At 43.2% G+C, this 288,358-nt stretch overlaps 2 protein-coding genes across 9 annotated transcripts; one reads left to right on the plus strand and one right to left on the minus strand.

Annotated features, from left to right (window-relative positions):
- Positions 1 to 30,813: 30,813 nt before the first annotated feature.
- ATRX (P-loop containing nucleoside triphosphate hydrolases superfamily protein) lies at positions 30,814 to 203,684 on the minus strand. Of its 8 annotated transcripts, none has more exons than XM_086512848.1 (27): positions 203,596 to 203,684; positions 180,196 to 180,326; positions 180,032 to 180,094; positions 179,850 to 179,945; positions 179,669 to 179,761; positions 179,369 to 179,559; positions 179,041 to 179,293; positions 178,819 to 178,932; positions 178,627 to 178,719; positions 151,475 to 151,612; positions 150,958 to 151,404; positions 150,584 to 150,864; positions 140,403 to 140,493; positions 138,292 to 138,462; positions 124,014 to 124,133; positions 123,404 to 123,570; positions 82,741 to 82,882; positions 73,406 to 73,558; positions 73,271 to 73,326; positions 72,873 to 73,176; positions 72,665 to 72,797; positions 71,176 to 71,231; positions 70,846 to 71,081; positions 45,694 to 45,897; positions 31,732 to 31,810; positions 31,409 to 31,650; positions 30,814 to 31,314 (listed from the first exon to the last, which is right to left on the minus strand). In XM_086512848.1, exons 2-27 carry the CDS (start codon positions 180,313 to 180,315, stop codon positions 30,963 to 30,965), a joined length of 4,395 nt encoding a protein of 1,464 aa, XP_086368974.1. In that variant the 5' UTR covers positions 180,316 to 180,326; positions 203,596 to 203,684; the 3' UTR covers positions 30,814 to 30,962. The 8 variants fall into 8 exon arrangements, 6 of the variants coding, with proteins under 6 accessions (XP_086368974.1, XP_086368979.1, XP_086368978.1 ...); XM_086512853.1 differs by having other exon boundaries at positions 180,037 to 180,094; positions 180,252 to 180,326; positions 203,596 to 203,640; XM_086512852.1 differs by lacking the exon at positions 203,596 to 203,684 and adding an exon at positions 202,544 to 202,802 and having other exon boundaries at positions 180,037 to 180,094; positions 180,252 to 180,326.
- LOC147458109 (uncharacterized) lies at positions 98,373 to 100,600 on the plus strand. Its single transcript, XM_086511889.1, has one exon. It carries the CDS (start codon positions 98,429 to 98,431, stop codon positions 100,598 to 100,600), a length of 2,172 nt encoding a protein of 723 aa, XP_086368015.1. The 5' UTR covers positions 98,373 to 98,428.
- Positions 203,685 to 288,358: the final 84,674 nt, after the last annotated feature.

Raw genomic sequence — 288,358 nt, forward strand, 5'->3', positions numbered from 1 at the left:
AGCTCATTTTGGTTGGGATGTACATCAATCAGATATTGTTATTGCTTTCTTGAATGGTGACATATTTGAGGAAGTTTATGTAACGCAGCCTCGCGGTTTTGTCAAGAAAGGACAAGAGGACAAAGTGTGCAAATGTAACAAGGCTTTGTATGGGTTGAAGCAATCTCCTCATGCTTGGTATGCGAAAGCTGACACTCATTTGGTCAAACAAGGCTTTCATAACAGTCCAACAGAAAGCACATTGTATGTAAAGGGTGAGGGTGATGTACTTCTCATCGTGGTTCTTTATGTAGATGATTTGCTGATCACTAGACCAAATGGGAGACATATTGCTGAATTTAAAGCTGATGGTGGTATTGCCTTGTGTCACAAAAGTTACATAGAGACATTGCTATGCAAGTTTGGACTTGAGGATTGCAAACCTATTGCCACTCCCATGGAAACAGGTTTGAAATTGAGTCTTCATGATGCTGGTGATCTTGCTGATGTCATTCTTTACCAAATTGTTCTTGGGTGCCTCATTTATTTATGCAACACAAGGCCGGATTTTCAGTTTGCAGTCTCACACGTCAACAGATTTATGCGTAGCCCAGGGTCTAAGCATTGGCAGGTTGTCAAGAGTATTTTTTCCTACCTTAGTGGCACTTTACATCTTGGCTTGTTTTATCCCAAGGGGGGATCATTTCCGCCAGGCTTACATGCTTTTGCGGACTCAGATTGGGCTGGTTGTTTTGACACGCGAGTGTCCACAAGTGGTTTTTGTTTCATGCTTGGCATTTCATGTATATCATGGTTGAGCAAGAAGCAACCTACTATGGCCACTTCGAGTTGTGAGGTTGAGTACAGGGCAGTCTTCACAGCTACGGTTGAGTGTGGATGGCTTAGATGCCTTATGGCTGATTTGGGTGTCACTGCCAACACTATCTACACTGATAGTCAGAGCGCATTGGCAGTTGCAAAGAACCCAGTTTTTCATGCTCGCACAAAGCACATTGAGGTGCCTTACCACTATGTCAGGGAGAGGCTCTCACCAGGAGAGATCAGCTTGGCTTATGTGCCAACACAGGACAACCTTGCAGATCTTTTCACAAAGGCATTGTCTCGTGAGAAGCTCGAAGCTTTCCACAAAGCTTTGGGCTTAGTCCCCTTTGTGGACTAATCATGTCCTCAGGGCATGGGACATCCCTTTACTCATGTGCTAGCTCTCGTTCACCGCATCACTCCCAAAAGTAAGCAAAGTTCCTCATACCATTAGGGTGATATTTTGTTGGTGGCTTTGGTGCACCATCTAGTGTTGCATAGCATGCGATTGAATCTTACGATGCAGATAAGACTAATTATGTATGGAGAGTTGTCCAAGATTCTCCTTCTAGTTTCTTCTTTGTATAATTGTCACTAGATTATTAGGATGATATCATTTTATACTTTGTTCCTTTGTGCTCACAAAATTTGGTGTTACTACTACAGAGTCAACTTGTTTTGAGGGAAGAGATGCAAGCAACCATGTGCAGAGATGGAAAACACTCTATTCTTGGTTTGCAAGGGACCTTACAATTCCTTTATTGCAATACCAAGCAGCCGCATCCCCTTATTCCATCAACATTGTAGTATCATGAATGCCACAATAGTAAAGGTGTAGATATTGAGTGGCTACCACAAGAGTACCATAAATGTGCTTTGAATTTCAAGATAGAGGATGAGCAAAACTTGCCAAGAATATTATCTCCTTGTATAACTATCCTTACCTTGCTATATACTCGAAAATATTTGCTGGCCATATGGTAGGAATCACAGCACAAGCTATTTCTTTCTTTTTTGCAAAGAGTACATAATTGGATAGAGCTTCACCTCAAGGTTACTTTTGAGAAGATTAGTTCATTAAAAATTCTAATTTGTTTTATCTTCCTATGTGAAAAATCTCAATCCTGTTAGAGTCCACCAACTTGTAAAGAGACTACAATATATAGACTAGCTTGTAGATCTATCTCTCTTTTTCTCTAAGAAGGAATCAAGTACTAACACAAGGAAATTCTTCTTTAGCACAAGGAAATTCTCCTTCATCTGTAATCAAGCAACAAAAATATATCAATATACATTAAGTTTTGGATGGCACAAGTTCATGGTGGGAATTTTGCCAAAGTTTATTCCTTAGATACCATTTAGAGATTGGAATCTACTCTATTATACCTTTTTATGTACAAAATAGCCAAATCAAGAAGCAATTTACACTTAAAATGTTACAAATCTAATTTACATTACTAACAAACTCAACAATAAGAAAAACAATAGAGTCCAAATTGCTCCTTATTAATTTTGATCAAGATATGGTCATGACGACTATACAAGGGGCAGTGTAGTGATAGTTATTGCATCCATTCCATGACATAGTGTACTCATTGTAATCTGTTACATAAAACTATTTTCGTTGGGGGTGTTCCTTGTTAGGAAAGAATGTTTTACTTAGGGAAAGCTTTTTTATTTCCCTGCCAAGGATCCCTCCATGTTAGCATAATGGTTGTTGTGGTGGGAGCTGCATTAGATTATACAATGAAATTGCTTGAGAAGAGCTTTGTGCCACCATAATTGAGTTACCTTATGCCAACAACTTGAGCTATTGTCACAAAGACCACACTCAACTAACATAGTAAGAGGTCACCTTGTACCATGACGGTTTAGAGACCTACTCCAACAAAAAAACACGAGTTCTACAAAAGGAAGAAAAGAATAGAAAACAAATTAGAGTGTATAGGCTATCGCTTACATTATCCCAATAGGCATGCCTTCCCACTCCCAACATATTGAAGAAATGTTGAAAGACTTCTTAAAGTAGAATGGGAGTGCTGGTTGCATGGGTACACAGTTTTCACATCAAGTGTAGGGATTCGCCATGGCTGACAACAACACAGATGTGTTCAAGATGTTTGTTGCTAAGGATAGATTGGATGGGGACAATTATCCTATGTGGGGTTATATGATGCAACATGTCCTTGGGTCAAAGGGTGTCTAGAACATTGTGCAAGACATTGATGTACGTCCTCGTTCTGAGGATGTAGGCGATGTTGAGGATGTTGCAGGTTTTGGTGGCAAGATTGCTACTGCTAGAGCTGTTTTGCCTACCGTTGAGCAAGCTCGTTGGGATATAAAAGATGCGTAGGCTCATGCATTGATTGCATTGTCTGTGAAGCACTCTATTACTCCTCACATTTGTTCAGTGAAATCTGCAAAATAGGCTTGGGATATTCTGGCTGGTTTTTATGCAAGTCACAATGCGGCTAAAATTGCATTGCTGCGTAAAGAGCTGGAGTCAAAGATTATGCATGAGGAAGATGACATGGACACTTTCCTTGCTAGTATCAAGGATATCAATGAGAAACTTATTTTTGCAGGCAAAGTCATTTCTAACAGTTCCCTTGTGGAGACTGTTCTTGATGCCTTGCCAGATTCTACCAGAATTTTGCTAGTACTTGGAGACTTATGACCCAAGGAAATCCAAAGTTTGATGCATTATGCACAATGCTGTTGCAAGAGTCACTTTCTAGAAAAAACAGGACTAGACATCATGCAATCGAACATGCCTTTATTGCTGCTCAAATAAAAGGTGGTAGCAACAATGTATCCACTTCTCATGGTTCTTCTGCAAATGGTAAATCACCTCTTCCTAATGCTTCTGCTAGCAGCAATTCGTATGGGAATTCTAGTGGTAACGGCAAAAAGAAGATGCATTAACCATTATTGTAAAGCTAATGATCACTTGATCAAGCAGCTTCCTAAGTTGAAGGCCAAAGAGGCTAGTTCCACTACTAATGCTGATTCCACTACAAATGCAGCTATTGTTGAGTCTTCTGTGAAAGAAGACTTTGATGTTGATGTTGATGCAGAGTGGGATTTTAGTGCAAAGTGCACTTATGATCCTTCTGTCCATGATGCATGTTTGTCAATTGCTGTAGATGCTCATGTGTGGTACTTTGACATTGGTGCTACAAAGCACATTACCTCTCATCGTGACTTATTTAACTCTCTCAAGGATGTCCCTCATTCATGGGAATTCAGTCACTTGTGCCAACAATGCCTCTTATCCGGTCAAGGGAATCAGAAAGATTGTGCTAACTGCTGCAAATGGCAATTCTTTCTCACTCATTGCTGCATTATATGTACCCGGGATCAAGAAGAATCTTTTGTTTGTATCTGCACTTGCTAGACTTGGACTTGTAGTCAAATTTGTGGATGACAGATGTACAATACATGATCTCAATTTTGGTGATGAAATTGTTGCATTTGGCATATGCCATGGGTTGTATAAACTCACTTTGTATGAAAAGTGTGGGCAAAATTTTGCAAATGTAGTTATGGATTCTAAGGATATTTCAAATGCAAAACCTTGGCATGCATGTTTTGGACATCTAAAATTTTCCGGTTTGCCGCGTTTGCAAAAATCTGACATGGTTACTTCTTTGCCACCTCTTGAAGCATGTGCCAAACATGTTTGTGAAGGCAGTATTTTGGGTAAGATGCAGCGTTCAAAGTTTCCAAAGGATGGTTCAGTTAGGGCCACATGCAGGTTGCAGCTTGTGCACAATGATGTTTGTGGGCCCATGAAAACTTCTTCCTTGGGCAATTACCTTTACTTCTTGATTTTCATTGATGATTACTCCAGGCATGCATGGGTGTATCCGCTTAAAGCAAAGTCCAAAGTATTTATGTGCTTCAAACAATTTGTGGCTATGGTTGAAAATGTCTCAAAGTGTACTATGGGCACCCTCTGTTTCGATTGAGGGGGAGAGTATATGTCTCATGAATTTAATGCATTTCTGGCGATTCGTGGGATAAAACACCAATGTATATTTTAGTAAAATGGTGTTGCATGAGAGGAAAAACAGGTCTCTTATGAAAATGACAAGATGTATGGTCAAAAGTCAAGCTTTGCCACATTCATTTTGGCTTGAGGCTATTATGTGTGCCAGTTATGTACTTAATAGGTGTCCTTCAAAAGCTTTGTAGTCTTTGACTCCTAATGAAGCATGGCATGATAGAAAGCCTTCTATTGAGCACGTGTGTGTTTTTGGCTGTTTGGCATATGCTTTGGTGCCACAAACGCAGCGTAGAATATTGGATGATAAGGCTATCAAATGTATTTTTGTTGGTTATAGTGCTGAAAGCAAAGGTTACAGGTTGTATCATTTGCAAACAAAGCATATCTTGGTTTCATGGGACGTTGTCTTTGTGGAAGATTCTGTTCAACTCTTGCTGTTATGTATTAGAGGTAGTAATGTAAGCTCACATGACATTTATGACACTCTGTTGCCTCTTTTTTAGTGGTGGAAGTTCGAATGTAAATTCCAATGAGGCAAATGTACAGCCTATGGGGGTTTTTGAAAATTTTACAGATCAGCCTATTACTGCTGCAGATGTACATGATGTACTTGATGAGGAAAGGGCTGAGAATGAGCAAGCTAGAGGTATGCCTAAATGGTTGGTGCATACTTTGCGTACAGTAAATTGGATGCACCTTTGTCTATTCGTACTTGTTCAGGTTCTCGCCATGCATCTTATATATCAGATTGTTATGCTTTGACTGTGTCTAGCCTACATGATGTTGAGGAACCTCTATCTTTTGATGAAGCACATAATTCAAAAAATTGGATGGCTGCCATGCAATCAGAATATGATGCACTTATAGAAAATGACACATGGACTTTATGTGATTTGCCTCTTGGCAAAAAGGCCATTGGTACGAAGTGGGTTTACAAGTTGAAACACAAGCTGGATGGTGAGATTGATCTCTATAAGGCTCGACTTGTTGCAAAAGATTACGCACAACAAAAAGACATAGATTATGAAGAGACTTTTGCTCCCACTTGTTGTATGACTACTACGTGTTTTCTATGTGTATTGACAACTCATTTTGGTTGGGATGTACATCAGTCAAACATTGTTACTGCTTTCTTGAATGGTGACATATTTGAGGAAGTTTATGTAACACAGCCTCGTGGTTTTGTCATTAAAAGATAGGAAGATAAAATGTGCAAATGTATGAAAGCTTTGTATGGGTTGAAGCAATCTCGTCATGCTTGGTATGAGAAGGCTGACACTCATTTGGTCAAACGACGCTTTGATAATAACAGTCCAACAGAAAGCACATTGTATGTAAAGCGTGAGGGTGATGTACTTCTCATTGTCATTCTCTATGTGTGTGATTTGCTAATCACTGGACCAAATGAGAAACATATTGCTGAATTTAAGGCTGATTTGAATGCTACTTATATTTGGGGCTATTGCATCATTATTTGGGCATACAATTTAAGTTTTGTTATGTTGGAATTACCATGTGTCAGACAAGCTATATAGAGACATTACTATGTAAGTTTGGACTTGAGGATTGCAAACATATTGCCACTCCCATGGAAACAAGTTTGAAATTGAGTCTTCATGATGGTGGTGATCCTGTCAATGTCACTCTTTACCAAACTGATGATGGTTGTCTTATTTATGTATGCAACAGGAGGACGCATATTCAGTTGGTAGTCTCACAGGTAAGCAGAGTCATGGATAGCCTAGGGTCTAAGCATTGTCAAGCTGTCAAGAGAATTTTTCGTTACTTGAGTGGCACTTTACATCTTGGCTTGTTTTATCCCAAGGGAGGATCATTGCCGCCAAATTTACATGTTTTTTGTGCTAGTTGTTTTGACACACGAGTGTCCACAAGTGGTTTTTCTTTCATGCTCGGCAGCTCATGCATATCATGGTTGAGCAACTGTGGCCACTTCCAGTTGTGAGGATGAGTACATGGTAATCTTCACAGCTACGGTCGAGTGTGTATGACTCAGACGCCTTATGGCTGATTTGGGTCTTGGACATGACACTGCCAACACTATCTACACTGACAGTCAGAGCGCATTGGCAGTTTCGAGAGGAACCCAATTTTTCATGCTCGCACAAAGCACAATGAGGTGCATTACCAATATGTCAGTGAGAGGCTTTCAACAGGAGATATCAGGTTGCTTATGTGCTAACATAGGACAACCTTGCAGATCTTTTCACAAAGGCATTATCTCGTGAGACATTTGAAGCTTTTCGCAAAGCGTTGGGCTTACTCCCCTTTACGGAGTGACCATGTCCTTAGGACATGGCACTTCCCTATACTCTATGTGTCAGCTCTCGTTCACTGCATCACTCCCAGGAGGGATTTGTTACGATATACATGTGGTAGTGATGTGTGTGAACACACTTAGGACCACTGAGGCATTTTTTCCCTCACTATAGGAGGTTTTTTCCCCTGTGCATTGTATATACGACCATCACTCTAAGGCTATCTATCTTTTCCATCGCACACTAAGTACTATACTCTCTACTATGTGCCTTGAAGTTCCTTTGTCTTCTCCAAGCTGTGTGTGTTTCTTTGCAACCCTAATTCCAACATCTTTATTGGCTTGACTGACCCAGGTGCAATAGCACACTCTATCTTGCTCAGTGAGTTGCCTTATACGCATGAGAGACATCAAGAAATGGCTAAGAAAATTTTGGGATCCTACATGAATGATGTAATTTTCCTCCATTAAAGTGTTAATGAAATATATGCAATTGACCATTTATCTTGTACATTTTGTTCAATTATGTTTCTAAGCATGGTAACTTATGAATTGACATTTATTAAGCTACAATATTTTAGCTTTGCAAATTCAACGTAATGTAATTGGTGCAAGTGTCAGGGGGAGGAGGTGATTTGGAGTCAAGAACACTTGACATCAATACATTTTTGTGCTTTTTTGGTGTCCTAGGGGTTAAAAAAGTGGTTGAACTTCAAAAGGGGGGTGGCCACAAGGGAATCAACCAAAAAGGGACCCTTGTTTGGCTGATTTGTGTGCCTTTTGCGGCCACCCCCGTTCGCCATTTTAACCACTTTTTTGACCAATATGACACCACAAAAGCACAAAGTTTTATGAATTTCAAGTGTTCATCCATCCAAATCACCCCCTCCCCTAACCTCGAAGGACTCAAAGGTTGTGCAATAAAAAGACATCATTAAACTTTAAAACTTTAAAAAATTGAAGAACTTGAATATTGTCAATACAATCAGATAGGGTTAGTTGGCCTAGATTCTAAGATATTGTGTGGAGTGTAAAATTGCTCATCTTTGCCATAATTTCCACATAGCCCTTGAGAGTCTTTTAAGGCTCCTAAAGCAAGTTAAGTGTTGATAGAGATATTATCTTCTTCATCTTTATTAGAAGAGGAAGCCGAATTTTGTAATTTGATCCTAGCACACTCAAACTTGGAGAGCGGATGCACAAGAGATATATTACTGTTGGGGTATAGGCGCCTGTGCCTTGCCCGACCGCCCAGAGTCTGGGCGCCCACTGACTTGTATACCTTATACATAGCATAAGTGTATAGGGGGCTGCTCACTCTTTGAGTCTCCCCACCCACATCGTGTGTGTCTCCTTCTCTCTCTCTCTCTCTCTCTCACTCTCCGTCTGAGGTGCTCCCTGATCCCCTTCAATTGGTATCATAGCTATGGTGACCGCGGAGAGCACGACGGCTTTGAGAGCTTCGAGGCGATAGCTCACTCTCTCTCGACGGTAGAGAGATTAAGAAAGCAGAAGACTTGCTGTGAGAATGCAATGGGAGCTTGTGAGCTCAGTTGAGCGTGATGTATGCTCTTGTGGAAGCTCAGAAAGGAGTGTGGAAGATTGTGTGTAAGTGAAGGTGCTGCCCTAAAACTGTGTGCGCAGCAGCACTATTTTCAGATTTGTTTTTCTCCTTGTAGAATGCAGATCTGAGAATTCTGTTCGCTTAGCCCATTCGTTTCGACGTGGTCTACAACTTTGCCGAAGAAATTTTTTGCAAATTCCTCACCGTTTTGCTGATATTCAGCTCAGACTGACTGTATACAGAAATTCCAGATTTTCTGTTGTCGCATTGTGTGGGAGTTTGATGCACTTTTGGAAGCACGGGAGATGCTTGAAGTTGAGTGCATAAATTTTGAGCTGAAGATGCAATTGCAGCTTGTGTTAAGCTTGTGGTTTGAGGGTTTTTTGGTAGACTTGGGCAACGAAGTACGGAGGCGTTTACACACCATCGAGGCGGTCTCTTGAGAGACACAATTTTTGGAGCACACAGGTGGAGCTTCTTTCACTGGTTTTCACAGGATACTTTGGCAGTGATTTTGTGCTTGGATTCATGGTCTTTGCGGATGGTTTGCATATGGTTATGGCACATGGTTGATGCCCATTATATATGCATTTTGGCGAGCACTTTCAAGTGCCGGTAAGCTCTCTTGAGAGCATTGTTTTCGCATTGATCAAGTTTCCGGATTGCAAATCTTTTGGCGTTTGCTTATGCGCAGTCACTCCGTTGATGTACGTTGAGTGCGGATTGCCATTGTATGTGAAAATGTGGAGCCATTTTGGCATTTCTACTCATTGGCATTGAGTAGTGTTATGGTTTATGGTAGAGATTGTACTTGAGTTTTTTGCTCAGTTTTCAGGGAAAATTCTGTCGGATTTTTCCGAGATTCTCGCCATAGTTTGTGATCGAGTGTTTACTCACTTTGACAGGTTTTGTCAGTTTGGACACAGTTTTGTGTTTTTTGTATCCACTCTCGCAAGAGTGAGGAGTTATGTATCTTTCTTTGCTTGAGACAGTGGTTTGCTCTCAGGTGGGAGAGTCTTGTGATCTCGAGCATTGTTTGCCATAGTTTTGCAGAGCTTATGCATGTATGTTGAGTGTAGTTTGATGCGCATTGATTGCTCATTGTATTGAGCTTGGAGGACAATGGTTATTTTGTGTTGATAGCCATTGTGCGTTGAAACTCTGGCAAAATTTTCCCAGGAGTTTTATGCGCATCATTTATGCGATCTAGGTAGAGATTGCGGGTTGCACTCAGCATTTGCGTGCGGTGTTCTCTGTAGGTGGGAGATTTGTGCGTGTGTATGCATCGATACCGCACAGTGTGGGCTTGGTGATTAGCTCACAGATTGCAGTGTGATACTAGAGTAGGTGAGGCTTGTATTGACATTGCGGGAGCTCTATTTTGGAGTGTGTCTCACAGGTTTTACATTGTGTTTCTGGCCATATTTGTAGACAGTTTCCAGGTGTTGTTGGTGAGGTGGTTTTGCTTTCTAGTTTGCTACATTGTGCTCATGGCAGAGACAGGTGATCGATCAGATTGTGACCTCTCACAAATGCGCGTGTTTGATGGGTCAGACTTTGCGGCATGGAGAGAGTGTATGCTTGATGCATTGACACAGCGAGGGTTGCATCGACCATTGAGTGGCGATGCAGGTAGACCTTCAAACATGTCTGACGATCAGTGGCAAGAGCTAGAGGAGATGGCACTATCTACACTCTCTTTGCACCTTGCGGAATCTGTATATGCTCTTGTTATGTATGAGACTACTTCGAGAGCACTTTGGTGCAGATTACATGATATGTATGATAGATCTGAGTCATCACGGACTTGTGTGAGACATGTACATTCACGAGCACGTCGACAGGTGACATGTTGGTATTGTGGTCATTCTGGACACGTTAGACGGCGTTGTTTTCGTCGTATGTGACATCGTGGGAGACATGGCAGTCTCAGAGATGTATGTAGTGATGCCATGGACTCAGTTGCTTTGACAATTGAGGCACATGTAGTGTCGGAGTATACTAGTGACGGGGATGTCACTTTTACCTCGAGCTATGCACGAGATGCTATACATGTGGATAGTGCACTCCCTTCGCAGTGGTTGCTAGACACAGATGCTATGTTTCATGTCACGCCGCATCGTGCATGGTTTTGTAGCTATTCTAGCGGGATGCTTGGCAGTGTACGTTTGACCGATGGATTGGTGCATGCGATAGCAGGTGCAGGAGATGTGAGACTGTCATTACCGAGTGGTGCATCTTACTTGTTACGACATGTGCGCTATGTACCAGATTTGACAGTGAGTTTGATCTCGATTGGTCAGCTTAGAGATTGTGGATGTCAGATTTCGCTACGAGAGCGAGATTTTGTGATGCATTTGGGTTCGCTAGTGATTGCGAGAGGTTCCAGGAGTGGTACAGGTTACCCATTGCATGTGGATCACGGGAGACACGATGTTGTCTCTGTGATCATGCAGCCAGGTAGAGAGCGAGAGAGCAGGCGAGTCTCTTTTGCTTGTGGGTTGCAGGATGCTTTGCATGGAGTGCAAAGCAGTGACCTTGTTGTGCAGGTTGCGTCTACGGATGCACAGGTAGAGCAGGACAGCTCTAGTGAGTCACAGCAGGATGAGTCATCAGAGGTGATGACAGAGATGACTCACATGGATGCTGAGATGTCGGCTATTGTGGAGTCATTTCTTGATATGCTTATGCCAGAGCTTGATGCAGATTCAGGACATATGGATACACTTGGTACACATGTGATATGTGGTGGGCACGAGGAGTCACTCCAGAGCTCGGAGTCAGAGTGCCATGGTCTATATGATAGGGGACAGGATTGCCATGAGTTGAGTTATGAGTTGGAGGTGGCAGAGGTTTCCAGGGTTGCATCAACATTCGGTGTCCTCATGTATGAGATGTTGATCTCGAGGCCCGACATAGCAACTGCAGTGGGAGCATTTGCAGTTGGGGTTGTCAATCGTTTGTTGACTGATGATGGCATAGTGCACGAGGGAGATATGCAGGTATTGCGTACATACTTGCAGTACGTGTGCGGTACGTCTGGTGGTGTATGGACTTACACGGGAGCAGGACATCCGGATGCACACGATCACAGCAAGCCAGTGGGCATTGGTTGAGAGCGGCTTTCTCTCGCCTTTTGTAGTCTTTAGACTAGGTTCTCTTGCTTAAAGGCACAGTCGCCTTTAAGTGGGAGGTTGTTGGGGTATAGGCGCCTGTGCCTTGCCCGACCGCCCAGAGTCTGGGCGCCCACTGACTTGTATACCTTATACATAGCATAAGTGTATAGGGGGCTGCTCACTCTTTGAGTCTCCCCACCCACATCATGTGTGTCTCCTTCTCTCTCTCTCTCACTCTCCGTCTGAGGTGCTCCCCGATCCCCTTCAATTACAACCTTAGCAAGCTTTCCAAGAATAGAAAAACAAGGAGAAGGCAACCAAATAAACAGATTCAAGCTAATGAAAGTTTGAGAGAGGACCAAAGCCAAGATTCTCTGCCATAATTAAAGGTAAAGGTGTAGCTCAAACAAGCATTAGGGAAGGCAAAAAAGCAAAAGATCTTAAAGATTCCTGTGTAAGAGGGATATCCAAAGGATTATTAATCAAGTGGATCACGCTTTAAAAAAGCAACAAAGTTGCAAGAAACCATAGAGTAGCAGCAAATGAGTTGCCTACCAAGCTTCAAGAATATCCTTGTGCCTTAATTTAACAAAAAACCTATTCATGATACTTAAACTATATTAGAAAGACCTCCATTGACCAAAGTGCTAAAAATGCATGTATCATAGGCAGTTGGAGAGTATTTTTGAGTCGAAATTTCTCAAGAAGAGCTCATCATTCCAAAATTTGAAGGTTCCATAAAGATATGCAGGCTAATTCTACAATATATTTTCCACCTTCTGAGCAACCATCACTATAATCATGGACGGAGATGAGACATAAGCTGCATGAGGAGGAAAGGAGGAAGAAAGGAGGAGGAAGCTACATGAGGTGGAAGGGATTGTTTCTCCACTTCTATCAACTATTGTGCCATCACTTAAGCTTGAAGATGACAATGGATCAAACACTATCACTCACAAGCTGTGGGCAAAAGTGAAACTGTCACTATAACCCTATTGTACAAATATATTGATGATGATAAGCATCATCTGGAGATCCTTGTTGGGGTATAAAGCCCAATGTGGTCGCCCAGGTAAGTGGGCGGGCCGCCAGGTATGTACACATATTCTTTTGTAAAAACCTAATAAGAACTCACTATGCTCTACACATTACAGTAGAGCGAGTTCACCATATCGTCGTGCTCTTCTTCTCGCACTCTCTCTTGCGTCGCACTTCCGCTCGTACTCCTTCAACTGGTATCAGAGCTCAGATCAAGGCTCGGGGTAGCACTGCAGGAGGCTAGAGTCACTAGCTCAGATTGGAGTGAAATTCGACAGGCAAAGACACGGCCCCAAAATCTTGTGGGTGAGCCCGTAGGGCTCGGTGTGCTCAGAATTTCATTCTGAGGTCGTCTCGGTCACCGTTCGGATTTGACAAAGTTCTACGCAGGCCATTTTCGACTACGTGGTCTTAGTGGGTGCAGATCCGACTCTGCAAATTTGGGTTTTTCGGCCTACGACTGCAAGTGTTGAGGATATCAACACTCCCAGAGTGTTGATTTGTGGCTGTCTACACATCGAAGGATGGCTCACAGTTCTTGGAGGCGTGTCACATACGACACGGGCGCATCTACACACAGACTATAGGCGACATCCACTAGTTCATCAGGTAGCTTGTGTTTGCTGCTTGATATTCTAGATTTCATCCTGACATTCCAGGCACTTCCACATGGGATGTATTGTTAGAGATGATGTATGTCTGTTGAGGGTTTGCTGGCTGTGAGTCACGCAGCAAACAACCGCCGCAGTGGTTACAACATACAATGGGAAATTTGTGGATGTATGACTTTGTGGGAAGTCTATGTACTGTCAGATTTACTGCAGCCTTTGTTGAGGGTCGAGTGAGGTTTTATTGAGCTGGGGGATTCTCGAATGTTGAGATCCTTTCGGTGATACAGGTCTTGGAGCAATCCCTCGAGCACCCTTAGATAGGCAGCTAGGATGTATTGACTGTGAGTTAGACAGTTGGGATTGCATCTTTGCTTTACTGCCATTGAGGCATTGTCACAGTCTATGCTTACAGGACAGTGACAGACAGCACAGGTGCAGGACAGGTTTACCCTCAGCTTACAGTGTCAGAGAGACAATGTTTTTTGAGCTTTTTTTTGGTCTGTTTTTTGAGTACACCAGAGCCATTTTACAAAGGAGACTCTGCCGAAATTTATGCAGAATCTGAAGCTTTCTTGGTTCATTTGACAGGTTGATATTGGTTCAGAGGTCAGTTTACAGGGGAAACTCTGCCGAATTTTTCCCAGGAAAGTAAACCACTGTGAAGCGTAGCTATGGCTGGATCACAGGACACTGCTCTTTACAATATCAAGAAGCTGGATGGAACCAATTTCCCATTGTTGAAGAAGCAGATTTGGCACGTGTTGGTACAAAAGAAGTAGATAAAACCTATAAAGCTCAAGGGGATAAAACCAGAAGATATGGACGAAGATGAATGGAGCGAAATGGATGAATTGGCACTTTCTACCATTATGCTGACTTTGGCAGAAAGCGTTTACTTCAATGTAGCAGACGAGATGTCGGCTTATCAAGCATGGTTAAAGCTGAGTGATCTTTATGAGAAGCAGAGTGCAGCTTCACAGGTATACTGGCTTAAGAAGCTTGTTGACTTGAAGATGAAAGAAGGAACACCTATGTCCAATCATCTGAATGAATTCAACACAATCTACAGTTAGTTGTCAGCTCAAGGTGTCAAGTTTGATGAACCTGTTAGAGCTATGTTCCTGTTGATCACATTGCCAGAAAGTTGGGACACTTTTCGCACAGATTTGAGTAATTCTGCACCTCCAGATGGTTTGAACATAGCAGGTGTAGAAGGAAGTCTGCTTACTGAAGAAACCAATAGAAAGACAATGGACAAAGGCAAAGGAACAGCCTTAGTTGTCAGGGGAAGGACCAAAGAAAAGTACAAAGGTGGAAAGAGGAATCAGTCTCGAAGCAAGTCCCGCAGTGCTAAAGGCAAGAGTGACATAGAATGCTACCATTGTGGCAAGAAGGGTCACATGAAAAGAGACTGCAGAGAATGGAAAGCAGAAAAAGGCAAAGAGAAAGCTGAAGACCATGGTGAGAAGAACAAGTCCTCAGTGAAGATTCAAGAAATAAATGTGACAAACACTGTTGCAGAGGATGACAGTCTAGTGTCAGGAGACATCTACTTCTTGAAGAATACAATGGACTCAGCTCTTCTTACAGCATCTGATGGAAATGCACTGAGTGATTGGATTATAGACTTAGGGGCATCACTTCATGTGTCTCCAAACAAGGAGTGGTTTATCTCTTATGTGACCACTAAAGATCATGTTCGGCTAGGCAATGGGCAGACATGTGAGATCTTAGGTGTTGGAGATGTTCAATTGAAGTTTCAGAATGGCTCTTCTTTCACGCTGAAGAATGTGAGACATGTTCCCGCAATTACAAAGAGCTTGATCAGCACAGGTTTACTTGATGATGCTGGCTACGTCACCACTTTTGGACAGAACATGTGGGAGATATCCAAGGGTTCTATGACAGTAGCACATGGAGTAAAGTCTGGAGGACTTTTCATGATTTATGTATCAAATGTCTCTAAAAATGTAATCAATGTAACCGAGCAGCCGAACGTTTCTTTGTGGCATAGCCGATTAGGACATATGTCCAAGAAGGGAATGGAAATCTTGTCTCGTTCTGGTTATTTTCCTGGCTTTTCATTTAATGATTTTGAATTCTGTGAACATTGTCTGTAAGGTAAGCAAACACAGCAGCCACATAAGCATAGAAGCAGTAGAAGAGATACACAGTTGGCACTTGTTCATAGTGATTTGTGTGGACCTATGCCTAACCTATCTCTAGGGGGAGCTTCTTACTTTATTACATTTATAGATGATTACTCAAGGAAAGTATGGGTTTACTTTCTCAAGCACAAGGATGAAGCGTTTAGTTATTTCAAAACGTTTGTGACACTTGTGGACAATCAGAGTGGCAAGAAGCTTAAATGCTTACGCACTGACAATGGTGGAGAGTATGTTTCAAAGGCCTTTCAGGACTTTTGTGAGTCAAAAGGTATAAAACGTGAACTTACTGCTCCTTACAATCCTCCTCAAAATGGTGTTGCTGAGAGGATGAATAGGACCATACAAGAGAAGGTCAGAAGTATGTTGTCTAATGCACAACTGCCAAATGGGTTTTGGGCTGAAGCTGTATCAACAGCTGTTCATCTTGTAAATAGATCTCCTAGCAAGGTTTTGCAGAAGGATTCAGTGCCAGAGGTGGTATGGTCAGGCAAAATGCCCTCATACAAGCATCTCAGAGTCTTTGGCTGTGAGGCATATAATCACGTTCCAAAAGGAATTTAGGAACAAACTTGAGCCAAAGAGTAGAAAGTGCATCTTTCTAGGCTATGGTAATTCTGGTGAGATGGGGTACAGACTTTGGGATCCCGAATCCAGAAAGGTTATCCGCAACAATGATGTTCACTTTAATGAAGCCAAATATCATTCTAAACCAGAGAAAGTTGAGGAGATTAGAAGAGTTGTCTTCCAAGAAGATGGACCTGCACGTGCAAGACAAAATGTCAGGGCTCAAGAGGAGCAAGGACATGATAGATTGGAACCACAGGTTGTGGCTGAGCCTGAGCCACCTATTGTGCGCAGATCTGGACGTGTCATGCGACCTCCTGATAGGTTTGTTCCATCTATGAAGTATGTCATGTTGACTGATTGCAATGAGCCTTCATGTTACAAGGAAGCAGTGCAAATGAAGGACTCCGGGAATTGGCAATTGGCCATGCAATCAGAGATGAAAGCTGTGCATAAAAACAAGACATGGAAGCTAGTTAAATTACCACAGGGCAAAAAGGCTCTACCTTGTAAATGGGTTTACAGGTATAAAATCACCGCTCATGATAGTCAACCAAAGTACAAAGCAAGGCTTGTTGCCAAGGGCTTTAAGCAAGAACAAGGCATTGACTTTGATGAAGTCTTCTCTCCGGTGGTCAAGATGACTACATTGAGATGATTTCTTGCATTGGTTGCCATATTAGATTTGGTGTTGCACCAAATGGATGTCAAGACAGCGTTCTTGCATGGTGATTTAGATGTGGAAATTTACATGCAGCAGCCAGAAGGGTTTGTTGAGAAAGGCAAGGAAGATTGGGTATGCCAGTTGTTAAAGAGTCTTTATGGCTTAAAACAATCACCGAGGGCATGGTTCTATAAATTCCACAAGTTTATGCTTTCTCAAGGCTACAAATGTAGTGAGTTCGATCACTTTCTATATACAAAGAAGGCTAAGGATGGTAGTTGGCTGATCCTTATTTTGTATGTGGATGACATGTTGATTGTTGGCAAGCACTTGGAAGAAATTTCAGCTTTGAAGTCAAAGATGGCAAAATCGTTTGACATGAAAGACATGGGTGAGGCAAGTCATATACTTGGTATGCGCATTGAGAGAGACAGATCAAAGAAGTTGATTTGGTTATCTCAAACAGAGTATATTGACAAGGTTTTGCAACGTTTCAATATGGACAAGGGAAAGGCACTGAGTGTTCCATTGCCACCATATGTGAAACTTAGCAAACAAGATTGTCTTGTGTCTGAGGAAGAACATGCTGAAATGGATAAGATTCCATATGCGTCTGCAGTGGGTAGTTTGATGTATGCAATGATTGCTACTCGCCCAGACATTGCATTTGCAGTGGGAGTAGTAAGTCGATACATGTCAAACCCAGGCAAGAAACATTGGGAGGCAGTGAAAGGAATATTGAGATACCTGAAAGCTACAAAGAGTATGCGTATATGCTATGGGAGTCAGGAGCTAAGTGTAAAGGGTTTTACAGACTCAGATTATGCAGGTGACTTAGACAACCGAAGGTCTACGTCAGGGTATGTCTTTACATTGGCTGGTGGAGCAGTATCATGGCGTTCTAGATTACAAGATTGTGTTACTCAGTCTACTACAGAGGCTGAATATGTTGCAGCATCAGAGGCATGCAAAGAATTAATTTGTCTTAATCTACTAGTAACAGATTTGGGAATCAAAGAAGAGATGCCTGTGTTATATTGTGATAGTCAAAGTGCTATACAATTGGCTCGCAATCTAGTTTATCACTCAAAGACAAAGCATGTGGATGTGAAGTTTCATTTCATCAGGGAAATGCTCGAGGATAAGCAACTTCAGCTTGTCAAAGTTCACACCACAGAAAATCCTGCTGATCTACTTACAAAAGGACCTCCCTCAGAGAGCTTTGCGCATTTTCGCAAGCAGTTAGGTGTAGGGTAGTACATCACTTCTCTACATCTCTTGTATATTAGATTGTATAGTAGCTTCTCTCACACTTAAAGTACCACATTGGACTTTAAGTGGGAGGTTGTTGGGGTATAAAGCCCAATGTGGTCGCCCAGGTAAGTGGGCGGGCCGCTAGGTATGTACACATATTCTTTTGTAAAAACCTAATAAGAACTCACTATGCTCTACACATTACAGTAGAGCGAGTTCACCATATCGTCGTGCTCTTCTTCTCGCACTCTCTCTCGCGTCGCACTTCCGCTCATACTCCCTCAATCCTTATTTCCTTAGTAAGGCAAGGAGGGACTAGGGAGAAAGACACATCACCCTTACAAGCTAAAATATGTCCCTAGTAGATATATTGAAAATAAAACCAAACCTATGGGGTGGCATAGCCAAATTGCATAAGGTTCAACAATTTTGCAAGAAGCATGGAGCTTCAACCTTGGGCGTGCGAGGGGGGGGGGGGTCATCGCAATAAAAAAATGCGTATTAAGTGGGTTCAATAAAAGATTATTTTATTCTATATTTTTTTCACATTTTCACATACAAAAAGGTGATGAAAAAACAATCTTTAAAAAAATTTACAAATTGAATAGGAAAAAGATCCCTTTTATTGGTTAAAAAATGATAGGTAAGGGGTTTTATAAATAGTCCTTGAACACACCTCATATATAGGTTTTATATATGGTGGCCCCCCACATATGAAAAGGACTATACCAAAAATAGTGTAGAGTCTCTTATTGAGGAAATGACTAAAAAACCCGTGCTAAAGAGTTGCACAATTCAAATGGAGGGCCCTTGAATCATGGGTGAGAAAGCCATCAAGCCTAATAAGTAGATGGGTGTAACGACTTCATTTAGAGGAATTGATTGTATTAAGGAGGAGATGCAATGGAAACGTCATATTTTAGAAAAATGCACAAGGGTTAAAAATGGAGGCTAGAGGTAATCCTTAAAATCATAGAGATACAAGAAAAAAATTAAAAGAAACCAAACAAGTTGAGAAACTTAAGTTGAAAAACTTGATGGAACCAAAAAGGAGAAGCAAGAAAAGAAACCTAGAAAGGGAGAAAATGAAGAACAAGGCAATAAGGGATTAGCAAAGCTAATCCCTTATAAGATGAGGAGAAGAAACCAAAGATGTCCAAGCTTGAAGCCAAGATGTACTATAATAGACAGTGCAAGAAGATGCTATAACAAGCTAGAGAAGATTTTACAAAATCAATTGATGACAGATGACCTTTAAAGGTGTCTTGCCTGTATAAGAGATTCAAGCTTTAGGATCAAAAGAAAGTGCTAGACAATCCTAATAAAACACTAAAAAAGGAGGATGAGTCTTATGAGACCGGCTAAAAATTTCTAGGCAAATTGACTCAAATAATTCAAAAGAGGAGCGCAAGAAGGTGTGGATAGCAACAAATCCTGTGGATGAGGAAGGGGCACTACTTGTTGCAAAGACTTCAAAGAATACCAATATGTTTTTGTTTGGTCCTCTAGTATTTTAAGGGATTTGACCCAAAATTTATCAGCATACCATACCCCTGAAGGACACCAAGCTAAGGAAACAAAGGCCTTACACCTATGATGAGACTATTGCTCTTGCCATATTTCATAGGCTTATGTGCCACATTTAAGCATACTTGAGAAAATCTATGTCTACAGGAGCTTAACAAAAGGTTTGTTGAAAGCCATATCTCTATGATTTGCTTAAACCTGTTACCATATACATGTGGGAGTGATGTGTGTGAATACACTTAGGACCGTTGGGAAATTTTTTCCCTCACTAGGAGGTTTTCTCCCCCGTCCATTGTATATACACTCATCCCTCTAGGCTACTTATCTTTCCATTGCATGCTAATTAATACTACTCTCTGCTGTGTGCCTTGAGCTTTTTTGTCTTCTTCAAGCTGTGTGTGTTTCCCTGCAACCCTATTGGAATGCAACCAATATTTCCAACAATTCGTATCAGAGCAGGTTGCGTCCTCCTGGGCTTAGTCACCAGCATCACCAACACACACCTGCTCACTTTCTCAGATTTCTATGAGCTTTGGTGAGCATCACCAGACTGACTAATACTTTGGGTACGCTCATAGAGCTTGGTTTTCTCAGATTTTCCATTCGGGCTCATTTCGATCTCCGTTTCCACTACAAGCAGTACTGTGTAGGCAATTTCGTCCTTTTGTGCACAATTTTTGTCAGTGCCATTTTTTGCATAACAGGTCCTTTACAATTTTCTTTAGGTTGTGCTCTATAGCACGTGCTAGTCTTGCTTCGTTTCTCCTCTTTTTGGGTAGTTTTCACATCAGGTGCATGCACTTTCCATGGCTGACAACAACACAGATGTGTTCAAGATGTTTGCTGCTGAGGATAAATTGGATGGAGACAATTACCCAATGTGGGCTTACATGATGCAACATGTTCTTGTGTCAAAGGGGACTTGGAATGTTGTGCAGGGCATTGATGTACATCCTCGTTTTGAGGATAAAGGCGGTGTTGAGGATGTTGTAGGTTTTGGTGGTAGGGTTACTGCTACCAGAGTTGTTTTGCCTAGAGATAAACAAGCTTGTTGGGATGTGAGGGATGTGCAGGCTCATGCATTGATTACGTTATCTATGAAGCACACTATTACTCCTCATATTTGTTCAGCTAAATCTGTAAAACAGGCTTGGATATTCTGGCTGGTGTTTATGCAAGTCACAATGAGGCTAAAAAAGCATTGTTACGTAAAGAGTTAGAGTCAAAGATTATGCATGAGGAAGATGAAATGGTCGCTTTCCTTATTGGTATCAAGGATAGTAATGAACAACTTATTTTTGCAGGCAAAGTCATTTCTGACAGTTCCCCTTGAAGCTTTGCCAGATTCTTACCAGAATTTTGCTAGTACTTGAAGACTTACAACCCAAGGAAATTCTGATGTCGTCAAGTTTGATGCATTATACACATTGCTATTGCAAGAGTCACTTTCAAGAAAAAACAAGGCTAAACAGTGTGCAGTTGAACATGCCTTTATTGCTGCTCAAAGAAAAAGTGGTAACAACAATGTAATTACTTCTCATGGTTCTTCTTTGAGTGGTAAATCACTTGTTCCTAATGATTCTACTGAAAGTACTTTGTCTGGGAAGTTTGGTAAAAAGGGCAAAAAGAAGGTGCGTTGCCATTGTTGTAAAGCTAACGATCACTTGATCAAGAAGTGTCCGAAATTGAAGGCAACAGAGGCTGAGAAGAAAGAGGATGGTACCACTATAAGTGCACCAATTGTAGAATCTTGTGTGAAGGGAGATTGTGATGCTGATGTAGATGCAGAGTGGGCATTTCGTGGAGAGTGCACTTATGATCCTTCTGTCCATGATACATGTATTTTGGATACTGTAGATGCTCATGTGTGGTACTTTAATAGTGGTGCTACGAAGCACATTACCTCTCTTCATGACTTGTTTACCTCTCTCGAGGATGTCCCTCATGAAAATAGAGTCAACTGTGCCAACAATGCCTCTTATCTAGTCAAGCCAGTTAGAAAAGTTGTGCTAACTGCTACAAATGGGAGTTCTTTCACACTTGTTGATGCACTTTATCTACCTGGGATCAAGGAAAAACTTTTGTATGTATGTGCACTTGCTAGACTTGGTCTTGTTGTCAAATTTGTGGATGATAGATGTACAGTTCAAGATCTTAGTTTTGGTGATGAAATTGTCGCATTTGGTATTTTGTGTCGTGGGTTGTATAAGCTCACTTTGTACGACAAGTCTGGGAAAAATTTTGTAAATGCAATTGTGAATTCAAATGCCATTTATATGCAAAACTTTGGCATGCACATTTTGGGCATTTGAATTTTTCCAGTTTGCTACGTTTGCAAAAATCTGATATGGTTGTTTCTTTCCGCCTTGTGAAGCACCCGTGTAGCATGTTTGAAGGCTCTATTTTGGGTAAGATGCAGTGTTCAAACTCTCCAAAGGATGGTTTAGTTAGGGCTACATGCAAGTTGTAGCTTACACATAATGATGTTTGTGAACCCATGCAAACTCCGTCCTTGGGAAATTACCTTTACTTCATGACTTTTAATAATCATTACTCCAGGCATGCATGGATGTATCCGCTTCAAGCAAAGTTTAAAGTGTTTATGTGCTTCAAGCAATTTTGGGCTATGGTTGAAAAGATCTCTAAATGTAGAATGGACACCCTCTGTTCAGATCGAGGAGGGGAGTATATGTCTCATGAATTTAATGCATTTTTGGATAGTCTTTGTGGGATAAAACACCAATTTACAGTGCCGTATACACCTCAGCAAAATGGTGTTGCTAAAAGAAAAAATAGGTCGCTTACGAAAATGGCACGATGTATGGTCAAAAGTCAAGCTTTTGCCACATTTGTTTTGGCTTGAGTCATCATGTGTGCCACTTATGTACTTAACATTTATTCTACGAAAGCTTTGCACTCTATGAATCCTTATGAAGCATGGCATGATAGAAAGCCATCTATCGATCACATGAGTGTTTTTGGCTATTTGGCTTATTCTTTGGTGCCACAAACGTAGCGCATAAAATTGGATGATAAGGCTGCTAAATACAATTTTGTTGGTTATAGTACTGAAAGCAAAGGTTACAGGTTGTACCGTATCTTGGTTTCACGAGATGTTGTGTTTGTGGAAGATTCTGTTCAGCCCTTGTTGACATGTACTAGAGACAATAATGTAAGCTCACATGACATTTATGAAAATTTGTTGCCTCTTTTCAATGGTGGAAACTTGGATGTAAATTCAAATGAGGAGAATGTACAGCCTACGGGGGTTTCTAAAAATGTTACAAATCAGCCTGTTATTGATGCAAATGTACATGATGTACTTGATGTGGAAAGGACCGAGAATAAGCCGTCTAGAGGTATGCCAAAATGGCTAGTACATACTTTGCGTGACAGTAAATTGGATGCACATTTGTCTAGTCATACTTCTTCAGGTTCTCGCCATGCATCTTTTGCATCAAATTGCTATGCTTTGACTGTTTCTAGTCTATGTGATGTAGTGGAATCTCTATCTTTTGATGAGGAATAGAATTCAAAAAATTGGATGGCTGCCATGCAATCAGAATATGATGCACTTGTAGAAAATGACACATGGACCCTATGTGATTTTCCTCCTGGCAAAAAGGCCATTGGTATGAAGTGGGTTTTCAAGTTGAAATGCAAGCTAGATGAGATTGATCGTTATAAGGCTCGACTAGTTGCAAAAGGCTATGCATAGTAGAAATGCATAGATTATGAAGAGACTTTTGCTCCCACTTATCATATGACTCTTGTGCATGGGCATCTCATTTTGGATGGGATGTACATCAATCAGACATTGTTACTGCTTTCTTGAATGGTGACATATTTGAGAAAGTTTATGTAATGCAACCTCATGATTTTGTCAAGAAAAGACAAGAGGATAAAGTGTGCATATGTAAAAAAGCTTTGTATGGGTGAGGCAGTCTCCTCGTGCTTGGTATGAGAAAGCTGACAATCATTTGGTTAAATGAGGCTTTGGTAATAGTCCAACCGAAACACTTTGTATGTGAAGTTTGAGGGTGATGTACTTCTCATTGTTGTTCTATATGTGGATTTTCTGATCACTGGTCCAAATGAGACACATATTCCCTGAGGATAAACACATAATTTAGTGGAGGGCAGGTTGGCTGATACAAATTTTTTTGCCATATAATGGGTTGGAAAATGGGCCAAAATGCTAATTAGCTTCTTCACTACAATATTGCCATCACGTCTAAAGAACAAGAGTCATAAGCAAAATTCATGCAGCGAGGTAACAACTTCACTCTAATATCTAGTCTTCTTTATTACAAACCCAATGAGGTTGAGCTTAAGAGAGTGGCCTACCTCGCATTCTCACTTTTGTAGTATGAAACATTTGGGCTACATGTGGTCATGTTGTCAATACCCAACCCACAAGCATATGGTCACATTTATCAAGTGGTAAGGCTATCGGTGGGCCACAATGAAAGTGGATGTGTTGCATATGTTAGGAACTGTTTAGAGTGCAAGGCAGAAAAACCAAAACTCTACTCACCTTTACATCATACCATAGACGTACCCAAATATGGAAAATAGATTCTATTACTTAACGATAGGTAAGGTAAACCCAATGTACACTCTTGTAAAGAAAAGGTTGATGGCTATAAAAGCCTAGAGGTATAAATTGATTGGTAACCGACTCTATCAAGTAGGTGAAAACTCCAAATATGGAAAAGAACTTGTATTACTTAACCATAGGTAAGGTAAACCCAATGCACACTCTTGCAAAGAAAAGGTTGATAGCTATAGAAGCCTAGAGATATGAAGTGATTGGTAACTCACTCTATCAAGTAGGTGCAGACTCCATGCTAAGAATTTTTGTGTACATAAAGGCACTCTCTTATGCCCACCAAGATGTTTAAGCTAGACATTTCTCAATCGCTACAAAAAGGTTAATAACCTACCCATATGATATGTTTATACCTCTGTTTCAAGGTGGGAGTGCAAATGAGACATGTGCAGCCTATGCACATTTTTTCATATGCAAATTTACAAGTTGTAATTGATCACCTACTTGTAATTTACAATCTCCACAGTAAGGTTATAATCTACAGAGGTGGGCCACAATGGCCGGTGTAAATCATGGGCGATAGGAAATTGGGAACCTTTGTCTAGTCATACTTGTTTAGGTTCTTAGTAGGACTCTTATGCATCGATTGTCATCTTTTGGATGTTTCTAATATGCATGATGAGGAAGGATTTGTCATTTGATGAAGCACAAAATTTCAAAAATTTGGTTGGCTGTAATGCAATTTAAATATGATGCTATTGTAAAGAATGACACATGGGCTTTGTGTGACTTGCCTCCTTGCAAAAAGGCAATTGGTAGTAAGTGGGTTTTTAGGTTAAAACATAAGCTTGATGCTATCGCGAAGAATGGCATATGGTCTCTTTGTGACTTTCCTTTTGGTAAAAAGGCTATTGGTAGTAAGTGCGTTTTCAAGTTAAAACATAAGCTTGATGGTAGTGTTGATCGCTATAATGTCGGACTTATGGCAAAGGGCATCTCAAGAGAAGGGATTGATTTTGATGAAATTTTTCTCCGACTTGCTGTATGACTATCATTCATAGCATTTGTGCAATGGTAGCTCATAATAGGACGAACATACATCAATTGGGCATAAAGATTGCATTTTTGAAAGGTGATTTCCAAGACGAAGTGTATGTAGCATAGCCTCGTGGTTTAAGGTGTGCAGGTTTAAGAAGGATTTGTATGGTTTTAAGCAAGCTCATGTTGATGACATGTTGTTCAATGGACCTGATGAGGGACATATTGTTGATTCTAAGGCTGATTTGAATACCTCTTGTGAGAAGTCACATTCGAGGCTTTTGTATCATCATTTGGGCATAGAGATTCAGTAGGTTGATAAAAGCACTGGTTGTGTTAGACAAAATACATTGATACATTGTTGAATATATTTAGCCTTAAAAATTGCAAGCCTATTGCTATTCTTATGGAGATAGATTTGAAGCTAAGTCTTCATGATGCTAGAGGCTACTTTGATACGACTCTCTATCACTAGGCTGTGGTTTTTTTGGTTTATGTATGCGTTACATGTGTAGTATGAAGTCTTGTAGGTGAGAAAATTTAAGCATAGCCCAAGGTCTACGCATTGGAAGGCAGTTAAATGTCCTTTTGATAATGGAGTGGAAATGCACATCTTGGGTTGTTTACATGAATTACATGCTTTTTTAGACTCGGATTGGGTTGGTTGCTACGGCACATGAGTGTCTACTATTATGCTTTTGTGATCTTGGTAGCTCATGCATATCATGGTTGAGCAAGAAGCAACCTATAATGGTCACCTCTAGTTCTGAGGTTGAGTTTAGGGCATTTTCAATATCCTCATTCGACAGACATAATGCTTTGGCAAACGTGAGGAACCTAGAGTCCATGATCACACAAAGCGCATTGAGGTGCATTATTATTATGTTGGGGAGAGACTCTTTGCTAGAGATGTCATTTTGGCTTATGTGTCTACGTAGGACAACCTTGCAGAGCTTTTCATAAAGTCTCTACCTAGTAAGAAATTTGAAGGTTTTAGCAAAGCTTCGAGCTCATTCCCTATGTGGACATCATTGTAGGGGGATTTGTTACCATATTACGGTAGTGGTATGTGAACGCACTTAAGACCGTCGGGGCACTTTTTTCCCTCATTAGCAGATTTCCCCCTTGGCTTGTATGTATGCCCATCACTCTAGGGAAAGCCTTATCTTTGTATAGCATACTCAGTGAACAACTTCGTGTGTTGTGTTTTCATGAGCTTCTCCTTCATCTTGTCCATCTTCGAGCGCATTCCTACAGCCATCATGGATAACATGTGTGGAATGGAGAGTAATCTCCACTCTTACTATACTAAGGATTAACCAATTTTGAAACTGAGTATGAACACATCGTCACTTGTCATTCCAAGAGTGAAAACACATCAATAGTTTGTTAGATGTGCTTATCTTTCAAATCAAGCTTGTATAATACAAGACACTGCTACATTCCTATAGGGCTTACCGACAAAACCAAATACAACCTTACATCACCCTGTAAGAAGATTATTTAACGTGATCCTTTAATCAAGGTAGAACTTTTTCTTTTACCATTCAAATTTGCATATGGGTATTCTATTTGAATAAAGTAAACCCCTTTTGTCTCAAGGAATCTACTCTTTGCTTTATTGCCGGAGAAAATGGATGGGGCTCTATTCCATTTGGGCACTCCGTAGCTCCCTTTTGTCCAAATTGATTACCATGTAAGAAATTTGTAATGACATTATGAGGTCACCATGTGAACCTTTGTAAATCCTAATTACAATTTCTCATCATTTCTTTTAAAAAGAGCTTCAAATTGCCTTACCATAAGTGTGCCATAGTAAAAAACTATGTTTGTCATTTTTTGGATAAAGAGGGAGAGAGCCTCACATACAAGATAGGGTATAGGGGGAAAATTTGAATTTTTTGAGTAGAGAGGAAGAGAGCCTTACTTTTTTGACCATAAATTCGAATCCCTAGTCACTAAAAATCTCACATTGGAAGAAGATTTGTCTTGCTTGTTGCAATAATGCATTAGTTTGGTCACTTGGCAAAAGATGGACTTATTTACATTTTGCAAGGCCTTAAGATAATTCCTAATATCCTCTTCCAAGCTTCAATTGGACCACATTGACCAAATTATATTGAGATCTTCCATTTCTATGAATGAAATTGAGGGCTTGTTACCAAGGGGTGCAAAAGTCTCCTAAATTTATCTCTTAAATAAATTGCATGAGTCTAAATATTTAATGATAGATGATGAACATAAAAGAGGAGAAAGTTATTTACCCTAAAATCAAAAGATCTGTGTTGATTGGAATCAAGAAAATATAATTCGCAATAGGTTGAGAGAGAGAGAGAGAGAGAGAGAGAGAGAGAGAGAGAGAGATGAAAGGAATTAAATTGTACTATATATATATATATATATATATATATATATATATATATATATATATATATATATATATGTATATATGTATATATGTATATACATATATATGTATATATATATATATACATATATATATGTATATATATATATATATATATACATATATATATACATACATATACATATATATATATATATGTATGTATGTATCTACATATATATATATATATATATATGTATGTATGTATCTACATATATATATATATATATATATATATGTATATATATATATATATATATATATATATATATATATATATATATATATGTATGTATGTATATATATATATATATATATATATGATTAGCCTCATTATGGTTGTAGCTTCTTGGTTTCATAAGTCATTTGGGACTTTTAAAGACGTCAATAGTACAATTTAATTCCTTTCATCTCTCTCTCTCTCTCTCTCTCTCTCTCTCTCTCTCTCTCTATATATATATATATATATATATATATGTATGTATGTATATATATATATATATATATGATTAGCCTCATTATGGTTGTAGCTTCTTGGTTTCATAAGTCATTTGGGACTTTTAAAGACGTCAATAGTACAATTTAATTCCTTTCATCTCTCTCTCTCTCTCTCTCTCTCTCTCTCTCTCTCTATATATATATATATATCTATATATGTATACATATACATATATATATATATATATATATAGAGAGAGAGAGAGAGAGGTTACCCACCACTATATTACATGACCATGCGGTTACAAATTTTTTTTTTAAACACATTAAAAATAAACTTTCAAGATCCAAACTCCGCATTACCAAATTTTCTCTCCAGGTACTACCTAGCTAGCTTAAGTGATGTCTAGGACAAGATTTTTGGTGCAACCTTAACATGCATCCACCCTATGAGCATACCAAGGGAGAGACTTGGGAGTACACAAATCGTTGGTTCCACTATTAGCATAGACATCATTCCATTGTAGATGGCTAGTACAATTTGTGCTCAAGAGGATCACAATCTTGCCATGAGGCTCCATAAAAGCATTCCCTTGATGCCTGTGTACTACCATAAAGGATTCTCTTAAGGTTACACACCAACTTCTCTTTGACGTTCTCAATGACACCCTTTGGCTGTTGCATGTAAATCTCCTCATGAAGATCACGATGTAAGAACACTGTTTTTAACACCCAATTGGACCAATTCTATGTACTCTTCGGCAAACAAAGCAAGCCCTGTCTACAAGGTCGTCATTTTGAAAACTAGCAACCTAAAACCTTGCTAAAAACCATATCCTACTTTTGCTTGAAATCTTTTGCAACCAATCTAGCCTTGTCCTTTGGATTTCAACATTGGGTATGATTTGTAACTTGCGGATCCATTACATGACAAATTTTCCTTCCCTTTATGCAAACATAGTAAGTCCCAAGCTTGATTTTTCTACAAAGAATCCATTTGTAATATCATAGCTCTCTCTTACTTAAGCTTGTCATGTTGTAATATAGCTTCATCATAGCAAGAGGGTTTAGCACAATTGTTCAAATGATGTAGAAACCCTTGTTAGCCTTCTCAATACTATAGTTTGTGTATGACGAATCAATTGTTCTAATACCATTTTAGAACCATTGGATTTGTTGCCATTACTTTTTGCATGGTAAGAGCTACTGTGAGCATCACTTTGCACACTTTCTTCACCCTATGGTGCATGGATAGTCTCTTTATTTGCTCATATACAAGAGGCACATCCTAACATCTTTAAACGTAACCTTTTTCACCTCAATCTCTTTGGGACGATTTTGTGTTTTTTTTCTCATTGAATATGGCATCATTGCTATGGATTATCTTATGAGGAATTGGGTCCTACAAATGATAGCCAATCTTTCTATCTACTCCATAGGCAAGGAAAATGCACTTTTGCAATTTTGGCTCAAGCTCTTTCCAAGTCCTTGGCACATGCACAAAGACTTCACAATCAAAGACTCTTATTTACGATCACTCCAAGCTCCTTTCGAAAGACCACCGTCTAGTGCCTTCATCAATCATCTATTAATCACATGAATTACTTTCATTATAGCTTTGATCCAAAAACCACCACAACTCCACATGGGATAACAACCTACATCCTCTTTGCTAATCATGAAGCATGGAAGTCATGAAGAGGTTAACAAAATATCCCTATCATGACTACCTATGACAATATTGGTCTTTTTAATCTTCGCTTTACCCTTGTCCTCTTTCTTGCTATCATCAAGCTTTTCTTCGTCTTCTTTCCATGCCATGCCCCTTCTTCTTGCAATGGTAGCACTCAAGCTCTCTTGTTTGTGGACTTGCAACGTTTTCCACAAGGCTTGCTTCTTTCATAGGGCTTCGTCTTAGGTCTGCAATTGCATGCTAGCCAATTCCTTGCAACACCATTAGACTTTTGGCAAGTAGTGGCAAATCTACAAATTTGCAATCATCAGCTATAAAAAAATAGCACATGTAACATCTGCTGTTTTGGGTAGCCCTTTGTTGCATCAAATTTCATTTCCAAATACAATTGTGTACTTCGTAAATTAGTGCACATAGAGAGAGAACTATTATAGATATACCCTTTTGACCGTGTCAAGATTATACAAAAGTAAAGTTTGGCATGGTTAGATCAATTTTTTGGGCTGGTACTCAAAGACAACTATCCTTTTTAGTTGAAATACTATAATCTGACCTTTGTGAATGCTGAGTAGTTCAACGATGAATTTCTTTGTTTATGAAGTGTTCCCTCTCTGAAAAAATGGATAGGTTATCCTCACGAAACAAACTTACCCCCCCCTTGCATGCTATTAACTATGATGCAAATTCTTCATTGCTTTGATGTCCACTAAACATTGCATAAGGTTGGTATTGTGAACTGCTTACAGCTAGCTTTCTGGTCTTCCATTAAGTTAAGAGGTTGAGAGAGAGAGAGAGAGAGAGAGAGAGAGAGAGCTAGCTGTTTTTACGTATATTGAAGGCCGAAGTTGGCCTGACACAATTCAAATTTACGAGTGTGTCCTCCAACTATCGGGAAAGGACAAAAGTACGGAGTACCAAAATGTGGACCTATTGTATGGGGGTAGGTGTTGATTCATGGGAAGTTAGGATACAAGATACATAGTATATGTGGGAAAGGGGTTGGGGGGGGGGGTCATCTCTCTAGGGGGTATGGGTGCACATCTATATGGAGAGAGAGAGAGAGAGAGAGAGAGAGAGAGAGAGAGAGAGAGAGAGAGAGAACCAGCCAGGACGATTCGATGAAAGGGCGGATGCAAGTTGGTAATAGAGATTATAAAGGGCGGTGTTAGTAGAAAGAGATTATAAATGGGATTAGATTATACAAAAAATGGCATAATCGTTGAGAACATTGCAATGGGATCTGTTAATGGGAACTTCTGGCCTGTTTCCCTTTGACAATGTGCTCCCAGCCAATACTTTGTTGGCAATTCTCACACTTGATGTACTCATTATTTCTGATAGAGGAGGATGCCAGTAGCTCTGCATGAAACTTAGCAGAGCAACTTGAAGACGGTGCTCCAGATGTGGTATTTGCCCAGCTATTGTGTACATGTGTGGATGTTTCTCCTTCAGCCTTCACTCGAACCCAATCAACATCTGCATTTTCTGTTATCCTCTTAAATTTCTCCCACGCTAATGCTTCCTCTTCTGTAGTGAGTTTTTCGTCCTCTCTGTCCACTAGTAGGGTATCATGCTGATGCAACCTAACAATCCACCTACAAACAAAGCATCCCACATTTCTTTCATACAAGGCAAATGGCAGAAGCCCCCTCCTCTCACAAATAGTCATTGACAAACACAACCACTCACTTGGGTCTATGATCAATTAATAGGCTAGTCATTATGTCATCTTCTGGCGCGTCGTGGTCAACAACACTTGAAGGGATATTCATATGGGTGCCCATATCTTTTAAACCGCTACCAGCCTCGATAGATTGCTTCTCTGCGGCATCATCATCCAACTTAAAAAGCACTTTGAGTTCTTCCATTTTAGAGTGCCGCACAACTTGCTGGGCATCAAGGACTCTTGCAGCTAGACCTTCCTTCGCCACCTGAAGACAAGCAAAGTGCTATCTCCTCTCAAATTCTACTAGCTATTATGCACACCAACAAATTAACTAGCTGGAACATGCCTGACGCTTATAGATTTTCTCTTCTGCTGTGCCGTAAGCCAGCAGTCTGTAGACAACAACAGGCTTCTTCTGGCCAAACCTATGAGCAAAGGCAAGAAAAATTTAATGTAACTTAAATGAAACCAATAAATTGTTGAATAATTGAATCTACAAGAAAACTACTATTAAAGAGTAACCCTGTAGCCTTCACATATGAAAACCCTGCTCGAATAGAGACAATGCTACCATCAAATGACATAATGCAATTGTTACACCCGGCTCACTACCTCCAATAACTTTATGTTTTGCTATCTGTCCTTCAGATTAAACCAACTACAGTCCTCGGTTTAGTGGTATAGGATTTGCTCCAAGTTCAACCATTCATTATCAATACACAAAATTGTTGGCGAATATGCCAACACATTGACATGAGTCTGCCATTTAAAATCCTCTTCTGCAGGTTCTCTGAAAAATCTGGATAAACTTTGAACACTAGGAACACACAATCTTCCAAGGTCTTTGACAATAACACCACCCATACTAGACGATTACTTTGCAGACTGCTTTTGTCACGCTTTCTTATATACAAACAACATAGAAAGTCAAAATCAAGAGAGCCGGGATGTACGATTCTTGTGCAGATGCAAGATGATTGCTCCACACAAATGGATGAGTCATTCAGCTCAGCTTAAACTCAGCCACTCAGAGAAACCTTGTCAGGCTTTCTGTTGTAGCTAGTGGAGACTCTCGGTTCTTCGTTACCAATAATCCTCAAAAACTCATGGAATACCCAATATAAGCTTTTGACTCCAAAAAAATTACTACATTCTACTAAAGAGAGTTTCTCACCAAGAACAAACAAATCCAAGTAAAGGAACAACCACAGGGACTAACTAAACTGAATTCATTGATTGGAATTAGGATCAAACACAAAGGCGAGGGAAATTGAAGAAAAATCAAGAGGAGGATAAATGTGCCACAGATTCTTATGTTTAGCAAACACTCTGTAGCTCATGACATTGCGAAAGTAGTCTTGCAACATCCCTGATGGTCATTGAGAATCTCTTCGTGAATAATTGTTTTTACACAGATTAGAGATATGGACCCAAAATGGCTACCGTGTAGAGCACTTCAATAACCTCAGAGCCTTGTGGCACAATGCCAAGGCCAAGAGCATTGGTCTAATAAAGTGGATTTACCCTTTGTTTGTATGATGCAGACACTAATAGTTCAGAATTTCTCATTTTAAGAAGGAGAGAGTGAAGTTATATTCTACTGTACTTGCAGACTTGACCACCACCTTAAATCTTGTAACACAAAGATGCCAAATCATGGAGACTATGCCTTGCAACTCACACACATGCCAGGAATGGAGCCATTACATAGTTCAGATGTAGAATGAGGAAGAAAAGCAAGGCTTCTGCATGTGTCACAACAGCTGCTCAAGAGAGTGCTTGAGTATCACAATGTGGCTCTTCCTCTCTACCAAAAGAGATGTCCCTCTAGGCACAGTTGTAACAGCTAACCTCTGACCTAAATACCATAGTAATGCGTCTCGAACAGCTGAGATGGGGCTTCGAGGGGAATCTTGTTTCCACAAGAGGGGTTTGAAACAAGGGAACAGCTTGGGATGGTGGTGGGACCTGGGGGGGGGGGGGGGACATTGTGGATGGGAAGAAGTTTCCGTATGCTGTACTAATGCCCATGTCGTAGAGGCATACAGCCGTACAGATACAAATACGGTCCAGCCTTTTTTTTAAATTTCGTAGCGTGTACCTTGAGTCATTGGTCTTTGTGCCCACTCCCTAGGTCATTTTTTTAAAGTTGTTAGGCCCTTTAACCCTAGACCTAGGCATAGTCCCATGTCATGAGGTAATTTGTAGATATCTTTTATGGTTTTAAAGAGTTTTTTTTAAATAAAAATCACACCGTACTTATCCAAACCATACGATATTATTTGACATACGCTATATTTCCCCGTACGAAAACGTACCGTACTTCACCGTATGACCGTAGAGTGACAACCCTGTGTAAGATTCACGAGGTCCCTCTTAACTGTTTGTCTAAGAATGAAAGGGGGAAGAAAAATTTAGCTTTAAGGTTCTCAAAATGAGCTTGCTAAAATAGACCAGTCAAGTGAAGATCTCAATTGTGACTACAGTCTTTGGCATTCCATAATGCTTAAAAGATGAGTTGGAATAAATTGTGCTTGCTTACTGAATCTGTCTATAATGGTCCAGGTTGCAACATTGATCTTTTATCTTGATTGTACTTCTCTGTATAGACCTGATGTTTTCTTTCTGAACGATCATCTCTCTCTAGAAACTATTCTCTCCTTTTTACACACATTTGCATAGGATACTCCTATGTCTGTTAACCTTGGGAAGACCAAGGTCATGTTTTTCAATACTACAACGCAGTGGGTCAAGCGATCAACACCCACTTTAATTATGGACAGGAGCAAGTAGTATATAGACATGTACACTTACCTTGGGGTGTTTTTTAGTGGCCTGATTTTCTCCATGTAGAGAGCGGCAAGACTAGATCGACTAGAGAACACATAGCTTTGGAAGGGTTAGAGAGGATATGCTCACAGGTTCAATTTCAAGAGCCTCGCACCAACCTATGCCTTTTTTATACTCTAGTTGCCTAAACTATGTTATATGGAGTGCAGATATGGGCACCATCAGTAGTCAGCATGGACGTACAGATAGGGGGCGATGCCACTTATCTCCATGATCTCCAAGATGATCAAGGCTAGGGCCTAGGTTCCTCAAGCGATCGTTAGAGCAAAGCTGGCTGCCCCTCCTTTGGTGGTGGAGGCTCTTACAAGATCAGTGACATTCATATACAGCTTATGGAAACTCCCAAGAGATCGTTATGCTCGGCTAGCTCCAGTGTTGCCAAGAAACGCGTTTCTTGACTCATGAAACGTACGAAACGTTTCAGAAACGTTTCTGTATGAGTTTGGACGTTTCAAAGGTAAAGTCAAGGCTACTACTAGTGCTGCACCGCAAGAGGCCTTTCATGAATCTTCAGCCAGTAATAATGAGGATTCAGAAAATGAGGAGGAGGAGGAGGAGGAGGTGGGGGAGGAAGAGGAGAATTTGACAATTGATCCTGTTTGATTTGTTGCTCGTAGAGCTCATGTTACATGTAAACCTTGAAGCCTCTTGTTCTTTGTTTCGGTCATGAAATCCTCAATGTCATGAATGTAGCTTCTATCTTGCTTCTAATGATGAAAGTTAGTCCTATTCTCCCTCTTTTTCATGTCTAATTGTAAGGTAATGCTTAAAACATAGATCTCAGCTTATACCACTTAAACTTACGTACATTTCTTTAGTTTGCACAAAACTTCTGTTTTGGCGTTTCTTTCTCGGACGAAACCGTTTCGAAACTTCTGAAACTCGTTTCAAACGAAACGTTTGGAAACTCCGTGGCAACTATGGCTAGCTCTGGAGTCCTCACGGCACTTGACAACACAGGGAGATACATCATGTTGGTATGCACAGATGGCGACATGATTTGAGCTTCATGGCTTCTCTATGGACAGTTCTCCCCCCCTTTCAGTATTCTATGAATGCACCATCTTTCTTTGTGACACGGAGGGAGGTTACTAGACTTATACGACAAGACTTTTTTCAGTTGGATACCCAGAGGACATGGATACAGCCTAAACACAAGCTGGGCATGAAGATGACTACATACAGAGAGAATTTTCTTTGGCTCACAGAGGATGGGTTCTTATATAGGCCTGCCTTCATGAACACTCACTTGTCCCACGGCTTACGATGTGCTATTGGACAAATTCACACATCTTCACACCAGTTGGAGATTGAGAGATCTCAGCCGAGGCTAGGTTATGCCAGTTGCGTTAGAGAGAGCCAGAGATAGAGCTCCACTATATATGCCATTGTAGAGTATACTACGAGATACGTGGCCACTCTCATTGCCTCTTTGGAAAGGGTTTTGGGCCTCTATCTAGAGTTATGAGATACCAGGATTAGAGATGTCTGGGACTCTCTTTACTGGAGCTTCAACGGCATCGAGCAAGGTTATTGAGAGAAATGAAATGAAATGTTATATTAACGTCTTCAAAAGGCCAAAATGACCCATGAGACCAAACTATTACAAAATTGTGAATCTGATACCATGTCTGGGTACAAAAAGACTAGAACAAAAATACTACTACTACTAGAATCCATCCTTAGAGTGAGCAAAGACGAGAGCAGCCAGAGAGGAGGGATACACGACATATCACTAGGAAAAGTATCTAAGTGATCCAGCAGGCGAGCTGGGGAGATATAGGGGGCCCAGGACGAGGGGATTCTCCCAGCGCCGGAGGAGGTTGCAACATAGGATCATATTCATATTGGCGAGACATAGGAGATGCCCTGTGTAGACTCTCACCATGGAGAACATCGACACGATCATGCACCGACTGATGCGAGCTATCACCAGAATTTGATACCTACATATCCACCATACGTATTTTGAGATACCTACCCAATTTTTGTATATGTACCCCTCAAGCTCATGCTGTGCGCCTTTTATAGCTCTATTAGTGTTCTTGTTTAGTTTAGTTTCTTTCCTTTATCCAGACTTTGTATCATATTCACCATGATGTAACTCCTCGGTCTCATTTCCCTGCCAAAAAGTGGCTTACGAAAGTCTAGAACTTGGAAGGCTCATGTGTTCCCAACACCGAATCACCTCCTATGAAGCACACCACTCCTGAGATAGAAAAGTGCACGCAAGGCAGCAATGAAACCACAGGCTCTGCGTTCGGCAGCTTGATCGTACATGAAAGGCCAATTACCAGGTACAATATACGAACGTAGCCAACATCTAGGTACAACCAGAGGTGATAAAAACCCCAACATAATACATGATACTTGAGCAAAGGGAAAACCTACAAGGAGAAATAATGCACTCACACATGGCTAGAAAAAGGAAATCAAACAGAAAAAGTTCAAAATAGCACTGCAAAAATCTTTTGGGACAATCTACGGCCTCCAAACAATGCGACACCCATAGAAAACATCCTCCCAGGCACTCCCAAGACTGACAAGTGGATAACCCACCCAAAAAACATATCCAAAGACTTGATAGGATGAATCCCCTATCCACATCGAAAGTAGAGTAGCTTGTACTGACGAATCTCATGTACTCTAAGGGACAGGGAATCCTTTGTACTGTGCCTGTTATATGATCTACATTCAATCCATAAGAAATATATGTGGAACCCCAAAATAAGAAGCAACATCAGCCTCCTCATGACATCCTCAATCTAGCCAATCACCAGGTGGCAAAGAGAATCATAGTCCATGACATCTTGAGTTCCTCTGGACCAAGGAAGATAGAACCTCGTCTCTTTGAATACTGCATAAAAAACACATCAATACAAAAGGTCCATCCCTCAAAGATGCCTTTGGAGATCTCCAGTGGCCTAAAGAATACAAGTAACCAGACAGCCACATGGACAAGGGACCAACCATCTGATGGAGAAGCAAAGCCTACAAGATACTCAAAGCCTTTCTCCTTTTGAGGAAAACTCCTCTATCTGCAGGCCCCCTGTCAAGCCATCTAGGTGAAAGGAAAGGAGGTACAGTTACCCCAGCAGCGTGGCTAATTCCTTGACGAGCTTCTCTCAGGTTTTAACCTCACCATCTCTAAAGTGAATCGAGAAGCCATCAGCAGTGGGAGAGATACCTTTATGCCCTCGCCTAACAGCTATAACAAGAGAGAAATGAGCTCAGGGGCACAACGACAATAAACCAGTAACTTCAATCTTAGATTGAATAAAAGAATGCAGCCGAAGAACATAGCAAATCCCACACTATCAAAGTAACTGCGTTACTAAATTCTTTGCCCGTACCGTACAAAAGACACTCAGAAATCAAAGAGGAACAACTTCAAGAAGACAAGGCAAAGGTTATTTGAGTAGGAGGTCTGAGTGCGAAAATGGTAGGAAGTGGCGGTGATGGAACAAGCAGGGGAAGAGAATGATTTATAGGTACCTGATTGTGAGATTGTAGTCTACAGAGAAAAGTGAAATCTCATACCATATGTTGATAGCGGAGATCCCACAGTCAGCATCAAAGGTAAACATGTGCTTCATTTGCAGAGCTGAGTTAAATTGCAGAGCATGAAGGCTTACGGTGGTAGGGACAAGCTGGCTTTCGACAAGCTTTCTCCAATACTGTTCACATCTTCACACTATGCTGCTTGATTGGTTAGGCGAAGGTGTGGAAGAGGCAGCCACAATGCTACTCTATGGATTTTCACAAAGCCTTCAACACAATCAAACAAGACAGCGCCTTAAAACTCTCAGCGTGTCTTTATTGATGAAATGAGTGCATACAAGTACGGTGTCTAAGCAGCATACCACAGCCCATCGTCAGCACCATTATTGTAAAGTAAGGGATGGCCAGGCTCTCCCACACTGTTTGGTCTCTACATTAATGAGGTAACAGAGTATGTTCTTCACGTTGGGGGCAAGAGTGTACATCTCTCACATACTCCAATCAACATTAAGGTGCAAATTAATAACTTATACAGAGCCGGCTCACCATCTTTGTTATCGAAACCCTCCCAAGCACACACACATGAAACCTCGGTGTTCCTCAAGCCATGCTCCAGATTGATGAGTGCACAACAATGTGTGCAAGTGATAGTTCACGAGAAGATGTGCAAGGCTTGAGGCTTGGAGAGGAGGCGCTGATATGCAGAGATGGGGGCGTGAGAAATCGAAGTAGGAGAGAGAGAGAGGCTGCACGATTTTGTAAAGGGGAAAATAAGTCAAGAGCAGATTGGGCTCTCTTTCCCTTTATTAAAGTATAGGACCATTGTTAAGTTAGTGGCCAAGTTCAATGTGAACATGGCCAAAGGTTAGCAACCTTTAAAAATATACACAAAAGGGGTCATTTGGGCCTTTAACCCAACAACCTCCCACTTAAAGGCATAAATGGCGCCTTTAAGCTACGTGACTCCCACCATCTGTATGCATAGCTGATGTTGTGCTTTGGGTAAGCACTTAGTGAGAGCATCTGCTGGATTTTGTAACGTATGGACCTTAACCAATGTAATAAGGCTATCCTCAAGCACTTCTCGAATGAAGTGATACCGCACATCAATATGCTTTGTGCGTGCATGAAACATGGCATTCTTTGCCAGACATATGGCCCTCTGGCTATCAAAACCAAGCATAGGTGCCTTGTCAGGCAAACCAAAATCACTGCATAGACGTGCTAACCAAATGGCTTCTTTGGAAGCCTCAATGGCTGAAATATATTCAGCCTCTATAGTAGACAATGCAAAGATCTTTTGCAATCTAGAACACCATGAAAAAGCACCTCCTGCAAGAGTAAACACATAACCACTTGTGGATTTCCGTGTATCCACATCACCGGCCATGTCAGAGTCACAAAATCCCTTCAACTCCAATGGTCCTTTACCATAGCAGAGGGATTTGTTTTCAGTCCCTTTCAAGTACCTCGTAATGGACTTCACTGCATCCCAATGCAACATGCCAGGATTAGCCATAAACCGGTTCACAACTCCCACTGCATGGGCTATGTCAGGCCTAGTAGCAACCATAGCATACATAAGTGAACCACAAGCTGAAGCATAAGGCACACTTTGCATGTCATTGGTTTCTTCCTTTGACTTGGGGCAATCATCCTTGGAGATTTTGACATATGGCTGTAATGGCACGCCAAGAGGCTTTGCTTCAGCCATGCTAACTCTGTCCAGCACCTTTTCAATGTACTTTTCTTGCGACAAATACAATATGCACTGGTCCCTTTGCCTTCTAACCCTCACTCCAAGTATATGTTCAGTTGTCCCAAGGTCTTTCATTGAAAATGCAGATTTCAGCTGCTCTTTAAGAGCATCAACAGTGCTTCCGTTCTTTGCAACTATCAATATATTATCCACATAGAGCACAAGAATGATAGGGCTGCTGTCACAAAGTGATGACGTGGCGGGCAGCAAAAACCCTAATTTCTGCCAAAAACCCTAAAATTCTTGCAAACCTTAATTTCTGTCAGAAACCCTAATTTCCGAAAATCGCGGAGGCTGTAAAAAATGAGCGACGCGAATCTTGCTTTTTCGCTATGCAATGAGAAAGAGAGAGAGAATGCTTTTGCTTTCAAGTTTTGACTCTCTGTGAGAGAGAAAGAGCAGTTGCTTTTGATTTGAAGCTTTTGGGGCTCTGCTTCTGGGCATCCCTTGTAACCTTTAAATTAGTGGTGAGGGCCTCACTTCTCAGGGTATCTGGACGCAGAGTCTGAGAGTGAATCCCGACCCACTCTCTTGTACTTCGAATTGATTAATACAAAACGAAATACCGAAAGGGGCGCCAGTCTTTGGGGCCAATATCTCTAGGCACGGAACTCCGCCGGGCCAGTGCAAATCTATTGTGATCTGTGAATTGTTTTGAAGTGGTTATTTAGTGCTGTCGCAATTGATTCTTGACTTGGAGTGTCCAAGTCTGTTACAACGGCCATCCTCATCACGTTTGATATACAAACAATGGTCTGCATGGCTTCTTTTGTAACGATGTTTGAGCATGAAGCGGTCAAACTTCTTGTACCATTGTCTACATGATTGTTTCAGCCCATACAAGCTTCTATTGAGCATACATATCAAATGTTCCTTGCAAGGAATAACAAAACCCTCACGTTGCTTCATGTAAAGCTCTTCCTCCACATCACCATGCAAGAAAGGGGTATGTACATCCATTTGGTCCAATTCCAAATCAAGGGCAGCCACTATGGCAAACAATACACGCAAGGTGGTCATCTTCACTACAGGAGAGAACACTACAAAAGAGAACACTTCCTGAAAGTCTATGCCCTTGGTTTGAACATATCCCTTTGCAACCAGCCTTGCCTTATACTTGGGTTTTGCATCAATTGTCTTGATTTTATACACCCATTTGTTAGGAATAGCCTTCCTACCTTTGGGAAATTCCACCAAATCCAAAGTATGATTAGCATGCAAAGCTTTAATCTCTTCCTACATAGCAAGCTCCCACTTGTCGATGTGCTCACATGTCTTTGCCTCTTTATACGTAAGGGGCTCTCCCTCATCTGTCAACATAATATAATGCAAAGAGGGATCATATCTACTCAGAGTCCGTCTTGGACGAGTAGACCGCCTCGCCCAATGATCCACATTATCTGATAATGGGTCTACATCAGGTGGCATGATAAAATCATCAACAATGGGCTACTGTACATTATTTTCAGCACCATTTTCAGCATTGTTTCGTGGTTACAAATGCCCTTCAGGAGCCTCAATTTGCTGCCCAACATCATCTGGCTCAAACACCACTGGATTATCTACATTTTCAGCCATATGTGGTGCATCCTGACGGTCAAGAATAGGCCTAACATGTGGCTAGTCATGCTGAAATTTGACCCTTTTATGGTCATGCTTTGAGGCACAATTGTTTTGAACCAGCCTTGCCTCATTAAAAACAACATCCCGGCTGCGCACAACCCTTTTGAGCTGAGGTAACCAAATCCTGTAATCCATTTCGCCTTCTTCACCATATCCCATGAAAAGGCCTTTAATGGACTTGGGCATCTAGTTTGCTTCTCAACTCAGGTCTGATATGCACAAAAGCTTCGCAACCAAAAATGCGTAAGTGATCATATGAAGCAGGCTTGTCAGACCAAACCTCTTTAGGGATGTCACCTTTCAAAGACATATGAGGTGCATATATGCACTGCAGTTTTCAAAGCTTCTCCCCAAAATCCATGAGAGAGATTAGCTGTGGACAGCATGCACCTCAGCCTCTCACAAAGTGTCTTATTGAATCTTTCAGCCACACCATTAGAAGAGGGGCTATATGGCACAGTAAGCTCCCTCTTAATGCCCAAATTTTCACAAAATTTGTTAAATTCAGCACTTGTGAACTCCCTCCCATTGTCCATACGCACTACCTGTTTGGGTGGTCACAAATGCATGAAATTTCTTAAACGCAGCAAAGGCTTCATTCTTATATTTAAGCAAATAAACCCAAATTTTCCTAGAATGAACATCAACAAAGGAGACAAAATAGCATGCACCTCCCATAGACTTAGTAAGCATGTTACATACATCAGAATGTACAAGATCAAGCACACAAGATTTACGAGAGACACCGGAGTAATAAGAACGCTTTACTTGCTTGCCATATTGACATTCATTACAAAAGTCAAGCTTTCTGCCTTTAGCATCAAGCTTGTTCAAAGTACAAAGCTTAGAAAGACCCTTTTGGCTCATATGGCCAAGCCTCTTGTGTCATAACTCCATGTGAGAGTTAATTTCAGCCAACGCAATAAACTTGCCCAACATGGCCTTTCCAAGCATGCAGTAAAGTGTCCCTTTCTTTGTGCCCTTTACAATCAACCTTGAGCCTTTAGTCATTTTCCATGATCCTCTCTCAAACAAGATTTTGTAACCATGCATATCCATCTAACCAACAGAAAGCAGACTCTTCTTGATTCTTGGCACATATCTAACATCATGCAAGACAAGCTCATTTGTGCTATCTATGGAGAGATGCACAATGCCAATACCCTCAATGGAACATGCATGATTGTTTCCAAGGTATACATGGCCATGCTCGCCTGCATCAAAAGTAGAGAAACACTCTTTGATAGGAGTTACATGAAATGAAGCACCGGAATCAACTATCCAAGTCTGGGATAATGCATCATTGACAATCAACAAAGCATCAATGAGATCACTCTTGGTGATCTGCATGTCCTGTGAATGAACATTAAGAGAGACATCAAGGTCATAAGCATCATCATCTGACAAAGTGACACACAAGATGTCCTCTACATCTGACAGCTCCACAATCACAACACTAGAAGCCACATTGGCCTTCTCTTTGTCCTTTGAGTTGTCCTGTGCATCTATCTTGACTTTCTTCTTCTCTTTCTTTTTGTCTCCGCCATTCTTTTTCCGTTCTAACTCGGCTTTGTAGTACATGCAATTGGGTTTCTTGTGACCTTTCCTGTCACACTGATAGCAAGTCACATCACCCTTGCCTTTGCTGGCATTTTCCCTTTCCTTACTCTTACTCTTACTCCTTTGTGCATATACATTCTTCTTCTCTGTCTTGCCTCTAACCATGTTGGCAGAGCTGCCTCCCTCTCCACCTGCTTTCCTCCTGATTTCGTCATTCAAGATAGAATCCCCAGCACCATCAAAGGTCAAATTGGGGTTATTCGACAATGAAACCACCAATGTTTCCCATGAATCAGGTAAGGTCATAAGCAAGAAGATAGCTTTCAGCTTATCATCAAAAGGAGGTAAACCTGAATCCTGTAACTGCGGCAAAGTACCTGTAAACAACGACAAGTGCTCTGCAGCGCTCTTGGACTCATCTAGCTGCATGCCAATAAGTTTTCGCATCAAATGCACTTGGTTGACAGGCGTTGTATTCTCATACATCACCTTTAACTTCTCCCACACATCAAAAGCATTTGTGAGACCTGTCAAATCAATGACTGTCTCATCGGTCATGGCCATTTTGATGTATGTAACTGCCTTCCTGTTCAGGCTAACCCATGCTTCATCCGACGTATTCTGTGGCTTTACCTGTTCAAGTGCCCCTTCACAATCCTTAAGAAATAGGATTCCTTGATCCTGTCTTTCCAAAGGTCCATCGAATCTCCTAATCTCGAAGAGATTCTTCACATCCGAAGAAGCTGAGGCCGTAGATGTACGAATAAGAGGGCTAATACACTGAATTCTTCGGCAAAATGCACCAAAACCGGAGTATAACCTCACAGAAGTGTGCACTGCAGCTCAAAATGGTCACAGGAGCAATTTGGGGCAACATGGATCAATTTAGGCGCAAAAAACAATTTCTAAATTTTTGCGCAGAAAATTTCAGCGATGAATTTGTGCTCAAAACAACAATTTTAGTTGTTTTTAGCCTCATAGGACATACATAAGGCTAATGCACAGCCTTTAGAAGCATGTATGAGCAAAAGCCCCAATTTGTAGCATCAAATTGCAGAAAATTGAGCCACAAATGGTCATACATAGCCAAAACTAGTCAAATGTACATAAATTGTATCAATTTGCACTTTCCTCAATGTAGATGCATCAAAAATACACTTGCAAAAACTTGCGTAAATCTGAAATTTGCTGAAAACACCTGTTTTGGGACCTGTTTTTCAACAATTTCTTTGTTTTCGGGTAGCGGAGACCTAGTAAAGATGTTCCCTCACCTTAATACATGATTTGCAAAACCTGTATTTTCCTGTCATAACCTGTAATTTTCTGATTTTGACCTAATTTCAACCTGTTTTAGGTCAATTTGACTAGCCGGGGGCCCTCTAGTGTCCGGGGACGAGTCCTTTGGCGATAAAATTGCAAAACCTCGCGTGAAAGTTGCCCTCCTTGGCTGAAAATCAGCGTTTGAAGGTTTGGAAGCAAACCCTGAACCTGGCTCTGATACCAGTTGATGAGTGCGCAGCAATGTGTGCAAGTGATAGAGCACGAGAAGATGTGCAAGGCTTGAGGCTTGGAGAGGAGGCGCTGATATGCAGAGATGGGGGCGTGAGAAATCGAAGTAGGAGAGAGAGAGAGGCTGCACGATTTTGTAAAGGGGAAAATAAGTCTAGAGCAGATTCGGCTCTCTTTCCCTTTATTAAAGTATAGGACCATTTTTAAGTTAGTGGCCAAGTTCAATGTGAACTTGGCCAAAGGTTAGTAACCTTTAAAAATATACACGAAAGGGGTCATTTGGGCCTTTAACCCAACACAGATCTCCTACCTCCTGCAACTACTTCTATCGATCTCATCAAAGCTTTGTATGCCTGCAATTGCGTTAGCAACTATTCCATCCTCCAATTAGCGTCCACATTGTCCATTGTCAGATTCCTTTTGAGAGGGTTTCACCGTTCAGCTCTAGAGAGAGAGAAAATGAAATGAAATGTTATATTAATGTCTTCAAAAGGTCAAAGTGACCTATGAGACCAGAAAGTTACATAGAGAGAGAGAGAGTTTCAAACTACACTGAGTGTAGAGCAACAAGATGACCGCCATCCTGAATTAGCATGATGAGAGAGAGCTTGGGCCCTCATATTGCCACTTATGCTATATGCAGATACTCTATCACATACCCTCAGTCGCGCAGGAGGCCTGAACCGTATCTTCAGGCTTTGGACGAGTGGGGCCTCACAATGACCCTTGGGAAACTACGGTCATGACCTTCCTCACCTCTTGACAGATCAGGAGTATAGCTGTCTTAGGTGGCTCCATTGAAGTCGTTGAATCTTATGTATATTTGGGAGTAACCTTCGCTGGCAGCATATGTTGGTTCTCCATCGTCAGTGCAACCACATATTATTATCAGAGCCAAGCTGGCTGCCACACCCACATTGCCATCACTTGATTGGAAGGTTGCCTTTTGCAACCATATGGGGCAACTGGAGAAGCTTTCCTACGACATTAATTCCATGGTTGCGGACATGAAAATAATTAGTCTTCAGACCAGTGCAGTAGAGGAAAGACGAATTACACAGTTGCCATCATAATCAACTGTACAATTCTAAGGCGCACATGCAACTGCCAGGTAGAGAGCTTCTAGTTATGCAATTTCTATGAAATCTTATACAGGACTCAATCTAGCTCAGTAAAATAGAGGCTGACCTAGCAGGAGGATAACCCAGATGACATGTTATCAAATTGGGGACCTTTACCTCGCCTTGCCATAGTCTCACACAAATACACACAGAAATAATGTAAACCAAGAACTCTCTCTATTAGTGAAATGCGCCTACTTTAGCATAAGGAAATCAGGTTCAAAACAAATGATTTTATTAGAAGGTCAAAAGTTGCCTCAGCCACGAAATTTAATTTCTTTTGTCTTCATTCACAACATTTTTACAAAAGAATTTGACCTTGAAAAACACTGTTACGAATGTACTTACTACTAAGACAGTTGTGGATACAGCATCAAGTGCTCACCTCCAAGCTCGAAATAAAGCTTGTATGTCATGAGTTGGGTTCCAAGAGCCATCTAATATAATAACCCTGTTAGCAGCTTGCAAGTTTATCCCGAGTGAGCCAGCTTTTGTAGATATAAGAACACACTGAACTTTTGAGTTGGAAGGATTATTGAAACGTTTGACCAAGTTCTGACGATCTCTTGCTTTTGTGTGTCCATCAAGTCTGATCAGTCAAACATCTCATGTCATTGTAAAAAAGTAAAGAATTACTCTAACTTAAAAAACCATTCAAATAATTATAAGAGAAAACAAAGAACTTTGAAATCAATGTACAGCTAAAATAAATAAGGATTCATAAGATAAATAACTCTAGCACTGTGCGGCATGTATGTGTCCATATATCCTGGCCCCTAGATAAAGCCATCCTCTAGAATAGTCATGAAGTGATCTCTGTAATACAACATCCTCGATGGAAACGGCTGCCTAGGTGTAATCCATGTCATGTTCTCTTGAATGTATAACTTCCAGGAATTCTGTTTGAGGCTCCTAGAGCCTAGTGGCAGTGGTGCTCAAAAATCACTATGCAGCATTTCCTATAGTGAACCTCTCTCACGCAAAGCTCACCATGGAGAAACTACCTGCCATCATTGTTGTCACACTCCAAAACTCCAAATTTTTTTCCTGTTTCCTTGTTTCTGTGTCAGTTCCCATTTCTGTTGACCCCAAGGTATACATATGAGTCTACCACCTCGACCTGCCCTCCAGCTAGTGAGTATAGGGCACTACTGCTGACCTGTCTGAATGTCTGAAAACTCACGACCTTGGTCTTCTCAAGGTTAAACTGTGAGGTCTCTCTGTGTCAAACATCATCCAATGCCTGTAGATGGAGCTGTAGTCCCTAGTGTGATTCCGAAACCAAGACAATTATCATCAGCATATAGCACAATTCGAGTACCTACATGATCCAAACCTGCACCTCTTGCGCCAAATGTGGAGGCCAAACAGAGCTGGTGAGAGTGGGAACCCATACTTAACACCAACAGTGCTTGTAATGTAACCGGCAAGTCATTAGCAAGGCAATGAATCGACAATAGACCCACAACTGAGTTGAGAAAAGCAAACACTTGAACTTGAAAAGTGCACTAAAAATCAGACACATTGGAGGAATTTTCCACCAAGAGGCACACAGTACTTCTTTGTTTATAGATGATCACAGATACAACTACCCAGGACTCGCAACCATGCACACATCAGCAAGAGTGACCACTTATTAAGAGAGACAATCTTGCAACCATGCACACAATGGCAAGAGTGACCCCCTACGTTCACTTATTAAGACACACATGTCCAAAAGGAACTGATATCAAAAACTAACTTTCAAAATAGCCTGGCAACCTAGAAAGTCAATGCTTTCAATAAACTAGCCGAAAAGTAACCTGTCTGTACACCCATGTCAGCAGAGTAAAACGCGCAGTGCCTTGTGCCGTGTTTCTCATTGAGAATCCTGATCCAATTCGTGAGCAGCCAATCATCCTAGAAAGTCAACGCTTTCAATAAACTAGCACACTCTTCACTGACAATCAAAAATCACATTCCCATTGTTATCCTCGTCGAGATCTCAGATATGAAGCCTGATTATTATGACTTATTTAGCCATCACATCCAAATCTCACAGCTCTCTAGTGAATGTCTAGATACAATGAATCTCATCATTCGCCATTGCTCAACGTCATCTTCGCCTTCCTCTTTCCAACATCAGACATAGAATGGCGGCCCTTGCTCCACCTCAGAGGGACTCTTCTGAAGCCCTCTCGTCCGACATCCCGGAGCCAACCCTTCGACTTGCTCTTTCACCAGAAGAGCAAGCGAGCTTGATGGCCGAGGTGGAACGACTTCAAGACACCTTGGTCATTTGCAAGATTGTCTATACACGGCCCAGCAGAGGCAAGGTTTGGGACTTGCGGATTACTCCCCATCCAAACTGGCCTCAAAGATTGCTCCCCTAGCTATTGTAGCAGCATGGGTTTTTTCTCACCGACCCCATGAGGATTGTCTCATGGAATATCCAGGGCCTTGGAGGACCACAGTTTGTGCACGGGCTGAGTTTTGGTCACATATTGTGGAGTCCTTGCCTCACGCTGAGCAGTGGTGTATTGGAGAGGACTTCAACATGATGGAGGGCCCCTTGGATAGGATTGGAGGCAGCCACACTACTGTTCACGGGGCTGAGTTGGTTGCTTGGGAGCCCCTATGTATGACTATGAGGGGGCGTGAACCTATCGAGGATAGATCGGTTCTATGCTAGTGACCACTTTTGTGACATGGTCGGTTCAGTATGCATCTTGGCACGGACTACTTTTTCCGATCATGCACCAGTGATTCTTACTGTCTCAAATAGATAGAGGAGTGGCAGTGTCATGCTACCATCTCAAAGAGGATTTTGCTGGATACGGAGCTCAGGGAGCAGGTTGTGATGCTATGGATAGAGAGTTTGGACACGGAGGGAGACCCTGCTATTAGAGCGGCCACTGGCCTTGTGGAGCTTAGTTGTTTCTTTCATAGTTACGCGGAACGGGGAACGAGGAACGGCAACAGGCATGGAATGCCATTCCCTGTTATGGATATACTCACGTTTGCAACAGACGAGGATTCGGAGTGGGAAGTTGGAATGGCAAGAAGGAATGATGCCGCATGCAGAGCAGTGATGTGTTGGGGAGTACTTCAACATCTTGGAGGACCACTCTGATAGGATTGGCGGTGACCATGCTATTGTGCACGGGGCTGAGTTTGCAGCTTGGGAGCGGCTATGTATGACTATGAGGGTTTTTGATGTTTGGCAGAACTCACGCTTTGTGAGGCCCCCACACAGCTTGTCCTTCTCTCGCTCTGACCGTAGGGTAGGAGTAATGAATCTATCTCGGATAGATCGCTTCTACGCCAGTGACCACATCTGTGACATGGGGGGGGGTCTATTTGCATCCTATCAAGGACTACTTTTTCCGACCACGCGCCAATGATTCTCATTGTGACAAACAGACAAACAGAGGAGGGCGGGTGGGATGCTACTTATCCCCAAGAGGATCTTACTGAATCCAAAGCTTAGAGAGAGAGTGGAGGCACTTTGGACAGAGAGCCTGGACACATAGGACACCCCTGTTGGTAGAGTGGCCTCTGGACTGGCTGAGCTTAGTCGCTTCTTCCTTCAGGAGTCTTCGCTTGGCTGCAGAGAGGGAGGAGGAAAAGCGTCTTTGACGAGGCATTGTTTCCTTGCAAAGGATGCACGAGCAATTTCCAAGCAGTCCTTGGTTGGAGGAGCAAATGCAGCATGCTCGGCAGGAGTTGGCTAGCATTGAGGAGCGGCATCATGAGTTTGCCTTCCATCAACAGGCATCTCAGTGGACCCAGGTGGTTGACAAAGTTACTGGGGAGTTTTTTCAGACAGTGGGGCCACCCCATGTGCACACGAGTGTTAGTCAATTGAGGAGACCCGACGGATCAGTTGCTTCAAAGCCGGAGGATATGCGTGCAGTTTCTACCGTGATATGTTGTCAGCTGAGCCTCAGTCAAAGAGTCAGGATGCATGCAGAGAGCAGGTTTGGGTACAGATGCCTTGACTTGTTACTGAGGAGACGCAACAGAGACTTGAGCTTCCCCTCCGGCTAGAGGAGCTCCATGAGGCCCTCAGATCACTCCCCCGAGGTAGTTGTCCATAGGAGGATGGTTTGACTCCCAATTTTTTCTTGGAGTACTGGGACTTGCTTGGTTCGGATCTTTGCAGCGCATTCCAGTACGTTTTGCACACTGGTGAGACGCCTAACAGCGTGAGGAGCGGAGTCATGAGTTTGCCTTTCATCGACAGGCCTCTCAGTGGACCCAGGTGGGTGACAGAGTTACTAGGGAGTTTTCTTGAGATGGTGGGGTCATGCCATGCGCACACCAGTGTCAGCCAATGAGGATACCTGACCGGTCAATTGCTTCAGAGCCTGAGGATATGCGTTGTTATTAACTTTTACTCTGATTTGTTGTCAGTTGAGCCTCAGTCAGAGAGTCAAGATCCATACAGAGAGCAAATTTGGGGACAGATGCCTTGCCTTGTTAGTGAGGAGATGCGACAGAGACTTGAGCTTCCTCTCTAGCTAAAGGAGCTCCATGAGGCCCTCAGAGCACTCCCCCGAGGTAGTTGTCCAGAGGAGGATGGTTTGACTCCCAGCTTTTTCTTGGAGTACTGGGACTTGCTTGCTCCAGATCTTTTGCAGCGCATTCCAATACATTTTGCACATTGACAAGATGCCTGCCAACATGAGCGAGGGCATCATCTACCCTATTCCCAAGCAAGGAGGGAGGCTCCTTGGATGAGATTCGACAGTGGCGACCCATCACTATTCTCAACTCATCCTACAAAATTCTGGCAAAGGCTCTGAGCTTCAGGATTCAGCCACTACTAGAAAGCATTATACATGCGACCTAGACAACTTTTATCAAGGAGCGTAGTATCCATGACAACAACTTTACTTTTTGGGAGGCGTCTGCCGTCGCGTGTCTTCGAGGAGAGGATCTAGTGATACTTCTCGATTTTGAGAAGGCCTACAACAGAGTTGACTAGGACTTCCTGGAGGACACTCTACAGAGGATGGGTTTCACAGATGCTTGGATCAAAGCTGTGTCAACTCTCTATAGGCGTGCGCCCAGTCAGGTGCTCTTGGCAAGGGGTAGAGGGGAGCGATTCTTGCTCACACGTTCGGTCAGACGGGGTTGCCCTCTTGTCTCCTTCCTCTTTCTATTCTATGCTCAGGCGATGAGCAGATTTTTGACTTCTGAACAGGTTGGCTTGCGTGGTCTTGAGCTTCCTATTAGGGCATATAAGCTTCTTGACGCTGAGTTTGCTGACAACTCAGCCTTGTACTTGGAGGGCCAGGAGGCCAATCTGCATAGGCGTAAGCAGCTGTTGAGGTGTTCTGTTGTGCATCAAGCGCACTGATCAACTGGAGGAAGACAGTAGCTTTCTAGGTTGGAAGTGCTCCTACGCTTGATTGGTCACCAATTGAGGGTTTTAGATGGATTCCCTCAGGGACTGCAGTTCGTTACTTGGGTTGTCAGGTTGGCCTAGACTTTGTCCCCTGAGCAATAGACGGCTCCCCTCCTCCTGTCCATTAGGAGGAAGTTGTTGCACTAGAGTTCGGCACGGCTGTCTTTGGCAGGCAGAGTTGTAGTGGCCAACTAGGTGTTGTTGGCTACTCTGTGGTACATCACCTCTTGCTGGATCTTCTCAAGCTCCTGACCAGTCAGCTAGAGAGGCTGTCTAAGGACTTTCTTTGGTCACGGTGCGACACCCAGTTAGCCCGGGCCAAAGTAGCCTAGCAAGTAATCACCCTACCTTGTTCTAAAGGGGCGCTGGGGATCATCGACCCAACACAACAGAGCAGAACCCTTCTTGGGAAGTTTGTTGTCAGAGAACTGCTTCCAAGGGAGGAGCCTTGGAAGGAGTTGTTGCTTCAGCGGCTTCGAGCTCGAGTTCCTCATGTAGGAGCCCTTCCATCAGGTGGATCTTGCAGAGATGCGCAGAGTTGGTTTGAGCAGGAGGCTGGAGGATCGATTTGTTGCGACCTACTTTGCTCTTAGGAGCAGGTATGGAGAGGCTTGGAGCAGCATCAGCCCACTTGCACGGAGGAGCGTTTGAGACAACCCCTTGTTTGGTTAGTACTCAGAGGCGCCACTTGGTTGGTAGTAGGCTTTATGTTTCTTCGGATCCCATGGCACAAAGCCCAGCCTGCACTCTTGACGACTGGCTACAGTTTTCAGGTTTGCCAGAGAAGGTACACAACATCCACCTACGAGGCATGAAAGGGTGCATCGCATTTGCCAGGTAAAATAGAGATCCTCATTGCAGTTCGTGCTTGCTCGGAGTCTGTACCCCCATGTTTGAGTGAGGTTTGGCTCTGCCATCCCGGCCTGCTTCACATGGGGCATTTCCAGTTGAAGCTGCATTTGCCCAATTTTGTAGCAAATGTATATACTCGTGATTATTTACTCGTGCTATTTTTATGCAATTTTTTGTCACAATCTTGACACAGATTGGTTAAACAGCTACACAAAGTCTCAGTAGAGGCTCCACAGGTTGCAGACTGCTGTTTTCAGAGGATACGAGTAGTGGGCATCTGTGGGGGGACCTGTGTCATAGATCTTGACCCAGCACATCTTGAGACATGCCATTGGAGGCTTTGGGCTCGGGAGAGCTGCCCTCTAGCACGAGTGCAGTGGGACCCTGGAGAGTGGTTTTAGAGAGACCCCTTCTCTTCAGCCGACCACCGTGGGATCCCTTTCTTTCAATACATTTATATATACCTAGATGAATCCAGGATAGGCCCAGATTCACCCTTAAAGGAAAGTGCAAGGTATAGACCCATGGTAGTCACATACGGGCAGCACGGAGAGAGGCTCGTCCTATTGCAGCACTTCATTGGCACAAAGAGGGTCTCACAGCCGAGTTCTTGTCAGGTTTTTGGGAGCGGTTGTGGGACTCCAGACAACCCAGAAGTCACTTTGTTCCAGTGGCTAGTTGCACACAGAGCTACAGTAGTGGAGAGTTGGTTGGTACATAGTGGCCTTTTCGACAGCCTGTACAACTTGTGACCATCCTTTGGAGAGTCAGCGTCACAGTCTGTGGGACTACCCCATGGCACAGCAGGTCTGGTTCGAGTTCTTTGGCTAGTTGCCAGCTCTTTCCACAACGCGACAGTACACTTGGGGTGCTGCTGCCTGGTCCACCCTCATGGGCCCTGTGCTCCAGTTTGAGGTATCTTCCACTAGCAAGATGATAGTGATCCATGGGGGTTGACCTACACTCTAGCTTGCTACACAGCTTACCCCCTAGGAGTGGTGCAATGAGAGAGGTGTGTTGGGAGCTTATCTGTGGCCCAACACTTTGGTTGATTTGGCGGGCCCGTTGCTTCCACAACTTCAAGGCTCGCCCTCTCCCACTAGCGGAGACTATATGTGACTCTTGGCTGGAGTTGATCCATACTCTCAGGGGTCAGTTCGAGAGACTTCACGGTAGCTCCGACCACATGCAAGAGCGCAGAGAGGCTTTCCTGCGACTCTGGCGCCCAGGGCCCTTCTTCACTATGGTCAGGGTGTGCCCAAATGGCACTACCGGCCACCTGTGTGGCTCTTTCCTCCTCACATTTTGTGATTTAGCTATGGTCAGGGTGTGCCCAAATGGCACTACCAGCCACCTGTGTGGCTCTTTCCTCCTCACATTGTACATAATTGTTTGCTCACTGGGAGAGTCTCTAGTAGAGGTGGTTTGTAGCTCCATGGATAGTTTTTCTTGACTAATGAAAGGATCTTTTTCTCACCAAAAAAAAAAGTTACGGCCAAGGGTTTTAATGGAAAGTCATGCTGCACCATATGCTGGGCATCGTGGAATTGATGCGGCAATGAAAGCGATCGAGGCATTCTTTTATTGGCCGACTTTACGCCAAGATGTTGACACATTTGTAAGATCATGCCTAGTATGCCAAAAAGTCAAATTTGACAAGCAAAAGCAACCAGGATTGCTGCAACCATTGCCGATTCCTGATAGGCCATAGCAAAGCATAGCCATGGACTTTATCTTTGATCTTCCAAGAACACGAAATGATAATGATGGGATTTGGACTATCATTTGCAGGTTCAGTAAGATGGCTCATTTCATTCTTGTAATTGTATCTACTCTTTCCATACAGAGTTTGGGTAGGGAATTTTGTACTTGAGGGGTACACCAAAAGACTTCTATGTTTGATATATGTGTGGTACCCAGGTTGGTGGGATTGTCTAATCGACCAACGCTACATTTTTGGAAGCATACATACCTTTGATTCTCATCATAAAACATATGTGATATCATAAGATATCAGCATGTATTATTGGCATGCAAGGGAAGTCGCTTGCAGTATTTCAACGGTGGGGTATGTCACTAGGAGGTAAATTTTTCGTGTTGCCTTCTTTAAATATTTATTATTATTTTATTTTTTCTTGTTTTCCCTGAACCCTTGAAAAGGTGCAAGTGGAGATTGCATGGCCAATGTGAAACAATTCCACCCAATCGGGAATCTAGGTCGGTCAGTTTGGGACTGGTTGAGCCAGCTAGCACTGAATTCTAATGAGTATGGAAGCTTCTGTGCGCCTAAATGGAATTTGGACCACTCGGGAAGTCACTGACAACTATAAAAGTTGGGAGGAGTAAGGAAACTGAACCATAAGGGGCATAGCGGACACATGTCAATGGGAGAGCAACCTGCAGGCCAACACACATTCTAGAAGCCCTCTCCCAACTGGGGGCGCCCAATATGAGAGTGGAGGCTGCATTTTCAGCATTTGTGAGTGGATTTTCGGGTTTGAATCTTAAATGGAAAGCTTGCCTTCTTTCCTTGTCTCATGAGGCACGATAATTCTTCTCTCGTGCATCTCTCCCCCTTACACATATGGTAATGCCCCCGTAGTTCGGCTACTCAGATGACTATGTATAGTCTTGTGGGTTTTATGAGAGTTTGCCAAGGTAAGAGCCTTCTAAAAAAGAACCGGATTAGCTAATTGCTATCGCCACAAGTACGCATAAATTCCATCGTGAAAGATTTTGGAACAAGAGAGCTGTCTCACGTGAAAACTCGTCCAATCAAACGGGAAGTATCCCATTGCGTGTGGGAGCTCCTGAGACATGCATAGACGTGTTTGCTCTGCTCAAAGCGGTCCAAACACGGAATTATAACTTGCTGCTTTTATTTGCAGGTTTAGGGATTTGCACCTAAACTACAAGATAACACGAGGGAAGCCTCTGGGGAGCCTTGGGGTGATTATACAAGATTTTAGGCACCATGCTGAAATTTACTTACAGCACACACGAAAGCTTCTAAAATGCAACGGATTGCGTTCTAGACTTGTACTTTTGACCTACAAAGATTTTGGCATCGTGTTGCTGCTGAAATTTGGTCAAAAACCTGCAATTTGAGCCCTTGATAGGTTTGGATGGCTTGGTGAGAGTTTGGTGCACGGATCGTTGGTCTTCAATTGAATAAGGAAATACCAAAAGGGGTGCCAGTTCTTGGGGCCTACATGGTGTCTGGCTGTGTGTGCGCAGTGACGATCTAGTCGCTAGATGCATCTATATTCTCTCTTCTTCTCAATCCTCTATGTAAAGTTAACAGGTAATTGAATTTAGTCCTGCCCTCTACTATGTACTGGCTGGTTATAGAGAGAGAGAGAGAAGCTAGAGGGAGAAAAGTTATCTCAAAATCTTTTATTGTACGTGGAAAGTGTCCGCCTCTCGCATCCGCACATGATTCCATGCAATCCGTGAAAGTAGTGCTTCCATTGACGCAAAGCATGAATTAATGCTACGAGTTCTTTTTCATAAATCTGTGCAACTGTCACAGAAAGGGAAGTGGACATGTATTACTTTTGTTCTATTTAATTGTACTGTTAAAATTCAATGTGGAATGAAAAGGACAACTCAATAGACATGTCACTAGGGAACCGCAGATATGAAGTCTATTCTCCGTCCCGAAACTATTCTGATGCACAAAATGCTTAGTACTCATTGGAGCCATGGCTGAAATTTACCTTACCTGTAGTCAATAGTGCCTTTCTTTGACTCCTACTTCCTTCTTGCAGGAGAGGTCCCTTCTTGTGTCTGTCTTCTCCCATAGCACCCAACGAGGTCTTCCTTGCTAAAATTAAGTCTTCTTTTTTTTTCCGAGAAAAAGATCCTTCTAGTAGTTAATCATAGCGCTACAACCACCTCTACAAGAGAGGGCTACAACAATCATGACAAGGAGACTCCCAATGGAAAAACAGCATCTGTACAATGACGCTAAATCAAGAGATGGGAGGAGGGAAAAGCCACACAGGTGGTTGGTAGTGCCATTTGAGCACACCCTAAAACATGGTGAAGAAAGGCCCAGGGAGCCAGAGTCGAACGAAAGCCTCTCTCCGCTCCCGCTTGTGGTTAGAGCTGCCTTGGACTCTCTCAAACTGTCCTCTGAGAGTATGGATCAGCTCTATCAGCTCTAGCCAAAGATCTCGAACAATCTCTATTGGTCGTACAGGGCGAGCCTCGAAGATGCGGAAGCAGGGAGCCCAGGAGATGAACCACAGTGTCAGGCCGCAGATGAGCTCCCAACACTCCTCTCTCTCACTACACCACTCCTGTGGCGTAAGCTCTGTAGCAGGCTGGAGTGTAGGTCGACCCTCTTGCATCACTATCATCCCGTTGGTGGAGGATAGCTCAAAATGAAGTGCCGGACCCGTGAGAGTGGACCAAGCAGCTGCCCCCAAGTGTACTGCCGAGCAGTGGAAAGAGCTGGCATCAACCGAAGAACACAAAGCCAAACCTGTTGTGCCAAACGACAATCCCAAAGACAGTGACGTTGACTCTCCACAAGATGGTCGCAAGCTGCACATGCTCCCAACTGCTGTAGCTCGATGTGCAACCAGGCACTGTAACAAAGTGACTCGCCTTGGCTGTCTGGAGTGCCACAACCTCTCCCAAAAAGCTGCCAAGAACTCAGCTGTGAGACCCTCCTCCTGCCAATGAGGTGTTGCAGTAGGACGAGCCTCTCTCTGCGCTGCCAGAATGTGTCGTCCCAGCCGAACAGTGTACTGAAATAAAGGGACACCTCGATGGTCTGCTGAGGAGAAAGGGTCCCTCCAAAAGCACTCTCCAAGATCCCACTGTACTCGTGCGAGTGGACAGCTCTCCCAAGCCCACAGTCTCCAGTGGCTAGTCGCAAGAGCTGCTGGGTCACGATCTATGACACAAGTCCTCTCATAGATGCCCACCACTTGGATCCTCTGAAAACAACACTCTGCCACCTGTGGGGCCTCTACTGCAACTTGGTGTAAACGTTCCCCACTTTGTAGCTTGAAAAACAGGGAGGGTACAGTCTTTGAGCAAGCCCGAACTAAGATGAGAACCTCCAGTCGTGTGAGGGCTCCCATCCATCTGGGTGCTGCAGACTCGAGAGGTGTGAGCCACTCAACTGGTACGGCCTCATAGATGTCCTGACACATGATATGCACCCCTCTCATGCCCTGTAGCTGGATCCCCTAAAGCTCCTCTGACAAGCCTAAAAACTGTAGCCAGCCACCTAGAGTGCATGCTGGATCCTATGCCATGGAACCCCACGAAACATGAGGCCTACTACCAACCAAGTGGCCTCTCTGAGTGCTAACCATGGGGTTCCAAACAAGGGGCTGTCTCAGGCACTCCTCCGTGCAAGTAGGTTGACATTGCTCTAGGCCTCTCCGCAGCTGCTCCCAGGATCGGAGCAGACTCACAGCGAAGCGGTCCTCCAGTCTCCTGCTCAAGCTAACTTTGCGCATCTCTGTGAAAATCCATCTGGTCGAAGTTCTCCAGGGACCTCTAGCCTGAGGCACTCTAGTACTAAGCCGCTGAAGCAAGAACTCCTTCCACAGCTCCTCTCCTGGAAGAAGTCCTCTGACGATGAACTTCCCTAGAAGGGCTCTACTCTGTTGTGCTGGGTCTATGATCCCTAACCCTCCCTGAGAACAAGGAAGAATGATGACCTGCCATGATGTTGAGGATTAGCTATGGTGGGTGCCGCCTTTGAGGCTGGTGTGGAGAAGATGCAGTAGAAGAGGAGCCTGCAGAGAAAACGAGAGCGAGAGAGGGTGGGAGTCGACACAGTGGAAAAGAAAGACAACGCTATGTTTTTTATTAAAAGACTTTTACATATATAGATGCTTAAAACTTTCCATGCAACTCTCCATGCATACTACCTCGATTGGAGTGTGTAGTACTTGTTGATAGGATGTATTCCCACGGGGATTAGACATAACAATAGATGGGCTTGAAAACCCAACAATCCCCCCCTCAAGCCCGAACTAGACAAACCCTCTCATGATACCTCGAGTTTTTGGTGTACTCGTCAACCGTGAATTTTAGGTTTTCTCACAACCAAGGATTTTTGGTTTATCCATAACCGGGTGCTAGGTGAGTAACCCCCCCTTGAACAGATAGGGTGTAGGTCAAAAATTAGCTACCAAAAGTGCAGTTTTTGGTTCACTGCCAAACCTTGGGTTTAAGGTGTACCCAGTAACCTCATGAGAAGTGATAACAATAGGCTGAGAACTGACAAAATGGGAGGTCTTACCACTTATCTTTGTGGCAGTGTCTATATCCCGTACAAATTTTGATATGATGACAACTGACAAGCATGACAATAACTGACAATAGAGAGGCTAAAACAAGGCTTTGAGATTGATATTGACAACATACCAAATTTGAAATAAACCTATGACACTGAACATGTAAAATCGACTTTGAACTCGGCGGATTGTTGATGGACCAAATGTTTGAAAGCAAAGCTTCTTCTTTCTTGTGATTGTCAATGTGATTGAGCATGTCGTAAAGCTTGCGTGGCACTCGGAACATGCCTATGAAGCCAGGAAAGACTCTGTCAAATAGGTCTTCAATACCAAATAGATCTTCGTCTTGTCAGTTTTGCCGTTGCTTGCATGTATTAAGCTATTGTAGAAATAGGCTTTAGAAGCAAAAGGGTTGACAAGATCCGTCCACAATTTACTATTCTTGAGCTAGCACGTCTTCAAGTTTACGAGTCAATAGGCTACTAATCTGAGCACGGATGGGGTGTCTTGACTGACCTTATGTGTGAACTTTAGCTTTAATAGGAGACTTTTCAAAACCTTTTAAAAAAATAACGATTCTGTAATGTGCACACAATCGACTCATTCCTGGAAACCAAACGGGTCTGTGAAGCACCGCGAGCAGCAGTAGGGGTTTAGGATGGCACCGCAGTAGCCTCCAATGGCGTGGCTCACGAGCTCTGTGATCGACTTCTCTCTTGCCTTAGGTTGCACAATTGCGGCTCTGTAAACTGTGACCTCAGCACCTCCGGCTTTGCATGTGCCTGCCTGCAACGTCTTAAAACACCTTGCCTTGCCTTGCCTTGCCACAATCAACCAACAATCCTTTGCTCACCTTCCCACAGCCTTTTGAGAAGTGCTACCGCCCTGGTTGTTGCACTATGTAGGCAATCGCGCCGTCTTTGTTGCAACCGGCTACCAACCTCTCGTTGCCTTGTAGCGCCAGCAGCAGCACATCTGCCCTGCGCTTATGGCCCCCTCTTCTGACGCCTTCGTCTTCACCGCCTACTGGCTCACCTACTTTTGATATGCACGCCTAGGAATTTCCGCTGCAGCGCCACTGTGTGGCTTGATGCCGCTAGCCAAGCTATGCCCACCTTGAGAGAGCACCTAGCTCTGATACCAGTTGTTGAGGGTTAGCTATGGTGGGTGCCGCCTTTGAGGCATGGTGTGGAGAAGATGCAGTAGAAGAGGAGCCTGCAGAGAAAACGAGAGCGAGAGAGGGTAGGAGTCGACACAGTGGAAAAGAAAGACAACGCTATGTTTTTTATTAAAAGCCTTTTACATATATAGATGCTTAAAACTTTCCATGCAACTCTCCAGGCATACTACCTGAACTGGAGTGTGTAGTACTTGTTGATAGGATGTATTCCCACGGGGATTAGACATAACAATAGATGGGCTTGAAAACCCAACACATGCCACTCTGGCCCGGGCTATCTGAGTGTCACACCCTGACCAAAGGAAGTTCTTGATTAGCCTCTCTACCTGGCTGATGCAAGAACTCGAAAAGATCCAAGAAGAACTGATGTACCACATAGTAGCCAACAACACCTCGTTGGCCACTACAACTCTGCCTGCCTGAGAAAGTCGTGCGGACCTCCAATGTAACAACTTCCTCCTGATGGACAGGAGGAGGGGAGCAATCTGCTACTCGGGAGACAAGTCCAAGCCAACCTGACAGCCCAAGTATCGAACTGCAATCTCTGGGAGAATCCATCCGAAACCCTCACCTGGTATCCAATCAGACGTAGGAGCACTACCAACCGAGAAAGCCACTGTCTTTCTCTAGTTGATCAGTGCGCCTGATGCACAACAAAAGGTCTCAAGAGCCTGCTCAGACCTGTGAAGATTGGCCCCCTGGCCATCCAATACAAGGCTGAGTCGTCTACAAACTCGGCATCACTGCCTCATCTCCCAGAATAGGGAGCGCTAAGCCACGTAAACCAACCTGCTCTGAAACCAAAAACCTGCTCATTGCCTCAACATAGAACAGAAAGAGGAAGGGGGCAAGAGGGCAACCCTGTTTGACTGAACGTGTGAGCATGAAACGATCACCCTGACTGTGTTCCCATCTGTACAGAGCTGACACACCTTTGATCCAAGCATCTAAGAAACCCATCCTGCGTAGAGTGCCCTCCAAAAAATCCCAGTCAAGTTTATCGTAGGCCTTCTCAAAATCGAGAAGTATCACCAGATCCTCACCACAGAGCCGCGCGAGGGCAAAGCCCTCCCAAAAAGTAAAGATGTTGTCAAGGATACTACGCTCCTTGACAAAACCTGCCTCTGTCCCATGTATAATGCTCTCTAGAAGTGGATGAATCCTCAAACTCAGAGCCTTGGCTAGAATTTTGTAGGATGAGTTGAGGATGGTGATGGGTCGCCACTGTCGAATCTCATCCAAGGAGCCACCCTCCTTGGTAATGAGGTAAACCAGGCCCTCACTCATACTGTCAAGCATCTCTCCTGTGTGCAGGATGTACTGAGAAGCGCTGCAGAGATCTAAGCCAAGCAAGTCCCAGTACTCCGAGAAAAAGCTGGGAGTCAAACCATCCTCACTAGGTACCACAGGGTAGTCCCCTAAAAGCCGCGTGTAGCTCCTCTAGCTAAAGGGGAAGCTCAAGCCTCTGGCCCATCTCCTCAGTCACAAGACAAGGCATCTGTGCCCACAGCTGCTCTCTACATGCATCCTGGCGCTCTGACTCAAGCTCTGAAGACAATATATCTCGATAGAAGTCAATAGCAACTGACCGGTCAGGCCTCCTCAACTGATTGTGTCACCAGGAGGTGTATTTTTCCTGTTGCCTTCCGTAAATAAGTATTAGATATATTTATTTTATTTTTACTTGTTTGTCCCAAAACCCTTGAAAAGGTGCAAGTGGACATTGCATGGCCAGTGTGAAACGGCTGCAACCAAATGGGTTTCTCACATCGGGGATCTAGGTCGGTCAGACAGGGACGGCCCGGGCCAGTTAGCACTGAATTCTGATGAGTATGGAAGCTCGTGTGCGCCAAACTGGAATTTGAGCCACTCGTCAAGTCACTACAACTTTATAAGTTGATAGGGGCCAGTAAATTAACCCACATTGTAGATGGTGGTCAAATGGTAGTCTTCAATGATGGTCAGGAGACCGATAGGGACGCCATGGAAGCATCTCCTAAAATTTAGGGAACTGCTATTTTTGACCGGAAAATGTGTTCGCGTCATTAGCTCTGGAATGACAAGGGGAACATTTTATTGCTCTGCTGCCAAGTCAACTGACGCACCAGTTGAGATATTTTTAGCAGGGAAAGCCCAAACTCGGAAACTGGGCGACGTGTCAGCCTGTGAGCGATTCTGCCACTCTGGGAGGCAAAAACGAGCTGCATATGAACAAAGGGGGCGCCATTTTCAGCCTCAGGTGGATTGTAGCAGGTACAGAAGCTATGGAATGCTTACCTTGCCCTCTATGCACAGTATGGTGACGGGAGTGATGCCCCGCACACTACATGCTGCTCTCTTTCTCCCCTACGTACAATATGTTATGCCCCACTAGTGGGCTTCTCATTTGACCTATGTACAGTTCTGGGGGTTTATGCGCGTTTGCCAAGGCAAGAGCCTTATGAATAGGAACCGGATTAGCTAATTGCTAATCCCCCACAGGTACGCACTGTTCCATCACGAAAGATTCCGAGTTTGGAGAGTTTTCTCGCGTGAAAACTCGTCCAATTCACAGGGGAACTGTCCCATTGCGTGCGGGAGCCCTTGGGACACGCGTAGGCGTGTTCGCTCCGCTAAAAACGATCCGAAACAGGGAATTACAGCCTGCTGTGTTTTTCTGCAGGTTTAGGGTTTCGCACTTAAAATGCAAGGGAACATCGGGGGAGCCTCGTGAGAGCCTTGGGATGCGTGTACAGGCTTTTGGGCTCCCGGCAGTGAAAAACAGAGAATTACAGCCCGCTGAATTTCTGTGACAGCTCACCAGAAAGCCTCCAGATGTCGAGGGAATCCGTCCTAGACAGGTGTTTTTGCGCCGTTATGCTGTCGAAATCCGGTCGAAAACCTGCGTTTTCAGCCCTCGCCAGGTTTGGACAGCTTTGTGAAAGCTTGTGCTAAGTGGTCGGATCGTCTACCTTAATTTGAATAAAGAAATACCGAAAGGGGCGCCAATCTTTGGGGCCTACAGGGTGTCGGTCTCGTGTGCGCAGTGACATTCTAGTCGCTGGACGCAACTGTGTTCTCTTTCATTCTCAGTGCTCTGTGTAAAGTTAACAGGTAATTGAAATAGTACAGCCCTCTACGTTGTATAGGCCGGTTATAGATTGACCTCGGCATGCGTATGCCGAGGTCCCACTGCCTCAAAGAAAGCGCCTGTCACTGTCACCCACTTGGGTCCACTGAGATGCCTATCGATGGAAAGCAAACTCATGGTGCCTCTCCTCTATGCTGACGAGCTCCTAGAGAGCCTGCTGCAACTGCTCCTCCAACCAAGGACTCTTTGGATGCTGCTCTTGCATCCTCTGCAGGGAAGCAACACTCCTTCGGAGACGCTGCTCCTCTCTCGCTGCGGCAAGGTGAGTCGAAGACTCCTGAAGAAAAGAGTCGACTAAGTTGAGCAAGTCCTGAGGCCACTCTGTCACTAGGAGAATCTTGCATGTCTAAGCTCTCTGTCCAAAGAGCCTCCACTCGCTCTCTGAGCGCAGAGTCAGCAAGACCCTCTGAGGGATGCGTAGCATCGTGCTCCCTCCTCCTCTGCCTATCAGTCACTGTGAGGATCACTCGCGCATGGTCCGAAAAGGAAGTCCCACCCAAAATGCCAACAGTCCTACCCTAGTCACAGAAGTGATCACTAGTGTAGAGGCGATCTATCCGAGATAGATTCACTCCTCCCACTCTATGGTCCGAACAAGAGAAGGAGTTGCTGTCAGGTGGCCTCACAAAGCCAGATGTTGCCACACATTCGAAACCCGCAGAGTCATACATAACCTCTCCCAAGCTGCCAATTCATCTCCATGCACAGTAGTATGGCTACCTCCAATCTTGTCAGCTGGGTCCTCCAACATGTTGAAGTCTCCCCCAATGCACCAATGCTCTGCCTCCGCCAAAGACTCTACAATGTGAGCCCAAAACTATGCACGTGCGCTTGCCACATTGGGCGCGTAGATGTTCAGGAAGCCCATGAGGCAACCCTGAACCTCCATAGTAATCCATTGAGCCTTGCTTGGCACAATAATCCCTCTGCCCACAATGGTCATACATACCCCACCCTTGATGCGTCTAGGTCCAAAAGCAGTTGACCAAAACGTCTCATAACGGCCACGCAAAATCTAACCACATCGCCAAATACGGCTCTCACAAAGGTGATGCTCATGTAGAGCATAAGAATGCCAATCTCACACCCACAAGGCATCTCTGCTGCTCGTGACGCAACCGACCCCTCTGACGCTGAAACTAGGGCCCTCCTAATCCCTGCACATTCTATGAGATGATCCTCATGGAGTCAGTGAGAGAAAACAGATGTTGTCGCAACAACCAACCTCGCTATCTTTGAGGCCGGTTTGGATGGGGAGTAATCCGCATCCGAACGACCTCTAGACAAGCGCGCAAGAAGTGACTGTCCCGCCCAGGCCCAAGCCGAGTGTGAAGCCCGAAGGGCTACATCCTCTGTCCAAGAATCCTCATGCACAAATACATAACAAGGAGGGCACTGAGTGTCAGCAAACAAATGCACCACAATGTGCCTCCAACCCGATGCATCTGGAGGCGTCACGCTGAACTTGGCAAGAGACAAAAGTGTGCACCAGATCTGCCACCACTAAGTCCCCTGTGTGGTGTGAGAACTCAGTAGCCTGAGTCTGGAGCCAGCCCAGGACTGTGTGCTCGGTCCACTCTATGTGATCCCTACCACACAGCAGAAAGGAGAAACCCACCACTGTGTCCAGGGTCTCAACGCCTCTAGCTGCAAGAAAGAGGACGTGGACTCGAAAGCTGGCCTCTTGCAACTCAGGAGAAGAGTCACCCAGAAAACCGAGTGAAGCTGTAGTCGAAGAACTCCCAGCGTCTGTGAATGTCAAAGCTAGTCAGACCTCTAGGGACTGCTGTAAAGGTAGAAGTGTGCACCAAAAAAAGGCGTTAGTTGGGATTATCCCTCTCAAACCACACGGCTCGTAGCTAAAGCACTACCAAGAGAACCCCTCGCACCAGAAGCGTGTCCAGTATCCTACGTCTGAGGAGGAGTGGAAGAAGGGTCGTGAGATGAGGCTATGGGCCCCATCGAGGAGAGAGGAGAAGGTGGAGGGGGGGGGGGGGGGGGGGGGGGGGGGGGGGGGGGGGGGGGGGGGGGGGGGAAGCGGCAGCACCTGAGGGAGGAGGAGGTGGTGGTCGAGGAACTGAAGTGGACGAGGCTACTCAGGTAGGTCCTGCTGAAGGGGGTCAAAACGGTTCCCAATCGGAACCAGGTGCTGCTGAGCTGCAGTAGGTCGCGGCCACCAGGGGGAGCAGTGCGGCGAGCCCTCCCTTGTCGGGACGGCCAGGCACTCACTGCCAACCGTGAGCTGTCTGATCACTGGTCTCTTTCGATGTACCAGCCTGTGTGTCCTGTGTATCTGGATGCTTGGCATGCTCATCCTTGTGAGGCTGCGCATGCGTTGTGGGTAGAGGTCTCCTGCGATGATAGGCCTTTGCCAAATGGCCCATCTGTCTGCAAATAAAACACTGGTTTGGGAGACCCGAATACTCCACACTCTTTCTGAACCATCCCCCACTTCACCCTAGCCAGCAGTACCACCTTGGGAAGGGAGTGCGTGTCACGAACGAGAACCCGCACAATAGGTAAACCTGCGGCCTTGGCCCCAACTGAAGCTCGAATGCGTGGAGACTCCAAAATTGTCGCGAACATGGAACAAATCCTAAGTAGGAGGATGAGGTACTCTCGCCTCAAGCCTGGGAAACAAACCGAAATCGGCAAGTCTGCCTCCTAGGGTCAAAACCGTGATGCCAACGTCGGAGGTAAGCTCGAGCTGCTCAGATGCCGAGTGGGCTCATCGAAATCACCTTGGCAGTCATATCTGCAAACTCGAACTCTACCTGGTAGTACTCTCTCCCGAGGATCTAGACATCGGTGATCTTGCCCACATCGGAGAGAAGCCGGGCTTGTAGTAAATCCTGAACCTCGCCCCGACTGGGCCGAGTGCCAATGATATTACAGATAACTGAAGTGGCTTGCAAGCGCTCCACTTCGGCCATCAAGCTCGCTTGCTCTTCTGGCGAAAGAGCAAGTCGAAGGGTAGGCTCCGCGATGTCAAGCGAGGGGGCTTCAGACTGCCTTCAGTGGAGTCCCTCTGAGGTGGAGCAGAAGCCGCCATTCTGTGTCTATTGCTAAGTCGAGGAAGCGGAAAGTGACGCGAAGCTCCCAGAAGGCTGCAAGGACGGATTCCTGCGAGCTAAGAAAAGGGGTGGGGGGGATGCAAGCGGGAAAGTGAGGGGGCTGTGGGCTGGGGTGGGCGCGCTGGCAGGTAGCGAAAAGTATGGGGCAGGGCAGCGTCCGGGGGGGGGGAGGGAGAGAGCCATGGCGAGGGAGAGGGGGTGTAGGAGCGTGCACAAGGGATGGGGCGAAGGCAGAAGCAGCTAGCCTTTCGTTGCTTCAAGATCTAAAATTTAGTCTTCTTGAGCTCGTTTTAGAGCTGAAAACTGTTTGGAAAGCCAATAAGAGCACTGGTCTGAGTGCCACTACTCATAGAGAGACACACACAAGCATCTGTTGGCTACCCTTAACCTTCATATACTTTCCTTAGCCTCTATGAGGCCTTTGTGAGGGTGGGAGCATGAGATAGAGAGAGAGAGAGAGAGAGAGAGAGAGAGAGAGAGAGAGAGAGAGAGAGAGAGAGAGAGAGAGAGAGAGAGAGAGAGAGAGAGAGAGATGCAATGAAATGCTATATTAAAGTCTTCAAAAGGCCAAAACGACCTGTGAGACCAAACTGTTACAAAATTGTGAATCTGATACCATGTCTGGGTACAAAAATACTACTACTACTAGAATCCATCCTCATCTGCACTTTGGATGTCGTGAGAGTATGGCTCGAATCCTTTGTTGTAGTCTCAGTCGATGCTGTGTAGACCCTCTCCTCAATCGTGGCCGTCTGGATCTCTGTAGCTCCAATACTCGGTCGATGAGAGTGCCGGTAGTCGTCGAATGAGTGTGGGCCGAGCTCTGCAGTAATGGCTGCTCCTCTGCCTGTCCCATATCTAGTGGAGATTACTAGACTCATTCGTCAGGATCTGATCCAGCTCGACACAAGGAGGACATGGATAGAGCCGGTACAGGAGTTGGGCACGAAGATGGCTTTCTATAGAGAGCATCTTCTCCACCTCACAGAGGATGGGTTTGTGATTCGACCAGCTATATGGACACACATCTTTCTCATGGTTTGCGTTGTGTTATTGGCCAGATACGCACATCCTCACATCAGCTCGAGATTGAGACTGGCAGATTCAGAGGGATACCAGCAGATAGTAGGATATGCCGCTTATGTCATCTAGAGCCAGAGACAGAGTTACATTACATATGCCATTGCACAATGTACTATGAGATACGAGGCCGATTCCATTGTCTATTCAGAGAGGGTTTTGGGCCTCTATCTAGGGTCATGAGTTATGAGGATCAGAGATGTCTTGGACTGTATCTACTTGAGGTACATAGGCATAGAGACACTTTACTGAGGAGAGCTGGAGAGAGACTATAGCGTGGACAGTGTGTCGTGCTCTCTACAATGGGTGTTCCTCAGTGCAATGTGCGTGAGATCTCACTCAAAACAGAATGAAAACACAGGAAACAACAGATAACAGAAAATCAACACAGAGACACAACAACACACCAGACATATGGACTCGACTATCTCAAAGGAAACAATACAGACTCTGGCGTGGCAGCACACTCAGCCCCAGCCCAAAACTCACGGATACAATGGGATGTCGAGCCTCAGATGTGCAGGCACGGTGCAAACGTGCTGTGTGTAGACTCGCTCCTCTAGACGACGACGACGGACCATATATGAAAAAGATGATAATGATGACCCAACAGCTACTACTCATATGTCCAACCATAAAGAGCCACCAACAGCTCATAAACGTCAGCCATCCAAGTCTATCTCCACACTCAGTGGTGAAGGTGACCTGGCCACGATGTCCACTAGACCACCGTCCGTATCCCTGCCACGTGTCACTGCCCAACCCAGAGAGTCCGTCCAATGTGACCCAGACCAAACCAACTGTACTAACTGTGTGTTCTGCGAAAGTGACATTGTAGCCTACTACAGAGACAGATTACAGGTTTCTTTACACTAGATATTGGACACCCAGAGGAGCAGCCACCATTGCAGAGCTCTGCCCGCACTCATACTACCACTACTGGCATTCTCATAGACCGAGCATTGGAGCTAGGGAGATCTAGAAGACCGCGATTGAGGAGAGGAGCTACACAGTATAGACGGAGACTACAGCAGAAGATTCGAGCCATACTTTCTCGACGGCCAGAGTGCGGATGAGGATGGACCATATCTATCCCCCCCCCCCCCTTCTCTCATTGTACTGCTCAGTGTCCTAGGCACCTTTTGTATTAGCTGGCACATTTATACAGTCCCAGTCTGTAGTAGTAGTATTTTTGTTTTAGTTCTTTTTGATTCCGGACATGGTAGCAGATTCATAATGTTGTAACAGCTTGGTCTCATAGGTCATTTTGGCCTTTTGAAGACGTTAATATATCATTTCATTTCATTTCTAACTCTCTTCAGTAAAGTGTCTCTATATCTGTGTAACTCAAGTAGATATAGCCCAAGATGTCTCTGATTCTCATAACTCATGACCCTAGAGAAAGGACCGAAACCCTCTCTAAATAAGCAGTGGAAACGGCCCCGAATCTCATAGTACACCGTGCAATGACATTGTAATGTAGCTTTGTCTCTGGCTCTAGCTGGCATAAGCGGCATATCCAGTCGTCTGCTGGTACCCCTTTGAATCTACCAGTCTCAATCTCCAGCTGATGTGAGGATGTGCGTATCTGACCAATGGCACACCGCAAACCATGAGACATATGTATATCGATGTAGCTGGGTCAAATCACAAACCCATCTTTTGTGAGGCGGAGAAGATGCTCTCTATAGAAAGCCATCTTCGTGCCCAACTCCTGTGGCGGCTCTATCCATGTCCTCCTGGTATACAGCTGGATCAGGCACTGGCGAATGAGTCTAGTAATCTCCACCCGAGTAAAGAGAGAGAAAGAGAGAGCTCATAAAAAATCATACCCTGCCTCAAAAACTCACGCTACAACTTTCATTTTTCTTTTAGCCTTATTTTAATCTTTATAAATTTTGTGGAGTTTGACACTAGATTGACCCGTTATTTCAAAAGGTTTTAAACCTTAGGTTTAAAAACCACCGCTAAAGGATTAGTATCTGACCAATCTGGAGCACATTTGACCTTCCTGTCCCCACACCTCCTGACGAGTCTGTTTGTTCTCACTACGATGTCCATATAAATTTTGTCCGGCCCGCCACTTTCATGGGCAGCCAAAAAAAAAAAAAAACAAATCATTCCTTTTTCAAAAAACTAGGGACACCATCTTATTCATGGTGCTTGTCTGAATTGCACCGGAAACATACCTGTCTTTTATTAAATTAATTGGTACCAATAAATTTGTGTGCACAAAAATGGTTTCTATTCATTTACGGCATTAGCCAAAATTGTGGTTTCTATTCATTTACGGCGTTAGCCAAAATTGTTACAGGAACCCTCTCACTCTTCAAAAGCCTCGGACTCTCGTAAGCTGCTACATGGCTGTCCTACATCACATCGCTCCCAAACTGCTCCCACAATGATCACCGTAAACCTCAAAAGGCCTTGTAGACAACTTCGGCTTATGTTGTTCGAATGCCGTAATCTGTTTAGGTCCTCAAGTGAATGATACCCTTTCTACATAAGGGCGTGCATCGGCGAAGATATCTCTGAAATTTGCGATGAACCGCCGATAGAAAGAACACAAGCCCAAGACGTTTCCTCACATCATGCACATTCCACAATGTAGACCAATCGCATATAGCCTCAACCTTAGATTAATCCATGCTAACATCCTTGGATGAAACAATGTGTCCCAAGAAGTATCTCAGCGAACAAAAACTCGCTCTCCTTTTCATGGATCACCAATCTATGTTCCCTCGGTGCTCTAACACTCATCTCAGATGCTCTCAATGCTTTGGTTTGGGCCTTGAGAAACTAATGATGTCGTCAAAAAATGTGTCCATATACTATCTATGCTCTCAAAAGATCCTGCCCATTATCCTTTTGAATGTTGCAAGAGCATTAGTGAGCCCATTTGAGATCACCAAAAAATCATACAATCGCTGAATATGGTCTTGTATACATCTCGAGGAGCGGATCCTTATTTGATGATAGCCACTCTGAAGATCGATTCCATTGAAACAAGTTATTTCCTGCAATCTATCAAGCATATCCTCCATTCAGGGTATTCAAAACCAGTTCTTAATGGTACTCTTTTTAAAAGCTCTGCAATCTATGCACATTCTCGAAGATCCACTTTTCTATCTGGTGACTTGAAGGCCAAAGTGCCTGTCTGAAAAGTCAAAGCTCCTATGAGTAATGAATAGCCGTCGGAAGCACGGTCCATAAGCTGCAAGATGCTATAGGAATGGTCCTTCAAACAAAAACTCAGTAGCTTTTCGGGTAAGCCACGACAAAGGGGCTCCATTTGCTACTTGAGAGGAGAGTTCCTAAGAGAAGCCACAGGTGAAAAGTATCCCCTCCGATTGTACCTCAAAAGTGTGTCGACCTCTGTCATCCTACGATAATTCCAAGCGGTCAAAACCTTGGCTTCATACTTTGCTGTCAGCCACAATGTTCAAGAGGACACATTGACCTTCTTCAGGGAGGATTAGCTAAGGTACGGCATATAGGCAGCGCTCCCGACAGATTGGAACATACCCTATGAGCTTTAGAGCCCAACGTGAATGGGAGCTTTCGTGCAGATAGAGATGCTGATCGCAGTCAGAGCCTGTACGGCCGAGGAAGAGTGCTTCTTCTTTGAGGTGTAGGGGAAGGGCTGGCTTGCTCACATTCAGCCTTGGTCTCAAAGTGCACCTTCTAGAGAATTAGAGTTGTGGTTGCAGCAGCACAATAGTGAAACCTCAATCCTGATCATGAGGAGGCAGTCAGAGGGGACTGGTCAGGGCCCGTCCTCTAGCTCAGCTACAACAGGACCCTCTTTCATGGTGGACAATGGCAGCGACTGGCATAACAGATTACCTAATGTGGCTCTTCCCTCCCATTTTATGACTGAGCCATTGTACACACATGGATGATCATGGGCGAGCCTCCCTTTCTAGCTGTAAAATGTACCCTCTTGATGAGGAAATGTAGTTTGCTTGGCAGGTAAAAACTAATAGAAGGACCCTTTCTGCAAAAAAAAGAAAAAAGAAAACAGAGAGATTTGCAGTAGCACCACATAAACTCATGTGAGACATCTTCACCATCCAAGGAATGCAACACCCATAGAAAATATCCACGTGGAGTTTCTAAGAGTAACCTATGGCCAAACCACTGGGAGAACGCAAAGACTACAACTATCCATTGACGACACCTCCCTCCCTGAGCAATACGAGAGAAATTTTGTTCAAGTGAGCATCTTCACTCTCACATCATCTTTCATGACACAGCCATATCTCATTTTCCGTGGTCCAAGCTATATTAGGGAGAATTCACCTGCCTGCATCACATGGATACAGTTATGACTGGAACCATGGTCTGCCAGAACAAAAGAAAACATGTGCTCGATATGTGTCCTTCAAACAGGTCTCAACTATCCATTCAATTTCTTTGACATTTCTTCCTGCTTAGCCTTATAACTCAGTCTGAAATATAAAACTTATGAAAAGCAGGATTCAACATTGTCAGTCTTTGCATTGACAATATTATCCAAATTCATAGAGCTATTAACAAAAAACAATAAACCGCTCGACAAACCTGTACCACTCCTTGTCTTTCCTCCACCATCCAGCCTTCCCTTTGGGATGAGGGATCTTCTCAAGGAAGTTTTCAATCAGATTTAATGTTGGAATGCTCTGACTAAACACTAAGGTCTTTTCGCCTCGCGCTGAGCTCATGGACAAAATGTCTAGAAGCAAAACCAACTTCCCACTATCCTCTAGCATTCCTTTGGGCGTATCAATTAAATCCTTGCACCAATCAAGATTTTCTATCTGCCAAAAGGTGTGATTCAGAAAAAAAGGTAGACTCAATTGCTCACTATGTATGATCACCGAAAACACTATGAAACAAGGGAAGGTCATCTACCATGTTGAACCCATCTGAATCTGTCTTTTTCTGGCTTTTCATACCATTCCTTCTTTCTGCAAGAGGAAATACAATTATTTTAAAATCAGAAGCAATAGCTGCAGGGATAGGGCGAAACACAACAAAAAATTCGATGCTTTTTTACCATGTTAATAAAAACGCATAAAATATCACGCTACAAGCAAACCTATAAGTAGATAGCCAAGAAATTCGCTTTCATACAAGTACCACAATCTAAGGTGGATTCAGAAACAGTGCTGCCCATACTGGGAGTGTCATGCATGCGCACTTCAATGCTTGAAGGTTTTGATCCTTGGATGGAATGCACAAGCTCCGTCCTATTGCTGGATACCTCACATGGGCAAAGAAACTCTCCTGCTATCGGCCATATTTGATAGAGCTGTTTATAGCGGCCGGATGGGCATCACTAGGATGCCCACAGAGCGCTAACGCATCGGCAATGAACCAGTGTGTAAAATCCAGCCTCACTGTAACTAGTTACAGTCTTTGTAGCGAAATCCTAATGTATGTCCTTAGTCTAGTGAAGTAGTCCGCCATTTTGAAAATCCAGCCTAATTCATCTTGTTGACACCACCTGCTCATGAAAAGTTTGTTGCAAGCATCTCTCTGCTCACAAGACCCTAGCAACCAATGACTTTCAAAGCTTCCTTGGTGAAGCGTGTTTAGTAAATCTAACTTGGATTAAGTGGATGAGAGTCACTAGCCGGGGGACCTGGTGTCCTAGGGCCCCACTGACAGTAGTGTATACAATCTGTGGCTAGGCTCGCTTGCTCTGTCGGTGAGAGAGCAAGTCGAATGGTGGGCTCAGTGGGGTCGGCGAGGGGACTTCATTGGAGTCCCTCTGTGGCGGAGCTTGAGCCTCCATCTATGTCTGCTGCTGTGAAGAAAGGGCGAAGAGGCATCGGCGAACGGGGACCTCCCGCTGGACCGAGCACGTCGCAAGCGCTGTCGAGACCAGTCAAGCAGGAACGAAGAGGGCGAGGCGGAGGACCAAAGGCAACGTGCAGGCAGGTGGGGCAGCGGGCAGGGAGCGAGCAGGGGGCCGGGGGGGGTGAACAGCAGCAGCGAGCTCCTCTATTTGGTTTCCCCTCGCATTCTCTTCTTCAATATTTTCAGTTCTCATATACGGCTGCAAGATAACTGTGTATTAGTTCTCCCTTTTGCCACACTGACTCTCTTTCTCACCTTCAATAGCCTATAATTATGCTGAAGGCTTAACCAGATGCAACCTGGTTCCAGTGAAAAGTTTGAGTCTTTTCAGAAGAGCAGGAATAGCTCTCCTTATAACCTAATACATCCATTCCTAATTTCTCTTCTTATTTCTGACAAAGCTATAAAGGCCAGGAAATTCTTCCCTTATGCGAAACAGAAAATATGTATTCGGATGCCTCTACAGTATAATGACAAAAAGATTCAGAGCGGTTATACACTAGAGTAACAAAAATGAACTCCACGTAGTAAAGCTCACCATCTTTTCTGACTTCGACATTTTCCTCATCACTAGACTGCCCCTCATCATCTAGAAATTCATCCATGCTATCATCGCTCAGAACCTCTTTATCCTCTCTAATCGTAAACAAGAGGTCAGGATGGTTCCATACCTAAGCCACCACACGAAAATCAGTAAGGGGGGTATCGGCAGTATAATAGCTTTGCTAAATCATTCATAAACTGACCTTGGAAAGGGCATGGTATGTTGGGAATAGAGATTTGCGATATCGTGAGGTCATAACGCTTTGTTCATTTGAAAGCCAAAACAGCTGAATAAATTTGTTATACAGAGCATGTTGTAGCTGTGAAAGCCTAACTGAGATTACATAGATGAACTTTTTTGGAAGTTCTTTCTCAACGACATTGGCCCCTTTCCTTTGCACAAACCCCATCAATTGTTTATGCAAGACATGAGTTCGTTCCTTCATACATCTCACATCATACTCGGTTGAATCCGCATGCTGACCATTTTCAATCGGGTTCTGAAACCTGGGGGATAGTGTGAACACAACAACCATAACTATGAAAATGAAAGAAGGTAAAAAGTGCAAGAACTAAGCAAAGCAAAAACCCATTCTGAAACCTGTTTTTGAAATCTTGAGGCCTTCCTAGGAATCCTTCCCTAACAAAGTCAACCATCTACATCAATTTACAGAGAATTCATCAGACATACGATTTCGCATGCCTAGTTGATCCAACCAAATGAACATACACTTACACAATAGTATTCCATGAGATTGTTTTGCAAAGGGGATCCTGTCAAAGCTATGCGCCTCTGAGTTCTTACATGTTTCAAGGCTTGAGTAACGTCTGCCTTCTTGTTCTTTATCATGTGTGCCTCGTCACACACAAGTATGTCAGGTCCCGGGATCTGATGCACAGCAGTCAGCTTCAAAAAGACTTCCTGATCTTCAAATATTCCATTCTCAACATTCTACCTCTTCACTTCTTGCATGATTTAGCAACAAGTATTATCCATGCTTTGGCATGGCTTGATTGAGTTTTAAAAATATAAGCAAGTTCTCTAATGCACTAAAAAAAGTGCATCTGTATCTAAAATTCACTATATTTTAGGCCGTGATGTTAATGTTTTCATACTTCAACTTCACATCCAAAGATCACGACCTTATTTTATTAATCAAGCGCTTGGACATCATCTACTGCTCCTCTTGCCAGTTGTATCTATGAAGAGCAATATAAAGAAATACAGCAAGGGGCGCCTAGTAGGGGCCAGTGCATCTGAGGTGGAACTCCGCCACTCCGTATCTCATCTCAACTGTGAAGTGTTCTTTCGGTTCGAGTGTTGAAAGAGTTAATAGTTTGTTCTAATTGTTATTCCATCAGCACGTGGTTCCTTCCAGTTTCAGTAGTATCAGACATGAGCAGTTTGCTTTTCCAGCAAAAAAATCGATCCTAACTTACAAAATTGCAATTGCAACAATTGACTCCAAAGAAAGGATACAGAGACGAAGTAGATGAAGAAGAAGAAGCTTTAAGTCCCATCAAATTGACCAAAACAAAAACATAGAGATCAAAAAAAAATTGTACAAGGATATAATACTTAATGTATGCATGATGGCAGAGAAAGAAGCAACTAGCAGGGAGGCACCACATTGACCACTTTATAACAATTTTGATCGATAGTAGACCGACCCGAAAGTGCATGGAGAAGGATGGAATCAACCCAAATAGTTTCCATATACATTCAAAAGGTCAGAAAAACAAATTATCACTTTATTTGTTACTAAATAAAAACATATAAAAAGTAAAGCATTATTCACTTGAAAAGGCTTTTAAAAAAGGCATAGGCAACATATATCAAGAATCTTACTTGAATTAAATAAGGATAAAATCACATAGACTTAACCCTAGAGTTAAGACTCATACGACTATTCCTAAAAGATCAATTTCTTGAATCCTAATGTTATATTTTGATTGTCTGGCTCAACGTGTTTATCATAGATATCTATTTCCAAACCTAAGATCTTAGGGCTAAAAAAGCACAACAATCTCAATTCTTCGAACAATTTCTAGAAAACTCCTAGACATAAATTCCCCCACCTAGAAAACTTTAATTTAAGTACATAAATATATACCTAGATGGATCAAGCATAAGCCTGGATTCACATTTAAAGGAAATTGCAAGGTATAGACTCATGGTAGTCATCCACAAGACAATATAGCCATCAGCTCTATCATGCATAGTATTGACTACATACTACGACATCCCCACTAACTCCATCAGCATAGTATTGACTAAATACTACGGCATCCCCACTAACATTGTCAATGCCCAAATGTGGGTATAGAGCTAAATACTGATACATGCTTCCACACACCCACACACACACGCGCGCGCGCGAGCAGACATCTACGTACTAAGTTTCTAACGTAACTCTAGAGATACAGGGTAAACTCCGCCAGAATAAACCTAGCACAAAAAGAGTATTAGAGAGGAAAGAAAAGTGCAAAAACAAGGTAGTTGATAGGGCATATGCAACACAGACAATGGAAAGAATTAACACAATATCAATTGGTCGTAACTTGCACGAAAACTTCGCTAGGGTGAAGTCTACATGTCTGCCATAAGACTAAAAAATCTTGAAAGGAAGGAACGTCGGGTACAAAAAGATCATCTACAAAGCCTCTTACATTGCATAACTTGTAGAAAGGACAAAACGCTCCACAAAATAAAACTCATATGTAAAAAGATAGAAATTGGCAAGAAAAACAACACAATGTGCCCATAAAGATACCAACTATTGTTTGAAAAGGGAGTCACAACGGTTATATATTAATTATCCGAAAGAAAATCAAGCCAGAATACGTTGTCAATATCATCTACAATCTTGGTGAATCTCTTCTTCCCTTTGTCTATGTCTACATTCTTATTTTCTAATCACAAACGCTGACTTTTCTACTAGCAACGCCTTCTACCTATCCTTGTCAAACTTGGACGCAAAAACCTTTAAGATAAGAGCCTTGACTTTGGATTTAAGGTCCTCCAAATTTAGCTTCATATAAAACGTTGTAAAGTCAAAAATTGGAGACATAGAAGAGATGGCTTGAAGAGTTCAAAAGCTTGATTCTGTATGGATGCATGCTAGAGAATGTACTATCAAGCACCGATGGTCATTGGCATGTCTACATTAAGTGCCAAGACAGTTAAGAAAGCCTCATTTCGATTGTGAAGTAACCGACCACAATGCCGAGAATGGCTCTTGCACAAATGGGACTTTTGTAGCACTAGAAAAAAAATGCACCCCCCACAAGGCATCACCGTAACTTGTCCCAATCGATCATGATACTGCATGGTTCACCAAGGCCCCGGACATTCCGTGGGAATGCTGCAAATACTGATTCAGTTGCAGCAACAAAGCATGCAATCTTCAATAGGGGCTTGGAGGGGAAGTAATCCGCCTCCAAATTCCTCCAAAGCTGTGAAAGGCCAGTGTGACAGAAAGAGTGTCCAATCGTTGACCAGTGTACTTTGGATCGGGGCCAGTGCTCTCTTGGGGTGGAACTCCGCCACTCCCCATCTCGTGTGTCTATCTTTTTCAGTTCAATTGTCATTTGAAGTGCTTATAGTTGTTCAGTCTGTTCTTTTTTGTTGGCACCTGGTGCCCGTTCCTGTGACATCCTCTCTTCGGTCCACTGGGTCATGTGACTTCTCCCAAATTGTGACTAACCCACCCCTTAGAGAAGAGTAATTGTCCTTGATTACACTTGCAAAAAGAAATCCGATAATTGAGTAGCCACTAACTACCCGTTCTGAGGGAGGTGTGTGTCTCTATTGTGGATTCAATAACGCATGCCATTGTGGACACATGTTTTATTGTCTTGCACGTCTCAATGGCTTACTATATGCTTTCCTGGTGAGTTGTTGGCTCGTTGAATTTCTATGCTCTCAATCATGATAGTACATGGAACGGAAATTAGAATGGGGAATAGGGAACCCCAAAAAAGGCCATTCCTTGTGACTATGTAAGAGACTACGTATGAATTTGAGGTTGTTTGATGAGTGGACAGCATGAGACTTTCATGCGGCAGCAAGGTAGCTTGGATTTCTCCTGCTCTAATCGACGCTTGGGATGAAAGTCTGTAGCGCGGATAATGTGTCGTGCTCTCTACAGTGGGTGGTCCTCAATGCAATGTGCGTGACAATCTCACTCAAACAGACTGAATCTCCCTCACACAGACTGAACAAAAAGGAAACAATAGATGCCAACAGAGCTCACAAAGACACAACAGCAGACCAGAACATGTGACTCGACTATCTCAAAGACTAATACAGATTCAGGCTTGGCAGCACACTCAGCTCCAGCCCAGGACTCAAAGGTACAATGGGGGTGTCGAGGTTCAGAAGTGCCGGAATGGTGAAGACGTGCTCTGTGTAAAGACCCACTCTAGACGACTACGTACAAGATAATCTCACCAAACGCTACTACTCATATATATCACCATAAAGAGCCACCAACGGCTCATAAATGTCAGCCATGTGGTGACCTGGCCACGAGGTCCACTAGACCACCATCGGTAGGTACCCTGCCACGTCACTCCCGAGACCAGAGGGTCCATCCAGTGTGAACCAGACCAAGTGTAACCAACTGTCCAACTGTTTGTCTTGTGAAGTGACAATGTAGCCCTCCTACAGGTTGCCCGCCACAAGACTGCTCACCGTCTCGGTGAGAGGAATACTGAAAAAACTGTGAAGGAAAACCACTAGGTCCTGCATCCGTAGATCTTTCTTCAAGTAGGTGAAGTAGGTGTTAGGCCCATGACCATACATACCTCAAAAGTGGAGTTAAAAACACTAAACTGCTTGCAATCGCCTTAAGCCTCTAGCTGAGCAGGAAACCAGTATCTATGATTGCATAGCCTAAGAATTCCAATTGGCAAAAGATGAGGCTCTACAGCAAAGAGATAAGCTCAGTTAGATTCCAGAGCATCCTTGTCTTCCCAAACCATAGTGATAGGAAAATGACCTGGTTGCAGATTAACCTTGCCACACTTTTTCCAACAACACTCTTCTCGAAAAGAGCTATGACCATAAGCCCGAGTAACACTGCAAATAGGGTTAAGCTCCATCATGGTGGCAGAACGAAAAAGCCCTCACAGCAACAGGATGGCAGCCAAGTGAAATCTTGAGAGCCAGTTGATCATGCGGGGGGGGGAGGAACTTGAGGTGTCGGGAGGGCTAGATTGGGGTAAGTGGAAGGGAGGGGGTGGGTAGGGGCGAGGGCAAGGAAGGGTAGGGGCGAGAGGGGGTGGGTAGGAGGGTAGGGGCGAGAGGGTAAGAGAGGGGGTTGGTAGGGGCGAGGGCAAGAGAGGGTAGGGGCGAGAGGCGATGGAATAGGGGACAAGGGGAGGTAAGGGTGAGGGCGAGGGGGAAGGGTAGGGTTAGGGCTAGGGGTGAGGGACTAGGGGCTAGGGACTAGGGACTATGGGCTAGGGGCGAGGGGCTATGGGCCAGGGGCGAGGGGCGAGGGACTAGGGACTATCGGCTAGGGGCGAGGGGCTACGGACTAGGGACTAGGGGCATGGGGCGAGGGGTAGGTAGAGGGGCTAGGGCGAGGGCGAGGGGGTGAGGGTAGGGGCGAGGGGGTGAGGGGGTAGGTAGAGGGGCTAGGGTGAGGGGGTAGGTAGAGGGACTAAGGCGAGGGTGTAGGTAGGTGGGAGGGGGAGGGCGAGGGCGAGGGGTTGGTAGGGAGAGGGCTAGGGGTAGACAAGTGGTCGACAATTCCATCTGCTGGACAACAGAATGCAGGAACCTGCACCAAGGGAGGATTCTGTAGGAGCCAGCACCAATGGAGGGCCTGCCGCCAGAAGCCTACAGTAGCAGTAGCAGGGGAGAACATTAGTGCCTGCTCTCTCTTGTTTTGGTGACTCTCATGTAGATGATGGGAACAACAATGTTCGGGGCTCTTGATGATCTCTTTGCCACAACTGTGAACCCGAAGGATGTGGGCATTCTGATTGTGGATAGGTTCGAGGGGGTAAGGGTAGATAGGTACAAGTAAGGAGCAGACCGCTATCATGAGCAAGACAACTATCAAGATCTTGGAATTCATCTTGCAGGACGGGCTCTGAGAATGGAGGTTGCTAGACACAGAGGAGAGATTTCTTCTGGTCGAAGAAGAAAGAGACACCAAAGGGGTTGATGTTTGAGGGGGAGTGAACTCCTGTAGAGGAGATTTCTTCATGCTTCTCTGCTTCTTCAAAGGCTCAAGTGGCTCATTAAGTTTCGTAACTATGGAAACATTTGATAAGGGTGTACCTCCAGGCAAACAGTGAATAGAGACTCCATAACAAGGCATAGACTTGGTTGGAAGTTTCGTAACTATGGAAACATTTGATAAGGGTGTACCTCCAGGCAAACAGTGAATAGAGACTCCATAACAAGGCATAGACTTGGTAGCATCCAACCATTCCAACAGATCCTCATCCGACCCGTCAGGTGGAGTAGGCTGTTCATGTTTAGGATTGGTTTCCATTGACAAAGAAACTTGCTGCACCACGGGATCCATACCTCCTTCCAAGAGAATCGGTTGTACATCGGGGAGCCAGAAGTATGTATCCACATTGAATCGTTTCCCCAATCGTGGAGTGCTTTAGTGTGTTGCAGCCATGGTCTTCCAATAAGCAAGGGAAATCCGCCCTCAACCTGGAGAAGACGAACCACCACAAATTCCAAGTTAAAAGTAAAGTTTTGTACCTCCAGAGGCACATTGTCCACGATGCCCATTGGGTATACTGTTCGTTGATTGGCCAATGTAACTGTGAAGGGAGCAAGTCGAGTATGCTGTAGACCTACAGCTAACATAGTGAACTCGGGTATCAGGTTGATGCCAGATCCACCATCCACTATCACTCCTGAGAAATGTTGACCCAAAACGGACACTGTCAGGCGAGGGCTTCTATAATCCGTGAGTGGAGCAGCAGGATTGGATATCATATAGGACTCTGACGGTCGCACTGGGAGGTGCCCGCCACTAGGACTTGCTCCAAGGTAAAGTGACTGAATAACTGCAGGGGTGTCACTTCTGAAACTCCCATCTAGCCGCAACATGTCATAGAGGGACATTTGTTGGAAAGTGTTCTTCAAGACTGTCTCTGCTGTACGCTTCGCTTTTTCTACCTGTTGTTGTTCCTCTGGTACTTTGATCTTCTGTAGATCGGAAACTGCTTCCAAGAAGGCTTCATCAATATCTGAGAGCAAAGATTTGGATTCTTTCATGGCACTAGGGGATGGCTTGTTAACAGCAGCAAGCATGGTATCCACTGGTGTCACAATGTGTGGGGGAGTTGAACTTGATGGAATGCTAAGACCGAGAGCGGCTCTCTGGGCCCAGGTGAGCACGCCCGATGGCTCCTCTGCCAACTACGGCGGCTTATTTTGAGGGGTAACCACGTGGGTATAAGGGGGCGGCTAAGAAACAGTGCTAACCGCTATAAAATTGAGCTTGGGAAAGGCAAACTCAGTCTAGCTTTGACTAGGGTTCGAAGCCGTAGATGCACAACTTTTAGGGCAATCCTTACTCTAGTGATCCTTCATATCAGGGCAATGACGGCAGGGAGGAGACCCTTCGGGCAAAGGGCATTTGCTTTGGTAATGACCATATTCTCCGCATCTGTACCACAAAATGGGCCGATTCACTGGATGAGTCAAAGGACAAGGTGGTCCTTGCTCCATGGAGTTGGACGTAGAGGCATACAAGCTGTGAGGTGGCGAGGGAGCATAGGTATGATAAAAGCTCTGAGAGGGAAAAGTGCTCTGCATACCTTGCATAGGAGGGGCTGTCAGCAAAGGTGGCATATGGTGTGGATGGCCACAGGGAGAAACCATGTTGGATGCAGGTGCTGGCCCTTGTTGAAGAGAAGGACCAAGACTTTGCTGTATTTGTCGCAATCCCTTGAGGTAGTAACAATCCTTGTCCTCATGTCCAGATTTTTCACAGAAGTGGCAGTAAACCCGAAGGGGGCATTCTTGTGGAGGGTGCCCTGGAGAGCGGCATGAGCTACACCAAACCGTAGCCTTAGTCTCTTGCTGACACTTGAGCTCTTCTAGCTCGCGTTTAATTTGTTCCAAAGCCTCATGATGTGGAGGCTTCTCTTGTCTAAGAGAGAAGGATCTCTCCTCTTGAAGAGCTCGCTGTAACTTTAGGGCTTCCAGTTCCCTGCGTAAAGAAGTTAAAGGATCAAAACGACTTTCCAAAAACACAGAGGGGGTCTCTATGTGAGGGGGGTTGGTGAACAGCTTCCTAGCCCCCTCTATCCTCGTAGCAGCTACGATGAACTCCTCCAGAGTGGCATCCGGTCGGAGACTCTCTTATAGTTTTTGCTGAGAACTTTTGGGAAGCGCCTTCTCTACCCACTTCTTAACCATAAATTCACTTGGTTGCTGGGGAAGCTTGGCAACCAAAGACTTGGTTTTCGTCATAAGTTCTGCAAAAGTCTCCTCTGGCTGGAGCACCATGTTGGCTAACTCATCCAACACCTTCTCTTGGTAGTCACCGGGCCTGAAAGCTGCACAGAATTGTTGACTTAAGACTACCCAGGTTGCAAAATGGTTCTCTGCAAACTGGTTGTACCATTTGTCTGCTAAGCCCTCCAAGGTGGATGGAAAGAGTACCAAATAAGCATCTTCCCTGTTAAGCCCATGACCCCTACAAAGAGATACAAATCTCCTTGCATGGTCGTCAGCATCTTCTGAAGAGAGACCTTTGAATGTAGGGAACTTGATGTTTACCTTAGCCAAAACGCTAGCCAATGGCTCCATGGCCCCTTGCTGAGCCTGTTGCTCGGTAGCCTACTGTAGCAGAATAGGAGAGAGCTTCACTGGAGAAGGTGATCTATAAGATGTGGAACCGGAGGGAGAAATGGGTGATGAGCGACCACCAAACCAACCAAGCTTTGGGCAAGAAAACCTTGAATTGGCTGAAGACTGGTCTAGACTCTACTAGACCAGGCATGTGACTAGACGGGCTGGACCAGGGACGAGGAGGACTAAACCAGGGTCTAGACCAGGCAAGTGACTACACCAAGCTGGACCAGGGACGAGGAGGACTAGACCAAGGTCGAGGAGGTCTAGACCAGAGACGAGGGCAGGTTGGACTCTCACAGGTACAATGGGGGTGTCGAGGCTCAGATGTGCCGGGATGGTGAAGACGTGCTCTGTGTAAAGACCCACTCTAGACGACTACGTACAAGATAATCTGAGCAAATGCTACTACTCATATATATCACCATAAAGAGCCACCAACGGCTCATAAATGTCAGCCATGTGGTGACCTGGCCACGAGGTCCACTAGACCACCGTTGGTAGGTACCCTGCCACGTGTCACTCCCGAGACCAGAGGGTCCGTCCAGTGTGAACCAGACCAAGTTTAACCAATTGTCCAACTGTCTGTCCTGTGAAGTGACACTGTAGCCCTGCTACAAAGTCCATTCAAGCTCAAAAGTCACACCTTGGATAAAGAACAGTACAGTTTAGCCATAAAAGGAGAATCTCCCTTAACTTGATCTAAGAAAGTTAGACAAGGGGTATTGGCAATGCTACCCAAGATGCTATATCCTAATTTGATTCCAATCAAGGGATCAACATTTCAAGGAGATATACCCTTTACGTCAGCTAGGCAGCCGCTAGCCTCTTTCAATGGTGAATCCCATTCAGAGTCTTCAGACACCATGTTATCTACTACAAAACAAGTGGCCCCTATCTGAGCTAAATAGCTACATATAGAAGAGATACCAGACTTCGTAAAACCAAGAGATAGTCTTGATTGTTCTTTATCTCGTACTTGGGCTACGTAGTCAGTGGCATTGTATATTTTAACATACTTTTTCCTTGAGCCATATGCAACTGGCAGGTTGTTCGATAGAAGATATTTTCTTGGCTAAAAAGAAAAAAAAGTTCCACGTGTCTAACTGCGCACACAAATAATGTCACACACATACACACACACACACAAACACAGCTTTGGCATTTGTGAAGACTCAGCATGGTTTATATTTTCTAGTTCTTTAACAGATGAAAATATCCAAAACAATAACCTGCAACGCCTTGCAAATATCGTCCTTTTCCTGAGCATCTTTCACATATTTCCCAAGAGACATTGTTCGAAAAGTAGAATACCCAATCATCATCACCCCACCAAACTTTTGCCAGTCACGTAATAGCTTTCTCCGAATGTGTCTAGAGAGCCAAAAAACTCTTTGTTAGTATGTACTTCCTCATTGGAAAGAGGGAAAAATACAAAAGAAAGAATGCATCGTGTGGCAAGTACAATACCATCTCTTACATACAATCTAATTGTTTCATCCCTACAGGTAGAAGGAAAACAGTGTCGTGCTAGTGCTCTCTAGTGTGGGTGTTTCACAATGCAATGTGCACAACAGACTTCTCTAAAAACAGAACGACAATGACCATAGCTAGCTACAGAAAGACAACAAGGAAAGATAACAACAATTGTAACACTGAAAATGGAAGAACACAGTTGTGGCTGTTGATAAATCAGGTAGGCACTAGACCACGTTGATGACCTGGAACTGCCATCAAAGTGCTCGCTTGAAAGTCGCCAAGTCAGCATCACAACTCCACACAGTCCAACGGTCTAGACTACGGACTCTAGCACACAACCATCCCCATATGCTGACACTGCACTGTAGAGAATACCCTCATAGGTTTGCCACCACAAGACCACTCACCGTCCCAGTGAGTACAACACTGATTTCAGTAAAAATCCATCAGGAACCAAGGCAAAAATAAGCAACGCAAAATAATCAACTGGAAAATGAACTGGGTGTGATGCTAAGATATGGCGATGGGGGGGGGGGGGGGGGGGGGGGGGGGGGGGGGGGGGGGGGGGGGGGGGGGGGGGGGGGGGGGGGGGGGGGGGGGGGGGGGGGGGGGGGGGGGGGGGGGGGGGGGGGGGGGGGGGGGGGACCGTCTAGAAGTACCGACAAAGGACCTGAGCAGTCGCCACTGTATTCGGCTTGTGAGAGCTACCAAGCTGCTAGAGCACTAGCCATGAAAGAGTGAGAAACATGGGCGGTGATGGGGTGCACAAATGAAGGCAAAGATGCAAAAGCGGTGTGTGTGTGTGTGTGTGTGTGTTGTGTGTGTGTGTGTGTGTGTGTGTGTGTGTGTGTGTGTGTGTGGGCGCGTGCGTGCGTGCGTGTGTGTGTGAAAGGAAGAGGCGCTGGTGAGAAAAAAATCTGTCTCCATGGCAAAGTGTGGGAGGAGCAGCAGCTCGGGTGGTGGGTGCAGGTGCATGTGGTGCTGATGGGAGAGGTACAAGGTATATCCTCTGAAGGCTGGTGAGGCAGAGTAGTTGAAACCTAACAGACAGCTGGAGACCCTTGTTAAGTGGTGGAGGTGGTGCCATAGGAGGATGCTGCCAATGAAAGGTATCATGGCAAGTAGCTCTCGACCAACCCTCCCCAGCTTCCTGAGGTGGGGGGTTTTGAGGCTTAGGCAAACGGGGAGGTTGGGTAGCGCAATCAGGAACCAAACGCATGGCAACAATGATACCGATCCAGACAACTAGTCTACACCAAGTACTGCAGACGAAACTTGTTGTACTGGGATCTCTAGGTTAAACTATGTTCGGAAAATGGGTATTACCAGGGGTGTACACTTGCACTAGAGGCGAACCAATCTTCGTAGCCACTGAGCCTGGTATAACCAGGCCCCTCAGAGCGGCTACGCCAATAAGGATAGCCTAATAGGTGTACCGGATGTGATGGAAAGGGGAGACTCAAGAGTCACTGGGAAACGAGCAATCCGTTGCTTGAGATCAAACTTCTAGCATCGAAATCTAGAGTAATGCTATTTAGAGTGTCACAAATTGCTGATGTGTCAAGCCACTGAAGACCTGAGCCAACCTGCAGATTCCGACCAAGGGGACTAAACCCTAGAGCAACAGAATAAGGAGTTCCTACCCAACTTTAGTTTCCTCGTCAAAAGGGCCAAATCTATTAAAGTTTTCCCAACCTTTGGGACCCCGTCCGATGGGGCCCAAGAGACTAGACATTACATCAGGACCCACGCTTTCACAAAAGATTGCGCAGCGAGCTGATAACACGGCATGCCTATACCGAAGGTTCTACAATGTGTTTACGTGGCACTGTACGGACCGCCACGATTTGCAATGATGGTGTGCTGATGTGGAAGAACTGTACTGAATTCCGGCTTTTGCGCTAGCTTGCTTTTGGAGACCAGATGCTTTTGGATGTAAACTGCTATTCATGGCCAAGGCTCACTCTAGCAGTCTACCCGCGGGAGATGCAGAGCAGAGCCATCGGAGTTGTACTTTCAGTAGCAAGGCTACAATGTCACTTGGACGGGACAGGTAGTTAGTTACAATTGGTCGAGAGTTCACACATTGAATGGACTCTTACCTAGAATTGACATGTGGCACTGATACGGGTGGTGGTCTAGTGGACACCGTGGCTAGACCACCACCACCACCACAGTTTGGAGATAGACATAGCTGGACTTGGATATTTTGCTAGCCGTTGGTGGCTCTTTATGATTGTACATATGAGTAATTGGTTCTAGTTGTTGTATGCTTCATCGGCTTTCTATGGTCTAGCGTCTTGAGTCTTATGTCTTGTGTCCAGCATCGCACATTGGAGTCGCTACACCCCCATTGTACCTGTGAGTCCTGTGCTTGGAGCTGTCCTGGGCCTCGAGCTGATGAGTGTGCTGGCAGCCAGAGTGTGTATTGGTTCCATATAGTCGAGTTCCATGGTGTTCTAAGTCTATTGTCGTGTCTTTGAGTTGCTCGTTCCATTGTTGTGTTGTGTTTTCTTTTTGTTGGAGTGAGGTTTCATGCATATTGCACTGACGAGCACCCACAGTAGCGAGCATGAAACACTTTTCCTGCTACACTTTGGTGAAGCAATATAAAAGAAATACCAAAACACGCGTGAGGGTTTGGGGCCAGTGCTCTCTTGGGGTGGAACTCCGCCACTCCGTGTCTCGTGTGTTGTGCACCTCTCTCTTTCTATTCTGTTGTTTTGAAGTACTTAAAGCTGTCTCATCTATTCTTTTCCATTGGCATGTGGTGCCCTCCCTTTACAGTGGTATCAGAGCTCCAATCGTGTGCTTTTTTCAAAGCATACCAGTCCTACCAAGAACAAACAGAGCATCATGGCGTTTATGGATTCAGCAGAGTACTTGCAGTTTCTTCTTCACGACCTTCACAACATACTTTCGGGACATCCTCAGTAGAATCTCTCGATGCTGCAAGGTTTCCAATAGTTTCTGAACTACATGTTACCCCCTCTGATGTACCGAGTGGTACCCCCTCCTCCAGCACCAGAAAGTAGGAGAGCTTCCAATCAGAAACCTTCTTAGCCGTTTGTTTCGATTGGGGGAGTCTTCAGGAACATGGTGCAACCGTCTGGCCCTTATCTAGTGCAACCGCCTCTACCCCTGCCGTTGCCACCAGCACCACCACCATCTCCACCTAGGTAAAATGGTTGGACCTGTATGGATATCCTTATTATCCATATCCGAGATTTACGTCTAACCAACCAAAGGATTTCAAGGATGGTGGCAGGACAATAAATTTTTCACCTTCTCTAGAGTGAAAGATCGGAAGAAAGCTTTACACTTCCTCCAACAATTCGACAATATCTATGCTTTTGGGAACTATACAAAAGAATCAAAGATTTCTTGAGGAGCGGGATTTCTAAAAGATAATGCTATGTAGTGGTGGAGTTCAATCGCGACACAACCGCATGCTCCAAGGATATGGCAAGCTTTCAAGACAATTTTTGCTCGTTTTTATATGACTTCCCTATTTGAAGTCCAGATCTTATCAAAATGGAGCAACTTGAAAATGCTTGCTGCAAAGACCATAACCAAAGGTTTCTCGACGTCTACCTTTTTGTGTCTTTCTTCAAGTTGATTCCCTTGGAGGACCAATGCGAGCGATATACCATTGGATTGCCATCACTGTTACATGAGTATTGTTTGTCTAGGCAAGTATCAACCATGCAAGAGCTTATGGACCATGCAGCGGTCAGCTACAAACTTATGCAAGGGAAGCTAGAGTTTACTACAAAAACAACTCTAGCAAACAATCAGAACTCTCGACAACACTACCAAATCCACGAGAATCTTGTGAACTCAACCTCAAAGGCCTCGTTTGACACAGCGCCAACGAGAAACCATGTTGCAAGAAGGCGGATGCTTTCAATGTTTTCAACTAGGCATACTTTCAATACATGTCCTCATAGAGCCTCAACGTCTTCAAAGCAAGAACCTACTGCTCCGACAGCAGAAAGATCTCTAGAGCCACGTCCAACTAAGAGAGCTAGACATGCCATTGGACTTGTACCTGATATTTATGGAATTGATCTTGAAAGTTCGAATGAACTATGTCGAGCTTATGGCAAAGTTAACGGCATGAAAGCCCTATGTCACAAACAAGAGCGCACACGAATAATCAACAAGCTGAAAATGAATAAACTTTCAACTCAAAAAAGATGAGGGAGAGGGGAGAAGAGATCGATACAGTATTTGGGACCAGAAGATGGGTTGGTCCCCCCCCCCCCCCCCCCCCCCCCCCCCCCCCCCCCCCAGAGAGAATCTTTATTAGGAGAAACTCTTTTACAAGCACAAGAACTAGAATGACCCCTCCGTTCTAAATCACCAGACTCGATGGTCAATTCCTTCCTGTGCCGGAAATTCCCAAGAGACGAGCTCTCAATTCAATTTCCGTCTGTGCCTAGAGCGTAAAGCCCTTACAAGATTCCGTTCCTGGAATCCCTCAACATAGGCCGAGGTCTCCTTGCTCCTTCTTCGTGATGGAGTACCTGCAAAAGCATAAACACGACACAGCTCGTATCGCAAATTCACAATTGGTATCTGTTGCTCTGTGTGCGTGAAAGCGAACTCCGTGTACTGACTTCTCTCGCTCACTTGCATATTCTGGCAGAGGTGCTCCTTACTGCTAGCGTTGGTGATTGAGAGAGAGAGAGAGAGAGAGAGAGAGAGAGAGAGAGAGAGAGAGAGAGAGTGGGCTGCTTTTATAGACTCCCGCACCCAGCAGGAATAGCCGGTGCGGTGACGGCCAGAATAGAGGTGGGAGGTAGCGCAAGAGATAGGGGAAGGCTGGCGACCTTCTGGCGTGAGGAGAGAGAGAAAGAGAGATTGACACAAACTACTAACGTGTCAAGCCACTGAAGCATAGAGCCAACTTGCAGATCCCGTCCAAGGGGCCTAAACCCTAAACAGATGCTTTTGAGTTTGGAGCTTTTCATGTAAACTGCTTTTCATAGGCCAAGGGCCTTTAAATATGTGCAGAGGGCTCAGTCTTTGGCACTCTCTTCCGGGTAAAGGTGCAAAGTGCGAGTACCGACATTGTACTAAGTTCAACCAATATAAAGAAATACCGAAAGGGGCGCCAAGGTTTGGGGCCAGTGCTCTCTTGGGGTGGAACTCCGCCACTCCCCGTCTCATGTGTCGCGCGTCTCTTTCAGTTCACTTGTTACTTCAAGTGCTTAAAATTGTTCAGTCTGTTCTTTTCCGTTGGCACCTGGTGTATGGTATCATAAACAACCTGCCTCATCCAAAAGGAGTCCTCATGGAAAACCTATACTCTGAATCTGATCATGGGAGCTCTCTTTGGACTGGGGAAAATGTGACTGACAACTGCATGAAAAACATCGACACATAGTGGCCCACTCCCCAACAGACATTTGGGAATCTCCATGGACCAGCGGCAAAGAACTGTGCAGGCAATATCTCAGATAACGGGACATCTGTTGGTGATGCAAAGCCAGCTGAGTAGTCAAACTTCTCTACAAACTAAGAAGACTCACTCTCGTGCTCCTCCTTGATTACTACAAGTGGCACCTCCGACTAACTCTCCAAGAGTTCCAAAGTCTATTAAATTGGCCTATCTTGGAGCAACTCAGGCTGGTCCTGAAATGCCATTGACACGTGACAACGAACAAACATAGAGCAATCGGATTGGGAAGATCTAGACGAGCTTGCACGATCTACAATAGAGATTTTAGTTTTTGACTCTTTGCTATTCAACAACTTATAGGGTCCAGTTCAATGGGGCCGTAGGGGCACTAGGGAATTAAAGAGAGAATTGCATAGAAGAAGCTCACGTGGCAGGCTCTACGGACTCACCGCAGACCATACGAACTTTCGCGTTTTACGACTTTGTACGGATTTCCACTTTTAACGCTATCAACCCTAGCCTCTAGCTTTTGGGGGCCAAGTGCTTTTGAGTTGAAGCTTTTCATGTGACTGCTTTTGAGAGCCCTCATGGCCTTTAGATAAGTCCCCAGGGCCACTCTCTGGCTCAGATTGCTAACGAGCATTCGAGCAGGGAGGACCCGCGGGCATTGTAACTTTGCTCAAGCATTAATATAAAAATAAATACAAATAGGGGCGCCACTCATTGGGGCCAATCTCTCTCGGCACAGAACTACGCCGGGCCGTGTCAACTCAATTGAATTGCCATTAGAGTGTGAAGTAGTTTTAAGTGTTTTCTCTCGTGTGTCATGTCAGATTCCAGACTTGGGGTGCCCAAGTCTGTTACAGTGGTATCAGAGCTCAACCGATTTCTCTTATGTAGGGAAATTCGATCCCCTTTCCCACGACACACATGGATCGAAGTGATGATTCTCGCAAGAATCAGACGAACCCACCGAACATTCTCGAACGGGTGGCACCACGGAAAATTCAACTGGAACAACAAATAAAGGATACGGGCCACCTCGGCCTATGGAGTATCAATTAATGGAGATGCAGTGTCAACATCATGTTGATGACTGTGCAAAGCAAATGCTCCACTTTTGGAAATATCCCCAGTATGCCGAATTTTTGACCCAGCACCCAATCGATGAAGTGCATTCCTGATGACAGACAGCCATCGACTTCCCATTTAAGTCAGCCCTCGATAAATCTCCTACCCCAAGGATGTTTACTGAAGATGACCTTGATGACGTTGTCGAAAGACGAGTCAACCAACTTTAGGGGGCAAAGAAGCAACCAAAGAAATGCAACAAGGGAACAAACTACTCTGGCTATTTGGGTCGTCAATCTTCTTTTGCGAATGCAAGAAAACAAAAGAAGCATGTACACTTCAAGGAATAATCCAGTCTATCCTCATCTTCTTCTAACAGTTCGGATAGCTATTCCTCTTCTGATTCGAGTGATGAGGACAGAAAGGGCAAGAAATGACGAAAGAATCAAAGATATGGAAAGAACAAGAAGGCTAAGAAAAGCAGATCCCACCGTAGATCCAGACACTTTTCTGATAGTTTCAACGAGGATTCGTCCTCTTCTGATAGTTCGAACTCCGAGGACCATATGTTTTTATTCAAAGAGGAAGCATTTTTACAAAGCCAATCAATATGACTTCCTCGAAGACAAGAATAAGAAGACCAAAGAATTCAAGGAAGGTGGACAAGCAATCAAATTTGATACTTTTTCAGGGTTTAGAGATGTCCACACAACCCTTGCCTTCATTCAATAATTTGACATAGCTTTTTTTGGAGGGCGCTACTCAAAGCACTCGAAGATTGGAAGGGTGGCATCTTATCTGAAAGGAAATGCACGGACATGGTGGTCCACTCTTCTCTTACAAAAAGAAGCACCGACCAAGTGGCTTAAATTCAAGTGACTTTTTATTTCCTCTTGGCTCACTCACGAGTACGAGCGCGATGTGATTACAGCCTGGAATCATCTTCGGATGACTAAGGGAGACACTTTGGATTCATTTTGCAAAAGGTTTTGGGATGCTTTTGTACTTGCCTCTTCCTTCAAAAAAATAAGTTTTAAGCAGCAAATCGAGAGGTTTTACTGTGGACTCCCTAAGCAGATTCGAGATTATTGTTTACTACAGAAATCCGAGTCCATCCAGCAACTGATAGGACATGCAAAGCAAAAGTTTGCCATGCATTCGGGTAACCTCACTAATCCCACAGATCAACACTTGATGCCAAGGACCGAACAAAATTCGACCAATGATAACAGAAGAAAAAAGAAGTTTCAAAAGAAGAAAGATACTTGTCCCCGTTTGACGGAGGACCAAAAATCTGAGTATCTCAAAGAAGGCAAGTGTTTTGATTGTGACGAACACGGGCATATTGCCGCACGGTGCCCCAAAAAGGCACACACAGCACCATCAGAAGATAGGCCGGAGAGTTCCAGAGCAACCAAACAATGTGGCAACAAAGGAAAGATGAAAGCACGACTAGTGCCAGATTCTATGGGGACCGACCCAAATCAACAGATGGATTAAAGCAAAGAACTTTGTCACGCCTAGGGCAAAGTACGAGATCAAGAATCCCTCATCTTCTTCGACGGAGAAGCCAAGGCCAACTTCCTTTCACCTGAATTCGCGGCTCGACTTGGAATCATGCCCGACACAATGGGGTTGTCACAAACTAATGACGTGGCGGGCTACCGTGAAATGCGCCGCGACAGGCTGACGTGGCAACCAACGGAAATCCCATCGGAAAACGCATTGACATGTTGACGTGGCAGGCCGTACGGACGTTCCGCTTTTTGCGTTGACATCCGTACAGATTTTCAGAAATTACGTTGATTGCCTTTTGCAGGATTCGGAAGACCTGTTGCTTTTGAAAATTACTGCTTTTGAGTTTGAAGCTTCTAGGGACTCTGCTTTTGGCAACCCTATGTAACCTTTATAAGTGGCCTTGAGGGCTCACTTCTCAAAGCATCTAGATGCAAAATCTGAGAGTGAGCACCCGCGGGCTCTCTTTGTACTTTGCACACAAATTAATATAAAAAGAAATACCGAAAGTGACACCAATTTTTGGGGCTAGTACCTCTTGGCATGGAACTACGCCGTGTAGTGTCGTCTATGTGAACTGTTTTAAAGTGAATCTTTGTTGTGTTGCGGTAGAATCTTGACTTGGGGTGTCCAAGTTTGTTATAGTGGTGTCCCCAAAGAGTTGGTCTAACGGTAAGGCTTTGGCCTCTCAACCTACGGGTTGTGGGTTCAAATCCCCTGTTGGGTCACACTCTAGAGGGACACCTTGCGCTCACCTGGTGTTCACGTTGCTAGGGCTCTTGCCCTTGGACACTCGAGTGCATCCTCCTTCTGGGGTGGGACACCCGAGGAGGAGGTTCCTAGCTGGTTGCTACGAGTTCTCTCCGTCGTTCCTAGCATGTGGTGCATCAATTAGGTGGCCATGGTGATGCCTACGCGTGGCTCTTGCTCGATGGTACGCGGCCCTTGCCCGACCATGTAACATGGCTAATATTTGGAAGGGATAAGCACCTCCCCCTGTGGGCCCTCTAGTGTGTCGAAAAAAAAAAGTTTGTTACAGAGGTATCAGAGCGCAGCTGGTTTCTCTTCTACCTGGAAATTCGACCCTTTTCTCAGGACACTTATGCATTCCAACAAGAATCAGTCGACTTCTTCTACATCTGCTCATACGGGAGGAGATCAGGAAGAAGATTTTGATGATCAAACAGAGGAAGAGTACGGGCCACCTTCCCCTACTCAGTACGAACTTGAAGATATGGAACGTCGATAGCAGGTTCACGAGTGCACAAAGCCCATGATTAAAATTGCGACCTTCCCCTACTCAGTACGAATTTGAAGATATGGAACGTCGATAGCAGGTTCACGAGTGCACAAAGCCCATGATTAAAATTGCTAAGGATCCGCACTTTGCAAAATTTTTGTCTCAGCAATCCATCACAGAAGTGCACACCTAGTGGCAGAAAGCCACAGAACCACCCATCAAACCGGCAATCAAGAAACCTCCTTCTTCGAGGATGTTTACAGAGCAAGAATTACAAGAGGTGGTTTAGACACAGATCAGTCGACTTTTGGACACAAACAACAAATCCAAAAATCAAGAGAAAAAGCGCAAGGAGGGGACTGACTTCCCGGGTTAGTTGGGTCGTCAATCTTCTTTTGCATCGGAAAGAAAGCAGAAGAAGCGTGTACGATTTGAAGGACTACCCAGTTCTTCTTCTTCTTCTTCTTTTGACAGTTCTTCTAGCTCTTCTGACTCCAGCGAGGAGAACAGAAAATATAAAACGCGAAGCAAAAAGCAAAGCTACGAAAAGGGCAAGAGAAAGGCAAAGAAACCCAAATTTCGCCCAATTTCTAACAGTTCTATAGAGGAGTCATCCTCTATCAGTTCGGACTCTGACGACCAAACGTTTTATGCAAAGAAGAAGCATTTTTACAGAGCCAACCAATATGACTTTCTCGAAGCCAAAAGCTGTATCAAACTTGGACACTCCAAGTCGAGATTCTACCGCAACACATCAGAGATTCACTTCAAAATTGTTCATAGTTTACAATTGATTCGACACGGCCCGGCGGAGTTCTGTGCCTAGAGATATTGTCCCCAAAGACTGGCGCCCCTTTCGGTATTTCTTTTTGTATCTGTGTTAAAAGTACAAGAGACAAGGAGGGTTCTCACTCTCAGACTCTGCGTCCAAATGCTCTGAGTTGTGAGAGCCCAAACCAATTATTTAAAGGTTGACAAGGGATGCCCAAAAGCAAAGCCACAAAAGCTGCCAACTTTTAAAAAGCTTTTAAAAATAAAGCAATGCAGAAAAGCTTCTAATTTTCAGCCTTGCGTAGGATTTCCTTGCGCAAAAAGCAAATTCTCTACAGTTGCCGCAAATCACGAAGATCCGTACGCTCAGCCAGTCAGTGGAAAATGCACCGCAAATCCTCCAATCTGCCACGTCAGCCTGTACCCGCGTTTGCGGCCGATGTGTGTGTGTGTATCTGCTGCACCATTTTGATGCTAGGGCCATGCCACGTCACCCGTTTGTGACATACCCCCCTCTTGCAAGTATTGTAATCGCCCTCGATTACGCCTGCAAAACAAACAAAGGCCATAAACTGTCTTAGCAGACACTGACTGTTAGTACCGACGCACTAGGAACACACATCTAGCACATGTACCAATCGACAGTCACATCATAGGACATCACATGACAAATCACATTCAACAATGATCCAATCTAAGACGATGATTAATCAGCAACGTATTTAGCAATCGCATCTAGATCAAGTCGGGACCTCTCAGATGCCCGATTGACTAATCCTTATTGCAATCATGTCTATAGAGATTTATCAGACCGCAATGCTATAATCATTTCGTCTCTCAGTTCTTGCACTTAAACAAGTCAAGAACAAATCAGTATCATATTATCGGGACCTCCAGTTCTTAAAGTCATTACAACAGAATACTGTCAGCTCAGAGTATCCCTGAAACTCAAAAGAGACATCAATGACTTTAGAATCAAAAATCAGGGCAATCAGTTGACGAAGGAGCAGAGCTCCCCTCTTGTGCATACCCACTACACCAAATTCCGCCCAAGCTGAGTTCGCAGTTCTATCAAAGTAGACTATGCTAAACCGAATGCTTCAAGGTAAAGGTTCACAATCTAAGAAGTATCTGCCATGTCCTCCTACTCTATCCACTTGGCATCCAATGCGGGATAGTTCTTGAATTTAACCAAGAACCGCCTTATCACTTTACCTTTTATCTTTCTATCTTTATGTGCCAATATCTGTTCTGGAACGAGTATCTCGTCATTTTCCTCCACTTTGGGTTGCTCATCTAGCTCCCAATCATCGGGGACATCGCCTTTGTAAGGCTTCAGATGACTCGCATGAAAAGCATTGTAAATCCTCCAAGTATCGGGCAGCTTCAATCTAAAGGAGACCATTTATCTTTTCGAAAATCTGGAAAGGTCCATAGTATCTCATGCTAAGCTTTAGAAGAAGCCGCTACTTTCCCTTTTTCTTTCTCAGGCGTGCCTTCTCAAAACGTAAGAGGACCCAATCCTTCTCCTTTAATTTCAAGTCGCGACGATGGCAATCTGCTACCTTTTTCTGTCTTTTCTGAGATTTCTCCAAAGCCTCCCGGACCTTTGCAAAAGGAGTGTCCAAGTCCCATGTGTACTAGTCGGCTTCAAAAATCTTCTCTTTCGTGCTTAGGAAGGGTGGAGCCTTCGTAGCACCTTCAATAATCGCAAATGGCGCCTTCCCCATCGAAGAGTGGATCATGTTATTGTAGGCAAATTCCGCCAAGGGCAAATACTTCTCCCATTGAGTCTTCTGATTCGAAATGTAAGAGTTCAATAAACCCAGTACGACTGAATTTGCAATTTCCAATTGCCCATCTCTCTCCGGTGGGTGGAGAGATGACGAGAACTGCAACCGCGTGCCAATGTTCTCCCAAATAGCCTTCCAAAACAAACTCCTAAATCGGGGATCTCTGGCAGAGACAATTGTCTCAGGCATACCATGTAATCTGAAGATCTGGGCAATAAACAGTCTCGCTAAGTGATCCGGCTTGATTGTTTTCTTCACTGGAATGAAATGAGCTTGCTTGCTAAATTTGTCAATAACAGTCCAGATACCATCGTGCGCACTCTGTGTTTTCGGGAGATCAAAAATAAAATCCATTGCAATACTTTCCGAGGGGCAGGTGGGTATCGATAAAGGCTATAACAATCCCTGTGCTTTATGCCTGTCAAACTTGACCTTCTAGCATACCAAGCAACTGCATACAAAATCGTCCAAGTCCTTCTTGAGTCTCGGCCAAACAAAGTATCTCTCCACACCTTTCAAGGTGGTAGCAATGCCGCGGTGACCCCTAAATGGTGGACAGTGGCATTCCGTTAAAACCTTTTCCCTCAACGGCTGTGTAACACACATCATCATTTTCTTCATCAAGTAGCCATCCTGAGTGGATATCCCGCTACTACCTCCCCATTCTGTATTCGACTGAAAATATCTGCAAAATTCGAATCTGTGGCAAAGTAATCGACCATATCCTCGAAGCTTCTATGATGTATCACGGAAATAGCTAGAACCAACGGCTTTTGGGACAAAGCATCTGCCACCAAATTCTTTTGTCCCTGCATATGGACAATTTGTAAGTGAAACTGTGACAAGATGTTTGCCCACCGCATCTGCTTTTCTGATAACTATTTCTCTGCCACCAAGTAGCGTAAACTCTGATGATCAATGAAGACCGTAAAATCAGCTCCGAGTAGGTAATGTCACCATTGAGTAAGAGCATGGATAACCGCCAAAAGCTCTTTCTCTGTGACAAGAAGTAGCGTAAAACTCTGATGATCAGTGAAGACCGTAAAATCGGCTCCGAGTAGGTAATGTTGCCACTGAGTAAGAGCATCGATAACAGCCAAAAGCTCTTTCTCATCTATATGTGCTGTCAATTCCGGCCTTGAGAACAATCGGCTCTCGTAGGCAATGACATGGCCTTCTTGCATTAAGACCGCACCCAGACTACAACCACAAGCATGACAATATAATTCGAATGACTTCAGCAAATACGGCAAAGTCAACATTGGTCCTGTAGTCAATTTTTCTTTCAATGTTTGAAAGGCGATTAATCACCTCTATGGGTCCCCACGAGAAAGGGACTCCTTTCTGTGTCAAGATATGCAAAGGGGAAGCAACCTCTGCAAACTTTCTAATGAACCGCCGATAGTATGAACATAAGCCCAAGAAGCTTCTAACTTCATGGGCATTCTTCAAATCGGGCCAATCACGAATAATCTCTATCTTGGCCTGCACTCCTGCTGTTGCGACGATGTGTCCCAAAAAGTGTATCTCTGGTAAGAAAAATTCTTTCTTCTTTGCATTAATTACCAACTTGTGATCTCGTAATGCCTGAAAGACCTGTAGCAGATGTTCTCTATGTTCTGCCTCATCCTTGAAGAAGGCAATAATGTCATCAAAGAAAGTGCCACAAAAGATCTGTACTCTCTGAAAATCATATCCATCATTCCGTTAAAGGTCGCTAGAGCATTGGTAAGCCCAAAAGGCATCACCAAAAATTTATATAAACCGAAGCTCGCCGAAAAGCTGTCTTGTAGACATCTCCTGGTGCGATTCTAATCTAATGATATCCGCTCTTCAAATCAATCCTGCTCAAACAAGAGAATCCCTATAGTCGGTCTAGAATTTCATCGATCCTAGGAATCAAAAATTTGTTCTTGATGGTGATTTTGTTGAGAGCTCTATAATCAATGCACATTCTCCAAGATCCATCTTTCTTCAAAACCAACAACACCAGAGAGCAGTAAGGTGAAGTATTCGGCTGGATAAGACCCTTTTCCAAGAGGTCTTTCACATCGTTCGTAATCTCTTCATTCTGGGCTCGACTCACTCGGTAAGGTGGCCGGTTCGATGGCGTGCTTCCAGGTATCAAATCAATGGTATGATCTTTAGGACGAGCTGGTGGCAACTCGCCTAGCAGGCCCTTAGAAAAGCAATCGGTATGAGTGTGGAGAAAATCTTGGAGTTCTTTTTCTAGATCAGATATATTTGTCCTATGATCATCATTCAACTCTTTCAAAAAGACCGAGTAAACAAACAAACTGGATTTCATCAATTTTGAAACCGCCGAAGCCGATACAATAGAGCCAGACTCGCCCTTAAGTTTTACATCAAGTATAATGGTTCGGCCCTTTTCAGTAGTTAGTGTCGCTTTCTTCGTGCGATAATCGAGCATGGCAATGTTCTTATGGTACCAAGGGATTCCCAGGAGAACATCACAACCTTCCAAGGGCATTATGTAGAAGTCTTCGTGCCCCAAACACCCCTGACAATGCAACCGAAGTTTGCCAGTGATAGGTGTAATGGCTATGTCCCTACCAGGTGCCGCTAGAACTGTCTCTGCTTGTGGTCCCATCCAATCGGGTCCTAATCACGAGCCGCGCCGCCAATTCAGGTGAAATGAAGTTGGACTTGGCTCCTCCATCAAAGAAAATCAGGGCTTCTTGATCTTTCACTTTGCCCCAAGCTCGGCAACGTTCTATACTCTCATCAATCGTGCGTGGGTCAGTACCCATGCAATCTGGAACCAGTCCCGCTTTCATCTTGCCTTTTCGTCCACGTTCCTCAGCTGATTTCGAACTCTCTGGCCTTTCTTCATCTTGTTCTTTCAGTGCCTTTTTAGGGCACGCACTTCGCGGAGATGTGTCCTTGTTCCCTGCATCCAAAACACTTCCCCTCTTTGATGTAGTTGGCTCTCTCTCGAGAAGTGAGCCGAGGTCGTGCATCCTTATGCTTCTGATGTTGGGAGCTCTTCTTCTTTCTACTTTCATTTTTAGAAGTTTGTTCAGTTTTCTGCGTCACGATCTCATCTGTGGGGTAAGTCAAACGGCCTGAGTGTATGGCAAAACCACGTTTCTCATGACTCATCAGTTCTTGAATAGAATCTGACTTTTGTTCCAAGCAGTGATCTCGAACTCTTCGTTGGAAGTCCGCAACTAAAGCGCTCAATCTGTTCCATAGTTTTTTTCGTTCGCGTACGGAAGGCCTGCCGTACTGCCGTACGTGTGCGGGTACGGATGAAGTACGGAAGAGGATTTCATACGTGCAGCCAGCGTGGCAAAAAATGTGGGCAAAAAAGTTTCGGCTGCATTATTTGGGCCGCGCGCTCGTATAGTTTGCAGGCGAATGTCTCTGCATAGAATATACAGAGATTGCAGAGACACTCACACTGTCACAGAGCGTGTATGAACTTGTGAGGCTTGGACATCAGCCCGCGGCCCGCCCATTCTCTCGAGTCTCCGCCCTCGGGTCGCACTCTCTCTTGCCTCCAGCCTCTCCCCCAACACATAGCGCGGCAGCCAGCTCAGTACTCCAAGTGGCAAGGCTCAAGCTCGTTGCACCATCTTCCAAGTTCCAACTTCCAAGCCGAATTCTTTGCAAGTTTGCAGATGGGCCGAACCAAGCGTCCCGAGTGGCAGTATGTGCAGCAAGTGAAGAGTCTTCCAAAAGGAAAATGGACTTGTAAATGTAATTTTTGTGGGCATTCATGGGACGGTGGTCCTTTGCGTATCCGTGCACATATTTTGGGCATTGCTGGCCATGGTGTGGGAGGCCCATGTGATGAGGCCCCAGCAGATGTTGTAGAGATTGTCACAAGATTGCATGCAGATGCAAGGCCAGAGGGAGAAGACAGAGCTGCTTTTGTAGATGCACTGGTCAATGATTTGGAAGGAGATGCCTCTCAAGCTCAAGGAAGTGCTTCAATGAGTACGCATGCTAAGGGAACAACTAATGTAAGTGGCTCTTCCAAGTCCAATGTGGGGTCCTCAAGCAAAAAGAGGAAGGTTTCTCAAGGGGGTTTGGCGAGTGCATTTGGCTTGCAAACACGGAAGCAAGCAGACCAAGCCTTGCGCAGGTTTTTTTATGCTGAGGAAGTTCCTACATGGAAAGTAAGGAGCCCTTACTTTTTGCAAATGGTGAAAGCTATTGGGCAAGCAGGTCCTTCGTATGTTCCCCCCTCTTATCATGCTTTGCGCACCACAGAAATGAATGAGGAGGTTAAATGCGTAAAGACTGAGATCATGGGTGTACGCGAGAAATGGAAAAGATATGGATGCTCTATAGTGTGTGATGGGTGGTCTGACACTAGGCGCAGGCCTATCATTAACTTTCTTGCATGCTCTATTCATGGGTCAGTGTTTTTGAAAGCTGTAGACACATCTGGGGAAACAAAGACATCGGAATTTATTTTTAAGCATCTCAAACAGGTTATCAGAGAGATTGGCCCAGCAAATGTTGTGCAGGTATGCATGGACAATGCAGCCAATTGTGTTGGTGCTGGGGAGATGATTGAAAGGGAGTGGAAACACATTTTTTTTACCAGATGTGCTTGCCATTGCTTGGACCTTTTGTTTGAGGACATTGGACAGATTGGTTCGGTTGGAAAAGTGCTTGAGAATGCAACAAAGATTGTCACATTTGTGACAAGAAAATCTACTGTGTTGGCATTGTTTCGGCAACTTAGCAAGAAGGACTTGGTCAAGCCGTCAGCCACTCGATTTGCGTACTACTTTATTATGTTGGCCAATCTTATGGATGAGAGATGCATACAAGGTATGCGCAAGCTTATGATTGATGACAAATTTGTTAAGATGAAGAGATCCAAGACTCAAAAGGCTACTGAGGTCTCGAACATTGTGTTTAATGCATCCTTTTGGCAAGAGGCAAGGCTGATTTTGAAAATGTGTGCTCCGATTTTGAAAATTCTCCGTTTGGCTGATAGGGAAGGAGCCACCATGGGGCTCATGTACGAGCTTACGGATCGCATGGTAGAGCAAATTGAAAACATGCAAGGCATTGATGCTGCAAGGATGAGAGAGATTAGGGATCTATGCATTCAAAGATGGAATATGTTGCACACACCGTTACATGCTGTTGGATACATGTTGCATCCCATATGGCGAGGAAGAGGGCAAGAAAGTGATGGCGAGGTGCATGAAGGATGGATGACATTCTTGGACAGGTACACCAAGGGTGATTTGACCTTGCAAGGCACCCTAATTGATGAGTTTGACATTTATAAAGCTGAAAGCAAGTCATTTGCTCATCCAATTGTAAAAGATGCATTGAGGATGCAAGAGGGAGTGAAATGGTGGGAAACTTTTGGGGCTTGCACACCTGCTTTGCAAGCTCTTGCTTTGAGAGTGCTTTCGCAAGGGACATGTGCCTCTCCATGTGAGAGAAATTGGAGCACCTTCTCTCTCATTCATACCAAGAGAAGAAATAGGTTACTCCCATCTCATACAGAGAAGCTTGTGTACATACACACGAACTTGAGGCTCATATCCAAAATCAAAGAGCGCGGCTATGAGAGAATGGAGGTCACATTGGAAATGCTCAATAAGGAAAAAGATGAGGACCGCTTGCTTGCCTTGCAAGAGATTCAGGAGGCCATTGCAGACAGTACTACAGATGCGATAGAGCCTATTCCCATTGCTGGGACCAGTCATATTGGAGCATCATGCTCAGTTGGTGGTGATGAGGATGAGGATGAGGATGAGGATGAGGATGAGGATGATGCTGCTTATGACGATGAGGATGTGAGCTATGGTGAGAGTTAGAGCTCACTGTGCCAGGCTGCCTGCTTATGGAGTCTGGACCATGGTTTTTGACATTTACTTATGCGGCATGCCGTTACCCGTATGGTGTTTTGTTCACTGTTGACTCTAGAGTCTACAGTTTAGATTCTAGCCTCTAGTCTCGCCTCCCTACTTATGTTTTGGATTCAGCCTTCAAGAGACTACACTCCTGATTCCTGAATGTTTTTGGCTTGCTTCTATTGTCTTGACTCTTGACTCCTTTCTGTTTGGAGGTTACTTTATCAATCATTACTTAGAGGTCTGAGGCACCATCTTGATTCTCTCCAGTCTCGACTCTCCAGAGTCCTCAGTCCACTTTTAATTTCTTAAGTTTCTATTGTTTTAAGTTTTAACTTTTGTCTGTCTATAAACTTATAAAGTTTTAAACATGGTGGTGCAGTAAGTATTTCTACAATTACTATGTAGCATCCTAAGACTGACGTGTGGAATTTTGGGTGGTCTGATCCGTACTTATTCCGTACTTCCGTACCCGTGTGCGTCCGACGTGTGATTGACGTATGGAAAAACTATGATCTGTTCTTTAAACGAGATCTTCTTAAATGAAGAAGCGGATAGAAAAGAGCTTCAAAAATTTTCGCAATATGCGTCGAAAGTATCTTTCTTGGTCATCCGGAGAAGATTCCAAGCAGTTCGTATGTCGCGTTCATACTCCCGCGTCAACCAAGAAGAAATAAAAAGCCTTTTAAATTTCAACCATTTAACTAGCACTTTCTTGTTCCATAGAAGAGTGGACCACCATGTGAAAGCATTTCCCTTGAAGTAAGAGGTAGCCCTTCGGATCTTGGAGTGCTCTAAGTAATGCCCTCCAGAGAAAGGTATATCAAACTGCTGTATGAAGGCCAAAGCCCTCGAAGCATCTCGAAATCCAGAAAAAGTGTCAAATTTAATTGACTGTCCACCTTCTTTAAACTCTTGAACTTTCTTGCTTTTATCCTCCAGAAAGTCATACTGGTTGGCTTTATAGAATTCTTCTTTTTCGCATAAAATTTGTGATCATCGGCGTCCGAACTATCTGAAGACGAGTCCTCTGTAGAACTGTCAGAAACTGGGCGAAACTTAGGCTTCTTTGCCTTTTTCTTGCCCTTTCCAAAGCTTTGCTTTTTGCTTCGCTTTTTCTCTTTCCTGTCTTCTTTGCTCAAGTCAGTAGAGCTAGAAGAACTGTCAGAAGAAGAAGAAGAAGAAGAACTGGATACTGCTTCAAATCTGACATGCTTCTTGTACTTTCTTGCCGAGGCAAAAGTAGATTTACGACCCAACTAACCCGGGAAGTCAGTTCCTTTCTTCTGCTTTTTGTCGTACTTTTTGGCTTTGTTGTTTGCGTCAAAAAGATGGGTAATCCGTGTAAGTCACCTCTTCTAATTCTTGCTCTGTAAACATCCTTGGAGTAGGAAGTTTCTTAAGTGCTAGTTTGAAGGGTGCTTCTATGGCCTTCCGCCACTGAGAGTGCACTTCAGCAAAGGTGTCTGTCAAAAATTTTGCAAACTTCGGATCCTTTCCAAGATTGATCATCATCTTTGTCGCATCGTCAACCAATCGTCGACGTTCCATCTCTTCAATCTCCGCCTGAGTAGGCCAAGGCGGGCCGTACTTCTCGTGAGAATCCTCTTCGTGATCTCTTCCTGCATCCCCAGACGCGGAGGAAGTCGACTCACCCAAAAGCTGCCAAACTTTTAAAAAGCTTTTAAAAATAAAGCAACGCACAAAAGCTTCTAATTTTCAGCCTTGCGTAGGATTTCCTTGCACAAAAAGATAATTCCGTATAGCTGCCGCAGATCACGGAGATCCGTACACTCAGCCAGTCAGCGGAAAATGCGACGCAAATCCCAGAATCTGTCACGTCAGCCTGTATCCGCGTTTCACAACCCTGCCAGCCGGTGTGTGTGTGTGTGTATCTGCTGCACCATTTTGATGTTAGGGCCATGCCATGTCACCGGTTTGTGACAAAAGCAAGAAAGGAAAAGAATTCAAAGAAGGTGGACAGTCGATTAGGTTTGAATCGTTTTCTGGGTTCCAAGATGCTCCGAGAGCTTTGGCCTTCATTCAGCAATTTGACATAGCATTCTCTGGAGGCCATTACTAAGAGCACTCCAAGATTAGGAGGGTTACATCCTTCTTCAAAGGAATCCTCGAACATGGTGGCCCACTCTTCTTCTGAGAAAGGAAGCTCCAATTAAATGGTTGAAATTCAAAAGGCTCTTTATTTCTTCTTGGCTGACTCAGAAGTACGAACAAGATATACGAACCACTTGGAATCAGCTTGAGATGACCAAGGGAGATTCTCTGGACGCTTATTGCGAGAGATTTTGGAACTCTTTTCTACCAACCTCTTCATTTAAAAAGGTCTCTTTTAAGAAACAGATTCAGCGGTTTTGTTACGGACTCCCTACAAAGATCCAAGACTACTGCCTGGAACAAAAGTCAAACTCTATTCAAGAATTGATGGGTCACGCGAAACGGGGTTTTGTGATACATTCAGAAAATTTGACTTACCCCACTAATGAGAGCTTGACTCAGAGAACCCAACAGACCTCTAACAATAGAAGTAGAAAGAGAAAGAGTTCCCAAGAAAAGAAAAATAAGGATACACGACCCCAGCTCACTCTTCGAGGGAGGGCCAATTACATCCAAGAAGGGAAGTGTTTTGGTTGTGGGGAACAGGGGTACGTCTCCGCGAAGTGTCCCAAAAAGGCACAGCAAGAACAACATGAAGATAGGCCAGAGAGTTTGAGAGCAGAAGAGGAACGTGGAAAAAAAGGCAAGATGAAGCAGGACTGGTTGCAAATTGCATGGGTACTGACCCAAGCATGATTGAAGAAAGTACAGAACTTTGCCGAGCTTGGGGGAAAGTGAAAGATCAAGAAGCCCTAATTTTCTTCGATGGAGGAGCCAAGGCCAACTTCATTTCACCTGAATTGGCAGCGCAGCTCGAGATTACACCCAATAGAATGGGACCACCAACATAAGGAGTTCTAGCGGCACCCGGAAGGGACATAGCCATTACACCTATCATTGGCAAACTTCGGTTGCATTGTCAGTGGTATTTGGGGCAACCTTTACATAATGCCCTTTAAAGATCCTCTTAGGAGTCCCTGGGTACCTTAGGAACAACGCCGTGGTCTATTATCAGGCAAAAAAAGCGACATTGACAGATGAAAAGGGCCAAAAAATAGATCGAGTCTGTCCCTATTGTATCGGCTTCGGCCATTTCCAAATTAATGAAATCCAGTCTCTTTGTTTACTTGATCTATTTGAAAGAGTTGAGTGATGAATACAGAACGAACATGTCTGAAATTCATAAAGAACACAAAGATTTTCTCCACACTCATTCCGATTGCTTCTCTGAGGGCCTGCCGGGCGAGTTGCCACCATCTCGTCTTGAGGATCATACCATTGATCTCATACCATGAAGCACACCACCGAACCGGCCACCTTAACGTTTTAGCCAAGCCCTGAATGAAGAGATTATGAACCAAGTGAAAGACCTTTTGAAAAAGGGTCTTATCCAGCCGAGTCTTCATCCTACTGCTCTCGGGTGTTGTTGGTTTTAAAGAAAGACGGATCTTGGAGAATGTGCATTGATTCAGCTCTCAATAAAATCGCTATTAAGAAGAGATTCTCGACTCCAAGGATCGATGATATTCTTGACCAACTACAGGGATCCTCTTGTTTCAGCAAGATTGATTTGAAAAGCGGATATCATCGTATCAGAATCGCGTCGGAAGATGTCTACAAGACAACCTTTCGGACGAGCTTCGATTTAGATGAGTTTTTGGTGATGCCATTTGGCCTTACCAACGCTCCAACGACTTTCAACCAAATGATGGATAGGATTTTCCGAGAGTATAGATTGTTTGTCCGCACTTTCTCTGATGACATTATAGTCTTCTCCAAGGATGAAGCAGAACATAGACACACTGTCACAAAGTGATGACGTGGCGGATAGCAGAAACCCTAATTTCTGCCAAAAACCCTTAAAAAACCTGCAAACCCTAATTTCTGCCACAAACCCTAATTTTTGGAAATCACTGAGGTTTTTTTTTTTTTTATAAATGTAATGATGAGCGACGCGAATCTTGCTTTTTACTCTATGCAAGAGAAAGAAAGAGAATGCTTTTTTTTTTAATAAAAAAAAGAGAAGAGCTTTTGAGCTCTCGTGCTTTTAACTGGAAAGCTCTTGGGGCTCTGCTTTTGGGCATCCCTTGTAACCTTTAAATAAGTGGTGAGGGTCTCACTTCTCAGAGCATCTGGATGAAGAGTCTGAGAGTGAAACCCTAGCCACTCTCTTGTACTTTGATCTGATTAATATAAAAAGAAATACCGAAAGGGGCGCCAGTCTTTGGGGCCAATATCTCTAGGCATGGAACTCCGCGGGGCCATTGCAAATCTATTGTAATCTGTGAATTGTTTTGAAGTGGTTATTTGGTGCTGTCGCGATTGATTCTTGACTTGGAGTGTCCAAGTCTGTAACAGTGGTATCACAGCACGGCCGATTTCTCTTCTACGGGAAATCCGATCCCCGAATTTTTTTTCCGTGGAACCTATGGCTTCAGGCAATGCTCAGTCGACTCCCTCTGCATCTGGAGATGCGGGCGATCACAACGAAGATTCCGGCACGGAGTATGGCCCGCCGAGGCCTACTCCAACAGAGCAGCAAGAGATGGAGCGTCGAAAATTGATTGATGATGCAACAAAGATGATGCTCAATTTTGCCAAGGACCCGAAGATGGCAAATATATGAACCAGACCTCTTTGGAAGAGGTACAGATGGAGTGGCAAAGAACCACAACACCACTCCCGAAAGCCGCTCTCAAGAAACCTTCTGTCTCCAAGAAATATATGGAGAAGGAACTGGAGAACGTGGTTGATGCACGAATTGCTCAGCTTTTCGACGTGCAAAAGAAAGGCAAAAAGCAGAAGAAAGGCACTGACTTCCCGGGATATTTGGGTCGTCTGTCAACATTTGACAAGGCAAAGAAATTGAAGAAGCGCGTCAAGTTTGAAGACCTACCCAGTTCTTCTTCTTCTTCTTCTGACAGTTCTTCTAGCTCTTCAAACTCGAGTGAAGAAGAAAGGAAAAGCAAAAAGCGAAGCAAGAAACAACGCTTCGAAAAAAGCAAGAAAAAGGCAAGGAAGTCTAAGTCTCGCCCAATGAGTGACACTTCTACAGAGGAGTCGTCTACGGACAGTTCAGACTCTGATAACGGAAACTTTTATGCGAACAAGAAGAATTTTTAATAAGCCAACCAGTATGACTTTCTCAAAGATAAAAGCAAGAAAGTCCGAGAGTTTAAAGAAGATGGCCACTCGATCAAGTTTGATACTTTTTCAGGATACTCAGATGCTTCGAAGGCTTTGTCTTTTATACAGCAGTTTGACATCGCTTTCGCGGGAGGACGCTATTAAGAGCACTCCAAGATTCGGAGAGCTGCCTCTTACTTTAAGAGGAATGCTCGTACTTGGTGGTCCACGCTTCTTTTAAACAAGACTACGCCAGTTAAATGGCTGAAATTTAAGAAGCTTTTTATTTCTTCTTGGTTGACACAAGAATATGAATGAGATATACGAGTTGCTTGGAACCATCTTCGGATGACCAAGAAAGATACAATCAATACTTACTATGAAAGATTCTGGAGCTCTTTCCTACCCGCCTCTTCATTCAAGAAGATCTCGTTCAGAGAACAGATTGAGCGGTTTACCTTGAGTCTACCTACAGAGATCCGAGATCACTGCTTGGAATAGAAGTCGGCTTCTATTTAGGAGTTGATGAGTCATGCGAAGCGGGGGTTTGCCATTCACTGTAACAAACTGCTAACGTGTCAAAGCCTAAAGAATGGAGCCAACTTACAGATGATGTGGCTGCCCGAGAGCAGACACCCTAACCCTAAAACCTGCAAACCATAACTCTAGAAACCATAAGAAGAACAAGCAACAGAAGAAGAAGTCCTACCAACTTATGGGGACCCCGTCCGATGGGACCCCAAATGATATAAAGGCATTAAAAATAAAGCAGAAAACACTCAAAAGACTTTGTACATCAAAATATGATGATGTGGCACCTGTACGGACGTCCCGGAATTCGCGGCGGATTTTTAGGAAAATCCCGAAATTTTAGGAAAGTGATTTTTTGGGGTCAGCTTTTCATATTTGATGCTTTTAGGCTTTGGGCCTTTAAATATGAGCCTTGGGGGCCCTCTCTGGCACTTTTTAGCGCGCAGATTGCAGAGCAGGTGCTCCTCGGCTGTTGTACTTTGTGAATCGGCAGTAATATAAAGAAATACCGAAAGGGGCGCCAAGGTTTCGGGCCAATACTCTCTCGGGTGCAATTCCGCCACTCCGTGTCGCGTGTCGTCTCTCTCTCTTTCAGTTCAGTTGTTATTGAAGTGCTAAAAGTGTGTTCAATCTGTTCTTTTCTATTGGCACGTGGTGCCCGCCTTGTGACATTCACTCTGGCAGTTTGACCTACCCCACAGATAAGGCCATGACACAACGAGCCGAACAGACTTCTGGGAATGAAAGTAGAAAGAAAAAGAGCAACCCAGAGAAAAAGGATGCACGACCCAAGCTTACTCTTGAGGAGAGAGCTCCCTTCATCAGAGAGGGGAAGTGCTTTGGATGCGGGGAACATGGACATATCTCCGCCAAGTGCCCTAAAAAGGCACAGAAAGAACAGAATGATAAAGACAACGACAGGCCTGAGAGTTCAAGAGCAGCTGAGGAATGTGGTAGAAAAGGCAGATAGAAAAGCAGAATTGGTACCACATGGCGTGGGACCTGCACCGAATCTAATGACTGGAAGTGCAAACTTTGCCGCTTTTGGGGCAAAGTGAAGGATCAAGAAGCTCTTTTGAAGGAGCCAAGGCCAACTTCTTTTCACTTGGAATTGGCGGCTCGATTTGGAATTACGCCCGCCAGATTGACGCCACAGGCGGAGGTAGTTCGACTGGCACCCGGATGGGATGTTGCCATTACACCGAGCATTGGCAAACTTCGTTTGCAATGACAGGGGTGTTCACGGCACGCGAGTGACGTTCTACTCAAGATCTCTTGGTACCACAAGAACTACGTTGTGGTTGACTACCAGGCCGAGAAAGCGACTTTGATACATGAGGCGCTAAGAGATTGTACTTCATGAACTTAAGTTTCTTACTCATTCTTTTGGGAGAGAACTGAACGATGGATAAAGGTTGAATATGTATTATGTTTTGACCTGATCAAAAGAACGCCAAGATTCTTCTCCACACTCATGCCGATTGCTTTTCAGAGGGCCTGAAGATCAAACCATTGATCTGATACCTGGAAGCACGCCACCGAACCGGCCACCTTACCGTGTGAGCCAAGTACAGAATGAAAAGATTATGAACCTAGTGAAAGACCTCTTGGAAAAGGGTCTTGTCCAGCCTAGTACTTCACCGTATTGCTCTCCAGTGTTGTTGGTTTTCAAGAAAGACAGATCTTGGAGAATGTGCATTGATTATAGCACTCTCAACGAAATCACCATCAAGAACAGATTTCTGATTCCTAGGATCCATGATATACTCGATAGGTTACAGGGATCCTCGTGCTTTAGCAGGATTGACTTGAATAGTGGATATCGTCAGATCAGGATAGCGCAAGGAGATGTCTACAAGACAGCTTTTCGGACGACTTTTGGGTTATTTGAGTTTTTGGTGATGCCTTTTGGCTTAACCAATGCTCCTGTGACATTTAACCGGAGGATGGACAACATTTTTCGAGAGTACAGGCTATTTGTTGGCACTTTCTTTGACAACATCATTGTTTTCTCCAAGAATGAGGCAGAACACAGAGATCATTTGCTTCAAGTCTTTCAGGCATTACGAGATCACACGTTAGTGATTAATGCAAAGAAAAGTGAATTTTTCCTACCAGAGATACACTTTTTGGGACACATTGTGTCAGCAGCAGGAGTGCAAATGGACCCGGCCAAGATAGAGACTATCCGTGATTGGCCCGATTTGAGGAATGTCCATGAAGTTAGAAGCTTCTTGGGACTGTGTTCGTACTACAGGCGGTTCATACGAAAGTTTGCAGGGTTGCTTCCCCTTTGCATACTTTGACACAGAAAGGAGTACCTTTTTCGTGGGGACCCACAGAGGTGACTGCCTTTTGGACATTGAAAGAGAAATTCACTACGGGACCTATTTTGACTTTGTCGGACTTGCAGAAGTCATTTGAAGTATATTGTGATGCTTGTGGTCGTAGTCTGGGTACGGTCTTGATGCAAGAAGGCCATGTCATAGCTTATGAGAGCCGTTTGTTCTCTACGCCGGAGATGACAGCACAGATTTATGAGAAAGAGCTTTTGGCGGTTATCCATGCTCTTACTCAGTGGTGGCATTACCTACTTGGAGCGGATTTTACTGTCTTTACAGACCATCAGAGTTTGTGCTACTTCTTGTCACAGAAGCAGCTTTCGGAAAAGCAGATGCGGTGGGCGAACATCTTGTCACAGTTCCACTTCCAGATTGTCCATGTGCAAGGACAGAAGAATGTGGTGGCAAATGCTTTGTCTCGGAAACCGTTGGTTCTAGCTATCTCCACGATACATCATAGGAACTTCAAGGATATGGTCGATCAGTATGCCACAGATACAGATTTTGCAGACATTTTCACACGGATACGGGATGGAGAGACAGTAGCTGGATACTCCCTTCGGGAAGGCTACTTGATGAAAAAGACTATGTTGTGCGTTACACAGCCGTTGAGGGAAAAGGTTATGACTGAATGCCACTGTCCACCTTTTGCAGGTCACCGCAGCATTGGTACCACCATGAAAGGGGTAGACAGATACTTCTTTTGGCCGTGACTCAAAACGGACGTGGAAGAGTTTTGCGCAGTATGCCAAAAGGTCAAGTTTGACAGGCATAAGGCACAGGGATTGTTACACCCTTTACCCATACCCACCCGCCCCTGGAAAAGAATTGAAATGGATTTCATTTTTGATCTCCCGATTACACAGAATGATCACGATGATTTTCTGATTACATGGCACGTCTGAGACGATTGTCTCCGACAGAGACCCCACATTTATGAGTTTGTTTTGGAAGGCAATTTGGGAGAACATTGGCGCGCGGTTGTAGTTCTCGTCATGGTTCCACTTGCAGACTGACGGGCAATCTGAGATTGCCAATTTAGTGGTTTTAGATTTATTGAAGTCTTGTATCTCGGATCAGAAGACTCAATGGGAAAAGAACTTACCTTTGGTGGAATTTGCCTAGAATAACACGATACACTCTTCGACGGGGAAGACGCCATGTGAGATTGTTGAAAGTGCTGCAAAGGTTCCATCCTTCCTAAGCACGACAGAATATTGGAAGCGGATAAATATTCGCGATATTTGGATACGGCTTTTGCCAAGGTTCGCGAGACTTTGCAGGAGTCTCAAGAACGACAGAAAAAGGCAGCGGATCGCCATCGTCGCGACTTGAAATTGAAGAAGGATGATTGGGTGCTCATACGTTTTGAGAAGGCACGCCTACGAAAGAAAAAGGGAAAGGAGAGGCTTTTTCCAAAGCTTAGTATGTGATACTACGGACCTTTCCAGATCACTGACAAGATAAATGATGTCTCCTTCCGATTGAAACTGCCAGATACTTGGAGGATTCACAATGCATTGCATGTGAATCTCTTGAAACCTGTTAAGGCTGATGTGCCTGATGATGGGGAGCCTGATGAGTAACCCGAAGTGGAAGAAAACGAGGAGATCCTTGTTCCTGAACAGATTTTGGCACATAAGGATACGAAGAAAGGTAAAGTCCGAAGGCGGTTCTTGGTTAAGTTCAAGAACTTTCCTGCATTTGATGCGCAGTGGATGGAGGAGGAGGACCTAGCAGATACTCCTCGGATTGTGAAACTTTACCTCGATGTTTTGGTTTAGCATAGTCTACTCCAAACGGAACCCAGAACTCAGCTTGGCCGGAGATCTGGTGCAGTGGGATGCACAAGAGGGGAGTCACTCCGCTCCTTTGTCAACACATGCCTTGATTTTGATACTAAAGTCACTGATGTCTCTCTGAGCTTTAGGGATACTGAGAGCTGACAGTATTCTACTGGATGACTTTATGAAATGGAATTCCTGATAATGATACTGATTTGTTCTTGACTTCTTGTGAGTGCAGGAACTGACAGACGAAATGACTGCAGCATTTTGGTCTGATTGATCTCGAATAGACATGGTTGCAATAGGGGTTAGTCAATTGGATATCGATGAGCTCCCGATTGGACCTAGATGTGATTGCTAGCTACATTGCCGATAAATCATTGGTCTAAGATCCGAATGAATGTTGAATGTCATGTGATGTCCTGTGATGTCTGGTGATGTCCTGTGATGTCGTGTGATGTGACTGTCGATTTGGTACATGTGCTAGATGTGTGTCCCTAGTACGTAGGTACTAACAGTCAGTGTCTGCTAAGACAGTTTATGGCTTTTGTCGGTATTGCAGGCGTAATCGCGATCGATTACATTGCTTTCAAGAGGGGGATATGTCACAAAGTGATGACGTGGCGGACAGCAGAAACCCTAATTTCTGCCAAAAACCCTAAAAAAACCTGCAAACCCTAATTTCTGCCACAAACCCTAATTTCCGGAAATCGCGGTGGCTTTATTAAAAAGGAAAAAAAAATTGTAATGATGAGCGACGCGAATCTTGCTTTCTACTCTACGCAAGAGAAAGGAAGAGAATGCTTTTTTTTTTAATAAAAAAAGAGAGGAGCTTGAGAGAGAAGAGCTTTTGAGCTCTTATGCTTTTAACTGGAAAGCTTTTGGGGCTCTGCTTTTGGGCATCCCTTGTAACCTTTAAATAAGTGGTGAGGGTCTCACTTCTCAAAGCATCTGGACGCAGAGTCTGAGAGTGAAACCTTAGCCACTATCTTGTACATTGATCTGATTAATATAAAAAGAAATACCGAAAGGGGCGTCAGTCTTTGGGGCCAATATCTCTAGGCACGGAACTACGCCGGACCAGTGCAAATCTATTATGATCTGTGAATTGTTTTGAAGTGGTTATTTGGTGCTGTCGCGATTGATTCTTGACTTCGAGTGTCCAAGTATGTTACACACCATCTGCTATAGGTCTTTCAGGAATTGCGAGATCACAAGTTAGTTATCAATGCTAAAAAGAGTGAACTTTTCTTGCCGGAGATACACTTTATCGGACACATCGTTTGAACAGAAGGGGTACAGATGGACCCGGCCAAGATTGAGACTATACGTGATTGGCCCGATTTGAAGAATGTTCATGAAGTTGGAAGCTTTTTGGGCTTGTGTTCTTACTACCGGCGATTCATTCAAAAGTTTGAAGAGGTAGCTTCCCCTTTGCACATTCAAACAAAGAAAGGAGTCCCTTTCTCGTGGGGACCCACAGAGGTGACTGCCTTTCAGACATTGAAAGAGAAATTGACTACTGGACCAATATTGACTTTGCCGGATTTGCAAAAGTCATTCGAAGTATATTGTGATGCTTGGGTCGTAGTCAGGGAGTGTCTTAATGCAAGAAGGCCATGTCATTGCCTATGAGAGCCAATTGTTTTCAAGGCCGGAATTGACAGCACAAATTTCTGAGAAAGAGCTTTTGGCGGTTATCCATGCTCTTAGTGGCGACATTACCTACTCGGAGCCGATTTTACGGTCTTCACTGATCATCAGAGTTTTGTCACAGAAGTAGCTTTCAGAAAAGCATATGCGGTGGGCAAACATCTTGTCACATTTTCACTTCCAGATTGTCCATGTTCAAGGACAGAAGAACTTGGTGGCAGATGCTTTGTCTCGGAAGCCGCTAGTCTTGGCTATTTCCGCGATTCATCAAGAAGCTTCGAGGACATGGTTCATCAGTACGCTACAGATCCGGATTTTTTGAATATATTCACTCGAATACAGAATGGGGAGGTAGTAGCGGGATGTCACAAAGTGATGACGTGTCTGCCCGAGAGCATGCGGGAAACCCTAACCCTGATTGCTGCTGAAAACCCTAATTTTGCAAACCCTAACCCTAAAACCTGCAAACCCTAAAATCTGCCAGAAACCCTAACCCTAACCCTAACCCTAACCCTAAAACCTGTCCTAACCCTAACCCTAACCCTAGCAGCAGAAAAGCAGAATTACCGGAAATTGCCCTGTGATGCTGACGTGTCACCGTACGGAAATAAAGCCCCAGCGACGCAAATTGAAAGCTTTTTAGCCACGCAATTTGGGGTTTGTGAGAGACAGAATGGATTTGCTTTATTTTTACTCTCTTGCGAAAGAGAGAGAATTTTTGCTTTTGTTTTAAAGCTTTTGGGGCTCTGCTTTTGGAGCATCCCTTGTAATCTTTAAATTGGCGATTTAGGGCTCACTCTGCAGAGCATCTAGACACAGAGTCTGAGAGTGAAACCCTAACCGCTCTCTTGTACTTTGACATTGATTTAATACATAAAGAAATACCGAAAGGGGCGCCAGTCTTTGGGGCCAATATCTCTAGGCACAGAACTCCGCCGGGCCAGTGCAAATCTATTGTGATCTGTGAATTGATTTGAAGTGGTTATTTGGTGGTGTTGTGATTGATTCTTGACTTGGAGTGTCCAAGTCTGTTACGGTGGTATGAGAGCACGGCCGATTTCTCTTCTGCGGGAAATCCGATCCCCAAATTTTTTTCAGCGGCACCTATGGCTTCACGCAAGGATCAGTCGACTCCCTTTGCATCTGGAGATGCGGGCAGGGATCACAACGAAGATTGCGACACAGAGTATGGCCCGCCTCGGCCTACTCAGGCGGAGCGACGAGAGATGGAGCGTCGTCAATTGATCCGTGATGCAACAAAGATGATGCTCAATTTTGCGAAGGATCCAAAATTTACAAAATATATAAGCGAGACTTCTTTTGAGTGCACGAGCAGTGGCAGAAAACCACAACACCACCCCCGAAACCTGCTCTCAAGAAACCTTCTGCTCACAAGAAATATTCAGAGAAGGAATTAGAAGAGGTGGTTGATGCAAGGATTGCTCAGCTTTTTGACGTGCAAAAGAAAGCCAAAAAGCACAGCAAAAAGCAGAAGAAAGGCACTAACTTCCCGGGTTACTTGGGTCGTGAGTCCACATTTGACAAAGCAAAGAAAACAAGCGTGTTCACTTTGAAGGAGTACCCAGTTCTTCTTCTTTTGACAGTTCTTCTAGCTCTTCAGATTCGAGCAAAGAAGCCAGAAAAGGCAAAAAGAGAAGCAAGAAACAACGCTTCGGGAAGGGCAAGAAAAAGGCAAAGAAGTCTAAATCTCGCCCAGTGACTGACAGTTCTACTGAGGACTCGTCTACAGACAGTTCAGACTGCGATGACGGAAACTTTTATGCGAACAAGAAGAATTTTTATAAAGCCAACCAGTATGACTTTCTAGAAGACAAAAGCAAGAAAGTCCGAGAGTTTAAGGAAGGTGGACACTCGATCAAATTTGATACTTTTTCAGGATACTCAGATGCTTCGAAGGCTTTGTCTTTTATACAGCAGTTTGAGATCGCTTTTGCGGGAGGACGCTACCCAGAGCACTCCAAGATTCGGAGAGCTGCCTCTTACTTTAAGAGGAATGCTCGAACTTGGTGGTCCACGCTTCTTTTAAACAAGACTGCGCCAGTTAAATGGCTGAAATTTAAGAAGCTTTTTATTTCTTCTTGGTTGACGCAAGAGTATGAATGCGATCTACAAGCTGCTTGGAACCATCTTCGGATAACCAAGAAAGATACAATAAATGCTTACTGTGAGAGATTCTGGAGCTCTTTTCTACCCGCCTCTTCATTCAAGAAGATCTCGTTCAGAGAACAGATTGAGCGGTTCACCTTGGGTCTACCTACAGAGATCCGAGATCACTGCTTGGAGCAAAAGTCAGCTTCTATTCACGAGTTGATGAGTCATGCGAAGCGGGGCTTTGCCATTCACTCTGGCACTCTGACCTACCCCACAGATGAGGCCATGACACAACGAGCCGAACAGACTTCTGGGAATGAAAGTACAAAGGAAAAGAGCAACCCAGAGAAAAAATTGCACGACCCAAGCTTACTCCTAAGGAGCGAGCTCGCTTCATCAAGGAGGGGAAGTGCTTTGGATGCGGGGAACATGGGCATCTCTCCGCGAAGTGCCCTACAAAGGCACAGAAAGAACAAAATGATAAGGACGACGACAGGCCTGAGAGTTCGAGAGCAGCTGAGGAACATGGCAGAAAAGGAAAGATGAAAACAGGACTCGTTCCAAATTGTGTGGGTACCAATACCATGGACGAGAGTACCGAACTTTGCCGAGCTTGGGGCAAAGTGATAGATCAAGAGGCCTTGATCTTCTTTGATGGAGGAGCCAAGGCCAACTTCATTCACCGGAATTGGCGGCGCGGCTCGAGATCGCTCCGGATCGGATGGGACCACTTGTAGAGGCAGTTCTAGCGGCACCCGGCAGGGACGTAGCCATTACACCTGTCATTAGCAAACTTCGGTTGCATTGTCAGGGGTATTTGGGGCATGAGGACTTCTTCATAATTCCTTTGGAGGGTTGTGATGTTCTCTTAGGGATTCCCTGGTACCACAAGAACAACGTCGTGGTCAACTATCGGGCGAGGAAAGCGACTTTGACTACAGAGAAGGGCAGAACCATTGTACTTGATATTAAACTGAAGGGCGAGTCTATCCCTATTGTATCGGCTTCGGCCATTTCAGAATTAATGAAATCCAGTATGTTTGTCTATTCGATCTTTCTGAAAGAATTGAGCGATTAGGATAGGACAAATATGTCTAAACTTGATAAAGAACGCCAAGATTTTCTCCACTCTCACGCCAATTGCTTCTCAGAAGCCCTACCACGCGACTTACCACCTGCTCGTCCTGAAGATCATACCATTGATCTGATACCTGGAAGCACACCACCGAACCCGCCACCTTACCGTGTGAGCCGAGCACAGAATGAAGAGATTATGAACCAAGTGAAAGACCTCTTGGAAAAGGGTCTTGTCCAGCCTAGTACTTCACCGTATTGCTCTCCATTGTTGTTGGTTTTGAAGAAAGACGGATCTTGGAGAATGTGCATCGATTATAGAGCTCTCAACAAAATCACCATCAAGAACAGATTTTCGATTCCTAGGATCGATGATATACTCGACAGGTTACAGGGATCCTCGTGCTTTAGCAGGATTGACTTAAAGAGTGGATATCATTAGATCAGGATCGCGCCGAGAGACGTCTACAAGACAGCTTTTCGGACGACTTTTGGATTATTTGAGTTTTTGGTGATGCCTTTTGGTTTAACCAATGCTCCTGCGACATTTAATCGCATGATGGACAGGATTTTTCAAGAGTACAGGCTATTTGTTGGCACTTTCTTTAACGACATCATTGTTTTCTCCAAGAATGAGGCAGAACACAGAGATCATCTGCTTTAGGTCTTTCAAGCATTACGAGATCACAAGTTAATGATTAATGCAAAGAAAAGTGAATTTTTCCTACCAGAGATACACTTTTTGGGACACATTGTCTCAGCAGCAGGAGTGCAAATGGATCCAGCCAAGATAGAGACTATACGTGATTGGCCCGATTTAAAGAATGTCCATGAAGTTAGAAGCTTCTTGGGACAGTGTTCGTACTACAGGCGATTCATTCAAAAGTTTGCAGAGGTTGCTTCCCCTCTGCATATCTTGACATAGAAAGGAATCCCTTTCTCGTGGGGACCCACAGAGGTGACTGCCTTTCAAACATTGAAAGAGAAATTGACTACAGGACCAGTTTTGACTTTGTCGGACTTGCCGAAGTCATTTGAAGTATATTGTGATGCTTGTGGTCGTAGTCTGGGTGCCGTCTTAATGCAAGAAGGCCATGTCATTGCTTACGAGAGCCGATTGTTCTCAAGGCTGGAGATGACAGCACAGATTTATGAGAAAGAGCTTTTGGCGGTTATCCATACTCTCACTCAGTGGCGGCATTTCCTACTCGGAGCGGATTTTACCGTCTTTATAGACCATCAGAGTTTGCGCTACTTCTTGTCACTGAGCAGCTTTCGGAAAAGCAGATGCGGTGGGCAAACATCTTGTCACAGTTTCACTTCCAGATTGTCCATGTGCAGGGACAGAAGAATGTGGTGGCAGATGCTTTGTCTTGGAAGCCGTTGGTTCCGGCAATTTCCGCGATACATCATAGGAGCTTCGAGGATATGGTCGACCACTATGCCACAAATACAGATTTTTCACACCGATACGGGATGGGGAGACAGTAGCGGGATATTCCATTCGGGATGGCTACTTGATGAGAAAAACCATGTTGTGTGTTACACAGCCGTTGACAGCCGTTGAATGCCACTATCCACCTTTTACGAGTCACCGCGGCATTGCTACCACCATGAAAGAGGTAGAGAGATATTTCTTTTCGCCGAGACTCAAAAAGGATGTGGAAGAGTTTGTGCACAGTTGCTTAGTATGCCAGAAGGTCAAGTTTGACAGGCATAAGGCACAGGGATTGTTACAATTTTTACCCATACCCACGCGCCCCTGGGAAAGTATTGCAACTGATTTCATTTTTGATCTCCCGAGAACAGAGAGTGGTCACGATGGTATCTGGACTGTTCTTGACAGATTTAGCAAATAGACTCATTTCATTCCAGTGAAGAAAACAATCAAGCCGGATCACTTAGCGAGACTGTTTGTGGCCCAGATCTTCAGATTACATGGCATGCCTGAGACGATTCTCTCCGACAGAGACCCCAGATTTACGAGTTTGTTTTGGAAGGCAATTTGGGAGAACATATGCACGCAGTTGCAGTTCTCGTCATTGTTCCACCCGCAGACTGATGTGCAATCTGAGATTGCAAATTCACTGGTTCTAGATTTATTGAAGTCTTATATCTCAGATCAGAAGACTCAACGGGAAAAGTACTTACCTTTGGTGGAATTTGCCTACAATAACACGATACACTCTTCAATGGGGAAGGCGCCATTTGAGATCGTTGAAGGTGCTGCGAAGGTTCCACCCTTCCTAAGCACGAAAGATAAGATTTTTGAAGTGGATAAATATACGTGAGACTTGGATATGGCTTTTGCCAAGGTTCACGAGACTTTGCAGAAGTCTCAAGAACGACAAAAAAAGGCAGCGGATCGCCATCGTCGCGATTTGAAATTGAAGGAGGATGATTGGGTGCTCTTACGTTTTGAGAAGGCACGCCTGAGAAAGAAAAAGCGAAAGGAGAGGCTTTTCTCAAAGCTTAGTATGCGATACTACAGACCTTTTCAGATCACTGAAAAGATAAACGATGTCTCCTTCTAATTGAAACTGTCAGATACTTGGAGGATTCACAATGCATTTCATGTGAGTCTCTTGAAACCTTTTAAGGGTGATGTGCCTGATGATGGGGAGCCTGATGAGCAACCTGAAGTGGAAGAAAACGAGGAGATCCTTGTTCCTGAACAGATTTTGGCACATAAGGATATGAAGAATAAAGGTAAAGTCCGAAGGCGGTTCTTGGTTAAGTTCAAGAACTATCCTGCAGAGGATGCGAAGTGGATGGAGGAGGAGGACCTAGCAGATACTCCTCAGATTGTGAAACTTTACCTCGATGCTTTTTGTTTAGCATAGTCTACTCCAAATAGAACCCAGAATTCAGCTTGGCCGGAGATCTGGTGCAGTGGGATGCACAAGAGGGGCGTCACTCCGCTCCTTTGTCAACAAATGCCTTGATTTAGATACTAGAGTCACTGATGTCTCTTTGAGCTTCAAGGATACTAAAAGCTGACAATATTCTGTTGTATGACTTTATGAAATGGAATTCCTGATCATGATACTGATTTGTTCTTGACTTCTTTTAAGTGCAGGAACTGATAGACGAAATGACTGCAGGATTTTGGTCTGATTGATCTCGAATAGTCATGGTTGCAATAGGGGTTAGTCAATCGAACATGGATGAGGTCCCGATTGGATCTAGAAGCGATTGCTAGCTACATTGCCGATAAATCATGGTCTAAGATCCGAATGAATGTTGAATGTCATGCGATGTCCTGTGCCAGTGCAAATCTATTGTGATCTTTGAATTGTTTTGAAGTGGTTATTTGGTGCTGTTGTGATTGATTCTTGACTTGGAGTGTCCAAGTCTGTTACAGCGGGATATTCCATACGGGATGGCTACTTGATGTAGAAAACGATGTTGTGCGTTACACAGCCATTGAGGGAAAAGGTGTCACAAATTGCTGACGTGTCAAAACCCTGAATAATGAAGCCAACTTGCAGATGCCGGCCGAGGGCCTAAACCCTAAGAAGAACAAGTAATAGAAGAAGAAGTCCTAACAACTTATGAGGACCTTGTTCGATGGGGCCCCAAGTGACATAAAGGATTAAAATAAAGCAAGACCCACACACACCTAGAAAGAATTGCGTAGCAACTAATGCCGTGGCAGTTGTACGAAAATTCCGGAAATTGCGCTGACATGATGACGTGGCATGCTGTACGGATTTCCGCGTTTTGCGCTAACTGCTGTACGGAATTCCGTGATTTACGCTGACAGCTTTTTGACATTGCTTTTGGACCGGAAGCTTTTGAGTTTGAAGGCTTTTCGTGTAAACTGCTTTTCATAGGCCAAGGGCCTTTAAATATGTGCTAAGGGCTCATTCTCTTGCATGCTTCCTGGAGAAGGTGCAGAGCGTGGAGTTCCGGCTTGAACTGTGTTGATGCAATATAAGGAAATACTGAAAAGGGCGCCAAGGTTTGGGGCCATACTCTCTGGAGTAAAATTCCGCCACTCCATGTCGCGTGTCGTCTCTCTCTTTCACTTCAGTTGTTATTCAAGTGCTAAAAGTCTATTCAATCTATTCTTTTCTATTGGCACGTGGTGCCCGTGTTGTGACAAAAGGTTTTGATAGTGCCATTGTCCACCTATTATGGGTCACCGCGGCATTGACACCACCTTGAAAGGTATGGAGCGTTACTTCTTTTGGCCGAGACTCAAGAAGGATGTGGACAACTTTGTACGCAGTTGCTTGGTATGCCAAAAGGTCAAGTTTGACAAGCATAAAGCACAGAAATTGTTACAGCCTTTACCCATTCCACCCCCCCCCCCCCCCCCCCCCCCCCCCCCCCCCCCGGGGGAAATTATTGCTATGGATTTCATTTTTGATCTCCTGAAGACACAAAGTGGGCATGATGGCATTTGGACTTTCATCGACAGATTTAGCAAGCAAGCTCACTTCATTCCAATGAAGAAAACAGTCAAGCCGGATCATTTAGCGAGATTGTTCATTGCACGGATTTTCAAATTACATGGCATGCATGAGACAATTGTCTCTGACAAAGATCCTCAAGTCACGAGTTTGTTTTGGAAGGCTATTTGGGAGAACATTGGCACATGGTTGCAGTTCTCGTCATCTTTCCACCCGCAGATAGATGGGCAATCTAAGATTGCAAATTCAATCGTACTGGATTTATTCAAGTCTTACATTTCTGATCAGAAGACTCAATGGGAAAAAAATAATTTGCCTACAATAACACAATCCACTCTTCAACAGGGAAGGCGCCATTTGAGATCATTGAAGGTGCTCCGAAGGTTTCAACCTTCCTTAGCACGAAAGATAAGATTTTTGAAGCCGACCAATACACGAGAACCTTGGGCACTGCTTTTGCCAAGGTCCAAGAGGCTTTAACGAAATCTCAGAAAAGACACAAGAAGGCAACAGATGGAAACCATCGCGATTTGAAATTAAAGGAAGACGATTGGGTGCTCTTAAGTTTTGAGAAGGCACGCCTAAGAAAGCAAAAGCGAAAGGAGCGTCTTTTTCCAAAGCTTGGCATGAGATACTATGGCCCTTTTTAGATAAAAGAAAAGATAAATGATGTCTCCTTTAGATTGAAGCTGCCCGATACTTGAAAGATTCACAATGCATTTCATGTAATTCTATTGTAGACTTTTAAAGGCGATGCGCCCGATGATGGGGAGCCAAATGAGCAACCCAAAGTGGAGGAAAGCGAGGAGATACTCGTTTCAAAACAGATATTGGCGCACAAGAATAGAAAGATCAAAGGTAAAGTGATTAGGCGGTTCTTGGTTAAATTCAAGAACTATCCTTCATTGGATGCAAAGTGGATGGAAGAGGAGTACCTAGCAGATACTCCTCAGATTTTGGAACTTTACCTTGAAGCATTCGGTTTAGCATAGTCTACTCCGATAGAACCCCAATTTCAGCATGGTTGAATCTAGTGCAGCGGGCTTGCACAAGAGGGAAGTCACTCCGTTCCTTTATCAAAGGATTACCCCGATTTTGAATAGAGTCCCTGATGTCCCTTTGGGTTTCAGGGATACTGATGGGCTGACAATATTCTGCTGTATGGCTTTATGAACTTGAATTTCCGAAAATGAAAATGAAAATGATTGATTTGTACTTTACTTGTTTGAGTGCAAGAATTGAAAGAGGAAATGACTGTAGCATTTCGACCTCATAAATCTCTATAGACATGATTGCAATAAGACTTAGTTAATCGGGTATCTGTGAGGTCCCGATTGGATCTAGATGCGATTACTAAATACGTTGCCGATTAATCATGATCTGAGATTTGAAATGAATTTGTATGTGATTTGTCATGTGATGTCAAGTGATGTCATGTGATGTCCGATCATGTGACTGTGGATTTGTACAAGTGCTAGATGTGTTGTGTCTAGTGCATCGGTACTAACAATCAGTGTCTAAAAAGACAGTTTATGGCCTCTGTCTATTTTGCAGGCTTAATCGAGGGCACGTGGCAGCCAACGGAAATCCCGTCGGAAAACGCGTTGGCATGCTGACGTGGCAGGCCGTACCGACAGCAGTACGAACGTTCCTCTTTTTGCGCTGACAGCCGTATGGATTTTCGGAAATTACGCTCATTGCCTTTTGCAAGATTTGAAAGACCGATTGCTTTTGGAAATTACTGCTTTTGAGTTTGAAGCTTTAAGGGGCTCTGTTTTTGGCACGTAACTACGCCGGGCCGTGTCGTCTATGTGAACTATTTTGAAGTGAATCTCTGTTGTGTCGTGGTAAAATCTTGACTTGGCATGTCCAAGTTTGTTACATGGGTCACAAGCAGAATGGGGCCACAAGCAGGAGCTGTTCTAGTGGCACCCGGACGGAATGTTGCCATTACACATGTTATTGGCAAACTTCATTTGCATTGTCAAGGGTATTTAGGGCACAAGGACTTTTACATCATGCCTTTGGAAGGGTGTGACGTCCTCCTAGGAATCCCTTGGTTCCACAAGAACAGTGCAGTGGTCGATTATAGGGCCAGGAAAGCGACTTTGAAGAATGAGAAGGGCCAAGAAATTGTCCTTGACGTAAAATTGAAGGGCAAGTCCGTCCCACTTGTATCGGCTTTGGCCATTTTAATGAATTCGAGTCTCTTTGTTTACTCGATCTTCTTGAAAGAACTGAATGATGAACAACTATCAAATATGTCAGAATTGGGAAAGGAACGACAAGAATTTTCGCACACAAAGGCTGATCGTTTCTCTGAAGGCCTACCAGGCGAGTTACCTCCACCTCGTCCTGAGGACCATACGACTGATTTGATTCCCAAAAGTACACCACCAAACCGGCCACCTAACTGAGTTAGCTGAGCCCAAAATGAAGAAATAATGAACCAAGTAAAAGAACTTCTAGAAAGGGTCTCATCCAACCTAGCACTTTACCTTTCTGCTCTCCGGTATTGCTAGTATTAAAGAAAGACGGATCTTGGAGGATGTGAATTGACTATAGAGCTCTCAACAAAATCACCATTAAGGACAGATTCCTATTCCAAGGATAGATTCCCTATTCCAAGGATCGATGATATTCTCGACAAACAACGGGGATGCTCTTGTTTATCAGAATTGATCTGAAGAGTGGATATCATCGGATCCGAATTGCTCAAGGGATGTTTACAAGACAACATTCCGGACAACCTTTGGTTTGTATGAATATTTGGTTATGCCTTTTGGACTTACGAATGCTCCAACAACATTCAATCGAATGATGGATAGGATTTTCAAAGAGTATCGATCTTTTGTGGGCACTTTCTTCGACGCTCTCAACATGGAGGACATTGACACCCTACGACCTAGACCAATGCTTGATCTCGCTATCATACACCTTGAGCCTCTACCCCCTGTTCCCCCACTCTTCCCGTGTATTGATGTGCTGATGTATATAATAATCTCTAGCCCTCATCTCCCCTACCCTGTTCACCATGTTTACTAACCCATCATGACATATGACGTTTTATGACATACCTAGCCTTTAGATTTCTGTTCTTTTCCTATTTTCATAGCTTTCCAGAGAGAGTATCAGATTCTATTAGGATGTAGCTTTTGATCTCATAGGTCATTTTGGCCTTTTGAAGACATTTAATATAACAGTTTATTTCTCTCTTTTATTTTGGCTCAAAAAGTGGTTGTATATGTGTATAAAAAGACCGCTAAGGATGCTCAAAAAGCCTTTAGCCCAAAGGATGTCCAAGACAAAACTAAAAAAAGAGGTGAAGTCAATGTGGTGGTATGCTAGGGCAGGTCAGGCTAAAGCAAGGGCAAAATGTCCAATGATAGAAACAGCCCGCAAATAGACAGTAAGAAGACCAGCAAGTGACTTTTTCTTTAGTGCTCGATTTGAACTTGCTTTTGTACCCCCGCAAGCTTTGAGCTCAGGATTCGAAACAAACCCGGTAAACAGTGACGAAATTCTCCCACAAGACTTGCATTCAATAGTTTAAGAAAAAGTAGCCTAACAGACTAACGTTTCTAAGGCTACACAAGCATATATAGATACCTGCTGGTTTCATCTAACACATAAACGCGTAGACTCTTCCTTTCCGCTGGCTTCCATTTCTCAAACTCATCGGGCCAATTGTGAAGAACATTGACTGGAGTTACGATCAACGCTGTCCTCAGTCCAAGATCTTTTCTTTTCAAAACAGTGTACAGGAATGCAATAACCTGCTTTACAAAAAAATCAAATCGAAAAAACCTTTCTGTAGCTTAAAATATGATGCTTCAAAATATATTAATCAGAAACTTTTTAGCAAATCTATGTATTACTATTGCACCTCTTCCTCTATGGAAAGCCTTAATTAGTAAAGAAACATTTTGCACACAAACAGCAGTACAGTGAGCACAACTTCATGCATGAAGAGCACTTATTTCACAGAGCTCCTGGCTTGAACAGAAAACCTGACTGTAGGCCCGCTTAATGTTTTGATTTGGTCGAAGAACACGAGGAACAAAACAAGCAAGTCCAATTTAGTCATTTTAACCATATCAAAGGACTGTTATAGAAGGCCGGAGCCCCAAGCATTTTTCCCAGTCGTGATTCCATGGATAGAATGTTGCTTCACTTTGAAGAAAAAAATGAGAAACATGAATCAGAGCTAAACAAATACCTGCAATGTCTTCCCAAGGCCCATACTGTGAGCCACTATACAACCGTTCCCTGGATCTCCTGCCTTAACTTTCTTGATGGACTCAATGCAGTTCTCCCACATAAACTGCACACCTTCTATCTGCATCCAGTCGTTTTTTTATTAACAAATAAGTCAGATAAAAATAAAGTTAAAAAACTCCTAAAAACCTTGAGGAAATTAACATCCACACCCTTTTGAGAAGTTTGAGAATCTAACCACCGTCAGCACACCAAGAACCCAGAAGATCTCTCCCTCTCCTTTTTGATCATGAGAATCTAATCACCATCAGCACGCAGCACACCACCAAACCAGAATATCTCACTCTCCTTCTTATCTACCCATGACTCCACGGCAGCCTCTGTAACTGCCAAGGCGGCCGGCATCCCCTCAGTACGTGTTCTGGTTTGGGACACCCACACTCTCCCAAAGGTCATCCTACTTCCTCAGGTGAGTGGGGGTTGGTTCCGACAGAGCGTGGAGTATTCGGGCTTCCCAAATCAGTGTTTCATTTGTCGACAAATGGGTCATCTTGCGAAGGCCTGTCCTCGGAGGAGACCCCGACCTACACCACAGGCCCAGCCCCAGCCTTCAAGGGCTGGCCAACAGCAGCAGACAGAGTCACAGAGTACGCAAGCAGAGCCACCCTCCGAGCCTGGGGCTCAAGCGGACGAGGGTTGGCAGTAGGTTCATGGTCGACGTCGACAGGGGCCACCGCGTCAGCCTGGCACTCAGAGTGGTCCCCAAGCTCCTGCCCAGGAGCAGTGGGTTCCCTCAGGGAACCGATTCGATCCTCTTCAACAGACGAGGTCCCTGCTCTAGCCTCCACCTCAGCCTCACCCTCGACAGCCCCTCCTCCCCCCGAGTTCCCCTCTTCTCTACCTCCCCCTCCACCTTCTCCCTCTGCCTCTCCATCTCACCCTCCTCCCTCTACCGCTCCCCCTCGCCCCTTTTCTCCCCCTTCTCCCTCGAGCCCCCCTGCTTCCACATCTCCTCCCGCTCCATCCTAGCAGCCGTCCCAGGGGGCAAGACCTTCCTTGACTGCTAGGAGATCTCTTGGCAGCGCTTTTGCCACGAGTCACTTGGCGAGAGAGGGACAGCCTTTCTTGCGACCCACCTCTTCTGGTGCACACGTCCCCCTTTGCAACAGTTCCTCGTGCTCTGACGAGCTTCGACATACGTCGTCCTTGGGATTTCTTTGCCTACAACTTTGCACGGTTTCTAGGCGACCCCTCATCAGACCTTGAGGCAGCTTGCTTCAGAGTGCATGTACTGTTCCTTGCAGCTAGGGGCAAAGAGGCCTTGGACTAGGCGATTGACTTTTCTTTTTCCCTGTGCAACAGTCTGCGTGGACTTGACTCAGTGTTGGAGTGGCTACAAGCACAGGCCCTAGAGTTCTCTCATCACATGGGAGACCTAGGGGTTACAAACTTGGTTCAGACTCGGTGGCTGTTGGCCAAGTTTTCTGTGACACCTCCAGACTCAGCAAGATGTACACACATTGTGGTTCACTTCTTTGCTGACACGTAGAGCCCGCCATGTTATGTACACATACACGAGGACTCCTAGACAAAGAAGGTTGCTTTGCGCACGGCTCATTCTACTTGGGCTTGGGCTAGACACTTTTTGCAATCACGCCTATCTCGAGGACGTTCGGATGCGGATTACTCCCCATCCAAGCCTGCCTCGAAGATAGCACGGTTAGCCGATGCTGCTGCATCAGTTCTCTCTTGCTCCCCATGAGGATCGTCTCATGGAACGTGTAGGGATTAGGTGGGCCCCAGTTTCAATGTCAGAGGGGCCGACTGCGTCGGGAGCTTCAACGATGCCTTGTGGGAGGCCAGGGCCCAGTGGATCACTATGCAAGTTCAGGGTTGCCTCGTGGGCTTCCTCAACATCTATGCGCCCAATGTGGCGAGTGCAAGTGTAGAGTTTTGGTCTCAGATTGTTCAGTCTCTTTCGCATTGGGGGTGACTTCAACATGTTGGAGGACCCCTCTGACAGGATTGGAGGTAGCCATACTACTGTGCATGGAGTTGAGTTGGCAGCTTGGGAGAGGTTTTGTATGACTCTGCGGGTTTCAGATGTGTGGCAGCATTCTAGCTTTGTGAGGCCCCCAGACAGCTTGGCCTTCTCTCGTTCGGACCGCGGAGTGGGAGGAGTGAATCTATCTCGGATAGATCGCTTCTACAGTATGACCACTTTTGTGGATTGGGTGGGACACTTTGCATTCTGGCTGAGACTTCCTTTTCTGACCATGCACGAGTGATCCTCACAGTGACAGATAGACAAAGGAGGGGGGGCACGATGCTACACATTCCTGAGAGGGTCTTGCTGGACTCTGCGCTCAGAGAGCGGGTGATGGCTCTTTGGACAGAGAGCTTAGACATGCAAGACTCTCTTGCTGACAGAGTGGCCGGCACTTGCTCAACTTAGTCGACTCTTTCTTCAGGAGTCTTCCGCCCATCTAGCTGCAGCGAGAGAGGAGGAGCAGCGTCTCCGGCGGGGCATTGCTTCCTTGCAAAGGATGCAGGAGCAGCATCCAGACAGTCCTTGGTTGGAGAAGCAGTTGCAGCAGGCTCACCAAGAGCTCGTCAGCACAGAGGAGAGGCGCCATGAGTTTGCTTTCCATCGACAGGCATCTCAGTGGATCCACGCGATTGACAGAGCGACAAGTGCTTTCTTTGAGACAGTGGGACCCCGGCATACGCATGCCAAGGTCAACCACTTGAGGAGGCCCGATGGGTCATTTCCTTCAGAGCCAGAGGACATGCGTGCAGTTGCTACTGACTTTTACCAAGACCTACTATCTACAGAGCCGCAATTAGAGTGTCACCATGCATGCAGAGAGCAGGTGTGGGCACAGATGCCTTGTCTTGTGACTGAGGAGATGCGCCAGAGGCTTGAGCTACCTCTTCATATAGAGGAGCTACACGGGGCCCCTAGAGCACTTCCACGGTAAAGGAGCTACACGGGGCCCCTAGAGCACTTCCCCGTGGTAGCTATCCAGGTGAGGATGGTTTGACTCCCAGCCTTTTCTTGGAGTACTGGGACTTGCTTGGCTCAGATCTCTGCAGCACTTTTCAGTACATCCTGCAGACAGGAGAGGTGCCTGACAACATGAGTGAGGACCTGATTTACCTCATTCCCAAGAAGGGTGGTTCCTTGGATGAGATTCGACAGTGGCGGCCATCACCATCCTCAACTTATCCTACAAAATTCTTACCAAGGCTCTGAGTTTGAGGATTCAGCCACTTCTAGAGAGCATTATACATGGGACACAAACAGGTCTTGTCAAGGAGCGTAGTATCCTTGACAACATCTTTACTTTTTTGAAGGCTTCTGCCCTCGTGCGTCTCTGTTATTTTGAGAAGGCCTACGATAGAGTTGATTGGGACTTCTTGGAGGGCACTCTACGTAGGATGGGCTTCTCAGATGCTTGGATCAGAGGTGTGTCAGCTTTGTACAGACGGGCACACAATTAGGTACTTTTGACAGGAGGTAGAGGAGATGTTTTCATGCTCACACGTTCGGTCAAACAGGGTTGCCTTCTTGCCCCCTTCCTCTTTCTGTTCTATGTTGAGGCGATGAGCAGGTTTTTGGTTTCACAACAGGTTGGTTTACGTGGCTTAGCGCTCCCTATTCGGGGAGATGAGCTACTGGATGCTGAGTTTGCAGACGACTCGGCCTTGTACTTGGATGGCCAAGAGGCCAACTTTCACAGTTGTGAGCAGGCTCTTGAGACCTTTTGTTGTGCATCAGGCGCACTGATCAACTCGAGAAAGACAGTGGCTTTCTCGGTTGGTAGTGCTCCTACGTCTGATTGGCTGCCAGGTGAGGGTTTCAGATGCATTTCCTCAAGGACCGTTGTTCGATACTTGGGCTGTCAAGTTGGCTTGGACTTGTCTCTTGAGTAGCAGATTGCATTCCTCCTACTGTCCATCAGGAGGAAGTTGTTACATTGGAGCTCCGCACGACTTTCTCTGGCAGGCAGAGTTGTAGTGGCCAACCAGGTGTTGTTGGCTACTATATGGTACATCACTTCTTGTTGGATCTTTTTGAGTTCTTGTATCAGCCAGGTAGAGAGGCTAATCAGGAACTTCCTTTGGTCATGGCGTGAAACTCAAATAGCCCGGGCCAAAGTGGCATGGGAGGTCATCATTCTTCCTTGTCTCATGGAGGGTTCGGGATCATAGACCCAGCACAACATAGTAGAACCCTTCTAAGCAAGTTTGTCCTCAAAGGACTTCTTCCAAGGGAGCAGCCCCGGAAGGAGTTTTTGCTTCAACGGCTTAGTATTAGAGTGCCTCAGGCTGCTGGAGGCCCCGGGAGACCTTCAACCAGATGGATTTTCACAAAGATGTGTAGAGTTGGCTTGAGCAGGAGACTGGAGGACCGCTTCACTATGAGGCTGCTCCGATCCTGGGAGCAGCTGCGGAGAGGCCTGGAGCAAGCCTCAACCTACTTGCACGGGCGAGCGCCTAAGACAGCCCCTTCTTTGAAACCCCATGGTTCGCACTCAGAGAGACCACTTGGTTGGTAGTAGGCCTCATGTTTCTTGGGGTCCCATGGCACAGGGTCCAGCACGCACTTTAGGTGACTGGCTACACTTCTCAGGCTTATCAGAAAAGTTTCAGGGCATCCAGCTACAGGGCATGAGAGGGGTGCAGGTGCATGTGTCAGGACATCACAGAGGCAGTACCAGCTAAGTGGCTCACACCTCTTGAGTCAGCAACGCCTAGATGGATGGGGGCCTTCATGCGACTAGAGGTTCTCATCTCAGTTCGGGCTTGCTCAGAGATTGTATCTTCCCTGTTTTTCGAGCTACAAGGTGAGGGACGCTTACACCGAGTTTCAGTAGAGGCCCCACAGGTGGCAAAGTGCTGTTTTCAGAGGATCCGAGTTGTGGGCCTCTGCGGGAGAACTTGTGTCATAGATCCCGACCCAACAGCTCTTGGGACTGGCCAATGGAGGTTGTGGGCTTGGGAGAGTTGTCCACTGGAATGAGTGCAGTGGGATCCTGGAGAGTGGTTTTGGAGGGACCCTTTCTCCTCATCACACCATCCAGGTGTCCCTTTCTTTCAGTACATTGTTCAACTTGGACATCACATACTGGTAGCACTGAGAGAGCCTCGTCCTGCTACAACACCTCATTGGCAGGAGGAGGTCTCACAGCTGAGTTCTTGTCAGCCTTTTGGGAGAGGTTGTGGGACTCCAGACAGGCGAGGCGAGTCACTTTGTTCCAATGGCTAGTTGCACATCGAGCTATAGCAGTTGGGAGCTGGCTAATACATAGTGGTCTCTCAGCAGCATGCGCAGCTTGTGACCATCTTATGGAGAGTCAACGCCGCTGTCTTTGGGACTGTCCTTTGGCACAGCAGGTTTGGCTTCGTGTTCTTCGGCTGATGCCAGCTCTTTCCACTGCTCGGCAGTACACTTGGGGGGCAGCTGCTTGGTCCATTCTCATGGGCCCGGCACTTCAGTTTGAGCTATCCTTCACCAGCAGGATGATAGTGATGCAGGAGGGTCAACCTACACTCCAGCCTGCTACAGAGCTTACTCCACAGGAGTGGTGCAGTGAGAGAGGAGTGTTGGGAGCTCATTTGCGGCCTGACACTATGGTTCATCTGGCGGGCCCGCTGCTTCCACATCTTCGAGGTTCGCCCTGTACCACCAGCAAAGACATTTCGGGATCTTTGGCTAGAGCTGATCCATACTCTCAGAGGACAGTTCAAGAGACTCCAGGGCAGCTCCAACCGCATGCGGGAGAGTAGAGAGGCTTTCCTTCGACTTTGGCGCCCTAGGCCTTTCTTCACCATGGTCCAAGGTGTACTACCGTCCACTTGTGTGGCTTTTCCCTCCTCCTATCTCTTGATTTAGCCTCATTGTACATATGCTGTTTTTTTTCATTGGGACAGTCTCCCCCTCATGATTGTTGTAGCCCTCTCTTGTAGAGGTGGTTGCAGCCCTATGGGCAGTTTCATTAACTAATAGAAGGATCTTTTTCTTGGAAAAAAAAATAAGTATGTTTCTAACTGTACAAATTGGCCATCTCAATGAAAGACCTTATACTACTAGTTTCAAGAAACAATTGTGAACAGTTGATGATGCCGCATGCCATGTCCAAGTACGGAATTAGTCACAATGGTAAAATGTTCCACAGTTTCAAGAGGTGACCCATCACTGTGTAGCGCAGATAGTGTGTCGTGCTCTCTACAGTGGGTGCTCCTCAGTGCAATGTGCGTGACAATCTCACTCAAAACTGACTGGAAACAGGAAACGATAGACAACCACGCTCAAAGACACAACAGCAACAGCAACAGTAGACCACACAAATGACTCGACTATCTCAAAGCACTGATACAGACTCTGGCATGGCAGCACACTCAGCTCCAGCCCAAGACTCTCAGATACAATCGGGGTGTCGAGGCTCAGATGTGCAGGGAGAGTGAAGAAGTGTTGTGTGTCTAGACTCTATATTCCAGACGACAACGTTGGACCATATATCCAGAAGATGATCCACCAACGGCCCATAAATGTTAGCCACCTAAGCCAATCTCCAAAGTGAGTGGTGGTGGTGACCTGGCCACGATGTCCACTAGACCACCGTCCGTATCCTGCCACGTGTCACTGCCCAGCCCAAAGAGTCCATCGAGTGTGAACCAAACTGAACCAACTGTACTAACTGAGTGTCCTGTGAAAGTGACACTATAGCCTGAGACCGCTCACCGTCTCGGTGAGAGGAAATACTGAAAAACTAGGAAATAAAACCAGTAGCTACCGCATAGTACATCTTTTTTGAAGCAGGTGCTAGGCCCAACCATGCAAGAAATGATTGCTGCTAGCAAGAGAATTCAACACTTGGAGGAGGAGGTTTCTCTACTCGAACACAGGATGGCGGATTCTTATGCAAAGATGATGACAGTTCAGGGGTGAATTGGGAGGGAAAGAGGGGGACGAATTGGGAGGGGGCTGAATTGGGAAGGGACTAATTGGGCAGAGGGGCAATTGGGGTTGGGAAGGGAGAATTTGGGAGAGGGCTGAATTGGGAAGGGACTAATTGGGCAGAGGGCCAATTGGGGTTGGGAGGGGCGAATTTGGGAGAGGGCTAAATTGGGAAGGGACTAATTGGGCAAAGGGCCAATTGGGGTTGGGAGGGGCGAATTTGGAAGGGAAAGAGGGGAATGAATTGGGAGGGTGGGTCGAATTTGGGAGGGGGTTGAATTGGGAAGGGACTAATTGGGCAGAGGGCCATTTGGGTTGGGAGGGGGAATTTGGGAGAGGGCTGGATTGGGAGGGAAAGAGGGGGACGAATTGGGAGGGGGATGAATTGGGAAGGGACTAATTGGGCAGAGGGCCAATTGGGATGGGAGGGGCGCATTTGGGAAGGCTGAATTGGGAGGGGGCTGAATTGGGAAGGGACTAATTGGGTGGGGCTGAATTGGAAGGGACTAATTGGGCAGAGGGCTGAATTGGGAAGGACTAATTGGACTGAGGGCCGAATTGGGAGGGACTAATTGGGAGGGGGCTGAATTGGGAAGGGACTAATTGGGCAGAGGGCCAATTGGATGGGAGAGGGCTGAATTGGGAGGCGACTAATTGGGAGGGGCTGAATTGGGAAGGGACTAATTGGGAGGGGGCTGATTTGGTGAAAAGGCCGAATAGGAAGAGGGAGTAGGTGGATGAATTGGGAGGGGGGGCGAGTTGGGGAGGGGGAAAAGGGGGACGAATTGGGGGGGGGAGGGAGTAGTTTGGGGAGGGAAGGGGCGAGTTTGGAAGTGTTATGCGAGTTGGGGAGGGGAAGGGGCACGAGTTTGGGGAGGGTAGGGTAGGGTAGGGAGGGGAGGGCGAGGGGAAGGGGAGGGGGTGGACTAGGACGAGGGGGAGGGGGAGGGGGAGGATAGGGCGAGGGCGAAGGGTGATGGGGGGAGGGTTAGGGCGAGGGCGAGGGCGAGGGAGAGGGGGAAGATAGGGCGAGGGCGAGGGGCTATACTAGGGCGAGTGCGAGGGGAGGGTAGGGCGAGGGAGGGAGGTTGAGGGCTAGGGGGAGAGGAAGGGTAGATAGGGGCAAATAAAGAGCACTCAGCTATAGCTATAATGAGCATCACATGCAAGACAGCTATCATGATCTTGGAATTCATCCTGCAGGACGGGCTCTCTGAAGGAAGTTTGCTAGACGACGCAGAGAAGAGCTTTGTTCTGGTCGGGGAAGCAGACACCACAGAGGTTGAGGTTGATGTTTGAGGGGTGGTGAACTCCTGTAGTGGAGATTTCTTCTCGCTTATATACTTTTTCATAGGCTTTTCAAATTCAACGGCTTTCATCGAGAGGGCTTTCATCAAGAGGGCTTTCATCGAGAGTGCATCATGAGTATCTTCTGTGACCTTCAACACTTTAGCTAGCACATTAGGTTTAGTGACTATGCATCTTCAGGCCAAGAGTGAATAGAGACTCCATAACAAGGCATAGATTTGGTAGCCTCCAACCACTCGAGCAGATCATCATCTGACCCTTCAGGTCTAGTAGGTTGTTCTTGTTCAGGTTTGGTTTCCATTGACAAAGAAACTTGTTGCACCACGGGATCCATACCACCTTCTAAGAGAATGGGTTGCATCGACGAGCCAGAAGTATGTATCCAAAACCACATTGCGTCGTTCCCCCAATCATGAAGTGCTTTAGTGTGTCGCAGCCATGGTCTTCCAATGAGCACACGAAATCCGCCCTCAACTTGGGGAAGACGAACCACAACAAAATCCAAGTTAAAAGTAAAGTCTTGTACCTGCAGAGGCACAATTTCCACTATGCCCACTGGGTAGACTGTCCGCTGGTCGGCCAATGTAGCTGTGAAGGGAGCAGGGCGAGTAGGCTGTAGACCTAGAGCTAACATAGTGAACTCGGGCATCAGGTTGATGCCAGATCCACCATCCACTATCACTCCTGAGAATTGCCAACCTAAAACGGACACTGTAAGGCGAGGGCTTCTATAATCAGTAAGTGGAGCAGCGGGATTAGATATCATATAGGACTCTGATGGTCGCACTGGGAGGTGCCCGCCAATAGGACCTGCATCAGGACAAAGTGACTGAATAACAGCAAGGGTGTCACTTCTAAAATTTTCATCTAGCCGCAACATGTCATAAAGGGACACTTGTTGGAAAGTGTTCTTCAAGACTGTCTCTGTTGTAAGCTTCTCTTTTTCTACCTATTGTTCCTTTGGTATCTTGATCTTCTACAGATCGGAAACTGCTTCCAAGAAAGCTTCATCAATATCGGAGAGCAAAGATTTGGATTCTTTCATGGCACTGGGGGATGGCTTGTTAACACTAGAATGGTAACCTAACACGACATAAAAGTGTCCTTTCAGGGTTTTGGGAAAAATTTCCAAAACCATAGTAGATCCACTCATTTTGAAAAATCCTTTCATGAGCTTATAGTTCAATAACTACTACATATGGAAAAAATGAGAAACTTGTAATTTTTCTCATCCCTTGGTCACTACAAGCCTCCAAAGTTGATGGACCATTGCATTTTGCCCAAAACAACAATTTCTTACGGTTGATTGCATATAAATAAGAGTGGAGATTTTTGTAGGACATGAGATAAAATGCCCCATTAACTTCAATGGGTTGGTGACCAAAACATATGGTTGCTTTTACCTCACTACTTTTTTTTTGGGCAAAAAAATAGGTACAAAAAAGTTGCATTTTTGCCATTCTGCGGACCTATCATCAAAGTTTCTATAGTCACGCTCAATATAGATACTATATACATGTTTTCTTAGTTCCCTTTGGGCCTCTAGATTCAAAAGGAGCCATGGAGCATGTCAAAAGGATAATGGATCTCTTACAATTGGAACCTTGGGGGCAATGATAAAGTGCTAAATACAGCAAACATGAAAAAACTGTGTTTAGCATTATGACCTCTATAAACCCATAGAAACTACTCAATATCTAGCCAAGTTTGTAGTCTATGATTAGATATGGTCACTACCTACAAAATACACACAATTGGCCTAAAAAACTAACAATATTGAGAAAGTTATACTTGCTACTCTAAAATGTATCGTATTCTTCAGCAATCAAAAAACTCAACCATCATCATATACAATGCTATATAGCATATTAGGTCCCCCAAAACTCAAGGAAGATTAGCTTTATGTTATACATTACACTTACACAATCAAAATTGAATTTGGATATCAAGAAAGCCACCAAAAAAATCATAAAAGTATTAATTTTGGCCAAAAAACAGGATTATGCAATTCTTGTAAATTGGTCATAACTTTCAATTTTAACACTTAGCTCTCCCTACAAGCATCAAAACATGTTGAGAACTATGAAGTCCTAACCTCTAGCCATCTTAACCTCACAAACATGAAGTTTAGAGTGGTATAGTTGCCAAAAATTGAAAAAAAGCCAAAAATAGGACCCGTTTTTTCACACAGTTTAGGTTCAAAAATGTTGTGCAAGAGTAAGGTTAATGGTGAGATCGATACTCAAAAAAAAATGCTAAGTTTTTTTCAGCTCATAAGGCAACTTTGTGGATATATAGCACCTAGAAATTCATTTTCATACTCTTCAAATAATTCAAGCAAAATGGTCACTTAACAGGACACAAAAGTGTCCAAGGACATAAAAGTGTCCTGTTACCATTCTAGTGTTAACAGCTGCAGGCAGGGTATTCATTGGTGTGAGAATGTGTGGGGGAGTTGAACTTGATGGAATGCTAAGACCGAGAGCGGCTCTCTGGGCCCAGGTGAGGATGCCCGATGGCTCCTCTTCCAACTGCGGCGGCTTATTTTGAGGGGTAACCACGTAGGTAGAAGGGGACGGCTGAGAAACAGTGCTAACTGCTATCAAATTCAGCTTGGGAAAGGCAAACTCAGTCTGGCTTTGACTTGGGTTTGAAGCCGTAGATGCACGAATTTTAGGGCAATCCTTACTCTAGTGATCCTTCATATCAGGGCAATGACGGCAGGGAGGAGACCCTTCGGGCAGAGGGCATTTGCTTTGGTAATGACCATATTCCCCGCATCTGTAGCACAAAATGGGCCGATTCACTGGACGAGTCGAAGGACAAGGTGGTCCTTGCTCCATGCAGTTGGAGGTGGAGGCATAGAAGCTGTGAGGTGGTGAGGGAGCATGGGTATGATAAAAGCTCTGAGAGGGAAAAGTGCTCTGCATACCTTGCATAGGAGGGGATGTCAGCAAAGGTGGCATATGGTGTAGATGGCCACAGGGAGAAACCATGTTGGATGCAAGTGGTGGCCCTTGCTGAACAGAAGGACCAAGACTTTGTTGTATTTGTCGCAATCCCTTGAGGTAGTAACAATCCTTGTCCTCATGTCCAGATTTTTCACAGAAGTGGCAGTAAACCCGAAGGGGGCATTCTTATGGAGGGTGCCCTGGAGAGCGGCATGAGCTACACCAAACCGTAGCCTTAGTCTCTTGCTGACACTTGACACTTGAGCTCATGATGTAGAGGCTTCTCTTGACTAAGAGAGAAGGACCTCTCCTCTTGAAGAGCTCGCTGTAACTTTAGGGCTTCCAGTTCCCTGCGTAAAGAAGTTAAAGGATCAGAAGGACTTTCCAAAAACACAGAGGGGGTTGGTGAACAGCTTCCTAGCCCCCTCTATCCTCGTAGCAGCTGCGCTGAACTCTTCTAGAGTGGCGTCCGGTCGGAGACTCTCTCGTAGTTTTTGCTGAGAACTTTTGGGGAGCACCTTCTCTACCCACTTCTTAACCATAAATTCACCTGGTTGCTCGGGAAGCTTGGCAACCAGAGACTTGGTTTTCGTCATAAGTTCTGCAAAAGTCTCCTCTGGCTGGAGCACCATGTTGGCTAACTCATCCAACACCTTCTCCTGGTAGTCACCGGACCTGAAAGCTGCACAGAACTGTTGACTTAAGACTACCCAGGTTGCAAAATGGTTCTCTGCAAACTGGCTGTACCATTTGTCTGCTAAGCCATCCAAGGTGGATGGAAAGAGTACCAAATAAGCATCTTCCCTGTTAAGACCACGACCCCTACAAAGAGATACAAACCTCCTTGCATGGTCGTCAGCATCTTCTGAAGAGAGACCTTTGAATGTAGGGAACTTGATGTTTACCTTAGCCAAAACGCTAGCCAATGGCTCCATGGCCCCTTGCTAAACCTGTTGCTCTGTAGCCTGCTATAGCAGAATAGGAGAGAGCTTCACTGGAGAAGGTGATCTGGAAGATGTGGAACCGGAGGGAGGAATGGGTGATGCCGTATGTGGAGGTATGGGTGATGAGGTTGATGGACTTCTAACAGGTTCCAAGGGTCGTCTTCTGTTGTAGTACTTCAGAGGACTCAGGAGTACGCTTTGACGCTCGACTGACCGCCTTGTATGGGTCATGCAGCGACCACCAAACCAACCAAGCTTTGGGCAAGAAAACCTTGAACTGGCTGAAGATTGGTCTAGACTCTACTAGACTAGGTAGGTGACTAGACCGGGCTGGACCAAGGACGAGGAAGACTAGACCAGGGTCGAGGAGGTCTAGACCAGAGACGAGGGCAAGTTGGACCAGGGACGAGGAGGGCAGGTTGGACCAGGGCGAGAGACTACTAGGGCCAAAGAGGACTAGACCAATTGGACCAGGCGAGAGGAGAACAGTGCAAGGCCAGGTCAATGAAGCTAGGCAAAGTAGGCGAAGCTGGATAGACCCAACTAGCTTCAAGATTTTGCACCTCACAGAGTGAGATTTCAGTTGAGGTCCCACCGTGATCGCCAAAATGAGAGCACCTCTAGCGCAGATAGTGTGTCGTGCTCTCTACAGTGGGTGCTCCTCAGTGCAATGTGCATGACAATCTCACTCAAAACAGACTGGAAACAGGAAACAATAGACAACCACGCTCACAGACACAACAGCAACAGCAACAGCAACAGCAACAGTAAACCACACAAATGACTCGACTATCTCAAAGCACTGATACAGACTCTGGCGTGGCAGCACACTCAGCTCCAGCCCAGGACTCTCAGGTACAATCGGGGTGTCAAGGCTCAGATGTGCAGGGAGAGTGAAGAAGTGTTGTGTGTCTAGACTCTATATTCCAGACGACGACGTAGGACCATATATCCAGAAGATGATCCACCAGCGGCCCATAAATGTTAGCCACCTAAGCCAATCTCCAAAGTGAGTGGTGGTGGTGACCTGGCCACGATGTCCACTAGACCACCGTCCGTATCCTGCCACGTGTCACTGCCCAGCCCAGAGAGTCCGTCCAGTGTGAACCAGACTGAACCAACTGTACTAACTGAGTGTCCTGTGAAAGTGACACTGTAGCCTGCTACACACTGAAGGCTCACCTTTGAATCAAATGGCACAAGATGCAGAAACCAGTCAGGAAACCACAGACCAGCTCCATTGGTTTAGGAGGATTTCTATTCAGCTGGGCCCAGCGTAACGTGGTCATCCACATCCGTAGTTATACCATAAGTGACTCTTTTTTGGAGCAATTATAGAGTTCAAGTCGCCTTCTCTACACACACACACACACACACACAGACACACATGGAATGTATATTACATTCAAGATACTTAATTTGCCCGAACAATTAAGGGAGTAACTGTTACGTTGTTGAATCTCATTCATTCTGCAGAATGATTGGGGGCATGTAAGTTTACTTCCTTAACCTGTCCATCATAAGCTAGGAAAGCCCTTGGATTATCGATGATGGTCAATGAATCCACTTGAGTTTTTGTTTTCATGAAACAGCTAAACATTATCAATGTTACAAACCCAATCACAATCTATGAATAGCTCTTGCATTGAATGCCACAAGTTAAAGGGGGTGTTGTCAAAACAAGGTGCACAATTGCATGTGAGCAGAAAGTGTGATTGTATTTATGTTTGTCGTAGCTCTGTTGCTTAAATTTAGATGGTAATCTCCAGCAGCCTCTCTAGTAGCCCTATCTTTCTAGGGCAAAATGGCTAGAGTTTAACAATTTTCACATGGCATGCAAGGGTAAAATCCTGACTGGAAGCCTGTTAACTTGACAATGCGGTCCGTGAACTAGTATATAGCTTGAGATTGTGAAGGATAAAGAATAAAATCTTAAAATATCTCTAGAACTGAACACCTGATACTCTGCATGAAAATATGCATCTCAAGAAAATTGAGTTCTCACTTTCAAAAACATTGATTTGCTAGACAAAACTGGCAAACTCAAGAGGATATGTGCAGCAAGAGATTTCTATTTTCTTCTTCTCATATAGTGGAAAATGTGAGACTTGCCTGATGAGGCTTCAAGAACTTTGCAAGGCCCGTGGGAATCAAAACTTCTTCTTCGTCAGCATCTCTTGCGATATTTATGGCACATTTCTCAGATATAGAGCTTGTCAACATTGAGCCACTTCCAATAATGCTGGCATTTTCTCGTAGCCTATCAAGACGCTCCTTGCGCTCCTGATTTATCCATAACAAAAGCACATGAGAACATCAGCCAAAAGCATTTGACCTGAAGATTCAAATGTATACCAAGTGAAGCAACCAACATTATTTTGAAAAGTAGTTTAGCAAGGAGATCATAACTATCAGGATTGTCATTTGACTTCCCTTTACAACATCAAAGAGTATGGTGGATCATAAAATTTTAAAAAAAACTCCAGCAGTTCAAAAAAATAGCACTTCTTCGGTATGAGGAATTTTGCACTACAAAAAGAGCTATTGACCAACGAGCCAGGAATTGTGTGCTACAAAGAAGATAGTAACATAATCAACCATGAAATCTGGTGTACTACCTTGACCAAGGCCAATATACACTTCGCTCTCTTGACAGAGCACTGACTCTTTACAGCCAGGCTTTAATATGGTTAAGGACTTTCACCACAGACAAATACAGAATAGGCTCAATTTCCCAAAGCTTGGCTATGGAAACTAAGAATTTCTCTGTATTGTTTCTAAGAAAGCCATACACCATGATGTTTGCCTGCTGCTAGCTATTTTTGAAGCTACACCACTAACGTCTACCCCCATTTTAATCAGACACTCAGCTGTCCACCTATTGTCATAGGCCGATTGTTACTTCAAACCAAAGTATCTAATACTTGTATAAAGAACCTAGACCTCTCCATTAAGCACATGATACATTATTCGCAGCACATATTTGAAAACATAGAGAGTGACTATTGGTGTCAATGTGGCATGCAGCAGACAATAAAGCCCATACATCAGTTATCGCACAAATCATAAGCGCTTCAAACTTAGGCACACATCTCTTGATAGAATGGGGAGAAACGCTTGTAATTAATGCACTAACTAATCCATAACAAGTCCATTATCTGCTGCATGAGAGTATTGGTGTCAGAACTTTGGCTAACCAGTTGCTCCCAACCCACAGAACAGATACTCAAGTAACAGTAATACAAACATCTCCGATGTATTGAATGTGTGCTCTCAGTACATCTCCAAAGGGATACTCCTTTGAGCTCATAGATTGTCAATTGGTATAGACCCACAAAACAGGAAAGTATCAAGAAACCTGCACAAAATATGTCCACATTGTAGAGAAAACCTGTAGAAGATAATGCTTTCAAGCATATATTTCAATCCATTTTCCCATCGATATGAACACAATCCAAAGACAATAACAAGCACAAGCAGGTCTCAGTCCAGAAAGACTGTCTGCCAGAAACTCAAGATGAACCTAGGATCACGAACACTCCAAATATCCATTGGCAAACCATGCAACAGTTTCATAAATTGGTTAGCAAACTTATGACTCACTGCAGTAAATTTAGTAGAAACAGGCTGCTTGATTCTTGATGACCTTGATTTTATTATTGCTCTGACTAATTCGGAGCAATCTAATCACATAGTTATCTTGACCAAAAGGTTGCTTAAAGTGCTCCCCAGTTATGAAATATTTTCTTCCACCTTTCAATGCTTTGCGGTGGACTACATATTTATCCATTTGAATCTATCTTGCAATATCTTTTAAGAATAGACCAAGAACCATCATTGGTGAGAGAGAACATTCCATTCCATATCTACCACCTATTACCAATATAGTAAGAAATACGAACATAGGTTTCCAAGGTAATCACTCAACTCTTAAGAAAAACGTTAAGTAACATTTACTCTCTGACTCTAATTGTCCTCCTCCACAATATATGTGCACCTTTCTTGACCATCTCGGTCTCTATAAAAGGCTTCATCTGTTTTATTCAAGTGATACTGCCCTATACAGGTTCAAGTCTTCCCATTTGTGTCGTAACTATTTTACCGATATCTACCAAAATACAAGACCTCTATGGGTTCAGAAACCTTGCATGTGTTAGTTCAACAAAAAATAGGCTTTGCTTCAAAAATCATACAGAAACACCAAAAAACTTGTGTTGAACTACCTTTTCAAGCCTTTGTTTTATTTTAGTAGACTCTTCAAGTTCGTCATCCTCCAAAATGCGGCGAAGTCGTTTGCGTCTTTTTTCATGCTCCCTGTACAATATCGGGAAAAAAAAGGATTGCAGTTCTTAATATATAAATAGACTACCATGAACGATTTTAAGCTGATTTCATTTCAGTTTTCTACATCAATGTCACTAAATTTCACTTACAAAACTCTTCACAAAATGCATGTTAGAGTCCTCCCTTAACACAATTAAGTTTTGATGCTACAAATTTACATCTATGAATTTCAAGTATGAAATATAACATCGGCAAGCTCTATGAGATCCCCAAATGACTATGGCAGCATTCACTTAGGGGGGTTTTTTGGGACACAAAAAGGAGGCTGTATTTCTCTTACTTGACAACGCCCTCATGATGCTCAAATGGTGCCAACCTCTGAGGGGCAAGTACAACTGTAGTACAAACTTCAAAGCTGGTCCATGGGGGAAGAACTGCAGAAAAGTGATACAAACTAGCAACAAGGGCAAGAGAAAAACTGTCAAAAAGGCCAAGGAAAAAAACCTCTCCTAAGGAGAATAAAAAGTGCCCCAACCATCTATAAAAGAGAAAGGCAAACTCTAAAAGATAGGCACCTCAGAAAGTAGTGCCTATACTCAATGATCTTCAAAGGCAGGAATGACAACTCAAGGCCAGCAGTAGGTGACAGTGGTAACAGCTGTCCTGAAGGAACAACAATCCATAATCTGGGCAGAAGGCTCCAACCAGCATCTGCTACCACCTACAATCTTATACTGACACACACTGGCACATGTACACTCAGGCAATTGACAGCTGGCGTGCATAAGGTTTCAGCAACATCTAGCGGTTCATGATGGGCAGAATCGAAGTTTCACCTCTTCAGCAACTGATACATGCAACCTGCTGTGTCTGCTGCAAGTCCAAGGTCTATTGCGTACCAGCCTGCTCTCAACCCTGCTTGCTTTAACCCTCAAATGCTCTCCAGCCTAGACCCGCATCATCTGCAGCCTGACCTTCACATGGAACCGACCCCCCCCCCCCCCCCCCCCCCCCCCCCCCAATACACACACACACACACACACACACACACACACATGCACACTCATACTTTCTTTTCAGTAGATCTTGATTGAATTTAGAAGTGGCAAACCTCAAAGCGAGGAAAACCCACAGTAAATAAGAGGTACAAAAGAAGAAGCACCAGAAGGCTCCGAAAACTAGAAATGATCGAAGTAAATCCTATAGGCTTCAAGAAAGATGTCTCCCACATCATGAGCAAAGTGTAAAGCTTGTCCAAGCAAAAATTTGAAATAGGGAAAAGGGTCAATTTCCAGGGCATGAACATTTGAGAGTTACGTTGTTCCAATTGGTCCACACAACCCAAAATCTGGCCCAACTGAAATGGCGGTTAGAGGACTCCAAAATTCCTGAACAGTCTCTGAAGATTTCGGTGGGGAAACAAAGGCGTAGAGTAGAGGACACTTGTCTGATGACAGTTCGAGAGCAGCGGCAATCCCAAAGAAAATGCACTACAGTGTCATCTGCCCCATGACATCGGACACAACGAGAGGCTGATGCATGGATTGTGTCTCATGCAAATCAGCTGTGGTCATCTCGGAGTCTCAGTTGTGGTAGCAAAGAACGTTGTCTCGCATTTGGAAGAATCGTCTACCTCTCAAAGAGCGCATTTGCTTACGGCGATGCATGGTGGGTGCCGGTGCTCTATCGGTTGGTACTTTGTTGCATGTGCGGCGCAGCAAAGCATAAATTGACCCAGCCGATATGCAGTCCAACCTAGTATGGGTGAGATTCCAATCCGAAAGCCGGGAATCCACAAGTCATGGAGGCACTAGGGAAACATCAACAAGCAACTTCTGAATTTGCTGCCAGAAATGTTGATAATGAGCACCCAACTCATAGCGAAGAGCGGCAGTTTGAAAGGAGAGAACCTGCCCCAAGTCATCCACCACCTAATCAACCTGGCATACCCCTTTTTGCGAAAGAAAGTATGCTTGTCGAGGAGAGCGCTGAACCAAAGTGAGATAGAATGCTCTACTGCAGTGAATGCTCTCCAAAAGTTACCTTGAGGGAACTGGCGACCATGCCAGGACAAATACGAGATAACAGCCTTCCAATCAGCAAGAAGGGACAAAGTCAAAGGACATCCCAGAATATGGCCATCAAGCTGCCCAAAGATGACATCCCAAGACAATGGGTACCAGTGACCAAAAGAAGACGTGACAATACCACCGCATCAATGTGAAACCATGAGCGTCCAAGGTTGTTGTTCCCCCAAAACAGGTAGGAGTATATCTTTCCTGGCTAGTACATGTCGACTTGGATCCAAAATATTAATCACTCCCAATCGCTTAGGTGTGCATAACTTGTCCATAGATAAAAACCGCAACCCCTTCTCGTGGGAAGATGTGCACCAAAAATGCTTGTAACAAACTTGGATACCCCAAGTCTAGAACCTGTCGCAACACGAGAGAGAGAGAGAGAGAGAGAGAGAGAGAGAGAGAGAGAGAGAGAATATAACTTGAAAGACTTCACAAATTTAAGTCACAGTTCAATTTAGTCGACACAGCCCGGCATAGTTCCGAGGCAAGAGGGATTGGCCCCTTTCAGTATTTCTTTTTGTATTAATAGTTGAGCAACTATCGTGGGTCTCCTCTGCTCAGCAACTCGTGAGCACGGAATGAGCCAGAGAGAGCCAGGGGTCTTATTTAAAGGCCATTGGCCATGGAAAAGCAGTTACACAAAAGCTTCAAGCTCAAAAGCACATGGCCTTCCAAAAGCTGGCTGCCAGTGCAAATTACGAAAAACCGTATGGACTTCCACGTCAACAACTCAACGCGTCTTACGGAAATTTGTACAGTCAACAGCGCAAACCTCAGAAATCCGTACAACAGTTTGCCAGGATCTTTTAAATTCTCGAGTGTCCATTTGGAGGCCCCATCGACAAGGTGCCTATAACAACCTTATCAATAGCCCTTTGTCCGTTTAGGCATGCCACGTCGTCAGTTTGTGACATACCCCCTCTTGAAAGAATGGTAATCGCCCTCAATTACGCCTGCAAAACAAACAGAGGCCATACACCAGTTCAGTAGACACCGACTCTAAGTACCGACGCACTCAGACAACACAGATCTAGCACTTGCACAAAGACGACACAGTCAATACACATTCACATCAAATCGATCACATAAAAATTGATTCCAAATCTAAGACCATGATTCCTGGCAACGTATTTAGCAATCGCATCTAGATCCATCCCGTACCTCACTGATGTCGGATTAGCTAATTCTTATTGCGATCATGTCTATAGATTCTCAAGACCAAAATGTTGCAGTCATTTTGTCTTTCATTCTTGCACTTCAAACAAATCACATGAGAGAGTACACCATCAATCAGGTTCAAGTTCGGGAATTCCCATTTTCCATAATCATTAAGTCATACAACAAAATACTATCAACACAAGAGTATCCTTGAAATCCAAAGGGAAATCTGCGACTCTATTCCATCCAGGTAATCTGTGACGAAGAAGCGGAGTGATCCCCTCTTGTGCAGTCCCGTCTGCACCAGATTCAACCCTGCTGATCCGCGGGATCTTTTGGACTAGACACAGCTAATCCAAAAGCCTCAAGGTAAAGATCCAAATCTGAGAAGTATCTGCTAGGTCCTCCTTCCCCATCCACTTTGCATCCAATGCCGGATAGTTCTTAAATTTCACTAAGAACCGCCCAATCACTTTACCTTTTCAGTTTTCTTTCCTTATGTGCCTGAATCTGTTCTGGAACAAGTATCTCCTCACTCTCTTCCACTTTGGGTTTCTTCTCACTCTCTTCCACTTTGGGTTGCTCATCAGGCTCCCCATCAACTGGCACATCACCCTTCACACTAAATTGGTAGCAGGACACTTTTATGTCCTTGAACACTTTTGTGTCTTGTTAAGTGACCAATTTGCTTGAATTATTTGAAGAGTATGAAAGTGAATTTCTAGGTGCTATATATCCACAAAGTTGCCTTATGACCTGAAAAAAACTTGACATTTTTTTTGGAATATTGATCTCACCATTAACTTTACTCTTGCACAACATTTTTTAACCTAAACTATGTAAAAAAATAGGTCCTGTTTTTTGTCTTTTTTCAATTTTTTGCAGATATACCACTCTAAAGTTCATATTTGTGAGCTTTAGATTGCTAGAGAATAAGTCTTCATAGTTCTCAACATGTTTCGACGCTTCTATGGAGAACTAAGTGTTAAAATTGAAAGTTATGACCAAATTACAAAAATTGCCTAATCCTATTTTTTAGCCAAAATTAACGTTTTTATGATTTTTTTGGTGGCTTTCTTTATATCGGAATGCAATTTTGATTGTGTAAGTGTCATGTATAACATAAAGCTAATCTTCCTTGAGTTTTGGGGGGACCTAATATGCTATATAACATAGTATATGATGATGGTTGAGTTTTTCGATTGCTGAAGAATACGAGACATTTTCTTGTAGCAAGTGTAGCTTTTCCAATATTGCTAGTTTCTTAGGCCAATTGTATGTATTTTGTACGTAGTACCATATCTAATCATAAACTATAAATTTGGCTAGATATTGAGTAGTTTCTATGGGATTCTAGAGGTCATAATGCAAAACCCAGTTTTGTCATGTTTGTTGTATTTAGCACTTCATCATTGTCCCCAAGGTTCCACTTAGTAAGAGATCCATTATTCTTTTGGCATGCTCCATAAATCCTTTTGGATCCAAAGGCCCAAAGGGAACTACAAAAACATGTATATAGTATCTGTATTGAGTGTGACTATAGAAACTTTGATGATAGGTCTGCGAAATGGCAAAAATGCAAATTTTTTTAACCTATTTTTTTTGCCCAAAAAAAAATAATGAGACAAAAGTAACCATATGTTTTGATCACTAACCAATTGAAGTTAACGGGGAATTTTATCTCATGGCTTACAAAAATCTCCACTCTTATTTATATTCAATCAACCGTAAGAACTGGCTGTTCTGAGTAAAATGCACTAATCCATCAACATTGGAGGCATCTTGTGACCAAGACGTGAGAAATTTTACAAATTTCTCATTTTTGTCATATGTAATAGTCTTTAAGTTATAAGCTCATGAAAGGATTTTTAAAAATGAGTGTTTCTACTATGGTTTTAATGATTTTTTTCCAAAACCCTGAAAGGACACTTTTATGTCCTGTTAGGTTACCAGACTAATGTTAAAGGGTTTCAACAGACTCACATGAAATGCATTCATATGATCACATGCCTGACATTCCACACGCAACATGTGTAACTGGCCAGTAGTATTGTTTGCAAGGTTTGGCGCATTGTTAAAATCTCCACAAAGAAATACATCAAAACGCCAACAATACGAGGAGATATCACTCCATAATCTTGTGCGATCAGTAGAGGTTGTGAAAGCATATACCCCTCCAAATTCAAAGACTTCTGCATTAACAATGCATTGAGCCACCATCCACCTACCATTTGAAAGCAAGAGTTGGCCGTAGTCATGCCGAATAAGCATTAGCACTCCTGAATAACTAGCGTTGCCTGCATAAGCTATCCAATATCCCGCAAAGTAAGATGTCTGACCAGCGAAATGATGTTGATTATGCTCTTGTAGAACTACCACATCTACCTTACATGTATCTACATAGTGCTAGGTTAGCCTCCACTTGTCATGATTACATAACCCACATTGGCACGCACATTATATGGAATGCATCGCTATGAGGTATGTACAAAGGACAACGAAGCAAGAAAATAAGTGTCGGTGCCCATTGGCACATCCTCATCTGCTAAAGAAACAACTGTAAGTACGTCATGACAAGGGCTAGAAGACATAGCCTAAAGGGCACCTACAAAGTAAGTTGGTTCGCCTGTAACCGCTTCCTTATACAAAGGCACCACCTTATCCATGCCTCCGCCGAAGACTTATTCTCATTATAGGGAAGCTTCGTTTGGGATGCTATCTTCAGCAAGGACAAATAATTACAAGAAGAAGCTGGAGTTTGAATCTTAACTGTCCTTTTAGGTACGATCCAGGCATCCTTCACTATGTCCTTGGCTTTGCCTTTTCCCGATTCTTTTTCTTTTTATTTTGGTATTGTAGAAGGAGGAGTCGTGGACATCAAAGTCTGCTTCCCTTTCCCTTTATCCACAAAGGAAGGCGCTGCGGAAGTCGAAGCACCATTATGCTTACGATTCGAGGGGGGTTTCATAGGAGGGGAAAGTTGCGGGGGCGGTAAAGCTGAAGGAGGAGGTGCAGCTCCGGACATTCAGATTGCATAAGACCAACTTTACCACAAGGAAAACATGAGTTGTCAAATTTGTCCCATTTCATCTGAAAGGGTCGTTTCCCTACCACAGAGTGACCTTAGTTGATCGTTACACCTGCTGGAGTATGGATATTTGTATCCCACAAGATGCAAAATCTATTGGTATTCGCATCCAACCTGGGAGGGCAAACCACTTTTCCCAACTAGGCAGCCATCAGCGGAAGAAAGTGACGCCATTTGCGGGGAAAATGCACCACCTCCACCCATACCGGGCATTTATGAAAATGAGACTCTAATAATCCTTGATAAGAGCCCATGGCAATACATGCCTCATTTGCATGTTAAAGAACAACGGTGACACTTCAAGTAGGGCATCTCTGGCCTCACTGTATGCCAACAGGACCTCATAGAATCCTCGCGCCCCGAAATAAACTCCTTGAACCACTTAACCCTTAAACAAGAAATCCACCCATTGTCCCACATCTACGGCATTTTGCCAGAAAAGAAAAGTAAAACCGCACTGAGCGCATATTGGCGACAAGATCCATAAGTTGTTGAACGGGAATGAGGACTTCTTTCTCAATTTTCGAACCCTCCTAGGCCCTACAAGCATCCTGACTCTTCGTGAAAATATTACTTGATGAGGGACATAGCAACCACTGATAAAGGGACTACCCCTTTGCGTCACTTGTACATGCAGGGGCTATCTGTCATGGAACTACAGACCCTATGCAAAGCCATTCTCTCCAATCTATAGGTACCCACTATTTTCAAAGAACCCACTTTTTAAGCCGGTGATCACACACACACGCCGCCCCCCCCCCACAGATCTTCCAGAAGCTGCTGGCTGCCCAACGCTGCTGACGAAGGCGACAGCACCAACAGGAACGCGCAGGGACACATGGGCCACGCCGGGTAGATGATCACGCAGGGGCTTGCCTGGGACAAAAGGTCGTGCAAGGCACAAGGTCGCGCAGATTCGTCACAAACTCTCAGAATCTCATAACATGTACTACAACCACACGCACGTGCACACACCTGCGTGCGACACACACACTCATCATCTCCCTTCCAATACTTCTGTATTTCAAGCAGTCAACAGGTTTTGATGGGATAAGGTTGTAGGTTGAGGATGAACAGGTTAGAATTGTGGGATTGAGACACAGCTTAGTGCACTTCTCGGAGTTCTTGCTGTTTGGAAGCTCCCTACAGACCCGCTTTTGGAGTTTGGTAAAGGCTGGTTGGGAGCTTCCTCCAGTCCAATGGCCCCACCTTTCAGTATTGATGAGGATCTCAGGCAAAAGATTAAGGACCGGGTTCAGGTACTCTCTCAAGATTGGACACCTGATTGGATGCTCCTACACAAAGCACAACATTAGGGTCTAGTGTGTTGACCATTGAGATGAGGGTCGAGTTGACTACATTATCCTCCTTGGAGGAGGTACCTTCATTGTTATTCTCGCATCGGAGCAACTCACCTCAGGCCTGGTTGCCTGCTCTTCTCTCCCAATGAAAGACAAAATAACCTTTTTTGTGCCGTGGTACTTAGATTTTGATATTGTTGCTTTAACGAACAATGTCAGGTTCCTAGATTTCCAGTAAAAAATGCTTTTCGAGATTTTCCAGTACATTTTAGACTGCAGGATATGCTAAGACAGATGGGATCTATGTTTGGTAGTACTTTGATGTCCTCAGTGATGCTCCAGACACATGCACAGGTGTGTGTGTGTGTGTGTGTGTGTGTGTGCACGCGCACGTGCAATTTCATTGCTTTGACTATGGGCTTTGGTGCTAAAATGAGGAATGTAGTTTACTCATTGTATGATCAAAGTCAATCCTCAAGGATCATTTATCGAGAACTTACAGATGCATGGACTTGGGTCGATGAGTTCGCCACGGTTGTTCTATGAGTACACTCTTGTATGCAATTCGAACGCATCATTTGACAAAAACAAATCAATTACATGGTTTGATTCTTACTTCAGGCAAATATTTCCCTGGACAAGCATATGCTGATGATTCAATGTTTATACCTAAAAATGATCCTTCTCATGTCAAAGCAATCATGGATGCTTTAGACTTGTATGCATTGGCAGCAGGATTGAAGGTAGATTTCCGCAAATCTAAATTTGCTCCCTCTTTATGTGAAAGATTGGCACTCTCTTCTTTGGCCGGGTGAAGTGATTCCTCCCTCTGACATAGTCGGACATCTAGGATATCCATTTGCATGATTGACTTCCTCTTGCAAGCAAGTTGACTGGGTATTGCAGCGAATACGCCAAAAGATACACTACAAGAAGCTTTCTACTTGCCCTTGCACGTGAGGCTTCAAATTTTCAATCCATTCTGATTGCACATATAGTATTTCTTGCCGCTAATCCATTGATCTCGGCATAAAATCGCTCTTTACAAGCCTGGATTTTGGAGCAATTTTGAAGAACTAATCAACAAAAGAAAGGCTTGAGATTACTGTCTATGGAGAAACTATGTACTCTACGAAAATATGGAGGATTGAACATTCTTAATTCATATACATGTATTGGCCCAGAAAGCAACTTTATTGCTCCAGTTATTCAACAGAAACAACCTTGGACATAAATGTTGGCATCGATGTGCATGCAAGTGACGTCACATAGCTTTAGAAACTGGCAAACTTTTGCTTGGGAGGTTGTTTTTGAGTGATTCACGGCCATATCCAAGGATGTCCCTCTGCTGTTTATCTTTTAGCAGATTGAAAAGAGGTTACAAAGTTCACTACTTGGCATGCGTGAGTCCTCATCCAGGTAAATCTTTGAGAATCAAAGGCTTACATTGGAGCGTCATCGCTTTTGAAGCTCTGGCTGAACAACAATCTCGTAAAGCATACTTCATTTCTCAGAAGAATGCAAGGACAATTGAGGATGCGGTCAACAATCAAGGTGAGGTGCTTTCTTTCCCACATGCTGTGTGTCTTTATGGTCTTGGCTTGCATTATAGGCCTTTGTGACACTTAATCCAGGAGATGTTATCTCCCTTTACACCAGTGCCTCCTCTTCTTTCTACCTATTTTGGGCATTCCTCTTGAGCAGAGATCAGCTAAGCATCTTTATCAAAAGCTACAGCCTGATCCTTGGATTGCTGAACGCATTATGGAACCTCAATAAACCCTGATATACATGGCAGAAAACGCTTCAAGTTGTTTGGAAATGCAGTCTTCCTTTGAAAGAGAGACTTTTTATGGAGATGCTTAGTAGGGGTCCTACCTCTTGAATGTTACCTGGAATCTCGTCACATTACATCAGCTCGATGTGTGCGTTGTTCTCACAGTGCTGAGACTCTTACTCATTTGCTTTAGTATTGTCAGCATACTAGGGATTTTGTTTGCAAAGTTACTCAATCCCTGAGTTTACATTTTCCCTCGTAATGTGTTGGGAAACGTTTTTGGCTGATTGGAGTGCTTCCTACTCCCTCGAGATCTCATAAGATCTTCTTCACTTGGGTGCACTTCTGGCGTTGCATTCATGGTCTCCTTTGACATTACAATTCTTCTTTGACAGTGGTTACCTATCTCTGGATACCTTTGAGCTCTTTTCCATTTGTTTCTAGAGCTCTGTTTAGGCTTGCATCCTTTTGATGCATAGCCCTCTTGTTTATATACTCTTTTCTTTGTGGTGGGTTTTCCTCTTGCTGAGTTTTTCCAGAAATAAACATCGATTTACCCAAAAAAAAAAGTGTGCGCGTACGCATGTGCATGCGTGCTGCACGTGTGCGTGAGGGAGTGAAGAATCAGAACTTGAAATTCATAAAAATACAAACTTTGAAACTCTCTTTACCATGGAACAGTTTAATGAGAATCTAACTAGTGATGCGTACATACCTCAGCTCTTTGGGCTCATCACTCTCTGAACTTCCATACTCTGAGGATTGTTGTGCGCCAAGTTCACTGGCCTTCATAAAACAGTCAATTTTAGACAGTAAGGGTTCATAATTGCAGCAATAACAACGCCATTCCTCTGTCTCTAAAATTCTTTCAAGTTCTTGTTCTCCAAAGTTTCTCTGAATGCATGCTCCGCAAAAGACTTTGTCACAGCCATCACAAAGGACTATATCCCCTCCATTTGCACACCAAGAGCATTCATTATCTCTTCCAGAAGCATCCTGCACTGACAAATGGCAGCTTTTTGAGGTGTCACCAATATCAAAACCCATCTAGTATAACAAGAGCTTATAGAATCATGGAAAACACAATACCTTGGAGATTGGCCCACTCAGGTAGAACCGTCTGCATGGCCTACATATGACAACATCAAACAGAGGGTGCTTGAGAACTTGATCGCACCTCAACTGCTTTGCACACATTGTGCACATGAACTGAGCACTAAAGCTGTCCTTAGCAGTCTCCACACCAGAAACATCGGAGATTTCAAGGTTCTTTGTCTTGCCACGTTGGAATTCGACACCACACGTATCAGTTGGTTCGATTACACTGCTCCAAGGTTCTCCTACTTTGTGGATATCAGTTTCCAGAGGAATGGAGACCATTGCTTGCTCAGTACAGAAAACTGTATCCTCAGATTTTGCTGAGACTTGTTCTTCATCACTGTCAATGTTAATAACATCTGTTTCAACTCTCTTACGAGGGAAATCTAAATCCCAGTCCTCCCTATGCCGCTTCAGAAGTCCATTCTGAGTATCTTGCTACATGAAGGACCAGGTTTCAAAAACTGCATCATTAAGTTCAAGTAGCAGTTCCAGAACTTTAACTTACACTTCCTTTGAATGGACTGCCTATACAATCCTCACGTGCAGATGCAAGATTAAGTTGGCCATCCTGCTTCAACAATGTGGTAGAAGCTAGAACTGAAGCTTCCACAGACCCTTTCTTTTCATCACCAGTTTCTGAGCCCTGAAGCAAATGTTCTGATCAAATTACCCGGTAGCAGATAACCAAAAAAAAACTGGAGCTTTCTTTGCAGCTGCAGAAAAAGAAACTAAAACTAGTGCCACTGGAAATTTTAGGCTTTCTTTTATTGCAACCCCCTCTGATGGCAAACAACAAGAATGTTGTGCAAGGGGCAGCTTTCACATAAAGGTCGATTCAACAGATTTGTTAGCCTTGTAGAACACATACGAGTTTTTTCATGGCTTTGGTAAAATTGTAGACAATACAAAATCAAAAGAGCACTCACAAATACTTAATTATCAATCTTTTTATAACTCCTTTCCTAAAATGTCCCAATCACAAAAGTTATTTCAAAAGAGTAAATAAAGATATATCCACATATGAATGCTCTATCCTTGGAGTTACAAGAGTCAAAAGAGCTGCTGCTGTGCTTTATGCAAGAGTTTTTTTCCCACTATCATCTCAATATCCCTCTTTAAATAAAGGTATATACACATACGAATGCTCTATCCTTGGAGTTACATGAGTCAAAAGAACTGCTGCTGTGCTTTATGGAAGAGATCCTTTCCCACTATCATCTCAATATCCGATACATCATCCCACTTTTGTGCCTGACAAGCTAAGAAAAATAAAACTACAGCAGGTTATTGATGAAGCCCAAGAGGAAGCTCAGCTTCGGGTAATCAAAAGGAAAGCTGCTCTCAAGAATAAACAAATACCTATTCCCATCAACACCCTGGAAATAGATGACCGACAATGAGAATTACAAAAAGATGCAATGTCAATGGATGATGAATGGTTAGATGGAATGGACCTTCGCATCAAAGTACAGATCAACAACCATAGTACCAATGCTTTGGTTGACATAGGAGCTCAAGTAAATGCAGTCATTTATTCCACGTACAAGAAAGCAACAAGTCAGTCTCTGACAGCAGGAATAGCGACTATCAAATGATCGGCAAAGTTCAAACACCACCTTAATAAATTCTCGACCAGAATATGACCCATCACAAAACTTAACGGAGCCAATCCTACATGACCTCATTTCAGTCCAATGAATGATGTTTTTGAGGCAGCACTTGAGTCCTAAAGATGACGTTTTGGCAGCAGCTCCTGGAGCAGTAGTGTAGTCTCCATACTCTTTGAGGAGCATTTCCCCAAGAGCTTGTGCAAGTAGCCAGCACTCTTATGAACATTGCATGTTGTCTGAACCTACTCAAAGACAGAATAAGCCTACCAAGGACGAGCTGAACCATTCAAGAGACTTTACACCACGAGCTAGTACCTAGCTTAGTGGCTGGGTTTCTCACACATCTAGAGTCTATTCTCCTGGGAACCCTCTCTATGCTAGCTCACTGTTTCACTGACCTAAGCAGTAATACCAGCCAAGCCAGGACTTTTAGTGGAGGAGCTCACCACTTTACTAAAAGAGACATTGCATGATGCATCCGCAGAGGCATACCCACATACTCAGCCTGATCAGAGACGTCGGCCTGGGAGCATGCCTCAGATCAGTTGGTATGATGAGGAATGTAGAGAGACGAGAGCACAGCTTTAGAGGGATCTTCTCCTAGGGGTGATCAATCACAAACAATCGCGGATAGCCTTCTAGCGCCTTGTGCGGCGGCAGAAGCGAACGTTCCTAGCTCAGATGGAGCAGGACTCATACCAGTTGTTCTTGAGGAGAGACACAGAAGAGGCATGGCGTCTCTTTCATGAGCACTCTGTCACAAACTAGGTGACGTGGCATGGCCCTCGCCATGTAGCAACAAACCCCGGCACACACACACACACACCCGTAAAAATGCAGCAGTAGGTGACGTGGCAGATTTCCGGGATTTACGTTGTTCTGCTGACATGGCACTGCCGTACGGACCCCCACAATTTGCGGCGCTTTTTACAGAAATTTTACGCAAGATTTTGGCAACTTTTTGCTCTACACAAAACTTACGCTGAGAAGCTTTTGGAGTTGCTTTATTTACTAAGCAAGGCTTGGGAGAAGGATAGCTTTATTTTTAGAAGCTTTTAGAAGGTTTGCTTTATTTTAAAAAGAAGGCAGCTTTTGGGGCTCTGCTTTTGGCAACCCTTGTAAACCTTTAAATACGTGGGCAGGGCTCCCACTCTGCAGAGCATCTTGACACAAAGTCTGAGAGTAAGACCCCTCCCACTCTCTTGTACTTTGAACACAGATTAATACAAAAAGAAATACCGAAGGGCGCGTCAGTCTTTGAGGCCATTATCTCTAGGCACGGAACTCCGTCGGGCCGTGTCGAATCAATTGTGAACTGTGAACTGTTTTGAAATGAATCTCTGCTGTGTTGCGATAGACTTGGAGTGTCCAAGTTTGTTACAATGGTATCAGAGCGCGGCCAATTTCTCTTCTACCGGGAAATCGGATCCTTTTCTTGCAACACTTATGAATTCAAACAAAAATCAATCGACTTCCTCTGCATCTAGGGATGCGGGAAGAGATCACGAAGAACATTCTCACGAGGACTATGCCCCGCCTCGGCCTACTCAGGCGGAGATTGAAGAGATGAAGCGTCGACAATTGGTTGACGATGCGACAAAGATGATGATCAATCTTGTGAAGGATCCGAAATTTGCAAAATTTTTGACACAGATATCCTTCGATGAAGTGCACTCTCAATGGCGGAAGGCCACAGAACCACCCCTCAAACCGGCACTCAAGAAACCTCCTACTCCGAGGAGTTTACAGAGCAAGAATTAGAAGAGGTGGTTGATACACGGATTACGCAGCTTTTTGACGCAACCAACAAAGCCAAAAAGCACGCGCGGTATGTCACAAACTAGGTGACGTGGCATGGCCCTCGCCATGTAGCAACAAACCCTGGCACACACACACCCGTAAAAATGCAGGAGCCGGTGACGTGGCATATTTTCGGGATTTACGCTATTTTGCTGACGTGGCATTGCCGTACGGACCCCCACAATTTGCAACCCTTTTTACGGAAATTCTACGCAAGATTTTGGCTACTTTTTGCTCTACGCAAAACTTACGCTGAGAAGCTTTTGGAGTTGCTATATTTACTAAGCACGGCTTGGGAGAAGAATAGCTTTATTTTTAGAAGCTTTTGGAAGCAACACAGATTAATACAAAAAGAAATACCAAAAGGGGCGCCAATCTTTGGGGCCAATATCTCTAGGCACGGAACCCCGCCGGGCCGTGTCGAATCAATTGTGAACTGTGAACTGTTTTGAAGTGAAAAAATCACACTCCCCTCCCCCAATGATTACTTACCCCGATATATGGGGTCAGTATGCAACATCCTTATATACGGTCCCTGGACAAAAATCCCTTCCACACCCTCCTCAGCCATGCCCATCTACAAGTACCTTCTTTACCACTAAGAGGGTAAAGAGGGCCATTGACAGGATAAAGACCACGAGGGCATATGATCATCATGGTCTAGTAAGAGAGAACTTTATACATGCTAGAGATATGTTGGCAAAGGTTCTTGCAATCCTGTTCAATTGTGTCATGTGTGAGGGTCTACCTGAGACTTGGAGACTATCTACTACTGTGCCTATCTTCAAGGCAGGTGATCATGTGGAGCCTAGAAAGTACTGTACTATTATCATTGGACACACATCGGCACGGTTGTATGCATCTATCCTTGAGCAACAGTTGAGCACATGGACAGAGAGTGAGGGCATACGAACAACAGGAACATGCCGGTTTCAAGATAGGCTTTTGCACTCTTGACCACATTCTGACACTTAGAGCCATCATCGAGGAGGGGAGGGCAGGGAGACGGATTTACTGTAGCTTTATGGATTTCCAAAAAGCATTTGACATGGTGCCCAGAGCCAAATTGATGCGCAGACTACAGGAGATGGGAGTGCCCAATGAGTTGATTTGGGGGATCATGGCTCTATACACAGTGTTGGGATATGTACGCACTTCAAAGGTGATATCTGATTTAGTGCACTCCACTATTGGAGTGAAACAAGGTCGTCCATTGTCTCCTACTCTATTTGCTATGTATGTAGAGGAGGTTTCTGATTATATTGAGAGAGAGAGAATGACATAGATGCCCAAGCGGCAGGGACATGGATTCCATTGTTACTATATGCTGATGATATTGTGTTGATATCTGACTCACTAAAGGGTATACAACGACATTTGGATGCATTACATAGCTTCGCAGAGGATAGTGGATTGTCTGTAGGAAGCAACAGCAGAGACTAAACTGACCCAAGCGTATGCGGCCTGGGAGGATTGGAGAGGATGTGTTCACAAGTTGAATTCCAAGAACCTTGAACAAAACTTTGGCTCTTTGATACAACTATGCTCTATGGTGTTCAGGTTTGGGGACCCTCTGTAGGTCACGATGGATGGAGAGATATGGAGAGGCCCTTGGTATCTATGATCTCTCGGCTGATTAGAGCCAAGGTGTTGGTGAGCCTGATGTACGCCCACTACGTGTGTCTAGGTGTGAGTTTGGCTTGTGTCATATCATGTGTGCAGGCTGAATCCGGTGTGGGACTAACAAGGGGGATGTTACGTCCCAAAACATCAAGATCACCTCCGAGACATAGAGCCAATACGGGCTCACCCCCGAGCCTGGGAACCTGCAGCCAAGCGGGCTAGCTTCTACCACAAGGGCCAATATCCCATACCATCGAGCCCACACCAATATGGGTGTGCGGGCAGAGCTGCCAAGGGCCAAGAGTCCAAGTGTGGTGATCACACAAGATGTCTCACAAATGAGGCTCAAGTCCTATTTATAGGACTTCATAACCAAAGGGCCATGTTCACATTGGCCGGACATAACTGCATGCACCCACCCGGCTGTCTGGGGACGTAACACCCCCGTTGTTAGTCCCACGCCGGATCCATCCTGCACACATGACATGACATAAGCCAAACTCACACCTAGACACAAGTAGTGGGAGGACATCAATCGCAGAACACTTTATACATGCACATCCTCTTGAGCCATGCCCATCTACGAGTACCTTCTTTACCATTGAGATGGTAAAGACGACCATTGACACGATGCACACCAGGAGAGCATATGATGGTCTAGTAGCAGAGCACTTTATACATTCTAGAAATATGATGACAAAGGTTCTTGCAGTTCTGTTCAATCGTGTCATGTGTGAGAGTCTACCTCAGACTTGGAGACTATCTACTATTGTTCCATTGTATGCATCTATCCTTGAGCAGAAGTCAAGCAGATGGGCAGAGAGTGAGGGCATACGGGCAACGGGACAGGCCGGTTTTAGGAGAGGCTTCTCCACTCTTGACCATACTCTGAAACTCAAAGCCATCATTGAGGGTAGGACACGTGATAGACAGATTTATTGTAGCTTTGTGGATTTTCACAAAGCATTTGACATAGTGACCAGAGTGAGATTGATGTGCAAACTACAGGAGATGGGAGTGCCAAATGAGTTGATTTGGGGGATCATGGCTCTATAGAGATCAGTGATGGGACATGTACGCACTCCAGAGGGGATATCTCACTTAGTTTACTCTACTATTAGAGTGAAACAAGGTTGTCCATTGTCCCCTACTCTATTTGGTATGTATATAGATGAGGTTTCGGATTACATTGACAAAAAGGGTGACAGAGGTGCCCAGCAAGCAAGGACATGAATTCCAATGAGCAGATTTGGGGGATCATGGCTTGCGGAGATGGGATCACGAAACACTCGAAGAGGGAGAGCTTCAACCCTCAGTAGTTGAAGAACTCAATTCGATTAAGAAACAAGTGTGGGCAATCAAAGCAGGGGAGGAGAAGAACAAAGAGATGACGACCTCGTGGGTGGATGTCATTACAAAGACCCAACAGAAGGCGGATGAGGCCGAGAAATGAATCAAGATCGCCAAGAAAGGAAAAAGCAAGGAAACAACCCCCACACCCACCATCATTAACTTGACACTAGCAGAGGAGCAAAGGAGGCATGTGCGTGCCTTACACGTGAGGATTTGTGGCCTCAAAGACCAAAATAATGTTGACGAAGAGGTAAAAGAACTCATGACTATGATGGGGGTTAATGAGCCAACGCATACAAGGGCTTGGAGAGTGGGCAATAAGAAAAGTGAAAGCAAGGTGGAAACATCAAAGAAAAGGGCACTTATCCTTTGTTTCCCCTCCATGGAAGAGAAGAAGAAATTTTTGAAAAAGAGACGCATCTTTCTTGGAGATAAACTCTTGCTCGCGCAAATTGCTCATATGCAAGAAGTAATGATAGATATTAGAGTGGCAAGGGAAAAAGGTAAGATTGCTTTTTTACCAAGATGGAGGTGGTGATATTGGAGTGGCGCTCCGCATGATGGTGCGAGACATATGGGACCACACTAAAGATGGCAGCATGGAATTTTAATGGGTTACTTCGCCTTGATGTAGGGGCATTTGAGGACAGCTTATAGCGAGAGACATCGTCTTTTACTCAGAGACACACCAGGCACCGAGACAGCTTATGCCGCGTGTGTCTCGATATAGATGGGAGACAGCTTGACGAGCAGAGACGAGATCAGAGCACAGGGGCGGAGGGTCGGGAGGAGCAAGAGTCCTATTCAAAGAGGAGTTACAGCCGCTTGTGCACGTTGTTTGGAGAGATGCTCAAGTCAGATACATGAGGGTCAGATTGAGGGCTGAGACAGGCAGATTCTTGTACATTGCTAAATGTTACTTTCCCCCAGCACATCAGTGTATGCCGCACCTAGAGGACAATCCTATTTCTCTGTATTAGACGAGGACATGTTTTCCAAAGATGGTGACATCATTCTCTTGGAGGACTTTAATGCCCGCATGAGAAATCATCAAACAACTTTCTATGATACCTCAGATGAAATATCGAGAGAGCTAGATAACAGTCATATGGTGCTGTAGAGACACTCACAAGATGAGCATTGAGTAGTACACCGAGTACGGAAGATATTTGATGGAAATGGGAGCGTCACATGGATTGGACATACTTAATGGCCTACAACAATTTCCTGCAGCAACAGCAGCTGGTTTTACTTGCTTTCCACACACGTGTAAGGCCAGCACAATGGACTGTGATGACACATCTGAGCCTTATCCCTTGCATTCACGATTTCACAGCAAGACCCAGAGCAGTGGGTGTAGATGTGGATCATGCTCTCTTGACACTTTAAGTCTCCTTTCAGTATAGTACAGCTCGGGTGTCAGGAGGGAGGACACATACCCATTATACATTTACACCACAAACTGACTCTATTTACAGAGAAGATCTACGGTCGTCTATATACAGCAGCCAGGCCAGGACTCTTGATGGAGGAGAGCACCACTTTGCTGATTGAGACATTGCATGCTGCAACAGCTGAGGCATACCCACACACTCAGCCTAAGCAGAGACGTCATCCTGGGAGCATGCCTCAGAACAATTGGTATGAAGAGGAGTGCACAGACACGAGAGCACAGCTTCAGAGGGATCTTCTCCTAGGGGTCATCAATCACCGACAATCTCGGATAGCCTTCCCGTGCCTTGTGCGACGGAAGATGCCAGCCTTCCTAGCTCAGATGGAGCGAGCCTCATTCTAGTTGTTCTTAAGCAGAGACACAGGAGAGGCATCGCATCTCTTTCATGAGCTCCCCTCCTCTACTTCACCTGATGTGTGGGGTCAGTATGCAACATCCTTATATACGGTCCCTGGACAGACACCTCTTCAAGATCCTCCTGAGCCATGCCCATCTATGAGTAACTAACTCCTTTACCACTGAGATGGTAAAGACGGCCATTGACACGATGAAGACCAAGAGGGCATATGATCAATACATGCTAGAAATATGCTGACAAAGGTTCTTGAAGTTTTGTTCAATTGTGTCATGTGTGAGGGTCTACCTCAGACTTGGAGACTATCTACTATTGTTCCTCTCTTCAACGCAAGGGATCCTACAAAGCCTAGAAACTACCGTACCCTTATGATTGTAAACACATTGGCACTATTGTATGCATCTCTCCTTGAGCAACAGTTGAGCAGATGGGCAGAGAGTGAAGGCATACGGGCAGCGGGACAGGCCAGTTTCAAGGAAAGGCTTCTCCACTCTCGACCATACTCTGAAACTCACAGCCATCATTGAGGAGGGTAGGGCACATGGGAGACAGATTTATTGTAGCTTTGTGGATTTTCACAAAGCATTTGACATGGTGCCCATAGTGAGATTGATGCACAGGCCCAATGAGTTGTATTTGGGGGATCATGGCTCTATACAGATCAGTGATGGGACATGTACCCACTCCAGAGGGGATATCTCACTTAGTTCACTCCACTATTGCAGCGAAACAAGGTTGTCCATTGTCCCCTACTCTATTTGCATGTATATAGATGAGGTTTCCAATTACATTGATCAAAATGAGTGACAAAGGTGCCCAGCTAGCAGGGACATGGACTCCATTGTTGTTATATGATGATGATATTATGGTGATATCTGACTCACTGGAGGGTATGCAGTGACGTTTGGATGCATTACATAGCTTTGCAAAGGACAGTGGATTGTTTGTAAACCTTAGTAAAACAAGGTTATGGTGTTTAACACCACACTGCAGTGGATCAGGAGATTAGCACCTACATTCACTTATGGTCACGAGACTGTGGAGTACACAGATCCATACACCTATCTTGGAATAGTCTTCACTGGGCCAAGGTTTTCATTGAAGAGAGCAGCAGACACTAGACTGATCTGAGCATACGGGGCCTTGGGAAGATTGGAGAGGATGTGTTCGCAGGTTCGGTTCCAGCAACTCCAAACAAAACTCTAGCTCTTTGATATCTTGGTAGCTTCCGCTATGCTCTATGGGGTTCAGGTTTGGGGACCCTCTGTTGGTAAGGATAGGTGGAGAGGCATGGAGAGGCCCTTGGTATCTATGATCTCCCGACTGATCAGAGCCAAGGCCTCTGTGCCACACGAGATCATTAGAGCAGAGTTAGCAGCCCCCCCCCCCTGTGGAGATAGAGGCGCTTACCAGATCAGTCTCTTTTATGCATAGCCTATGGGATACTATCAGAGACAGATATGCCAGATAGGCCCTTGAGTCCTCCTGACAATTAGCTACACAAGAGAATACATCATGCTGGTATGCACAGATGTCAGCATGGTTCCAAATACATGGCTTCAGCATGGACAGCTTACCGCCCTTTCAGTACTCCCTTTATGCACCATCGTTGTCTCCTTACTCGGGTGGAGATTACTAGACTCATTCACCAAGACCTTACCCAGTTGGACACCAGAAGGACATGGATAGACCCGGCACAGGAGTTGGGCACGAACATGGCTTTCTTTAGAGGGCATCTTCTCCAACTCAGAAGGGATGGATTGGTGATTCGACCTAGCTATATGGATACACATCAATCTCATGAAGTATATTTATTTTGTTATGTTATGTTGTTATTGTTGTTATTTTTGTTACTCTGACTTTGTATCAGATCCACAACATTGTAATTTTTCTTGTCTCATAGGTCACTTTGGCCTTTTGAAGACGTTAATATAACATTTCATTTCATTTTATACATGGGTAGACCCTACACAAGAATTGGGCACGAAGATGGCCGACTACAAAGAAAACTTCCTACAACTATCTGAAGATGGATTTGTGATTCGCCAGAGTTACATGGATACCCACCTGTCTCATGGTTTGAGATGTGCTATTGGTCAAATTCGTACATCCTCACACCAATTGGAAATTGAATTTGGCAGATTTAGGGGAATCCCACCTGAAAGCAGAATTTGCAAGTTATGCGGAATGGAGCCGGAGACAGAATTACACTACATATGCCACTACACAGTATACTACAAGATACGTGGGCGTTTTCACTGCCTCTTTGAAGAAGGCTTTGGACCTCTAGATAGAATCATGCAATACCAAGATCAAAGATGCTTAGGCTTGTACCTACTGGAACTACATCGGCACAGGGATAATCTAATGAGAAGACAAAGAGCACTACAACCTCAGAGGCAGATCACAGATTTCTTCGGATTGAGAGAAGCAGGAGTGGAAGGGGAAGCAAGAGGCCAGCAGCCAACACAAAGGAGTACCCACATTCATACCAAAGGCACCCTAATTGACAGAGCGATTGAGCTTAGGAAATCGAGACGACCACGACCAAGAGGCAGAAGCACACTTCACCGGAGGAGACTACAACAAAGGATTAGAAGCATTCTAGCCAGACACCCAGAATGCTCCTAAGAAGTTTATTTAATACTTTGTATTTAGTTTTCCACATTCACTTTCACACTTTTCACACCTAGTACTTTAGTACTAAGGTACCCAGACAGTGTAACAGATTCACCACTTTGTATCAGTTTGGTCTCATAGGTCATTCTGGCCTTTTGAAGATGTTAATATAACATTTCATTTCATCTCTCTCTCTCTCTCTCTCTCTCTCTCTCTCTCTCTCTCTCTCTCTCTCTCTCTCTCTCTCTCTCTCTCTCTCTCTCTCTCTCTCTCTCTCTCTCTCTCTCTCTCTCTTTACATTGACAAAAAGGGTGACAGGGGTGCCCAGCTGGCAAGGACGTGGATCCCATTGTTGCTATATGTCGATGATATTGTGCTGATATCTGACTCACCACAAGGTATGCAACGACATTTGGATGCACTACGCAGTTTTGCAGAGGATAGTGGGTTGTGTGTAAACCTAGGTAAAACAAAGGTTATGGTGTTTAACACCACACCGCAATGGGTCAGGAGATCAGTACCTACTTTCAAATATGGTCAGGAGATTGTGGAGTATACAGGATGCATACACTTACCTGGGGGTAGTCTTTACTGGGCCAAGATTTTCTTTGAGAAGAGCAGCAGAGACTAGACTAACTGGAGCCGGTGTGGCTCTGGGAGGAATGGAGAGGATGTGTTCGCAGGTTCAGTTCCAGGAACCTAGGACAAAGTTATGGCTCTTTGATACTTTGGTTGCCTCTACTATGTTATACGGGGTGCAGGTTTGGGGACCTATAGGCCAGGATGGTTGGAGGAGTATGGAGAAGCCCATGGTATCTATGATCTCTCCGCTGATTAGAGCCAAGGTTTCCGTACCGCATGATATCATTCGAGCGGAATTAGCTGCCCCCCCTATGGAGATTGAGGCGCTCACCAGATCAGTCTCCTTTGTACACAGTCTGTGGGATACTACCAGAGACAGATATGCCAGGGTGGCTCTAGAGTCCTCCAGTCAATTAGCTCTTAATGGGGATACATCATGCTAGTATGCACAGATGGCATCATGGTTTCACCATGGACAGCAGGTTGCCTCCTTTTCAATACTCTCTACAGGCACCCTTGAGGTCTCTGACACGGGTAGAGATTAATAGACTCATCCGTCAGGATCTGATCTAGCTGGACACGAGGAGGACATGGATAGAGCCGTTACAAGAGTTGGGCACAAAGATGGCTTTCTATAGAGAGCATCTTCTCCACCTCACGGGGGATGGGTTTGTGATTTGACCTAGCTATATGGACACGCATCTTTCGCATGGTTTGCGTTGTGCCATTGGCTAGATACGCACGTCCTCACATCAGCTCGAGATTGAGACTGGCAGATTCAGAGGGACACCAACAGATAGCAGAATATGCCGCATATGCCATCTAGAGCCAAAGACAGAAGTACATTATGACATATGTCATTGCACAGTGTACTATGAGAGCTGAAGAGAGACATCCCTAGAGACGGATCACAGATTTCTTTACACTAGATACTGTACACCTAGAAGAACAGACAGAGGAGCAACCAACAATGGTGGAGAGGTCTACCCGCACTACTGGCATTCTCATAGACCGAGCATTGGAGCTAGGGAGATCTCGACGACCCCGAGGGAGAAGAGGAGCTACACAATTTCGAAGGAGGCTACGGCAAAGGATTCAAGCCATACTCTTTCGTCATCCAGAGTGCAGATGAAGATGGATCTCTACTCCCCTCCCATATTGTCTTCACATTGTACTGCTTAGTTTAGGATCCCGAAGTATTTATATTTTGTTATCCTAGTTTAATTTATTTTGTTAATCTGACTTTGTATCAAATACACCGCATTGTAACTTTTTGGTCTCATAGGTCACTTTGGCCTTTTGAAGATGTTAATATAACATTTCATTTCATTTCTCTCTCTCTCTCTCTCTCTCTCTCTCTCTCTCTCTCTCTCTCTCTCTCTCTCTCTCTCTCTCTCTCTCTCTCTCTCTCTCTCTCTCTCTCTCTCACCAGAGGCACACTGATCAACCGAGCGATAGAACTTGGGAAATCCAGGCGCCCACGACTACGAAGGACTACACAGCATCGACGGGGGCTACGACAAAAGATTCGGAGCACACTGGCCAGGCATGCACGACACCCGGTCAGACTACTAACCATGGAGGAAATTGATGAGATTCGCCAACGATCGATGCTAGATCTTTTGTGATTCAGCTATCCCAACAAGCCGCCCATTTTTGCTTAGTTTTTTGCTTAGCTCACATCGACCAATCTAGGATCCCATAGTTTATATCTTTGTTTTGTACGGTTGTTAGGTTATTTTGTTACTCTGACTTTGTATCAGATCCACCACCTTGTAACTTTCTGGTCTCATAGGTCACTATGGCCTTTTGAAGACGTTAATATAACATTTCATTTCGTTTCATTTCTCTCTCTCTCTCTCTCTCTCTCTCTCTCTCTCTCTCTCTCTCTCTCTCTTTCAGTTTTGTTTCATTTGTCTTTCCGATAGACGGATGACATACACGCCATGTACATTTGATTTGTCTCATAGGCCGATTTCGGCCTGACATAGACGTTAAAAATCTTTCTTTCTTTCTTCTTTCTCTCTCTCTCTCTCTCTCTCTCTCTCTCTCTCTCTCTCTCTCTCTCTCTCTCTCTCTCTCTCTCTCTCTCTCTGTGCGCGCGCAAAAGAAGGGAGGCTTGGTACCCTTTTGTATCACGAGACTGTGACAAACATTTACCTTATTTGTTTGTTTCCTTCCCTTGATTTCTATTTAATTTTTGGGACCCTCTTTTTGAAGTCACAAATGACCGGACATTGTATAGGCAGTGTGAAATGGTCGATGGCCAGAGTTTCACTCGCAACAATGAAAGCCAGGTCACCATGAGATGGATGGGCCGAACGGCACTGAAATCCGAGTAGTAAAAGGATGGCGAGGACTTGGCGGCTCCATAGCAAATCTGCAAGACGCATCAACTGGGAGGGGGTGCCCAAATCGATATGGGGCTGAAATGGAATGTTTTCTTATTCATTGTGACCCTATAGTGCGTGCGTGAGTAGTGGGTGCAGTTTCACAGCTTTAATGAAAAGCTTGCCTTCTCCTCTGTCTTATGTAGCACGATGATTCCGCTCTCGTGCATACCTGGCTCAAGGGCTATTCATCTGTATGTGCAGTTCTATGGATTTATGCGCGACTTCTGAGGCAAGAGCCTCTTGAACGGGTACCCGATTAGTTAACTATTAATCCTAAGCAAGTACAGATTGATTTAGAGAGATTTCTTGCAAGCGAGAAATCTCGTCTAAATCAAAGGGCAAGTAGCCCTACAAGTGCGGGAACTTGAGGGCTTGCTACAAATACGTTTGGCACGCAAAACAGAGCCCAAAACAGAGAACTGCAGTTTGCTGTAATTTTTTGCAGGTTTAGGGTTTTGACCTTTTTTTATGCCTAAAAGTCTCAAGAGCTTTGGAGAAGCTAGAAAACTGCTACACAAGTGTTCTGGAGCATTTTAGAGGCTGAAAACAGAGAATTTAGTGTCCTGTATTTTCTCGTTAGTGTTGCAAAAGTGCTCTAATTTGCATGGAAAGTCAAGTCACCTAATACATCATTTATACATGAGGATTTTGTCTATGAAGCCTTCCACAGTCGTTATGATGTCGAAATTGGGCTAGAGCAGGCAATTTTCAGCCCAATAAAAGTGGGACAACTCGTAGAAATTTACACGTCTTCTCCAAGTTTAATGGGAATAAAGAAATACCGAAAGGGGCACGAACCTTTAGGGCCAACAAGGGCTTGGAATCTAGCTACCAAGTCGTGGTAGTTTTGAAGTGTTGGATTCCTGTCTCACAGGTTTTTTTGTCACACGGACGGGCACGTCGTGCCAACGGAAAAGAATAGACTAAACAACTTTAAACACTTCAAATAACACTGAATTGAAAGAGATAAGAGAGTGCACAACACACGAGACACGAAGTGGCGGAGTTCCGACCCAAGAGAGCATTGGCCCCAAACCTTGGCGCCCCTTTCAGTATTTCTTTATATTGCTTCAACTCAGTACAAGCCGGTACTCCACACTCTGCACCTTCACCCGGAAGCGTGCCAAAGAATGAGCCCATGGCACATATTTGAAGGCCCTTGGCCTTGAAAAGCAGTTACAAGAAAAGCATCAAACTCTAAAAGCATATGGCGGCTGGCCCAAAAGCTAAAAAGCTGCCAGTGCCAAAAGCTAAAAAATTGTCAGCCCTGACTATCACGTCAACATGTCAACGCAAATTCCGGGTTGTCCGTACAGCTGCCACATCATCATGGCTTCACGCAATTGCGTGTGTGTGTGTGTGTGGGCTCCATTTTATTTAATCTCTTTAGGTCACTTAGGCCCCATCGGACGGGGTCCCATAAGTTAGTGGGAACTCTTCTTTAAAAATAGGCCACTCGACAAGACTTTGCAAGTTGGTAAAACTTCTTCTGCTTCTTCTTCTTAGGAATTAGGCCCCTCCGCCGAGATCTATATGTTGGCTCCGTTCTTTAGTGGCTTGACAAGTCAACAATTTGTGACATCCCCCCTTCTTGAAAGAAAGTAATCGTCCACGATAACCGTATTTGTGCAAAACTCAAAAAATTTCAAGGGTGATTCCAAGGGAAATTCTGAGGGACAATCGGTTTTCATATTCCAAATCGGAGCTCTTGATATCCTGAGTCGTTGGCTTCTCAGAAGAATCTCATCCAATAAGGAGTATATTCTCATTCCATATCTAAGCTCTTGACTTCCTTGGTCGTTGGCTTCCCAGAAGAATCTCATCCAACAAGGAATATTCAATGGTTGGCACATCACAATGCAACACAAATGCTCACATATGCATGTTACAAAACATAGAAACATAAAGCCATCGATGAACACACACAAACCCCCCCCCCCCCCCCCCCCCCCCCGGCCCCCCAGTGCAAATAACCATCTTGGTCCAGGCCATGAGATATAGAGGCCTTTTACAACCAAACGTCCCCCAAACCGCAACCTCCGTCGTTTGGAGAAGCTGAGAGTAGCCACTACTCAAACTTCTTAATACTCCCCTCGTAAATAACCATCTAGGTCCGGGCCATGAGTAATAACAACAATACTCTCCCCACAAATAACCACAAGGGTCCGGGCCAGGAGTATAAACAACACTTTTCAAACATTCAATACTCCCCCCGCAAAAAACCACAAGGGTTCGGGCCATGAGTATGTGCGAGCATTCTCAAACATCATTTCTCACTACTCCACCCGGGAGTAAATCACCAATCATTGAAACCAATATTAAAACCAAAGTCAAACAGTTCAAATTGGCACCAAGACACGTTTAAAACAGATACCATCCATTTTGAACAAATTCCAAACAAGATCACCTAAAAAACTGAAAAAACTGCTTAATCGAACTAAAAAAGCATTCTCGACATCAATCGAGCTCGCAAGTCGATAGGTCTTCCGTTCTAAAACCTGCACCAAAATTAGGATTAAATTTGTTCCTTAAGGTTGTAGCCGACCACAGTATGGTCCATAAGCTCTTGAACAAACAGTATTCCTGCGGCTGTGATGATAGTCCCAAGACATAGCAATCACACCGAACCTCCAAGGTTATTAGCTTGAGAAAAGACACTTGGTGAGCGATGTCCAAAAAAATTTCAAGTCGTAATTTGCTAGGGTTTTCGTAGCAAGCTCTTCAAGATACCCCACTCTGCCAAAAGCTGCACTCCCAAGAAAGATGTTTGAAGGCATGTAACTTCGGGCAAAAATTTCTTGAAAGCTTGCCAAGTCCTTGGAGTGTGCGGCTTGGTAGCTATAGACATCCACCATTGCATGGGACTCCTCTGAAAAAAACAGCGGCTTGAAAAATCCTCGATCCTTCTCTTGTAAGTGATCTTTATGGCTTATGCCCTATAAGATAGAGCGATGAAGACGGAAGCGCGTCCGATGCGCGATGAAATAAGGGTGGGAGTGGCTAATAAGTCTAGGGTCGGGACACGGAGATTCTTTTATAATATTTCTTGGAAATCTTAGAAGTGCCATCTTGCTCTGTCTGCTCTTTGGTAGAACCGGTATGCTTTTAGAAAAGCACACGCTTGAAGCTCCAATACCACTGTCACAGAGACGAGCACCACATGCCAATGGAAAAGAACAAACTGAACAACTTTAAGCACTTTAAATAACACTTAGAGTGCACGCCACACGAGACAAGAGTGGTGGAGTTCCACCCTAAGAGAGCACTGGCCCCAAACCTTGGCGCCCCTTTCGGCATTTCTTTATATTGTTTCAACTCTGTATAAGCCGGTACTCCACACTCTGCACCTTCACCTAGAAGCGTGCCAGAGAATGAGCCCATGGCACATATTTAAAGACCCTTGGCCTTGAAAAGCAGTTACATGAAAAGCATTAAACTCTAAAAGCGTCTTGCCCAAAAGCTAAAAAGCTGTCAATGCAAATTACGAAAATCCGTACGATTGCCACATCAGCACCTACAACACAAAACGCAGAGTTCCGTACGATCTTGCCACGTCAATGCAAATTCTGGGATGTTTGTACAGCTGCCACGTTATCATGACTCAACGCAATTGAGTGAGTGTGTGTGTGTGTGTGTGTGGGGGGGGGGGGGGGGGGGGGGGGGGGGGGGGGGGGCTCTGCTTTATTTAATCTCTTTAGGTCACTTAGGCCCCCATCGGACCAGGTCCCATAAGTTGGTGGGAACTCTTCTTTAAAAATAGGCCACTCGATAAGACTTTGCAAGTTGGTAAAACTTTTTCTGTTGCTTCTTTCGAGGGTTTAAGCCCCTCGGCCGAGATCTGCATGTTGGCTCCGTTCTTCAGCGGCTTGACACGTCAGCAATTTGTGACATTATTCGTGAGGTTACTTTGTGTTGTAAAATACAGGTAAGGTTAAATAGCGTAAAGATTGGGTGAAAGACAAAGTTACCGCCCTTTAGTGAGGCTACTGGCCGATTTCATGGTTCCGTTGTCGAGACAGTATCACTTTTTCCTCAAGAAATGAGCCTTGGTTGGTTTTCGGCAAAGACACAAAGTACAAGAACTTGGAATTCCATTATGGCTCACAAGACGAATGACACCAAAGAAGAGGGTTCTTCTTCACAGGACAGACAAGCTATCCCTCAAGTGTTGAGGTTGGCGAGAGTTCCCAGCCACCACTGTCTGTACCTTTTGTTGATGTGAATGCGCAACAAGTTCGAGGGTTAATGATTGGGCAAACACATTTGGTTGTTGTGAATGTGTTTACTCGATTAGTGCAGAATCCCACGTTTATGGAGTTTACACAAGTTCCACCACTATCACAGCAGGCAAGGCAACTTTCTCATCCAATAGAGCCCATTGAGGCTCAAGCCAAGGTCCCTTATGCGTCCCAACAGGACAGGGAGCATTCGCATGTTGCGGAATCAATTGGGGCTCCAAGGCAAACATTTTTTGTCCAAAAACAGGTGGCTAGGACGCCAAATTCTCAGGCTATACCAATTCAGCCAGCCACCTTTCACAGTCCAAATGTTGGTTTAAATGGATATGAAACTACCCTCCAAGCTTTGAGCTATCGTCCACCAACAGGATGATAGTGATGCAGGGGGGACATCCTACACTCCAGCCTGCTACAGAGATTACTCCACAGGAGTGGTGCAGTGAGAGAGAGGAGTGTTGGGAGCTCATCAGTGGCCTGACACTTTGGTTCATCTGGCGGGCCCGCTGTTTCCGCATCTTTGAGGCTCGCCTTGTGCCACCAGCAGAGACTATTCGTGACTTTTGGCTAGAGCTGATCCATACTCTCAGAGGACAGCTTGAGGGACTACAGGGCAGCTCCGACCACATGCGGGAGCGCCGCGAGGCTTTCCTTCGACTTTGGAGCCCTGGGCCTTTCTACACCATAGTCCAGGGGGTGCTCAGATGGCACTACTGTCCACCTGTGTGGCTCTTCCCTCCTCCCATCTCTTGATTTAGCCTCATTGTATATATGTTGTTCTTTCATTGGAAGAGTCTCCCCATCATGCTTGTTGTAGCCCTCTCTTGCAGAGGAGGTTGTAGCCCTATGGGCAGTTTTCATTAACTAATAGAAGGATCTTTTTCTCGGAAAAAAAAAAACTACCCTCCAAGCTATGCATTATGTAAGTTACCATATGTGAAGGCCACGTACTCACACACACACACACACACACACTGTAGGATCACAATGAATAAGAAAACGGTCCATTTCAGCTCCATGTCGATTTGGGCGCCCCCTCCCAGCTGAGGTGTCTTGCAAATTCGCTTTGGAGCCGCCAAGTGTCCTCTATGCCCATTTGGTTTAAGTTCCTAGTACCTACCAACATATGAAGTCTCAATGAGGGGCCTAAATGACATGAACTGAGCCAAATTGAGCCTAGCCACCCTTTTACCACTTGGATTTCAGTGACAATCGGCCCAACCATCTTGTGGTGAGTGTGAGTGTGAGTGTGTGTGTGTGTGTGAGTAGTGGGTGGGTGCAGGTTCACAGCTTTAATGGAAAGCTTGCCTTCTCCTCTCTCTTATGTAGCACGATGATTCCGCTCTCGTGCACCTCTCTCCCCTTACAGAATCGTGATGCCCGGCTCAAGGGCTATTCATCCATATGTACAGTTCTATGTGTTTATGCGTGATTGCCGAGGCAAGAGCCTCTTGAGCAGTTGCAACAAACTGCTGACGTGTCAAAGCCCTGAAGAAGGAAGCCAACTTGTAGATGTCGGCCGAGGGGCCTAAACCCTAAGAATAACAAGTAGCAGAAGAAGAAGTCCTATCAACTTATGGGAACCCCGTCCAATAGGGCCCCAGTGACATAAAGGAATTAAAATTAAAGCAGGACCCACGCAAAAGCTAATGACGTGGCAGCTGTACGACGATTTTTGAAAATTGTGCTGACATGGTGACGTGGCAGGCTGTACGGATTTCCGCATTTTGCACTGGCTGATGACGTGGCAGGCTGTACGGATTTCCGTGATTCACACTGGCACCTTTTTGGCTTTGCTTTTGGACCAGATGCTTTTGAGTTTGAAGGCTTTTTACTATAACTACTCTTCAGGCCAAGGGCCTTTAAATATGAGGTTAGGGCTCATTCTCTAGCATGCTTCCTGGCGAAGGTGCAGAGTCTAGAGTACCGGCTTGTACTGTGTTGATGCAATATAAAGAAATACCGAAAGGGGCGCCAAAGTTTGGGGCCAATACTCTCTGGGGTGGAATTCCGCCACTCCGTGTCGCGTGTCGTCTATCTCTTTCAGTTCAGTTGTTATTGACGTGTTAAAAGTCTGTTCTTTTCTATTGGCACGTGGTGCCTGTCTTGTGACATCAGTCTACTTGGGAGCACTCTAGCTACCAATTCCTAAGTTGCTTTGAAGGGTTGATTTCCAATCACAAGTTTATTCATGAAGTTTCCTTGTGTCGTAAAGTACTGGTAAAGTTTAGCATACAAATCCATGAAAGCCAAAATTATCGCCCTTTACTAAGGCTACTCGCCGATTTCATTTTGTATTACGTCATCAGATTACACGCATGACATTTGCCCGGACTTTAGAGGCACAACAAGATAGCCGGGTTTGATAGTGAAAAAACCCCTGAAATATACAATAACAACAAACCATAGGGAGAAAACTATGAGCGATACACAATTACAAAAGATGGGTGATACATCGAAAGGCTAGGAACAGGGGAGTAAGGGAAGAAAGTGGCAGAGAGTTGCAGCAAAAACACCCACCCATTCCGCAAGTAGGTGGCTGAAAACTCCACCAAAGAATCTCTAATATCCAAATCCACGTCTCCAAGGACAAAAAGCTCATCCCAGCGAAGCAAGCATCACCACCTATGTAACACACACACAAGCAACATAGCACTCACCCACGCCCCACACAAGCAACCAGGCAATATAACAAGCATAAACATGCAACACAGACAAAGTAAAAAGTCACAAACACAGAAAACAACAAGCCAAAAGAAGCAATCACAAGAAACCCCTGTAAAAGAAAAACACAGGCAGGAAGAAAACGTACTCACGGGGCGTCATACAAAGCAGAGGCGCAAGGGAGGGAGGAGGGGAAACCTAAAGTAGATGGCGTTGGGGCAAAAAGCGCGAGCAACAAATACACAACGCAAGCACGGCAGGACAACTAGCAACGCAGCGGGAGGAATATGGCACGCACGCTGGGAGAGAACGGGCGGACGCGACGCAGAGACCTTTCGTTAGTCGTCGGATAGATCTCTTGGGATAGTTTCCTACGACGTTAAAATCCTCTTCTCCTCCTCTCTCTCTCTCTCTCTCTCTCTCTCTCTCTCTCTCTCTCTCTCTCTCTCTCTCTCTCTCTCTCTCTCTCTCTCTCTCTCTCTCTCTCTCTCTCTCTCTCTCTCTCTCTCTCTCTCTCTCTCTCTCTGTGACTTTGTATCAGATCCACCACATTGTAACTTTCTGGTCTCATAGGTCATTCTGGCCTTCTGAAGACGTTAATATAACATTTCATTTCATTTTCTCTCTCTCTCAGATGAGATGCGTGACCGCTTTCACCATCTCTTTAGAAAGAGGGTTTCGAGCCTCTATCTAGAGTTATGAGATACCAGGATCAAAGATGTCTTGCCCTCTATCTATTGGAGATTCAACGATATCGAGCAAGGTTATTGAGAGAGAGAGAAGCTCACACAGCGGGAGACTGACATAAGATTGAGCAGAGACGAGACCAGCTAGAGAGGAGGGATACAAGGCACATCACTAGAAAAGGTATACTGAGTGATTAAGCAGCAGAGCTGGGGAGATCCAGGAGGCCCCGCATGAGGGGATACTCCTATCGACGGAGGAAGTTGCTGCAGAGGATCAAATCTATATTGGCGACATAAGAGACGCCATGTGCAAACTCTCACCACGGAGGACATCGACATGAGCATGCAGTGACCGATGCGAGCGATCTCTAGATTCTAATACATATATCCACCATTTTGTATCCGTCTCTGAGATACACACCCACTTTTTGTATATGTACCTCCCAGGCTCTTCATACCCACCATTTACAACTCTAGTAGTGATTCTATTTAGTTTCTTTCTTTCTTTCTTTTTATCCAGACCTTGTATCAGATTCACCATGATGTAAGTCAATATGGCCTTTAATATAACATTTTATTTCATCTCCCTCTCTCTCTCTCTCTCTCTCTCTCTCTCTCTCTCTCTCTCTCTCTCTCTCTCTCTCTCTCCGACTCCGAGGATTCGGATCACTTTGGCCCGACATGCACGACGCTCGGTCAGACTACTGTCCATGGAGGAGATTGATGAGATCCGCCAACGGCCGATGCTGGATTTCTTGTGACTTATGACAATCCCAGCTAGCTGATTAGTTCACACCTACCAGTTTAGGATCCCATAGTACTTTTATTTTACCATTTTGTCATTTCATTTTGTTACTCTGACTTTGTATCAGATTCACCACATTGTAACTCTTTGGTCTCATAAATCATTTTGGCCTTTTGAAGACGTTAATATAACACTTCATTTCATTTCATTCTCTCTCTCTCTCTAATGTGGACGAAGAAATAAAAGAACTCACAGCCTTGATGGGGATTCATGAGCCGACGCACACAAGGGCATGGAGAGTGGGCAACATAAAGAAAAATTGAAGCAGTGGAGAAACCTCAAAAGAAAGAGCACTCATCCTCCGTTTTCCCTCCATGGAAGCGAAGAAGTCCTTCTTGAAGAAAAGACCAACTCTTAAAGAGGCTGGCATCTTTCTCGGGGATGATCTCACCCTCTCGCAGATCGCTCATATGCAAGAAGTAATGCCGGAGATTAGAGCGGCAAGGGGAAAAGGCAAGATCGCTTTTTACCGAGACGGAAAAGTGGTAATACTAGAGCGACGCTCCACATGATGGTGCGAGACTTATGGGACCACACTCAAAGTAGCTGCTTGGAACTACAATGGATCTATGCGTCTTGATGTGGGAGCTTTTGAGGATAGCTTTACTGGAAGAGACATCATCTTTTACTCTGAGACACGCCAGGCCCCTGGGCAATCCATGCCACACATCAGTGGATACAGGTGGGAGACAACCTACAGACAGGAGACACGCTCAGAGCACAGAGGGCGGGGCTCGGGGGGAGTGGCAGTGTTATTTAGAGAGGATCTACAGTCACTGATACACATAGCCCGCAGGGATGAGCAGGCTAGGTACATGTGGGTGAGACTGAAAGCAAAGACAGGCATATACCTCTATCTAGCTATTTGCTACTTTCCCCCGAGTACATCAGTTTATGCATCACCCAGAGGACAGTCCCCTTTTTCTATTTTGGATGATGACATATGGGAGTTCTCTAGGGATGGTGACATTATCATCCTAGGGGACTTCAATGCTAGGACTGCCCATCACCAGGCAGTGTTTTATGATACTTCAGAGAAGATGCTAAGAGAGCTAGATGTTGCAGAGACGGGCCTTTCCAGACTATCACACGATGTGGAATATACTGAGTATGGGCGACACCTGATAGACATGGGCACTGCACATGGATTGGCCATCTTGAACGGCCTACAGAGATTTCCTGTTGCGGGAGGTTTTACATGCTTCCCACACAGACATGGAGCCAGCACTGTGGACTATGTCATAGCACAGCCGAATCTCATCTCTAGTATCCAGGATCTCATAGTTGGTGGGCCCAGACCGGTCGGGGTGGCAGTGGATCATGCTCTGGTGTCGATGACCATCTCCTTCCAATTCAGTGTAGCACACAGGCCACGAGTAGCAACCCCCACTCGCTACACATTCACACGGGAGACGGATTATGTATACATGGAAGGAATCTACAGACACCTATGCACTGAGGACCCGAGGCGACCTCTGGAGGAGCTAACTACTATACTGACACCGACATTACATGAGGCAGCAACAGAAGCATACCCACACACCAAGCCTGAGCACAGCCGCCGATCAGGGAGCATGCCTCTAAACAGCTGGTACGATGAGGAGTGCCGCCAGACTAGAGCCAGACTTCAGAAGGTGTTGTTGGGGGACGTCACTCACAGACAATCACAGATTGACTTCCGACGCCTGGTGCGGCGGAAGAAGAGGGCTTTTTTGGCTCGACTCGAGCAGGATCTATATCAGCTATTCTTGAGTCAGGACTCGCATGAGGTGTGGCGGCTCTTTCATGAGCAGTCCCCCCCCCCCTCTGCTATTTCCTCTGCAGAGACCTGGGGTCAGTACGAATCATCTTTGTACACAGTACCTGGACAGCCGCCCCTCCCCAACCCCCCCGATCCATGCCCACACTCATGTGTCTTTTTCACCGCTGAGATGGTGAAGAAAGCTATTGACAGGATGAAGACTGGGAGAGCATATAATCATGACGGCCTAGTCGCTGAGCATTTCATGCATGCCAAAGACCTATAGCAGAGCTTCTAGCAGTTATGTTTAACCGTGCCATGTGCGAGGGCCTACCGGACACTTGGAGCCTATCTACGATCGTAACTATCTTCAAATCAGGAGACCCCATGGAGCGTGGGAATTATCGCACTATTATGATTGGGCACACTGGCACGGTTGTATACATCCATTCTTGAGCAACAGCTGAGTAGATGGGTAGAGAGGGAGGGAATACGTGCAACTGGGCAGGCAGGATTCAGGAGAGGCTTCTGTACTCTTGACCATATCCTGACACTCAGGGCCATCATCGAGGAAGGCAGATCTCATGGGAGACGGATCTATTGTAGCTTTGTGGACTTCCGCAAAGTTTCGACACAGTACCCAGAGCTAGACTGATGCGCAGATTACAGGAAATGGGAGTACCCACAGAACTCATTTGGGGGACCATGGCATTGTACAGATCAGTAGTAGGGCATGTACGCACCCTGGAGGGACTTTCTACACCGGTTCACTCCACTATTGGGGTGAAGCAGGGCTGCCCGCTCTCTCCTACTCTTCTCGGTATGTATGTGGATGAGATTTCTGACTACATTGACACCGATGGGGATAAAGGTGCTCAGCTGGCAGGGACATGGATTCCACTTTTGTTATATGCTGATGACATAGTGTTGATCTCCGAATCCCTAGAGGGAATGCAACGTCAATTGGATGCTTTGCATACGTTTGCCCACAAAAGTGGTTTGTCTGTCAACCTAGGTAAAACCAAGGTTATGGTGTTTAATTCCACCCCACAGTGGATCAGGAGGTCAACACCTACATTCACATACGGCCAGGAGACTGTGGAGTACACAGACGCTTACACTTACCTTGGAGTGGGTTTTAGCAGACCTGCATTCTCACTCAGAAGAGCAGCTGAGACCAGACTTACTAGAGCCCACGTAGCATTGGGTAGATTGGAGAGGATGTGTTCGCAGGTTCAGTTTCAAGAGCCTCGAACGAAGCTCTGGCTCTTTGACACCTTGGTGGCTTCAGCATTGCTCTATGGAACCGAAATATGGGGACCTTCACTGGATCACCACGGGAGGTCGGGTCGCACAGACGGATGGGGGAACATGGAGAAACCTCTCGTCTCTATGATCTCGCGGCTCATTAGAGCCAAGGCATCAGTACCACGAGCCATTATCCGAGCAGAGCTAGCGGCCTCCCCACTAGTGGTGGAGGCACTCACCAGATCAATCTCCTTCATAAACCGCACATGGGAACTTCCTAGAAATAGATATGCTCGCATAGCACTTGAATCCTCTCGACAGTTAGCCATACAAGGAGATACAACATGCTCGTATGGGGAGATGACATCATGGTTTCAGGCACATGGGTTCAGCATAGACAGGCTGCCACCATTCCATTACTCATTGGATGCACCATCTCTCACTCTTACACAGTCAGAGATCACCAAGCTCATCCGCCAAGACCTGACTCAGCTAGACACCAGGAGGACATGGATACAACCAACACAGGAATTGGGCACGAAGATGGCTTTTTACAGAGACCACCTTCTCCTGCTTACGGAAGATGGTTTTGTGACGAGACCCAGATACATGGATACCCACTTGTCTCATGGGATACGATGTGCTATTGGCCAGTTACGCACATCCTCTCACCAGTTGCGGATTGAAACTGGGAGATACAGAGGAGTACCGACAGAGGACAGGACATGCCCCTTGTGTAACATGGAACCTGAGACAGAGCTACACTATACATGCCGCTGCCCCGTCTACTACGAGATACGAGGCCGCTTCCATTGCTTGTTCAGAGAGGGTTTTGGACCACTCTCAAGAGTCATGAGATACGAAGATCAAAGATGTCTGGGTTTGTTCTTGCTCGAGCTGCGCAAACACAGAGATAGCCTGATGAATGGCGAGGCTAGCCAATCTCAAAGACGGATCACAGACTTCTTCAGAGCAGACACGGGACAGCCGCAAGAGCCACTCCCACAGCAAAGCTCCCCCTCGTCTCACACCAGAGGCACACTGATTGACCGAGCGATTGAACTGGAGAAATCCAGGCGCCCGTGACAGCTACACAGCATCGACGGAGGCTACGACAGAAAATTCGGAGCAGGCTGGCCAGGCATGCACGACGCCCAGTCAGACTACTAACCATGGAGGAAATTGATGAGATTCGCCAATGACACATGCTAGATCTCTTGTGATTCAGCTATCCCAACAAGCTGCCCATTTTTGGCTTAGTTTTTAGCTTGGCTCACATCAACCTACTTAGGACCCCATAGTATATATCTTTGTTTTGTACTATTGTTAGGTTATTTTGTTACTCTGACTTTGTATCAGATCCACCACTTTGTAACTTTCGGGTCTCATAGGTCATTATGGCCTTTTGAAGACGTTAATATAACATTTCATTTCATTTCTCTCTCTCTCTCTCTCTCTCTCTCTCTCTCTCTCTCTCTCTCTCTCTCTCTCTCTCTCTCTCTCTCTCTCTCTCTCTCTCTCTCTCTCTCTCTCTCTCTCTCTCTCTCTCTTTTGTTATGGTTAGCTCATAAGATTCGTGGTTATGATTAGAGCTGATAGCCTTCTGTTTGAAGTAGCTTATGACTCTCTTTGCTGGCTAGACCATGATGTTCTACTAAAGATAGCATACAAGCACTACACGTTTGTGGAGCAGGTAATCTTCAATTCATATCACATCATTAGAATTCATCCTCTTAATTATGAGTGAAGGGCTTTTAGTTTTTATTATGGTGATGCGTCGTTAGCAGTTACTGTTAAGCATTGTGTGTTTAACTTTCCTTATGAAAGAGCACCTAGATTATGGAGAGCTACCCTTTTTATGAATAGTCTTTTTTAGAGGAAAATACCTCCTCCCCCATCTTTGGGGAAAGATTCTCTCTACCATTTTTCATTCTCCCTACTCACCCTGATCTTAGTATTGTTGTCATCGCTCTATGCACTTGACTATATAAGTTACAATTACATTGTACATTTGCGCATTGCTATTGATCATTAGTCATAATGGAGATTTCCTTATCATCACTTGTTAATCTTCCGTGTGTCAATTTCTCACTTTTCAACCCTAACTGGAAACACTGGACTGATACTAAGTACTTTTTAGTGCTAGTAGCATAGCCACATGCATAACAGTGAGATGTTTCGCTCTAGGCCCTTGGTAACCAACCTACGGAGATGCTGGCACTTTCACCTACTTCCTACTAGACGACTAAACTCACATATTAGTAAGGAAAATCATACCTACTATATGACTTAAGTTTACGTTCAATAATACCTACATTCCGTAACAAGGTTATCCATACCTACTAGACAATTTAAGGTTCCCTACATACATTAGTAACATTATCCATAATGATAAGTTACGTTCAATCATACCGACATTCCTTAGCAAAATTATCCATACCTACTAGACAATTTAAGGTTCCCTACATACATTAGTAACGTTATCCATACCTGATTGGACATAGCACTTCTATTTTTCCTTTTGCGTTTCAAGAAAAAACGATCTATCAATCTGGCTCTTTTAATGTCATCTTCTTCTCCAACCTGAATTACATTATAAGCAAAACACAAACTGCATTACACGAAGTTGGAAGCGCGTGATCTTTGACATTGTGATGTAGCGAAGTCCATTGCTTGGCTTACCCTTTTCAAATTTTTCTTTTGTAGCTCAGTAAGCCCTGATTCTTTCTCACTAGCTAAAGCTGTAGCAGTGTAAAAATCCTTCTTGCATCCCTCCAAATCGACTATCTCCTCAACCTTGTACACGAACATTCGCTGATCATTTTTCCCTCCAGACGCTAAATTACTCGCATCAACCAACTTCAATGCAGAAAGCATTTACAAAAGCATGAGTAGATTTCCTACTTCATCTGCCCCAGGAAGGCCAAGACGTGCTGCTTGCTCTGGCGTAGCAGCCAAGTAGACTGATGCCCAGGCCTTGCTGCCAAAACCACTAGATTCTGCCTTGATGCCTTCATTTTCTAGAAGAGAATCTAAAGATTCCCATCCATCACCTTTCTGAACCTTTGATTCAGAAACATGCTGAACATCAGCAGCATCCAACACCTTCTTTTCCAAGTAGCCACTTGCTCCCTCTTCTATAAGTTTCCCACGATGTCTGCACATACAAAGTGCCAACCCTTGTCAAACCTTGACTGAAGAGAGCCAAACAATGAATACAACCAAGAATCACCTTTTCACTGGCCGACGAAGCTCCAGCTCAGATTCTGCCGTCTGAATAGTATTAGACACTTCCTCACTTGGATGAAGTCCAGCCCAATGTGTCCTCTTTCTCCAAGCCTCTGTTGAACAACATTGAGGTGCTTTCTCCTCCATCCACTTGAAAAGACTAGATAACTCAATTCCAGCATCATCGAGCCGTTCCTAATCACCAAATTTTCAAATGACACTAAACTAGGAAGTATATAAGCTGCTGCAGCTATCTCAGGGCTAGCTAGAAAAGAAAAGTTTGTTAATACGTTGCCGCACTGACCTGCAAAAGGCCACTTTCGTCTTCTAATTTGTCAAGAGCTTTTTGCCACTGCTCCACAAACGTAAGCAGCTCCTCTTCTACCGCTGCATCAAGCTTACATACAACATTCAAAAAAGCTCTGATTAAGCCAACATACAGCATGTGGAAACTCTTGCAAAGTGAACATGTCAGGAGGTCAAACCTCAGAGCCAGATAGGTTTACAGCAAGCTCAGCCTCGATTTCACGTCTCATAGCAGCCAATGACTCTTCCTCCAAAGTTTCTTGAGCATCAGCGGCCTTGAATGAAGGGAAACCGTTAATAATTCACAAACCAGAAAGAATCAGGCTAAGAACTCAAAATGACTCAAATCAGCAGGTTACACCTTACTCTCAACTTCAAAAAGCTTGTCAATGAGATCATTAATCTCCTCCTCTGTCAAAGGGTCCTGCAGAGAAAAAACAATGCTATCTGGAAGACAATAAAAGAATGGAAGTAAAACAAATATAAGACCCGAGATAAAGAAAGAACTATGGAACCAATACATACATCTGTATTAATCTCATGCTCAGAGGCTGAACATGCATCTTCATCAAAATCACTACCTTCATCGGACTCCTCGCTACTTTCCAATTCCTCATCGGAACCTTGTTCAAAACTATCCACCATCTTGAGCGTACCTGTTAATAGCAGCATTTTCAAACACTTGAGGCAATTTGAAGGCAGCACACAGCTGGGAAGTGTTAAAGCTGTTATTTGACATACACTGTGGTTTGTTTAAATGCGTCTAACTCTAAAGCATTCATAACTTCAACTTCAGTTATTATGTCTGCTATAAATTACCACCATTTCTGTTACAAGCACAAAATTTGGTGCAAGATTCTCAATGGACCAGATGCGCACAAACACACCATGATGGACCTTAAGGCTTAGATGCATGTTACAAGTTCCTCAGAATTCAGGTGTCCGGTGTAATTTCACTGTACAGAAGGGTTTCCTGCATTTGCTTTTTCCAAGCAATTTCCACATAGCATCCATGGAATGCATTTTTACAATAGAAACAACTACATTAAGCTCGAGCTACAAGAAAGGAAAAAAATTAACAGCTTAACTTGTACAATCCATTTCTTATACTGAGGCTGTTTTCCACTGGTGGGTACATAAGGAGGACTAACACACAGGAAGCTAGAGGTCCAAGGTAAGCAATCCTTCATGGTTACAACTGCCACCTAGAAATGCTAGTTCCAACTTGCCAAAATACGGCTTTACATGGATAGGGTGGTAGATCGCAACTTTGTTATGATCATTAAACTTTTGAGTCTTATCTTTAATGTCTTCCTGCCCCCCGCCCCCCCCCCCCCCCCCCCCTCACGAAAAAAAGGAAAAAGGACATTCAAACCTGAATTAATACTTTACAATACAAGCTTCAAATACTTACACCAAAAAACCGGCAACTCACCCAACGAGGCAGTAAAACATTGCAACAATACTGGACTTGAACGGAAAACAGTGAGCTTGAATTGGAAATATGCTGTGGAGGAGTTTCACTCTCAGAAGAACTGGCCCCTCAAGTCGTGACCCTGGCAGTATTTCTTTATAAGATTGAGCTAGTGTCAAAGTTACAACTTTTGGAATGCACACACACTCCCTCTAAGTCTACCATAGAGTCACAAGTTTGAGACCGGCCTTATTTCTATAGGCATTGGTCCCCCAAAAGTCCAAAAGTGAACTGCGAACTGGCATACTAAACAACTGCGAACAAAGTCGTCCACGTCAATAAAGTCGGGATCTGTGGCAAATTAGTCAACCATATCCTCGAAGCTTCTATGATGAATGTCACAAGGCGGGCACCACGTGACAATAGAAAAGAAAAGACTGAACAGACTTTTAGCACTTCAATAACAACTGAACTGAAAGAGAGAGACGACACACGACACGGAGTGACGGAATTCCACCCCAGAGAGTATTGGCCCCAACCTTGGCGCCCCTTTCGATATTTCTTTATATTGCATCAACACAGTACAAGCCGGTACTCCAGACTCTGCACCTTCTCCGGGAAGCATGCCAAAGAATGAGCCCTAACCTCATATTTAAAGGCCCTTGGCCTGAAAAGCAATTACAATGAAAAGCCTTCAAAACTCAAAAGCATCTGGTCCAAAACCAAAGCCAGAAAGCTGCCAGCGTAAATCACGGAAGTCCGTAGAGCTTGCCACATCATCAGTCAGCGCAAAACGCGAAAATCCGTACAGCTTGCCACGTCACCATGCGCAATTTTCAAAAATCTACCACGTCATCAGTTTTATGTGTGTGTGTGTGTGTGTGTGTGCAGGTCGTGCTTTATTTTAATCCTTTGTCACTTGGGGCCCCATCGAACGGGGTCCCCATAAGTTGGTAGGACTTCTTCTTCTGTTACTTGTTCTTCTTAGGGTTTAGGCTCCTCGGCCGACTTCTGTAAATTGAGTCCATTAATTAGGCCTTGACACGTCAGCAGTTTGTTACATCTCCCCTTCTTGAAAGAGAGTAATCGTCCGCGATTACAGCATATCTGCAAAACAACTCAAGTTAGCTCAAAAAAAAAATCCAAGGGACAATCATTTGGCTCTTTTTGTTAAGGAGTTAGCTTCTCCTTTCTGCTCTTTTGATCAAGGAGTTAGCTTCTCCTTTCGGCTGTTTTGATCAAGGAGTTAGCTTCTCCTTTCTGCTCTTCTAATCAAGGAGTTAGCTTCTCCTTTCGTCCAGATCGGAACTCTTGATATTCCGGCGTAGTAAAATTAGCCATCACCCCCAAACCGTATTGATCTTCCACGGGTGTCTTGATGCACTAAAATTACATACCCAGGCAATCTCATCCAATTAGGAATATTCAGTAATTGGCATATCACAATGCAACACAAATGCTTACATATGCATGTTACAAGACATAGAAACATAAAGCCGCCCATGAACACTCCCCCCGCAAATAACCATCCAGGTCCAGGCCATGAGCTGTTCAACGACTCCCTCATCACTCCTCCCGCAAATAACCTAAAAATGTCCGGACCGTGAGATATAGAGGCCTTTTACAACCAAACGCCCCCCAGACCGCAGCCTGCGTCGTTTGGAGGTGCTGAGAGTAGCCACTACTCAGACTTCTTAATACTCCTCCCGCATAACCATCCAGGTCCGGGCCATGAGTAGCAACAACAATATTCCCCCCGTAGATAACCACAAGGGTCCGGGCCATGAGTAGACACAACACTTTCAATCATTCAATACTCCCCCCGCAAATAACCACAAGGGTCCGGGCCATGAGTATGAACAAGCATTCTCAAACATCATTTTTCACTACTCCACCCGGGAGTAAAATCACCAATCATTGAAATCGGTATTAAAACCAGAGTCAAACAATTCAAATCGGCACCAAGACAGATTCAAAACAGATACCATCCATTTCAAACAAATTCCAAACAGGATCACCAAACAAGTTCTCAAACAGATTCTCAGACAAAATTCAAACTTGAAAAGCAATCTCGACATCAGCCGAGCTCAAAAAGTCGACTGACTTTCCATGCTAAAACCTGCACAAAAAATTAGGGTTAGGTTTCTTCCATAAGGTCGTAGCCGAGCACAGCATGGTCCATCAGCTCTTGGACAAACAGTGTTTCTTTGGCGGCGATGGTGGTCCCAAGATAGCAATCGCACTCGATCTCCAAGGTCATCTGCTCGTGAAGAGACATCTACTGAGAGATAGGAGATGTCGAGAAATTTCAAGTTATAATTTGCTAGGGTTTCCATGGCAAGCATTTCAGGATACCCCACTCTGCCAGAAGTTGCACTCCGAAGGAAGATGTCGAAAACCATATAAATTCGGGCAAAAACTTTTCTTGTAAGCTTGCCAAGTCCTTGGAAGTATGCGGCTTGGTAACTATCGACATCTCCATGGCACTGCCTCTGAGAAAAACAGTGACTCGAAACAAATCTTGGATCCTTCTTTTGACATGAGCGGTGAAGACGGGAGCGCGCCCGAAGCGCGATGAAGTAAGGGTGGGAGTGGCTAATAAGTTCGGGTTGGAGGGAGAAGATACCTCGAATAAATTCCCAGAAGTCTCTGGTTTGCTTTGTCTGTTGTTCTGTAGGACCAGTATGCTTTCAGAAAAGCACACGCCTGATGCTCTGATACCACTGTCACAAGGCAAGCACCACGTGCCAATAGAAAAGAACAGACGGAACATACTTTTAGCACTTCAATAACAACTGAAGTGAAAGAGAGAGACGACACACGACACGGAGTGGCGGAATTCCACCCCAGAGAGTATTGGCCCCAAACCTTGGCGCCCCTTTCGGTATTTCTTTATATTGCATCAACACAGTACAAGCCGGTACTCCAGACTCTGCACCTTCTCCAGGAAGCATGCCAAAGAATGAGCCCTAACCTCATATTTAAAGGCCCTTTGCCTGAAAAGCAGTTACAGTGAAAAGCCTTCAAAACTGAAAAGCATCTAGGCCAAAAGCAAAGCCAAAAAGCTGCCATCGTAAATCAAGGAAATCCGTACAACTTGCCATGTCATCAGCCAGCGCAAAACGCATAAACCGTACAGCCTGCCACGTCATTATGTTTGCGCAATTTTCGGAAATTTACCACGTCATCAATTTTATGTGTGTGTGTGTGTGTGTGCGTGTCTTGCTTTATTTTAATCCTTTGTCACTTGGGGCCCCATCGAACGGAGTCCCCATAAGTTGGTAGGAATTCTTTCTTTTGTTACTTGTTCTTCTTAGGGTTTAGGCCCCTCGGCCGGCTTCTGTAAGTTGACTCCATTAATTAGGCCTTGACATGTCAGTAGTTTGTTACAATGAATCGCGGAAATAGCCAAGACGAGGGGCTTCCAAGACAATATATCAGCCACTTAATTTTTTTGTCCCTGAACATGGACAATTTGAAAGTGAAATTGTGACAAGATGTTAGCCCACCGCATCTGCTTTTCCGAAAGCTGCTTCTGTGACAAGAAGTAGCGTAGACTCTGATGATCTGTAAAAATTGTGAAATCGGCTCCGAGTAGATAATGTCGCCACTGTGTAAGACCATGGAACACTGCCAATAGCTCTTTCTCATGAATCTGGGCTACCAATTTTGGCCTTGAAAACATTCTGCTTCCATAAGCAATCACATGGCCTTCTTGCATCAAGATTGCTCCCAAACTACGACCACAAGAGTCACAATAAACTTCGAATAGCTTTTGCAAATCTGGCAAAGCCACACTGGTCCAGTAGTCAATTTTCCTTAAGTGTCTAAAAAGCAGTCACCTCTGTCAATCCCCACGAGAAAGGGACTCCTTTCTAAGTCAATAAGTGCAAAGGTGAGGCTATCTCTGCAAACTTCCAAATGAACCGCCGATAATAAGAGCACAAGTCCCAAAAGCTTCAAACTTCATGAACATTCATTAAGTCAGGCCAATCGCGGATTGTCTCAATTTTAGCCAGGTCCATCTGTACTCCTGCTGCTAAGACGATGTGTCTCAAGAAATGTATCTCCAGTAAGAAAAACTCGCTCTTTTTGGCATTAATAACCGATCTATGATCGTGCAATGCCTGAAAGACATGTAGCAAATGGAGTCGGTGCTCTGCTTCATTCTTGGAGAAAACTATAATGTCATCAAAGAAAATGTCTACAAAAGATCGATGCTCTCGGAAAATCCTATCCATCATTTGGTTGAAAGTTGTTGGAGCATTTGTTAGTCTAAAGGGCATCACCAAAAATTCATATAAACCGAAACTTGTCCGAAAGGCTGTCTTGTAGACATCTCTTGGAGCGATTCTGATCTGATAATATCCGCTTTTCAAATCAATCATGCTGAAACAAAAGGATCCCTGAAGTTTGTCAAGAATATCATCAATCCTTGGAATCGGGAATCTATTCTTGATGGTGATTTTATTGAGAGCTCTATAATCAATGCACATTCTCCAAGATCCGTCTTTCTTAATACTAGTAAAACCAAAGAACAGTAAGGTGAAGCACTAGGTTGGATGAGACCCTTTTCAAGAAGGTCTTTCACTTGGTTCATGATTTCTTCATTCTGGGCTCGGCTAACACGATAAGGTGGCCGGTTGGTGGTGTGGTTCCAGGGATTTAGGTCATCAGGATGAGATAGAGGTAACTTGCCTCGAAGGCCTTCTGAGAAACAGTCAACATGTGTGTGCAGAAATTCTTGTCGTTCTTTATCCAATTCAGACATGTTGGTTCGTTGTTCGTCGTTCAATTCTTTCTAATAGATCGAGTAAACAAAAAGACTCGATTTTATTAATTTCAAAATGGCCGAAGCCGATACAATAAAGACGGACTCACCCTTCAATTTTACATCAAATACAATTTTTCAACCCTTCTCATTGGTCAAAGTCGCTTTCTTTGCCTGATAGTTGACCACGGCATTGTTCTTGTGGTACCAAGGGATTCCTAGAAGGACGTCACACCCTTCCAAAGGCATGATGTAAAAGCCCTCGTGCCCTAAATACCCCTGACAATGCAAACGAAGTTTGCCAATGATAGGTGTAATGGGAACATCCCATCCAGGCGCCGCTAGAACTGCCTCCGCCGGTGGCCCCATCTTGTTGGGCGTAATCTCAAGTCGAGCCGCCAATTCAGGTGAAATGAAGTTGGCCTTGGCTCCTCCATCAAAGAAAATGAGGGCTTCTTGATCTTTTACTTTGCCCCATGCGCAACAAAATTCCGTACTTACGTCCATCATGCTCGGGTCGACGGTCCCCATGCATCAATCCTGCTTTCACCTTACCTGTTCTACCACGTTCTTCTGCTGCTCTGGAACTTTCTGGCCTTTCTTCTATTTGTCCTTGTTGTGCCTTTTTGGGACACTTTGCAGAGATGTGTCCTTGTTCCCCGCAACCAAAACACTTCCCCTCTTTGAGATAGTGGCTCTTTGTTCCGCAGAGCAATCGGGGTCGTGCATCCTTCTTTTTTTGGGAGGAGTTCTTTTTTCTATTCTCGTTTGTCAAGTTCGGTCTAGTCCTTTGTGTCAAAATTTCATCAATGGGGTAAGTCAAGTTACCCGAATTTATCGAGAATCCCCGCTTAGCATGTCCCATCAGTTGCTGTATGGACTCGGACTTTTGCTCGAGACAATAATCTCGGATCTCTTTGGGGAGTCCGCAACAAAACCACTCAATATACTCTTTGAAGTGACCTTCTTAAACAAAGAGGTCGGTAGAAAAGAATCCAAAAACCTTTCACAATATACATCCAAAGTGTCACCCTTGGTCATCCGAAGATGGTTCCAAGCGGTTCTCACATCTCGTTCGTACTCCTGAGTCAACCAAGAAGAAATAAAGAGTCGTTTGAACTTCAACCACTTGGTCGGGGCTTCTCTCCTCAAAAGAAGAGAGGACAACCATGTTCATGCATTTCCCTTCAAGAACGATGTTGCCCTCTTGATCTTGGAGTGCTCTGAGTAGTGTCCTCCAGAGAAGGCTATATCAAACTGTTGAATGAAAGCCAAAGCCTTGGGAGCATCTCGGAGTCCGCAAAAGGATTCAAATTTCACTGACTATCCACCCTTTTTAAATTCCTCCATCTTTTTGTTCTTATCTTCAAGGAAATCATACTGGTTGGCTTTAAAAGTGTTTCTTCTTTGCATAAAACATGTAATCGTCGAGTCCAAACTGTAAGAGGATGACTCATCAGTAGAACAGTCAGAAACTAGTCGAAATTTGATCTTCTTTGCCTTTTTCTTGTTCTTTCCTAAACTTTGTTTCTTGCTTCGCTTCTTGCCCTTTCTATCCTCCTCGCTCAAGTCGGAAGAGGAAGAGCTAGAAGAACTGTTGAAAGAAGAAGAAGAACTGGGTAGTCCTTCGAAACGCACATGCTTCTTCTATTTTTGTGCAGTTGCAGAAGAAGATTGACGACCCAAGTAACCGGGGTAGTCAGTCCCCTTGTTGCGCTTCTTTAATTGCTTCTTCGATGGCTTCTTCGTATCTAGAAGTTAATTGATTCGGGTTTCGACAACATCATTGAGTTCTTCTTCAGTGAACATCCTTGGAGTAAGAGGTTTCTTGATTGCCAGTTTAATTGGTGATTCAATGGCTTTTTGCCAGTGAGTATGCACTTCATCCATCGAGTGTCGGGTCAAAAATTTAGCATATTGTGGGTCCTTGGCAAACTAAAGCATCTGATTTGCGCACTCATCACCCTGCTGTCGACGTTACATCTCCATGAGTTGATATTGCAAAGGCCGAGGTGGCCCGTAATCGTTCTCTACCAATCCACTTGAATTTTCCGTACTGCCTGTCGCAAGACGGGCACCACGTGCCAATAGAAAGGAACAGACTGAGCAAACTTTTAGCACTTCAATAACAATTGAACTGAAAGAGAGAGAGAGAGAGAGACGACACGCGCAAGGAGTGGCGGAATTCCACCCCCAGAGAGTATTGGCTCCAAACCTTGGCGTCCCTTCCGGTATTTCTTTATATTGCATCAACACAGTACAAGCCAGTACTCCAAACTCTGCACCTTCTCCAAGAAGCATGCCAGAGAATGAGCCCTAACCTCATATTTAAAGGCCCTAGGCCCCAAAAGCAGTTTACAGTAAAAAGCCTTCAAACTTAAAACTTAAAAGCATCTAGCGTAAATCATGGAAATCCATACAACCTGCCACGTCATCAACCAACGCAAAATGCAGAAATCCATACAACCTACCACGTCATCATGTCAACGCAATTTTCAAAAACCTGCCACGTCATCAGTTTGTATGTGTGTGTGTGTGTGTGTAGGTCCTACTTTAATTTAATCCTTTGTCACTTGGTGCCCCATCAAACGGGGTTCCCATAAGTTGGTAGAACTTCTTCTTCTGTTACTTGTTCTTCTTAGGGTTTAGGCCCCTCGGCCCACATCTGCAAGTTGGCTCCATTCTTTAGGCTTTGACACGTCAGCACTTTGTTACATCTCCCCTTCTTGAAAGAGAGTAATCACGAGGGACATTCCGAGGGACAATCAGTTTGCTCTTTTTATTAAGGAGTTAGCTTCTCCTTTTTGCTCTTTTGATCAAGGAGTTAGCTTCTCCTTTCAGCTCTTTTGATCAAGGAGTTAGCTTCTCCTTTCGTCCAGATCGAAAGTCTTGATATTCCGGCGTAGTAAAATTAGCCATCACACCTAGACCGTACTGATCTTCCACGAGTGTCTTGATGCACTAAAAAAATTATATACCCACGCAATCTCATCCAATTAGGAATATTCAGTAATTGGCACATCACAATGCAACACAAATGCTTACATATGCATGTTACAAGACACAACAAACAGCGCCGCTAAGCACTCCCCGAAGACAAACGGTCTGCGGTATGAAGCTACTCAACGACTACCTTGTCACTCCCCTTGCAAATAACCTAAAAAGGTCCGGGCCATGAGCTCAGGGGACTGTACAACCAAGTGCTCCCCAAACCGCAATCTACTTCGCTTGGAGGTTCAAGCATAAAACCAAACACAACGGAACGCTCCCCAGGCACCGGCCTACGTCGTTCCGAGGTTTTCAAACATACAACGAAACACTCCCCATGCATCAGCCTGCGTCGTTCCGAGGTTCAAACAATACCAAAACAGTATTTCTCACTTCTCCACCCGGGAGTAAAATCACCAATCTTTGAAACCAGTATCAAACCAAAGTTAAACAATTCAAATTGGCACCAAAACAAATACAAAACAGATACCATCCATTTCAAACAAATTCCAAACAGGATCACCAAACAAGATCAAACAGAACTCAAACTTAAAAAGCAATCTCAACGTCAGTCAAGCTCGAAAAGTCAACTGACTTTCCATCCTGAAACCTTCACCCTACTGCTCTCCAGTTCTACTGGTGCAGAAGAAAGATGGCACGTTTCGAATGTGCATAGACTATCGGTCTTTAAACAAGATCACAATCAAGAATCGCTTTCCGATCCCTCCGATTGATGATATACTTGATAAGTTGCAGGGTGCAAGTGTCTTTAGTCGCATAGACTTAAAGAGTTGGTATCATCAGATACGGATCGCCCCTGAGGATGTCCACAAGACTGCTTTCCGCACAACCTTTGGACTATATGAATTTTTGGTAATGCCTTTCGGCTTGACAAATGCTCCTGCGACGTTCAATCGCATGATGGACCGCATTTTCAGCCCGTATGGAGCTTTTACGGGAGTATTCTTTGACGACATACTCATCTTCTCTAAGTCACAAGAGGAACATCGGAAGCACTTGGACTTAGTGTTTCAAGAATTGCGAAAGCATGAGTTGCATGTGAATGCAAAGAAGAGCGAGTTCTTTCTCTCAGAGATACACTATCTCGGCCATATAGTCTCTCACAATCAAGTGAGTATGGATCCTGCCAAGATCCGAGTGGTAGAAGATTGGCCTATTCCCACTACGGTACATGATGTACGTAGTTTCCTGGGATTATGTTCGTATTATCGAAGGTTTCTTCAAGGATTTGCTCATGTAGCAGGACCACTTTATGACTTGACAAAGAAGAAGATTCCTTTCAGATGGGGATCGAGACAACAAGGAGCTTTTGATCGGCTCAAGTACTTGCTAAGCCATGGACCTATTTTGATAGTGCCTGACTTAAGAAAACCATTTGAGGTTCACTGCGATGCTTCAGGCGATTGCATCGGAGCAGTGTAAACCAAGAAGGCCATGCAGTGGCCTACGAAAGCAAACGGCTTAAGGATGCAGAGTTGCATGCATCAATCTACGAAAAGGAACTCACGGCTGTGATTCACGCCTTATCCAACTGGAAGCACTATCTTCTAGGAGCGGATTTTGTGATCAAGACTGATCACCAGAGTTTGCGGTATTTTCTTACGCAAAGGAAACTATTTGAGAAGCACATGAGATGGGCAAACTTTTTGTCTATGTTTCACTTCCAGATCCTTCACACGGCTGGGAGTAAGAATGTGGTCGCAGACGCATTGTCTAGGCGGCCAAGGGTGAACGCTATCACTTCGGTGTATCACCAAGAATTAGAAGCACTACCGGATTTGTATCCGAATGATCCAGACTTCTCCACCATTTGGGAAAAGCTACATCGTGGAGAGAATGGGTTTCCCTATTCCATTCGAGACGGTTATCTCTACCACCATCAGGCCATATGTGTGGCGGAACCATTAAGAAAGAAGATCATGGATGAAGCACATGCTTCGCCTTATGCGGGTCATCGAGGTATTCTCTCTACAACCTTAGCAATGGAAAGATATTTCTTTTGGCCTAGCCTTAAAGCAGACATTGATAAGTATGTCAGGGAATGCTTGGTTTGCCAAAAAGTGAAGTATGATCGGCATAAGACGCCTGGGTTGCTACAACCATTGCCTGTGCCTAATGAACCCTGGGAAAGTATTGCCATGGACTTCATCATGGACCTCCCTAGAACTCAGACTGGAAATGACGCGATCTGGACCATTGTGGACCGGTTTAGCAAGCAAGCACACTTTATACCAGTCAAGAAAACGATCAAAGCAGATCATATGGCTAGGGTCTTTCTAGCACAGATCTTTAAGCATCATGGAATGCCTAAGACTATTGTGAGCGATCGAGATCCTCGTATGACAGGAAATTTTTGGCGTGCCTTGATGGATAATCTTGGTACAAAGCTGAATTTCTCATCTGCCTACCATCTTCAAACGGACTGGCAAAGTGAGATGGCCAATTCCACAGTATTGGATATGTTAAAAGCTTATGTGTTAGACCGGCAATCTGACTGGGAGAAATATTTGCCTCTTGTCGAGTATGCGTATAACAATACCATACACTCATCGACGGGGAAAGCACCTTTTGAGATTCTTTATGGTAAGCCTTTGCTTCCACCCATCCTTTTAACAAAGTATAAGATCTTTGCAGCAGATGAATTTGTCCAGGATTTGGACACCGCCTACGGGCAAGTTAGGAGAGCTATTCTACGCTCTCAGGAAAAGCATAAGAAAGCTGCAGACAAGCACAGAAGGAATCTAGACTTAACAGTCGGACAGTTAGTCTTACTCAAGTTTGAGAAGGCAAGACTTAAGAAACAAGCGTCTCATGAGGGGAAAGTGGTAAAACTTTCTACCCGTTATTATGGGCCGTTTAAGATCACTGAGCGAGTGAATGATGTCGCTTTCCGATTAGAGCTACCGCCTAATTGGAAGATCCATAATGCTTTCCATGTCAGTTTACTCCAGCCGTATGTAGGACCGCCTCCGAGCCAGCCTAGTGCTGAGGAACCTCCTGAGGTTGAGGAAACAGAAGAAATACTCCAACCGGAGCAGATAGTAAGTCATCAGGAGCGGTCTCTCAAATCCGGAAAGTATTTGGTTAAGTTTAAGAACTATTCGAATCTAGATGCTCAGTGGATGACGCAGGAGGAATTAGCAGCTTATCCCGAGATACTGGAGGTATATGTCCAAGCACTACAGTTGAGGTCAACTGTTTAGAAGCCAGAGGGATGTTGCTAATTGGACTATTTTCTTATTTTTAATGATTAAATCTTTTTTTTAGGATATTTGATTATGTGCACTAAGAACTGTTAAAAGATTGTAGCTACAGGAACTGCCATCAGGAACGGACAACTTTGATGTGTCATTTGATGGGTGACGGTAAACATCGCGAAGGAGTTTCCGTAAGTTCGGTGGAAAGGGCCGGGTTACGAGTGCCCCTGATGCGTCACATGATGGGTGACGGGTGCATCACTAAGAGGGCATCCCGTAGGCTAAGGAGAAAATCCGAACTGAGTAAGAAAATACGCGTAAGAACGCAAGCACAAGAATAAAGATGGGTTCAATGAAGCTTTTTACGAAAAGCAGGAACAATCGCGGGAAGGCAGACGCTTTCCTGCGAGGAATCTATGTTTGCATTGCATTCGTGCATGTGGTTGCATCTAGGGACGCCTAGGAAGTGTTGTTAAATGCATTGGTTTTAACTTATAAGGTTTTATTGAGTTTTTGGGCAGGTTCATACCAATTTTAAAATATGCCGGCCACCCACTTAATAAGTGGGCAGCCACTTAGAAGATAAAGCAACAAAACCAGCCAGCGAATTCTCTCTCCCAATTTCGGGTAGAACAGCGCAAAAAAAAACCACAAAAAAAAAAAAACGGCCGCAATCTCTACGCGAGCAGTTATTCGTGCCGTGGCCAGGGAGCTATAAAAGCACAACATGCCCTCACTCACGGGAGGTACCAACATCAGCAAGAGAAGACTCTGCCGCAAGAGATCGCGAGACTACGAAGCACGGAAGCCACTTTTCCCGCGCAAGAGCGACAGATTTTCAAGTGCTCGTGTACGCTCCCGTTTTGTGACATCATCCTTCCAGAACTCTTGATGCGCTCACAACAATATCTAGTCATCTCATCTAGATAGCATCCTAATGTACTAGAATCTCAGCCAGTTCACATTCAGTCCTTATTTACTTAGCCATCACGTCCAAATCTCGTTGATCTCACCTAGATGTCCAAACGTACTAAGTTCAGAAAAAATGTTGCGAACACTTCATCTTTTTACATGTCTCTAACAATACACACATGAAAAAGCACATGTTTTTTCACTGCACATTTGTTCATAAAGTCATTCCTCAAAATATTGTCAACCCGTCAGTATTCCTAAAATCTCAAAGAGAAATTAGTGACTTTATTCAATCTAGGCAATCTGTGACAAATGATTGGAGTGGCTCCCCTCTTGTATAGTCCGCATCGCACCAGATTCAACCTGTTGATGTCATCGATAGCTTTTGGCATAGACGTTGCTAATGGCCCAAAAGCTTCAAGGTACAGCTCTGTCTAAAGAGAATTTGCGATGTTCTCCTCCTCCATCCACTTTGCATCGAGGGCCAAAAAGTACCCTTGACCAAATTAGCCGGTGGACCTAGCTAACCTTTCTCTTTTTCTTGTGCCATGTGACCTATTGGTAGCCCCGCTGGCCTCCCCTGTCCTTGGCACCTCAATCAAGTTCTTTGGAATTCTTTGATGTACTAGCCGATTTCCTTTATGTTCCTTCCTTGTGCCCTGGGACCTGTTGGTAGCCTTGTTGGCCTCCCCTATCCGCTGGCACTTCAATCTCAATCGTCTCGATTGCCTGAGGAGCCATCAATTGATTCCCCTGCTTCGTCGGAACCCTCGGATGCGCTTTCACCTCACTCCCTTTCTTCCTCGGAATACTCTAATGAATTTGCATTTGGTTCCCAAGGTTCGTCACAACCCTCAGATGCATTATCATCCAATTCCCTTTCTTTTTTGGAATCCTTTGATGAACTTTCATCCAATTCCCCTGGTTCATTCTCGTCACTGGAAGACTCTTGCCTTGTTGAGGTAGACACTAACCTGTCTGTAGGATAAATCAATGAGCCGGCATGCATTCCAACGCCTTGCTTTGCATGTCCCAAAAGTCTCTGCATAGAGTCAAACTTCTGTTGTTGCAAAAAATGTTGTTGAATCTCTTTTGGCAAACCACAACAAAACCGCTCAGTCTGGTCCCTCAAAGTGATCCTCCGAAACGAGGACATTGGCAAAATGGTATCCCAAAACCTTTGGTAGTAGTCATCCAATGTATCTTTCTTAGCCATTCTCAGATGATACCAGGCCATGATGACATCTTCTTCATATTCTTCTTAAATCCAAGTTGATGTGAAAATTTTCTTGAATTTTACCCACGTCATAGGTGCTTCTCTACGTAACAACAAAGTATACCACCATATCCGTGCATTTCCTTTCGAGTAAGATGCCGCCCTTCGCACCTTGGAGCGTTCCGAGAACCGGCCTTCCAAGAAGGCGACGTCAAACTACTGTATAAACTCCAAGGGCTCAATGGGTGTCGTGGTAGCCTGAAAACGTATCAACCTAATGGCCTGACCCCTTCCTTGAACTCCTCGGTCTTCTTGCTCATCTATTCACTATCACAAGAGGATGAGCTCTCCTCCTCTAAGCTGCTAGATGGCCTCCCATGCCTTCTAGACTTTTTCAAAAATTTGCTTTTCTTGCTTTTTCTCCACTTCGTCCGCCTTTTTTCATCCTCACTGGAACTAAAGGACGACGAGCTGTCAGAGCTCTTTGAAGACGAAGAAAAATCTGAGTCATCATCAAAATGAACACACTTCTTCGATTTGCTTGCTACCTCAAAAGTCGACTTTCGGCCCAAATATCCGGGGAAATCCGCCGATTTCTTCTTCCGAGAGTGCTTCAAGCCTTTTAATAACTAGTTCATCTTCTTTTCAAGAGCTCTATCGAGCTCCTTCTGAGTGTACAGTTTCCACTTTTCTGCACTCGGCTTGTCTCTCCACTTCCTTCCCGGCTTGAGAGGAGAATCAATGGCCTCTCACCATCTCGAGTGAATCTCATCCATCGGGTAAGTCTTCAGATGCTTCACATATTTCAGGTTCTAGAGGTACTTCATCAAATTTTTTACACTCTTGTCAACTTGTAGTTGATCTTTGTTCACTGCTCCACCAAAATTTGCCTAAATCTTTGTTGTTTTCTTAAGTTCTTCCGCCGAGTTTCAGCTTTTCTTCACCTCTCCGCAAAGAGGTGTTGTCTCTGACACACTCTCCGAAAAACCCGTGTTGAAGAAGGGATTGGATCCTCGGTAGAAGAAGAATCTTTCCAAGCTCTGATACCACTGTTACAAGCTTGGACACTCCAAGCGAAAAATCAATAGCAACACATGGACAAAAATTGTAAAATCATTGAACTTGACGAGAAAGAGAGTCGACATGGCACGGCGAAGTTCCGGACTAAGATGCACTGGTCCCAACGGCTCGCGCCCTTTCCGGTGTTTCTTTATTATTATGTTTGTAAAGTACAACTCCCCGTGTCACGTGTCACATCCAACCCTATGTGTCCGTGGACAAGCTACAACATGACCAGGGTTCATTTCCGTCAAGTCAATCTAGAATAGGCAGTGATCTGGCACCTTTGTGAGTGTTCGTAGACCGTGCATGACCAGACACTTAGAGTAGATGCATATCCTCTAGTTGCACATAGCATGATCGTCAGATTTCCATCAGAACCATTTTTACAGTGCATAGACCTATTTTCCCTATTTTTGACATTTTTCACTTATTATTTTTAAGTGACTTTTGTTGGAAAGTAGGTAGGGCAAATTTAATAAGTTTGTATATAAGAAACCTAGCGCTAGCACTTTCTGGCAGAAGAGGCAGCAGGAGCACCTTGCTCAATAGGCAACTTCTCAGCAAGACCCCCACATCAGCAGAGCTAGCGTTTTTGCATCTGCAAGGACCTAGCGTTTTCATCCACAGGCAGCCTGGCGTTTTTGTGCACAGCAAATCAGCCCCGGCAGTAGCAAGACAGATCAAGAAGCCTAGCGTTTTGCATTTGCATGACAACCGGCAACAGCAGCAGAACAGTTTTCAGCCCTAGCGTTTTTGGTTTACAGATCAGCCCCGACGTTTTGGCAGATTCACCGCGACGGAACACCAAGAAGCATCAACGTTTTCAGTTTTCAGTGCGTCATCATCGCATCGTCGTCATCGACATCACCACCAACATAGAGTGAGAATTCAGCAGATAAAGATTTGCAAATTTCAGCCCTTAGCGATTTCAGTTTTCAGCACGTCGTCGTCGCATCGTCGTCATCGACATTGCCACCAACATAGAGTCAGAATTCGGCAGATAAAGATTTGCAGATTTCAGCCCTTAGGGATTTCAGTTTTCAGCCTCGTTGTTGGCATCGTCGGCAAGTCCAAGCATTGTAGAGATTTGTGAAATCATAAGTAGACCACTCTCGCCATAGAGAGTGGGGCCCTTGGAGGAGGGTTTACAACGTCTCTAGTGTCGTATTCTCTTCTCTATCTCTCAGTCTCATGCACCTCCATTCACACTGAGTGTCCATTCACTTTGTTTGTGTCCATTCACTCTCTCACTAAAGGAATGGAAGGCTCTCCCTTCCGTGAGTAAAAGAAACCTTTGAGCACAATTCGGAGCACTCATCTTGAGCAAAGTTTAACATTCACTTCCACTGCACCTTACATTGGTATCAGAGCTTTGACAGTGTTCTGTATCACTCAAGGAAAGAACCACAAGAACCACAGAATTTTTTTTGCTTGTTGCGGTCGCACGTAACCCAAGTCCTCTTGGGCGTGTTGATTCCTAATCGTGTTTTGAAGAGTGACAGGAAACCCAAGAAAGAAGGGCTTGTCCAGCCTCCCCTTGTGCCTCTTTTCACTCATTGAGCGCGGACCGTGGACTTAGCGACCGGCCAATTGACGTGAGGTGGGAAAAAGCAACCTTGGTGTGAGCGCAAGGCCGCCAAGGGGTGCGCCCGCGGAAAAGAGCAGAACTCGGGTGAAGAGAAGATCATTCTCTAACACAGATTGCAAGCGAAAGAAGAACCTCAAGAACCCCAAGACCCTCAAGAACCTCAAGAACCAAAAGAACCAAGATCCACAAGAACCTAAGTTCCTCGTGAACTTAAGAACCTAAGACTTCAGTGGATGGTCATCACTCGAAGCGGAATGGATACTTCGCTTGGAGGTGGCGAGCATGGGATTGGCGAAGAAGAGTTTTCCTCACCAGGCGGTTTTTCCAACCCTTCCCCATCTCCGCCAAAGATTGCACCAGATCCTATGAAGCTTTTCGACAAGATGGTGATGGACATGAAGTTAGAACGCGAAGCACGAAAAGCAGAAAGAAAGGCGGAACACCAAGAAAGAATGGCAGCCATAGAGCGTGAGCACGAGCAAGCACACTTGGAGGCCGAAGAAAGAAACGCAAAATTTGATCGCGAGAACAAAGCAAGAAAAGCAATGAACGAAAAACACATGAAAGAAATGTTGCGACTCTCTTCTCAAGTGCAGGCACAGATGCAAGAAATTCGGGAAAAGGAGACTCTTTCAGTCTCTTCTTCTCCAAAGCATGACACACAGGATTTGCATGATGATTTGCATGATCAAGATGTGATTTCTCACAAGCATGATGATTTGCATGAAGATGATGTGATTGTTCACAAGGATGATGTGTTAGTTGATACTTTCTCTAGTGAAGCTAACCTCGTTGTAGAGACGATCAATCAAGAAGCACCGATCTTGGCTCTCGAGTCGAGGTCCAAAGAACCCCCTCAGAAAGAACCGATCTTGGCTCTCGAGCCTAGGTCCAAAGAACCCCCACAGGAAGTACTATGTGTTCGCATGATTAGTCACCACGCATTGTTCGAGTGTTTCATTCGTGATCGTTTCCTGTATTTTGGTCAGCATCCTTATGTGATCTCTTTCCAAAGGCATGCCATATTGTACGTTGAGCACGATTCACTCATGAATGAGCACGGATGTATAAGAATTTCTCATGAAAAGCTAAAAAGTATGCATTCAAGGAAGTCACATTCCATGTCTCTTCCTTGGCACGACACAGTCGTAGAAAGAGCACAAGAAGGATTGAGCATCAAGCATAGGCATTTCCATTGTGTTTTGCCACAGTTGCTTGATTTAGATCAGAAAGTCAAGATTCGATCTCATTGTTTACGTGTGTTTGATGAACGGTTTGGCACTCCGTCACTTTGTTCATCTACATTGAATGCACAGTCTTTTCAAAAGACTAGAATTTTCCAGTCGCTTTACATGGAATGGGTATGTTCATGTTTTTGTGTTGGAAGTGGTTTCAGGAATTTTCAGCCATGGAGATTCTTGAAGAAGGTAGGACGCATGACTAAAGACGAAGTTGAAGCATCGAAGGAGCCACAGAAGACTTTGTGTCGCTTTCGGCGCCGCCCAAAGAAGCAAGCGTTGCAGACCTTTATGAAGTTCAAGTATCGCACGACCCAACCCTGCATGACCAGACACTCAGAGTAGATGCATACCCTCTGGTTGCACACAGCATGATCATCAAATTTCCATCAAGAGCATTTTTACAGTGCATAGATCTATTTTCCCTATTTTTGACATTTTTCACTTATTATTTTTAAGTGACTTTTGTTGAAAAGTAGGTAGAGCAAATTTACTAAGTTTGTATATAAGAAACCTAGCGCTAGCACTTTCTGGCAGAAGAGGCAGCAGGAGCACCTTGCTCAACAGGCAACTTCTCAGCAAGACCCCCACATCAACAGAGCTAGCGTTTTTGCATTTGCAAGGACCTAGCGTTTTCATCCACAAGCAGCCTCGCATTTTTGTGCACAGCAGATCAGCCCCGGCAGCAACAAGACAGATCAAGAAGCCTAGCGTTTTGCATTTGCAGGACAACCGGCAACAGCAGAACAGTTTTCAGCCCTAGCGTTTTTGGTTTGCAGATCAACCCCAGCGTTCTGCAGATTCACCGCGGCAGAACACCAAGAAGCATAAGCGTTCTCAGTTTTCAGCGCGTCGTCATCGCATCATCGTCATCGACATAAGAGTCAGAATTCAGCAGATAAAGACTTGCATATTTCAGCCCTTAGCGATTTCAGTTTTCAATGCGTCGTCATCGCATCGTCGTCATTGACATCGCCACCGACATAGAATCAGAATTCAGCAGATAAAGATTTGCAGATATCAGCCCTTAGGGATTTCAGTTTTCAGCCCGTCTCGTCGTCGTTGACATCGTCGGCAAGTCCAAGCATTGTAGAGATTTGTGCAATCGTAAGTAGACGACTCTCACCAAAGAGAGTGGGGCCCTTGGAGGAGGGTTTTACAACGTCTCTGGTGTCGTATTCTCTTCTCTATCTCTCAATCTCATGCACTTCCATTCACAGTGTCCATTCACTTTGTTTGTGTCCATTGCACTCTCTCACTAAAGGAACGGAAGGCTCTCCCTTCCGTGAGTAAAAGGAACCTTGAGCACAGTTCGGAGCACTCATCTTAAGCAAAGTTCAACATTCACTTCCACTGCACCTTACACCCCGAAGGTCCAACTCTCTCCGAGACTGTGTCAAGATACTCTACAGAGTGAGAGGCCCAAGGATGCTTATAAACAGTACAAGGGTTGCCTAATAGCAGAGCCCCAAAAGCACTTCAGTTCTAAAAGCACATCACCCACAAGCATCAGTTTTCAAAGCTCACGCAACTGCCACGTCATCAGCCCAACGTAAATTGCGGAAATCCGTACACCCAACGCGACTTACAGATAGCAGCCCCATAGTTCAAGCTTTCAATATTTTGGGATTTAGGCTCCACGGCCAGTGCTCCATAAATTCTTTAGGTCACTAGGGCTTAAGTTTTTAATTCCTAGCCCCTTTTAGGCCTCTCGGCCACACTTCTAAGTTCAGACTTCTTTTGTTCTTTTAGGTTTAGTTTCTCTTGTCCTCTCAATCATTTCTATTCCAGTAGGGCACGCCATGTTATCACTTTGTGACAAGTGTCCTTGGGGAAATCGCTACTACAGACTCAAAACACTTTTTTTCAAGATTAGCCGATTAGTGTAAAATCACAAAGCTCTGATACCAATGTCAAGTGCAACAGAATTGAAATGGTGAAAATCTAGACTTTACACTTACACAAATCTTTACTTCTTTCCTTGCTTGAATGTATGCTACTTAGCACGAATTATGGTTTCTTTTATTTCCTTGTAGAGAGAGACTCGGAGAGAGGTAAAAACGCGTAGAGAGAGAGAGAGATGACACCTGATGGGGTCCCAACCAACCCTCTTAAGGGGCCCCACACCGTTGCCGATGTGGTATTTGCTTTTGATTGTCTAAATGGAATGTACAAATATGCAATACCTCAAATGCAAACTCTACTGACTAGAATCGAGAATATCGCTCGCAGTAACTCTTTAAAATGAGGCACCTCAAGGGCTGATTTGATGTACCTTTGGATCCATCTCGATGAGAGGTTGTTGATGGCTACCAGGGGGTAGATCTGGGGCTGATTTTTGCCTTCAATGTGAGAGGAATGAAGGACTAAAGACTGTCTCCAAATACGCAGGTCTGCTGTGTTTTTCTGACGTGTTAAGCACGGCTAAAAGCACAGACGATAATGGAGCCAATGATGGACAGCAATGGGAGCACTTGCTGCAGCGAGGGAATGGCTGAGAAGAAGCTCAATGGGCTGTCAGAGGACCGGCGGGCTGCAGCAGGGTGAGTAGCGTTAGCAAATTCACCGCATTTCCCACGAGGGAAGGGGCCGAAAACTGAAAACGTTGGGCTGCTAGCTGAGATCTAGCAATGGAGAATCAAAACACTAGGGCTGAAAATGAAAACGCTGGCTGATTTGCAAAATGCTAGGACTGATTGCTAGCGCTGGCTCAAAATGCTGGAAAACGCTTATATAGGGTAGGTATACTTCTTAAGAGCCCCTTAAGGCTTAGGTAGGGAAAACTTGGAAGACAATTATAAAAATAAATCATTTGAAAAATTTATTGATAAACTTGTCTAGGCAAAGTTTCTCGGTGAAACTGTCGCACATCTGTCAAACTGGGAATCTGATTGACATGGGGAATCGCTCATTGGATTCCGCTAACCTAAAACTACATGCACGTCATACCAGATGCGCACTGTAGTGCAACATCTATCAAAACGCTGGTACAAACCATTTATGCAAGAGGGTTCCAAAATTGGAAAATTTAATCTAATGGATTTGTCTAGACATGCAAGTCCTACGAACACGCTCACAAAATTGATGGTACTAATTCTCCTAGGATTCTAGACACTCATATCTAGAGATATGTACAGAATTGGCTCTGGAAGTCGACGAAGCATGTTCACGTGGCACACAGAGCTATGTACACGTGACAATCTGTGTATCCAGAAGCTTCTTTTGGGACAAGAAATACTTCAAGCTCTAGCAATGGCTTGTCTACGTGGCTAAGTGCAATGCGCGTGATGCATGAGATTGCATCCACGGATGCCTAGGGAGTGCTATGTAAGCATTGATTTTCAGCTCATAAGTTTTGATTGAGTTTTGAACACGTTCACACCATTTTTAGAATAGTCTGGCTGCCCACTTCACTGTTAAGAAAAGCTCAAAAACCAAAGTGTACCTATCTTTGGCTATTCCTGGCTGAAAATCAATCTCTCTCTCTCTCCTGGCTTGGCGTGCACTCCCAGGCTTGCTATTTCAGCCCCCCCTCCAGAAAAGCAAGGCGTCCTCTCTCCTAGCCAAACTTGGTAGCAAGCAACCCTTCCTATTTTTGCATGTCATTAGGAGGCTATAAATTCAGCCTAGCACCCCAATTCCAGTAGGGATTCCGCCAACACTACAAGAGAAGGAGACTCTGCTGTGACGGATCACTGAGTTCTCGAGACAAGTTTGCAAATGGAGGTTGCTTTCCGTGCCGGGAGCAACAGGTGATGGTTGTACATGAGATCTACGAGTATTTGCTACTATGTTTGTGTCTTGCAAGTACTCCATCTTTGGAAATAAAGCAAGAAGGCTTCCGCCTACGCTCCGGGATTCTGGAAACGGAATCCGAAACGGTTTGTGGAGCTCCCATGCTCAGAGCAAACAAGAAGGTGTCTGAGTTGAGAGCTAGTCTCTTGAATTCCCCAACGGGAAGGAAATGACCATCGAGTCTAAAATCTAGAACAAAGGGGGACACTCAGATTCTTGTGCTTGCAAAAAGATTCTCCACAGTACTTTAAGGGGGGACCCAGTTCATCTTCTAGTCCCCAACGTTGTGTCAATCTTCTCTCTTCTTAATCTCTATCAAGTTCTATTTATTTATGCTTATTAATTGTTCGTGTGCGCTCGCATTTGTGACAATGCAAGACACACTCCCATAGCAAACATGCGCACGGAGAGAGAGAGAGAGAGAGAGAGAGAGAGAGAGAGAGAGAGAGAGAGAGACGAGCCAAGCTTGAGATTGCTCCAATTAACAAAATAATAGCCCCAAGGGCTTTTATATACTTCCCATAGCAGGTTGCCTGATCATCCCAAATAAATTATGTCAAATACATAAAATGACTGATTTAATGAATATGCTATAAATTGGGCACCTTCACATGAGATTCATAACTTTAACAACATCAACTGCACGATACAATTTTGTGTCAACTACGGACCTAGCTTCATCACAGCAGAACAATGTTCCCATATCTTGCTCCACATCTGGCTCCATTCCACTTATTCAACTTTTTCATCTCCTTGTTGTACAATGTTGCCTTTAATTCCTTATAAGGAAGTCTCCCCATTGTACTTGGTCCCTCACAGCATGGAATCTTTTTGAGGACAAAAAGAGGAGATAAACTATTGTGAAGTCTCCCCATTGTACTTGGTCCCTCACAGCATGGAATCTTTTTGAGGACAAGAAGAGGAGATAAACTATTGTAGGAGGAGGACAAAAAACGTTAGGCACAAAAGCCTTTAGCTGAACATGGAAAGAAGCTATGATGGTGTTAGCAGGCATACAGTGCACAAGTAGATCGTGTAATGGTGAAAAGGGCAGAATAATGTTTTAACAGCTAGGCCAACTGCAAAACAGAAATTACTTGGTGAAAAACTATGCAACTCTACATGAGTAAAGCATTGCATGCAACGCAGAGCCATGCAAGGGGTCTCATTTTAAAATGGTGTGCACCTGAACTATGGCATAAAATGCACATAAGACTCACCAATGAATGCTTAAAATGAGCAGTAAAAAAGACAACAGAATACAGAATATATATTCAACTGCTAGATTGTGTACGCGATTAAGATCTCTCTCTCTCTCTCTCTCTCTCTCTCTCTCTCTCTCTCTCTCTCTCTCTCTCTCTCTCTCTCTCTCTCTCTCTCTCTCTCTCTCTCTCTCTCTCTATATATATATATATATATATATATATATATATATATATATATATATATATCCAGAGAGCGGATGAGGATGGATTCTAGTAGTAGTATCTTTGTTCCAGTTCTTTTGTACCCAGACATGCTCTCTCTCTCTCTCTCTCTCTCTCTCTCTCTCTCTCTCTCTCTCTCTCTCTCTCTCTCTCGCTCGCGCGCGCGCGCGGGGGAACCTGCAAGGAAAGCTATGCAAGCTAAACAGAGCTCGCTTTTCATCAGCATACAAAAGAGACCCAATCGTACGTCCATGCACACTCACGCACCCACATTCGTCAAGTTTCTCTTTACTGACCTGAAGAACGAGCTCTCCCTCCCCCTCTCCGTAGATTGTGAGCTCGCTCTGTGTAGCGCCACAGCCAATTTCCAAAACACAAAAAATAGTTATATTTTTCAAGTCACTTATGTAAATTACTCTTGGCCTTGTCGGGACAAAGCAAGATATAGTAAAATACTATAGAAGAAAAAAAAATTAGCCAATAATAAATCAAGATGAACATAAAAGATTTTAAGAAACAGAATTTTTCTATATACAAACTACGTTACAATCAAATACTCCTTTTTTTGTGCAAAGCACTACTGCAATGTATACATCAAGATAGAGCACTCACCTTATTTGTAGTGGTTTCACTTAGAACAAGTACTCACTTCAAAAAGCTTACCTTTGAAGAATTGCGAACATAAGGAGAACAACAATTAAGCTTTCCATACCATGAAAAAAAAAATTATCAAAAAAGTAGATAATGCATGGTTTAAGTGAGTATCGTACAGAAGTATGGTGGAAAGTCGGCATTGTGTCTCTCCAAAATTTATAAGAAACGAAAGTTGTGACTTGCATACCATTTCTTCCTACATAGTCATGGTATTCAAGAACAAAATAACGAACCTGACTTTCTCTCTTATAATTTGATATTCAATGCTGTGCCACGGCCATGTGAATTTGTCTAGTATAATTTCGTATGCAAGTCATTGTCACCACAATATTAGGCTCCCAGAGACTACATTTCATATAGAAAGCTTGTTAAGAACTTTAGTAAACATTGAACCAACTTTCCCTCCTACTTCCATCTTTGCATTCATCATCATCTTCATTGCCAACATATCCATTATATCTATCCTTGCAATTATCATGCTCTCTGCGAATCCTTTGTTTGTTGCACCCATGTGGCTCTAATCCCTTCTATATTAAAGTTCATATTCTTTGTCATGGTCTCTTTGTATTTCTTCTCTCTTGTCGATCATGTCTACCTCGATCTCCATCATAATTAAATCATGTCTATATTGCGAGCTCCATCATCATGTTTTCTATTGTTCAAGTAAGTCCACAAGATTCCAACTTGTGGTTCATATGGGAAAGCCCTCTAGCCTCCTAGGAAAGGATAGATGATGAGATGGTCCAATAGCAAGAGGATGCAACCTCTTCAACCAATGATTATAAAACACTAAGCCTACTTAAGAGGCTATCCTCTAATGAATTAATTGCACTTTGAGCTTTACCCTTGTGTCTATAATCTCTTTATGCTCTTGGCGTAGCCCTAACCCTAATGTTTGTTGCTCTCTAACCCTAACCCTATCACCATGGTGAGCTTAAGGTTTCATCCACCATAGCCTAGCTCACACTAATGGCACTTAGGGTTAAGCATTCGCTTCCCAGCAAAGTGGTTTTAGAGTCGACGATTCACACCTAAGCCTAATTAATTTCTTTACTTATGCCCCTTATGACTATCTCTTTCTATCAAGCATTAGTAGCAATAAGCTACACACTCATGTCATTCTTGTGGCCAGACGAGGTGTGGGAAGCTCCTCCAAGTGGGAAGGGACCTCTAAGTTCAAAAAGAATGCTTCAACTTTGTCAAAAGTAACTGCAAGATGGGGGCCCCTATAACAAAGGACCCAAAAAGAATATATACCTTGATTGAGCGCTTTTGGTAATCGATTGTGGTTGGACAAGGTGAGAATGTGGAACGCCGATTGGCAGGGTAACATGAGAAAGGGAAAGTTGGCATTAGCCGGACAAGACTAGAGGTTTTCTGGTCGGCGAGTCAATGGCGGACTCGCCTCCCCTATTATTCTTGCTTGATCGGTTTCCTTGGGTTCCGGTAATGGGCGGGGCGACTGCATGTGGGTGCCCTCCCTTTTGTTTTTTTTTTGGCCTTTTACCTTGAATAGGCAGTAGTCCCATGATCCTAGCAAGGAATTTTGACCTTGCAACGAACAAAAAGTTTAGGAGTATTAAATGCTCCCCCCCCCCCCCCCCCCCCCCCCCCACACACACACACACTTTGAAGCAGGGCTTTTGAATTTCTGGAGCAGCAGAGTGCAAAGAGGAAAACCTTCAAAAAAACCTTCAATTTTATGGAGCAATTAAGTGCACATATGAGACTTGATTAGAGCGTATGGATATTGGTCAAATAGCTCTTGATGATGGCTTTGCACACATATAAATCACATAGCAATGGTGCCTAGAATGAGAGTGATGGTGAGGTAAAGCAAGCGAAAAATGAATACAAAATCACACTAGTTACTCACACATACACCCAAATATTAGAAGAGCACTAATCACAGATCACTGAATTAAGAAGGTTAGTGGCTCATTAGTGTTGCCAAGAACATGCCCAAGCTTAATTAGCAATACCAATGATTAGGAAAAGGGATTATTAGGAGAGCGAATTAATTAGGCCTATGTATGAACCGTCGGTTCTGATACCACTTGTTGTGTTAGATGCTCCCTAATCACCAATGATTTACCATTAGGCTATGGAGGGTGAAGCCTTAGCTTAACCATGCTGTTAAGGTTAGGTTTATAGATAAGGAGGTTAGGTATAGGTAATGCCAAGAGCAAGAACATAGAGAGAGAAAGAGAGTATCAACACAATGATAATGCTCAAAGTGAAAATGATTCATTAGAGAATAGCCTCTTAAGTAGGCTTAGTGCTTTACAACAATCATTGGCTAGAGAGGTTGCACCCTCTTGCTATTGGACCATGCCATCATTTATCTCCTCCTAGGTGGCCAGAGGGTTTTTCCCATATGGTGCCACAAGCTGGGCTTACCCTAACACAAGACAACCTTCAAGACCACCTTTCGCTTGTACGAATATCTTATCATGCCTTTTGAGTTGACAAATTCTCCAGCCACATTCAATTGAATGATGGAAAGATTTTTTTGTGTACATAGGGATTACCCTAGAGTCTTCTTTGATGATATCACAGTCTACTCTAAGTCCTTAGAAGAACACAAAGAGAATCTCAAAGCAGTATTTCAAGCATTGCAAGAGAATAAGTTACTCATTAATTAAAAAAAGAGTGAATTCTTCTTAAAAGAGATTCAATATTTAGGTCATATTATCTTTAAAAATGGTATCCGTATGGATCCACAAAAGCTTGAGGTTATAAATGAATGGCGTGAACCATGGAATCTACATGAGCTATGAAGTTTTATTAAAATGTGCTCATAGTATAGAAGATTCATTGCAAAATCCTTGGCCATAGCATGACCATTACACGATTTGACCAAGAAGAACGTCAAGTATGTATGGACTAAAAAGGAGAGAAAAGCCTTCACTAAGCTTAAAGAGAGACTCATGTCTCAACCTGTCTTAGTGCTCAAATCCATTTGAGGTCCATTGTGATGAAAGTGATGATTGCCTTGGAGCGGTACTACATTAAGAAGTGCATGCCACAAAAAGAGTAATAAAGCTCCACATATGGCACAACTATTCATCTCTCAAATATTTAAGTTTCATGGTTTGCCAACAAGTATTATTTTCGATAGAGATCCTAGAGTGACCTTTAATTTCTAGAAGGAATTCTTTGAGACTCTTGGAACACAGCTCAATTTATTGTCATCCTATCATCCTCAAATGGATGGGCAAAGTGAAATTGTAAACTCCATCGTGTTTGATCTACTCAAAGTCTATGTAATGGAAGTAGACCAATGCAACCAATGGGAAAGTATCTACATTAGTAGAATATGCATACAACAATACTACGCATTCTTCTATAGGTTAAGCACCTTTTGAGGTAATTGAAGGACGATCAAAAGTTCCCCCCCATTTTGAAAATGCAGCGGAAGATCTTTGCTATACTGATGAGTATAGGCATGACTTACGCTATGCTTTTGCTAAGATCAAAGAAGATATCTCTATCACGCAAGAAAAGCATAAGGCTAGTGCTGACAAGAATAGACGAAATCTTCAACTCAAAGAGAATGACTCGGTTCTTTTGAAGTGTCCCAAAGCCCTCTTAAGGCACACTACGAACAAAATTAGTCATGGAGAACTAACATGTCATCAAAAGCACCATGCAAAATTAGCACCCAAGTATTATGGACCATTCTAGGTTCTACAACCAATCAATGAAACCACTTATCAACTTAAGCTACCCTCTCATTGGCCAATCCATAATGCATTCTGTGTAAGTCTACTAAAGGTCTACAAGGGTGAGCCACCACAAGAGCAAGTAGCGGAAGATCCTCCAAAATTTGAAAAGGCTGAAGAAATATTGCAACCCAGGCATATCATCGCCACAAAGACAGGGTGCTCCGATATGGTCTCTCAAAGCCGCTATGCATCTATTGTAAGTCATCAAAGCTAGAAACTGGGGTCATCGAAGCCGAAATGGATGAATCAAAGTTGGAATGCCGAGGAATGTCCATTGGAGCAAATCCTCTCTAGAATGGACACGTAGGAGGTAGTCGTTGGCAAAGCTACACTAGAGTAGAGCCAAATTGCTCTTGCTCATTCTCATTGTGTCAAAGCTGAGAAAAATTGTCTATGTGTCTTTTGTCGCCGGACGAAAGCGATCGCCGATGTTGTAGTTGTGGATGTCGAGTCGTAGATGCGGAGAAAAATGCCAAAAGCAAAAAAAACTGCCAAATCGGTGTTGAAATCGATGTGATCCAAAATCTGAGAGCCGATGGTGTAGCTGTCTCGAATCACTGACAAGAAATCGTTCGAGAGAAGCTCTCTCAACTGGGATGTCGTAGCTCTCCAATGCCAAGAGCTAATGCAAGATTGCCGTGAAGAAAAAAAAAACCTTCAAAATCCAACTCGATGTGAAACTAAGCCGATGTCAAAGTCAGCGTTGAAAGCACTGGAGAAGGCATCCCCACACACCCTCCCTTCTCCAAATTTTAGAACTCGCGCTCTCTTCCTCCTTCAAGGCGGAGAGGATGCTTCACAATGTCGGTTCTCTCTCTCTCTCTCTCTCTCTCTCTCTCTCTCTCTCTCTCTCTCTCTCTCTCTCTCTCTCTCTCTCTCTCTCTCTCTCTCTCTCTCTCTCTCTCTCTCTCGTGTGTGTTAACACACTCTTGCACACATTTGTATACTTCTCTGCTTTCCTGCTCATAGAGCTGTAGAGAAGGCCCCTCTTTGCTTATATCATTGTAGAGAAGGCCCCTCTTCCTTCCCCTCTTTGCTTGATCTTTCTTGGTGCTTGACAATTTCCTTTTCAAGCTCTTCGATGCCTAAGAGCTACTTTAGATTTTTAGCTTCTAGAAAAAAAACCCCAATCTCACAAGCTTTTCCCTTCTTACTCAGTGTTGAGCTCCACCTTCTGTATTTTACTTTGCAAAGCTATTGATTTTCCCCCTTTGCTTGCTTGATTTCGCTGCCCGATTCACTTGCTTGCAACTTTAATTAGCCTTGCCAATTGCAATTTAGAGCGTTGCTCCAGACTCAATTTCCTGCACACCTAGTTCCTATAATGCCTACACAGTGCTAGAAATCAACTTCACCTACACCATTAGACTTCCCTGTTTCTGAGTTTCCTATTTTTGCAAACTCGAGATATTCCACTCAAATCATAAGCTCCTCATTCCCCTGATGGTTATGTGTGTGTAAGCAGTTGTGTGTGCGGCGGGAGATCTTGCTAGATCCGCTTCGATCAAGCCCTGATCCATCTCCTACACAAAATCCACCTCACCGCAAAGCTCTGAGATCCGAGATCCAAGATCTGATATTTATGACCATCCGCGGCTCCCAATCCACCCACTCCCAATCCAAAAACGATCGTGAGGATCAAGCTCTCGAGACCACCATTGCGAGCTCACCGGGAAGGGGAAATGCACATGTGAGAGGGGGGAGGGAGTGCACCACCGTTGCTGCTGCCAAAGCTTTGATGCCAGTTGAAATGTACATGGATGCATGCGAATGTGGTGCAGTGTGTGTGCATGAAGGGGAGAAGGAGAGAGTAGACCGTGTGTGGGTGGAGTCAACCTCAAAGTGAGGAGCTCCTTATTCTTGGTGTATGTACAAGAATAAGGTGATGGTCAATGGGCAGGTGCCCATAGCATGGGTGCTTGGGCAAGGCACATAGGCCTTACCCCAACACTACATTCAGTAGAATATGCATACAACAATACTATGCATTCTTCTATAGGTAAAGCACATTTTGAGGTAATTGAAGGAAGGTCAAAAGTTCCCCTCATTTTGAAAATGCATAAGAAGATCTTTGCTATTGATGTATGAAATGATTTTGCTAAGATCAAAGAAGCTATCTCTATCACTCAACAAAAGCACAAGGCTAGTGCTAACAAGCATAGAAGAAATTTCAATTCAAAGATAATGACTGGGTTCTCTTAAAGTTTCCCAAAGCTCTCTTAAGGCACACTATGAGCAAAATTTGGCATGGAGAACTCGTAGATCATCAAAAGTACTATGCAAAAATAGCATTATGGACCTTTCCAGTTTCTACATCCAATCAATGAAACCCCTTATCAACTTAAGCTACCCTCTCATTGGCCAATCCATAATGCATTCTATGTAATTCTACTAAAGAGGTACAAGGTTGATCCACCACAAGAGCAAGTAGCAGAAGATCCTCCAGAATTTGAAAAGGCTGAAGAAATATTGCAACCCAAGCATTTCATTTGCCACAACAAAGACAAGGTACTACACAATGGTAAGGTAATATGCAAGTATCTCATTAAATTCAAAAACTACCCTTTTGAAGATGCTAAATAGATGCAAGAGCCACAATTGAAGGATCGCATGTCACTTGTAGCCACCTGCAATATATTGCAAGCAAAGCCCTAATGTGTTTACATCGATGTATTCAACGAAAATCCAATGAAGAAAAATATAAATCTTACTTTTGAACTATGTTTTCTCATTAATGTTTAAATGTAATGTGTATGTATGCCACATGTTGCACACTCAGCAAAGAGTTTCTCTCAAGTACCGAGTAGACTTACAATCTACTACAAAAAGGTGCTAGTGCTAATAGGGTAGACATACTTGCAGCATATTTTCTCCCAAGTGCCAAGTAGATCGGTCATCTACTTTTTGGAACGATGTCGAACATGCTAAAAGTGGATCTTGAGCAAAAAGCTAATGGATTAAAAATATCTCTCTTGAATAGAAGCATAGTTGAGGAAGAATATGATTTCAAGGGTGGAATAATGTCAGCAAATTTTATTTTTGGTCTACTTAAATGAATTTTCTCTCGCTAGAATTGGTCATTCTAGCGAGAGAAAATAAAAATAGTAGAAGGGCCAATTATGTACAATGGGTAGAGTAATATGTTTGTGAACTAGAGAGCTCCAAAATTTGAATGCATTCTTCACAAGTGCTAATGGACTTTGATAAGGATTCGATCAGGACCTTATGGGGGACAAGACGTGATATTATAGCGAGTCCAAAAGAGGCCAAAACGGATCCTAAAGGCCTCCTAAAGTGACGAGGATAACCAAAAGGTGGGAATGGGAGCCAAGGTGTTATTATCCACATGTGCCAACCTAAGTCTAGGTGGAGATAAGGGATGTGGTCCACAAGCCTCTAATGCAAAAGAGAAGGTGAGAGGAGTAGCTCTAAAAATAGAAAATTGCTTTTACAAGACCTAAGGTGAGTATTTTTGGAATAAATTAAAAAAAGAAGTTATTTTTCTTAAAAGGGCCGATAAGGCTTATTGAAAACGGCAAGACAAACAACTTTGTAGTTCATAGGTTTTTCATTTGAGGACCGCAAGAGGGAGTTTTCTTTGTTTTTTTGCAGGGTTGTTTTGGAGAGAGCAAGGAAACTTTTGTCTTCTTGGATCTTGAAGCTCTAGGAAATCATCAACCAAAAGGAAGCTCTCCATGCTCTTCTCAAGGCTCATCATCTTCTCTCTCTCTCTCTCTCTCTCTCTCTCTCTCTCTCTCTCTCTCTCCCCCCACCACACAAGTCTCTATAGATATGGCTTCTCAAACTTATACATAATTAACTATGCAAGTTACTACTTCTTAATGCTTACATATCTTCTTTCCAACTTGATTCTTGCTTAATCTGTGTAGATCCTATCATCGTGAGGTGTTTAGGGCCTTGGGATTGAGTTCAATGAGGTTTTTAAAGTGAAAAGCCTAATCACAAACTCTGTCAGATCTTAGAGCTGTCATCTCTTTAGTTTGTGCAGTTAAAAGTGCAATAAGCCAGCCAATTGTATTAATCAGAAGATCTTCTAAGAAGAAGAAGAATAATTTATTTATACAAAGTCCTTTCGGAGAAGGGATTGGCTCCAAAAAGTTTGGCCCTCAATTGGTGTCAAATTCTTTTCTCTCTCTTTCTTGCAATTTTGGTACATGTATGTGATGTGTGATTGAATCTAAGTTAATGCATGCTTTGCACTTGTCATGCTTGAATATGCTCAATGTTACACAATTGATTGATTAATCTATAATTTTAGTGCATTTAAATCTCAATTCTCTAACAAAAATTGCCCACCACCTAGGTTTTTAACCGAGCTTAAATATATGCTACACATGTAGAAAACAAGAAATCTAGCAGCACCTTCGAGAGCGGGATTGAGAGAAAACCAAGATATGCATTCTACACATCAAGCCATTCCTCAAAATTTGGTTTATGGATCTTCAATGAGTGGTTATTCGGTTCATTTGCAGACATCCCAACCAGTACACACATCTACTTTGATACATGATAGCAAGGAATTTACCCCATGAGATTGGATCGATAGAGGAAACAAGAGCACAAAATGGGATAGACATGATGACCAAAAAACCAACAAGAGACCAAATGGGACGAAATTAGACCCAACTTAGTTAAAATGTCTAGGATTGGGGATGCCAAGTACTAACAAGAATGGGTTATACCATGCAAGAGAGGTAAGACTGATTGATTTTTGAAAATGGGTAGAAAGGTACGATGGTTTAGGAGATCTTTATGATCACCTAGCAAGATTCCATCAAGTACTTAGAGAAAAAAGAGTCTATGATTTCTACACAATATGAGGGTTGTAGAATAACATTGGAAGGCAAGGCTCTAACATCGTTTCAAAATATAGGATTTGGGCGTATTCATAACCTTCAAACCCTAGCACAAAGTTTTGTTGCTTCATTTGCTAAAATGGGAATCAAACACAATACGTTGGCACAAATCTATAGCTTCAAGCAAGAGAATTGGAAAACCATTAGAGATTGTGCAAGCAGGGATGTGAAAATATGTAGCAAGATGTCCAGAGAGAGAAGTTCCACAACAAGAGAGAACTGTTTCGCTCTTCTTGGAAGGTTTGTGAGATCTATGGGGAATATTCCCAAGGAGTAAATATAGGGAGTGGTAAGATAGAAATTGCTATGTTGATGCAAGTAGGCCTAGTGTGAAACTACAGTATGAAAGAATAAAAAGAAACATTGAGTAAAATGACTCAACTGATAGATACTCTTCAAAGATAGATTTTTTAGCAATTTTTTGGACAAGGGCCTTGTCAAGAACAAGGTGTGGCTCAAGAAAAACAACTCAAATGGGGTTCCATAGAAGGAAAGTGGAAAAACCATGAAACCCATGAGCGTTACTTTAGATCAAAGTACAATGGAGATGTACAAAACATACCCATGGAGACACAAGACAAAAGCACTACCTACCTAGCGGGAATGTGATTGCCCTTGAGTGGATACAACCTAAAGAACAAGCAAGCAAACAAGAAATTGTTCCTATTATGTCCTATGGAGCAAGTATCTCTTCCATGTTAGTACTGAATATTGGTATATGCCACCACCAAGGTTGAACCATCCTGTCATATGCCTATCAAAGTGAATTCAATCTACTTGGGTGAAATCGGTCCTCAAGCAAAACAAAGGGGAGAGGGGTTTCATAATTGTGGGGACCATGATCAGTGGAAGCATGAGTGTAGAGAGCCAAATAAAAACTTGGTACCTGGTAATGTATATTGTCATGATTGCAATAAGAAAGGGCATCACTTTCCAGAAAACTATACAAGAATCTCAAACAACCATAACAAATCTATGTTGAATATGGTAGAGTCGATGTCATCAACCTCATATGAGGGCGAACCAATAGTGCATGTGAATGTTGTGATGAGAGCTTAAACAAAGCTCAAGAAACAAAAAAATCATCAGGATGTTGAGGAAATTAAGAAATCATCACAAGCTACAAAAAGGGCAATAAGGCATAGAAACTCATTGAGAAAGTTGAAACAAAAGGCACAATTTGAAGAAATGTTTGACAAATTATCTAAAACAAGAGCCACATCCATTTTTGTCAAGATAAAGGAATTGAGAATGGAATCTTAAGGATCTATCCTAGTGGAAAAAGTATTATATGAGCAAATCGATGTTGATCTAAAAGCATACAAAGTAGGATTACAAGCCGAACAAGACATGGAAATTCAATGGAAACATTATCCACACCCGAAGCTTGAAGCTAAAAAACTTGAAATTGGGGGGATTCCACCCATTGTGAATGATTGGTTGGCATAATTTTTGGATTATCCTCCAATGAAAGTGAACATGCAATCACTGTATGGTGATTGGGGGTCAGAACCCTCTCTGAGGCTTTAAAGGCCAATACCCTAAAAATTTTGCCCTTATATGTGGAAGGATTGATAATTTACAAAACCACAAAGGTATACACAATGAAGAAGACCCTTGATGTGAGCAATTTGCACTCTATCCTATCCACTCCAATCAACTGCACTATTACTATGGGAGAATTCTTGAGACTCCTACCACACCTTTGGAATGATTTGCAAAACGATTTGGAAAAGATGGGTGTTAAAGGCTTTAACCATAGAGCATCTCAAGCAACTAAACCAAGAAAATTCTCTTACAAAAATAATTAAACATGTTCCTATAAACAAATTTGGAGAATATAATGAAGGAGATGGAGGCAATACCACTCTGCATGTTGAGTATGCCAAAGATAAATCTCTTGCTATATTGACTGATGGGGCACAAACTACTATTGCTATCAAAAAAGTTGAGGAAGCTAAGGGAAAACCAACAATTAGAAATACTTCCATGAAACTACAATTTGCAGAAGGGCATGTTGAAAGACCTCTAGAATTGTTAGAATGAATGATAGTCACCTCTTGTGACTTTGACAATGAACATACTTTTCTCTTCTCATGGATTATGGGGACAAACAAAATTATGAAACCATATTGGCGAGACCATTCACGAGACAACACCAGATGATTCAAAATTGGGAATAAGAAGCCATACACCTTAGACAATTTGGCGCTATAACTAGAGTAAGCTTACCAGACCATTCTTACAAGGATGTAAATAGAACCCTAATAGAGGTATTGGATATTGAGTCTTTAGCCATTAGCAATACCAAGCTACCATCATGGCTTAAGGACAATACACCTATGTGGATGTTTGTAGTGTCAGAACACTATAACCTCCTGCAAAAGGAAGATTACATTTTAGAAAGGGATGTGATGGATGATGCATACAATTCCTGAATCCTTTCTAGAACATTTGTTGGAGACATTTGGTCGGATGGATATATTGGATGCCATAGACATATGTGTCAATGAATCAGGACAAATCAAATTCTACAACAAAGAAGGAAATGAAGTCATACCCATCTAGATGATTTCACTTGTAAAAACGATGATTTCCACCTTTTAAGCATCAAATTTTGGAGCATCATTCTTGTTGATTTTTGCATAGGACTGCATTGGGGTACTCAATGAAGATTTCCCCTCTTGCATATTAAAACGTTGCAAGACATTGTTGATGTACATTTCCTGAGACAATCATGTTTTCTATCCCTCTTGATACACATATCAAGAAAGTGACTTGCATCTCCCAAATCCTTCATAACGAGATGCATGCTAAGAGAATTCTTCAAACTAGCAATCTCATACTTTGACTTTTTTGCAATGAGCATATCATCAACATAGAGTATGAGGATGACGAGGGAATCATCATTCAACCTCTTGAGATATAAGTAATGATCTTACTACCTCCTTTCGTACCTTTGGGACTGCATGAACTTGTCAAACTTCATGTACCACTGCCTTGAGCCTAGCTTTAGGCCATACAATGCCTTACGCAATCTACACACTAGGTATGCCCTCGTAGGCTTCTCAGCTTTGACTTCAAAACCCTCTAGCTATTTCATGTAGACATCCTCATCAAGATCCCCATAAATAAAAGTCGTCTTCACTTCCATCTAGACCAATTCCAAATACTTAGTGGCTACTAGTCCAAGCACAAGATGTAATGTAGTCATCTTCATCACTAGAGAAAGATTTCATTAAATTCCATGCCCTTTTTTTGCTCTGTCAGTTTCTAGTCTCATTTTCCATAATTAAGTTATACTTGGATTGCATTGGATGCTACCACTTCACACTATCTTCCATCTGAATACCCTCTTGGTAGTAGGTAGGCTCTGCATAGTTATTGACCAATAGATAGTCTAATGTTGGCCGAAACCACTAAGGGGCATGAGATACACATGTAGTTGTCCTCAATGCTTGACTTTAGGACTCTGCTATCTCAAGAGCATCACTAGCTCTCTCTTGATCACTACTGGTGGTAGGTACATCGTTAGTAGCTTGAGATGGTTCACTTATGAGCTACAAATAACTTTCCAAGATTTTGGATGCCAGAGATGATAACCCATCTCTACCATATCCAATGAAGATGCTTTTGTGACTTGGGGTCCATTCTAAGCTCTTTAGGTACATGTGAGAATGTCTCATACCTAAACACACATAGTCTATCATAAATAGGCCTCTTGCCTGTTCATATTTCCTACAAAATCTTGTAGTTCAATGGTGTACTAGGTGAACTATTGATTATAGGCACCACTACCGTAATAGCCTCTCCCCAAAAATCTTGAGGTAAATTTGCCATAGATAGTATGGAAGTGACTCTCTCCTCAATAGTTCTATTCATGCACTCAAGACTAGCTTGTTGTTGATTGACAAGGCATACAAGTGGTGGATGAGGTAGATAAAGATTGAATTGGAAATGTGAAGACAAGAGACTGGAATTGATATGTATTCGTATTATGAAAAAAGTGCAATTAGCATCAGATAAAGCTAGAAGAAAACTCAATGTTGCTTAGAGCAAATGCTTAGCAATTACAAAGTGGTAATCTGAAGGGGATTGGGGAGCACCACAGATGGAGAGTGAGAGAGAGAGAAGGAGACACACACACGATATGGATGGGGAGACTGTGAAGTGGCAGCTCCCCCTATACAGTATACTCACTATAAGTATAGGGTAACAGTGGGGGCGGGTGCCCATGACCTGGGCGATCGGTCAAGGCACATAGGCCTTAACCCCAACAACCTCCCACTTAAAGGCCAATGTGCCTTTAAGCAAGATCTACTAGTGTACAACTAATAGAAGGTGAGATATTCTCTCAACCTATGCCCACTGACTCTCGATGAGCTAGTGCATCCGGATCTACTGATAGACAAACATCCCGTTGAGGAAGCCACACAGAGCTAGCTCCAAGCTCTGCAAAGAGTCTACAAGAGCTCATGCACTCCTGCAAGTATCGGTCCAATACCTGCAAACCTCCCCTATGCTCTATGCCGAGATCAATCATCGAACAACTAATCAACCCTGCTGCAAATGCTCCCACTGCAGCAACAGCTGCTATGTCGGGCCTCGAGATCAGCATCTCGTACATGAGGACACCGAACGTTGATGCAACCTGGCAACCTCTGCCACCTCCAACTCAGAACTCAACTCATGGCAATCCTGTCCCCTATCATAGAGACCATGGCACTCTGACTTCGAGCTCTGGAGTGACTCCTCGTGCCCACCACATATCACATGTGTACCAAGAGTATCCATCTGTCGTGAATCTGCATCAAGCTCTGGCATAAGCATATCAAGAAATGACTCCACAATAGCCGACATCTCAGCATCCATGTGAGTCATCTCTGTCATCACCTCTGATGACTCATCCTGTTGTGACTCACTAGAGCTGTCCCGCTCTACCTGTGCATCCATAGATGCAACCTGCACAACAAGGTCACTGCTCTGCACTCCATGCAAAGCATCCTACAACCCACAAGCAAAAGAGACTCGCCTGCTCTCTCGCTCTCTACCTAGCTGCATGATCACAGAGACAACACCGTCTCTCCCGTGATCCGCATGCAATGGGTAACCTGTACCACTCCTGGCACCTCTCGCAATCACTAGCGAACCCAAATGCATCACAAAATCTCGCTCTCGTAGTGAAATCTGACATCCACAATCTCTAAGCTGACCAATCGAGATCAAACTCATTGTCAAATCTGGTACATAGCGCACATGTCGTAACAAGTAAGATGCACCACTCGGTAATGACAATCTCACATCTCTTGCACCTGCTATCGCATGCACCGATCCATCGGTCAAACGTACACTGCCAAGCATCCCGCTAGAATAGCTACAAAACCATTCACGATGCGGCGTGACATGAAACATAGCATCTACGTCTAACAACCACTGCAAAGGGAGTGAACTATCCACATGTATAGCATCTCATGCATAGCTCGAGGTAAAAGTGACATCCCTGTCACTAGTATACTCCGACACTACATGTGCCTCAACTGTCAAAGCAACTGAGTCCATGGCATCACTACATACATCTCAGAGACTGCCATGTGTCCTACGATGTCGCATACGATGAAAACAGCGCCATCTAACGTGTCCAGAATGACCACAATACCAACATATCACCTGTTGGCGTACTCATGAATGTACATGTCTCACACGAGTCCTTGATGACTCAGATCTATCATACATATCATGTAATCTGCGCCAAAGTGCTCTCGAAGTAGTCTCATACATAACAAGAGCATATAAAGATTCCGCAAGGTGCAAAGAGAGTGTAGATAGTGTCATCTCCTCTAGCTCCTGGCATTGATCGTCAGACATGTTTGAAGGTCTACCTGCATCACCACTCAATGGTCGATGCAACCCTCGCTGTGTCAATGCATCAAGCATACACTCTCTCCATGCTGCAAAGTCTGACCCATCAAACATGCACATTTCGGAGAGATCATAATCTGAGCGATCACCTGTCTCTGCCATGAGCACAATGTAGCAAACTAGAAAGCAAAACCACTTCACCAACAACACCTGGAAACTGTCTACAAATATGGCTAGAAACACAATGTAAAGCCTGTGAGACACACTCCAAAGTAGAGCGCCCGCAATGTCAATACAAGCCTCGCATGCTCTAGTATCACACTGCAATCTGTGAGCTAATCACCAAGCCCACTCTATGCGGTATCGATGCATACACACGCACAAGTCTCCCACCTGCAGAGAACACCGCACGCAAATGCTGAGTGCAACCCGCAATCTCTACCTAGATCGCATAAATGATACGCATAAAACTCCTGGGAAAATTTCGCCAGAGTTTCGACGCACAATGGCTATCAACACAAAATAACCATTGTCCTGCAAGCTCAATACAATGAGCAATCAATGCGCATCAAACTACACTCAACATACATGCATAAGCTCTGCAAAACTATGGCAAACAATGCTCGAGATCACAAGACTCTCCCACCTGAGAGCAAACCACTGTCTCAAGCAAAGAAAGATACACAACTCCTCACTCTTGCGAGAGTGGATACAAAAACACAAAATTGTGTCCAAACTGACAAAACCTGTCAAAGTGAGAGTAAACACTCGATCACAAACTATGGCGAGAATCTGGGAAAAATCCGACAGAATTTCCCCTGAAAACTGAGCAAAAAACTCAAGTACAATCTCTACCATAAACCATAACACTACTCAATGCCAATGAGTAGAAATGCCAAAATGGCTCCACATTTTCACATACAATGGCAATCCGCACTCAACGTACATGAACGGAGTGACCGTGCATAAGCAAGCGCCAAAAGATTTGCAATCCGGAAACTTGATCAATGTGAAAACAATGCTCTCAAGAGAGCTCACACGCACTTGAAAGTGCTCGCCAAAATGCATGTATAATGGGCATCAACCATGCGCCATAACCATATGCAAACCATTTGCAAAGACCATGAATCAAAGCACAAAATCACTGCCAAAGTATCCTGTGAAAACCAGTGAAAGAAGCTCCACCTGTGTGCTCCAAAAAACTCTCTCTCAAGAGACCGCCTCGGTGGTGTGTAAACACCTTCGTACTTTGTTGCCCAAGTCTACCAAAAAACCCTCAAACCACAAGCTTAACACAAGCTGCAATTGCATCTTCAGCTCATAATTTATGCACTCAATTTCAAGCATCTCCCGTGCTTCCAAAAGTGCATCAAACTCGCATACAATGCGACAATAGAAAATTTGGAATTTCTGTATACAGTCAGTCTGAGCTGAATATCAGCAAAACGGTGAGGAATTTGCAAAAAGTTTCTTCTACAAAGTTGTAGACTACGTCAAAACGGATGGGCCCCACGAACAGAATTCTCAGATCTGCATTCTACAAGGAGAAAAACGAATCTGAAAACAGTGATGCTGCGCACACAGTTTTAGGGCAGCACCTTCACTTACACACAATCTTCCACCCTCCTTTCTGAGCTTCCACAAGAGCATACATCACTCTCAACTGAGCTCACAAGCTCCCATTGAATTCTCACAAAGCTTCCAAGTTTTCTTAATCTCTCCACCGTCGAGAGCGAGCGAGCTATCGTCTCGAAGCTCTCAAAGCCGTCGTGCTCTCTGCGGTCACCATAGCTCTGATACCAATTGAAGGGGATCGGGGAGCACCACAGATGGAGAGTGAGAGAGAGAGAGAAGGAGACACACACACGATGTGGATGGGGAGACTGTGAAGTGGCAGCTCCCCCTATACAGTATACTCACTATAAGTATAGGGTAACAGTGGGGGCGGGCGCCCATGACCTGGGCGACCGGTCAAGGCACATAGGCCTTAACCTCAACATAATCTTGAGACTACGGGATGACTCTCTGCAAAATGAAGTAATGGGTTCTATTTATAAGTACCAAGACTAGACTTTGTACAATCACGGTGGTAAATCTATCCGCTAATAACTACCAAATGTGATAATTGCACTGGCTTGCCTAAGGCTTGTTTCCATCATCGACATTCCTCGTCCCCTTTCTTTGAATTGTGGAATATTTCAAAATTCCAAATATGCTTCTGACAATGACTGATATCCATGTGGACGATTATTCAAAATTGATCCACTTTCCTTTCAACATGCACTTCTGCAACTGATTTGAGGCTTCTTTGAAACTTCAATTGTGTGACACCCTAGTTCTTGAGCTTTCTCTACATGATCTCTCGTTTACTGGGATGCTACCACTTCCTCCTATCAAGAGCCTTCTTTTGCGTTGTCTTCCAAATCGTCTAAAGTGGGATCTGAATTATCTGAGGTTGAATTGTTCCTTGAGTACTGGTTGCAACATTACCCTTCTAAATGAGCTGATAGATGGTTTCCTACTCCAGATGCTCCCTACGATTAGTTATCATCTCGAATTCATACGGTGTCAATGCATTCTAGGTCTTTGTTTTAGCACCATAGAAAGTCCTGATTTCCCTTGTGAGTCTGGCTCTAGCTAGCTAATGGCAAACTGATGAGATATGGATCCAACCATCCGGATGTTGCTTTGGTTGGACTTGATCTGAGCTTCAAACAAAATTTTAGCCATTTCTCTAAACTGCGGTTCTGATATCGCTTTCTTGGCCAACTCCATCTCTGAAATTTTAAAGGCTTCCACAAAGAGTTGGAGGAGCTCATTGGTGCAACTAATCAATGTGCGAATATGATCCCTCCACTAGTTCACCATACCTTTGAAGTTGTGCAAATCATCCTTTAGCTATGACACTGTTCTCTTTTGTTCAGTATCATTTAGCACATTCTTCCAAGCAATCCACACAGATTTGCTTTGCTCATATCATACATGGGTTATGGTTTTTCTGTTGAACGGTGTTCACTTGTTCTGACTAAGTATTGATGATGCGATGAGGTGTAAGAATCATAAAAACTACAAAAGTATGTTATAGCTTTAAGAAAGTTAGTACTCATCTGATTATCAAGCTTAAAATTGTTTGTTATTTGGAGGGTTTAGCATTACTTCCTCCCTCTTAGCCCTAAGAACTGGAAGGTCTATATCCTCGGACACAACTGGTACCTTGGATGCTATATCTTGTTGGCATAGCTTTGGGTATCTCTGCTCTTGGGCAAACTACACTCTGCCATGATGTCTTACTAGTCTTAAATCGTGCAAAATATAAGGTTAGATTGGACACTCTCTTCAAGGATATTGAAGGATTGGATCTTTTTTGCCGATTTGGGTATTAAGACACTTGGACCATAAGGGGTGATGGCCTTTTGATCAAAATGATATGTATAATAATATCTATTAAGGTTTTTTTAATTTAAATGGGGCTATATAGAAACCATATGTATAACTATCTCCTTAAAAATTAAAAACACTCTAAAATTTTGGATACATGAGCTCTTTTTGGACATCTGTTTTTTGTTAAGAAAGTTGTAAGTTGGACATGGATAACAACTAATATAGTCCATTGACACCTGTAAAACACATCCAAGGCTAACGTATCTATTGTCTTATTTGAATGGATTTCTTGGAATTTTTTTGGCTTAAAGAAAATGTTTGTACATGATCACACTCACACCTACTGTTGGGGAAGTACTTCTGATATCTGTGCATATTGGAATGAGTCTTCATTCTCATAAGCTTTGTACAAAGATAATTCTAAGACTAAGTTGTTTTTGTTCTTATCATTACTTTTTCCCTTGATTGGTTGACTGGTGTTAGGTGGTCCCTCATAGCCTAATTTTTTGGTCACCTGCTCACGGCTATTATAATCTCTGACTTTCTCGGTTTAAGGATTGTAGGCCCAATCCACAAGACTAATTATATTTATGTTTATATATTTCCTTTCAAGATCACAAAAACTTTAGAATGACAGTTCGCATGAGAGTAAACTACGACGCAGAGAATCATGCAAGGAGTTTAGGGCAGATTAAGTTTTACATAAAAGACCATACTCCAAAAAATACCTTAGCAGTTAGAACTCGATCTTTTTTGGCAAGAAAGGTCAAATGTTGTGCTACTTACTACCATAAGTAATCATAGCCTTACTAGCAGTTTTGTATATTGTAGAGCCTTGCTCTTTTGTAAGGTCTGGAACTATCTTCTGAACCCCTCTCTATGGCAACATCCCTTGTCCTCAGATGTATTGGCAACCTAGATGCTTCTCAACTAATATATGATTCGGCTCTTACCACAGACAAAAAACTGTCTATCTTGCACATGTTATCTTTTAATGATTGGGTCAAGATTATAGCTACCTTGGACAAGGACTCCAAAGATGGTCTTAATATGATCTCCCATAACATAGCCCAGGTACCTATACTCTTTGTACAATATGAGCAAGAGCTTGCCCTTTTTTCCTCTTCTGGGATGAATTATCTAACGTTTTGATAAATTATGCGGCCTTAATCCTTCTTTTATCAGTACCCAAACTGCTCCAACTATCCCTCAGACATGTGGTATGTTTTGTAGAGATAGTGCAGCTCTTGAAGCTGTCAAGGAGTTTCAGAGTAATCTTTGCTCCCTTAGTGACTCTAACCTTTTAGATAAATATCCAAGGTTTTCCCTTTCCTACCTGTTAGACAAATTGAAATTGAATCTTTTGGGGTGGACCATCAGCTCTGGGTCCTACCTAACAAATATTTTTTAGCACCAATACTTCGTGAAACTTGGGTTTACCTAGCTAATCTTCATGCATGTACTATTGAGGATTGTAGACTCAAAATTTTGAAAGGAGGACAGTTCTTAGACAAAGGGGAACTCATGAAAGCCCCCTTCAACCTCAACCTTATCGACCATTCCAAATGCCCTTCCAATACAGGCCTCTAGATTCGTACAAAGGGGAACATGGAGTTTCCCAAAAGTAATCCAAATTTCTACACAGAATCCATTTGGAATGTTTTTCGACCCTATGTTAAATGTGCTTGCAAATTTCTTGACCCTAAAGCTTATTGCGAGTCCAAGATCATGCTATTTGGTTTATCCTCAACCATCTGGACCTACTCTTCCCCGGAAACTGGTGGACGTTCATCTCTCCCTTATTTGTTCTTGGTTAGGCGGCCACGCTAAACAAATAGTGATCATTCATATTGCTTTCAACATCTTTCGTGGTCTTATGCTGGATATCCTGAAGGAACTAAAATCTGATGAACCTGGGATTTATCTAATCACTTATGCTAACTACAAAGGAGTGAAAATTATCACTGCCCTACTCAAGCCTTGTATTGAATACAATGACTCCCCCTTACTAAAAAGACCTAATTCTCTTGCTACCCCCAACTTATTTACTTCATTTTGGACACCTAGCTCTTCCTCTAATTTTAATCGAGGGAAATCTTGTAGCTACACTAGAGGAAGAGGCAAAAACACCCCTATTAGGCACCTTCTTGACATACAATCATTGATGAATATGCAGGTTGCTATGAGCCCATGTGGAAGGAGGTGTCTCAACAAAAAAACTTCTTGCAAAGATTATATTTACGAACATTGACTCTTTCAGAATGAGCTTCTCAACTGGAGACACCCTAAGACACTTTTTTGTGAGTGTTTTGACTTACTTTTCGGAAACCACAAATTACTTGATAATGTATTGATTGGCTGGAAGTATCAACAACCTATTAAAAATTTGGTCTACAATAATGATTTTCTTCGACACAACTCCATTCTTGAATGTGTTTGTAACAAATTTATCACATTTTGCAAAGACTTTGATTCGTATGGCATGCATGTATGTACTTGTGATCTTAGCATTATTGAAAATACCACAGTTCGGAAAATCCTGGCTAAAGGGCTTAATCACATACCTAACTTTCCCAAAATCCCGTATCTCGCATTATCAGCTTTACTTAGCTGCTTAATTGACCTTGTCAGTTCTCTTCGATGGAGAAGACAGTCCTACTGGACTTAGCAAAACTGGTGGAAAAATGTTATTTCCAAAAAATCTCACACTTACTTGGTAAATGGATGTCTATAGAAAGCTCTTGAATTACACCACATCTGGCTCTTGAATTTCAAAAAGTTTCAAAAAATTGGCTCGTTGTAGGACTAGATAAAAGCCCTACTTATCCCACTCTTATTTGCAAAAACGTGGTTTGGAGAGCAGCACATTCTCCGGTATCTAGGAAGGGATCCACAGTACTTAACACATCCCTATATGAGGTCACCAATAATATCTCAAGACACTTAGGAAATTTGGGTTATTCTCTTCAAGATACCAAACTTCCAGTACTTTTTCCCACCTATAAAATTCATAGACATAAATTCAAATGGATATCTGATGCCTCAAATAGCATCTTTACTGATGTTACCAAAGATATTACCCTATGTCTTGACCTTATACTAGCAGTATTTGAATTAGTTTGCGCTTCCAAGAAAAAAATTTCCTATAACTTTCTTCAAATACACTACAACCCTTTCTGGTTTTAGTAAAAAACTCCAGAGAGGTTACTCTTAACCTCCCTAATTTTTTTTTGATCTTTTTACAACAGATATTACTCAATGCTATGAGAATATTCCCTTAGAAGGGGATCTGGGACTTAAAGATGTATTGTCTCAGGTAATTAAACTAGCCTTTATTAATGCTAGAAAAGAGGGTTTTATCTGCATTTCTCTTTCCAGAAAACCTAGATGGATAAAAAAACACACTCATCCCACCCCTTACACTTCAATGAAGAGAAGCTATGTTTAAACCTATCATGGGTACTTGATAACTGCACCATTCTCTCTGGAGGACATTGCTTTAACCAAAGCCTAGGCATTCCCATGGACTTCTCCTGCTCCCCTCTTATGTGTAATATACTTAGCCTTCTTCAAATACAAATGGTTTCTCAAAACCATGGGTGACAAAAATAATAAACTTTCACTATTCAAACATACATACAAGTATATGGATGACATACTAAGCCTCAAAAATAGATCTTTCTCAGAGGAGATCAATCATATATACCGTGATTGCTTAAAAAATTGAACCAACTTATGAACAAGGGTTTACTACACCCAATGGCTTTTTTTGCACTTCAATACAATTCCTTAACTTTTCTATTTCTCTTCATGTACCTTGTGTAGGAGAGTATGACCAAAGATTTTCTTGGAAAAGAGACCTTCTTAACCTCCCACCTATTGAATTCATAAAGAAGAACAGTAATAGACCCCACAAAGCTGCTCTTAACACTTGTGTCAGTCTGCTTTACCTAATAGTATACTTTTCCTCCAACTACCTCCTTGCTTGGGAAGATATCAAGTTACTTATACACAAATATTTCCTTAATGGATTCAAAAGAATTGACATAATTAATAAAATTACATTGTCCCTCTCTCAGAATCACACACACACACACACACACACAAATCACCAGAACTATTAACTTAGGGGAATGAGTGGATTTCCCTTGGCTAGAGATATTACCTCCTTATTATGAGGCCATGCATAAATAATCCTTAGAGGCTTTCTTTGGGTTCACTTTGTAGCCATTACTAAATTTGGGGTGTATAGCATAACTCCTTATGCGTATCAGTAGATAAAATAGCTCCTTTGCAGCGCACGAACTTTGCGCAACAAAATTTGGGGCATGTCGTTTATGGAGAGAAACGGCTGGCGGAGCACATGGCCATTTATGACAACCTTCCTCCACCGAATGCATGGCGGAGAGTGAGCCGCTGGACTATCTTTAGGGCTTTGGAATCTCAGCCTGATCCACATAAGGCTATAAAGGTGAGGGTCTCCCTCACTTAGCAATCTCCGGTATGCTTGTGTATTCTCTAGTGATAACTGAGGGGTAGTTGCCTGAGTGATTGTAAGTGCAGTGTGTTATACAATGGCGAAAGGGAAGGAGAAACAACAGGTCTTGGATGTCAACCCTTTGGCTTCTTCTTCTTCTCAGGTCGATTTCATTTGCTTGATAAGTTAAGATTGAATACGGTACTTGGAAGTTTGAAAATGTTTCATGTTACAATGTGTAGAAATATGCATAAAGGAAATGGTCTGCTTGTGGTTTTGATGGACAGTTCTGGTATTAACTGATATGATGAGGATAATGTCGGGTTTAAAAGCTGGATACTATATCTAGTTGGTATTATTGGATGGGTGACAACATGATATGTAAAAAGCCTAAAAGGAATATTAGATTGGCATGAGTATTCAGTCGAACTTGGTCATAATGCTGGACTTACCATTATGTGTACTAAAGTTGACATTTGTGATACCTTGATAAGTTGACTCGGCTTGTAAGGGTCAGAAGCCGGTCATTTCCTGTAGGTAGGCATGGTTAAGCTTATATAAAAATACTTGAATATCTTTTGTGTGGACGTTGCTTAAGGCAGTAAAGAGTCTAGACCTAAGTATAGGGGCTCGGACTTGTGGTGATTGGGTCAATTTCTTCTATTGCCGGAATTCTATTGAAGCTATGCTTTTTGCTCTACTAACAGTAGGTTACACTAAACTCTTTGGCTAATGAAGTTTTGGCTTAATATTAACCATACCTTGCTGATAACAGATTAACCGTGTGAGTACTGACATTGAGACGGGTTTTGATTCGGAGTGGGAATAAGGTAAATTTCCATCTGATGATTACAGATAGAGCTCTGCATTATACATTAGTGGTTGATAAGGTATGCAGGCTGGAGTTTTGTAGTAACATGCATTGGCTGATGCGGTACGCTTGTTGGATGTGGTTGTTTATTGACATTTTGCAGGATTCTCAGTAAAGGAAAGAACGTAAGAAAAATATATGCACTATGCTGGTCATACCATTTGTGTACTGAAATTGGTTTTTCTTAAAATACCATTATAACCTGACTAGGTATATAGAGTCGAATAATGGTTAAACCGACATATGCAATATAGTCAAAGCCTTTAAACACCGTGGTGACCTAGCCTGAGGCTGTAAAGACTCTCGACCTAGGGTAAGGTCTCAACGTTGGGTTGTTTAGCTAGGTAAATTTCTTCAAAAACTGGTTTGCTAAGGATATGGTATGTATTGACCTTTTGCTAAAGTGTCGGAAGCTGGTAATTTCCTTTAGGCTAGCATGGGTAGGCTTTCAAAACTTGAAATACATTTTGATGACCTTACCTATGGTGGTAAATTGTCTAGACCTAAGTATAGGGGCTCGACCTTGTGTTGATTGATTGATTCAATTTCTTCTATTGCTGGAATGCTAATGAAGCAATGAATTTTTGTTCTACTGACAGAAGTTTGCACTAAACTCATTGGCTAGAGAGGTCTAGACTAAATACTAACCATACCTTGCTGAAAGCGGAGTAACCATTTATGTACTGACATTGAGATTGGTTTCGGTTCAAATTGGGAATAAGGTAAATTTCCTTCTGAAGGTAACAATTAGAGCTCAACGATATACATTAGTGGCGGATGTGGTATGCATGTTGGTTTTTGCCTGGCTGATACAATATACTTGCTAAATATAGTTATTTATCGACGTTTTGTTGGATTCTTAATAAATCAAGGAACTTAAAGGAAATCGGGCACTTTGCAGGTCATACCATTTGGGTAATGAATTATGATTTCTTAAGGTACCGTTATAACCTAACTCAGGTGATAGTGTCGGATACTGGTAAATCTGACATGGATATGCTCTCAAAGCCTTAAAACACCTCGGTGACCCTACCTTAGGCAGTAAAGAGTCTCGACCTAGGATAAGGTCTCGACTTTTGGTTGTATGGCCGGGTAATCTTCTTCAAATACTGGTATGTTAAGGGTTTGGTTGTTGGATATGGTTTGTACTGGCTTTTTGCTAAAGTTCTAAAGGTGTTTACGTAAACTCGACGTCAAGTAAAAAATTCATGGGTTTTTACATATTTATGACACAAATATTGGATATATCTTTGTTTACTTCTTACTAAACAGGCTGGTTTCATTCAACTCTTTGGTGTGGATCTTAAAGGATTATTGTACCTGTCTTTTTGGATGATAGCTGGTTATGGTACTGATATAGAGTTACGTTGTGGGGTATGATGTGATCCTTGCTGGAAAGTGATGGTCTCTTAGCTAAATGCGTACTATCAAGTTCTCTTATAGACCTTGCCTGAGCCATTATAAGGTCTTGACCTAGGCATAGGATCTCAACCCTGAGTTTGATTAGCTGGGAAATTCCCTTCTGGATGGAGATGGTCTCTTGACTGAACTTCTTCCTGTTTTTGAATACTAACACTCTTAGAGCTTTCAGAGTTTCGGTTTTTTTGCATAACTTCATGTCTGGCACATGGATAGGAGCTAGACCAGCTAATGGGCTTATAGAATTTCATGTAATAGATTTTCGTTAACTTTTTGACTCAGCATATTACTATAGCATGTATAGATTACCTCATGTATAATCATTGTAGCTGTACTCTATTGATTATGGAGTCAAGCCACCTGAGGGAGGAGGAGGTAGATCAAAATTATGACAAAAATTGTCACGGTTTCTTATATAAAAGAAATTCTTATAATGCAAAAAAAAGATTTGTCTACTGTTATCAGGTTATACCAAGATATAAGATGACTGCTCGAATGAGTACTATAGTTGATCCAATCAAGAGAGAATAGATCTCAAAAAAGCTTAAGGCAGCTAGGGCTGAATATATAGCATCATTTGTGGTAAAGAACATGGCATGGTCGAGGCAGAGAGCATATCTTAATCGAACCTGCCAGAATAAAGGGATAAATTATAAAGATACTTAAATGAAAATCATTGGCAGTTTGTAAACTGATGAAGCTAGTTATGGAGTTGTACCTAACTACCAGAGTCTTGTTAAAGTTCATTTTTAATGCTAAAAGTTTATTTGCAAAGAAAAGTTGAAACTTTGTGACACGGTTAACAGCTAGGATGCCCATACATCACCTGCATGCAGAGCCAATGCTCACAAAATGTTATGTTGTTCTATGGGTGCAGGTGAGGGCTACTCTCTTTGGTTCAGCTTTTTGGCTGCTTTATGGTTTGGAGGATTAGCTATTGATTCACAGCTTGTAAAGGAATTTCTATTCTACTTTTTTGGATGGTGACTTGTACCAACCTGATCATGTTCATTTATACAAAATCATGCTATCTAAAGTTTGTTTTGTATAATAAACCTTGTATTTATCTGGGTACTTTGGTCTTTGAACATATGTATGTTCGTCTGTGGGTAGTATATGTAGATAACTAAAACACATGCACACATTAGTACTTATCTCTCTGTATATTACCTAAAAAAACTATGTTCTAAATCACACCCGGGTTTTTTTCACACATATTTCCTTGCTCTATAAAAACACCCTCATGCTGCTTTCATTTTCTCTATATATTTCCACTTAAGCTATAGCTTAAAAGTAATGCCTATTTTCTGGGCTACACTGTAATAGAATCCAGCATGGGATGGTACACCTAATGGGTTATAATGGAAAAACCAAAAACCTGGACAATTAAGTTGGCACCAAAATAAACGAGGCTTAACTCTCATTCTACATCTGTGCCACACACACTATCTCTTCCTTGCCATGATAATGGTGTGTAGGTTACTCTGTTCTACAGAACCGAGCCTCATCAAAGATGGCTGCTTTTGTTTCCCTAGTAAAAATGGCACTTGGCCTACTCAATGCTTGGAATGATGAGGGATATTGCTCGCTACATGCCATGAGTACTCGTGATCAGCCTTCTTCTATTTAAAGAGGTGAGGGCATATTCCACCTCTCACTTAGCCTTGTGTGTGTTTGATTTCCATAACTTGAAAGAGAGGATCGTGTGTATTCATTCTCTGTTGTGTTGTTATGGATCTTGCAACGCAACCTACACAGGTCGGTTACTGTATATTGTTCTTGGTATCATGGTTATCTGTCCTATGTAAATATAGGTCTAAAGGTGATGTAAGCACCTTTGCTTATAGGCATGTGAACCTTGTGACTTAGCTTGGTAAGTCCCACTGTGTGGGTGGCTAAGTTTGATAGCGTTTGGCATTAAAAGGTTGACTGGAAAAACACTTGGTATGGATGATTATGGTTTAATGATCTCGTTACTTTATCTGTTTATGTTTTTGATTGTGGGAGCTTTGCTTAAACAATTCACTGCATTAAAAAAAGGGGGCACCTAAGGTATTGCGAGGATGGGAAATTGGTGATTGGTGTGCTTCAGTGTCCTCACAATAAGGAGGATACCGCCTGGCTTGAACTTGTGAGATGACTTGCCGCAAATGCGTATTGTTCATAAATTTTCCCATTTACCTCTTTGAAATAGGTAGAGACTTATAAAATGTGTCATAATAACTAATATCTAATTCTCCTAAATGATTTTCTCATGTTAAACTGATCATTTAATACGGGGAAGTGCCAGGGGAGAAAAAGCTAGAATATTGGTTAAGCTGGCAGACCGGCAACAGTAGGGATCGAAAGATGGGAAAATAGGGATCCAAAGGGGGACCATCTACAAAAGAGGAATGTGCAACAATGGGCTTTAAAGACCCTAAGGTTCATCCTATTAAGACTTCCAAAATGCTAAGGTTCCAAAATTCAAAGGTTGTGTCCAATGGTCAAGCTTAGTAAAATTGGATGCTTAGTGAGTGTGCCAAAAAGTCTTCAAGGCTCCTACATAGAAGGGGGCGAGCCCTATAAGTAGGGGATGAGAGAGATAAACACACACACACACACACACACACACACACACACACACACACACACACACACACACACACACACACACACAGAGACAAACTCCCTTTACACAAAGGGAATGAGGGACACATGTCAGCTCCCTAGTCCAATTGCCCACAAGGTGCACTCAAATCCTATTGGATGGCCATGGAGGTGGACCAATGAGAATTAGGCTAGAGTAAATCTAGTTTACTTCATTTAAAAACACTTAATAAAAGAACCAATAAGAATTAAGCTCTCTATAAGACTATTGGACAGTCTCCCAAGGGGTCCAATGAGCATTCAACAACCCAATGGCTTGCCTGATTCCTATTGGCCAGGAGACAAAGGGGTCCAATGAGAGTTTAGTTGCATTATTTAATGACCTAAATCTCTCACAAAAGGGGAAAGGGGGACACATGTCAGAAGGCTATTACTTATGCTTCTTAAATCCTATTGGCTAAGCGTGGAGAGGTCCAATGAGGTGCAAGCAAGAGGATTTAGCAAGAGGGGTCGACCAAGAGAGAGAGGGGGCTGATTTTTCAAAGGCATTATTCCACACACACTCACACTAGCTCATGTGTGAAGCAAGAAGACTCTCTCTCTCTCTCTCTCTCTCTCTCTCTCTCTCTCCTTCTCAAGCTTTAATGGAAAGCTCATCACCTACTCCAAGCTTGTGAGAAGGGAGGCCTACACCAACAATTCTTGGATTTGTGATGCAAATCCAACCAAGAGCCAAGCTTCAATGCATGCTCATCTCCTCTACCATGCTAATTACTAAGATATGCTATGCTAATATGAAGGATCATGTGAGGAGATATACATCTTTCTCGTAAGACTACTCCTTCATCTCAATCTACTCTCATACCCCGCTAGCTCTCACCATCTTCGAAGGTGTGTGAGGTCTTGGGTCTGAGATCGTGAGGGAATTGATTGTGTTTTATAAGTGTTTTGCTTAGTGCTTGAAGCTTCCATATTCATTGCACTAGCTAGTTATTGAAGGAACACAAAGAATTGTATTGTAAAATGTCTCCCTTGATGGGGGAAACCTATAATACAAAGCCTTTGGAGGGGGGACCGGCTCCATGAAAATCCGGTCCTCAACTATTGTCAATAGCTTAATTTCTCTCTCTTTTGAAGTATTGTTCATGCCTATCTAACTAGGTGTTATGCTTTTTGTTGCTCTCTCCAGCCAAGCACTCTCACTTATGCTCATTAGGAATCTTTTCTAATGAAATTCTTACTATGTCTATGCTATTTTCCGCTACACACAAGTTACTAGGCCATTAAATGTTATAAAATATTACAAAAACTCTGTTTTTTACCATATCTAATTATCAATGATAAAGTTTTTTTTTAAAAAAAATAAATTGATTGGTTTTTTCCCTTAAACTAGCTCATTAGGGCTATCATCTTAATTGGATTCTTCTACATGGGTTATGGTTTTTTTGTTGAACAGTGTTCACTTATTCTGACTGAGTATTGATGATGTGGTGAGGTGTAAGCATCATAAAAACTACAAAAGTATGTTGTAGCTTTAAGAAAGGTAGTACTCATCTGATTATCAAGCTTAAATCTGGTTGTTATTTGGAGGGTTTAGCATAACTTCCTCCCTCTTAGCCCTAAAAACTGGAAGGTATGTTTTGTCGGACACAACTGGTACCTTGGATGCTATATCTTGTTCGCATAGCTTCGGCTATCTTTGCTCTTGGGAAAACTAAACTCTGCCATGATGTCTTACTGGTCTTAAATTGTGCAAAATATAAGGTTGGATTGGACACTCTTTGCAAGGATATTGAAGGATCGGATCTTTTGTGTCAATTTGGGTATTAAGACACTTGGATCACAAGGGGTGATGGCCTTTTGATCAAAATGATATGTATGATAATATCTGTTAAGGTTTTTTTAATTAAAATGGGGGTATATAGAAACCATATGTATAATATCTCCTTAAAATTTAAAAATACTCTTAAATTTTGGAGTACATGAGCTCTTTTTGGACATCTGTTTTTTGTTAAAAAAGTTGTAAGTTGGACATGGATAACAATTGATATAGTCCATTGACACCTGTAAACACATCCAAGGCTAATATATTTGTTGTCTTGTTTGAATGGACGTAGGTGAGGACTCTATCTTTTCTTAGAACTTTTTTGGCTTAAAGAAAATGTCTGTACATGATTACACTTACACCTACTATTGGGGAAGTACTTCTGATATCTGTGCATACTGAAACGAGGCTTCATTTTCATAAGCTTTGTACAAAGATAATTCTAAGACTGAGTTGTTTTTGTACTTATCATTACTTTTTGTCTAAATCTAATAGTCTTTTGAATGTTAAAGTTCAATTATGTCTTATTATTTAAGTAAAAACAGCTACACACACACACACTCTCTCTCTCTCTCTCTATGTGTGTGTGTGTGTGTGTGTGTGTGTATTGAGAACCATTTCTATTTATCTATGTCCAGGTCTCTTCATCCTTTTTATGTAACCCCCCCCCCCCCCCCCCCCCCCCCCCCCCCCCCTCTCTCTCTCTCTCTCTCTCTCTCTCTCTCTCTCTCTCTCTCTCTCTCTCTCTCTCTCTCTCTCTCGTATCCTATCTCTCTCATTATTGTGCATTGAAGAGGGTGGATACGGAACGAGCATGTGCATTTGACACAGTGCATCCCTTTTCATAGCCTTTCATATTTTATCATGAAATGCAAAAGCTTATGACTTTAGTACTGTGTGGTACTTATACTCTCATACTTACAGTGAGCATAATGTACATAGTTGATGTGATTCTTTTCCATTTTCCCAGTGTCTTGTCTTGCATTGAGGGGAGTGGGAGTCAAGAAAAATGATTGAGATAGTGTGTATCATTGACAAAAGGAAGGAGTATGGTTTCCTTTTTTTAAGCAATGAACATGGTTTTGTCGTTGTGGTCAATATGGGTGATGTAATGTATGCATCATAGCACGTTAGATTCTGTCAAAACCAAAATACATTGGTGTGTGTGTGTGTGTGTGTGTGAGAGAGAGAGAGAGAGAGAGAGAGAGAGAGAGAGAGAGAGAGAGAGAGAGAGGGAGGAGGGGGGAGAAATAGAGGAATATGAGGTGGGAGGGGACCAAAGAGAGAGAGGATAGTGGGCAAGGGACAAAGGAATATGATGTGGGAATGTGCCACACACACACACACACACACACACACACACACACACACACACACACACACACACACAGAGAGAGAGGGAGAGAGAGAGAGAGAGAGAGAGAGAGAGAGAGAGAGAGAGCACCAAGGAGGGGCCTGAAAATGGGGGGGGGGGGGGGGGGGGGGGGGGGGAAGAGAGAGAGAGGGGGGGAGGGATTTGGAGAGGGGGATAGAGGGGGAATGTGTGTGTGTGTGTGTGTGTGTGTGTGTGTGTGAGAGAGAGAGAGAGAGAGAGAGAGAGAGAGAGAGAGAGAAGAAGAAGAAGAAGAAGAAGAAGAAGAAGAAGAAGAGCCATCCTTTAAAGCCCCATTCACCCCCTTTCAACTTCTGAAGTTGGCCACCACGGACACAAGCAGTAAGAGTTTGGGGAAAATTGAGAGCATCTACACAAGAAAAGCCTAAAGATTGTCGCCCCAAACTCCATGATACCTCTTCTGGAGTTTCGTATTTAATATTTGATATTACTTGTTGGTGTCAAAAATTGGAGGCCCCTCTTTTTCAATTAGTCTACTTTAGTTATGAGTGTAGCATATCACTTATTGCATGACCCTCTTAGGGTGAGTTCTTACTATCCTATTTACAAAGCAGCCATAGTGGCATTTTGATAAAAGATCTAAAACACTATGCAAATATAAAATGGCCGATGATTTTTTTTTATTGCCGACTCCTTCTCCTCAACTCCCAAAACTCCAATCTACAAGTCATCAACTCACCATTAGTTAAAAAATATAAATAGACAACACAATAATTACCCATTACACTCCAGCTATTCAAATTGTAGTTAACCATGTACAACACGAGGGTGCCGAGTCTTGTAACATGTTGCCATTGGTTGAGACTTGGTGGTGCTATGTCACCACATGTAGAGTGTATCTATGATCCTTCTCTCCATGATGCATGTACATAAGTTGTTGCAGAGTCACATGTTTGATACTTTGATAGTGGTGCTAAAAAGCACATTACTTTGCATCATCTCTTGAGATTGTCCCTCCGAGAATACAATCACTTGTGCCAACAATGCCTCTTGTCCGGTCAAGGGACTTGGAAAGATTGTGCTAAGTAATACAAATGGAACTTCTTTCACACTTTTTGATGCATATTATGTACCAAGGATAAAAAAGAACCTTTTGTCTATATATGCCCTTGCAAGGCTTGGTCTTCTTGTCAAATTTGTGGATGACAGATGCATTGTTCATGATCTCAATTTTGGTGGTGAAATTGTTGCATCTGGAATCTTGTGTTGTGGTCTATATAAGCTCACTTTGTTTGACAAGTCTAGGAAGAATTTTGCAAATGCAGTTGTGGGTTGAAAGGCTATTTCAAATGTAAAACTTTGGCATGCACATTTTGGACAATTGAATTTTTTCGCTTTGCTGCATTTTCAAAAATCTGTTATGGTTGCTTCTTTGCCACGTCTTGAATCACCTTCTAAGAATGTTTATGAAGGCTATCTTTTGGGTATGATACAACGTTCAAAGTTTCCAAAGGATGGTTCAATAAGACCTACATGCAAGTTGCAACTTTTGCATAATGATGTTTATGGGCCTATGCAAACTCCATCCTTGGGCAATTACCTGTATTTCGTGACTTTTATTGATGATTAGTCTAGGCATTCATGGGTGTATGTACTTAAACCCAATTACAAAGTGTTCATATGATTCAAGCAATTTTTGATTACGATTGTCTCTAAATATACTATGAGTACCCTCCATTCAAATCGAGGTGGGAAGTGTACGTCTCATGAATTTCATGCATTTCTAGCTACTCATGGGATAAAACACCAATGTACGCTGCCATATACACTGCAAAAAAATTGGTGTTGCTAAAAGAAAAAACATGTTGCTTATAGAGATGCACAGTATATGGTCCACAGTTAAGATTTACCACATTCATTTTGGCTTGAGGCTATCATGTGTGCTACTTATGTACTTAACATGTGTCCTATCAAAGCCATCTATTGATCACGAGCATGTTTTTGGTTGTTTAGAATATGCTTTGGTGCCAAAAAAACAATGCAAAAAATTGGATGAGAAAAATATCGCAAATCTCATATATGAATGAAGTTTGTGAAGCTTGTATGATGGGCAAACAACAAAGAAAGGAATTCCCACAAGAGAGTAGTAATCAAGATTAGTCTCCTCTAGAGTTGGTACATGCGGATCTTTGTGGTAAAATGTCTACTTCTGCTTTGGGTGGATGTTTATATTTTTTTGCTGTTAGTCAATTGTTGTTAGTCAACAACTTTAGTAAAAATAAATTAATGTAGAGTAGCCACCAAGGTTTGAGTCACTCCATTCAAAAGAGAAGGTTTGTAAGTTGAAAAAGGATTAATATGGCCTAAAGCAATCACCAAGAGCATGGTATGTCAGAATAGATAGATTTTTTAAAAAGCTTGACTTTAAAGGAGCGCTTCTAAATCAAATTTGTATGTTCTAAGAGATAATGTAAAGCAGGTGATTGTCATCTTATATGTAGACAACCTAATTATCACAGGTGACCTAATTATTATAGGTGATCATGAAGAGCTCATCCAACAAACCCACAAGAGTTTGAGCTTCAATTTTGAAATGACAAACTTGGGTCTATCACATTATTGTTTGGAGATTGAGGATTGGTAATCCACAAAGGGAATCTTCATCTCTTAGCAAAAGTATGCAATAGAGATCCTAAAAGCTTATGGGATGATAGATTGTAGACTAGTGAGCACTTCAATGGAGGTAAATATAAAACTCTTCATGGAAGATTCTTGTCCCTTGATCAAAATCAAAAAGTATAGGAAGCTTGTGGAAACTTTGATTTTCTTGTGTAATACTAGACCAAATACTTGTTTTGTAGTTGGTGTTTTGAGCAAGTTTTCCAACCAATCGAGGGAATCTCATTGAAAGGCAGGCATGCGTGTTCTAAAGTACATTAAAGGTACTTTGAGCCATGAAATTTTCTATGGCATTGTCACAAATACTCTAAGTGGATATTGTGATTTTGATTGGGCATGAGATCGTGATTCTAGAAAGTCAGTTTTTGGATTTTTTTTTTCTCACTTGGTTCTATAGTATTTTCTTGGATTAGAAAGAAGCAACGAATCATTTCTCTTTCTCCAACAGAAGCAGAGAATAAAGCTACTAGGTTTGCATCTTGTGAAGCAATTTGGCTCAAGAGAGCCCTTTTGTGTTGGAAATAGGGTTGTAGGGAAACACACACAGCTTGGAGAAGATGAAGAAGTTCAAGACACACAACAAAGACTTTATTGCTTAGTGCACAATGGAAAGATAAGTTAGCGCTAGAATGAATGGGCCTATATACAATGCACGGGAAACAAATCCTCCTAGTGAGGGAAACAATACCCCGGTTGTCCCAAGTGTGTTCACACACATCACTACCACAAATATATGGTACCAAATTCCCCCTTGGGAGTGATGCGGTGAACAAGAGTTGGTACATAGTGTATAGGGAAGTGTCATGGCTTGAGGACATGATCAATCCACAAAGGGGAGTAATCCCAAATCTTTGTGGAAAGCTTATAACTTCTCATGAGGCAATGCCTTTGTGAAAAGATCCACAAGCTTGTCTTGTGTCGGCACATAAGCCAAGTTAGTCTCTCTTGCTGAGAGTCTCTCTCTAACATAGTGATATTTCACCTCAATGTGCTTTGTGCAAGTATGAAAAATTGGGTTCTTTGCAACACTCTAATTGTTGGTGTAAATGATGTTGGTAGTGTCCTACCCAACACCCAAATTAGCCATAAGGATCTGAGCCATACACACTCAACTGTAGCTGTGAAGATTGTCCTGTACTCAGCTTTACAACTGGAAGTGGACACAGTAGGTTGCTTCTTGCTCAACCATGATATTCATGAGTTGCCGAGCATGAAACAAAAACCACTTGTGGACACTCCCATGTCATAATAACCAGCACAATCTCAGTCCAAAAAATCATGTAAATCTAGTGGAAATGATCCCCCCTTGGGATAAAATAATCCAAGATTTAAAGTGCCACTCAAGTAGCAAAAAATCCTCTTGAAAACCTGCCAATGCTTAGACCCTGGGCTATACATAAATTTGCTGACCTATGAGACTGCAAACTGAACATTGGGCCTTATATTGCATACATAAATAAGGCATCATAATATCGGAAGGATCACTAGCATCATGAAGACTTAACTTCAAACTTGTTTCCATGGGAGGAGCAATATGTTTGCAATCCTCAAGTCCAAACTTGCATAGCAATGTCTCTATGTAGTGTGCTTGACACAAGGCAATACCACCATCACACTGCTTAAACTTAAACTGTATGCTCAAGTAATGATGCAAAAGCCCCAAGTCTTTCACCTTGAAAGTAGCATTCAAATTAGCCTTAATTTAGCAATATGTGTCTCATTTGGGCTAGTAATTAGCAAATCATCCACATATAGAACAACGATGAGGAATACATCACCCTCACATTTTACATACAAAGTGCTTTATGTTGGAATGTTATGAAAGACTTAACTAACCAAACGAGTTTCAACTTTCTCATACCAAGTACGAAGATTGCTTCAGCCCATACAAAGCTTTCTTACATTTGCACACTTTATCTTCTTGTCCTTTTATGACAAAGCCACGAGGTTCACTGCATAAACTTCCTCAAATATAACACCATTCAAGAACGCAGTAACAATATTTGATTGATGTACATCCCATCCAAAATGATTGTGCCAATCCACATAGAAAACAAACAGTAGTCATATGACAAGTGGGAGCAAAAGTTTCTTCATACTCTATGTCTTTATGTTGTGCATAACCTTTTGCAACAAGTCGAGCCTTGTAGCGAATTATCTCACCATTTGGCTTACATTTCAACTTGTAAACCCACTTTGTTCCAATGGGATTTTTCCAGGAGGGAAATCACATAAAGTCCATGTATCATTTTTTATAAGTGCATCATTTTGATCGTATGACAGCCATCCAATTTTTTGAATTCTATGCTTCATTAAAAGACAGAGTTTCCTCCACATCACATAAACCAAAAACAACCAAAGCGTAAAAATATGACACATAAGATGCATGGCAAGTGTCATAATAACAAATATCTAATTCTCCTAAATGATTTTCTCATGTTAAACTGATCATTTAATATTGGGAAGTGCCAGGGGAGAAAAAGCTAGAATATCGGTTAAGCTAGCAGACTGGCCACAGTAGGGATCCAAAATAGGGATCCAAAGGGGGTGCCATCTGCAAAAGAGCAATGTGCAACAATGGGCTTAAAAGACCCTAAGGTTCAGCCCCTTAAGACTTCCAAAATGCTAAGGTTCCAAAATTCAAAGGCTGTGTAAAAAGGTCAAACTCTAGGGAAATTGGATGCTTTGTGTGTGTCCCAAAAAGTCTTCTCAAGTCCTACATAGGAGGGGGCAAGCCCAAGAAGTAGGGGATGAGAGAGAAACTCTCTCTCACACCCACACACAAGCTACCTTTACACCAAGGGAATGATGGACACATGTCAACTCCCTAGCCCAGATGCCCACAAGGTGTACTCAAATCCTATTGGATGACCTTGGAGGTGGACCAATGAGAATTAGGCTAGAGTAAATCTAGTTTAATTAATTTAAAAACATTTAATAAAAGAACCACTAAGAATTAAGCTCTCTAAAAGACTATTGGACAGTCTCCCAAGGGGTCCAATGAGCATTCAACAGCCCAATGGCTTGCCTGATTCCTATTGGCCAGGAGACAAAGGGTCCAATGAGATTTTAGTTGCATTAATTAATTACCTAAAGCTCTCACAAAAGGGGAAAGAGGGACACATGTTAGAAGGCTATCACTATGCTGCTTAATTTCCATTGGCTAAGCCTGGGGAGGTCCAATAGGATGTGAGCATGAGCAAATAGCAAGAGGGGTCGACCAAGAGAGAGAGGGGGCTGATTTTTCAAAGGAATTATCCACACACACACACTCACACAAACTCATGTGTGAAGCAAGAAGACTCTCTCTCTCTCTCTCCCTCTCTCTCTTTCTCAAGCTTTAATGGAAAGCTTACCACCTACTCCAAGCTTGTGAGAAGGGAGGCCTACACCAAAAAATCTTGGCTTTGTGATGCAAATCCAACCAAGAGCCAAGCTTTAATGCATGCTCATCTCCTCTACCATGCTAATTACTAAGCTAAGCTATGCTAATATGAGCGATTATGTGAGGAGATGCACATCTTTCTCTAAGAATACTGCTTCTTTCTCTCAATCTACTCTCATACCCCGCTAGCTCTCACCATCTTCGAAGGTGTGTGAGGTCTTTGGTCTGAGACCGTGAGGGAACTGATGATGTGCTTGATAAGTGTTTTTCTTAGTGCATGGAGTTTCCATCTTCATTGCACTAGCTAGTATTGAAGGAACACAAAGAATTGTATTGTAAAATGTCTCTCTCTTGATGGGAAAAACCATAATATGAAGCCTTTTGGAGGGGGGGCCGGCTCCATGTAAATCCGGTCCTCAACTGTTGTCAATAGCTTAATTTCTCTCTCTTTTTGAAGTATTGTTCATGCTATCTAACTAGGTGTTATACTTTTTGTTGCTGTCTCCACCCAAGCACTCTTGTTATTCTCATTAGGAATCTATTCTAATGAAATGCTCACTATGTTCATGCTATTTTCCGCTATACACAATTTACTAGGCCATTAAATGTTACATTGGTATCAGAGCACAAGGTTTCTCTTTTCTTGCTCATGAAGGGAGGTCCTCAGCTAGCTATAAATGGTTGATATTATTAATTGCATGTGAGTAAGTAGAATATGGATTTTTCAGCCTTGCAGTGCGCCTGCCTTCGTGCAAATAACGGGGCATCACCGTCGAGAGCTATGGTCTTAATAGTGGAGTCCTATGGGGCTTGCCTACGGCTTAACCACTATTGAGCTATTAGAAGCTTGATAGGAGCCGGTGCTGTTTTGGTGTTGAACGACCCTCTCTTCTATTCCTTGCAATTAATGGTATTCGAGCCACGGGTACAATAGCTTGATTGCTTTTTCTAAAGGGGTAAAGAGGAGTAGCAACTAGGGCTTGAAGTGCCAAAGTACACCTAAAAGTTGTTAGAATGGTTGACAATAGTAAAGAGAGTGAAATTAATGTTGATAACTTTAATTTTGCTAATGAGTAGGCTACTAATGATGCCCCTATGCTTGTTAACTACCTTGTTTCTAGGCTTCAACAAGCCATGGGTAATCCATCCCTCCAGAGTGAAGTGCAACGGCAGCTTTGTGCTCATAGGAGTCTCCAAGCTCCCCTCCATGACGAGAGAGCACCTAGGAAGCCTCCTTGTGAGACTCCCAAAAGAGGCCTCTCTCCGATTCAAGAAGAAGAAGAGGATCCATACGAACGGCTCAAAAATTTGCTTCTTGATGATGCATCTCCTTCTCAAAGGAGAACTCAAGAGCCTCCACCGAAGGAACGAGAAAGAAGTGAGTCTCCCGCCACCTTGGTGGAGATGGCTCCATGAAGAAGGCGGGCTAAACGCTCTCCATCACCTCCAAAATGGAGAAGACCATCGCACACTTCTCCACACCATAATTCAAAGAGGGATGACAAAAAGCAAGAGAAGAAAAAGGAAAGAAAGAGGACACCCTCTTCTCCATCTTCTTCATCCTCTTCCTCTTATAAAAGTGATGGTGAAGACAAAGAAGATCAAGGCAAGAAAAAGGCGAGAAAGAGGTCACCCTCTTCTCCATCTTCCTCAAATTCTTCATCTTTTGAAGAAAGTGATGGTGCAACCTTTGAACCATCAAAAAGAAGTGGCCATAGGAAATCCTATGCCGCATGGAAGAGGTCATCCAAGCTCAAGAAGTTCAAAGAGGGAGGGAAGAGCATCTCTTTCCTTACCTACAATGGCACCTTTGGTGCTACAGACAAAGTCTTGGCCTTTATCCAACAATTTGATGCGGCGTTTGGAGATGAGGGCTTCACGGAGTCCTCTAAGCTATGCCATGTAGCTTTGCACTTTCAAAAGTCCGCCAGGCAATGGTGGTCTAGCCTACGGGCCAATGATGAAGCTCCACGAACATGGAAAGCTTTAAGAGCTTCCATTATGAAGCAGTTTTTGGCCACCGATGCCAAAGACAAAGTACTCACCAAATGGCGAAGCTTGAAGCTCTCTCCCTACAAATCCATTCACAAATATGTAGACAAGTTTTGGGACCTACAACTCAAAGCCACTATCTTCAAAAAGTTGGATTTTGGAGAGAAAAAGCAACAACTTTGTGCGGGCTTAACTGAAGAAATGGCGGAGTATGTCAACTCCCAAAGGCCACGCACCATATCAACGGTTATACACCATACTATGGTGGCTTCTCGAATCAATTTGCAAACAGGGGCTAAAAGAAATTCTAAGCCCACGAAAAACAAGGGTTCTAATGAGCCTAAGGGGAAGGACAATGTCCAAAAGTCTCCTAAGGGCAATTCCAACAAAGCTAAAGACAAGGGAGTTTACAAAGGAAAAAATAAACTCTCTCCTTAAGAGCTTGAGTGTTATCGCAAGGATAACTACTGTTTCAAGTGCGGTGAGCAAGGGCATGCGTACCGTGCTTGTCCCCAAAATAACACCCACCATGAACCTCCTAGAGCTACCTTGGTCGAAATCCAAGAGGAGGAAACTCATCATAAAGGATCTCCTCTATGCCATGCTTGGGGAAAGGTAAGAGAACATGATGCTTTTACTCTCTTTGACCCTGGTTCTACTCATAATTTCATATCCACAGAGTTGGCCACCAAGCTAGGCATCCAAGCCTATGAGATGGGAGATGTCCTACCCTCAGACGAAGATTTCAAGGGGCAAGAAGCTTCAATCACTCCCTTAATCGGGAAATTGAGGCTCCATGTCCAAAGTTATGTGGACAAAGAAGACTTCTTTATCTCTCCTCTCAAGCATGGGGATGTAATCCTAGGGGCACCATGGTTTGATTGCATGGCTGCCAATGTTAAATTCCCTGAAAGGAGAATCTCCTTTAAGTTCAGGGAAAAATATATGTACATAGATGCTAAGGAAATGGGTAACACCATACCCATTGTACATACGCAAGCTTTCAATAAGTCAATAAAGAGCTCGATTTCCATGTACATGATTTTTTTTAAGGACTCTCAAAATGAACCTAATGTTTTAGCAAAAGAAAATATACACAACCAAAAGGAATTAGAGTTATCCCATTTTCTCAAGGGGTTTCAAGATGTCTTTATTGACGACATCCCTTGTGAACTATCTCCTAAACGAGGTAATTATGACCATGCAGTTGAACTTCTTCTAGGAAGTTCACCGCCTAACAAACCTTCTTATAGAGTTTCTCAAGCTCAACAAGAGGAGATTATGCGGCAAGTGCATGAGTTAGTTGAGAAGGGCATGGTTAGGCCTAGCTCATCTCCATTTTCTCATTGTGCTATTAGTGCAAAAGAAAGACGGCACATATCGTATGTGTGTCAACTATAGAGCACTAAATAGGATCACTATCAAGAATAGGTTTCCCGTTCCGCGGGTAGAAGACCTATTAGATAAGCTACAAGGGTCCACCTACTTCAGTAGGATTGACCTAAAAAGTGGCTATCATCAAATAAGGATAGTTGATCAAGACTGCATTTCGCACTACATTTGGTCTTTACAAATATATTGTCATGCCTTTTGGCTTGACCAATGCACCAACCACATTCAACCGCTTGATAGAGAAGCTATTCAGGCCTCACCGAACCTTTAGTGGAGTGTTCTTTGATGATATCATCATATACTCTAATTCATTAGACGAACACAAGCAACACCTCCAGGTAATATTTCAAGTTCTAAGAGAGAATAAAATTTATGTTAATCGAAAGAAAAGTGAAATTTTCTTGCAAGAGATTCAACATTTAGGTCACATTATCTCTCACAAGATGGCATCCAAATGGATCCATCAAAGTTAGAGGTAATAAAAGGATAGACTAAACCAAGGAATCTTCATGAACTAAGAAGCTTTATAGGTATGTGTGCATACTATAGACACTTCATAGAAAAGTTCTCACTAATAGCAGGACCATTACATGGCCTAACAAAGAAAAACGTTAGATATACATGGTCTACCAAGGAGAACAATTCAAAAATCTTAAAGAAAAGCTTATCTCTCAACCTATGCTTACACTACCGGATCTCTCAAAGCCATTTGAGGTCCAATGTGACGCTTGTGGTGATTGCCTTGGAGCTGTTTTGCTTCAAGAAGGGCACGCCATAGCCTATGAAAGTCGAAGGCTCGACCCTCTTGAGCAAGCTCTAGGCATATATGAAAGGGAACTCCTCGTAGTTCTACATGCTTTAGACTCATGGAAGCACTATTTATTGGGGACTCCTTTCATTTTGTGAACGGATCACCAAAGTCATAAGTACTTCATGATGCAGGCCAAGCTTCTCCTACAAACAAATGAGGTGGGCAAATTTTCTTTTTCAATTTCATTTTCATATTGCTCACATTGCTGGCAAGCATAATCAAGTAGCTGATGCACTCTCAAGACGGCCGAGAGTAAATGTGGTTTCCATAGCAACTCACAATGATCTATCTTCAATGATAGATGAGTATGCTATTGATTCCGATTTTAGATATGTGATTTCAGCCCTTGCATTAGGGAAGAAAGAGGAACCATTTACTTTACAAGATGGTTATCTTCTTTATGGCAATAGACTATGCGTTACTAACTCACTACGTGAGAAAGTAATGTATGAATCTCATTCTCCCCTTGATGTAGGGCATAGAGGGATTTAGTCTACCCTAAAAGGGATTGAAACGTATTTCTATTGGCCTACCATGAAAGAAAACATACAAGAGTATGTTTCTAAATGTGTGGTATGCCAAAAGATGAAGTTTGATAGAGGGAAGCAACCCGGATTGCTTCAATCATTGCCAAGCCCTAATTCACCATGGGAGAGCACATCCATGGATTTTATCCTTGGATTGCCTAAGTCTATCCATGGGAATACGGGAATATGGATGATAGTAGACAGGTTTAGTAAACAAACTCATTTTATACCTGTCAAAAAGACTATCAAAGCCCATCAAATGGCAGCCCTCTTCATATCACAAATCATCAAGTACCATGGCTTGCCAATGTCCATAGTGTCGGATAGAGATCCTAGAATGACCAGTAATTTTGGAAGGGTCTCTTTGAGAATTTAGGGACAAGGCTAAACTTATCTTTGGCCTATCACCCACAAACAGATGGCCAAAATTATATAGCTAACCTAACAATTCTTGATCTACTAAAAGCCTATGTAACGGAAGTAGATCAAAGATCCCAATGGGAGAAGTACTTACCCTTAGTGGAGTATGCCTACAATAACACTGTACATACTTGCATGGGAAAAGCACCTTTCGAGGTAATTGAGGGAAGATAAAAAAGTCCCTTTCTACTTAAAGTACAGGGGAAGATCTTCGCTGCAGATGAGTATAGTAGATGTTGGGATTAAAGCCCAAGTGGCCTCTTATGCGGATATGGCCGGCCGGCCGCCTAACTCACTTACCTCTAACTCTTTGTATATACTAACTTATACTTTGTGAATACTAAGGAATTGGGAGATAACCGTTCTAACAGTTCTCTGCGTACTATTGTACTGTGTAAGCTCACTATGTGTGTGTGTGTGTGTGTGTGAGAGAGAGAGTCGACCCACGCTCCGCTCCGCGACTTCAATTGGTATCAGAGCCTTGGTTCAGTGCGGATTTGCGCAATCGCGCGCGCGCGCACTTTTCTTGCAGATTCTGGATCCGGAGTTCGAAAATTCACACTCGGCGTTCCGGGAGCGTTTTCATTAGGCGACCTGGGGTTTTACCCCCCTTTCGAAGCCGTTTATGCCCTCAGAATTTTGTTCTGAGCACTACAACAGAAGATAGATTTCAGCCGCAAAGAAATCCGTCTTGTGTAGATTGGCAAGCAGGAGGTGGTCGACATCAATATCGACATCGACATACATCACTTATTCGTCTTCAGAGCATCATCTATAGACCAGGTACACATATATATCATCAGATATATATATTGCAGTCTGCATTGCTACTTCTTGTGCTTGCCAGGTTCCAGGGGAGGTGTGGCCATACGACGGCTTGACACCACTGGCATGTATTGCAGATTGATGTACTGTGATTGTGGGTCTGCTAGTTGTGAGTCACGCTAGCAGACAGACCGCCGCAGCGGTCATAGGACAGTGATTGGTCTATTATAGGATGTATGCTAGTTCTGGGCAGTTTGCTGAGCCATCTGAGAGGGTCGTGTGTGAGGTTTTTTGAAGCCAAGCACTGGGGGCTGGGTTACCCAGTGTGAGGTGGATTAGGTTGCTGGAGTTCCCCTCTACACGCATCCTCTTCGGTGACTTTTATCCCTTAGGATGTATGACTTTGTGTAGACACTGGATTGCATCTTATGCGTCAGGCCGTTGAGGCATTGTTCAGGGTTCAGTCTTGAGACAGATACAGGTTCTGTCATCGCTCAGAGAGGAGACAGTGTATGCTTACAGGACAGCATATTACAGAGATTTTTTAGATTTGTCACTGGTCAGCTATTTATGATTGTTTTTTGAGCTATCTTTTGGTTCCCAGAGCTTAGTTTACAGGGGAGACTCTGTCAAAAATTTTCAAAATACTGATAGTTCCTGAGGAGAGGTGTTCAGCTTGTTGATTACAGCTTGTTTACTGTGTACAGAGGCCAGTTTACAGGGGAAACTTTGCCGGATTTTTCTCAGGAGTAAACAGTTTGGCAGATATGGCATCTTCTCAAAGTGAGACTCTTTACAACATAAAGAAGCTGGATGGCACAAACTTTCCATTCTGGAAGAAGCAGATTTGGCAGGTTTTGGTGCAGAAAAAACAAGTGAAGCCACTGAAGCTCAAAGGGGAGAGACCAGAAGATATGGCTGAAGATGAGTGGGAAGAGCTTGACGAGTTAGCTTGTTCCACAATCATGCTGACACTGGCAGAAAATGTTTACTTCAACGTAGTAGAAGAGACTACAGCGTATGGCGTATGGCAAAAGCTATGTGGTATGTACGAGAAACAAAGTGCTGCTTCTCAGATTTACTGGCTCAAAAAATTGGTGGATTTGAAGATGAAGGAAGGGACAGCCATGTCAAATTATCTGAATGAATTTCACACAATTTTCAGCCAGTTAACAGCACAGGAGATAGTCTTTCCAGATTCAGTGAAGGCTATGTTTCTCTTAATCACTTTGCCAGACAGTTGGGATACTTTTCGTACAGCGTTAAGTAATTCTGTCGCGTCAGAAGGTCTTACAAGTGCCAATGTAGAAGGCAGCTTGCTCACAGAGGAAGTGAACAGGAAGAACATTGACAAAGGCAAAGGCAATAGCGCTTTGGTCGTTCGAGGGAGACAACAGTTTAAAGAAAAGAAGGGTAAGAAGGCACAAAACCGAAGTAAGTCTCGTGATTCGAAGTCAAAGGATGACATAGAATGCTACCATTGTGGCAAGAAGGGTCACATGAAGCGAAACTGTACGAAGTGGAAACAAGAAAAAGGCAAAACAAAGAGTTCTGAGCAAGATGAAAAGAAGAGTTCAGTGAAGATTGAAGAGGTGAATGTCACAGGATCTGGTTTAGACAGTGATTCTGGTATAGCAGCTAGTGACATCTTCCTTACAAGCAATCTTGATTCTGTTTTCTTGACTGCAGAGGATGGACATGCTATGAGTGATTGGATTATTGACTCAGGGGCATCTTTACATGTTTCTCTGCACAAAGAGTGGTTTACATCATATGTGGCTACTAAAGATTATGTCAGACTTGGCAATGAGCAGGTTTGTGACATACTTGGAGTGGGAGATGTGCAGTTGAAGTTTCAGAATGGCTCTTCTTTATGGCTCAAGAATGTCAGACATGTTCCAGCAATCCGAAAGAGCTTGATTAGTACAGGGAAGTTGGATGATGCGGGTTATGTGACAGTTTTTGGGAACAGCGCTTGGAAGATCTCCAAAGGTTCGATGACTGTAGCACATGGCAGCAAGTCAGGAACTCTGTACACTTTACATGTTTCAGAGGTTAAAAACCATGTAATTAATGTGATTGAGCAGCCAAGTGTGTCACTGTGGCATCGTAGGTTGGGACATATGTCAAAAAGAGGAATGGAAATACTTTCTCATTATGGTTATTTGCCTGGCTTTTCATTTCAAGATTTCGAGTTTTGTGAGCATTGTGTTTATGGTAAGCAAACACAGGAACCGCACAGATCAAAGAGGAATCGTAGGGACGAACGGTTAGCTCTTGTACATAGTGATCTATGCGGACCAATGCCTAGTTTGTCACTAGGGGGAGCAGCGTACTTTTGTACATTCATAGATGACTATTCTCGCAAAGTATGGGTTTACTTCTTGAAGCACAAGGATGAGGTGCTCAAGGTCTTTAAGACATTCTTGCAGCTGGTGGAGAATCAGAGTGGTCAGAAGCTGAAGTGCTTGAGAACTGACAATGGTGGAGAGTACGTTTCCAAAGCTTTTCAAGACTTTTGTGAAGCAAAAGGGATTAAGCAGGAACTTACTGCACCATATAATCCTTCACAGAATGGGGTTGCAGAACGTATGAATAGGACCATACAAGAGAAGGTCAGAAGCATGTTGTCAAATGCTGAGTTGCCTGATGGATTTTGGGCGGAAGCAATGGCTACAGCAGTCCATTTGATCAACAGGTCTCCTAGTAGGGTTCTGGATAAGAGTGCAGTGGCCGAGATGCTATGGACAGGCAAGGCACCTTCGTATAAGCATCTCAGAGTCTTTGGTTGTGAAGCTTATAGCCATATTCCTAAGGAGTTCAGAAATAAGTTAGAACCAAAGAGCAAGAAGTGTATATTTCTTGGCTACGGAGAATCGGGCGAGATGGGTTACCGGCTTTGGGATCCTGAGTCCAGAAAGCTTATTCGTAGCAATGATGTGCATTTCAATGAAGCCAAGTTTCACGCTAAGCCAGAGAAGACTGAGGAGATCAGAAGAGTTGTCTTCAGGGAAGATGGACCTAGTGCTAGCACATCTAGACAGCATGGTCAGGCTCAGGAACAGCCTATAGTGGCTAGAGAGGCAGAATCAGTTGTGGTGAGACGTTCTGAGCGTGTCTCCAAACCACCTGATCGTTATGTGCCATCTCTAAATTATGTCATGCTCACAGATTGCGGAGAACCATCTTGTTACAAGGAAGCATTACAAATGGTTGACTCGAAAAAATGGCAGTTGGCCATGCAGTCAGAGATGACAGCTCTGCATAAAAACCAGACATGGAAGTTGGTTAAATTACCACAGGGCAAAAAGGCTCTACCTTGTAAATGGGTTTACAGGTATAAGATCACCGCTCATGATAGTCAGCCAAAGTACAAAGCAAGGCTTGTTGCCAAGGGCTTTAAGCAAGAACAAGGCATTGACTTTGATGAAGTCTTCTCTCCAGTGGTCAAGATGACTACATTGAGATGCTTTCTTGCATTGGTTGCTATATTGGATTTGGTGTTGCACCAAATGGATGTCAAGACAGCGTTCTTGCATGGTGATTTAGATGTGGAAATTTACATGCAGCAGCCAGAAGGGTTTGTTGAGAAAGGCATGGAACATTTGGTATGCCAGTTGTTAAAGAGTCTTTATGGCTTAAAACAATCACCGAGGGCATGGTACCATAAGTTCCACTAGTTTATGCTTTCTCAAGGCTACAAACGTAGTGAGTTCGATCACTGTCTATATACAAAGAAGGCTAAGGATGGCAGTTGGCTGATCCTTATTTTGTATGTGGATGACATGTTGATTGCTGGCAAACACTTGGAAGAAATTTCAGCTTTGAAGTCAAAGATGGCAAAATCGTTTGACATGAAAGACATGGGTGAGGCAAGTCATATACTTGGTATGCGCATTGAGAGAGACAGATCAAAGAAGTTGATTTGGTTATCTCAAACAGAGTATATTGACAAGGTTTTGCAACGTTTCAATATGGAGAAGGGAAAGGCATTGAGTGCTCCATTGCCACCATATGTGAAACTTAGCAAACAAGATTGTCCTGTGTCTGAGGAAGAAAAGGCTGAAATGGATAAGATTCCATATGCGTCTGCAGTGGGTAGTTTGATGTATGCAATGATTGCTACATGGCGATCTCGATTACAAGATTGTGTTACGCAATCTACTACAGAAGCTGAGTATGTTGCAGCAAATGAGGCATGCAAAGAAGCTATTTGGCTTGGTAGATTGGTTGCAGACTTGGGAATCAATGCAGATATGCCAGAGTTATATTGTGATAGTCAAAGTGCTATACAATTGGCAAAGAATCCAGTGTTCCATTCGAAGACTAAGCATATTGATGTGAAATATCACTTCATTAGGGAAGTACTTGAAGACAAGCAGATACAACTGTTGAAGATCCACACCAAGGACAATCCTGCTGATCTACTCACAAAGGGACTTCCAGGAGAGGGCTTTGTGCATTGTCGTGAGTTATTGGGCATTGGATAGATGGCAGCCATGTAAATCTTTGTACATTTATGTTCATAGATTTATAGTTACTTAAAGTGCCACATTGGACTTTAAGTGGGAGGTTGTTGGGATTAAAGCCCAAGTGGCCTCTTATGCGGATATGGCCGGCCGCCCGCCTAACTCACTTACCTCTAACTCTTTGTATATACTAACTTATACTTTGTGAATACTAAGGAATTGGGAGATAACCGTTCTAACAGTTCTCTGCCCACTACTGTACTGTGTAAGCTCACTGTGTGTGTGTGTGTGTGTGTGTGTGTGTGTGTGAGAGTCGACCCACGCTCCGCTCCGCGACTTCAGTAGAGACCTACAAGAATCTTTCCAAAAGATTAAGGATGCTATCTCTATCTCACAGCAAAGGCAAAAGGCTGCTGCTGACAAGCACAAAAGAGCCCAAGCCTTTAAAGAAAATGATTGGGTCTTACTCAAATTTCCCAAGGCTTGATTAAGGCACACAACGGGCAAGAATCCTATGGGACACCAAAAGTACTATGCTAAGTTAGCAAAAAGGTACTATGGTCTCTCCAGATTCTTAGGCCAATCAATGAGATGGCCTATCAACTCAAGTTGCCCAACCATTGGCTCATACACAATGCTTTCCATGTGAGCCTACTAAAGCCTTACAAAGGAGAGCCACCTCAAGAACCTACTATTGAAGACCCACCGGAGATCGAGGACCAAAAAGAGGTGCTGCAACCCGAGTCCATTCTCCGACATGAAGACAAGGTATTAAGAGGTGGTAAGACTATCCGACGATATCTTATTAAGTTTAAGAATTATCCTTTTGAAGATGCTAGATGGATGCAAGGCATACAACTAAAGGATAACCTAAACCTTGTCAATGCTTCGCTAGAGCAAGCAAATGTACAAATGTTGAAAATGAACAAAGTCTTTGTCTTATGAGACTCTCTTTTTCTTTATTGTGCACAAAAATGAAGTAGTATGGATGCTTAGATCAAGTTTGCGGAGATGATGTCTCCCAAACACCAAGTAGAGCTTGTCACTCTATTATGGAAGATTGATAGGACTAATGTGCAGGCTCTTAAGAGCCAAATGGACTAGTCATCCATGCTGGAACGACATCGTAGGGTAACATAGGGATCTTCTACAGGCTAAGATGTACATCTTTCTCGTAAGAATATTACTCCTTCTTCCTCTCAATATACTCTCATACCCCGCTAGCCCTCAACATCTTCAAAGGTGTGTGAGGTCTTGGGTCTAAGACCGTGAGGGAATTGATGTTGTATTTGATAAGTGTTTTGCTTAGTGCATGAAGTTCCCATCTTCATTGCACTAGCTAGTATTGAAGGAACACAAAGAATTGTATTGTAAAATGTCTCTCTCTTGATGGGAGAAACCATAATACAAAGCCTTTTGGAGGGGGGACCGGCTCCATGTAAATCCGGTCCTCAACTATTGTCAATAGCTTAATTTATTTTTCTTTTAAAGTATTGTTCATGCTATCTAACTAGGTGTTGTACTTCTTGTTGCTCTCTCCCACCCAAGCACTCTTATTATTCTCATTAGGAATCTATTCTAATGAAATGCTCACTATGTTCATGCTATTTTACGCTAAAGACAAGTTACTAGGCCATTAAGTGTTACAGCAAGAACCTAAACAAGTATGACTAGACAAGGGTGCATCCAATTTACTATCATGCAAAGTATGAACCAACCATTTTGTCATACCTCTAGCCTGCTCATTCTCAACCTTTTTACATCAAGTACATCATGTACATTTGCATCTTAAATAGGATGATCTGTAGCATTTTTAGAAACCCCAATAGGCTATACAATTGCCTCATTGGAATTTGCATTCAAGTTTTCACTATTAAAAAGAGGTGACAAATTGTCATAAATGTCCTGTGAGCTTACCTTATTGTCTCTACTACATGACAACAAAGGCTGCACAGAATCTTCCACAAATACAACATCCTGTGAAACCAAGATACATTTTGTTTGCGGATGGTATAATCTGTAACCTTTGATGGATAGCCTTATAGAACCTTATGGTCCCAAAAGGTTGACTCTGCCTCTAGAAATGCCTATGGAATCATGTAAGGGTTCAGATGCAGTCTTACATGACCAAAAGGACTACACTAGAGAGAGAGAGAGAAAGCACATGAAAACACATGTCAAAGATTAATGAGACATGAAAGGAAGTGCTTTCATGGCAAAGGAAGTGCCAAAAGATGAATTCCACTTTATAAATTCATGGAAAATGTTGCTAAGATTTCACAAGAATTTTATGAGGCTCAAAACAACAAAATATAGCTTACAAAGGGTAGGAACAAAAGGCAAAGTGGGTAGAAGGACATATGAATGGGCCTGGGGCCTAGAACCTTCATTTGGCTCTTCAAAAATTTCAAAAAAGTCTAAATTCTGACATTCATGCTTCCATACTGAGGACTCTTCCACTTTCTCTTAGAAAATTCAAAGTTACTATTTTTGAAAAGGAAGGAAAAAGTAGTCTTCACTAAATCAATCATAACTTGCTCATGTAATGTCTAAAATTATAGAGGTCTCTAATGGGATTTCCAAACTCTATCTAAAATTTGAGAAACCTCTCCTTGTATTTCATTTAGTACTATGCTATCAAGCTTCACCTTGTCAAGCTAATAACCAAAGCCCTATGGATTCCACTTATTTTCTCTATAATATACTTGTATCAATTACTCATTGATTCTTTGAAGAAGGGGAGAATGACATATATTGATCAATGAAGCCAATAAGTTGCTTAGGTAATGGAGATCTTAGCCTCCATAGTCCTATGTATATCAAGCTTCTCTTTGTTGTAAAGAGCTCCAAGAGCACATGAAAAGCCTTTGTGGGGGGGCGGAGGGGAGGCTAGCCTTATGAAATCTGGCCCTCAATCTTGTGTTGTCTCATGTTAAAATCTTCTTCAAAAATTTGGTTATGTAAGGATGATATTTTCAATATGTATGTGGAAATGATGCTTATGCACTCAAAAATGCAATCTATGCTAAGGTGAATAATCCATGCCTAAAGCAAGCTAAATCTTATTATGGTTTTATCAATATCATAGCACCCAAGATGTCATCTTCTTCTATAGAGAAACTTGATCTAAGACTTTACCATTGCAAGGCAAGGTTCAAAATGTCAAATATTTCTCTCTTTCTTAATCAAGAGATGATTTGAGGCAAGAAAAAAAGAGGTCTTAATTTGGTTGTATAATTAGCAATTGTACAAAGAAAATTAATGCAAAGAGTGCAAACATATCTTGTTATCTAAGGAGAAAAGGTGAAAGTCTATAAATTCTTTGTAAAACATGAATTGGCCCACCATAAATCAAGAAAAACATGTTTTGGACATTTTTGTGTCTCATGTTTATAAGAAAATCCTTGACCAATTAGGAGATATTTAAGCATTTATATTTTAATTTTTGGGGGCTACGGGAAGAAAGAAGAGAGAGTTCTTGTGTGTGAGGCCACAATTGTACACCTTGTTCAATCCCCAAGGGATTCACTTCTACTTAGGGGAAGACGTTACTTGCATGCAACCATATGGGAAAACCCCTCTATCTACGGACCCCATAGCACTAGCCCAATCTCCTATCTACAAATTCTAAAGAATCCATATACGCCCCTTTCTACGGTGCTTGTATAGTCAACTTGACCCCCTCCATAATATGTATATGGGTTGTGAGTAATGTCATTTTTAAAAATTTTGATAGTTCTTTGTACATTGACACTGAAATTTCAATAGTTTTCTTTGTACATTATGCTACTTTTGATAGTTTCCTTTGATACGTAATTTTTTGGGCAAGCATTTTGTGACAAGCGCTCTTTTGGAATCCGGCGAACAAATCCCAAGAAGATTCTTTCTTGCTTCTCAACTTTATTCTCTGTCTTGATCCTCTCTCTCTCTCTCTCTCTCTCTCTCTCTGAGGTGTGTGTGTGCTTTCCCGATGGTTGTATGTGTACTAAAAGAAAGTGGTAAATGGTTCTATCACTATACCACCCAAGCTTCTTCTTCTCTATCATCATCTACTTCTCTCTCTCTCTCTCTCTCTCTCTCTCTCTCTCTCTCATACATGCGACTTGTGTTGTGATATATGCTGGGCAACAACATTAACCACCAAGGTGATAAGTGTCCTTCTATTTTTTCATACTTGTGAGCACTCGTACACATGCACTTTTGTATACAAAATGGAAAATATACCCATAGCAGAGCACACACACTCTTTTCAAACATCATGACATAAACTGACAGTGATACTTTGCAAAAAGTCAATTTCAACGGTTCACACTCCATAATAATAAAATTTGATTTTGAACAACATTTAAAGACTGCAATAAAAAAATCATAGGCTGATATTAAAAGGGTTTAAAGTACACAACTTAAAACAACAACTACAATAAGATAGATATGGAGAAAAAAATAGGACAATATGCTAATATGGTTTCAAGGACCTATTTCTCTAACATTAGCGAGGAAAGGTCAGATTTAGTTGTTGTTGTTGTTGCTGGCTCCATTGAATATTCCTTGCACATCAATGTATGCCATCCACACTTCTATCCAAGCCTCCACATGTTGTTTGAAGGATGCACACTCCTGTGGGGTGCAAAAACCATGTTCCCCCCAAATCATACTTGCATTGTTGGCTAGTGCGGCAACTTGATTGATATCCCCTTCGGTTGGATGTGCATTGAAATCAAGGTTTTGCATGGTGTTGAATATTGAGCTTATGGCCTCATTTGACTGCATGGAGAGCGTCCGTGTAGTTGTGTGCACTCTGTGCTGTGCATACAACATTCATAGCATATACACTGTTGAGAATGTAATTGGCATGCACATTGTTGATGGGGTCAACACGGGGAGGGGGTTGAATATGCTGATTGCATTGTCCGCGATTCACCCTAGACATGGTAAATATGTGAATGAGAGGAAACTAAAGGAATAACTTTAGAAAATAGACACTTAATTAGCGTGACTTGCACATGAATGAATGAATGAAACTAGTGTTCTTTTGGCTATTTATAGAAAATCCCAAGCCTCTTTACTTCAAAGGTCATTCGCACCATATCCTGTGAAATATTTTCACTTAGAATATTACAAAGAAAAAAAATCACTAAAAGATTAACCACCATCAATTAACTTTCCTTCAAAAATTAAACATAGCTACCGAAAAAAAACATAGTGGGAAACACATATTGAATTGTGCAAAAATTAAAACATAGTATAACCAACCAGTAAGTTCAAGAGTGCCATTACATAGAAAATAAGTTAATATGGAGTAATCAATACATGTCCGGATTTAGGTTCTTGGTGGCTGTAAATCCTGTGGGGGTTGCGCTACTGGGGTGTGTGCAGGTGGGGGCCCCATGGGCAGTGTGGGAGTGCAGGTATCCAACAAGCACTTGTTTACAAAAGCACAAACATTAGCATACATTTCAATAGCACATCAATGGACAAAAATCGAGCATAGAAGGTGCCCTCCTTGACTTACCAAGCAACGAACTTGCTCTTCTCCACTCCAGGCTGAAATAGTGCTCCAAGAGCATCTAGCATCCATGGTAGGTCTCATAGTGGCTCTTGAATCATGTCCCAATCAAACTCAAACCCATCGTTGTCAGCTGTCACATCTCTTGCTTGACGATCATATAGTGGAATCACTCGAAGGCCTTCAATTTTATGTGTGAACATGACCAGTAATAATAAGGTTGCGACCTGCAATATGGGTACTGTTTCAAACAAAAAACACACCAATATCTATCAACCATGAAATTTATGGAGAAATGGTTGATAACTTACTGGATCCTTTAAGTCATCTATCACAGTGTATGTACGTGACACCATACGGAGAAAAATACTGCGAAGATCACTTGTGCAAGCGGGCCTCGTCTCGCTGATGAGTGCTAAGTGGTTTGCCCATCACACCATGACTACTGTGCCATCCGTTAGTAAAAACTTTGCAACCAAGGTGAAAACACTGACAATGAACTCAACAATGAATGCATTCCATTGGGGTATGCCACCAATGCCAAAATCAAGTTTGCAATGTGTGGGAAGGTCTGCCCACACAAGTCGTACCCCTCCAAGCCGCTGATGAGGCTCCATTTTGTTGGAGTGTGAGAGAGACCCAACCAAACATTGGATCACTCGAAGGCTCCTGTAATACATAAATACCATGCAAAAGAAGATTAAGTGAGTGCTTATCAAGTTCAAAGTGGATTCCAAAGTGTCATAAACTCACCCGAAAGAAATCATTGGATCCATGATAGCCTTCTGTAGATGGCATACATTAGAAATTATTATAAGATATACTGTGACTACCCCAACACTTATAATTTTTGCCATTTGTGCATCAAAGTGAGCCAAAACTGTGTCAAACACAAAATATAATGAGATGTTAGGTACCACAATTTTTTTGTTGTCAAAACAAGCATTTGTTTGTGGTTGCATTTCTTACCTAGTGGAAAGGAGTCAAGTGGTTTGGGTGGCTGCCCTCGCTTTGTCCAATAGAAATGGATATGGTTCGCTCGGGACCCCGAGATCTTGAAGCTTGGGAAGGACTAGATCTCTTTGACTCCAAAGGACGTTGGGAATCACCTTGCTCATAATCTAACCCGCCACCTTCATGCTCGCTCCTTTCGCTCTGAAACTCCTTCGAGAACTCAGAAAAGTTATTGATGACTGGTCGTCCTCTCTTCTTACCTTGTTTAGGTCTGTCCATTGCAATTTTTGGGCTTTGATGTCCCTTGGTCGTGCTAGGGGAAATGACATCGGTGGGAGGCTGATTGATGGTGACACTTCCGCTTTTGTCCTTACCCTTAACCTTCTTGTGCAATGTTGCAAGTCCAAAAAAAGTGAGGACACTATAGCAAACTAAACACATTAGTTGAACAAGAAAAACATTACTTACCATTGTATTCCTTAGCTTTGTCTTCGAGAAATTCGCCATCCGCATAGTCCAAAAACCATGGATAGTCTCTCCACATTTCCTTACCATGGAGCTTCTCTATCTAATCATTAGGATAGAGACTTCTCTCTTCTCTTAGACTCCATCCACGCATCACTGGGATGCCCGATATATGGACTACAAAGACCTATTTTAAGGGTGCCTAACCACCATCTACAAAAAACAAGAGGAATAATTCCACCATTCATAGGAGACAACCTTGGCCACCTCTTTTAGTGCTATTGGCAAAGTTTATGGCTTAAAGGGATTCCCGCTAGGGGCCACAAGTTTTGAGCAAGTTTTGAAAGGCCTAGAGAAGCTGTCGAAAGAAGTAGAAAAGAGAGGTGAGAGATGGTCAAAAGAAGCATTTACAGTAGAAGGCATTTAATGAAAAAAGAAAAACAAGTTACTTGTAAGTCCACAAGTATGTATAGGAGTGCAATGGGGCATATAAATTGGCTAGCGGATGTTGCAGGCATGAGAGATGAGAGAGGCAAAAGGGAAAGCACAAGGGGATTGGGGTTGCAGGTGGATAGGTAAGTAGGATGAGTTGTAGGCAGGTAGGAGTGTGGTGTTTGCACACAACACGCAAGAGAGGATGCTGGCGGATGAGATGTGGGTGTGAGAAACAAGAACAACAAGAGAAGAAACATTGTAGCTAAAAGTGGTAAAAAGATGGTGAAACTAGGAACAAAAAGGAGAAGAGGTGTGGTTCCCAAAGGAGAGTGAAAAAGACGGTTGACTAATCGTCAAAAAAGTGAAAATAATAGTGACAAGTGCTACGTTGTATGTCTACGGGTATAACAAAAACCCTAAGAAGCTTATTATTTAAGAAAAAATATCTAAGCAAGCATGTCTTGCCAAAACGTTTTGGGGGGAGGTAGGGGAGGGGGAGAGAGAGAGAGAGGTAGAGAGGGATATGTAGTGAAAGATTTACACCAAATGTGTTTTGCTTAATAGCTCATCAATGGTGTAAACCATACAGAAGAAAGGGATACAATTTAAATAGAGAATGAGTTTCCATTCCCAAAAAGGGTACAAAATTTAAGATGGATAGAGACTCTTTTGGGAGTAATAATTTCATACAATCTAGGGGGGGTTGGGGGGGTTGGTGGGGTCAAATTACCGGTTTGGGAAGATGTGAAAGTTTGAGATTAATGGATAGCCATTTGAGGTGGTTTTTATTGATGGAATGAGCTAAGTTCAGCCGACGCTGTGGGGTGAAAAGGGTACTTTGACAAAGGGGGGGGGGGGGAGTGGGTTTTTTTAGATTTCTTTTCAAGGAGAAATGATCTAGAATTATAAGAAATGTAGAGAAAGCATGCCATCAAGAGAGGGGAGGGACATCCTTTTGCTCATATAGAGATGAACCCTAAAAGTGAACTCTCTAATGATGTATCCTTTAAGCTCAGAAAGGGTAAAGGCAATTTTTTGATCCGTGGGGTGCCAAGATTGCACCCCCCCCCCTATGGTAGATAAAACAAATAAGTGGGGTTTACCCCTATTGTATATGCTTATGGAACCCCTATTAAAAAACCCCTCTTCATTACACTCATGCGATACCATACAGAACCACATAGTGAATCCCTCGGGGTTCAATCAAAGCATGCCCTTCTTTGTTTCATCTCCCTCTACCCCTCCCCATTCTATTTTCTAGTGCAATTTTGATGGGTTGTGTGTGTGTGTGTGTGGAGAGAGAGAGAGAGAGAGAGAGAGAGAGAGAGAGAGAGAGAGGGAGAGGGAGAGGGAGAGAGGTTGTGCGTGCAGTAGAGATAAAGAAGCAATTGTGTGGATTGGTATGTGCTAAACTATGGTTTTTGTGTGCAACTTTGTGCTCAAGTGAGTGCAATCAGACAATTGTTGTGAATTTTTGCTATTTGGTGCGTTTTCTTAGAGGATCAGGGTGTTGTGATTCCACTTGAGCTATGAATTTGGTGTCGGGTGTGTTTCCGCTTTTCTCCCTTCCAATGTGTGATAAAGAAAGGTTTCCTATAGCTGAAGCTCTTGAAAAAATCATGAATGCTTAAATTTGTCACAATTAAGTGCGAGTTTGCTTATTCTAAAATTTGTAAATTGTTCTACTTGAAGTATTGCATCCATTCCACTACTATTTACATAAGCAAATTTTTGAGCATTATTTTCAAATCTCTTGATGATTTAAATGTGGTGCTTGCTTGAAGTGTTGCATGCTGCTAATTCATAAGTTTTTACTCTCAAGCAGTGTCCTTCCTACATCAAGAGATGAGGTGAAGAAGACGTTGAGAAAGCTTAAATTGGACTATAGTGTGAAAGAATATATTGATGGTATAGCACCTTTTGCACTTTTTGGTGGTTCCTTTTTATAAAAGTAGGGACCAATATATTTTTTATGAAAACACACAAAATTGGTATGAGTATATAGTTTTAGGTTCCACTTTTGAAATTCTATATACTAATCTATAAAGAGATCTTAGATTTTAAACATGAAATTAAAAAATGGAAATTGTAAACTACTACCAAAGGACTAACCAAAGCATCACTTTTTGGTATCACCAAAACATGTTTTGCCCCTATAACATAGTACATGACCAAACAATTGTATTTTGTATAGAGGTGACTATAAAACCAAAAAGATATGCCCAACATATGAAACACCTTGTTATTAAGAAGTACAAGCAAAAAGATCCCTCAGAAGGTGCTTTGATATTTTCCATTGTCTCTCTGTATACAACATATATTTTGGACCCCACATTTAGCAAGACTTATGGACTGTGGAGCAAAGAATGCAAGTACATAAGGGATTATGTGAATTCTCTCTGATTGTCCTGGCTTCAAGCATAACAATTCAAAATGGTGAGAGTTTAAAGAAGAGCCACAACACATTAAGATGTATGTTGAATTTCATTTTGGATTTTATCAACAACTAAGTCTTAAATTTTCAAAAGTGTCTTGTCGGTTGCACGAAAGAGGATGAGCACTCTCCATTCACAAGAATGAGCATTCAAATCAATTGATAAGAATAACCTCTCATGATCTAAAATTTTCCATTGGTAGTTTTGGAACCTTACTAACAATGGGTGGGTTGGGTGGAGAGTCTTGTTGTGATAGCCTTGTATGGCTCATTGGTGTTTGACTCCCCATAGACTATGTCAATGTCACACATGATGCCATAGAAGCCAACACACATACAAAATGGTCCCTCATGCTCAGTATAGGGCCCTGATGAGGGTGTGGTAGACACATTGGAATCCGACAGGGAGGGTGTTAAGGTTGTAGATATACGTCATTGAACTCATCCGGAAGGGTTACTAGGTGGTGCTGATAGAAGTATCTATCAATAGCCTTAAGTATTGTCTCTATGGCTCTATGCCACTGTGGAAAATATGGCTCCCACTAAAACTTATGACCAAAGATATAACCCTTAAGTAAGTCTAGAATCATTGAATTGGGTATCTCTCATTGCCCATTGTCTATGCATGAAATTGTGATGAGAATTTGAGCACAATGCCCACATTCTTGCATGGTGCTTGCTGAAAAAAACTAGCAAATTGGGGATCTTTCTCTAGGATGATATCACTACTCTTATCATTTCTTAGAGTGGCCTTTCTTGATTAATAATTAACTTTGACACTATCATGTGGTACCATGGTATCCCCAAAAGCACAATACACTCCTCAAGAGGCATGATATGAAAGTCCTCTGTCCTAAGTACCCTTGAAAAAGCAACCAAAGCTGCCCTAGGACAACTAGAATTCACTATGCTTCAAATTGGCAATTGTGAGAGTTCTTTCTAGTTATTAGCATGCTATCAACATATGACACAAAAAAAATGAGTGATTCATAAGTGTATCAAAATTGTGATACCATTTCATAAATCCTTACTTCAAGCCATAGAGTGCCTTTTTAAGACTACATAAAAACTACTCTTTGCTTAGCTTAACCAACCCTTTAGATTGTTCCATGTACACATACTTTTGGAGATTGCCATTAAAATAAGTTATCTTCACATCCACTTGGACTAGCTCCAAGTCCTCAGTAGCTACTAGTCCAAGCACCATACATGATCCATACACAAAGTAGTCATTGTGACCATAGTTGAGAAGATTCCATTAAAATCTAATTCTACAGTCTCATTTTTGACAGTTGAATTGTATTCTCATTACATAGCTTGCTCTTACTTCATCTTATCATCCATCTACATGGCTTCTTAGAAGCAAGAAGCTTCTCCACAATCAACCACCATAACATAATCCACACTTAGTTGAGACGTCTTGGTTGGATGTGAGGCTCTACTAAAGCATATCAATCACTCATTATTGTTCTTTGATATCTTCAAAGTTGTTGCTAGTGGAAGGCTCCTCACTAGACTTCTGAGTTCTTATAAAATTTTAGGCAGCATTCTCAAATGTGACTCTTTGAAACTCAACCTACTTTAGAGGCCTCTTATGCATCTTTTATTCATCAAAGATCACATGTGAACTACAAATAATCTTATTAGATTCTAGGTGCCAAAGATGATAGCCCATCTCTCCATTTGCACCATATACAATAAAGATGCATTTGTGTGACTTTGGATCAAGATTATTTCTAAGATCCTTTGGCACATGAGCGCATGCCTCACAACCCAAGACATGTTAATGATCATAGTGTGGTGCCTTGACTGACCAAAAATCCTTTGAAATCTTGTAATATAATGGCGTACTAGGTGATCTACTAATAATGTGAATTGCTATCAAAACAATTTCAGCTTAAAAGACTTGTCAAATTTTCCATGAAAATCATAACTATAACATGGTCTTGAATCATGAAATTCCTATACTCAGCTACTCCATTTTGGGCATGTGTGTAAGATGCAATAAACTACCACCGAATCCCTCTCTTTACATAGAAGTCTATCATGTTTTTGAAGACATAATTCTCACCATTATCAGCCCTCAGGACCTTATGTTTTTTGCTGATTGATTCTCAAAAAGAAGAAAAATCTTGTAGTTCTCAAAGATTGGTACTTTGTACTCCATGCATGTATCTCTTGTAAAATATGATTTTATTTCTATAGGTGAGCCACTGTCTACTAATTTGAGGCATAGCCACCTAGGCCATATGAGCCCAAAGAGAATGAATACTCTAGCATGTTTTTGTTATTTGCCAACATTGAGTTTTAGTGATTTTCCTACATTTGAACGTTGTATTTACTGCAAGCAAACTAGGAATAATTATTTTTCATTAAACAGAAGGTGGTTGAGACACTAGAGCTTGTACATAGTGACATATGTGGTCCTATGTTGACCAAGTCTCTAGGGGAGGCTAGTTACTTTATAACGTTTATATATTACTCTACTTGGAAGGTGTGAGTTTTCCAAGTTTTTCTGTCTGGTGTTTCCAATTACAGCCAGAAAGCTCTTACTTTTAGAATTTTTTGACCAATCTTAATAGCATAAGTAGCTCAAAGAACACTATAGGCTTATCTCAAGGAGAGAAAAGAAGTCCTCTTTAAGTTCCCAAGAGTTGTTATGAAGTAGATAAAGAGATTCAAACCATGCATGTTTTCATGAATATCTTCCCAAAAAGAGCTCCCATTTACCTCTTTGAATGTTGTTTTTAAGCAATCAAAGACAAGATTAACAACATAGACACCAAGAGAGTGCAATGCAAAGTATCCATAGTCACAAGATGAACTCCAAGGAAGAGAACTCTAAGCACCAACTTGATCATGTCATCAAGGTATTGCTCACAAAGAGTTGGAAGCTCTCTATGCATGAAGATTAAAATCAAAGAGACAATTCAAGCAATCATACTTGCTCTTCTTTTAAAGAAGGGAGAATTATTGGAAAAATATATGTTCACCAAATAAGGTGTGCTCATTTTATTTATATTTTGATCATGCATTTGATTTTTCATGCTACTTACTTTTTGGCAAGCAAATTTGTGTAAATTATGCTTTCTTATAATGCATAAATCTCCAAATTATTTTAGTAACATATCTCAAGGGCTATCTAGCATGGTAGATGAGATGCTACTACTATAGTTGACATTCAAGGTTTTATGTCACATGAATGGTTTTAATTGTATAATGAATATAAAAAGTTTTTCCCATGTTAAGGATACATTGTATGTTGTATCTACATGCACTTGGAGATGGAGAAGAAGCTCAAGGCACACAATAGAGTGTGTATTACTAATTGTATGAATACAAGATAAGATAGCCCTAGAGTGATGGATGTATATACAAAGCATGGGGAAAACAACCTACTTGTGAGGGAAAAAAGTGCTTTGGTTTTTCTAAGTGTGTTCACACACCACTACAATATACATGGTAACAAGTACCCCCTATGAGTGATGTGGTGAACGAGAGCTGGCACATAGAGTATAAGTGACATTACCTATGAATGTGATCAGTTCACAAAAGGAAGTAAGCCCAAAGCTTTGTAAAAAGCTTTGAAATTATCATGAGGCAATACCTTTGTGAACACATATACAAGGTTGTCTTATGTTGGCACATAAGCCAGGCACATAAGCCAAGTTGATTCTCCAACTAAGAGTCTCTCCTTGGAATAGTGATAATGCATCTCAATGTGCTTTGTGGGAGCGTGAAAGACGGGGTTCCTCACAACGAGCTCACAACTACCAATTTCCTTTAACTAATAGTGTAGGTTAGAGTGCCAGTCAACTCCCGAATCAACCACAAGGTATCTGAGCCATGCACACTCAGTTGGAGCTATGAAAGTTGCCCTATACTTAGCCTCACAACTAGAGGTGGTCATGGTAGGTTGCTTCTTACTCAACCATGATATGCATGAACTATCAAGCATGAAACAAAAACCACTCATAGACACTCATGCACCATAGAAACTTGGCCCAATCCAAGTTTGAAGAGGCATGTAATTGTGGCAACAATCGTGTCCCCCTTGGGGGTGTATAGTGATGTCAAGTAGCAAAAGATCGTCTTAACTATGTGGAGTGCAAATGCTTAGATCTTGGGCTATGCATAAACTTGCTCACTTGTGAGACTAGAAATTGAATATCTGGCTGGCATTGTAATGCATACATCAATGGAGAAACCAACAAGTGTTTGGTAGGTAGTAACATTGGCAAGATCTCCAATGTCATGTAGACTTAACTTCAAACCTATTCCCATAGGAGTGGCAATTGGTTTTCAATCATCAAGTTTTAATCTTCTAAGCAAAGTTTGCACATACTTTGTTTGACATAATGCAATACCCTTGTCACACTACTTAAACTAAATGCCCAAATAATGATGCAAAAGCCCAGATCTTATGTCTCAAATGAGGCATTCAATTCATTCTTAAATTCAACAATATGTGTCTCATTTGGACCAGTGAGCACTAAATCATCTACACACACAACAATGATAAGATAATCATTTGCATGGTTTACATACAAATTGCTCTCAATTGGACTATTGTGAAAGCCACATGCAATCAAATGATTATGCATCTTTATATACCAAGCATGAAAAGATTTCTTTAAACCATACACTACCTTATTACATCTACAAACTTTCTTTTCTTGTCCCTTCTTGACAAAGCCATGAGGTTGCATTATAGATACTACCTCAAATAAGTCACCACTTTGGAAATCAATTTTAATGTATGATGATGTACATCCCGTCCAAAATAACCTGCCAATGCATGAATGAAATGAACAATAGTCATACAACAAGAGGGAGTATGAGTTCTTTATAATCAATGCCCTTTTGCTGAAAAAAACCTTTTGCAATAAGCCTTGCTTTGTAGTGATTAATACTACCATTTGTAGCTTATGTTTCAATTTATAAGTCAACTTTGTACCAATGGCCTTCTTGCTAGGAGGCGAGTCACATAAAGACCGAGTATTGTTCTTCACAAGTGCATCACATTCATCTTGCACAATAGCCATCCTAGTTTTTGAAAATTATGCTTTATCAAATGTAAGAGGTTCATCGTTGTCACACATACTTGACACAACCAAATCATAACAATCTAATACATAAGAAGCATGATGAGGATCTGAACAAGTACGACTAGACAAGGTGCATAAAATTTAATGTCACGCAAGTATGCATCAACCATTTTGGCATAACTCTGGCTTTCTCATTTTCAACTTTTTCCTCATCAAGTGCATCATTTACGTATGCATTAGAAATAGAATGACTTGTGACATCACTTGAACCTTGCATAGGCTAAATATTTGCCTCATTTGAATTTACATTTGTGTTCCCCATTAAAAATATGGAACAAGGTATGAAAAATTTCATGCGAGCTTACATTTGTCTCTTTAGTACATGACAAAAAGGGTTGAATTGCATCTTCCACAAAAAACCATTTTGAGAAGTCAAGATATGTTTTGACTGTAAATGATATAACCTATAACCCTTGCTTTCAACACTATAACCAACAAAGATGCATTTGATAGCCTTATCATCCAATTTCTTGCGTTGTTGTTGTGGTACTAGAGCATTAGCAAAGCAACCACAAGCACGCAGATGACCGGTAGATGGATTCTTATCATGCCATGCCTTATATAGAGCATAGACTACAAAGCTGTGATGGGAGACATGTTAAGTATGTAGGTAGTACACATGACAACCTCTACCTAGAAAGCATGTGGAAAAGCTTGGCTTTTAACCATGCATCATGCCATCTCCATAAGTGACCTATTTTTGCTCTCAGTGCCACCATTTTTTTGAGGTGTATAAGGCACAAAAAATGTATCAAATTATTTTGATATATACCCCCTCCCCCCCCCCCCCAAATAAGAATGCAGGGTACCCACAATACAACCATATACATTTTCAATCAACAACAAAAACTACTTGAATCACATAAACACTTTGGAATTATCCTTGAGCCAATAAACCCATGGATGTTGTGAGTAATCATCAAAAAAATTCACGAAGTACAAATTATTATTAAAAGAAGGAGTGTGCATCGGGCAACAAACATCACTGTGAACAAGTTGCAACTTGCAACTAGCCCGCACTAAAGCATAATTTGAAAATCTATAACATAGCACTTTTTCCAAAATACAGTCTTTACAAACATACTTAGAAGGTGCATTCAAAGGGGGCAATGAGGCAACCATATCAGATTTTTGCAAATGCATAAAACTAGAAAAATTCATATGTCCAAAACGTGCATGCCATGGTTTAATATCTTAAACAATGTTAGAATACATAACTATGTTTGCAAAGTTTTCTGCACACTTGTCATAAGAACTGAGCTTCTATAGCCCACAAAACAAGGTACTTGATGCCAAAAATTTATCATGTGAATCAAGATCATGTATCTACCACCCATCTGCCATCCACAAACTTTACAACAAGGCTAAGCCTTGCTAACACAAAAATAGACAACAGATTCTTCTTGATCCCAGGCATAAAAAGTACATAAAAAGTGTGAAGAAATTTCCATTGACTATAGTGAGTACGATCTTTCTAACTCCTTGAACTGGATAGGAGGCATTGTTGGAACAAGTGATAGTATTCCCACATCAAGAGAATTAAACAAGTCACGATGAGATGTAATATGATTTGTAGCACCACTGTCAAAATGCCACACATGCAAATATGTAGACCCAATCATGGATGCATCATGGTTAGAAAGGTCACACTAACATTGCGCACTAAAAGCGATTTCGCATCAACAACAAAAACTTACAAATCTTGCACTGGGTGCATTTGAAGAAGATTCACTTTCTTTCTAACGTGCCTCTTTAAACTTTATCTTAGGACATTGCTTTATTGAATGGTCAACAACTCTGGAATAGCTACAACGCAACCTTTTTCTTTCCTAATTCATCAGATTTACTAGATGCATTGTGGTTATGAGAGGCATTTGTCATATACGGTTTTCTACCTAAAGAAAGAACATTGAAAATAGAAGCATTGTTATTGCTACCTCTTCTTTGTGCAACAAAAAGATCCTAATCAATATCACATTGCTTAGCACTATTTTTTCTTGGCATAGCATCTTGTAACAACAAGGTAGCCAACAAAACTTAACAAAATTTTCATTGCCCTATCTCAAAGTAGAAGCAAAAGTATGATAATATCTAGTAAGGCATCTAAGAGAGTCTATGAAAGTGAATGATTGGGAATGACTTTGACTCCAACAATAAGTTGCTCATGGATATCTTTGATTTTAACAAGAAAAATATCCATTTCATTTCCCTCATGCATGATCTTTGATTCTAGTTGTGTATGCAAAAATGATATTTTTGCCTCATTGTGACCCGCATACAATCTAGCTAGAATGTCCCAAGCCTATTTTGTTGTTTTGGCTGAACAAATTTGAGGAGTAATGGTGTGATTGACAGACAACATAATCAATGCATGTGCTTGCATATCTCTACTATCTCAATGAGCATGTTTAGTTGTAGGTAAAATCGCACTAGCAATAGAAGGAAAATTGCTAGAACCGGCAACATCCTCCACTAGAACCTGGCAAAACCTTTAACAGTTCTCCATAAACCCTTGGAAACAAGTATATGTTGCATCATGTAAGCCCATATCAATATATAACATCTTGAAAACAACATTGTTCTTAGCGGATGTGAAAGATTGAACTTGATGTAGAAAATGTGCAAGCTGTGGAAACTGAAGGAAAATTGTGCTTGCTATATAGCATAAACCGTTGTACATTGTCGAAGACTTGTTATACAAAAATTTGCAGCGGAAGAATTTTTCACAAAAGGATAAAATTTCTTGCACAGTACATGTTGCAATGGAAACATTGGCCAAAATGAGTTCAAATCAAATATTTGGCGTGCTTACCAAAACTCAAGAAAGGAGGATGCAACCTGCTCTAAAGCCAATTTTTGGAGTTAGGTTACAACAATGCACACACAACTTGGAATGGAGAAGAAGCTCAAAGCACAAAAGAAAGAATGCATTACTAAGTGTGTGAATACAAAATAAGATAGCCCTAAAGTGATGGGAGTATATACAAAGCATGGGAAAAGAAACCTCTTAGTGAGGAAAAAAGTGCCCCTAAGTTCAAAATCACGAATCTTTGCTGAAGAGTATGTGTGTGATCTTTTAGATATTATTCTAAACATGCAAGAACACCATACTACATGGTATCAAGGACAAAATCTTTGGCTAATTCATAAAAGACATTTTAAAACTCATTCAACCAATGGCTGGCTGTTAAGGCATGTCCAATAAGGGTTGTAAATAATTAAACATGAGGAAGGACTACAAGGGCTCAAATGCATACATCACCAACGTCATGCAAAGTTAGCCAAATGATCACAAGAAAGCTAAAGCTTATTAACATTACAAGAAAAGTTCCACTTATCTCCTTTTGCTTCATGAGGATGTAATTTTAGGAACACCATGGTTTCATCGTATGGCTACTCAACTTAAATTTCCTAACAAAGTCATAAGTTTTAATCATAGATGTAGTCTACGAGCTTTAGTACTAAGAGAAATTACAATTACAATGGTATCACATGTATCTACACAAAAATCAATAAAGTATTCTCTTTTCTCATATATGGTCTTGTTTAAAGACTCCTCTCTCGCCACTAGGTAATCTAATACCAGCTGATGTTCTAATGTTGAAATAAATCACACATTTTTTTGTCAATCATATATAGTGATTGCTTTTTTGAGTCTATCCCAGGTAAATTACCTCCCTCAAGAGGGGATGATGACCATAAGGTTGAGTCAGGACATGACATTATTCTTCCTAGTAGACCTCCTTATCAATTTCTCACATACAACAAGAGGAGATTCTCATTCAAGTTAATGAGCTCACAGAAAAGGCAATGATACTTTCAAGTTCATCTCCATTTTGCACACATGTTCTTTAAGTGCAAAAGAAGGATGGTTTCTACCATAGGTGTGTGGACTATTGTGTGCACTAAATAAGAACACAATATAGAATTGTTTCCTGATTCCTCGCATAGAGAACAAATTTAATCACCTACAAGGTTCTTCCTACTTCAGTAGAATTGACCTTAAAAGTGGTTACCATCAAATACGGATTGATCCTTGTAACATATACAAGACCACATCACACAATGTTATATTATCTCTAAAGGAGCAATCCATATGGATCCTGACAAACTTAAGAGTAATAAATGAGTGGCCACAATGAAAGAATTTACAGGAGCTAAGAAGTCTCCTCTAAGTATTTATCAAAAATTTGGTTCCCAAAATACACTTTGATAATCCCATTACATGACCTCTATAATCTCAACCTTAGCTTTTAAAATTTTCTACAAAGTTGTAGATCTTAGGAAAATTCTCCATGTACTTATAAAATGACATTCATCTTTTGACAAAAAATCATTTAAAGAGGTCAAAATTCATCACCTCGCCCTTGAAATCATAATTATAATCAAATATGCTTCTTACAAGGAGAGATTCATTCTTGGTCCATTGGAATTTTGCAGAAGAATCCTTTTTTGCTTTTGATACCATTCTGCGATAGACGACCAATGTACTTGGTGCTTGGAAGCATGGGTTACTGCAACCGTGTCTTAAGATTTTAGCTGCACACATTTTTGCACTAGATAGCAAGCCTACTCATGACTTGGGAGGTGAAGGTGTTGCAATTGTGTCTCCTTTTGTGTGCAGACACATTTGGGATGTTCATAAAAATAAAATAAATGAAGATCATACTACTATTCTATAGAGATTCTTCTTGTCAAGATCATAAATAAATCCCTAAGGATTCCACTCATTTTCTCTACAATATACTTGTGTTTATTATTCATTAATGCTTTGAATAAGAGGAGAAATTTTTTCCTCACTAGGAGGTTTTTCCCCTCATGCATTGTATATATGCCCATCACTATAGGGCTTACTTATCTTTCTATATGTGCACTAAGCAATACACTCTCTATTGTGTGCCTTGAGCTTCTTCATCTTCTCCAAGCTGTGTGTGCACACCTGCAACCCTAAATCCAACAATTGGTATCAGAGCCATTTGCGTCCTCCTGGGCATAGTTGCCATTGTTGCAAGCACCCCCCTACTCACTTTCTTTGATTTTGAGGAGATTTGGTGAGTGTCAGCAAGTAAAGTAATACATCAAAAAAACTCATGGAACTCGGTGTGCTCAAAATTTTAATTCAAGCTCATTTTAACCTCCATTTTAATTCAAGCTCATTTTAACCTCCATTTCCACTACAGGCAGTACTACATATACAATTTTGTCCTTTTGTGCAAATTTTTTGTCGGTGCACTTTTCTATAAAATAGGCCTCTTATAATCCTCTTTGGATTGTGCTACATAGTATGTGTTTGTCCTACTTCATTTTTCATCTTTTTGAGTAGTTTTTGCATTAGGTGCAATCACTTGCCATGACTGACAACAACACAGATGCTTTCAAGATGTTTGCTGAGGACAATTTTGGATGTGGATAACTACCCAATGTGGTCTTACATGATGACACATGTTCTTGTGTCAAAGGGCATCTAGAATGTTGTGTAGGGCATTGAGAATGTCCACCTTCTATGGATACATGCTCTATTGAGGATGGTGATAATTCTAGCAGGTCTGTTGTTGCTAGAGTTGTTTTGCCTACGACTGAGCAAGTTGTAATGAGACTAAAATTGCATTGTTGCCGGAGTTAAGGATTATGCAAGAGGAAGATGACATGGACACTTTCCTTGCTAGTATCAAGGACATCAATGTGCAACTTATGTCTGATAGTTCACTTGTACAGACTGTTCTCGATGCATTGCCAGACTCTTACCAACCTTTGGCTAATACTTGGAGACTTATGACCCAAGGAAACCCTCAAGTTGTCAAGTTTGATGCATTTTACACATTGCTATTACAGGAGTCACTTTCAAGAAAGAATAGGGCTAAACAACATGCAGTTGATAGATTTTTGTTGTGATGCTAAAAGAAAACATGGTAATAGCAATGCAACCACTTCTCATGGTTCTTATGTGAGTAGTGGATCACTTGTGTCTAGTGATTCTACTGGAAGCCAACTCGTCTGGGAATTTTGGTGAAAAAGGAAAGAAGAAAACGCGTTGCCATTATTGTAAGGCTAATGATCACTTGATAAAGCAATGTCCTAAGTTGAAGGAAAAAGAGGCCAAGAAGAAGGAGGCTGGATCCTCTAGCATTGCACCTGTCGTAGAATCTTCTGGAAATAGATATTTTGATGTTTATGTGGATGCACAACCAAGTATTTGATGCGTATTTTCATGTTGATAGACCTCAAAATCAAAGTCAAACCCTTTGTGTGCCACATTATATTTGGTCCTACTACATACAATGCAAAGGCTTTGCTTTGATGGGGAACATTTGTTTATTGATAAGGTGGCTCATGGGAGCTTTGATCACATACCAAATGGTTATGTACAAAACCATCTGAAAAACGAGTCTCCAAAAGTGGGATCCTTGGTATTGAAAGTGTGCTACTTTTGGAGACCTTGATGCAAAAAAAGGGAACTGGCAAAAAGGTAGTGCCAGTTGGCCAAACACAATTTTAGGGTTGATATCACATAATTTGGTTGACAACACACATCTCTATCTCAATAACAGGGGCCACAAGGGCGTGCAAAATGACCATTTTTCACGTCCTTTTGGCCTCTCTTAATGAAGGGGTCCGCAGGCCTTAGAATGGCCCGAGGGCCCATGTTTTAATGCATGACCATGAGATGAATATGCGATCCTTGATGTATTGAGAGCAAGACTCCCCATTTTTCTCTAACTTCAAAGGCCTCACAAATTGAGAGCAGATGTGTTCGATGTATTTAAAGCAGGACCCCCCCATTTTTGTATGTCTTCAAAGTCATCAATTCCTCTGAGTACTAAAAAAATGACCAAACAAGGGGCCAATTTTTACTCCCTTATGGCCATCTCTTGTTCTTGAAAATGTTTTGGTAAATCCATTGCTTTGGTATTTGAATCCATATGTGGCCCCTATTGTTATAATATCCAACCAAAGGTTTTTTGGTTAGTAGTTGACATATGCTCTAATGGACATATCTTCTATGTTGACAATATATGCATCTATAGTTTACGTTTGCACATTCTCTATCCAAACCAACTACATAGTAAGAGTCAAAACTATAATTTAACAATTAAGTTCACAAGGGTAATAGCTATGGTATCATCTTGAGCAACAAAATTAGCCTATACATAGGAAGATTTAAGAATATTTGATTTCAAAAACTTGGCAAGTAATTATGCTAGTCAACACTACTCAAAAGTAGGCGGGAACTTAAAGGCTCTACAATATATATACATATATATATGTTGAAACATGAATCAAGATTAAGTTTATTGTCCACTTATCAATCACTGCTATACATCAATACCTCCATGCCAAACTTTTCTTGCTCTAATTCAACCTTTGCATATGCATTCTAATATGGAAACAATGACAGGTTGGAGATCAAGAGCTGAGATTTCTTAACTTATCAAATGTTAATGATCCAAATAATACCATCTTGACAAAGGTTATGATTCACATTAATAAGAATAACCATTAATCTTTACGCCCAAGAAAAATATTGTTTGAATTTCCTAATAGTGGAGTGATTAAGACTTGAGACTTGAAACCTCTTAGAGGCAACCAATAACAACAAATCAAAATATCCATAAAGGTCAACAATGTTTCTCATTTTTTTACAAAACTCTAGTAATTTAGATTAAATTCTCTCACTCAACATGACACCATTTAAAAAAAAGATAGGTTTATAATGCACCAAAATGGGTATAAATACAAAAGCATTTATAGAGGATTTCTCGGGACTCGATGGTCAACACCTATCACATCTCAAAAAGAGACAAAACCAAGAGTAAAATGTTAATCTTGGGAAGCAAGTGATACAACTAGGGCATGGTGGCTTGCCAAGAGGTTTTCAATCTCTTGTCTGAACATAGTACACTCCACTTTGACATTCAATGTGCATTCTATCTAATGAAAACATAGAACCTTCCCTCTTATCCCTTCACACATTCACATGAAAATCCACAAGCAAACCAACTCCAAATGACTCTAACCTCAATAGGCATCATCCTTACACTATACGGAAGAGATCTAGGTTGTCAAACTCACAATCTGAGCATTGACCAACTCCAAATGACTCTAACCTCAATAGGCAACATCCTTACACTATACGGAAGAGATCTAGGTTGTCAAACTCACAATCTGAGCATTGAAAAATATTGTAATTTTCTTCAACATCCTAATTGCGGGTCACCAACTCAAACATTGAACATGCCTACCAGGTTCTCCTAAGTGTTGAGAACCTTGTATAATCAACAGAATCACAATACCAACATTGGGTGGTGAGATATGTCACCTAAAAGGTTGTGGAAGTCAATGCTTGGTCCTCATGAAGCGTTTACAATGTAGATATCCATGCGTAGAGCTTGATGAGACTAATACAATGGTACCCTCAAAATTCCAATGTGATAACTGTGTGGTGCAGTGCAAAGAGATAAAGCTCATAGTAGAAAGAAGAAACACATGATGTACAAAGGAAAACCCACAACATACAGATGAAAACCTTATCTGCTCGTTTCATTCATAATAATGATAATAAAAACCTTTACAAAGTTGCCTTTTATACCTTGGCTCCGGGTTTTATGTACAAAAACTATAACACATGTTGCCTTTTATACCTTGGCTTTGGGTTGCATGTGCAAAGGCTGAATTTGCCACAATAATAACAAGGGTTACATCTCAGTCTCATAACATTGATTTCCTCAAAATTACAAAATGAACATGGGGTACGGGTTTTAGGAAGAAATATTAAAATCAATATGTATTACAAAGATAATCATTGTTATTGGTACACAATTGGCCTTTATCGCTATTGGAATCTTCCAGCACCCCCCTCCTCCTATTTCTTTTAGAAATTTGCAAAGGAAACCATTCATGCTGAATCCAAGCTTGACTCACGACATTGGGCAAAAAGTGACATCTTTCTCTAGTGGACTGGGTGCCCTCATCATGTGAATTCTCCACTCAGGATGCTTTTCAAGCCATGTTGTCCACGTGGCTTGTCCACGTAGACTACCCCGCGAACGGGACCGTCCGTGTGCTGAGAGAGAGAGAGAGAGAGAGAGAGAGAGAGAGAGAGAGAGAGAGAGAGAGAGAGAGAGAGAGAGAGAGAGAGAGAGAGAGAGAGAGAGAGAGAGAGAGAGAAGGTGGTGGGGAGGACGGTGGGAGAGAGAGAGATAGAGGGGGTGGAGAGAGGAGGGAGGTGGAAGGGGGAGAGAGAGAAGGGGAGGTAGAGGGAGACAAAAGGAGGGATAGTAGATTAGTGAGGGAATGGAGAGAGAGAGAGAGAGAGAGAGGGAGAGAGAGGATTGAAGGGGTAGAGAGAAGGAGGGGGTGGGATGAGGGAGTGTTTGGAGTGAGGTAAAGCGAGGGATAGAGATAAAGGGGTGGGAGGAGGGAGATAGAGGGGGTAGAGAGAGGGATCAAGAAGGGGGGGAGGGTGGGATGGAGAGAGTGGGTGGAGGGTGATAAAGAGAGTACACTAGAGAGGGATAGATAGAAAGGGGGTGTGTTAGCGGGTCGCCACGACAGACGTCTATAGCATAGCTTTCTAGCACTAACATAATGTCAATACTCAGGAAAAGTGACTTGGATGGGGCACGGAGACTCTTTGAAATCGTCAATCTGAAGGAGTGAACCTTAACAAACAAACACAACAACTCTACAAGCAAACCAACACTCAATGATCAAGGAAATCTACCTATGTCCTTTTTCACAACTCTAGATCAGCATGCCATTTCGGCACTCGAACGGACTCAAAATGCAACAAAACTTTAGGAGGAGGTTTAGGACACCTAGGGGCACTATGCGAGCAATTCTGGTCGCAATCCGACAAGGTACCAAAATCACGATCCATCATAAAAAAAGGTATGAAAACTGCAATAGATCAGTTTAGAAAGTTCGCCCTGTGGTCGAGGAACACTATCCTATGGTCAAAACGACTATAAACAATGATTTAAGCACTCAAATCTTGGCAATTATAGCTCACAGACGCGTAGTCGCGAACCACATCAAAACTGACAATGCTTACACTTAATTTAAAGAGCAAAGAGAGAGGAACACAATGCAAGTTTTGGAATTGAAAACTGATTACCCATTCATTTAGTAGCATCACTTACAAGGTGGAGCAGCTTGTAGCTTGAGCGTACGTACACCAGATCTCTTTCCTTCTCTAAAGATAAGCCTCCCTTTCACATTAAGGTTATTGACATTTATACCTAGGGCATTCTAAATGGCCAGTGGCCGGCTCACATGAACCTTTACAATTGTCATTGACAGAATTACAACTCAGGGAATTGACTGCTACTCGGCAAAATAATAGACTACAAATGTGGTGTCCGGCTACGTGTCAAGCCAAGTGGACATCCGTTTGATCTATCCTCAAACATTTCCCCCTTCCTTATTCATGTCGTCCCTTGACACGACCTTGTGCTGTCTTGTCATAGGGCTGTCTTCAGCTTTGTCTTCAAGGTTGGTCTTCAACTTGGGAAGTGTTTTGTTGTTGATGACGCTCGCCCCTTCCTTGAGGGATTCATATCTTCTGTGAAGAGTTCTTTTGATGTTTCTGTCTTTGTCATTGACTTGCAATACTTCACTAGCTTCAACACTATGGAACTCCTTATGTTTTGTTGTTGGGAGCTTTTTTGCTCAAGTTATCATTGTTTGTTCGTTGTCTTTGTATGACATTCTTCACCTTTGCATTGATCGTTGATCTTTGTCTTCAAGGTTGGTCTTTAGCTTTGTAAGAGCTTTGGTGTTGATGACACTCCCCCCTTCCTTGAGTGATTCATATATGCCATGTTGTTGATACGTGATCTGATCTTGATTGTTGAGGAAACTTTTCTTTTTGATGTGGATTCGCCTTTTTGTTGATAGTCTTGGCCACCATGAAGATGGATGTTGATGTGTCTGAGCTTGTAGAACTGATCCTCTTTGGGGCGTGGACTTTATGATGGATTTTCTTTCAAGGTCCACTGCAATTTGAGTTTTCCACAATAGGTAGCTAGTGATGAAGCACTTTGTGAGCTACGTACGGTTGTTGTGGATAGCTCGCTTGTTGAATTTTTCATTGCTTGTCGTTGTAGGCTATTCTTTGACTTGCCATTGTTTGATGGAGCTTTGTTGTGGCCCTTCAAGATAAAAGATGCTCTTGATAAGTATATGGAGTCCTGCTGTGTTTGCTCCAAGTGGTTGTTGATTGAATTGGGTAGACATCTCCTTATTGTTGATGTAGAAGGAATATATACAAGAAGATGATGTGATTCTAGGTTAGGGTTTTAAAACCTGGATGACCAAAGGGAAAAAACCCGGTGGAAAAAAAGTGCCTTTGGTAACGCTCTTATTGGAGTTGAGCATTTGGACTTGAAGTACCTGCCATGCAAGGTGAGTGCTTGGGAGAAACAAAGAAAGAGTGTCTAATGCAAGTGCCAATTATGGGATACTCTATATGCTTATGAGAAATTTGTCAAACAAAAGCATGTAGTGTAAGAGATGGAGTTGATGGGTGCTTCAACAAACAAATGTAGCACATGTGACATCAAAAGATGTGTCAATAGCTTCCATGTTTCCAAGAAGGGTTCTCGATGTAGAAGCTTCTCCACTCATACCTCACTGTGCTGAGTGGTTGAGTGTCTTTTGGACTTCCTCCTTCACTTACCTCTATACTACAATGACTTTGACTCTTATGCTCACCTATACGAGCATGAGCGACACACATAATTATGCTCAGCTCTTCCAGCTTGAGCAGTACCTAGAATAACTAAGACGCTTAGACAACAGATAATAGTACATGAAGTTTTAGGACTAACACCTTGCTCATTTAGTGGCTTAGCTGCCCGACTCTGACTTTTATGCCATGTAGTTTTAATGGAGACTTGGACTTACCTGTTCAAGGCCATAAACCCAATTCCATAAGTTTGGAAATTTAGGCCTCTTCCATTGTGTTGGTCTTTGGATGCAACCATTTTGTCGAGTAGGTTGGAATATTTTGGCTCCTCTTGACTTGCTTGTCGTATGTTGTCACTACTTTGTGGAACAAGTCCTTCAGCTCTTGTAGGGACTGATGTAGCCTTTGCTTTATCTTTCATGAGAAGCGGTTGTCAAGATGTGTGGGTTCTTTGTGATTGAGTTTCCAAGAGCAATTTTGTAACCCATCTTGTTTTTGGTCCTTGTGTGACCGTCTTTTGTATTTGCTCCTTTTTCTCGATGACTTGATGAACACTAGGCTTCGATATCCAAAACTGAGTATTTCCTTTGTAGAAGCCTTGATTCTCTAGTTGATGACGAGGTATCCATCTGTAGATTACAGCAGCCTTGGTTGCAATTGACTTTTGTTGGCTATTTGTTATCATTGCTTGCCTTTGGGTAGAAGCTTGTGCTGCATGATTTCTCTTGGTTGTTCCAGATTGAGCTACACTTTTTGGTAACCATATTTGAGTGTTACCTTCATAAAATCCTTGTGCTTTGAGTAGCTTGACTGGAATCATCCGTTGCTTCACCCGTTTGTGTTGGGTAGCTTGGCCGAGGTCTGTTGACTTTGGTACCCAAACTTTCCGCATTGCTTATTTGATAGTTCTTTTCTTCTGGCTTTTGTCACTTGTTCTTTTGATTGCCTGAGTTATTTGTATTTCGTTGATAGCTTGGCTCGCTGATTGTAGAACTTCTTTCTTGAGGTGAGTACATCCCGCCTATTACTTAAGGTTTTTTGGCCCAAACATTAGCGTTTCCTTGAAGGTAACCCTTAACAGTGATTGACTTATTTGATGCTACCCACCCTGTCACCTTTAGTTGTTGTGGTTGAGCTTGTGCTTCATGTATCCAAATTGGGTCTTTGACTTTGGTGTGCTCTTTGGATACCAACACTTGGTTGACATTCTTTGGCTTCTTCTGGATGCTTTTTTGTGATGGAAACTTTGGTTGGTAGACTTTGTGCTTTGGTTTCCATTGCATTGTTGATGGTTTGGCTCTTGATGTAGAAGCTTTGTTGGAAGTTTGATGTAAGCTCGTTGAAGGTAAAGTTGTCTTGCGAGGTTAGTATACTTCAGTGTTTACCTTTGCTTTACCTTTTTCCGCGATGCTTGGTTGCTCCTTTTTTGCATTGACTCGAGGTGCTTTTGGGGTTTTTGATGGTGTGGTTGCTGAAGATTTTCCTTGTGGTTGAAAGAAGATGTTCCTCCAGCTTTCTATCAAGACTAGACTCTCTTTGATGTGTGGGAGTCGATTATGTGGAAAGTATCCTTATACTCCCCGGTACTCAACTTGAGTACAACTTCTGCCACTCCAAAGCTAGGAATCGGCATTTTAGAACTTGTGTACACTATCTCCTCTAGATCTTTGATTGGTGGCTTTCCAATCATGATCCACGTGCCATAAGTCATTAGATTCTTTATTGATTTTGGATCTATCACATCTGAACATGTGATTTTGAGTCCTATTTCTTAGCATATGCTGAATTTGATCATCATAGGAAACAGTCGATCTTCTTCCTTGTCCCTGTTCTTCTTTTGATCTTGCGTTTGGTGAACATTTGATGAGCTTGGAAACTTTGCTTCTTCATTTGCTTTCATTTGCACTTTTTTTTGGAGTGGATTTATTTGAAACAGCTTTTGTCATATCTTCAAGTATGTCAATGATGACATATTCTCGTGGTTACTCTGCCTCCTTTTTTTGCACCTTGGCATCATGCTCCATTTGAATTGGAGCTGATCTCTTGAGATAGCTAATTCTAGTGTTAGAAGATTTCAGCTACTACTGGTGATGTATTAGTTCAAACAGTAGACTGGACAGAGAATTAGAAACTGAACTGGAATTTATCTATTGGAATAAGAACCAGATTATGTACTGAGAACAATATTCAGATTCAGATTCAGAGTACTGAATACAGAGTAAGTGTAAATGGAATATCTATCGTGATTGGAATTACAGATGAAAGATTACAATGAGTATGATGTGGTTTACGAACAGAAAGATAGAGTACAGCCGACAACAACTGCCAATGATTAACAACTCAAGTACAATTGCCGCCAAAATGCTAACCCGACTATGCTCACGATTATGCTAACCCAATTGCTAACCCGATTACAATGTAATGGGCCCTATTTGTATGCCTTGGGTTTATCATGGTACTGACTAATTCACTGCCCGTCTCATAAGAGAGCGTTCCCACATAGTGAAATTGTTTCAGCCGTCTACATCCTTCCCTCCTTTCTTGAATTTTGACAAGATTCCAAATTTTTTGAAAAATTCCCCTGTCTGATTCTGATTTGAAGCTGAAAAATCCACTGTCTGCTTCCGATGTTGGGGATTGGACTTGACCAATGATAGAGAACCAGTTGGAAGGGTCAATGGAGAGCTCTCATCATCAACATAGATGGATATCAACCTTCAAGCTGAGAAGGAAAAGGTCAGTGTAGAGCTCTCATCGTCTACACAAACTGATATCAACCTTCCAACTGAGGAAGAAAAGACGCCACTAAATTTTGAGATGGAACTACCTAGTATCCTTCCATTGAACTAGCTTCCGTTTACCCTTTGGCCTGGATGGCGTCTGAGAAGTCCCAATGCCAACATTCTCCTTCTGAATGAGTCGGTAAATGGCCTCCTGCTCAAGTTGATCCCGCCTTTCTGTGGTCATATCTACTTCATAAGACGTAAGGGAATGATAGGTTTTGGTGTGAGGATCGTAGAGCGTGCGTCTACCTTTGGTGATCCTAGTTCTGGCCAGCTTGTGACAATGCGAAGTAGTATGGATCCATCCTTCTGGAAGAGGCTGATTGGTTTTGACCCGAGCTTCAAAAAGAATCTCAGCCATCTCTTTATACTGTGGTGCTAGGCCCGCCTTAGTTGCAATATCATTTTCAGGCAATTTAGAGGACTCAATAGTAAGTTGCAGCAATTGATTATTGATCTTGTATGCTGTCCTATACGCCCATAAAGTAGTATGGAGTTTCAAATCCCACTGGTCTGGCTTCTTCTGCACAACCTTAGTGAGAATAGTCTTGATAGTCTTGTTACTACTTTCAGCCTGTCCATTGCATCTGGGATAATAAGGAGTAGATTTTCGATGCTTGACTGAAAGCATATCCAATAGAATTTCCATGGTGTCATTGATAAAATGTGTTCCTTGGTTTGACACAATCTCTACCGGACATCCATATCTACAGACAATATTCTCAAATAGAAACCGTGCAGTTGACTTGGTTGTGTTGTCAGGAAGAGCCTTAGCTTCAACCCACTTAGTGACATAACAAGTAGCCATTACTATGTACTTGTTCTTCTTGGGGGTAACCTTTTTAAAAGGTCCCATAAAATCTAAACCCCATTTCATGAACACACCCAGTGGTTGTACTGGCGTTAAAGGAGTCATATCTACAGATGTAGGTCTACCCATTCTTTGGCATATATCACAAGTTTTATAGAAACTTCTAACATCAGCAATTAGTGTTTTCCACCACAGACCAACTTGCAGAATCTTCTTGTAGGTAACTTCATTGGAAAAATGTCCACCATATTCGCCATTATGTGCTTCTAAAATAACTTGCATTCTCCCTTCCATAGGCACACAACGCTGAAGTATACCATCAACACCTAATCGATAGAGTGACCCTCCGATGATAGTAAACTTCAAGATTTTGATGACCAAAGCTTTCTTCTGGTTCTGCTTCCAGTCCTCTGGAAAAGCACCTTGAGAAAGAAACTGATAAACATCATACCATTCAGGATCAACTGATTCTCCTGCTTCCAGCTGAAATAAGTCAGCGTCCACTGGTTCGTCCCTCAAGGGTACTTCCGAATAACCTTCTGTACTTTTGGACAGAAAATCAGCTCCACAGTGATTCTTGCCACGCTTATGAAAAATTCTGAATTCAAACTCCATTAGGAACATCATCCACCGTATCAACCTGCCTTGAATAATGACTTTATTAATCAAGAACATAAGAGCCTGATGGTCCACATAAAAATGGAACTACTTCCCTAACAGGGAATGCCTGAAATTTGTAGCATTGAAAACCATTCCAAGGGCTTCTCGCTCAGTGGTTGTATAACCTTGTTCAGCTTGACTGAATCTGCGAGACTGGCAAAATAAATAGGATAGTCAGTCCTTCTATCTGGCTGAGCCAATATCGCCCCCATTGCCAGTCCCAAAGCGTCCACATGTACATGGAAAATAACATCCCAGTTTGGTTGCCTAAGGACTAGTTTACCTGTAATGGCCTTTTTCAGATTTTGAAAGCTCTCCTCACATTCGACAGTCCACTTGAACTTAGTGGTCTTCTTTGTAAGCTCGTATAATGGTCCTGCTTGAGAAGCAAACTTATGCACAAACCTTCTATAGAAGTTAACATAACCCAAGAAAGAGCTTAGCTCAGATGCATTTCTGGGTGCTTTAGCTTGCTGAACACACTAGATTGTATCGTTGGCCATTTCTATTCCATTACGGGATACCACATGTCCCAGTAGCTGTCCCTTCCAAACTAGGAAAACGAATTTAAATGGATTCAAACAAATCCGCTTCTCCTGACAGCGTTTGAAAACGATTTCTAGGAATAATAGGTGCTGTTCCTCATCTGAATATACAGTTAAGTCATCCATAAAGATGGCGAGGAACCAATGAAGGAACTCATTAAACATTTCCATCATACATCGCTGAAAGGTAGCTGGTGCATTGCACAGGACGAACGGCATCACCAGATACATGAAAGCTCCCCACTCGGTGATGAAAGTGGTCTTCGCTCTATCTTCAAGAGCGATCTGTAACTGGTTATAGCCACTGTAACCATCCATAAAGCTATACATTTCATATCTTGCGATCTCATCAAGCAACATGTCAGTAAAAGGCAATGGAAATGGATCTTTGATAGTTTGGGCGTTGAGTTTCCTATAGTCAACACAAATCCCAATTTTCCATTTTTCTTGGGAACTACGACTATGGGAAATAGCCAATCGCTACTGGCCACCTCTGTGATAAACCCAACCTTGAGAAGATTGTCAATCTCCTCTTTGACCTTCTTAGCATAGTTAGGGTTCATTCGGTATCTTTGCAGTTATACTGTCCTAGCATCTGGCTTCAACGGTATGCTGTGCTGACATACTTCAGGATCCACCCCTTTCAGGTCTGTGTGTTCCCAAGAAAATACGTCTTTGTAGTTCTGGAACATCCTGCGTGCCTTTTCCTTCATTATAGGATTGAGATGCTTATTGACCTTGATCATCCTAGGACTATCCTCCGAACCTAGGTTCCATTCTTCCACTTCTTGGTCGTCTGGAAGCAGCCAATTAGGCCCGCCTCCTTTTTGTTTGGTCGATTTCTCAGCATAATCCCAGGATGGCCCATTCAGTTCTGAATCAACATTCTGATCCACTATGTGTTCTTCAGAATGTATTGGCTCCTCTATCATGCCAGTGTTAGCTGATTCCTCCAGCTTCCCAGTTAACTGAACTGATCTTTCCCCTGTGTTGTTTTCAGTAAACTGATATGGGAATTGCTTTTTCTGCTTGTCGGCCTGCTCTTTATTCAGTAAAACTGCATTCAAGTCAATCTCTGCTAAAGGAAATATGTTAAGCATTGCTAACATCCGTTCGATCTTCTTTGCCTTATACTTCTGGCATAATTTCTTCAGCCTTAGCTCTTTTCTCCAGCTCCTATCTGGATCTGAATTCTGCCGCTGGCCCCTTCTATGGTTAAGGTTTGATTTGCATAGTCATGAACATCATGTGCTGTTCTCAACCATGGGCGCCCTAGCAGCATCCCATATGTCCCTTTCACATCCAAAACTAAGAAGCTGGCTTTAAATTTTTCCCTGACTACTCTTAACCCGTAGCTTGTACTACTCTGTGATCTGCCATTCGCACTTTAAATGGTGCTGGCTTTAGATTCGTGATGCCCATTCTCTAGTGGAGATGAACTCCCATTATATTGACTCCTGCTCCTCCATCCAGGATAACACTTGAAAGAGGTTCCCATTGCTTCCAAACCTTGTAGTCCACCTGAATGAGCGAGACTTCATCATCTCGGACAGCCGTCAGGTCCACTGTTCTGGCCTCCGCTTCAGCTTTCCTGCGCTGTCTGATAAAGTTTGCCACTTCAGGCAAGGTTTTTCTGATATCTTCCAGCTCCACAGTCAACTTCTGAATTCTATTACAAATTTTAACATGGATTTCTTCTTTCTCTTGATCAGACTGGTTGTCAGAGCTCGAAGAACTGGTTGTATCTTCACACTGCCATTCCTCCCTTGCAGCGCTTCCAATCCTTCCATCCACTCTCAGTTCATCAGCCATTCCTTGTACCACAGCCAGCATGGTCTCATGTATGCCCGGTATTGACTGATCTTTCTCAGTTGATTGGGATGGTATCTTCAGAATGACTCAGGCTTCAGAACTTTTTGGTTGCTCTAGCAGCTTCTTGGCTAAATTCTCCGTGATTTTAGCCGCTAGTTCTCTCTGCTCTTGCCATTCATCTACCACCTTCTCTTTACCCTTGGCCTTCCAAATTTCTCTTTGTTGAGCCCATTTGCTACTGTTAGTAGTGACTGGTTTTTATGAAGTATCTAGAAGTTCTTCAATTACCACGCCTTTGCTTCTTGTGACAACCCGTACTGGGACTTGCTTTGGTGCCTTAGCCTCAGTAGCAGTAGGTGTAGGTGCGTCTGGGCATTGAGCCGCAAAATGGCCGTACTTCCCACAAGTGTAGCAATTCAAACTCCAGCTCTGGAAGTTGCCACGCCCTTTGCCTTGGCCCATACGCGTTTGGAATCGGCCGCGTCCTTGACCAGTACCTGGACCTGGTCTCTCCTCTTGAGATGCTTTGGCGGGTTCTACTTTCACTGGTTCAGTATAGGCTACCACTGACAGGTCTTTGCCCTTCTTAAAGTGATGAATCTTGATACCACAATTGTTCCATAAATGACCAAAGGCCTTACAGTAAGTACATTGTGGGCACTCGTTGGAGATATGGTCCTTGGATTTGCATTTCGAATACCAAGTCTCCATCTTCCGAACTGGTTGTCTGGTGTGGCTAATCTCGGCAATTTGTCATAAAATCTAATATCTAACCAACCCAAATGATTTTCTCATATTAAATTGATCACTTAATGTGGGAGAATAAATGGGAACAAGTGTTAAGATATAGATATGTGCTTATAGATCTATCTCAACATGGGGTCAATAGTAAAGGGGCCCAAATGGGAGATGGTCTATCAAGAGGAAGGCTAACCAATGGAGCATAAGACCTTAGGGTTAGCTTCATTAAAGACCTCCAATAATGTGTGTAAAAGTCCTTTGACCTTAGGTAAGATAGGGCTGAGCTTGAGGTGGGAACCCGGCCCAAGCTCGAGGTGCTTGTCGTGCTTGAGGTGCTTGTCCTGCTTGAGGTGCTTGTCATGCTTGAGGTGCTTGTCATGCTTGAGGTGCTTGATTAAGATGCTTGAGGTGCCTCACTGGCTCCATGCTTGAGGTGCTTGACTTGGTGCATGATTAAGGTGCTTGAGGTGCCTTGAGAAGCTTGCCTGAGATGCTTGTGGGAACACCCCCTACTTCAAGTGCTTAGTCATGCTTGATGACTAAGGGGCTTGCTCATCCAAAGTCAAAAATACCCCTACAAGGAGGGGGGCGAGCCTACAAGGGGGGGGGGGATGAGAGAGAACACACACACACACACACACACACACACACACACACACACACACACACACACACACACACACACACACACACACACACACACAAGGGAAGCCCCATCTTGAAGAGGCAGCAAGGACACTTGTCAAGTTCCTTGCCATGTTGCCGTCATGGTGTGCCTGAAGCCTATTGGTTGGCCACCCAAGGGGTCCAATGATAATTTAGGATATTTAATTAATTGATTTTGCATTTATCAAGTCCTCTCTCTCAAAGGGGAAAGGGAGACACTTGTCCCAAGGCTACCCATGTTGCTTGTAATGGCTCCTGCTTGTGATTGGCTAGGCCTGGAGGGGTCCAATGAGCTTCAAGCATGAGCTACAAGGGGGGGTCGACCCAAGCAATCTAGGGGGGTGCTTAGGGGGTATACTCACCCACACACACTCACAAACACTCTCATTGTGTACTATGCAAAGTGCAAGAGCTCCCTCTCTTTCTCCAAGCAAGTAGAGGTTGAGAGCCTACACCAACACTCTTGGCTATGGAGTGCAAATCCATCCAAGAGCCATGCTTCAATGCTTGAGCTTGCCATCTATTTCTTCTTCATTACTATGCTATTATGTATGCTAGCACAAGAGTTATGATAAGCGAGGAACTAGCTCTTTCTCGTATGAAATGTTTCTTCTTCCTCTTCCCTACCCTCATTCCCTGCTAGCTCTCTCCACCTTTGAAGGTGTTTGAGGTCTTGGGACTGAGGCTTGGTATAGTTAAAGCTTTCTTCAAGTTTAGGTTATGCTATGATGGTGATGCATGAAGCTTTCCATCTTCATTGCTTCACCTAGGTCACAAGGAACACAAAGAATGTATTGTAACAAGTCTCTCTTTATGGGAGAAATCATAATACAAATGCCTATTGGAGGGGGGACCGGCTCCACATAAATCCGGTCCTCAACTGTTGTCATGTTCTCTAAATTCTCTCTCTTGCAAAAGTATTGTCCATGCCAAGTTAACTAATTGCTATAATTATGTTGCTATCTTCAATTATGTCTACCCGCTATGCTCACAAAATCATTTCTTGAAAGTACTCTCATTAAATTCCTCTACTCTCAAATTGAATAGGCAAATTCCATTACATTGGTATCAGAGCATTTGGTTTCTCTTTTCTTGCTTAAGAAGAGAGGTCCTTAAGTAGCCTATAAATGGTTGATGTTGTTAATTATAATAGAGTAAGTGGAACTGGGATCTAATATCGGTTTTGTTAAGCCCACTATGTGGGGGATGGTGCACACCTCGGGAGCTTTGGACTTAATAATGGAGTCTTTTTAGACTTGCCTATGGCTTTACCATTATTGAGCCATAAGAAGTCCGAAAGGAGCTAGCCCTTGGAAACTCTGCTATGTTAGACCTACTCCTCTACTCTCTATAATTAACCACTTTGAGCCGTGGGTGTAGATGCTTAAGAGCCGATTTTCAAAGGCTAAGAGGAGTGGCAACTAAGGTTTTGAACTGCCAAAGCATACACTAAGTATAAACATAAATTTTGTTAACATGGCTGACAATAATCAATAGAGTAGAATGAACATTGATAGCTTTGATTTTGCACATGAAGGTGCTAATGATGATGCTCCCATGTTTGTGAATTATCTGGTCGCTAGGTTGCAGCAAGCTATGGGCAACCCTGCTTTGCAAGCCAAAGTTACTCAACAACTTCGTGCTTATGGAATTTCCCTTCCTCTCCCAGAGGAGAGAGAGCTTAGGAGGCGTCTTGAAGAGACCCCCAAAAGAAGACTCTCTCCCATTCGAGAGGAGGAATCAAAAGAGAAAGAAAGCAATGAAAGTCTAAGTTCTTCTGAAGAGGTGGCTCCACGAAGACGCCGGTCTAGACGATCGCCTACTCCTCCCAAGAGGAAAAGAGCAACCTATAGTCCTTCTCCTCATCACTCTGAAAGGCAAGAGAGGAAACAAAGGAAGAAAAGGACTAAGAAGAGGTCACCCTCTTCTCCTTCTTCTTCACCTTCCTCCTCTTCCGATGAAAGTTATGGCTATTCTCCTAGAGAATACAAGAGGGGAGGACATCGCAAATCATTTCCTGCACGGCGAAGGTCACAAAAGCTAAGGAAGTTCAAGGAGGGAGGAAAGAGTATCTCTTTTCTCACCTATGATGGCACCTTTGGTGCTACCGACAAAGTGTTGGCCTTCATCCAGCAATTTGACGCGGCCTATGGGGACGAGGGCTTCACAGAGTCCTCCAACCTACGCCATGTAGCTATGCACTTCCAAAAATCAGCTCGTCAATGGTGGGCTAGCCTTCGTGGCAATGGAGAAGCCCCAAAGACATGGAAAACTCTACGAGTTTCCATCATGAAGCAATTTCTTCCAAGCGATACTAAAGATAAAGTTCTTACCGAATGGCGCGGCTTGAAGCTTCTCTCTCATGAGCATATCAACAAGTATGTAGACAAGTTTTGGGATTTACATCTCAAAGCTACTGTCTTTCAAAAGATAGACTTTGCCGAGCAAAGACAACAATTCTGTGCGGGATTACCTGAAGAGATGGCCGAATACATCCACTCTCAACGGCCTGGTGCTATTACCGAAGTAATCCATCACACCATGGTTGCTTCACGCATCAATTTCCATCAAGGGGCTTGACGTAATGTCAAGCCCATGGAAAACAAAGATAAAAATGATGCAAAGGGGAAATCCAATGCAAAAAATAATTCCCAAGGCACTTCCAACAACAACAATACCAACAACAACAATCGGTCCAAGGAGAAGGGAGTTTACAAAGGTAAAAACAAACTCTCTCCTAAAGAGCCTGAAGCTTTTCGCAAGGACCATAAATGTTTCAAGTGTGGGGAGCAAGGACATGGCTATCGTTCTTGCCCCAAGAAGAATACTCGCAATGAGACTCCTAGGGCTTCCACCATCGAAGCTCCAAAAGAGGATGCTCATTGCAAAGGATCATCACTCTCCTATGCTTGGGGAAAGGTAAGAGAGCATGATGCCTTCATCTTGTTTGACCCTGGCTCTACTCTCAACTTCATATCAATAGAGTTGGCCACCAAGTTG

This window comes from Adiantum capillus-veneris, chromosome 5 (assembly GCF_014529385.1).
Source record: "Adiantum capillus-veneris isolate H3 chromosome 5, ASM1452938v2, whole genome shotgun sequence".
NCBI lineage: Eukaryota > Viridiplantae > Streptophyta > Polypodiopsida > Polypodiales > Pteridaceae > Adiantum > Adiantum capillus-veneris.

Excerpts from the sequence above, each read along its gene's own strand:
- LOC147458109 (XM_086511889.1), top strand. The coding sequence starts at position 98,429 with ATGGGCCGAACCAAGCGTCCCGAGTGGCAGTATGTGCAGCAAGTGAAG.
- ATRX (XM_086512847.1), bottom strand. The coding sequence starts at position 202,589 with ATGTGGAGCAAGATATGGGAACATTGTTCTGCTGTGATGAAGCTAG. Across the intron at positions 73,177-73,270 it reads CCTCAAGATTTCAAAAACAG|GTTTCAGAACCCGATTGAAA; the intron begins GTTTCAGAATGG and ends ACTATCCCCCAG. Across the intron at positions 71,082-71,175 it reads ATTCAGATGGGTTCAACATG|ATAGAAAATCTTGATTGGTG; the intron begins GTAGATGACCTT and ends ACCTTTTGGCAG.